The sequence below is a fragment of the Diospyros lotus genome, chromosome 1 (assembly GCF_014633365.1).
Source record: "Diospyros lotus cultivar Yz01 chromosome 1, ASM1463336v1, whole genome shotgun sequence".
Lineage (NCBI taxonomy): Eukaryota > Viridiplantae > Streptophyta > Magnoliopsida > Ericales > Ebenaceae > Diospyros > Diospyros lotus.
Window position 1 is genome coordinate 19,452,099 of NC_068338.1, and position 280,970 is coordinate 19,733,068.

The following is a 280,970-nucleotide window of genomic DNA, read 5'->3' on the forward strand; positions in this document are numbered from 1 at the left end:
TTTTCTATTTTTTTACAAAAGAAAAAAGAAAAAAAAAATTGTGTGTTGAAGAGACACCAACCATACTGTTTAGCTTCACATCCTCCAAGACACTGATAGAAGTTGGCAAGTATAGAAGTGATGTAATAATTAATTTTAAGACTTGTCTTATAGTTATAAATATCTCTAATATCTATAAAATAATAATAAATTTTGTTAAAATTAAAAGTAAAATATAATATTATTTTATACTTTAACAATGTCCATGAGACAAACAGTGACTTAACCAAGTAGTTTTGATTTGGTTAGGTTCACTACAAATCAATAATGGTGATGTAGATGTTATTACGCTCAGGACATATGAAGAGTGTTGGACTATCACTTATGATGTTTCGACGATAACAATAAATAAAAGAAAAATATTATTGATATATTTTTGTGTATACTTTAAGTTATACAAAAATATATTAATAATAAAAAAAAGTCTTTTATGAGGTGCATAGAAGTGCACGGAGATAAGGGGTATTTTGGTCATAATATCCTTTTGTGTAGCTCAAAATGTATAAAAATGATGTACATTTAGCATGATTCTAAATAAAATTGATGAAAAAGATGTGTCTGGTAAAGCAAGGAAGAGTATTTTGAAAATTAAAAAAAGAAAAAAAAGTCTAACAACCTATGTTTACTTTAAACTTGGATGGGATCCATGCACTTTTTTAAAATACAGAATTACACACACCAAGATTCAGTTTAAATATTGTATTTTATATACATAATTTAATTTTTATATCACATATAAGTTTTTTTTTCTAAAAAATATTTTTTGAATATGTAGATATTCTCATTCTTACTGTTAAATTTGGTGATACGATAATATTGAAAAAAAAGAATTCAAAAGCAATGCCTTTGTTATCATCTTGACATTGTTAAGCCATTTTTTGAAATTCCGAACATATGAGCAAAATTATAATTGGTGTGTGAGGTTGGCTCAACAAGTCGTTTCAAATGGATGTTGAGATACAATGAGTTGTAGTGTGATGTCTCGATGAGCATTCGATCAATTCAATTACTGAACTGATGAACTGGTCAAATTGCTCAAATCAAATAAATTAAATATTTAAAAAAAAAATCAAATACAATCAATCAATTCAAGGAAAAAAAATTGAAAATAACAAAGTGGGAACAGAACAGCCTATTCTTCTACTAAATATGCCATTCTCTAATACTTAATTTGGTAGAAAAAAAAGACATTATTTTTGACTTTTTAGTTGATTCAATTATTTCTATTTCTTTCGATAGAAAAATCACCAAATTAGAATACCAAAAAGTTCAAATTTAGAAATCAAATCAGATTATTCTATAAATTAAACTAAACTGAACTATTAATTTTGTTTGATTTAGCATGATTATTTCAATTTAATTAAAATTTTATTCATCCCTATTGGTTAGGATATCAACAATTGTTTCAATTATATAAAATGACTATTATATTGGCCTTCTTCCTAATAAATTACTAATGCACGACGTTTAATCAAATAAATATGTCTAGATTGTATTCTTACAAACATGTAAATTTGTGGATTAAGAGTTTACATGTGAAACATAACAAAATTAAAAAGATTAAAATTCATTCTATAGTCTAAAAATAGGGGTGAGATCGAAGCAACTGAAATGTTGAAATCGAAATAATTGAATATATATATATGTAATAATTGAATATATATATTACATATATATATATATCAAATATCGAATCGAACTAATCAAACAAATATAAAAACCAAACAAACAAAAAACTAAAAAAAATGAACAAATATGAAGAAAAAAAAAACAAAATGACTAAAAACCAACAAAAAATAAGAAAAAAACTGAATAAAAATAATTGAAATATTGGTAAAAAAATACGTCATTTGGCAATTTCATTCATTTTGGTTAATTCGATTTTTCCCAATACGAAAGCTACATTAAGCCAAAATAATCGAAATTGTCAAGCTCATAAATCGAACCAAACCAACACTTATTTTAAGTCAATCAAACTGGCAATTTTGGTCACTCTTATCTAAAAATTTATAATTTAAAATATCTAATTTCTTTATAATTTTATTTTTGATTGAAAACCTCATTTGACATCATTTTTCAGACAAAAAAACTAAATTTATATGTTAGAAAAGGAAAATAACCATAATGCTCAAATTAATTTTAAATAATTACACACGATGCTATTATTACAAATCAATTAAATATAAAAATATCAAACTTATAGAGAAAACTCATGGCCAATTGATAATTTGAGGAGACTAATGATGCTATTATGTTATTTTGTTTTCATTCTTTCTTTCATAAAAATTCTTTAGATCTGTTTTGGTTGACTTTTTTTTTAGTTTTATTATTTTGAAAATAAATTGTTTAATTACTTGTTTTCACTTTCAAAAATTTTGAAAAAAAAAAATGAAAATTGCAGCGACCTGAAACAATTTCTTTTATTCCTACACAATATTAATTATTTTTTTTTATAACAGCGAAAGCAAATTGATTAACAATAAACCAACACAAGAGCTCGTACATACATATCATAGCATTAACTATAAAAACCTAACAAAACCTCCATCTAAGCCCCTGCCCACACTTACCTCCAAAGATTTTTTAGGTCGGAAGAGCCTCATACACGTCGATATTGGTAAGGATATAATATTACTAAACTTGACTTCAAACTTTCCTTCCTTAATCTAGAATTATGCAAGCAAAAATGAGCCACAAAGCCCAACAAATATAATTGAAATAAAGAAAGCATGAGACTTATAGATAACGAGAAACAATAAAGATCATGAATAACATTTATGACACTCATGCCATTACTCTTAACCACTCTTCATGATAACATGGTGAAAAATGCAATTATGCTCAAATGCAATCTTTAAAAAAAAAAAAAAACCATAATCATGGGACTGAAGTCCAAAATTCTGGTACTGAAATCCATATCATAAACTTGGGACCGAAGTCTGTATCATAACCTGGGATCAAAGTCCGAAACTCTTGGTCGAAACTTTCTCTGCAGATATATCCTGCGGACTTATCCGCTGCACGAATCAAGTACCACATTCTTTTCAAAAATCATTTCATGAGTATGCATATGCATAATAGACCCAGTTTTCAATGCATCTAACTCTCATGCTTAGTGTGCATCATACCACAAATAAGATTATAACCACACATGATATGTATGGGACTCATAGAAGAATCACAAAATATAGAGCAAGATGGCAGACTCGTAACCAATCCATTTGCAAGATGTTACAATACCTTGCATAATCTGACCCTAGCCAATAAGCATCATTCCCAAGGAAGCGGAGCGATACAAAACCCCGTGACAGACATAATCAACAATTTCAAGTGATTATTTACTTAATTTATTTCATCGGCAATGAATCCATCAATAACACAAAAATCATAGAATGATTGTCACGCGAATTTATATTATTAATACGTGGAATCGAGTCATGGTAAGGGAGGATATAAAATATGAGAAATCACGAAGACTTACATAGGGACTAAAGAACATAAGTAGATGGTTAAGAATTTGTCTTTAAATGATCGATTCTCATCTTTATTGTACTCTCGCTGTAAAATAATGAGATAATGACTTTAAAATAGCTAGACTTAACTGTATAAAATTTATAATAAAACATACCATACTTCTAATAATTTTATTTACTAAACTAACTTACTAACTAACTAATTTAAGTATATTATCTACCTCAAGCTGCCGATAACTGGATAACGTAACGTCGATACACTCAAAACTCCCTATGAAATCACACATAACCCAAATTAATTAAATAGATCTATGGTTGCAATTCTACTGAAATCTTCCAATTAATTACCACTAAATTATTTTACTAAGTTAAGTCGTTAGTTTAGCTAATACACTACATTCACTAATTCCCAACGTTATTTACTGCATCAATTCACTAATTGACTAACTAATGATGAATTAACTTTAACATTAACCATAGCTTATTGCAACAATTCCTTCTTAAGCTCACGGTCAATTCTTCTACTTCTCATTCACTTCATCTTTCAATTTTTACATCCATGTTCTCTATTTATACTCAATTTCGTACTCAATTCATTACACTTCACCCAATTTATTCTCTGCAAAGGTTGGAGAAACATCATTGTTGGTCCTTTAGAGTATGGCCACTAAAGAGTGAATTGAGTAATTAAAATTTTTCTCAATTTTAATAAATATTCTCGATTAATGATTTTATTAAAAAATATATATTTGATAAATATAATAAATTATATTTGAGATTAATAATAAATGTAAACCATAAGATATAAAAAAAATAAATACAATGAGGCAGAAGACAATTTATAGTGGTTCAATGTCTTCACATACACCTAGTCCACTCTCTCAATATCTAACCACCCTTAGGGTTTCATTAAAATAATTTCATCAAGATTTTCGTACTATCTCATATTGAAAACTAAATACACACCTAGATTACAACGAGTTATAGGAAAACCACCCAATACTAAGGTTTTCTCCCTAACTTACCTTGGAAACTAGATTCACTTAGATTTTAACAGTTACAGGAAATCTATACAATCAACGATAATAATTTAATTGTTACAAATAATTTATCCACACTTGGACACAAATAAGCAATTAAGCACAAAATATACAATGCAATAATGTTTAAATAAATAAATAAACGGTGACCTCAATTTGAATGGAGAATATCAAATTCGATTTTGCGATCTCTTTTTCTCCTTTTGTCTTGTGGCTCTTTGATAGAAGAACAATGAACCTTTGAAAGTCTTGGTGTAACACCCCAAGTTTAAAAATCTTAAACCTAAATGTGTTAACATTTACTTCACTTTAAATGCGGAAATAAAATAAATTTATCTTCAAATTATCTCTTTTTACTTCCTTTATTTACCACACACACATATGTATATTTATTTACATATTTTATTTTAAAAAGAATTCTATAAAAGTTTCAGCGGAGTCTCTCCTGTAAATTTGACTTAGCCAACCTGTAGAGGGACACCGCATCCACAATTATAGAAATATTAACTAAGTAAATAACTCAGTCCAAATAGAAGATTTGAGTCCAATCAAACCAAAACTATCATATTCGAAATCTCAAAATTAAACAATTAAAGAAATGGGTAAATAAATGATTAACGAACAAGTGTTATAAACCACAAGTCCAAAACTAAAACCACATGCCATGGATTACTGGGTGAGTCTGCCTCCAACCGATCTCCTCAACTCATCTAGCTCTCATCACCTGAAACGTGGGGAAAATAAAAGGGTGAGCTAAAGTTCAGCAAGTAAACTCCATGCACATGATGCATGCTTGTGACATGCAAGGTTTGAATAAATTTTGAAAACTACATCTCCATTTACTTTAACTTCTCAAAACATTTCATTTCTATTGTGAGCTCATAGGGTGTGTCATCTAGCCAATTAGAATGCAGTGGGTAATTCTTATTTGGAACCAGGTTCATTCCACCGGTAGTACCGCAAAGCGGTTAAAAATTTCTTTCCACTTTCAACTTTCACATTCACATTACTTTATCAATCGGGTGCGTCGGTCCCCTACGCCCCATTTCCCACTCACATTATTCATGGCATAGATATTCACCCATTTTCTTTAAAACTTGAGTTACATATATTTGAAAGAAAATTTGCACCTTTACACATCTTTCCTTTGAAAACATTTAACTTTCTCAAATCAATGCCTATGCGTGCTCATTGATGCAATGGCATGATATATATATGTACATGCTTAATGATTTTCATTGTATGTAAGGAAATGACACAAGTAATGAAAAGATTTTGTAACACCCCAAACCGCCGGGTGTAATACTATAAGGGTATTTCCGGGAATCTTTTTTTTTTTTATTTATCATCATCACGCGCGGTGCTTCATGAACAACCTTCGCATGCACACACAAGATCCCGAAAGCCCCAGTCTTGCCCGTTTAACTTAACAAGATCAATAATCTTAACAACTAAACGAGACATATCATAACGCAGCGGATACATTAACATCAAACACCGAGATTCTTACATAATATTTCCATAACAAAATATGTATTACAAATGACCAAATGATAACAACGTTATCGTACAACTGTTCATACACAAGTTGAAATACATACTAAAACTCCAAAGTTACAACGACTATCAATCTAAGCACCGTTGACCTTCAACCGGCCATGTTATTGCCCTCGCAGTAGTCCCTGACTGGAACATTGAACGTTCCAGGGGCATAACCCAGGTTAGATGACAAAACATCTAAGTGACGACATGAAACAGTTTACATAATGCATGAACAAATATACGAGCATGGCATACACAGACAAAATGACAGATGCAAACACGTCTATCTTGAGAAATCTCCCTAACATATTCAACCTCTCGTGGAAACACCTTCCACACACCGTTTGGGTTGACCTTGCTGCGACATACTTAATCTCTCGAGTGCCCTACCGTGTCACTCGTTTACCAGGATTAACCTTGTCTCATTCTCAAGAAGACCCCATCCCGTCCCATACGGACCCAATAACGACACGAAAATCAATACCCCAATGATATGAAAATCACACTCCATGCACCGACTCTTTTGCAAGTAAAAACAGTTGATGCAATATATTACATGATCAATATGCAAATGATACAATATATACATGAATAAAACGCATAAGTATAGCATCCCGAGTTCTAGTTTCGAGTGCCCTACCGTGTCACTCGTTCACCTGAACTCACTACACTCACACCAAAACATTTCCAAAACAAGGGTAAAACTAGAGTCAGACCACTTAACTCGAACATATTCGGATCGCCTCGATCCTCGTGCACAGCCTCGATTTGCGTGCCAAATCACCAACTACTTGAACTTGTACTCAACCTCAAGCTGAGATACTTCCTAAACATCATATTTAATTAAAGAAGCATTAAAAACTATTTTCCTCAATTTTTCCATAATTTCCTCTATTTTCTCCCATTTTTCACCTTGATAATTCCAAAATAATTATCTCCTCAAATATTTCAACATGATAAATCCTAAAATAAATAAATGAAAATACTGGAGGAGAAATTACCAGAATGCCCCCATTCACGCGCCCTCACGCGCCTAGCGCGTGGGTGCGAGTGAAGACTGGCGCGTGCAGCCACGCGCCACCGTCTTCTTCCTCAGATCCGGCCGCCAACGACTCCTCCGATGACTAAAATAAGGGCACCCCCTTGAAGCCCTTTGAAAGTCGATCACATTGGTACTGGTTTCAAGCCGAAACCTCGCCGAAAAAGGCCCGAAAATGGCAGTTGCAGGCGGCTCACGGCGGTCCGCCACCCGACTTCGGCCAAGCCTCAATCGGCCATTAAACTCACTCGAAAACTCACCAAAAACTCCAGAATGACTCTCCTAAATGAAAGGATCTAAAGCCCCTTAACCATTCCCTCAAAATCATCAAAAAATGAGGTCGATTTCATGCTTTAAAAATCAAAACCCTCAGCCCATTTTATACCCGAAAAATCGGCTAAAATCCAGCCAATCAACGACCAAGCTTGGCCCCTAAGCCTTCCTCCCGCCGTATAGCACCTTTCTCAGCTCTTCCCCGACCGTCCTATCGTCGAGATCGGCCTCCACGTGCGGTGGATTTGCAGCGGCCGTTTTTTGGCTGCTGCGTTCACACTATGCAACTTTTATAATTTGCACTTCAGCCCCCAGATTCTTCAATTCACATTTCTGCCCTTTTCCTTGAGCCCCCGAACTATCCAAATACACCACTAAGCCCCATAAGTCTTGTACTCTTCATTTGATCCCTGAAACTTCCGAAAAATTGTCGTTTTCACCTCCCTCGGGCAAATTTAAAAAATTACACTTAGGCCCAATTGGTCAAATTGACCTTAAATCCATTTGATTCAACCCGAAATCGCTTAAGGGTTGTTCTACACATTAAATACTAGTCCTTGACCAGCTCCATTGACCTTCTGAACGTCTCCTACGTCGATTCGATTTTCTCAGCCCGGACGATAGCTGTACCGAAAACTGTTCCCGATCTAATTTCTTTCATCACTAAAAATCATATTTTAAATCACTCGTCGATACTATCCCATTTTCCTTAATCGTCTAGGGTCCGGGGTACTCCCTCCTAATTCGGTCATCCAAAGTTGCGTCAGTGTGTCCTATAGCCTTATTCTTTCAATAATTCCAGTTATACCCTTCATTAAATACCATATATACTCTTAATAATTTCCCGAGTATTACATTCTCACCCCCTAATAAATTTCGTCCTCGAAATTTGGTTCGTGATAATTGAATCACTACTATTGCTAATGACTCCCAATTGAAATGTCCTAAATAACATTTCTAATCCTTAGCAATTATTCATAACTTATGTCCTAACGCGATCCATGCTTTCCAAGCATCTTATTTACTTTCCAGAATATCCCGTTGTAACTCTATACCAGTGTCTACACAAATCCCAAAGTTATTTATAAAACCCAATATCACTTCTAATTGAGTCCTGAAAACCTATTTTATTTGACTAATAATTCTCCCAACCCATTCTTATACTAAGGCATATGCCATGATCACACAGAAATTGATAACATTGAACTACCTCAGCTGTCATGATTGCACAAAAATTGATAATATTGAACTATCTCATCTGTCATGATTGCACAAAAATTGATAACAATAAATTTACTTTTTACATGAGAAATCAAGATTTGAAAATTCAAATATAAGCTTTTGAAACATAAATGATTAAAACAAGAAAACATGTCTAAAAGTAATTTCTTTTAATTCAAAATAAATTTACTTTTTGCATGAGTAAGAGAAAACATGTCTAAAACCAATTTTCTCTAATTCAGAATAAATTTACTTTTTGTATGAGAAAGAGAAAAGATGTCTAAAAATAATTCTCCTTTAATTCAAAATAAATATACTTTTTACATAAGTAATAAAAGCATTTATCAATAAATAAGAATTCAAACATAAACTTTTAAGACATAAATGATCAAAAGAAGAAAATATGTCTAAAGACAATCCATCTTTAACTCAAAATAAATTTACTCTTTATACCCATTTTTAATTCAAAATAAATTTATTTTTTATATGAGAAAGAAATATATTTATATCATAAAAATATTTTTGTTAATCATTAAAACTTAATTAATATGAGAAAGTTGCCTCAACGTTCTCTCATTTTTTGATGATGACAAAAAAATGATTTATGAGATTATTAATTTGATAAAATATTTTTTAACTCCACCTTAATTTTATACTATAAACTCCCATTTTCAAAAACACTAATAGCATAAAAGTGTTTTGGATATAGCTTAATAGATAAAATAATTTTTTAAGAGTTTTAAAGACCAAACCTGATTGTCAAATCTGATTGCCTTGATTGCACCTGCTTGATGTCCTATCTCTCATATATACTATTTCCTCACATATATGAAAAAATATCATAATACAATTTTTTTTCCATACAAAAATAATATACAATTCACACTCTCATATATACAATCTCTCATCTCATAATATCTTATTATTCTCCTCTTTTTTGTTATAATCAAAAAGATATCATTAACAAAGAAAATAAAGATTTAAACAATACAGTCCATGAGAAACATATATCGAGCATAATCTACAATATTGAGAATAATTCAAGATAACACAACATCAAAAAAAGTAATCACAGTATAATCAAGGGATATAGTAGCATTACAAAATTTACAAAGTAGTAATCTAAGGTACCCACTTTGATAGCTTTGGATTTCGCCAATGCTCAATGCTGATGATGGTTGCTGAACACGACGGATCCAAGTTCATCTATATCACCTAAGAATGGCTATTGGCTGCTGCTAGTTTTGAATGGGTGATGTTGCAAACTAGCCTCTTGAAAATAAGGAAACGATACATTTTCTTCTTGGATGATTGGGTTTTCAAAATTTCAAATAGGATTTGGATCATCCACGAGGAAAGATCCATTGTCATAATATGGGTTTGAATTGGTTTATAGGTGAAACCAATTTTGAACATTGAGAGGGTTTGCATAAAAATTTGTAAATAGTAATTCCTCCAATACAGATACATGAAATTGAAGATCGAAGACCTGTTGTTGGAGGGCAAAAATGTAAGAGATACAGCCATAAATAGGATCTCGAAGCCTGACTTGAGTTTCATACAAGAGTGTAGCAACAGCCCTATAACGGTCACTAATCGAAAGTTGGGTCAGGAGCTTTGAGGCATTACTGGCACAAAAAATCTTATGGATAGCTACAAAATCAGTAGGTCTTTCTTCATGACAGAAGAAAGGGGCAAAGACGCATGATTGGGTAAATCTTTTTCTCAAAACTTTGCAGGCATCGCACGGAGAACTGAGTCCTGACATGATCTTCTAGATGATTTTTTTTTATTTTTTTTTATTATTTTTATTTTTTAATTATTTTTTTAATCAGTAACTTGTCACTGTTTTTAGGGTTTGGATCAACAAGGGCGAGAGCAAGAGCAAAAGGGAAATAGTAAGACAGAGTAATGAGAGGAGAGAGAAACAGTGAGCAACGGAGCACCGAGAGGCTAGAGAGAGGCCGAGGTGCGAGAGGGAGAGCGAGGGAGAAACTAAGAGTGACGAAGTAAGAGAGGCAGGGCAACGAGCGAATCAACGAGAGGTAAAGAGCAGGCCACGGGCGGCGGCGACAACAACAAGGACGTAGATGGCTATAGATGCGACAGACGCTTTGGGCGACAGATTTGAAGACCGAATTTAGGTAGATCTGGCTAAATGTGACACAATGAAAGCGAGGGAGATGCCAAAGATTTGAGGGAAAGGGCTGCTAAGAGTGAAGAGGGTTTTGAAGTGACGAATGAGACCGATGCAAAGAACGGTCGAGATATACGAAGGAACAATGGATAATCATAAAAAAAAAAATGAAAACAAATACTCACTGTGGATTTTATCGGCAGGATCACGGAGAGGCATGATCAAAATAACACAAACTGAAACGAAAAAGAAAGAAAAAATATATTTACCTGAGTCTGAAGAAGGAGATCGAAGATGGAACGACGCAGGAAGAATAAAGGTGATGACGGCAACGACAACCGGTAAAGACAACGCAAGCAACGAAAGAGGGAACAGAATAGTGAGAAAGAAAAAGGTATTTGGGTGAGAGGAGGAAGAACGTGACATAGAGGTGTTTGGGTGAGAGAGATAACAAATAGATGGTTCGATCTTATCTAGGTTGACCTATTTTTTTATTTTATTTATTATTTTGTGTGTTTTTTTAATTTAATTTATTATTATTATTATTAAACAAAAACAAAATTTGCACAACAAATTTTCTCACTTCAATATTTTAAGCTACCCAAATGGATTTATTATCCCTAATTCCCTTCTAATTTATTCTTGAAAATTTATTATGTTCCAAATATAGAAAAATATTTTGATTTTGGAACTAATTTTCAATTTTTTTGCACAACATTGATCCAAACTTCATTTTCTAAGGCTTAATCCATACAAGTTGGCTCAATCATTAGATATGAAGACTACATTGTAAAACATATAATCTTTACACCTTGAATTGGTTCTCTAATTATTTTGATCCATAGGATGATTACAAATTTGTATTATTAGGAAGCTTATCTAAATCTCCTTAAATGGATCTATTGTTACCTTATCTTCATCTTCATTATTTTTCTTTGGCTCAAAGGATTTATTAAATTTAATATAAATAGATTATTCCAAAGAGTTTGTCCTAAGATTATATATTTTATAAATCTTACTAGTATTTGAATAACCAAGGAATATTCATTGGTCACTTTTAGCCTCAAAATTTCTTATATTGTCTTTTGTATTCAAAATAAAATATTTACATCTAAAGACTCTAAAATAGGATACGATAGGCTTCTAAAGTGTAACAAATGATATTAACTGCTTCGGCACAAAAATAGGTAGGTAATCTATTTCTCAAAAACATAGTTCTAATCATTTTTTGAAGAGACAAATTTATCATTTAGCTCTATTTGAACTCTTTTAGCTTTATTCACAAAGTTTTGGTATTTAAAACTCTTAAAAAATTATTTTATCTATTAAGCTATATGCAAAACACTTTTATGCTATTAGTATTTTTGAAAATGGGAGCTTATAGTATAAAATTAAAGGGGAGTTAAAAAATATTTTATCAAATTAATAATCTCATAAATCTTTTTTTTGTCATCATAAAAAAAGGGGAGAATGTTGAGCCAACTTACTCATATTAATTAAGTTTTGATGATTAACAAAAATATTTTTATGATATAAATGTATTTTTTCTCATATAAAAAATAAATTTATTTTGAATTAAAAGTGGGTACAAAGAGTAAATTTATTTTGAGTTAAATGTGGATTGTCTTTATGCATGTTTCATTCTTTTAATCATTTATGTCTCAAAAGTTTATGTTTGAATTTTAATTTTAATTTATTGATAAATATTTTTATTATTTATGCAAAAAGCATATTTATTTTGAATTAAAAGAGAATTACTTTTAGAATTGTTTTCTTTTTCTCATACAAAAAGTAAATTTATTTTTTATATGAGAAATAAATACATTTATATCATAAAAATATTTTTGTTAATCATCAAAACTTAATTAATATAAGCAAGTTGGCTCAATAATCATTATTCTTATTCCTTAAATTTCCCATGAAATTGCATCAAAATTGGGGAAAAAGAATGGCTATGGCGGACAAAACAAAAGGCAGCCCAACAGCTGCCAGGTGGCATAGCTAGGAATCCTACGCGACCGCGCGCCTGTGCACTGGGGCGCTGCATGGCGCCTCAAAATGGCGCCGTTTCAACGCCTTATGCTAGGAAAAATCTAGCAAATTTTATCGCGCGCGCATCCCACTAAAATCGACCCCAAGCCTTTCACCTGGCCACCCTCGCGCACGACCGCTCGACTAGCCACGTCCTTCAACCATTATATGCTTTTATTTCCTTTTAAGCTAGCCATTAACCCATTTCCTGAAATTGCTCCAGTGCCCATAATTTCCAGAAACCGACCTTTACACCCCATGCGACATTTATCCTTATTATATTTTATCCCAAACATTTCCAAAAATCCGTCAATTTAATTTATTTTATTCTTTTGCTATTTCCTTAAATACTCCCAAATAAATAATTAATTACCTTAATTTTCTATTTTCTCAAAACATTATAAATAAATATTTTCTTTGAACTCTCAAAATATTCAATAATAACCTCAAATATCAGAATTAATTATCTCTAAAATTTTGGGATGTTATAAAATAAGTTCCTTAAAATTCAATTAAAAGGTCAATTATTTGGAGATTAATTTACTTTCAAGATTCAAATAAATTTCACTTGAGTTTTGGACTAATTATTTGGTTTTTGCATTTCTTGACTGATAAATTAGAATTTTCTTTAGGTTTAGAAAATGATTAGAATTAGTGATTGAAGGAAATCATGTACGCTGGTAAGGATAAAATTAAAAATTTTGTGCATTAGACATGCTATGCGAAAGCAATAAATACACAGATAATACATAATTTAGATATTTAAGTAACACGCTATTTTATCGTATGAATACAATAAATGAATAATTGAAACCCAATGTCCGGTTGAATACAGAAATTGTTTCCGTACCGAGATCGATTCCATTTCACTTTGTGTTGGTCCTAATCTGTTCACCTAGCGTGCAATCCGGTATCACTCTATACACCTCTTCTCATGCTAGTTCGAGGATTCTGTATCACCGGCACTTGTATGTCCCTCACACGTGACAATCACGTGCCTGTAATTTTAATAGAAGTAGAGCAAAAGAAGTAGAAGACAAAAGCCAAGTTGCAACCTTATCCTTTACAATTATTCACGTTTAAAACCTCTACCCAACACCATTCACCTACCTCTCCAACTGCTTGCTATATGGACCGCACTTGGGAGGTTGAGGCGGCATCGAGAGTCAACTCCCTTCCACTGGCCAATCAACTTCTAAACACGAGGTAGTTGGTTCTCAATACTCCAGCAGGTCAACATTTGACCTGCTGTCGTCACTAACACTTAATGACATATTTGAGATATAATGAACACATAGTGTTGATATCAGATGCAACAATACATAGTATGTGACTTTCTAAATTCACTGCCTGTTAGCAAGTAGATAACACCAAAACTCGTTTGGCACCGGCCAACATCTTGACCCATCATATAACATTCCAACTGAACAAGAGTCGTGGAATGATAAACTCACAAACTTAGTAACTATATGTTAAATCTTATTAGAGTGATTAGATGACACCTTATGAAACACATTTCTTGATAATCAATCTACCTTGGTTAGGTATTGTCCCGTTACACTAATAATAGACCACATAGGGCGTTCACCCCATCAATAACAACAAAGGTGACGGATCTTATTCTTGAACATCTGCATCCATATACCAATAATACAGAACCACATAGATGAACATCTCCACCTCGCAATTGAATGGTTTGGCCCATTAGCAAATCCTGCATACCAATACACAAGGCAATTGTGTCAATTCAAGTCTAAGGATTAGCTACACTATCTCAACTAGATGACATGACCATTATCTGCAATGTTGTGTGGTCAATCATCGGTGTCACATTCAGTGTGTTGTTCTCCAACAATCACCCACGAGTTTACTGGAGATATCCTTATGTCATATGGCATGTAACTCACCACATTTACCCTTAGTAACTCATATTGATCAAGGTAGTAAACTCTGTACTAGTCCATACTCAACTAATTAGAGTCTCTATCTAATTAATCTAAGGACCATGAATCATTTAAGAAGTTTTCTCATTAGAGAATCTCATCACATATTCTTAACACTTAATAATAAGTCTATCAAATAAAAGATCTAGGGACTCATTCATATAACAAACTAACTGAAAAGTTTATGAATGAAGATAAACTTATTTTTTATTAATATATACAAAGATATAACAAATGTATTTATTACAAATCTACTAGACGTCATCTAAATCTAGCATTAGAGCATACTACACTAATAGTGGTTACATTTTTCACTTTTTCTTTTTTATTTTCCCCTCTAAAATTATCAATTAAATTTACTTTCCTACTTAAAGGCAAATTTAGTGTTTTTATTTTTAATTAATTTGTAATAACATAATTGTGTATAAATGTTTAATACTATTAATTAGGGCATTATGGCTATTTTCTTTTATGTACATGTAAATTTAATTTTTTTTATCAAAAAATAATATCAAAGGGAGTTCTTGATAAAAAAATAAAATTATAAAAAACTTAAGCATCCCAAATTATAGATTTTAAAAATATTTAATAAACCATAGCCCTAATTAAACACTTAAAGAAACATGCCTCACTACCCTTTAATTAGAAAAATATAAATACAAACTAAAAAATATATTTATATATATGGATACAAAATAAGTTTTGGTTAAATTATATATTATAACATATTTTTATCAAACATACATATATAAATATATATTTATAAATCTATAATATATATTATATAAATATATATTAAAAAATAAAGAAATTATAACATATTTTTTTATAATTTACCCTTTCCCTTAATCTTATTTTTTGGGCATTTGATATTAAACTTGAATTTGTTGTAAGGAAACAACTATCCAAGTGATACGTTGATACTATATCATTTACATCCAATAATAATTGGCAAAATGCATATTTTATCTTTTGTATTTGCAAATTTTTTTATTTACGCATTCAAATTTTTTGTTATTTTAATTACATCTTCAAATTATGTAATTTTGAATCAATTGTACTCCTAATTTTTTTATTTTTTTAATTACACATTTGAACTATACTTAATTCATTATTCTTAATAAATTTATCAAAGTGTGTAATTAACTCAAAATTACATAGATAATTGGTGTAATTGAAATAAAAAAAAATTTGAATATCTAAATGAAAAAAACGTGCAAATATAAGGGTTGAAATATGTATTTGGGCAATAATAACTCATCAAATTGTCTATATATATATACCTAACAACACTTATCTTATAGCAAGGTTTGTCGTGAAATGTGCCCTAATCAAATTAAGGTCTTCTACCCTTATCTAATTTTTGTGACTCTTCCTTTATGTTAACAACTATAGAGATCTCATATATCAGTCTAACATGTCATATGAATCGATTAAAAAAATAACATTTAAGTATGTCAAAGCAAATGAGAGGTATCTTTGCAAGCTAAATGTAACACATTGAGACATGTGGTTTGTAATCATGATAGGAATTAACTCGTATGAGTATAGTTGCTAGCTTATATGTAAACATGAAACAAAAATATAAATTATTTACTACAACACATATAAAGTGAAACATTAAATGTGCATTAAATGGTTAATTATAAATTACTTGATTCTTTTTTTATCGATCTATCTACCCTTGGTATAATATAAAGGAGTTTGGCACCTAACTTTGCTTATATGATAATCAACACATGCCATTTACTGCCCAAGGGATTGATGAGATGAGTAAGGAGTGGTACATCCCACATATGATTTGTTAGTACTTCTTGAGTTTAATTGGTCATCTAATGGGTAATCTCTCCCCAACTCCACATTTACAAAAATAACATTGGGCTTCTCATCTCAAGCTCACCATGTTGGCATGCATAACAAAATCTTTTTGTACACAATTGCAAGTATTACGCCCCGAAGAAACCCATAAGCATCCAAGTCAAGCAACAATGAGAGATACAATAACTATACAAAATCGTATGATTTATTGGATAATAATTGACCACCTAATAGACACAATGTGTACACTTTAATGAGTCTATGCATCTACACATTTAGACCTTTGTCAAGTATGAAACTAAACTGTTGTCCAAGGTACGTAGGTCAATCAAATAGAAAAAAAACCATGCAAGTTAGTTACATTCGATTTAACTCCCAATAAATCTTCACATAAATTTGCAAACTCATCTAATGTATGGTTTATAACTATGGGAATGTTGATTTAGAAGCCCAATATGATCGTCATGCATTCTGGAGTATAATTGTGGCATTTCTAACAATTAACTGGAATATGTGTGTGTGTTGATTCCATCATTCTACCAAAATTGTAGTAGTTGGATGATCTAGTTAATTGTATGCATATTGATAGCAAATAGACATGGTAAAATCAATTCTTCACTATGGAATCAAGCATGCACTGAAGAGAGACCTATTGTTAGAATGTAATACTTTGTGTCACATTTTACATTTTAAGAATATTTAATAAAAAACAATTTCATACCTTAGGTTATTTTTTGAAATTTTGGAGAGAAATTAGTTGAGTAATTACGTGCTTGACGAGTAATGAGGATTTGAAGAGATGGCATATTGATCAAAGGAGAAACCTTAGCCAATCGAAATATAATAGGAAGTTTGGTTTTAACTCGTTGAATTTGTTTAGTAAACCAAACATGAAGACTTGATAATATCTTAAGCTTACCACTTCAAGTTGTCAGCACCTTTTTCTTCTTCTTTTCTTTAAGCTTTTATTTCTTTTTGGCTTCTAGACATTCTGCCCGGATGTGTCCACTTTTCCCACATCTATAGCATTTAATTTCTGGTTTTGATTCCTTCTTATCTACCTTTTTAGAACTGTACCTACGAAATGTCTAGAAGATTTCTTTTTGAATTTTCTCAAAAAACTTCTTAATAAGTAAGGTAACACTTCTAAATCACTTGACTCAGTTTCAGATTCTTTATTTTTTTAAGATTTTAAGGCTATTCCTTTATTTTTATTATTTAAAATTTCCTCTTACCTTCTCATGCTAAGTTCACGAGTCATTAATGATTCTAGTTCATCTAGGGAAAGTTTTTTTTAAATCTTGTGCTTCTTGAATTGTAGTAACCTTTGGATGTTATTCATGAGGTAAATGTTGTAAGATTTTTTCAACAATATCTTCATTAGATATTGGTTTTCCTAGATTCTTTAAGTTAGATACTATATTATTTAGTCTAGTATACATGCTTTTTATTGTTTCTCTAGGTTGCATTACAAATAATTCATAATCATGTCTTAACGTACAAATTTTAGACCTCTTTACCTTAAAAGTTCCTTTATGTGTTACCTCAAATTTGTCCCAAATTTCTTTGGTTGTCTCACATACTGAGATTCAATTGTATTCCTCTAAGCTGAGTGCACATTCAAGCATGTTCTTGGCAGGTGCATTTAGCTTGATCATCCTTATGTCATGATCATTCCAATCACCCTCAAGGTTTGGAATGATTGTATTCCTTATTGCTACAATTAGCATCTGGAATCCACTAACTATGATCCCCTAAGCTTCCACATCTCTTGAAATGATGAAAGTCTTCTTCTTGTTCTTCCAAAAAACAAAGTTACTCCCATTGAAGTATTGTGGCTTGTTGTAGGATTGTCTTTCCTACTAAGAGTTGCTTGATGAATTGGGCATTGGATATTTCCTCTAGACTATTAAACCTATAATGAGACCTTCTTTTAATACCATTTGTAAAACATAGTTAGTTTAAGAGGGGGTGAATTAAGCCTTCACCCTTTAAAACAATTTCAGACAGATTAAAGTTGAAAGTTAAGAGAAATTAAAAGATTACAGCATACCAAGATTTTAGAATGGTTCGGTTACCTACCTACTCAACTATCTTGACTCTTTACTAACGATTTAGACAAAAAAACTTATTTGGGTAGCTTTTATAATATCCTCAATTACAAATATTTACAATAGATGGCTTTTAAAATTAGATTAGACACAACCAATATGTTTTACAAGGATCATGCTTAACCTTTACAATTTCACAATAAAATGAGAATAAAAAATACAAGAGAAGGTTTTAATTGATACAATAAGACAGGCACTTCTCTTGGGTGTACAAAGAAATAGTAGGATGAATATGGTAAGCATAGTCTCTCTCTCTCTCTTTTTCTTTTATTTCGAAGAATCACAAGCAATGAAGTACACTTGAAAGCTTTAGAAATTTGGATAGATTAGTTTCTCATCACTTTGTTTCTTCAAACTCCAACACTTTATATAGTGTTTCTCTCTTTAATATATATGCTAAAATACCTTTGAATAAATAATGTTTTGTGTGTAACTCCCATTTTTTTTTTTTTTTGTCTCTACAACATCTCATAAAGTAGTTGGAACATCAATTTTAATGTACAAATTATTTGAAAAGTATCCATCAACATTTAATGATCTAATTGAATTCTAAAAAGTAGAAATTACGCGCATTAAATACTCTATAACGACTATAAATTCAAAAACTGTCAAATATTATTTAATTACAAATATCAGTTTAATCAACTAAGTTGTATAAATACTCGAGTATATAAAGTTTGTATTTGACTATTTTTCAATATTACTCGATTACAAAATGAAAATACTCGATTAAAATTTTGAGACAAAAATTTGTAAATTTTATTTGATTGGAAAGCTAAAATTTGTCGAGTATAAATAAACATTTACGCGATTGCATCATAGTACCATAGAGTTAACAATTTTATAGAGAGTAAATACTCGATTACAAAATTAGTTTACTCTAGTACATTTAGATGCTTACTCAATTATAACTTTTAAGTACTTGATTAATTTTACTCTACCAGAAAATCGCAATATATACGAGTATAAGAGTATATTTAGTCGAGTATAGATTTATACTTAGTTGAATACATTATAACTTGTAATCCATTATCTTTAAGGAAGAATCAACTTACTTGATTAAAAGGATAAGTCAAACTAGTTTAGTTTACTTTAAATAAGTTCATTACTCTAGTAAAGAATTATACTCGATTATAAAATGAAGTACATATAATTACTCGATTACTAATAGTTTGGGTAAATTATATAAAACCCCCTTGCACTTAGGGTCATATGCAAATTACCCCCTCCTACTTTTGATGGTAACAAAAAAAACCTCCTTAAACATTTAATTTGCTGCAATTAACAACAACAGTTACTAAAATTTAACGCTGTTAACTCAAGTGTATGTGTAGCTCACATGTGAAATTATATCCCCAAAATCAACCGCCCAAATCCCTAACCCACCCCAAAATCAAACCCAAAATCCCTAACCCACTCCAAAATCAAACCCACCCAAATCCCTAACCTCACCCCAAAATCAATCGCGAGCCACCATTGTCGTCGGCCACCCACCTATCTGCTCACCGTTCCTTTGCTACCGGCCACCCATATGCTCACCGCTTTGCCGCAGGTCACCCATGTGCTCATCGCGCGACTACCGGCCACCCATCTACTCCTTTTGATCGCTGAATCTCCTCCTCCTTTCTCTCTCTCTGTCTTGACCGTCGACCACCGTCCAAGCTTCTCCTACTCGCGATCGTTGGCTAAGCTTCGTCTCCGCCAAATCGAGTCTTCAACCAAACTTGTAAGTTTGACCAAACCCACACGCAAACACACGAACACGCCTCTCTCTGTCTCGCCCAGATTTTTCTACAAAACCCACACACGCGATCTCCTCTCTCTCTTGTGTGAAACTCAAATCCAGCCCCCCTCTACACACACACACACACACACTCTCTCTCTCTCTGTAATTTACGACTGCCTCTATCTCTCTCAGATTAATGTTGAGTAGAGTAGATTGTATTATGAGACTTGAGCAGAATGAGTTAATTATGGATGTGCCGATTCGAGTAGCACAAGCTGAGGGTGATAGCGAATTAGATGAGCAACAAATAAATTTAGCCGGATGTGATTTCCACGATAGTGATGATGATGTTGCTGATTTGTTTTGTGAGAAAGGTATTAGAGGTGGTACTGAAAATACTGTTCCACTAAATTTTAATAGTGCACTTACTAGTTTCGGTGTTGGAACATCTAGGATATTAGCTGAGACACCTAGGTTGACTATTGCGGATTACGATCCACTAAATTGTTTGAAAAGTATCCATCAACATTTAATGACCTAATTGAATTATAAAAAGTAAAAACTACGCGCATTAAATACTCTATAACGACTATAAATTCAAAAACTGTCAAATATTATTTAATTACAAATATCAGTTTTATCGACTAAGTTGTATAAATACTCGAGTATATAAAGTTTGTATTCGACTATTTTTCAATATTACTCGATTACAAAATGAAAGTACTTGATTAAAATTTTGAGACAAAAATTTATAAATTTTACTTGATTGGAAAGCTGAAATTTGTCGAGTATAAATAAACATTTACTCGATTGCATCATAGTACCATAGAGTTAACAATTTTATAGAGAGTAAATACTCGATTACAAAATTAGTTTACTCTAGTACATTTAGATGCTTACTCAATTACAATTTTTAAGTGCTTGATTAATTTTACTCTACCAGAAAATCGCAATATATACGAGTATAAGAGTATATTTAGTCGAGTATAGATTTATACTTAGTCAGATACATTATAACTTGTAATCCATTATCTTTTAGGAAGAATCAACTTACTCAATTAAAAGGATAAGTCAAACTAGTTTAGCTTACTTTAAATAAGTTCATTACTCTAGTAAAGAATTTTACTCGATTATAAAATGAAGTACATATAATTACTCGATTATTAATAGTTTTATACTCGATTAGGAGAATAAATTCACTGGCTTGATATACTTAATCAATATATTACTCAAGTAACAGGGATTTTGTACTTAATTAAAGAATTCATGTACTTTACTGATTACAAACCTTACTCGATTATTTCTTCTATCATCTTCTATCTCTAATACACTATTTTGTTCATCATCATCAACAACTATTTTCTCATTTTCTCATTATATCAAGACTTAAAAAACAACTCAATAACACAACACATTCACAATGCACTAGCTTAAAAGAATGCTAGAGTGTTCCTCATAATATAGTAATTATGGAGACAATGTACAAAGCATTGGAGTAGAAGTGTCACTTTGCCAATTGAAGAAGTCAAGTATGTATAGATGCATATTTTGCACATTAATAAGACTTTAAAACATTTTGTTTGGGTATTTTATACCATTTTTCACATTAACAATGCCTTAAATGCTTGGTTGAATTTAAATTTAATTTTTAAAATTCTTTAAAATATCTTACAATTATTATATTTACTTTTAGAAAATACAAATGAGTAACTCAAAATGATACGTGGGCTATGCTTAAAATTTCATGATGAGTCTATTGGTTTATTCAATATGAGAAATGGTTAACCCAAGTAAAAATCTTAAGGTCTCAAAGAGGTTACAAAATATTAATAATAATGACATAACTTTAAAAATTATGGAGCATGCGTGGATAAATGTCTACAAATATGAGATATAATTATTTGGGTGTCCATAAGAAAATATGAGTGAACGCTTCAAAACATAAACGATTGTTGCAAGCAAATAACAAACCTTTACTTAAATAACTCTTTAGATATCTTAAGATCCTACATACGACATCTAAGTGCAAGGTTCTGGGTCATACATATACTAACTTATCATACTTACAACATAAGTAATATTTGGATGAATGTGTGATAAATATTTTAGTCTCCCCAACTAGTCATTGACATTGCTCCTTGTTGACCTTATCACTTGTACTGGCCCAAAGTCCATGATTCTGATTACTTGGAGTCGTAGCTGATCAATAACTAAGTATGCTTGTATCTCGCAAAAGGTCAAGAAGATATTTATATTGAGAGAGGATAATCTACTTCGGTGATCCTGCTACCTCAATATCTAGAAAGTACTCTAAATTTTCAAAATCCTTGATCTTGAACTCACGTGTCAGGCATTCCTTCAAACATGTTATTTTTATCTTATTATTCCTCGTTAACACAATGCCATTAACATAAACATTGAATATCATCAAATTCTAATTGCTTTTGTGCATAGACATAATGTGATCTACATTGTTTTGTTTATAGGCTTGAATTAACATTGCCTTCCAAAATCGATCTAAAAATCTCTTTAGTTTACATAATTTCCCATACGTTCTTTCATTTGTGAACTTAAAAGGCACATTTACATACACTTTCTTCTTTAAATCACTGTGCATGAATGCATTATTCACATCCAATGGCCATAGTTCCCAATTGAAGTTTGCAACACATGAAATTAGTGTTCAAACTATGTTTATTTTAGCTACAAAAGCAAAAGTTTCAATTTAATCAATATTATATGTTTACGTGTACCCCTTGACCACTAACTTGACATTTAGGTGCTCCACTTTACCCTTTTTAGCTTGCTGGGAGCTCTCCTATAAGAAGTGGAACTAGTTCCCATGTTACATTTTTAACAAAAGCTGTCATCTCTTCAACCATGTCTTCTTTTTAGTCATGAGGAATAACAAAAAAAAAAAAAAATGCCAAAAATTGGAAAAAAAAATTAAATGCAAGAGATAACAATTCAAAGGAGAAAAAATCAGGGATAAGATGTTGAGCACTACAAAAGTTAGGGAGCTAGTATTTGTGCATTAGAAGAAGATTTACATAAAACTATAGGAATATCACCATTAGCAGCATGAGTAGGGGTGGTGGATGTTATACCTTGAGGTGGAAGAGGTAACTTGGAGTTACCTACAGGATTATATACTTAGGTACTAATAAGATGTATGGTGATCTCATTGGAACCTCTTTGTCTCACATACATCTTTAAAACTAATGGTTGTGGCACAAGTTCCTTGGAATGTTGTCCATCGTCACCTATATATACTAACATTACCACCACATTCATCATCTTCATTTGAGATGCCACCACCTTTAACATCTTCATATGTGATGCAATTTATATCATTATTGGTGACATTATCACTCTTCTCCTCTCGACCAATGCCACTAAGGAAGGGCATAGAAAAGGTATAGAGGGCTCTGGGCAACTATTATATTGAGGGTGTTGGATAGTATGGCTTAGATTCCTTGAATGTGACATTTATAATTTATATCTTTATATCTATGAGACAATAGCGCTTGTAACCCTTTTTACAAAGGCATAACCCACAAAAACGCACTTATGAGCTCATGGATTAAGTTTTGTAATACTTGAGCTTCAGTCTTAGATGAAAATATATACACCTAAATACTTTTGGTAGGACTATAAAAGAAGTGAATACCTGAAGTCTTTTGAGTGAAGTGAAAAAGTGTAAGACTTCCAATGGCATGTGATTACTTAACTAAATAGTAGTTCACACAAATTTTCCCACAAAAACTTAAGTACAAGCGTAGAAAATAGTAAGGAAGGTGTTACCTCCAAAATGTGTATTTTTTCACTCAACTACACCATCGTGGGTATACTCTATTCCATTATCCAAATGCATCATTTTGATTTTCACTCCAAATTGTGTTTTTATCATCTTTTGAAACCACTTGAAATAGGGGAGACTTCACTCAACTCTAGGAATACCCAAGTGAGTGCTAAAATAGTTTATAAATATCACAAACAAACAACACTTATAAGTTGACGTAATTTTAGTAGCTCTACAAATTAGAATGAACCAAGGCAAAAGGACTAGAACTTTTATTGCTAACACTAGAATAAATAAATCTAAATATGTTTCACAAACTCACACACATCACATACTAACATTTATTTTTTATATTTGGAAAACAAAGATAGAAACAAGTGTTGCAACACACTAAATGCAGGATGCCCCAATTGAAGATGCCATATAAGTAGCTCATGCTTTGTAGGAATAGTCACCCCAATTTGATTGCTAACTACTCGAGCATCATTTTCTATATAATAGAGCCCATTATGCATCTTATCATATGCAATCAACTTTCTTATCTTTAGTTCCCGAAAAGTGCAATAAATAGGAAAAAAGTGACCTTACATTGTAAGCCATTTGTAAGGAAGCTAATAAAAATGAGACTATTAGAAAAATTTGGAACATACAAGACAAAATATAAGTTTAATGATGATACACTGGATCTCTCCATTCCCTGAGATGGGAAAGAAAGAGCCATTTGCAATGCGAACTTTCCCCTCCTAGATAAAGGAGTATATGATGTGAAAAGGTGGATTGATTAGTCATGTGACCTTGAAAAGTCAATATGTTAAAAAGATAAATCAAAGGCATTTAAGGAAATACTAGATTTAGCACATAAAAGAAGTAGGAGAGAAACATGAACTAGAAAAGTCAATAGAAACCTATGGCTGAGAAGTATTGAGCAAGGTCAAAATTAAAAGAACACAAATTTAATATCGTTAAACCAAGGGCAAGCCCAATCAGAGCTAAGATGGTGTTAGCTGTGCTCACTGAGAATTGAAAATGAATTAATTTCATATGATGTTAATTTTTAAATTAATTATATTATTTTTAAATATGTATATTTAATTAAATTTGGTAACATAGTCTGGTTATTTTTTAATCAAATTTAACTTTACTTGTAAGGTACGAGCTTTCTTTCAAAACTTATTTAAAACATTTAAAGACATTTTCTTTCTTATTTACATTATTTTTTATTAGTCTTATTTAGATTTGGTTTTTCTTTTAATTATTTACTCTAAATATCAATTTATTTATTTATTTTAATTTAGAATTATGAAAAAATGGAAAAGAAAAGAACAAAAAAAAGAAAAAGAGGAGAAGGAACTGGCTGGCCAAGGACTCGGGCGGGTTAGCCCTGCCCCAAAGAAGGGCCCGACCGGATCCGTGGATCTGGGCGGGTATAGAATGGAAGAGAAAGGGGAGCTAGGGTTTGGGAAACCCTCCCTGCGGCTCTCTCACTCTCTCTGTTCCTATTCGTTCGGCCCTCGCCGGCCGGCCACGCTTGAGGAGGACACTGCCGAACAGTCTTCTCCGTCTCCAACCGCGGCAGGGACCTGGTCTACAGGCGTCAGCTTGACGGCCGCATCGCCTTAATCCGCCACCACCATCTCCGACGTCGCGCTTCACAGTCATCTATCGGATCAGAGGTAAGGTTTCCGGCGACCTTTCAGTTTCTAATGTATATATATACGTATATATATACACGCACAAAAAAGTTTCCCGAATATTAAAACCTAGATACACTAAGATCCAACCGTTAGATCTTTTTGATTTTTTGGGTATGTGGGTCACAAGGCCAAGGGGAGTCTGATGGTCGGTTCCGATCGTCGGAATCTGTCGTGGATGGTGCCTGGCGATGCTGTTCCGAAAAGGGAATTTTCTGACAAAATTTATTTTTAGATCTGGTAAAATCTAGCTGTTGGCTCGGTTTGATTTTTGGATATGTGAACCACCGTAGTCGAGAGATTCCGATGACCGGCTCCGACCATCGGAATCGTCGACCGGCATCGACTGGTAGCGGCTGCAGGCGTTTGGGTGGTTCTTCTTTGATTTTCCGGTGGGCAGTTTGAGGAACTACGTTTTGGCCTTTAATGGTTATATAAAATATGTATTGACCCTTGTGATTATAAAAATATGAATTTGGCCTTTTTAGTTATAAAATTTCAGAATGGCCCTTACGTTTTGAAAATTGTGAAATTGTCACGAGTTCATGACACTTTTGAATTTGGCAGTAAGTTTTCAAAATTATGACTTGACCCACTCTTGATTTACTGGCAAGTTCATTTCATTTAAGTTTTAAGCTATTGGGTTGGCCCAATTTCCCTTTACTAATAGTATATTACTATATTTGATGTACCGATGTTGATAATAGTATTTGAAACCGACCACTATGTGTCGCTTAGACAATTAGGCCTCGGGAGTGGGAACTTCAGACTTGGTGATGTCTGACCTCGGGAATGTAGCATGCAAGACAATGGAGCACCGGGGCTAGGATCCCCTGAGGTAGACTCCGACACTCAAGTCAGTAGAGTAAATGCAAGTAGTAGAAAATGTAAGAGTTTGAGACTTATTATAATTGGTGAAGACCCCTGTTTTTTTATAGGCAAGTTCGTTATAGGGTACCCAAGATAAAACCCGAGATGGGCGGGCACGGTTCCCGAGGACCCCGATCAAGCTGGAACGGGTCTCGCGGTCCAGTCTAGATTTTTCGAACTCCACTCCGGATTAATCTGCAAGCGTTGCCATGTGTCATTTTACTGGTCGTATAGGACTGTTCCCCGCTCCGTCTTGTAGGGTTGCCACGTGTTAGCTTCTCGGGCGATCCATGTGGCAAGCGAGACTACTAACGCATAGGGGGTATTTTAGTAATTTAGGCCAGGCCACATCACTTGCCCCCTACTCCTTTAGCCGAGCTCAAAATCACGTTAGGTCGAGGAGTAGCCTAGTTTCTGAAGTTATTTGAGTGTAGACTTTCCCCTAGGTGCGTAAGAGTATTTTTAAGTACGAAATTCACATTTAAGAGAGTCATTTATTACCTTGAGATTAAAATGAGTGTTTGGTAGGAGGGCTTGGGTCCTTCCTCTCCCCATTCCTCAATTACCACTTCACTTGACAACCAAGCTCCCAACTCTTGAGGTTAGTCTTTCCCTTCTCTCTCATTTTATTTCCTCATTTGCCTTTTCTTTTTGTATTATTTTTTTTTTTAACTTTTGGTCTAGCCGAGCTCGACTCTGCCAGATCTCGATCGTGGCCGAGTGCCGGGCTTGACCATGGTCGAGGTCGGCCTTGGCGCCTGGCCGAGCGCCAAGCTCGACCTGGCCTCGATCGGGGTCGACCATGGCCGCTCCCCCTTGTCGCCCTTTCGTTGTTGCTACCTTTTTTTTTTAATTAATTTAATAAAATAAGCCTCGACTTGACTAACATGTTTCTTATTGCTTTTTTGTCGCAAGTGTGGTTTGAGATTTCCCAAGCTAGGCTGCACCTGTTGAGCTCCTTTTGGCTCGTGCCTAGCTTAGGTTTTCCTTTCCTGACCTCTGTCTTTCTTCTCTCAGTTAATGATTCCTTTTTGTTGATCTTACTCATTTTTAGCATGTCTTTTTCTTCTTCTTCCTTTTCGGATTCAGAAACCTCAAATACTCGTCTTAGTAGTGAGGAATTGAACGTCGAATTATTTAGTCCCCCCTATGGCCCCCTTTGCAGGCAAAAAATGCTTAGGAGGCATAAAGGAGCTTCCCTTCTTCTTTCCTCAGAGTCCCATCTCAGTAGTGATCCTAACTTAGAGAACTTACCTGAGAATCTTAACTTAGAGATCTTAACTTAGGATCCTAACTTAGAGAACTTACCTGAGGATCTTACTATTGACCACTCCACTATAATTGAGAAAGAGTTCATTCTCCTCGTCAAGAAATACCACCTCATCCTTGATAATTATTGGTATAGAGAACCCAGGGGTTTGAAAGCCCACCAGGCCCCCCATGGTTGTATCATTGTGTATGAGCAAGCTCTTGCTGCCGGTCTTAGGTTTCCCCTCGCGGCTCACGTAGTTAAGGTGTTCTTTGTTATGAGGTTATGTCTTTCTCAATTAATTTCTAATGGCTGGAGGTGTCTTACTACTTTCATTCTCTGTTGCTGAGCTCGAGATATTGAACCCACTGCTCAACTTTTCTTTAGGATGTTTAAGGTGGTCCCTGCTAGTAAGACCGAACTTTGGTTCGCTTTCTTTGCCGTCAACCAGCGTTAGTTCGTCGTTGATGATCCTACCTCCGTAAAACGATGGAAGAGTAAGTTTTCCTTTGCTGGCCTGAAGGACAGGAATGTTGGCTTCGGGGTGCTAGCTGAGTTGGTTTTCCAACCCTCAAAGATTTGTGGTCTCAAGGTCTCGCATGACGAGCTTCCTCACATTCGGATTTTGAGGGAGTTGAACCCCATCAGTGCTCGGGCATTGATATCTGACTGTAACCTATACTTGGGGGGTCTATCAGCTCATGCTTGCTCCAAGCCTGATGTTACTCTGGGTAGTCTCTTTTTCCACTATTTTTGCACCTTCAATTTGTTGTTTTCTTTGCTATTGACATTTTGCCTTTATTTTTGTAGCTAAAATGGTGAGCACGACCTTTATTTGGGGAAAGAATAAGCAGCAGCCTGTGGAGGGTAAGGATGCTGCCGCTTCCAAGAAGGGGAAAGCTGGCCTGGATCCCTCCCCTACTGGGGAGGGGGAGTCTAGCCGTCTTAGGAGGAAGAAAACTTCTCAAGCCCCGAGACAATTACCTCAAGCACCCGAGTCTCCTCCATACCACCCTGACCATGTTCCTAACTGGGGAGTAAAGGAAAGCGATCTTAGCCGGAACACCCAGGTGGCAAGGCAAATGATTCATCACTTCGCAACTCCTGCAGATCGTCAAGTATTGGCTGAACATTCCTCAGAGACAGTGGAGGCCGCCTTGTGCAAGCATCTGGCCCAGGTAACCCCCTTTTTACCTTACTGGCATCTTTTAGGCTCAACTATGGTGCCTTTACTCAGCTTGTTTGTTACAGGTGGTCACATTTGTCTCGGACTTCTCTGAACGCTTTGCCCAGGCCTCTAAGAAGACCCTTGAGTTAGACACCCAATTGCACGAGAGGGACGAGCTAGTAGACAGTCAGAGGAAAGACTTGGGAGAGTTAACCTCCAAGCGACAGTCTTTGGGCCCACGCATTCAGGAGCTCGAGGAAGAGCTATCCCGGGTGAACTCACTCAATCGTAGATATGAACGCGAGTATGTTGAGCCCACCAAACTTCCTGAAGTGGAGGTGTTCATCCAGCAAAACTTGCAGGAGGCTTGGAGGAAGGGATTTCAAACCCATGCGACCGAGGTGTTACGAGCTCATCCGGACTTGGATTTGTCCAATGTTCGATCTATTAAAGAAATTGTGGCCGAGTTAGAGGAGGACTCGGAGGTGGCTGATGACTAAAACGCTTCTCCTGATGCTTGAGTTTTTTCACATTTTCTAGCTAGGACTTTTTGTACCTCCTCCAACTTCATGTATTGAATTATTTCGCTTTTATATAATGCTATTCTACTTTGATTCTTCACTTTTTGATTGCGAATATATGGGCTAAGACTAGTTGAAACTTGATCCTTTGCATAGTTGAAGGGATTAATTTGACCCTTGGTTCTCCTTTAGTCGACAAATTGAAAGGGACGGTCTAGGGCTCTTTACTCTTGGATTTTAGCAACTCCCTTTTGGAGGAGGGTGTTGGGTTCTAAGTTATTTCTGGCCATTAGTCCGCCTTTGGGGACGGCCTAGAGCTTTTGACCCCTGAATTTTAGCCACTCCTTCACAGAGGAGGGTGTTGGGCTAGAGTTTTTCCTGGCCATTAGTCCACCTTTGATTTGGGGACGGCCTAGGGTTCTTAACCTTCGGATTTTTAGCCACTCCCCTGCAGAGAAGGGTGTTGGGCTAGAGTTTTTCCTTTGCCATTAGTCCACCTTCGACTCGGGGACGACCTAGGGCTCTTGACCTTTGGATTTTCTTTTGGATGAAGAGAATCCGAATTCTTGCCATTAGTCGTAAAAGAGTACAAAAAGACTCGGGGCATTCCCCTTTTTATTGATAAAATTTCCTCAAGTTTTGCACATTCCAAGTATGTTTCAAATGCTTGCCTTCCATATCTTCTAGTCGATATGCCCTCGGACTTAGGGATTCCACCACCCGATACGACCCTTCCCAATTCGGGGTTAACTTATTCATGTCCTGAAGACGACTCACATCAAACTGTTGCAACACAAGATCTCCTGGCACGAAACTTCTGATGCGCACTTGTCGGTTGTAGTACCTAGCAATACACTGGTTATACGCAGCTTGTCGAATTCGTGCCAGATCTCAAAGTTCATCCACCAAGTCCAAATTACACCTTAACCCTTGCTCGTTCACCTCGGGATCGAAATGCCCCACTCGGTAGTTAGCCACCCCTATCTCAACAGGAATGAGAGCCTTCGAGCCATGACATAGTGTAAAAGGGGACTCTTCTGTAGTTGTTCGTGGTGTGGTTCGATAGGACCATAGTATGCTGGGGAGTTCGTCTACCCATCGACCATCGCTTTCTCCACTCGAGCTCGGAGTCCTTGAAGAATGGTTCTGTTTGTCAGCTCTACTTGCCCATTAGCTTGAGGATGGGCCACCAAGGTAAAATGTTGCTTAATCCCTAACTCACGGCACCATTCTTGTACGGACCGATCCTCGAATTGGGTGCCATTATTTGTTACTAGCACCTGGGGAATACCAAACTGGCATACGATGGATTTCCAAAAGAATTGCTTTACCCTCTGGCCAGTGATAGTCGCTATTGGCTTAGCCTCTACCCACTTAGTAAAGTAATCAATGGCCGCTATCAAGTATTTGTTTTGTCTGGATCGCTAGCGGGAAAGGTCCGATGATTTCAACTCCTCACCGGGCGAATGGACAAGGCGACGCTAGGTGGGTAAGTTCGGCTGTCGGGGTGTGAACCAAGTTTGAAGTCCTTTGGCATCTTTCACAAGTTCGAACTAGCTGCACATCATCGTAGTATCCTTGTCGGAGTGCTTTTTGAGAAAGAGACCGAGCTCTAATATGACTGCCGCAAATCCCCTTGTGGATCTCCCTTAGGATGTAATCGGCTTCGGCGGGTCCCACACACCTTAGCAGCGGCTGGGTGAAGGACTTCTTGTAGAGGTCCGGGCCAACCAGTAGGAATTTGGCAGCTTGGCTCCTTTCGGCTCTCTTGCTCCTTCTTTGGTAGCCACCCCTTAGTTAGATGTGCTATGATGAGATCCATCCAATTTTCTCCCCTATCCAAGCAAAGCTGTTTTGCTTCTGTCTCAATGCTTCTTTGGGGTAATGACTCCATGTAGACAGCCCGGGAATACCTGGGGAAGGAAGAAGCAACTATCCTTGAGAGAGCATCTGCCACGATGTTGTTGATTTTCACTACCTGGAAACGCGCCATGAGATTCTTAGCCATCGCCAAATACTGGGCCATAGTTTCCTTTTGGGCCTCGAACTCTCCTATTACTTGCTGTACAATTAAATTAGAGTCAGAATATACCTCCAGATCCCTGACTCCCATCTTCTCTGCTAGTCTGAGTCCGGCAAGAAATGCCTCGCACTCGGCCTTATTATTAGAGGCATTGAACTCGAAGTGGAGGGTATACGACCAAGCTTGTCCATCGCGGCTCTGGAGCAGTAACCTAGCACCGCTGCCCCTGACGTTCAAGCTCCCATCCACAGAGAGAGTCCAAGTCTGGGAAACCCTTTCGACTTCTTCACTTGGTAGAGTGCCTTCCATTATGAAGTCCACCAGAGCCTGTGCCTTGATGGCTGGTCGAGGGCGATAGTCGATGTCGAAAGCGCTTAGCTCCACTGCCCATTTGAGCATCCTTCCAAACAAGTATGGATTTCCTAGCACATGCTTTAAAGGCTGGCTAGTTAAGATGATAATGTGGTGTGCCTCAAAGTAGAGTCTCAGCTTTCGAGCGGAGATAATTAGGGCATAAGCCAACTTTTATGTCGGAGTATAGCGAATCTCGGCCCTGACCAGCCTTTTACTAACATAATAGACCGGTTGCTGAACTTTGTCATCCTCCTGCACTAGAACTGAGCTGACAACTTCATTTGAAGCAGCCAGATAAATACATAATGACTTCTCCGGCTGCGGCTTGGCTAGGAGCAGGGGGGAGACTAGATACCGTTTTAGCTGTTCAAAGGCCTCTTGGCATTCTTGTGTCCATGTGAAATTCTGGACTCGAGTCAAGGCTTTAAAAAATGGCTGTCTCTTCTCCGCTGACCTTGACAAGAATCTTCCCAATCTTGCCATCCTTCTAGTTAATCTCTGCACCTCCTTGATATTCTGAGGAGGAGGCATCTCGAGGATGACCTTTTTCTTTGAGGGGTTGGCCGCAATCCCCCAGTAACGCACCATGAACCCAAGAATTTACAAGCCGTAACCCCAAAGGCTCACTTGCCCGGGTTGAGCTTCATTTGATATTGGTGCAAGGTCCGGAGGCACTCCTGCAAGTCATCCGGATGTTGCTTAGCCAAGAGACTCTTGACCAACATATCATTCACGTAAGCTTTCATGTTTCGACCGAGCTGAGCTTTGAATAGTTTGTTGACCAACCTTTGATATGTAGCCCCGGGGTTCTTAAGCCCTGAAGGGCATAACCCAGTAACAATAGGGGGCCTTGTCTGTGATGAATGCAGTCTTTTCCTGATCTTCAGGGTGCAATGGAATTTGGTGGTACCCCTGGAATGCATTTAGGAAACTCATCAGCTGACACCTCACTGTTTCGTTAATCAACGCATCAATTCTGGGTAGAGGATAACTGTATTTCGTGCAAGCTTTATTGAGGTCTTTAAAATCAATATAGAACCTCCATTTCTCCTACCCCTTGGAGACGAGAACCACGTTAGTTAGCCACTCTAGGTAGTCAACTTCCTAGATGTGATTATCTTCGATAAGTTTTCCCACCTCAGCCTCTATATCTTTAGCTCGCTCTGGGGCAAACTTCCTCTCCCTCTGTCTTATTGGCACGCAATTTGGGTAAAGCCAGTGATGGGTTATGACCGTTGGGTCTATACCTGGCATATCCAGTGTAGACCAGGTAAACACATCACGATATCGTCGTAGAAGTGAAAGGACTTCAGATCGCAATGGCTCCTGTAACTTGGAACTGATTCGCACTGTTCGATTAGGCTCTTCCCCCAGCGGGACTTCCTCAAGCTCGTCCACTAGCTCTGAGGTTTTTGGCTCTTCTAGACCCTCCAAGACAAAATTGGTGACCACGCTAGGAGGGGCACTAGAACTCTGTCCCACCCTCCTTATTGGCCTTTGCCCTGCTTCCATACTCTGGGCCCTAGCTTGCTCCGGCTCCATTTGGCCCCGACCGGCTTGAGGAAAAGCATCCTGGTTCAGTCTTGAATTTGACTCTAACCCTTTGGTAATAATAGCATTCAGGGAGGCCTAATCTCGCCTGGAGTAGGGAATTTCAACACCATGTGATACGTGCTTGGTACCGCCCTTAGAGCACTAAGCTTGGACCTTCCAAAGATCATATTGTATGCTGAGGGGACATCAGCAACCAAGAAGTCCAACGCCACTTGGGATCTGCGAGAGCCGCTACCAACAGTCAGGGGCAGCTGGATCAGCCCCTTCGAATGTACCACCATTCCATCAAAACCTACTAGTGGGACTTGAATTGGCCTCAGCTAATCAAGTGTAAATCCCATTCCCAAGAACGCCCTTTTGTAGAGAATCTCCGAAGAGCTGCCAGGGTCCACCAAGATTTGCCTCATTTCCCACTCTCCTACCTGAGCAGTGATTACTAGAGGATCTGAGTAGTTGATGTGAATCGGAAGATCTTTCTCGGAGAAAGTGATGATCGCCTCCTCCTTTACTGCATTATTGGGAGTGGTGGAGCCTTCCCTATTCTGAACCCCCAACCAATTATCTTGAGTCCTGGGACCTATTCTGGGCCCACTCCTCCACAGGCTGTTTTCCTTCTCTCTGAGGCGGTGTCCGAGTTCACTTTCGGAAGTGATGACGAGGAGGAGACCTCCTCCTATTCTCCGGCTTGGACTCTACCTTGCCCGAGCTTGTGCCTCCTCTCCAAATGAAATCATGGAGGTAGCCTCAGTTGATGAGCTATTGAATCTCTTATTTCAATTGGATGCAGTCTTCTGTATCATGACTGTGGTCCCGATGGAATCAGCAATACTTCTTTTTGCTTCGAGTGTTGGGCGGAGACTTCAGTGGGGGAGGACGCTGCAGATAATCCTTATCCTCTAGTGCCAAGAGAATCTCTGCTCGACTTGTATTGAGGGGAGTATAACTCACCGGGCCTCCACGAATACCCCCAAAACCGAAGATCGCTCCACGAATACCCCCAAAACCGAAGCGATCTTTTGTTCGGGATGAGCGATATTCGGCCTTCTGTTCTTCCACTAGCTTTTTCTTCTCCTTCTCTCTTTCCTTCTTGTCGGGCAAGGACTTTTATATTGAGGGTTGTCGGGCAAGGACTTCTGTGAAGGTACGAGGTGGAGTCTTGGCCAAGACTGAGCGAATGGCCCAGCCCTCAAGCCATTCTGGAGGGCCACCATTGCAATCTGTTGATCAAACTCGTCGATGCTCAAAGCCTCCTCATTGAACCTGGCCATAAAATCCTTTAGGGACTCCCCTTGGTTTTGCTCGACGTTAACTAGAGCCATGGAAGACTTCTGGTGACGTTTCAAGGGAGCATAGTGGGCTAGGAAACATGTTTTCAGCTCTCCCTAGCTGTTGATGCAATGATGGGGAAGGCAAGAGTACCTCGTCTGGGCATGACCTCCCAAAGTAGCCAAAAAGGCCCGACACCACATCGCGTCCGACCCCGACTGCACCAGCATATGAGAGGAAAAGAGCTCTACATGATCATAGGGGTCGGTGTTTCCATCGTAGAGCTTTGTGGACGGGATACGAAACCTCTCTGGAGGAACCTCTGCCATGATGTTCTTACTCAGGGGTTGGTTAGAGCCGAAGTGGGGTAGCTCCTCCTTTCCCCTCTTGAGTTCCTGAACCTGCCACTCTAGAAAACGCAACCGCTGCTTCTGCGAGGTCCCTTCTTCCCGCGAGGGGGAGGAAGTGGATTCTGTCACCTTCAAAAGATGGATTTCTTGGCCTGACGGATAGGATGGACGAAGCTCCGGGGTAGGAGGAGGGGACTGGTGTTCTTCCTGATGAAAAGGCACCTGTCGACGACGCTGTTCATTTTGCTGCAGATAACCGGTTAACAACTCAATTAGCTGTTGAATTTGATTTTCTAGCTTGACGAGACGATCTTCTGGCATTGGATTGGCTGGAGGCGATAGATCCTCTCCTTGCGCCGGGGCCTCCAGATTGGCCCTAGCTTGGCTGCGAGTCACGTCCCTTCGGGGGGCCATCCAGTTAGTTATGGCAAGGAGTAAAATCGTTAACACTAGGTTGGAGGTGAGAAGATCGGGGTCTGAAGTGAGGAGTAGAAGTCCGAAGCATGAGGCATGGAAATAAGAGGTTGGCGAGTATGGACGTCGGCCCCACGGTGGGTGCCAAATGATGATGGTATTTGAGATCGATCACCACGTGTCGCCTTGACAATTAGGCCTCGGGAGTGGGAACTTCGGACTTGGCGATGTTTGACCTCGGGAATGTAGCCTGCAAGACAATGGAGCACTAGGGGCTAGAATCTCCCGGGGTAGACTCCGACGCTCAAGTTAGTAGAATAAATGCAAGTAGAAAATGTAAGAGCTTGAGACTTGTTATACCTGGTGAAGACCCTAGTTTTTTATAGGCAGGTCCGTTATAGGGTACCCGAGATAAAACTCGAGATGGGCGAGCACGGCTCCTGAGGACCCCAGTCAAGTTGGAATGGGTCTTGTGGTCCAATCCGGATTTTTCGGACTCCAATTTGGATTGCTTTGCAAGCGTTGCCATGTGTCATTTTACTAGTCGTATAGGACTGTTCCCCGCTCTGTCTTGTTGGCTTGCCACGTGTCAACCTCTCGGGCGATCCATGTGGCAAGCGAGACTACTAATGCGCAGGGGGTAGTTTAGTAATTTAGGCCATGCCACATCAGGTATACTGTTTTCTGTACATGATTTTGGCGATATTATGGTATATTTATATCTTTATTTTGTTATTTAGATTCTGGTATTTAGTTCCATTTTTTATTTTTGTATGGTGGATGGGTTTCCCACCCTACCTCTCTTATATTATTGAGATGATACAAAAATTTAATTTCTATTATACACCTCTCAGTTGTGGATGTTTTACTGTATATTATCTGTACTTGGGATTAGTGCCAGTCATGAACCCACCAAAATTTGGGTCATGACAATAAACTTGCTCTTTTATGTGTTCTTCCAGGTATTCCTCATCATTTGCTTCGTTTGGTTCTTAAAAAATTAAGGGCTTAGTTGGATAATTGGCAGACACATGTCCGAAACCTTTGCTACCTTTGCATTTAAAACACTGAACTAGCTAGTGTTTTGATTTCCAGTCAATTTGGGCCTTCCCTTAGTTTCTCTCATGAATGGAGTGCCCTGAGAGGTTGGCCTAAGACAAACTTAATCCTTTGGGGAGGGACTTGATCAAGAGGAGGATGAATGTGTATACACCTAACATGCTGGGATCTAGACACAAAAGTTCATGTTCTGGGCAAAAGAACGGGCGTGGACAAGGGTGTCTTTGCCTCTTAGAACTAGCTCTTTCCTAGCTTTATCATTAAGAAGAAGAAGAAGAAGAAGAAGAAGAAGCTTGAGAAGAACAGGAGAGAAGAAGAGAAGAGAAAGATTAGACGAGAGAGAAATTCAATATCAATTGGGAATCTAAATCCTAATATGATTGGATCCTATAATAGCTATATTATCGAACAAAAGTGAAAACAAGTGAAAATAACAAGATAACAAAATAAATCCTAATCTAAATCTAATTTCTAAAACCAAAAGAAAAATCAAAACAGGAAACATATCCCTATCTGGAGTCTTGGGACTGTTTACAGATGAAAATTAGGAAGCTCTCCAAAAATGTGGCGTTAAATTCATGATGATAGAACTATTGATTTTATCCTGACAATTCCAAAGGTCACATTTATTCCCATTATATTTTGGTGATGTTATCTATTCTGTCTGAACTACTCTGATAAGTGCTACTTAGAAAACATGGAAATTTAGATACAAGTTTCCCTTCAGAACATAAAATATTCTGTTTTCATGTCATTGACATTTTTGAAATTCTTTTCTTTGATTGTTTCCAATTAAATTAGGTTAACATTCCAAAAACCAAGAAACAGCAAGGCCAAGGAGAAGCACACCTTGCACAAGGTTAATATAACATCCGAATCAAATGTGATACTGAAACTACACTTTTTGTACTTCTGTAGTTTTGGTTACAGATGTGATAACATCTCTATGGATAGATTCCCAAAATTTATGCGAAAAAAAAAAAAAAACAGATATGCAGAAGTACTGTGTGACAAGCCAAAAAATATTGTTATATAATTTTTCCATATTTTTTTTCTTGCTTAGTTTATAGATGACAAATTTTGAGCCATATTTTTATTTTTGGTTATATGTCTTACAAATGAAAATTGAATTCATGAATTTAGTCATCTAAACCCAGAATTTTGATTGGATAGAAGCTTATTTTGCCATTGATAGTTGTGGGGAATTAAGAAAGCTTTGATGGAAACAAGACATGTATGGAATATCTGAATTGACATTGTGTATAAGAACTAGATATTTGGTCAACAAATTGGTTAGGTTTCTCCCTATCTAGCTGGGCACTCATGATACAATAAAGATTTCACAGAGTGAATTTGATGTTCTGAATTTCTAGTTGCGTTTCTAGCATTTTCTTATTTAGAATTGATAATGTGGATATACTTAAAAACTGCATTTCTGTCATCTATATATTTTAAGGCTTGCCCCTATACATGCATTTTTTGGTAACATTTAGGGATGTAAATGGGTCCCCAATGGGTCGCAATTAACCTCATTTAATATTAAAAGAAGTATAAAATGAGTATATAGGTATAAGACTCTTTTTGAAATTTATTAAAACATGTGAATGGGGTTCAATTGGGGCCCATTTTACATCACTAATCACAGAATGTAGACAACTTCTGTTGTGCTCACATGACACATTTCAACCTCCCTGCATAGAACAAGTCTTGATTTTCCATGTCATTAAGCATCCATGTTTCATGCCTAAACAGTAACTCATTTTTTTCAGTCTCTCCACAGGCGGGAGGGAAATGCTTACCATGTTCAACGCCACTTCTACTCTACAGTCTTTAAAAATGAAAATATGACATGACAAACACATTTGCCTTTTTCCTTTGTGTTTGTGAAATGTTGGTTCAAATGCGCATGTTCATGGTAGTCTTCGTAGATATGTCTTGTCTAATCTCTTAAAAGAAGAGAGATGGTGCCATATGCCTTGCATTCTTTTAATCGTTACATTCACTTTCTGCAGGACTCAGGAATCCTGAAAAATGGCATCTTCTTTGTCTTTATCATCTAAAAGGAGTAGGTCGGCGGTTTCCTTCTATTCTGAGTTCCTTCCACCTCTGCCTTTGCAGAAAAAAAATTCAGTTAATTTAAATTATACCAATAACCGGAGCTACAAAAGTCTCTGTATCTCAGCATCCCTTAAAGTTGTTCGTGATCAATCACTAGACAGGCATGTCGTGAAGCATAACAAGATTCGATTTGTCCAAAAACTAAAGACACTGCTTCTTTCAAAACCAAAACATTACATGCCTCTCCACATTCTCTCCAAATGCCGTTCCTATCTATCCCTGTCAAAGCCTCGTTCGTTGCTCTCCATGATCCATCGATATCCTTCCATTTTTGAGCTATTCACAATCCCAACACCTCCTACTCCACTCAATGCTACTAAACCATACTCTCAACTCTGTGTCCGCCTTACTCCAGCTGCAGCTGCGCTTGCAACCCAGGAATCACATCTCCGATCAACCATGTCGGTGGCCTTGGCTAGGAAACTCCAGAAACTTCTTATGCTCTCCTCCCACCACCGTGTCGTCTTATCAAAGCTTGTTCACCTTGCTCCAGACCTTGGCCTTCCCCCTAATTTTCGATCCAAGCTTTGCAATTACCACCCAGAGAAATTCAAGATTGTTCACACGTCCTATGGCCCTGCGCTTGAGCTTGTCGCGTGGGATCCACTCCTAGCTAACCCATTACCTGCTCCTGAAGCGAAGTCTGGGTTGATTGTTGACAGACCTTTGAAATTCAAGCATTTAAGGCTCCGGAAGGGGATAAATGTGAAAAGAAGTCATCGCCATTTTCTGATCATGTTCGGAGAATTGCCTGAGGTGTGCCCATACAAAACTCGCACGGTGGAATTAGCAAAAGAGTCCATTGAGGCAGAGAAGAGGGCTTGTGCTGTGGTGAGGGAGGTGCTAGCAATGATGGTTGAGAAGAGGACCTTGGTAGACCATCTGACACATTTTAGAAAGGAGTTGGGGCTGCCCAATAAGTTGCGAGGGATGCTAGTGAGGCACCCAGAATTGTTCTATGTGAGCTTGAAAGGCCAGAGAGATTCTGTCCTTTTGGTGGAAGGCTACGATGATGCGGGTGAACTAATAGAGAAGGATGAATTTTTCATCATAAAGGATCGGTTACTAGAGTTGGTTAGGGAAGGGAAAAGAATGAGGCGAGAGAGGAGAAGAAATGAAAGCGTAGGCAACGATGGCAATGATATTGATAACGAAGATGATTGCCTTGGCGATGATGTTTATGAAGATGATGATGATGATTATGAAGATTTAGATGACTTATTTGAATCTGAAGATTCTGATGGGGCTGACTTGGGTTGTGATTATGAGAGAGTTGAGTTGTTGGATCCAGAGGGGAAGCCTAAATTTTGGACTGCTGAAGTTGCTAATACTGTCAACTTCAGGGGCTACAAAGAAGATTTGCAACCCTGGTAGTGCATAAAATCTGTATTGGCTGTAGCAAGGTCTCTTTGATTGTTATGCATTATGAGAATTGCTGCTGTAAATTGTAATTGCCATTCTATTTGGTCATAGGTGTACAAATATATCTTCTTTATTTTCTAATTTTGTTTTTTGTTTTTCCCCCATCGATTATTACTAATGATTTGGTACCATGGACCAGGCCAGTCTGATGGCAGGCAGTGTATGATGATATACTAACGCTACCAGAGTAATTGCCAAAAATGCCACCTTTTCTGAAATTTATTCTCCAAATATCACATTGTGGACGTCGTTTCCCAAAATGCCACCTTATTCGAACATCCAAGCCATGGCATTCCCCCAAAAGATTGCGATGATGGGTATTATTAGAACAAAACTATTATTTAGTCCCAATGACGATAGTGCGATGATGATGATGGGTATGTCACAATTATGTGTTTTAATTACCATATCTAATAGTCATATAAAAATGGACCACTATCATATTTTGCAATTTAAGTCACTAACAATTAAGTTATCAATTGATAAGTTTTGAATACCCAAATATGTCAATGTTTTTACTTTTTTTTTAGATTTAAAAAAAATTGCAAATAGACTTCAAATATTAGACAATAAATTGATAAAATAAATTGTATTTTCTTTTAGTTATTTATCCCAACTAAATGTATGCATAATAAAGTGGGCCGGACTAAGAGACTTAAAAGTACTATTGGGCATTTGATTTGCTGGGCCGACTTGAATTGGGCCGGCGACCGACATAACAAGCCATAATCCCACACGCTGCTACCCATTGCCGCAACAAAGTCCACCTTCCCAGAATTCAGACTTCAGTTCACGGAACTCTTTGCTCTCAGAAACCCTAGATTTGAGGCCGACTCTGCGCCGCAACCATGGTAATCTTTTGATGCTTCTCGTTTCTATTTGATTCCAGAGAAATTTTTGGAGAGGGGAGGGATTTGAACTTCTGGTACCTGATTTAGATTCGATCCCTTTTCCTTTCTTCTTCTCTCCCTCTTGCCCGTTTCTGGAATCTAGTTCTCTTTTTTTTCCCATCAATTTTTTGAGCTACTGTTAGGTGTTTGTTGATTTTCCAGTGTGAAGGCATGAATTATTCTGTATATATATATTTTTTGCCTGACGGTCATTTCGAGTACCGAATGATTATTGGACGCTACTGGATTTTATCCTATGGAAGCAGTACTTCCTATTTGGAAACTTATATTTATCTTGGTTGCTTAGAATTGGTTTGAGAGATTTCAATTAAGCTGTAATCGAGAGAGCGAGAAGGGGGGTGAGGGGGAAGTTTGTGTCCCCGTGATGTTCTATCGGTGGTTGGCCATGATGGATCACGGCACCTGAAGTTGGGACTAGTAGTAAGGGAAATTTCATCTAGAGCTTGATTCAGGAGTTTCATTGAACATGAATTCTGAATTTTGGAACTCTCATTCTTCAGCTGCACTCGGTGTTGTGTTGCCTTCAACTTTTCATTATTGACTAACATGTCACACAGATGCCGCACTTTATGTACTTGTGTAGTTTTGGTTACAGATGAGATGAGATAGCAGCTTTATAGATTGATTACTTAATTTTGCCCAATAAGGCTTATGCCAAAAAGACCTAGATAACTACCCATAAAAATCTTGACGTGATTTAGTTCATAAGTTTATAGATTATAAATTTAGAGCTATATGTTTTCGCTGTTCTATTTGTCTTACAATTGAAAATTTGTGGGAGTACTCCATTTTAGTCTTTCCTGAATCTAGATTGCATAGAAGCTTGTTTTGCCATAACTAGTTGCAGAAAGTTAGGAAAACATTGATGTCCCTTACTCAAAGTGGCATGTAGTTAACAACTAACAAGATGGGTCGCTTCTAGACTGGATTTGGTGTGGACCTGGACTTCTTTAAATAAAAGAACTGTAATTACTGAAGCATTGGTGGATTTTTAGAGGATCTAATAGGTTTCCTAGACAAACTAATCTGTTGGGGCGTAATTCACATAGAAGTGTAGAATTCATGTAGCCGACCCCACATAGTGGGATAAAGGCTGGATATGTTGTTATATAGTCTTAGGGCTGCAACTTTTATTTTCCCAGACTTACTTTCATAATCTTACTGGTTTCTTTATACAAGATTTGATTGTTTACCGAACACTTTATGATTTGATATACAATAACTGACTGATTGTTTTGACTTTGGGTTGCCTCTGAATGTCTTGAATTTACTGCTCGAATGAGCATGATCTGTGTACATTTTTAGTGCTTCAAAGTTTCTATTCTTTTTCTTTATAATTCCTGGTTCTGTTTTCTGCTCAAGGTTAGTGTGACATTTGGGCTCGGGTAGAGGGATGATTTTGAAGTATTATGTAACAGATCTACCCAAGAAAGTAGGATGTGATTGCACGTATCATATTTTTACATCTGATCAGACCATTGTGTAATCTTTTTTGGTAAGTGGGAGATTGATATTGCTCGTGGAGTGTTCTGTTCTATGAGTTGGGTTAAATCAGTGGTTGAGATATTTCAGAGTGAGATCTTAAACCGAGGCTGATGAGTCCAGGGAGTGAAGTTGTAAAAGTGGAAGAAAAATGTAAAATATACACTATTCCAGCTGTGTAGTTGGTGAAAAAGACAGTGATTGATTTGAAAATTGGGAAGAAATTGAGAAAGAGGTGGGGCCTATGAAGAAGAGGAAATATCAATCAAATGGAAGCTCATGGTTGGCCACAGGAAAGGACAAATAGTGGCAAGATGGTTTGCATTGTTGGGACTGTTTACAGATGAAAATTGTGAAGCTCTCAAAAAGTGTGGCCTTAAATTCATGCTGATTGAACTATTAGATTTTTATCCTGGAAATTCCAAAGGTCATATTCATTCCCACTATATTTTAGCAATATTATCTGTTCTATTTGAACCACTTATGTAAGTTCTCCTCAGAAAACATGGGGTTTCCATCAGAACATGACATTCTGTTTTCATCTCATTGACCTTTTTGAAATTCTTTTCTTGATTGTTATATAATTTGTCTATTGTAGGTCAACGTTCCAAAGACCAAGAAGACCTACTGCAAATCCAAGGAGTGTCGGAAGCACACATTGCACAAGGTTACTCAATATAAGAAGGGGAAGGATAGTTTGGCTGCCCAAGGAAAGCGCCGTTATGATCGGAAACAGTCCGGATATGGTGGGCAGACAAAGCCAGTTTTCCACAAAAAGGTGAGAGCTCATTTTGGATGCTTTGTATTATTTCACACATTTCTGGGGATGCTATTTGGGTCTACTAATTCTTTGGCCATGGATATAGAATTTTTTTTAAAATCAATATGGCTGATTGATAATTAACTTGATTTGGCTGAGACAGGCTAAGACCACCAAAAAGATTGTGCTAAGGCTGCAGTGCCAGGGGTGCAAACATGTGTCACAGCACCCAATCAAGGTTAACTTCTTTAACTTGGAGTTACTCATGAAAATCAGCTTCCTTTGTGCCGATTGCTTCTGATTTCCTTGTGATTTGTTTCTGCAGAGGTGCAAACATTTTGAGATTGGTGGAGATAAGAAGGGCAAGGGCACTTCTCTATTTTGAGATGCGGCATATCTGTTGATCATTCAATTGGAATGGATGTCTCTGTTTTAGTTAATTGTTTTATAGATTGAAGTTGTTATGTCAGGAATATAGAATGTTCTCTCACCTGGCAATTTATTCCAAGTTTTTGCTTTTGGTTCGAATTCTCGCTGAAGGATATCTAGTCTAATATTTTGCCACACTATTTCTTGTGCTTGGATTTTATTGGCACCTAACTTTGGTTGTTTACTACGATGGAATAGTAAAATAGATGACCTAACGTTATGTTACCTTAAACTAGATGAAGTTAACATCAACATGATTTCTTAATGAGAAATGTTGTGCGTCAGTCATGATCACAGTCATGACCCCAGCTGGTGTGCTGCCACGTAGGCATCATGACTCATCAGTCATGACATCTAGCATTATTTTTTATTAAGAATCATGCTAAATGTATAATTATTTTATATATCTTGGACTATATAAGGGGGTATTATGATTAAAATATCTTACGTTTCACACGTCTTTATGGGTCTCATAAGGGATTTTTTTATCATTGATATACCTTTATGTAGCCTAAGGTATACACAAAGGTGTATTAATAGCATTTTTCTTTTATTAATGCATATATCATTATTCAACAATTCTGTAGAGCAAAAACAAAAAGTTATATAATTGCTGCCCTTTAAAAATTAGATTTGTTATGAAAAAATATTGAACTTTAATGGTGTTTTTAGTTTTAGACTAATTTTTTAATTTATTTTAACTGTAATGTTTGTCTTAATTTTTTTTTTATTTTAATAGCAGAATGTTGTCCTTTTACCCTTATCAACAATTTTTGTATTGTCACTAACCATTTGATAACATTTGTAAATGGGTTTTTTGAATTTGTTCAAGATTTAATAAAATGCATTCGGCTAATTGTACCGTCATCTTTTCGCTTGTCACCTCATTTTTTGACATTTCATTTCAATTTTGTCATTGTTTGATGGTAATTATTGGGAAAATTACAAGAAAAAAAATTAACTTTTATCTTTGATTCAATCTTAGGCTGAATTCTTAATTTAGGTAACATTTGTTAAAATGAGTAAGATAAGATTACGTTAATTTAATATTAATTTTTTTTAATCAAGATATATAATAGTTAACATAAAATTGAGAAGTATTTTAAAATTTTTATCAAATTATTTATTAAATTTTTTGGAATGCACTAGAGGACATTTGCGTAATTTTTTCTTTTCTGTAAAATCTAAGATAAATTTATCTGAAAGGAGAGAGAGATGAATTTATCTGAAAAGTTTAAAATAAGAAATCACGTGATATTTTTTTCTAAAGATTGTCAAATAAATTTAACAAATATAATAAAAAAATATTTTTCATTTTTTATTTTTTTCGATCTATATTTAAGTTAACAAATATTATCTTAATAGTATAATAGTAGTATTTAACTTTAATTTTCTTTGAATTTTGAATCCCCCTTAATTATATATTTGCAAGAAAATATTAAATACTAATGTGACTGATGAGTTAAACTAAGAAAAACATATGAAGAAAGACTTAGATATATAATATGGATCATGAATTTAAAATTGTCTGCGTCGAACAATTATTAGACAACTCACGGATGACGGGTGTGTGGGAGCACACACCCAACCCTTGCATGTGGTCGTTTCTAAGAATTGAATAGAATCCATCACATGAAAATTGACGATTGGAATAGCAGTCCACCGTAGAGGACTTTTCTGTTTAGTTAATTAATTACGATATATTTGAGGTTGCAATTAAACTGAGCGAACCAATCAACAGAGTTAAGACTTGGAAAGAAACGTTTATAGAAGCCACCAGAGTTGACTGATTTCAGGCCACATTTGTGGTTCATATATATATATATGCTTGCATGATTATAGATATTAAATATTTTGGCTTATAAGATATCCATATGGGAAGAAAAATGACCGTTGGTTTGTGGGTTCTCCTACTTCACCTCTCCCTCCTACTGCTCAAACCAGAAGCTGCAGATTCTCATGCTCCTCGACAGGCAAACTCTCTATCTTTCTCCATTTTATCTCTGACATATACATACATGGAAAATAAGTTTATATATATATATATATATATATATGCTATCTGCATTCTTCAATTGTTTGATTCATCATGCAGGCTTACATCGTTTATATGGGGGACACCCCAGAGGATGGATTTTCTACATCTTCTCTCCATACAAGCATGCTGCAAGAGGTTCTTGGCAGGTTCATCCTCTATTGCCTCGTGCTTGAGTTGCCCTATCTTGTAAAATCATTCACTAATGATAACAACTCAAACTACTATAATCATTTTGTTAACTGTCATATCACCTGATCGTTTCAAACTTATAGAAAGAATTTTAATTTTATATTATTATTTTGTACTCCCTAAGTTAAATATTGATGTAAAAACTTTGATTACATGTTCAGCAACGATGTATCGACATCCCTTCTCTATAGCTACAAGAAGAGCTTCAGTGGGTTTGCTGCCATGTTAACTGAGGATGAGAAGATGAGGATTGCTGGTACAATAAATCAATTTTCAAAGAAGACAAGGATTATTTAGGAGGGAATCTATGATTTTTTTTTTTTTTTTTGGTGCTAATGAAAGAATGTTAAATTTTCAGAGATGGATGGGGTAGTTTCAGTATTCCCCAATGAGAAGTATCAACTTCACACAACACGGTCATGGGACTTTATGGGTTTTTCCCAACAAGTCAAAAGAACAACCATTGAGAGCAACATTATCATTGGAGTTCTCGACACTGGCATTTGGCCGGAGTCCGAGAGCTTCGTCGATAAAGGATTTGACCCGCCGCCAAGCAAATGGAAGGGCACCTGTCAAGTCTCTTCCAATTTCACATGCAATAAGTATTTTTTTGTAATTTTTTTTTTTTAATTTTATCTTTTTTATAAGGTCACATATTTATCATAAGATTCTATTCTTCTAATGCTAATGTAGTAAAGTTATCGGAGCACGGTTCTACCGGAGCGACGGGAAGTATGCCAAGGAAGACGCAAAGTCTCCGAGGGACACAAACGGCCACGGAACACACTGCGCATCCACAGCAGCCGGAGGCGCAGTTGGCATGGCAAGCTTGATGGGGTTGGGCATGGGAACTGCGAGAGGAGGCGTGCCAGCGGCCCGGATTGCAGCGTACAAAATATGTTGGTCAGACGGCTGCAAAGCCGCGGACATTCTGGCGGCGTTTGACGACGCCATTGCCGATGGTGTTGACATAATCTCCATCTCAGTTGGGAGGCACCATCCAAAAGGTTATTTTGAGGATTCAATAGCAATTGGAGCTTTTCATGCCATGAAGAATGGGATATTTACATCTGCCTCAGGGGGTAACGACGGACCGGACCTTGCCACCATTTCGAATGTAGCTCCTTGGTTTCTTTCAGTTGCTGCTAGCACCATTGACAGGAAGTTCTTGACCAAGCTTCAGCTGGGTGACAATCAAGTCTACCAGGCAAGTCTTACTTCCTCGTCATGTCCTCTCTTTGTTGTAGTAGTACACATATGAAAACTCTAGGATCACTCGTTGGAATCCAAGTGACATGAGAGTTAAGATGCGTCGCGAAAAAGGTCTCAAAAGTTCCATCCCCATGCGATATGATCACTCTCTCTCTCTCTCTGCCTTTGGGGTCACCCACATCCCAAGTTTAAAGACAAAGGGGCTAATAGGACTTACTGTGGGTATTGAATCTGCATGCCTCTCATGCAGGGAATTTCCTTAAACACATTCAAGATGCAGAAAAAATATCCCATGATCTATGCTGGAGATGCTCCAAATACCACAGCAAACTTCACTGGTTCCGCATCCAGGTAATGTAGAAGAGGTCTAGCAAAATCTTGGAAAAATTCTTGAAATGTTCAGCAAAAATTCTTGTACAATAGTTCAAGTTGACAAAATAAAGCTAGGGAAGTTAGCTAACACTTCCATGGAGTGGCCAAAATTTCTAGTTGAGCCCTTCTTGTTCCTGAGAAAACTGACTCATTAATAGTTGTGGGAATTCAGGTATTGCCTCAGAGGCTCGTTGAACCGGGACTTGGTGAAGGGTAAAATCGTTCTCTGCGATGAAATCAGTAACGGGGAAACAGCGCTCTTGGCCGGCGCAGCTGGGGCTGTGATGCAAGTGACAGGCTTGAGGGATTTTGCTTCCTCTTTTCCTCTTCCAGCTGCTGTAGTAAGAGATGATGGTGGTAGCCATATTTTCAACTACATCAACTCCACCAGGTATACAGAATTCTTTTAGATCAATCTATTAATTGTTCCCTTCATAAGCATATGTATTATGTACCTAAAAATATTCTGTCTATTGATCAAACAGCAATCCAAAGGCAACTATATTCAAGAGCAATGAGGCCAATGATACCCTGGCTCCCTATGTGGTCTCCTTCTCATCCAGGGGTCCAAATCGCGTCACAACTGATATACTCAAAGTACGTATTTGATTAGTAGTAATCTATCTAATCTTCTTTTATTGGTTTGATTTCACCTTCATATGAACAAATTGTTTCAATAATTGACATTAATGTTTAATCCCCGTTAAGTGTGTGAACAATATATATATGAGAGATTCAACTTGATAGCCCTTGGCCTACACAGTGCTTCTGGGTGTCACATAGTACAAGAGGGGCATATGTTTGTTTTCATCAATTGGTATTGACATTTTCTGATGCAGCCGGATATAGCTGCTCCTGGAGTCGACATCCTAGCAGCATGGTCACAGGCTTCACCGGTGACAAGAGTAAAAGAAGACAGAAGAAGAGTAACCTACAACATATTATCCGGGACGTCAATGGCATGCCCACATGCTTCTGCCTTGGCTGCCTACATCAAATCCTTTCACCCTTCATGGTCCCCTGCTGCAATCAAGTCTGCCATGATGACTACTGGTAATTAAGCTACATCCCATAACCATTTTTAGTAGAATTAGACTGGCCAGTTTGCCGATCTCAACCAGGGACCTATAAAAAACTCTGCCAATTGAGTGCTTAATGATATTGAGTCGATCACTTTTGCACCTTATTGTTGTTTTCAGCCTTTCCCTTGAGCCTGGAAACTAGCCGAGATGCTGAATTTGCGTACGGTTCAGGCCATATGAATCCCCTCAAAGCTACAAACCCTGGCCTTGTATATGATGCAGAACCAGTTGACTACATCAAGCTTTTATGCGGACAGGGCTACAATAACACCGCCTTGCGACTTGTCACCGGCGAGATGACAACTTGCTCGGATGTTGGCAGAAATGGGACAATGTGGCACCTAAACCTTCCATCCCTGACCCTTTCAACCATGGCCTCGAGGCCATTTAGCCAGACATTCAAGAGGACGGTCACAAATGTTGGGCTACCCTCATCCACATATCATGCCAGACTGACTAATTATAATTCTCCACAGGCACTTAGGATCAGAGTCGAACCCACAGTTCTGACATTCACGTCTCTTGGGCAAAAGCTAGGGTTTTTGGTGAAGGTGGAAGGAGCAATAGGAGCAACAAGGGTGTCTGCTGCTTTGGTGTGGGATGATGGCACACATCAAGTGAGAACCCCCATTGTTGTCTATGCTTCACAAATACTATCTACTTGATGGTTCTAGTTATGTGATAATAAGACCAGTAGAGGCTCCACTAATAAGAGTCCATATTGGAATGGAATAAATATCTTTAAAATAAGGTCGAGAAAAATTAAAAAGAACTTGTGGAAAAAACTTAAGTGCAAACTGATGAATTACAAGAGCCTTAAAGAAGATAAGGCTATAAATAAAAATGATTAACCAGTTAAAATTTATATAATTGACCTCGTGGTCGGATAAAGACATAATATGTCTTTATTGTTATTGTTTTTATTTTCCATGCATATGAAAATAGATTACACTAAAAATTTCAAGGTGTTTAATATTTTTTGTTTACCACATTGTTATTTATTCCCAATGCTTTAGAACGATATTTTTGTAGAAAGAATAACAAATTGGGATATGTTTTTTAAAATGGATTATGTAACACTCTAATCTTTGGGCATGCTAGAATTTTTTTCTAAATTGCATAACCATATAGAAAAATTCTTCATTAAGTTCCCCTTCGCATGGAGTTCATCTCATCCCATACAAAGCATTGCAAATACCTCTAGTATGCCCTACCTGAATCTAGATTCCAATTTTTTATTAAATTATCTAGGTGCATTAAACTATAGTTAAGGATAGAAAGCATTTGCATTGAACCAAATGTTTCTTCTTATCATCTAAGAAACATTTAACTTCTCTTTTTGTTCACACAAAAATGCGTCACCAAAACTCCTCATGCAAATTTGCTAGGAAAGTGTTCTTGTTTATTTTGAAACTCTAAGTTGACCTCGAATCGATGTTTCAAGACCATCTTGGCCAATAATTAACTTGCAAGAACATGTTGTTTCGAAATACCAAACCTTTATGTTTTGAAACTTTAGGTTGAAAACGAATTTATTTGGCTCATTGGAAGACCTTGTTCTGAAACATCCTGCACCTTGTTTTGAAACTAGGTCCCCAAAAGCTAAAAATAGAGACCTTTTCCGTTAAAAGCCTGGGTTATTTCCATTTCAAACCTTGTTTTTGGTTTTACCTGGTGTCTAAAATCATCCCACACTTTTCTAAACCATAAACTTGTATTATTCAACAATATACAATGGATTAAATCCAATAATAATCCACACTTATCACAATCACTTAAGAAGAAATTCACTACAAAAAAAAAAAAAAAAATCAGGTTTAGAGACGAATAAATATTTTTAGAGACAAATTTTGATCCATATCTAAATAGTTCGTCACTAAACAATTAGTGATAAATATTTGTGCTCCATGGCTATTAGAGACAAAAGAAATTTCGACTCTAATTCAGAGACAGTTTTTTTTGGTCTCCAAAAAATATTTTCTATCTACAATGTGATTGTGTAATCGGTCTCAAAATTGGTGAAACTTTATAGTTAGAGACGAAATTTGGAAAAAAAATTCCATCTCTAACTTTAGAGACGGACTTAAAAAAAATACTTCTTGCTGGCCACTGTCTATGGCAGATTTCAATAATCAAAATCAATCTTTGGAATTTCCTTGGTCTAGTGACCAATATACCCAAAAATCGAAATGATTCATTGATCGGATCTCAATAGGTCTGAAAATTATTTTTTTTTGCAAATACGATGCCCGTTTTAGGAAGGGCTTCATCAACCACCGTCCATGAAAAATTATGACGATCGAAATCAATCATCAGAATCGGCTTGGTTTGGTAACCAACATACCCAAAAATCAAAACGGTCCAATGATCGGATCTCAATAAATCTAAAAATTATTTTTTTTTGAAAAAAGCTAATCATTTCTAAAAGGGCATCGCCAACCATCGTCTATGGTAGATACAGACAATCGAAACTAATCATTGGAATCATCTTGGGTCTAGTGATGAACATACCCAAAAATCAAAACTATCAAATAATCGGATCTTAATAGATTTGAAAATTAAATTTTTACATAAAGGTTGCTCATTTTTGGAAGGGCATTGCCGACCACCGTCCATTATAGATTTCGACGATCGGAATTGATAATTAGAATTGCCTTGGTTTTGTGACCAATATACCCAAAAACCAAAATGATCCAACCGTTGGATCTCACTAGATTTGAAAATTAAAATGAGAAGATGACAAGGAGAAACATTCATTGAGAGGAATCAACAAAGAAAAGATGAAGGCACTTACCCACAAAAAGCCTTCTTATCCTTCATTTCTTAGCTAGACTACTTGAGTCTTTTAATTGGCTCCTTGAGATGACCTTGATGCTCTAAGAATGAGAGATTCTCATTCTCAAAAATCTCTTTTTTATTTCCTACAAACAGATGGGCTGATGGATCAATAGAAAGGTCAAGTCACTTAGTCGCAGAAAGGATTCTTTTTTTAAATAAAAAGTTAAAAAATTAGAGATGGAATTTTTCGTCTCCGATGAAAAAATTAAATTTCGTCTCTAAGAGTAGACAAAATTCAGAGACGGAAAAATTCTGTCTTTGATTCTAGAATAACCTTTAGAGACATAAATTTTTTTGTCTTTGATTCTGTCTCTGATTCAAAGATAGTATTTTTTTCTATTTCTAAGAGCATACAAAATTCAAAGGGGGAAAAATTTCATCTCTAATTCTAAAAAGCCTTCAAAGATGGAACTTTTTCCTTCTATGATTTTGTAAAACTTTCAGAGATGGATGATTCCATCTCTGATTTGGAAATATTAAACCCTTAAAAAAATAAATTTTGATTATTTTATTCATGCGTCTCAAAATCTGTCAACGTTCGAAATTGGTTGACTGTGATTCGTTGGTCCGCATTGATGAAATGAACAAAAGAAGAGAGAATGGAAAAAACACGCCAAAGAGCGTTGTATGGCTCGGTCTGCGTTCCTCTGGCCGGTTGGCCCCCTGCAAATACTCCAACGTTCAAGTAAGTAAGTGAGTAGGAAAGATGCAGCATATCAGTAGGTTAGTAGAAAAAGCATACCATGGCTCTAAAGGGAGTTGGCTGATATATAGGATGAGGGAATGTCCTATTGGGTGCGTCATGTGCTTGCAGGTGATGTGACTGAATATCCAGCGCTGGCGGAGGCACCTAGATGGTGACATAGGGCCGACAGGACCCTTATTAATGGGAATGAGATCTGTCATTAATGAGGATGGGTTCTGAGGTAGGCATGCAAAAATTCAGAAGTGGCTGCAATGATGTTGTTGCAGGTAGGTACAGGGCCAAGATGGGACCGCCATGGGCCAAGAAAAAGGGCCGAGAGGGTGAGGCCAAGTTGGGGCCTGGACGACCCAACCAAAATAACCCCTAGTCCACAACTGTTCTCTGGTTACTCTGTGGTCTTCTTGTTACGCGAGCTGATCAGTTATGTTGTTTTACTTTTATATACTTAGTTTTGATGATGAAAAACAATATTTTATTTAATCCCTAAGTTATGAATCAAGGTTGTGGTTTTCAACATAAATCAATTTCAATATCAAGTATTATTTTGTGAGAATGAAAACCAAATGAATTTCAAGTATCGAGAATTCAAAGTCATATTTTTCTAAATCTGGAAGGTTAGAGCACCTTATAAGGAGACATATATGAAAATGTTTTAGTTTTAGAAAACTAACTCCCGGTAATTCAATAGTTAACATTCATTAGTGATAAAATGATTTTTAACGAATTTTTCAAAAAATAGAAAGTCTATATCTTAGAGGTGGTAAAATCGTAAAATCCTAAGTTCCTATTAAAACCCAAATTCTACTTTTTTATTCTTATGGATTTTGATTTTTTAGATATTTTTATTGAATCCAAATGGGGGGGGGGGTACTTTCTACATGTTATCTGTTAAGTTTCTAGATTTTCCAAGAAGATAGTCGACTATGTTGTTTAGTGCTATCGACTATGCATAAGGATAGTCAACTATGCTTGTTTAATCTGTCGACTATATATGGCCTCTGTCGACTATATTTCATTCTGTCGACTATTGTGTAAGGATAGTCAACTATGCTATTTCATCTGTCGACTATGTTTGTTCATGAATTTCAAAATTTTCTTTGTAATTTTTGATCTGTTGACTATGTAAAAGGATCTGTCGACTATGAGAAGTTTTGGTTGAGCAATAGTCGACTATGCTTTTCTGTTTGTCGACTATGGCTAGTTTTATTTGATAAAATAGTCGACTAACCTATTTTCTCTGTTGACTATGTGTTTCACAGAAACTTACAACGACTAGTTTTTCAATCTCCAACGACTAGTTTCTCATTCTCCAACGGTTACAAACGGCTTCATTTCTCTTTAATCTTGTGGGAAGCTTATAAATACAAGTCATGGATGATCAAGAGAAGGCTAATGGACGGGAACGAATTGATTTGAGCTTACATTTTATATTTGTTTGTATTTACAGTGTTCTGTGCTTTCATTGTTATACTTTTCTCTCCAAGGCTTCGTTCTATTATTGTCAATACATTCATTTAAGCCTTGTTTAATCTTGAGAGACATTGTAACTAAGAGATTCATCTCTTAGATTCTCTCACATTCTATATTTCCTATGCTTCCTAGCTTGTGTAGCTAGATGGCCTATTTTGAGTGGGAGGTTTTGTATTTCCTAGCTAGGTGCTAGAGGGCTTACTTGTATAAGCAAGAGGTTGTAATTCCTAGTCTTGGACTAGAGGACCTACTTGGTTTAAGTAGGGGGTTTTAGTGGATTGTTTGCAAAATCCTTAGTGAGGAGCTAAGGTAGTGGATTAGGCTTGGGTTAAGCCGAACCACTATAAATTCTTGTGTTTCTTGTGCTTGTGCTCTTTGATCTATTTATCTTTCCAAGCATTTCGTTTTTCCTCACTTGGTTCATATATTTATTTTTTGTAAACTTTCATCTGTCACTTTTATATACTTCACGTTTTATTTCATAAAACCTTAATTTGTGTTAAAAAGCTTTTCAAGTTCAATTAAGTTTTTAAAATAACCAATTCACCCCCATCTTGGTGTGTGCCATAGCACCTCCCGTTCTAACAAGTTAGGCCAGCGAGTTGGAAGTATCGCCAGGAGCTCGCTATCACCGTAAGTGTCACCGGGAGCTCGTTAGAGGTATCGCTAGGAGCTCGTTTAAAGCCTGCTTGGTGTCTCGATTTGAGCTCAGGTTTTAGCGATGTGTGAGCTTGCTCCAATGAACTTGACTTGGGGCCTACTGAGCTTTAGGTGATTAGGCCGGCCTGTTGGGTCGAGTCCAGCCTATAAGGTGTAGTCCGGGAAATACTTGTAACAAAATTCGTATTTGTTAGAGATAGAAATAAATTTTGTCTACAATTTTTTTTTTTTTTTTAGTAGTAGTGATTAAACTCAAAGCAACTTCAGTCCATTAACCAAAACAGTGTATACAAGGGGCGTTTAAATCTTCATTTGGTACAAAATGAATGGACAACTAAAAACCTTTCCATTACAACCACGAGTTCAAATCAAACAACTAGTACATTAAAGTACAATGTTTTCTTCATAAACTCCAAAATGGACAAAGGCTTTAAAACCAAGACCTAGCATTTATCTATTTTCTCTTTACCCTTGGACCTACTCGCATCACATAACACATTTTAAACATGCCAATAAAAGTGATGAAGTGCTTAGTGATGATTCTAAAATATTTTTATACATGTCATGAGCATGATGTTTTTAAAAGTAATGGCTTTCATAGGTAACTTATTTTGCAAACACCATTTTTTGGCCACAACAAGGACCAAAACCCTGAGTTGTTACTAACCCAACATCCATGGCGAAGGATATATCAATCCAATCACAAGCCAAAAAGAAAAAAAGAGTATGGCCACATTTTTCATGATGCATGAACAAGACAAGTTTCAATGTAAGTTTTCATACAAAACTTTATGTCATTGATGCTTATAGCTCATTTCTTATGCAACAAACAAACTAAACAAAGTTTCAATGGTAGAACTCTCACTTGAGGACCAAAATATGTTGGTTAAAATCCCCTTCTTTTCCCTTGGTCTCTTTGACTTTTTCTTTCCTAGCTCTCAAGTGCTCTCAAAAGTTTGCCAAATGAGCTTAATTAACAATTGAGCTCAAGCCCATTTTTATAGACTATTTGAGTAAAGGGCAATTCTATCCTTTGATACATCCAAGTCTTCACTCGAATTTAATTCCAAAATTCTTAAAGTTTCTAATGCAACGTCAAATCCCAAATTTTCACTTATTTTCGTTGATTAACCATTGAAAATGGTCTTCATCACTTATGGGGCAAGTAAAAATCGTAATTGAGTTGACTTGAGAGGCGTGGGAGTTGATCTAAGGGAGTACGAGTATAATAGTACCAATTCTTGCATCTATTTGTGTTATAAGTTTTTTTTTTTGTTCCAAATTCTAAGTACAATGTTTCAAAACATGGTCCCCTTATTTTGAAACTTATTGTTGCCACGTTTTGTTTTGAAACTTTCCACTCCTTATTTTGAAACTTATGGCTAGCCCTATCTTAAATTCTTCCACTCATTTAGTTTTGAGACATCTTGCCCTATGAAGCTTTCCAAGAAATCTTTTAGGATTTCTTCATCAGTCTTAAGTTCATAGAGGTTAGTATAACCCTACAAAGTTATTGAACAAACTTATTTGCAAAGAAAGAGGAGAATATTAATTTGGTAGGCACTACAAAAAATCAACGTTTTAGCGACGAAAAACTCCGTCACTAAAACATCAAAATCCGTCGCTAGATTTTTTAGCAACTGATTTAGTGATGGGAACCTTTTCGTTGCTAAAAGGGGCGTCGCTGAAATTTAGCGACGGGTATTTTTTAGCGACGAAATTAGCGATAGGGGTTGTACCCGTCGCTAATTAGTGACGGAATTAGCGACGGGTTGACCCCGTCGCTAAATTTTAATTTTTTATTAAATTTTATTAATTTTTTTTATTTTTTAGCTACGGGGTTGAGCCCGTCGCTAAATTTTATTTATTTATTTATTTATTTTTATTTTTAGCGATGGGTTTGAGCCCATCGCTAAATTTTAATTTTTTTATTTTTTAGAAAGGGGCTGAGTCCGTCGCTAAATTTTAATTTTTTTTTATTTTTTAGTGATGGGGTCAATCCCAAAATTCAAAATTTAACGCGTGCCAGGCCTTGACCTCCCCTTATGTGCGCCATGTGGCTAGGCCTCTACTTGTCATGTGACAGCGTTGGGATATTATTTCCAGTTATTATCTTTGCTCTTCCCCGAATTCGAACCCCAAACCACCAATGACAAAGTTCCGCGCATGAGCCAGCCGATCTGAAAGCCTTCTTATTTATTGATGTATATAAAATATATTTATAGTATTCTCTTCCAAATATTTCAAAATTATATTTATACACCAAAATTCCTCAAACTTATTTAATAATATTAATTTTAATATTAATGTTAGTAAAGGGAAATGAATATTAATTTTAATTTTATTTCATTATTAATTCAAATAAAACTTTATTAATTATTATATTAGCTGTGAAAAATTATATTTTTATTTTGATTTTAATTTGTAATATATTTAAAAATTATTAGTTTAATTTTTACTAACATTAATGTTAACAGTGAAAAATTATGTTTTTATTTATTTTTTTTAATTTTTTAGCGACGGGTTCACCCGTCGCTAAGTTTGAATTATTTTATTTTATTTAATTTTTTTTATTTTTTAGTGATGGGGTGTACCCGTTGCTAAATTTTAATTTTTTTATTTAATTTTTTTTTATTTGTTAGCGATAGGGTTGTCCTCTCGTCAAATTTTATTTCGTTATTTAATTATTTTTTATTTTTTAGCAACAGGGATCCCCCCTCGCTAAATTTTAATTTTTTTTTATTTAAATTTTTTTATTTTTTAGCGATGGTTGTACCCCGTCGCTAAATTTTAATTTTTTTATTTAATTTTATTTAAATACTTTTTATCTAAATTTTAATTTTTATTTAATTTTTTTTATTTTTTAGCGACAGGATTGGCCCGTCACTAAATTTTAATTTTTTTAATTTAATTTAATTTTTTATTTTTTAGCAACGGGGTTGATCCCGTCGCTAAATTTGAATTGTTTATATATATTTTTTTATTTTTTAGCAATGGGTTGATTCTTCGCTAAATTTGAATTATTTTATTTAATTTCTTTTTAGTTTTTAGGTACAAGGAGTACCCCGTCGCTAAATTTTAATTATTTTATTTAATTTTTTTATTTTTTAGCGACGATATGTATCGTCACTAAATTTTATTTTTTTATTTAATTTTTTTTATTTTTTATTGATAGGTTGTTCCATCACAAAATTTTAATTCTTTATTTAATTATTTTTTATTTTTTAGCGACAAGAATTCCTCTGTCGCCAAATTTTAATTTTTTTATAAAATATTTTTAATTTTTGTTTAAATTCTTTTTATCTAAAATTTAATTTTTATTTATTTATTTTTATTTTTTAACAATGGGATTGGCCCTGTCGCTAAATTTTTAATTTTTTTAATTTAATTTATTTTTTAGTGATGAGGTAGACCCCGTCACTAAATTTTAATTTTTTTATTTAATTTTATTTATTTTTTAGCGATGAGGTTGACCCCGTCGCTAAATTTTAATGTTTTTATTTAATATTTTTTATTTTTTTAGTGACAGAATTTTTGTCACTAATTCCGTCGCTAAATTTAGTGACAAGGTTTCGTCGCTAAATTTAAAAAATATTTTAAAAAATTAGCGAAGAAAATTTTATCACTAAATTCCCTCGCTAAAATACAATTTTCTTGTAGTGAGGTATTGATTCTTAGCTAAGGCTTGAAATAGAAATCAAAATCCTTTTCTCCAACTTCCCTAGACTATAGCTTCTGATCTTTTATCCTTTGTGGTTTCGATCACATAATCCATAGGTTTAAAGAAAGCAAAGGTTTATGGTAAGCAAGTTATTGAAACATGAGCAATGGTTAATAGGCATGATCAAATAGATAAAGGTACACCTAAGAAGATGAATTTTTCATCAATTAATCTCATATATGTAGATATATTCATGTAGACTGATATGTTATGGTCTTATTCTTGTTCTTACATATTGAACAAAAAAGTATGAAAGAATACAACTTCCCTTATCAAAATCACTTGTACCTTGGACAACATATATGTTTCTTAAGAAGAAAAAGTTTGATAATAGGCACGATTATGTCAATACTTTATCATCATATAAGGACAAGGAGAAGACTCAAAACCACTTCTAGCTTTAGGAATTGGGATGTTGATGTTTCTTGAAAGGAATGAGGATCTATCTTATTAGTCTACCAAGAGGAGAAAGACATTGCACTTAACTTGATGATGGGAAAATACCGAAAAAAAGAAAATTACTAAGGTGGTGTTCCCTTCGTATTTCAATTTTTAATTTTGAGTTTTAAATTTATTTTCACTTTTGTGTTTTGAGTGTCTAGTTTGAGATTTTTGAAAATGCATTCTTTGTGTCATTCTAAAAAACTATTTCTGAAAACAAAAAACTAAAAAACGTGTTTACTTTAGAATTTTGAGAAAAAATATTTTATAATATTTTATTCAATGAACAGCCTAAACTAGCCATAATCACTGCCATTAGAGGTCGTTGGCAACCATCGGCGGCTGGAGATTCCCACGACCAGAGCCTACCATTAGAAATGCTAAGCCAAGGGAGTTAACATACATAAAAATGAGCAAGATTTAATGGCTGGATTTTTATAGATTTGATTTTTAATTTTCAACCAGAATTAAAAAATGCATTATCAGTCGCCACTGGCCACTATGGCCGGAGGTTTCTAGTGATCAGAGGTAACCATCTGACACCCTCATCCGTATCGACCAACATACCAAAAAACCAACAACATCCAATGCCCGAATCTTTATAGATCTAAGCTTAAACTTTTGGCAAAACCCTTATAACCGTGTAAACACACTGGGAATTGCCACTGGCCACCATGGGTGGTGGTTTCCGGTGATTAAATGCAATCACCTGACACCCTTATCCCCATCGACCAATATACCCACAAACTAACAAGATCCAATGGCCAAATCTCCATAGATCTAAGCTTAAATGTCTAGCCAAACACAAAATTAGTGATTTACAGAGGTGATGACTGTTGACGACGGCTCATAATGGTGATGGTGGTGGTAGGCACGATCAACGGCCAAGCCTTACAAAGGAAGAGAAGAGAAGAGAGAAGGTGGAGCCTCAAAATAACCGTTTTCTACATTTTCAGATTTTGCACTTGTTTTGGCTCAAAACAACCAAAATGACTTTTTGGCATTTTAGGTTTCCTTTAACAAAAAATTTCTTGTTTTTGAAAACAACAAAGTAAACATGTTTTCACCATTTTTGGAAAACTTTATGATTTGATACACAATAACTGACTGATTGTTTTGACTTTGGGTTGCCTATGAATGTCTTGAATTAACTACTTGAATGAGAATGATTTGTGTACATTTTCAGTGTTTCAAAGTTTCTATTCTTTTTCTTTATAATTTCTTGTTCTATTTTATTTTTTGCTCAATGTTAGTGTGACTTTTGGGCTTGGGTAAAGGGATGATTTTGAAGTATTATGTAATAGATCTATCGAAGAAAGTAGGATGTGATTGCATGTATCATATTTTTACATCTGATCAGACCAGTGTTATTAAAGGCCCAAGATGCACTAAGGCGTAAAAAGGTGTTGGAGTCTAAGGCGCAAGGCATAAGGCAAGGCATAGGCCTAATGGAACTAGGCACATGTTAACTAAAAAACATAAAAAAATATATATATTCTAGTTGAAAAATAAGATATAAAATAGATCATAACTCCTAATTGTAGAAATTACTGAAACTTAAAACAATATGCATAGACCACAACTGTATCCAAATATAATGACTCAAACATAGTTTTGGATTCCCATCTTGGTTTAAAGAGAAGATGAAGAATGAGGATAGCAGAAGCATACTTGTATCCATTATTGTGATTAATCAAAACAATTATGATCTTTTGATTGATGCGTAGTTCTTGGAAGTTTTTCTCTGTTGATGGAGCTACAGAGAGAAAGGAAAATTGACGTTCAATCAGGGATAATGACCCATTATTTGTAACTGAATTTGGCAGTTAACAACTTTCAGTATTTCTAAATTGACCCTCATCAATTTATAAATAGAAATCCTGCCTCTACACATTAATTCCATGACAACTTAATACTCAATAGTCCAAAAATTAAACTTTATAGATGTAACACCCCGCTTTCCCAGGGCATTAGATAAAGTAAGATTTCGAGGATATATTTTTTTTCAACAGAAACTCAACACATAAATCGTTCCCCGACAATCCCATTACACCTTCTCAGTATATCAACTAAGAATCATTAATAAACTAAGACAGGTAAATCATCTCAAATGCGGAAGATAGATCGAAACCTCAAATGGTATACAATCGAAACCATCTTATTCATAACTTTAAAGTCAAACCATCGTTTTACATAACTTCATCAAAATATACAACATAATTGAAAACGACATACTATAAACTATCTATTAATCGCCATCACTCCTCGACAATCCCTTTTCTTTTCGCATCGTTGCTTTTACCTAAAACATTTGAATATTACAAGAACATAATCTAAATTAGATAATGAATTATCTAAGTGAGAGTTCAAAACATGTTTTCATGAATGTATGCAAGACATGAAACAAACCGACACAACCCGACAAGCCTTAGCCCAAGAGAATCCCTTATAGCGCTTAACCCAACCATGAGGAAAGAGCAATCTCTTTAAAGGCAACATCATCACACCGATACATTGACACAACACATTCCTAGCTTAAGAGAGGCAAAGTCAATGCATCTCCCCGACACCTCGGGAACAATCGTTACCACTCCCGGCCCAAGAGGGTTAACATCAACGCAGGAACCCAGCTCACCATAATCGCGTAAGGGATTACGTTCTCACTCAGAAGCATTCTGGAAACATTACCCATTCCCGACTCACATCTCATATGGACAACCAGTCGTCCTAGTGCAACTTCCCTGGACATATGCTCTAGCACGGAACCGTAGGCAGCTATCCCGGAATGCACACCAGCACAAGATACCCTTATACATTATTCCGGCAATACCCTCGGGGAATTGTGGCTACATTATGCAGACAACATTCCAGGCTGACATCACATATGAACAATAAAAAACGCATAACAATGTCACATATCACAACTCAATGTATCATATAAACAATATTTTATGAACATCATTTATCGCATAAAATAAAATGCACATGTATAAAACGTTTTAGGACGAACCTCCCACATGAAACCAACCGTCACCGGTTATCGTTCGCATGCAACAAAACCATTTTGCATGAAATCATAACACATTTATATAGTACAAATGCTAAGATTTTAGGGTAGAAACCCTTACCTCAAACGTATTCAAGACACCTCGATTCTCATGCACGACCTCAATTTGCGTGTTAAACCTCAAACACTCGTACTTATACTCAACCTCGAGGCATAACACTCCATAAACACCATATTTATTTAAAGGAGCATCAAAATCCATTTTTCCTTAATTTTCCATAATTTCCTCTATTTCCCTCCTAGTTTTCACCTCGATAATTCTAAAATAATTATCCCCTCAAATAGTTTCCCAAATTTTTCAATATGATAATTCCTAAAATAATTTTAGAAAAATATTAAAATTAATTTTAAAAAATACCAATGGCCCACACCCCTCACACGCCAAGCGCGTGTTTACTCATGAAAGGTGGCATGTGCAGCTCATGCGCTGATCTTCTTCCTCTCTTTTGGCTGGTGGCCATTGCTCCGATGCCCAATCTCATCACACCTCCTTGAAACTCTCCCTCAGTTGATCCCAATGGCACCCTTGGTTGCTCGAAAACTCATCGAAAAATGCCTCAAAAGGCCAGTTGCAGGTCAGCCCCCCACGTCCTCCTTGTGCTTTCCGGCCAAGCTTTGAACCAGATTCAAACCCTCTCCAAAATGCTCCAAAATCTCTAGAATTTCTCCTCTTGATGCAAGGATCAAAATCCCTTTAACCAATCCTTCAAAAATGCTCCAAAAGTCGGCCAATTTGTGTGCCAAAAATTGAAACCTCAGCCTCCATTTTATAGCAAAATCTGGCCACATCTTGGACAATCAGAGGCCAAGGCTTGGCCTCCAAGCTTCCAGGCATCGTATACAACCTTCCCTAGCCCTCACTCGGCCGTCCCATTGCCGAAAATGATGGCAAGAAAGTCGGTCGCCGACTTTGCAAGTTTCACACCTAATTTTGTTTTATTACACTTCAACCCCATTGTTTCTTCCAAATGTGATTTCAACCCTGGAACCCTGATCTTTCCAATATTACCATTAAGACCCAAAAGTTTTATACTTTTCATTTCATCCTCAAAATTTCTGAAAAACTATCCTTTTAACCTCCATCGGGCAAAATTAGTAAATTACACTTTGGCTTGGTTGATTGATTTGACCCTAAGTCCTTTTGTTTCAACCCGAAATCACTTGAAGGTTGTTCCACATATAAAATCTAAGTCCTTAAAACATTCCGTTGACTTTTTTAAAGTATCTTATGTCCATTCGATTTTTCAGCCTGATCCACAGCTGTACCGAAAATCATTCCTGATCCAACTTCTTTTGACACCTAAAAATCATGCCTCGAATCACTGGTCAATACTATACCATTTTCCTTAAACATCTAAGGTTCGGGGCACTCCCCGCAGTCGATTCGGTCACTTAAAATTGTGATAGTGTACCCTATAGCCCCACTCTTTCGAAAATTCCACTTATACCTTTCGTAAAATCCTATTTATAAGCTCAAGAATTTCTCGGGTATTATAATAGATGATTTTTAATCTGCTAAACATTAAGATAGCATTGCACGTTTAAAAATACATTTGTGGCCCCATATGTCGAATCATTTATTTTCAAAATCTCCCACTGGCATGGGCCACATATGTAACCTTACAAATGTGCACAACCTTATAAGCTCCAAAATTTTGTTATCACCATTAAGAGTATTTCCGAACAATCTTATTTATTAATCATACTGATATAGGATCAAAGTAATCTTCGTTACATTTAACGTGACTAAATCCATCAATAGTCACATATATCAATACAACCAAATGACATAGATGAATCATGGATGCGTAGCATGGAAATATTACAAAAAATTTGATTTTTCGCAACGATTTTTTTGCGGCGGTTTCTAAAATAGTCGCAAAACACGGTGTTTTGCGACGGTTTAAAAACCACTGCAAAATACGTTTTTTGCGGTGGTTTCTTTAACATTTAGAGACGGTTTTAAAAATCGCCGCAAAATTCATTAAAAATTTAACTTTACGGCGGTTTTCAAAAAATCGCCGTTAAATTTAAAAAATAAATAAATAATTAAAAAATAAAATTAAATTTTGTGACGATTTTTGAAAAATCGCCGCTAAATTAAAATAAAATAAAATAAAATAATTAAATAAAATTTAATTAATATTTGCGGCGATTTCGAAAAACCGCCGTAAATATTTAAAAATATTAAATAATTATATAAAAATTAATTTTTATTTTAAAAAATAATTAAATAAAATTTAATTAATATTTGAGGTGATTTTGTATTTAAAAAATATTAAATAAATAATAAAAATTAAAATTTTTAATAAAAAATTAAAAAATTAAATATAAATAATTAAAAATTTTAATTTAAAAAAATAAAAAAATGTAGCAAAATTTTAATAATTTTAAAAATATATAAAATCTTTATTTTATTTTTTAATCAATTAATTTATTTAATTTAATCTAATTAATTTATTTAAAATTTATTCTATTATCATTTTAAAAAATAATCCATCAATATATGTTTTTCAATTTATTTTTAAAAAATATAAAATATAATTTTGAGAAATGGGATTGATTTAGTATATAAATTATATGTGCGAATAATAATTAAGGAGGCTTCACAGATCAGCTGGTCTCGCGCGCGCACACGCGTACGGGAGGTTGCAAGTTTTGAATCAAGGGAAATGAGAGGCTGGAAATTAAATTTCCAGCATGACCATGTGGCGCGCGCGCGATGGGGGCCGCTAAAATTCCAATATTTTGAATTTTTTTGAAAAATTAATATTTTGCAATTTTTTTGCAGCGGTTTCGAAATCGTCACTAAATATTTTAAAACCGCCGCTAAATACTTAATTTGTGGCGGTTTAAGAACCGCCGCAAAAAATAGCATTTAGCGGCGGTTATTCCAACGGTTGTTGAAAACCGCCGCTAAATGCTTCAGACGCTTGATTTAGCGGCGGTTTTGAAAACCGCGGCTAAATTACGTGAACCGCTGCAAAATGCAAAAAAAATCGTCTCAAAATACAAAAAAACCCGTTGCTAAATGCTGATTTTTTTGTAGTGAAATTACATGTGATGTGATCCAAACATGCCTATTTCCAATTGGTCCTACATTATTCTTTAGTAAGATCAATACTAAACGTAACATACAGAATGAAATAAACCGAATACTTAAATTTCTAAACAGAAAATATCCAAATACATGAATGTTTCCAAAAAATAAACTGTAAGGACCCACTCTTGAATATTCTCGCTAGCATAGGATATTCGAAAGAAGGTCATCACAGAGATGATATAGAACAAATCATAATAAAACAAACAATTCAATTCATTACTAGCAGCGGAAACTAAATTAAAGTTCAGTTACACTTCCAATATCTCATAAGTTTGGGGCTTGAAGGCCATACAAAATAATTAAGAGGCTCTAATGTTAACTAACAAAATAAAAATCATTTCATCTCAAGCCTCACCAAGATGCTAACAAGATCTTCTCGTTAGGACGCATCTCCGTACACCACTATCCTTGGGCTTTAGTCCCACTAAACTCACCCCCCAAAACGGCCTTCCCTTTACCTAGAATGGCAAGGAAGATCAAGTTTGTGGCTCAGCAAGTTCTAGAAACAATGAACAATGAATAGGAAACAAGAATATGGTGACACCAAAAAGTGTAATCAAGAACTCGACAGTTTTATACAAGATTCACAATTTAAGACTTGATCAATCCCAAGTTAAATGTATCACACCACCATATATCACCATGCAATGTGCATATAAAATTAAGTGATAGAATCTAATCTTGTAGGCTCGCAAGCCATCAATTAACACATGTCAAAGTGCATCATGTAAATTAAAATTTACCAATAAATATGGAGCCAACCTGCCGGGTTATGGCCACCTCGTCCCGTGTCAGGTGCTTTAGGGTACTTTTCCCTCCGCGCAAAATAATAGGTGCGTAAAACTAAGTAATACGAAACATCATAACATGAACATACTGAGTATGTACAGACGTGACATGCATTCATTCCCATATAAATATCATGAAATTTCGACTCACAACTATTGCTATACTTATATATATTTTCTGTCTATCTCATAATACTTGATAGTTTCCCACTCATATCAATTATGCACACGAGACACAATGATTTACCCAAGAATTTATTTAATCACTTTCCAAGAAGCTCATAAATTATTTACAATTTATTTAAATGAGCCCAAGTTTATATATATATATATTTGATATCTGATTTACATTATTTATGGAATAACAATAACAAAAGGGATAATATATATATATAATATAATTAAGTGGGTAAGGATGGCGTGTACTCAGGGAGGCATGGATGTTTAAAGACTTAAGTGTATAAATATATCTATATATGAGTGGGTTGCTTGGAACAAAGCATCCATGGCTTTGGCTTGAATGTGTATATATATAATATATATATATAAATGAATGTAAATAAGTTTGCATCCAGTGACATGTGCTTATATATACATATATATAAATGTAATTGGATTGCTTGGAACAGAGCATCCATGGCTTTGGCTTGAATGTGTATATATATAATATATATATAAATGAATGTAAATAAGTTTGCATCCAGTGACATGTGCTTATATATACATATATATAAATGTAATTGGGTTGCTTGGAGCAGGGCAGCGTGGTCGTGTACACACACACACACACACATATATATATACATACATATAAATATAAATGGGTTTCTTGGAGCAGGGCATTAGCTTGGACGTGTATATATCTATATCTATATATATAATTATAAGTGGGTTTGTGGAGCTAGTGCGTGAATGGGTTTACATATGTGTATTTTTTATTTCCTTGGATTTTAATGCCCTCACTTTCTCTCTCTACTGGTGCGCATATATATATATATAGACAAGTGGTTTGGACAGAGAGAGGGAAGGCTTCCAGTAAGCAGCTACACTACCACTGCTTCCCTGATACACAGCTGCACTTTCAGCTACACTTTCAGAGTATAAGATTATATATATGTATGGGTAGAGGCAGAGGGAGAGCTCCCATTCAACTGGCTGTTCTGATGCGTATAACTATATAAGTATATATATGTGGGTAGGTAGGATAGAACAAGGGAGCATTCAGATTTGCTTATGTATATATGTATATATTAATATATGGGTGGCCGAATAGGAGTAGGGCATTGGAATGGCAAGTGTAACAAAGTGTGTACATGTGTATATATATATATATATAAATGGGTCAAGTGGTTGATTGAAACATGGAGCATTTTAGTGGAGGTGTGCGTGTACGTATACAAATGGTGATCCGCATGAAGCATATATCTATACAGCTATATATCCAAGTAAGAGGCTACTCATCTGGTGTGAATATACATATATGTATATGGGTGTATGTATACATGTAGCCAATTTTTTTGATACAGAGATGAACAAGGCTGCTGTATCGTCTGAAACAAAGGTAGCCATTCGCAGAAAGTAAAAAGTAAGTGATGCTATATAGCAAGAGGAGGAAGGAGGAGAAGTTAGTAGGGATATAGAATTTTACATTCATCTAGGCAACAAACAATAACCCAAGAAGAGATCAAATACATAGAATTTACATAATATAACTGAGAAGGCAGGAAGAACTTGCAACAAGGCATCAGCAGAGAGATCAAAGAGAAACTTGCCTGAAGAAGATGCTAGCGAGAGAACTCCACCAATGCAATGAAAAGCAATGCACAATGAATTGAACAAAAACACAAGGAAGAGGTGAAGTATAAGATGATGCTGAGGGGATGAGGAAAGAAATGGAAAAGTGAAGAAAAGAGAGAGATGATATGCACTAGAATTAGAAGATTTGTACACAGAGAATGCTGCAAATTTCTATGTACAGATTGCATGCCAATATTGAGAAAATTTTACCAAAATGACATTCTTATCGTATAATAGACATAAATTGTTAGGGGTTTTATTGACAATTGCTAATTTAATTTATTTTCTTCTCTTCTTCTTCTTCTTCTTTTTTTTTTTTTTTACATAACACAATTTAAATCCCCTCTACCATTGGGCCCAAGCCCAAACCCAACAATTTATTTAACCCACTTGGTAAACCCATGAACTCATTTAACTATTCAAATGGAGTCCAAAACATTTATTTTCCAAATTTTTAAAATAGGCCCATACCCTTAAATTCATGATCACATGAATCAAGAAAATTTCATATTAATCCAAAATTATGTTATGCCATCAAAACAATATATCATAAATTGTTAAAATACTTTAATCCACATTTAGAATGCCCTTGAGCTAAAATTAAATATTAAAAAATACCTAGACCCAATTTAGGGTCATTACATAAACATAAAGCAACGAGAATATAAACTCTCCCTAAAATATGACATCCTCACACAATAAAACACCCATATGAACGGTGTGCTCACGAAAGACCTTGGGTGGTATTCCTTTAGTAAGTGGATCAGTAATCATGGAGTTTGTTCCAATGTGCTCTATGAAAATATGTCCATTCTCCACTATTTCCTTTACAACTAGGAATTTCATGTCAATATTCTTTGACTTAGATGAGTTCCTATTGTTATTGGAATACAAAATTACTGACTTATTGTTATAATATAACTTAAAAAATAAAAGAAAAAAAATTAAAAAAAAATAAAATTTAGCGACGGGGCCAAACTCGTCGCTAAGAAATAAAAGAAATTAAAAAAAAATTAAATTTAGCGACGGGGCCAAACCCGTCGCTACAATATAAAAAAAATTAAAAAAAATTAAAATTTAGCGATGGGGCCAAACCCGTCGCTAAAAAATAAAAGAAATTAAAAATAATTCAAATTAAAATTAAAATTTAGCGAAGCCTTCGCTAAAAAATAAAAGAAATTAAAAAAATTAAAATTTAGCAACGAGTATAAACCCGTCGTTAAAAAATAAAAGAAATTAAATATTTTAATTCAAATTTAGCGGCGGAGCCAAACTTGTGGCTAAAAAATAAAAGAAATTAAAAAAAATCAAATTAAAATTAAAATTTAGCGACAGGGATAAACTCGTCGCTAAAAAATAAAAGAAATTAAAAAAAATAAATAAATTTAGCAACGAGACCAAATCCATCTGTAAAAAATAAAAGAAATTAAAAAAGAAATTCAAATTAAAATTAAAATTTAGTGACGGGGATAAACCCATAGCTAAAAAATAAAAGAAATGAAAAAAAATAAAATTTAGCGACAGGGATAAACTCGTCGCTAAAAAATAAAAAAATAAAAAAAATTCAAATTTAGCGACAGGGTTGAACCCGTCGCTAAAAAATAAAAGAAATTAAAAAAAATTAAAATTAAAATTAAAATTTAGCGACGGGCCAAACCCGTCGTGAAAAATATAAAAGAAAATATAAAAAAAATTAAAATTAAAATTAAAATTTAGCGATTGGTTAACCCTATCTCTAAAAAATAAAAAAAATTAAAAATTTAATTAAAAACTTTACATTTAAACATAACATAATTCTTTAATGCTAATATAATAATTAATAAAGTTTTATTTGAATTAATAATTAAATAAAATTAAAATTAATATTCATTTCCCTTTACTAACATTAATATTAAAATTAATGTCATTAAATAAGTTTGAGAAATTTTGGTGTATAAATGTAATTCTGAAATGTATGGAAAAGAATACTATAAATATATTTTTGATATATCAATAAACAAGAAGACTTCCAAATTGATAGCTCATGCGCGAAACTTGATCATCCGAGGTTGGGGGTTCGAATCCAATAAAGAGTTTGAGATAATAGCTATGTGGCGAGTAATATTCAGTCGAGTAATATTCCAGTCTTGCCATGTGGCGAGCAGATCTTTTAATAAAGAACCAAAAAAATAAATTTTCTATTGCAAAACTTTGGTAGCTCGATTCCAAGGTGCAACAATTTTAATTATTGCTGGGATTAATATCCCAGACTACCACGCGACGCGTTTATGAGGGGAGGGTAGGACTTGGCACGAGTTCAATTTTTGGACATCCATTGAATTTAGCGAATGAATTCATCACTAAAAAAATAAAAAAATAACAAACTTTATCAATGAAATAAATATGTCGCAAGGAAAAGAGAAAATAAAATAAAAAACTTGTAATTTCAAAACATAATTTTTACACTTTACAAAATTTGTAAAAATGTATAAAATATGAAATTCAAACTTTAATTTCACATTTTAGTAATTAAATTTATATTGTTGATGCAATTTATTTGAATATACATTTTTAATTGTGATAACTGATATATTACGTTATTTTGATTACATCTATTTACTTGTATTTATCTTTTTTTTTTTACACATTAAAGTAAAGTCGTTGAATTAAATTAAAAATACATATATAAAAATAAATTTAACTTCAAAATATAAATAAATAAGTGTAATTAAAAAATAAAAATTTAAATTGACTGTACAAAAAAAATGTAATAGTACATAAATTAAAATCTAAATGTTCCCTATGTACACATATTTTTTAAAGATATTGATCTTCATTATTGAGTAATATGTTATCCTTTAGCGAATACCCATTTTTTAAATGAATAATATGCAGATAAAATAAAAATAATAACCACGTTATTTAGATGATACGTACGTTTCACTTGTTTTAAATTTCATCATTAACTATATGATGTCATGCTATATTATTTAGCAATTTAGTAATGTTGCTGAAATTAACGTTTAACAAAATATTAATAAAAATTTAATGTGAAATTTATAACATATATAAAAAAAATTTAAAATTTGATTTGAAAATGCAATATTTCTCAATTGAGATAATTAATATGAGAATTAAACTTCTCCGTGGCAATATTTCTCAATTGATTGAAGGCTTACAAAATAAACATATAATAATGAATGCAACAATAGTAATTGAAAAATTGTGTTAATTTAAAGCATTAGAAATAAAATATAAGAAGTCGTAAATTAGAACACTTGAACACTTGTAATGAATATTCTCTAACCCCATAATTAATTAATGCTGCAACATCTAAGTATTTATAGTTGACAGTTGAACTACTGAAGACAGTTGAGCTGCATTAAATGCACTTGGAATAAATAATTACTCTTTAGTATTTTATTTCTATTATTTTTTTCCTTAGTTTTTTTATCTTTTATAATTATTTTTTTAATTAATGTGAAGTCGTAAAATCAAATATTTATAAAAGAACTATATTAATTTTATTAGTTAAAAAAATAAATTAATTTTTAAAAATTTATTTTTCAATGACTAACAATAACTCGGCACTAATTCTCCATCTGCGATAGGTGACTGTCCATTGCAGATGATTGTTGATTTTAGTTTCCTCTCAAAATACTTATCATTTTTAGTTTACAAAATATATGTAATTTTTAATTTAAATTAGTTAGTAAAATTATATTTATTTATAACATAAATATTATTAATCATTTAAAAAATAAAAATACATTTTTATCTCTTCTTCTACAATTAATAATAAATTTAAAAATTCTTAAAAAATATTTTATTTATTTTTTGGTCATTATTCTTTAAATAATTTCAATTAATTTATTTTTATTATTATTTTTCATTTTTCTTGTCTCTTGATTGTAAAATATTTTTTCTTGATTAGTTTAATGTTGTAAAATTAAATAACTACAAATGATTTATATTTTAAAAATATATATTTATTTTTAAAATTATATATTAATTTAAAAGAATATATATTAATTTAAAATAATTGATTAATATATATTTTATTAATATATATATTAATTTAAAAAAATCTTGGGGCGCAGTGCACTGCGCCCCCTCTGCCCAAGGCGCCTTAGGCAGAGGTGGCGTAGTGTACTGCATCCCCAGAGTCAGCGACGGGCATTGCTCGCCCCCCATCTTCTCTCTGACAAGTGCCCCCCTTCCGCTCTCCCTTTAAAGCTTCCCCCTCCCCTCTCCCCCTCCGATCTTCTCATTTCTTCTATGTAATTTCATCCAAGTGTGCCCTTCCTCCTAATTTCATTTCCTCTTGCTTTACCTTTTCTCCGTTCCTCATTGTCTCATTCTCACTGAAATCGTGATAGTGATTTTATTTTAGTGTGATTTACATTTAAAGTTCATCAAGATTTGAAGGTATTTTTTATTTTTAGTTGTTAATTATTTAAAATTTAAATTACAATATTGAATGTTTGTTACATAATAGGTACTATTTGATTAATTGTTAAGTTGTAAATAGTTGTTAATGTTAATATTTCTGTTAATGTTATTAATATTAATATTTTTGTTAACTGTTTACATAATAGGTACTATTTGATTAATTGTTAAGTTGTAAATATTTGTTAATGTTGTTGACGTTAATATTTATGTCAACTGTTAATGTTAATATTTATTATAATATTAATTAACTGTTATTTATTAATATTAATATTTGTTAAGTAATGAATATAATCTGTTTATTTATATTTATTTCTGTTATTTATGTTGATGAGTATTCACTAAAGTAATACTAACAGATTTATATTTATAACATAAATAATATTCTATTTACAACAGAAATAATAAAAAATATGTTAGTATTATTTATAACAAAAATAATAAATTTGTTAGTATTATTTATAACAGATTTATAAATAATCTATTTGTATTATTTCTGTTATAATTTTAAATATTTGTTAGTATTATTTCTGTTATTATTTATAAATTATTATTATGTATTATGTGATTTAATTAAATAAATTAAATTTAAAATAATATATAATTAAAAATTTAGTGACTGTGTGAGGGGAGAGGCGACTGTTAGGGGGGGAGGGTTTATCATATATTTTGTATAAATTATTATTATGTAGTCTGTGATCAAAATAAATAAATTAAATTTAAAATAATATATAGTTAAAAACTTAGTGACTTGGGGGAGGGGCGGCTGTTAGGGGGGTTAAATTAAAAATAAATGTTTAATATAAAAAATATTATATTAAATAATTAGTAAAATAATTAAAAATTGGAGAAATGAATAAAAATATGAATTTTATTATAGGAAATTAAATAATTTGTAAGAGTTTTAATAGAGGAAAAATTAGAGTTTCTTCTCCTTGTGCCTTTTATATGTTAGATTTTAGATTATAAGGAAGGTGAGAAATGAATAAAAATAGGTAGATGATATTTTAAATAGATAAAAAAATTGTAAAATAAAAAATATAAGAGTTTTTTGTAATTATTATTTTTAATATCAAAAATAATTATTCAATCTAAAAATAGATATAAATTTTATAATGATTTTAAACAAATTTAAAAAAATTAAATTTTTTGAGTAAAATTTCGTTTGGAAATTTTTTTTGTTTCTAAGTTAAAACATAATTTTTTAATTTTTAATTTTTAATTTTTTTGTGGATGAAACTGTTTTTAATTTCATTTTTTTGACACATAGAATGAATAATAAGAATAGGAGTTTTAATTTTTAATAATATATGTATATTAGCTAATTTTGTTTAGTTTTTAAGTCGTTGAAAGTTTAATCAATATTATTTGGAAAAATTAGAATTAAAGAAAAATCAAAACATTAAACATTAGAATTAAAATAAAAATATTAAATGAGTGGATTCTTGAATGTTTTAATTTAAAATTTATGATGTGATTTAATTTATAGTTCAAAAATAATTTAATTTGTGATGTGATCATTTAATTCAATACTCTAGCCACTAGGATGACAAGCACTGGAATTAAACATGGAATATTCCACGTTGATCCCACTACTATAATTGCAATTGCTTACATAAAATTCATAAATTAATTTATGTTTAGCATTAGGTGTGGAGTTTCATTTATATTTGACATGTTGACTGTGAGGGTTATGAGGTATCAAATTAATTTATCTCATACTCAACATTTTTAAATGCTAATGAATTACGATGCCAAAAATTAATGGCAAAGTTTGAAGAGTTATATAATTTTCTTACATGTCTCATGTTTTGGGATCTATAAGATATATGGGGTTTAATTAATGTTAAATTTAAATTAAAAATTTAATTTTAATTATTAAAAAATTATAATTAAATAATAAAATGGGGCCGGTTAGGGGTTCAAGTGGGTGAGTGTTTTAAAAATAAATTATTAATAAATTATAAATAAAAATTTAATTTTATATTTAATATTATTTAATTTTTTTTATCTTATTAATATTAATAATATAGTTAAATAATTTTAGTAGGATTAAATAAAATTATTTTGCACAATGGGGTTTTAAATGTATAATCTTAATAAAATTAGATAATAATATATAATTTTAATTAAAATAATAATAATCGCAATTAGGGTTTTAAATGTGGTGTGGTCGGGGCTTTGGTTCACAGGGGTTTGGTTAATTGTAAATTTAGAATAAAATTTAAATTTCTAAAATAATTTATATTAGATTTTTATTAAGTTATTAATATTACTATAAATGTGGTTGTTAAATAATTTTTTTAGGGCCAAATCAATATTTTCTTAATTAATTTTGATATTTTGAGTTTAATTTTAATCAAAATAATTCTTCACAAAAAAAAAAAAATTTGTGTATTAGTTTTGTTCTTAAGAATATAGCCTAATTTTCTAACTTTATTTTTTATTAAACCTCTTATTAGAAATTAAAATAATTTAATTTTTTAATTTTATTAATTATATATTATAAATTAAATCTCTTATTATATGTTTTTAAATTTTTTAATAATAATGGGTGGGTTTCAAGATTTAAGTAGGGTTTAACTTTAATTTTAATGAAGACTAATCTTAACAAAATTATACAATAATACATAATTGAAATAAATAAAAAATTTGTGGTCTAATCTAGTTTAATTGTAAAAAATGATTAGTTTAACGATAAATAATATGTTTAAATATAACAGTTGAATGTCCGATAATATAGTTGTCGAGTTAGTTATTTACTTAATACAATTTTAAAATTATAACTACAAATATAATGTTATTAATTATTTGGTTAAACTTTTGTTACTTGGTAAAAAATTTAAAGTAGTGTACGTCTGAAAGTGCAGTTATAAATTACGTACTAAAGAATGGTTTTGTGAATTTTTAGGATAATTTTTTTCGTCATACATATTATTTAATTTAAAATTGAAATTCCATTGCATCGTAAGTGGATTGATAATAGGTGTAACCTAAGAAGGCGCGGGATTACTAGAGAATTTTATAAGGGTGTCAATGAGTTCATTCAATTTGCGTCTACCCAAGAAAGTTTTATAAGATTAGAAGAAAAGTTAAAGTGCCCTTGTATGAAATACGAGTATTTAAGGTTTAAATCAGTCAATGAGGTGAAAAGAGATATTTGTAAACATAGATTCATGAAAGGTTATTATTATTGGACGCATCATGGTGAGGAAGTGCCCGTTGTGCCTCATTCGGTTGTTGAAAATGAATATTATAGAGAAGACAATTTTAGGAATCAGTTTAATTCCTATGAACAGATGGTAATGGATGCGGCTAAGCCATCAAATGCCCCATATATAATGCAAGAGACTGGTACTGGAAGTGGTTATTAGACTTACAAGGTAGATGAAGCACTGAATGAAAATGCATAAGCATTTTATGACATATTATCTACTGCACAAGCTCCATTGTATCCAAACTGCGAAGTAGAAAGTGAACTTTCTGCTGCAGTTAGGATGTTGAGTATAAAGTCTCATTACAACATTCTCGAAGGTGGATATAATGAAATCATGCAATTTTTGCATCAAACAATGCCGACTTGTAATCGGGTGCCAACTGATTTTTATCATACCAAGAAATTGGTTTCGCAGCTTGGCCTCGGTTATTAGAAGATTGATTATTGTTCAAATGGGTGTATGTTGTATTACAAAGATGACGAATTCGAGATGAATTGTAAGTTTTGCGGTTATCATCGTTTTAAACCTGTAAGAAGTGGGAGAGGAAAATTTAAACAAATTTCTTATAAAAAAATGTGTATTTGCCTCTCATACCAAGATTACAGAGAATATATGTTTCTACGGTTACAACTACGAGCATAAGATGGCATCATGAAAGTCAGATGGAGCCTGGTGTCTTGTCTCACCCGTCTGACGGGGAAGCATGAAAATATTTTGATCAGAAATATCCAAACTTTTCCGCCGATCCTAGAAATGTGAGGCTTGGTCTTTGTGCAGATGGATTCACTCCATATGGTAATTCGGGTCGGTTGTATTCTTGTTGGCCAGTTATTGTGACGCCATATAACTTGCCTCTTGAATTATGTTTGAAAAGAGAGTTTCTTTTTCTGACTGCTATTATTTTAGGTCCATCAAATTCGAAAAACAAGATAGATGTGTTCTTACAGCCTTTAATTGATGAACTAAAATTGTTATGGTACGAAGGTGTTCTGACTTATGATATATCAACCAAAAATAATTTTTTATGAAGGCTGCTCTATTATGAACCCTCAATGATTTTCCTGTCTATGGAATGTTATCTGGTTGGATGACATCAGGTAGATTAGCGTGTCCATATTCTATGGAGAAAACTAAAGCTTTCAACCTCAAGTATGGTGGAAAGATGTCATTTTTTGATTGTCACAGACAATTATTGCCTATGGATCACATCTTCTGGAGAAATATAAGTGTATTTAGAAAAAACAGAGTCGATAATTCTTCTCTACCACCACGGTTAACTGGAGATACCGTTTTTCAGAGAGTCTGTAATTTTTCCTCTATCCTCCAGTTACAGGATTGTGCAATGCTTGGGTATGGTGTTGAGTGTTGGTTCCTAATGATGACAAATATATCCCAAGAGGGGGGGGTGAATTGGGATTAGGGTGAATTTTCGATACTTTAAAACTTTGATGGATGGTAAAACACTATGTTTCAAAATATAGGATATATGTTTCAAAATAAACCTTTCTGTTAAATAGGTTTCGAAACCTACTATATATGTTTCGAAATCTACTTCACTATTTTGCTTGATTCGAAATTCTTTACCTTGTATTTCAAAATAACGATCTTTGGAAAAGATGATTTATATAATTAAGAGTATACCAAAGATGTGTGTATATCAAAGATATGTTTTCTACGTATAAGTTTATGCTCAAGAAAACTATTTTAGACTTTGATAACAAAACTTATGCAAGCATGTGCAATAGGCAATAATGATACATGAAAGCTAAAGAACACTTTGCACAAAAGATATATAGTGGTTCAGCACCCGTCTACTCCACTACCTTCAAGCTTACCCACTTGAAGGATTTGCAATCCCAATCACTTTGACTAGTGATCACTACAACAAGGGTTTTACCACGGTTCACTCCAAAACCTTACAATGTGAGTTTTTACGGGTTCAACTCAAATCTAGCACCAAGTGAGTTTTAAGGCTAAACTTGAACCTTTGACATAATGAGTTTTAGGCTCAACTCAAACCTTTACACCATAATGAGTTTTAGGCTAAACTCAAACCTTACAACAAACAAGATAAATAAAGTTTATCTTTACAACCCAATGGAATGTATAGCAATGAATATCTTACCAATGTGGTTGTGCAAACCTCTTAACTTGAGGTGAGGAGAGCTGGAATGATGATACTTCGGATTTCAGCTTGCTTCTCCTTTTCAGACTTGCAATGTAAAAGAATATGATGTATGGATCTTCTTTGAAAGCTCAATCAAACATTTTAATTACCTCTTATGCTTGTGTGTGTGTCTTTAGTGTGTGCTCACTTGTTGTATCTTGTTCTTTCTCAATCAATCTCTTCTTGTCTTCAAATACTTGCTATTTATACCAAGATATAGAAATATGGCCGTTTATAGCCGTTAGAGACAAGACAGGAAAATAGGTTTCAAAATATACAAAGTGTGTTTCGAAACATCACCTAAATAGACCAAGGTTTCGAAACATAGACAACAGGTTTCGAAACATATAATCTTCCAGTTGGACAAAGTACTTAGAGACAGCAGATAGTAGGAGACAGATTCTAAAGAATCTTATGGGCATTAAGAATAAACAATGGTTTCCACTTTACTATTTGAATTTGAATCTCAAGAGCATGGAGAATGCATTAAACAAATGGTTTTGATAAATACAAAATTGCAAAACAAATGCATCTCGGTTTTCAAATGATCTGGTGACAGAATGTCAAAGGTTTCGAAACATGACATGATAGGTTTCGAAACATACCTCTCTAGAAATGAGGTTTCGAAACATAAACATATAGGTTTTGAAACATGGTTCAAAACCTGAATTGAAAACACATGCATAACAGAGATGTTTCGAAATAACATATATTGAAAACATTGAAAACCATTTGAAAGGGGTTTCGAAACATGCATAGAAACGTGACAGAGTTTCAGAAACATTTGCTTGAAAGCACAATCCACAGCATGTATACATCACAGCTTATTTACATTTCTTTAGTTTAAGTAGTACTTTAATACATAAATGTAAATAACGAAGTACCCCCTATTTGGATTTAATAAAAATACTTAGAAAATCAAAATCCAAATCAATAAGAAAGTAGATTTTGGGTTTTAGTACAAACATACGATTTTGTGATTTAACCACCTTCAAAATATATACTTTCTATTCAATGAAAAATTCATTAAAAATCGTTTTAGCACTAATGAATGTTAGATACCAAATTACCGGGAGATAGTTTTCTAATAAGAAAACTCTTTCTTATATGTCTCTTTATAAGGTGCTAACCTTCCAGACTTAGTCAAAATAGGGTTTTCATTTTCATAAAGTGAAACTTGATATTGAAATTGATATATATTGAAACCACATACTTGACTCATGACTTAGGGATTAAATCAATATATGTTTTTCATCATTAAAACTATTGTACAAAAGTACAACAACATTGAGCACATTTTATGCAAATTAGAGCATGTATTTCCTCCCAGATGGTTTAGTCCAATGGAGCATCTCCCAGTGCACTTAGTTTACGAAGCAAAGGTGGGGGGACCAGTACAATACAGATGGATGTATCCATTTGAATCGTTAATTTTTAAAGATAATAAAATTCTTTTATATTGATGATATTTTCGAATGATTTAGGTTTCTCAACACTTTAAAGAAGAAGATTGACAATAAAGCTTGTGTAGAAGGATCCATATGTGAGGCATATTTAATTGAGGAGACGTCCACATTTGGTTCATATTATTTTGCACCAAATGTTCCATCAAGAAGAACGAGAGTCCCTCGAAATGACGATGGAGGAGATTGTTCATATCCACAAATTTTCGTGTTCAATTATCCAGGCCATCTGCGGGAGTAATGAAAATGAAAATCAGGTGGATGGATGGAAAAGAGTTTGGAGCCGCCAAATTATATGTCTTGTTGAATACTCTGAAGGTCGAACCTAATATCGAGTAAGAATTAAAATTTAAATGAATATATTTATAAGTTTATTCTTGGTTCATATTAAATGATTGATATATCATTTAAATTTTTCAGCATGTACACCAATCTATTGCGTGAGCTATATTCAAATATCACAGACGCAAAAATAGACAAAGAAATCGAGAAACATTTTCCTAAGTGGTTCCATCATCAAGTATGTCACTTCATATTAGATTATTTTTTAATTAAACTTTAAAAATACATTAAGTGATTCAAATATTTTCTTAGGTTAATTCGAATACTCAAGTTGTTACAGATCCATTAATTCAGAATATAGGATGGGGACCGACTCAAAACGTGCGGTATTGGCCAATGTATTTCATGAACGGATATAAATTTCATACGGTCGAATGGAGTACTAGTAGATTTACCTAAAATTTTGGGATTTGTGTGTCTAGGACAGGGGTTGGATCCTCAAAGACCTATTATTACAGAAAATTTTTAGATATTATTGAATTGGAATATGCAGGCCTACCAATCAAAAGGGTAGTTATGTTCAAATGTGAATGGTACGATCCAAGTCCTAGGGGAACCAAAATTCACGAAAAGTATGGTATTATCGAGGTTCGATCATCAAGAAGGTATAAGAAATATGATCCTTTCATTTTTGCTCAACAAGCTGAACAAGTGTATTACGTGTCGTACCCCAGCACTTGCCATGATAAACGTGATTGGATGGTTGTTATTAAAACAAAGACACGGCCTACAATAACGGCTCCCGAGGCTAATATGGAAGAACCTTTTCAAGAGGATGAAATGCCAAAACTCCCGCAAATTGATCAAAATAATGACCTTAGAGATAGTTTACAAGATTTAGATGGGATAGTCGAGAAAATAGATGTTTCAAATATTATTTATCAAGAAGAAGATGATGATGTAGAGGAAGAATCTATATCAAAAGATGACGAAGAAGAGTTATTGTCTGATGACATAGATAGTGATGAATTTGTAGAAGAAGATTTATATATTTATGAATACATGTGAATTTAAATATATATATTATGATATAATATCGATCATTTGTATTTTTTAATGTCTGTGACCTTGTACGTTTCATCGTGTTTTTTTGTTTCATGTAATTTCAAAAACAAATGTTAGGGCATTCATCTCCCGAACCAAGCAGGGGTAGGGGTAGTAGAGGTAGAGGAAGATGTCGATCTTATAGGGACACACCTTCCCCAGATCCTAGTAGTGCTGGTTCACAATCTTCTCCTTCTATCTCCACACATGGTGTTCCGTCTACTCCTTTATATCCTCAGCTATCGCACCCCCATGCCTCAGTTCCAACAACAATTCCTCTATATGGCATATTATATGGGTTATACTACAGTCCCACCCATCTGAGATTGCACTACATTTTGTCCCCTATCCTGGGTCTACTTTTCATCCCATAGGAGGTTCATATCCATACTCATTTATGCCGACACCACATGCACATCCTTCGACATCTTTTCCTGCATAGAATGTTGACCCGACTCCATCTGAGCCAATTAATACCGACCGAGCTGATCACCGAGTAAAGTTATCCTGCAATCAGAACTGTGATAAGTGAGTATCTTAATTATGTTATTTTTAATTAATTGTTTGTGATTGTTTTACATATAAATGAAATTTCTTACACGATAAATATTGGTTTTACAGTTTTTTTCTCGAGGTTGGCCCACCAGGTGTACAGTCCAAGATTTGGAAGAGACGGTACACTGAAGCTTAGCTTCATTGGGATGACGTGCCTGAATTAACACGAATGATGTGGCTAGACGAATTTAGTGTAAGTTTAATTGCAATTCTTAATTATAGAAAGTTTCAATTTAAAATTGTATACATATTTATTCATTTTTAATTTCTTGTAGAAGGAGTTTAAGTGGCAACTCGATGAGAGTGATCGTATATGGATCACTTGGAATAAATCTGGTCGGAGAAGTTTTAGAAATAATTTGAACAAAATTAAAGGAGGTGCAGATAATAGGGAATGGATGGATCCGATGTTGCGGTGAGCATTACAAGCCAAGTGGGATGTGTTGGTTCCTAATGATGGCAAATATATCCCGAGAGGGGGGGGTGAATTGGGATTAGGTAAATTTTTGATAATTTAAAACTTTGATTGTTGGAAGAATATTAGGTTTCGAAATATAAGCTATATGTTTCGAAATAAACCTTTCTGTTAAGTAGGTTTCGAAACCTACTATATATGTTTCGTAATATACCTTACTGTTATAGCTAATTTCAAAATATAGATTGTATGTTTCAAAATACACTTCTTTGTTTTGCTTAATTCAAAATCTTTTGACTTGTATTTCAAACTAATGATCTTTGGCAATGATGATTTACATAAGTAAGATTATACCAAAGATGTTTGTATATCAAAGATATGTTTTCTATGTATATGTATAAACTTATGCTCATGAAAACTATTTTAGCCTTTGATAACAAAACTTATGAAAGCATGTGCAATAGGCAATAATGATAAGAAAAAGTTAAAGAACAATTGCACACAAGATATATAGTGGTTCGGCACTCACTTACTCCACTACCTTCAAGCTTACCCACTTAAAGGATTTGCAATCCCAATCACTTTTACTAGTGATCAATCACAACAAGGGTTTTACCATGGTTCATCCCAAAACCTTACAATGTGAGTTTTTACGGGCTCAACTCAAACCTAGCACCAAGTGAGTTTTTATGGGCTTAACTCAAACCTTACACCAAGTGAGTTTTTAGGCTAAACTCGAACCTTCGACACAATGACTTTTAGGCTCAACTCAAATCTTTACACCAAATGAGTTTTAGGCTAAACTCAAACCTTACAACATTAACAAGATAATCAAATTTATCTTTACAACCCAATGAGCAATAAATGCCTTACCACATGGTTGTACAAACCTCTTAACTTGAGGTGAGGAGAGTTGGAGGATGATACTTCAGATTTCAGCTTGCTTCTTCTCTTCACACTTGCAATGCACAAGAATATGATGTGTGTAAATCTTCTTGAAAGCTCAATCAAACATTTTAATCACCTCTTGTGCTTGTGTGTGTGTCTCTAGTGTGTGCTCACTTGTTGTATCTTGTTCTTGCTCTATCAATCTCTATCAATCCGTTCTTGTCTTTAAATACCTGCTATTTATACTAAGAGATAGAATCTGACCGTTTATAGTCGTTAGAGACAAGACAAAAAAGTAGGTTTCAAAACATACTTAATAGGTTTTGAAACATCACATAAATAGGCTAAGGTTTTGAAACATAGATAACAGGTTTCGAAACATACAACACTTTACAGCAAGACAAGCACTTCGAGACAGCAGATAGTGGGAGACAGATTCTAAAGAATCTTATGGGTATTAAGAATAAACAATGGTCTCCACTTTCACATTCAAATTTGAATCTCCTTATCATGGAGAATGCATTAAACAAATGATGTGAGAAGCATACAAAAATACAGCACACATGCATCTCGATTTTCAAATGAATCTGTTGACAGAATGTTAGAGGTTTCGAAACATGACATGATAGGTTTCGAAACATACCTCTCTGGAAATGAGGTTTCGAAACATGATATGGAGGTTTCAAAACATGGTTCAAAACATGAATTGAAAACACATGCATAACAGAGATGTTTCGAAATAGCATATATTGAAAACATTGAAAATCATTTCAAAGGGGTTTCGAAACATGCATGGAAATATGACAAATATTCAGAAACATTTGCATGAAAGCACAATCCACAGCATGTATACAACACAGCTTATTTACATTTCTTTAGTTTAAGTAAAGAAATGTAAATAACGAAGTACCCCCCTATTTGGATTCAATAAAAATATCTAGAAAATCAAAATCCAAATGAATAAGAAAGTAGATTTTGGGTTTTAGTACAAACTCAAGTTTTAGCAATAATACGACCTCCAAAATATATACTTTCTATTTAATGAAAAAATCATTAAACATCGTTTTAGCACTAATGAATATTAGATATCAAATTACCGGGAGTTAGTTTTCTAAGGGGGCGTTTGTTAAAATGAGCAAGATAAGGTGATATCAAGATAAGATTGGGATACTTTCCGGACCAAGATATGGAATGATCAAGATAAGGCCGGGAAGCATTCCAAGATTTCTATCAGACTGTTTGTTAAATTTTTTAGAATCCATTGGTAACTGTATTTTCTCTTTCCACGTGTTTGTTAATACATATGATAAGCACCAAGATAAGGGTTTTTTTTACCAAAATATCCCTATTACCAAATTTATGATTAAAATAGTATTTTATGATTAATATGAATTGTCAAAAAAATTAAGATTAAAATTAAAAATAATATTTTATTTTCTAAATTCAAGTTCAAAAATAAATTTAAAAAGAGTTGAAAAATATAAATAATAATTGTTAGGATTACAATAATTCCACCTACATAATTAAAAATAGCCAAAACATATTTTCATAATAGATAATAAAATATAAAATTAAATAAAATAATTTAAAAATTGATGAAGCGAATTATATTAGTTAATAAAATATATATATAGAGAGAGAGAGAAATTTAAATTTTAAGAATTAATGAAATGAATAATGTCATTTAAATTTTAAAAATTGTCAAAACATATAATAATTTAAAAATATATTAAATAATATTAATTATAAGAGATAAATAAATAAGCTTTTTAATAAATTTAAATATTTAAAATGCATTAAATGGCATTAACTATCTTACAAGGGGTAGATAAGTAATTGAGGCTTATCTTGAAAGAGTCAGATAAATTTATCCGATGGGGGAGGTCGGATAAATTTATCTTGAAAGGGGGAGATAAGAGGTCACGTGATGCCTTTTCCGGAAATGGCCAGATAAGCTTAACAAACACGTTGGAAAGACCAAACATCCAGAATGCTTCCCATATCTGACCTTTTCTCCCTCTTATCTTAGTTAACAAACACCCCCTAAAAAGAAAACATTATCTTATACCTCTCCTTATAAGGTGCTAACCTTCCAGACTTAGTCAAAACAGGGTTTTCATTTTCACAAAGTGAAACTTGATATTGAAATTGATATATATTAAAAACCACATACTTGACTCATAACTTAGGGATTAAACCAATATATGTTTTTCATCATTAAAACTATTGTACAAAAGTACAACAACAGGATGAAGATGAATACAAGAAGAGAGTAGAACAAAACAAAAAAAATCGCGTATTCGAGACTGGTGGGTCAATCCACACAGGTGGATCCATTCCTTTCATAGAGAGCCGAAGAAGGATGGTAATTAGTTTTTCTACTAATTAAATGTAGATTTTATAAATTTATATAATGTTTATATTATTTTTTATTTATTTCATAAATTTGTCATTTAGGTAAGGGAATTAGACCACGAGCCCAATGAATTTGAGATTTTTAGGAGAACCCACACTCGAAAGAATGATCAAGGACAAGAAGTGCGGGTTGATAATAGATCAAAGGCCGTCGCGGTAATTGTATTTTGTACAATTTAATAAACATTACAATTTAATGATTTTTTTTATTAGTTGACAACATCAATATTTTAATTTATATAGGAGGCGTTCGAGAGATTAAGTGTAGAAGCATCTTCAGCATCAGCCGGCGGTAGTGAGTCGTCCTCTCCATCTACAATCGATGAACGTTTTGATTTTTTATCAAGCTGTCTCTAGTAGGAACAAGAAGGGTTGTGTCTACAGTCTCGGCTCTCAAGGTAGGCAAACCTTCCCGGTTGGATCTGATAACAGTTCTAGTGGTTCATATGGTTTGTCGACGGAATTAGAACAAATGAGATTGAGGGTCACCCAGATGAATGAGGAGTTACATTTTGCTTAAACCAAGGTCGTTGAGGTGGAAAATCAGCTGCAATCTACTGAGTCTCGGATAAATGTGGAGTTACATTCTGTTCGGACCGAGGTGACAGAGGTGAGAAATGAGAATGTGAGGCTGCGTAAGTGGTAGCAACAGATGATGGCGTGGCAAGAGCAGATGAATAGACAAATGATGGCGTTACAACAATCTGGCCCGTCTTATCAGCAACCTGGATCATCGATTTAACCAGAATCGAGTAATAAGTTTTTTGATGATGAGGAACAAAATGATGATGATTGTAATGATGATGATTGTAACTGAATATTTATGAATTAATCAGTTTGACTTACAAATTTAGTTTTGTTATTTTAATAATTAATATGAATATTTTGATTTTTTTAAAAATAATATATTTTTAATTTATAATAATTAATTAAAATAAATTGTTAATTATCATTAATTTCATTTATATATAAATTTTCTTTTAAATAAATATAAAAGATAAAAAAAATTGAATAATAATTAAATATGATTTTTTTTATAAATATATTTTTATTTATTGTAAATTTTTAAAATTTTATTTTTAATTTACGTTAAAAATTTATTTTTATTTTATCTATTAAAATTATTATAGAAAATAATTTAAAAATTTTGTTTTTTTTAACGTTTTAAAATTTTTTATTTATATAAATTATTAATAATTTTAATTTACGTTTAATTTTTTTATTTATTTTATAGCTGATCAGCGACGGGTTGTTTACCCGTCGCAATTAATTTTTTTAAAAAATAATTGATCAGCGAGTGGGGACCCGTCGTTGATCAGCGACGGGAGTTGGGCCAGTTGCTGATCAACGATGGGTGTAGGGCCCGTCGCTGAATCTGTCGCAAAACGGCTCCGTCGCTAAATTTTAGTGACGCCAACTTTAGGGACGGATCGTCCCCCGTCGCTAAAATCGTTGCTAATAAAGTGGGGTTATGTTAATAATTTAATATGAATATGGAGATGGTTTCTTGGGTATGAGAAGAGATAAGAATGTGAATGACATAATGGTATCTATGTTATCGTGAATAAAGTGTGTGAAATGATAAGTATAAAGTATAAAAGTTTAGTGTTGCCTATATGGGTGTCTAAAGGGTATGGGGTACAAAGCCACTGACTATCGACTGTAGGTCGTGGCAATTGATGGCTGGATGTATGGGCGCCAGTCATCGACTGTTATGATAAGCGCTAGACGGGCTATAAAAGCTGGTACTGCCAGATTCCCGCCTTGGCTTATGCATATCATGATGTGTGTGCTGCATAGGGCTTGAGTTGCATTCACTTGGTGACATGCTTTGCGTGTGTTGGGATGTGTGAACATCTGCATGACCCGGTTGGTCTAAGAGCTAACTTGGATTCTTTAGGTGAGCCGGTGCATTTAGAACATTTTGTATGCGTGTATTCTTATGTGGGCGTAGCATGGCTTGATGCTTGGTTTATGGGGGCCTTGTCATCACGTTTATGCTACATAAGCTGTTGCATCTCCTAATTGTTTCATTGCATGGTGAGAATGTGTGGTTTTAAGTGATGAGTATGTGTGGTGGCCGTAGCCACGGTAAGACCTTGGGAGTGAGACCCACGGCGGTGTGGACCACGGAAAGACCGGGGGTTAGAGTCCCATGGCAATGGCAGGATAAGACGATATGATGACAGGAGAGAGCATGTTTGGAATAGAGGTGATATGGTAGCCTATAAAAGGCTGCCAACAGGTTTGTATGAGGGACTTGGGTACCATTGTATGGCTTATGTAGGCCCCAAGGATCCTTTATGTGCAGTTGATTTTATGTTATGCATTTAGAAGTAAGGCATGTATGGATCATGACACGGTGTGGTTGCATTGATATGAATTGCATGGGATGTTGGGAAGAGTCCTATCCGTAACCAGTTGCCTTTCTTTCTAGAGCTTGCTGAGTCTCGCGACTCATGTTGCTTTACATCATTTCAGGTAAGAGTATCCTAAGACCGCAGGTACGTACGGCAGAGTTGGGTCCAGACAGTCGAGTCATGATAGCAAGTGCAGAGCTCTCCCAAAACTAGATCCTGGGTGTCATGTGTCTGGGTCAGAGGAATGCCTTTATATTTCCAGTCAAGTGTATGTTATGTAAGCCCAGGTGGGCCCAAGTAGTGAACGGTTATGTAAAAATGATTATGAGTTGTTATATGATAAAGAGATTATGGTTTCAATAAGGGTGGTGTCTGAGTTTTTAATTTGTGTTATTGTTCTATATCACTCAAGTAATGACCCTCTCACGGATCCTCTATGTGCGCGGAGGCTCCGGGAGGTGGGCCGTTACACTTTGGTATCAGAGCAAGTTTAGGTTAAGGGAGGTGACTCTGCACACATCGGACGATCGGGTAGAGTTAAGCGCGTGTTAAGGGTTGTAAGGCTAGGATTGTATTCCTAGTACGAGGTGAATTTAGTTAGAATATGGAATTCCAAGTATGGCTACTATGTAGGGAAATGAATGTTAAGGGAAGGAAGTTATCGGCCTGAGAGCCACAGGTGCAAGGAATGCAAGGAATAAACTTTTAGTTGGCACCGTCGTGGGTTTAAAGATCTGTGGGTGTTAAGGTTAGCCATGAGTAAATGGTAGGAGTAGACCCCACTCAAGGTACGTGCTCAACGTCTAGGTTGATCTTGGTGTTTGCGTCCCTATTGGTGTTAGCTTGCGGCTCTGATGAAGATATGATATAAGTGAGAGGCTAGGTGCATGATGATCGTAAGTTGTTGAGGATATGTTCTTTGATGGTTTTGAGGTAGTAGGTGTGACTGCCAGTAGAAAACTACAACGGGAAATTCTGGGTAAGGTGCGTCACACCCTGTACTTGTTGCATCTTAGGACCATCGCGATACAATAAGATCTTTGGGTGATATAATAACGGTCAGGGAAGAGGGAAGGTATAATGAAGTTATCAGGAAATGTTGTATGAGCTAACTAAAAATCCACCCAAGAGAATTTGCAATCAATGAGGACTCCCAAATGGGAATTCGGTGGGCAGGGTGCATAGTGATGATAACTAGAATAGGTTTAACCCTATAAATGAAGTGAGTAATATGGTGATTTGGAAGTCATAAATGGTACAAAAAGATTGAGGTTGGTAGTTAACTCGGTACAAGAAAAAAAAAAAAAAAGAAGGGAAAACTAGTGTAGGCGAGAAGAAGAAAAAGAAGAAATAATAACGGGAGAGAGAGAAGGGAATAAGAAAATAAGGAGGAGGAAAGTAAGGAGGGAAAATGGGGAATGTCTGCCACCCCACCCCCATTTATGTTTTCTCAGTTTTGCCCTCCCACTTGCACACACACACATATTTTCATGCCCTTTTGTCATTTGCCACTCATTTAATTTTCCTTTTAAATTTAAATCATTCTTTTGTCAATGGGCTCAAGCCCAAACCTATTCATCCTTCACATACAATTTAGGCCCAACTCATTTAATTAGGCCCAATATCTCATAAAGTCCAAAAGGCTTATTTTCAACTTGGCCCAACACTTAAGGCCCAAAAGTTCTATTTTTCACTTGGTCAAGCCCATTTCATTTAAAATCAACTAAGGACTCAATCTATACATAGTTAGGCCTAATCCATTCAAAATTATTTCATTTAAATTCTAACTACCATTTGCCATGGGCTTTCTCACATTGGCCCAAATCTAGCTTCATTAAACCCTTAATCCATTTTATTTAATTTTAAAATTATTCCATTATATATATATATACACTAAAATAAAATAAATATCAATAGTGGCATAGACCCAATAATATGTCGTTACAAAATTTGAAGCCCCTAGATCGCTCAGAATAACTAATAAAGTAGCTGCTCACTATTTTGGAGTCCAATTTCTTTTCACGTGGCTTATAAGGCATTGCCTCAGTTGGATATCCCCAAATGTGAAAATGCTTTAAACTAGGTCTTTTGCCTGTCCAAAGCTCATAAGGTGTTTTGGCACTGCTTTAGTTAATATTCTATTAAAAATATAAGCTGTAGTGTTTTGTGCTTCTCCCCAGAGTGATTCTGGTAAGGTAAAATGACTAATCATTTACTCCTTACCATATCCTTTAAGAGTTCTGTTTCATCTTTTAGCTACACCATTCATGCTAGGAGATCCTGGCATGGTGTACTGTGGGACAATTCCATATTCCTCTAGGAATTTAGCAAATGGTCTTTGTTGTTGCCAAAATACAATAATTAAAATTTGTGATGTGGGGTCCACTCGAGCTCAGTGTCGGGTGAAGTTAGGTTGCCATAAGAGAGGTTGCCTCAAGGGAGTTTGCTGTTAGGATACTCGTTGCAAGAATTTTGCCACTAGCTCTTTCGCTACATGGTTCTGCCACAAGGCTTTGCCACTAGCTCTTTTGTGACAAGGCTTCGCCACTAGCTCTTTTGCCACAAGGCTTGGCCAATAGCTCTCGCCACTAGCTCTTACCACAAGGCTTCGCCATTAACTCTCGCCACAAGGTTTTGCCTTCGTCGCAAGGTCTTGAAGTAAGCTTTTTCCTTCACCATGAACTCTCACCCCAAGGTTTTGCCTTCGCTATTAGGTTTGCCGCAAGGATTTGACCTTGTTGATGCTCAGAAAATGGGTTAGAAGGCTCGCGGGAATCTTCCCCCGCGAAGACCCTCTGATGCCAAAATCAATCTCGAATCCCAATGTTTATTCAAGAAAACAGTAAAGATGCATTCAAAATGTCTAAATCTACCGAAGTTGGAAGTCCCCTTCATTGTTTTGTAGCTAGGTATTTATAGGGCACGACTCTCAAGGATAGCTGGTATTGACACGTGTTAATTATTTAATGGGTCAAATTTAACAAAAATAGGGGAAATAGCCACGAAGGCGCCACGAGCTAGCCACGAGTTGAACCTTGAGGCCAGCACATGCCTTGTGGCAGGCTGCTGCGAGGCTAGGCTTCGCGGCTAACCCAGATGCTGCCGCGATTTGGGCCTCGCGGCTAGTCTAGGCTCTGCCGCGAGGCAGCACGCGCTAAGGCTATCGCGAACCGGGTCTCGTGGCTAGCCCATGCCTCGCTGCAGGCTACCGCGAGGCTGGGCCTCGTGGCCAATCCAGTTGTTGTCACAAGGTAGCTCATGGCAAGGCTACCGTGAGCTAGGCCTCGCGGCCAGCCCATGCCTCGTGACAGGCTGCCGCGAGGCCGGCCCTCGCGGCCAGCACTTTGTCGTGAGGCTGGTTATTGCCGCTATCTTCCAGCTGCGCCTTCATATTTTATTTTCTTTTTTAAAAATCCCTCATTTTTCTCAACCTATTTTTCATGGCACAAAAATTGCCCCCCACTCTTCTGTTTTGTCTTTAGAGAAAATTGAAGAGTAGAATATCAGCTAAAGAGTTAGATGTAACACCTAGACTCAATCAAGGGTTCTAGAATACCCAAAGATCTTACGTCGACCGGGGGCTGGGTACCAAATTGTCTCTAGGCAACTAGGCCCTTGAGAGATAGGTTTCGCTGTGGGATCCTTGTTGGGTGTCCGAGCTTGCCGGGAAGCCTAGGCGCCAGATTAGTTAAGGAGTTGGGTTTAGTTTGGGAGCATAGCACCAGACTCAGTCAAGGGATCCCGACAAGCCTGTAGGCATAGGCTTCGGAGTGTCTGGTGATCCCTGGATGGATCGTAGCGCACTGGCTATTGTGTTCTCCATGTCTATCTTTCGGGGTTAGTTTACTTCAGGGAATTTGGGTTTGGCCAGTGGTCCGACGCGAGATGCCTACCAGACATCTGAGTTTGCCAGGAGACCTAGGTGCCATATCAATCAAGGAGTTGGATTTAGCCAAAAAGGTATAGCACCGAACTCAAATGAGGGATCTGAGTGAGTCTGCGGGCATAGACATCAGATGTTCTGGTGATCCCGGGCCAACTCGTGGTCATCGGCACCAAATTGCCACTAGGTGACTCAACTCCGATAAGCGGGATCATGGCAGAACTGTCATATGGTTGCTCCATCTCTCTTCACGCCTTCCTTGGGTCAGTCTACCTTAGGGGATCTGGGTTTAGCCAGTGGTCCGGCATGGGATGCCTACTAGACATCCGAGTTTGCCGAGAAACCTAGGTGCCAGATCAACCAAGGAGTTGGGTCTAGCCAAAAAGGCATAGCACCGAACTCAAATAAGGGACTTGGGTGAGTCTGCGGGCATAGGCATCAGATGTTCTAGTGATCTTGGGCCAGATCGTGGTCATCGACACCAGATTGCCAGTAGATGACTTGACCTTCGGGAGCGGGCTAATGCTAAAGCTATCATGTGATCACTTCACTTCTTTTCCACCTTCCTAAGGCCAATCTACCTTAGGGAATCTCGGTTTGGCCAGTGGTCTGATGCGGGATTCCTAGCAAACATTCGAGTTTTCCAGGAGACTTAGGCGCCGGATCAACTAAGGAGTTGAATCTAGCCAAAAAAAGGCATAGCACCTAACTCAAACGAGGGATATGGGTAAGTCTACAGGCATAGGCATCGGATGTTTTGGTGATCCCGGGCTAGCTCGTGGTCATCGACACCAGATTTCCACTATGTGACTTGACCTTCGAAAGTGAGCTGTGCTTAAGTCGCTGTACCTGCATGATACATACAAATAATTTAGACCCATGTAGATTTTACATGATTTAGCTTATAGTTTTGCCTACTTGTAACGACCTGCTCCCACTTACGGGCGCCATCGGTAAATAATCGACCGGATTACTCACCCGACGAACCATGACTGAAGGGTTGGATTATGTTTCAACAGGAAACGCCTTAGGTGGGAACTAGGCTTCGTCCTTCCCTTCGCTCCACTCAGGAATCGGTTTTGACTCAAACAAGAAAAACTTAGCGGACTGAGACCTGAAACCCGAGTGAGCTTCACCTCTCTTCAACTCGCCCCATAGCAAGCCAGAGGTGACCCAGGCACAAAGTTAGCATAACAAACATTTCGTTGAGTATTGGGGATTTATGAGAACATACCTCGCTGATCTTTACTCGGTCCGAAACTTGGCTTTACCATCTATGCCACATACAACAAGCAATCTCACAATCATCTATCACACTATGATGATTACAATAATTAAATACATCTACGCTCAACAACACATACATTTACTCACAAGGGGGGGTATACATACACAACGCCACATGGCTACGTACAAGAGATAAATAAATACACAACTCGGGCAACATCGTTAGTTGCCACAATAGCCTCCCGACGCCATCCCTACTTGCATCCGGACTTGCAACATCTATAACACGAGGTAAAACCTCATGAGTTATAAAGACTCAGTAAGGGTGCAATGCATGTAAATATGAATATAACCATGTTTATGTATGCTGAATGCATGCTAATGAGGCTAGGCCCACTCATCCTCACAACCCACTAAGGTTTGAGGCATCAACCTATCAGCCCCACCATACTAGTCCTCCATATGGCCATAGGTCCACTAGGTCTTGTATCACTCAAGATATAACCACAACATGCCAATGTAACATAAAAATATTATCAAAAATATTTACCAACTTGCAAGGCCACCTCTGCATGGTGCCATCCCTTACTTGGCTCAAAACCTTATTTCTGCCTCGGCCCGAACTCCAGCCCGAACCTCTAGTTCATCTAGGATCACCGTCTCCCCGGTCGAACCTAAATGTAAACACACACAAACCCAACTCCATTAACATCCGGCATTAAACCAATGCCCTCAACTTCACCACACACACCATCAGAACCATACATCAACAACTCAATAAAATAATACCAACCACGGCATAGACCAGCCATCAATAATTTTCCAAACAACCCCGACATAGGGTTTAATCCAATAATTAATTATTCTACATTAACTCGCTTAATATAAATAATTTGGGAAGGAAATATTAATTTACCTCGACTTATCTGGAGAGAAAATTCGAAAAACGCCTACACCGACGTTGCCTTCAAAGCTGCCATTTGAGCCCAAAATCCTATTTCGAACTTCCGACACGCACTTTAAGCCCCAATTTAATCTCCAGAACTTTCCTCTATTTTTCTGGAATTTTCGACTATTTTTCCCAATTTTCCAGCATTTCTTTTTATTTCCTTTCTATTTTTTTATTTTTTATTTTTTTTCTTTTTCTTTTTATTTTCCTTTATTCTTCTCCTTTCTTCTTCTCTCTCTGCGCGCCCGGCTCCTGTTCCTTCTTCCTCATTGTGCCTGCCTGCGCGCACCGCCGGCACTCGCTGCCAGGCCACCGCCGACCGCCGTTGGGGGCAGCCTCGCCACCGTCGGTCCCCTCCAGCATCGTCGCGCACTGCTGCCACCGGCTGCGAGCCTCTAGCGCCCTCATGCACAGCAGCATTGCAATCACCATGGCCACTACAACTAGCTGCTCCAGCGCCTCCGGTCGTCGACGTCGTCGCCTCAGCTCGCTGCAGCATCGCCAGCCGCCTCCCCGAACTCCGTCGAACGCCACCACTGGTCCACCGCTGTGGCCTTCTTCTTCCATCATCAGCCATGGCAGCTGCTGCCATGGACGATCGGTCCCTCTCGCTCGATCCCTCAGCACTTTCACTCTCTCTCTCGATGCTCTCTCTCGATCTCACTCTCGCGATCTCTCTCTCAATCGCTCTCTCTCTCTCTCTCGACTGATCTCGCGATGCCTCGTCTCTGCTCTCTCATTGTCATTTTTACAGAGACATTAACTAGGAAGCTTCCTCATACGGATATATATAAGCATATATATATATTTATATAATACACTAATTACATATAAATCCTCCATAATATCATAATTCCACTTAAGAAATTACTAATTGCACTTGAGGATTTTTCTATAATTGCTCTTGGACCCTCCCAAGACTTTAAATTATACCACCAAGCTACACCAAATCTCGATTTATCAAAATTAATAATCGACTGCTACTTGGGAATATCGACCTCATCCCTGCGCCTGCACGAGACCTTTATTCGACCCGAAAACACTTAAGGGTTGCCTTACTCAGAAAACTGAGTCACCCCTAGGGTCCCCTCAGCTTCTAGGAGGTCCCCTCCGACTATTCGGTATTGGCACCCACTCGGGCTTATACAGAATTTATTCTGAAAATTATTCCCTGTTGGACTGCTGCCAGCGTCACTATCCTCATCTCGAGATGCTCACCAATCTCTTGCCCTCTTCCCTGGACATACAAGTTCCGAGGCACTCCCAACCGCCAATTCGGTAATTTTATTAATTAATTTCTCGAAATCGACTTTTGGCCTTCCCGGACCACCCGAGGTCTTTTCTAAATAATTTTTTTTTTTTATTCTCAATACCATGTAATATCGAGTATTACATTCCACCCTTCTTAAAGAATTTTGTCCTCGAAATTCACTTTGCCTTAATCTCTTGCCCAAGATAATCGCATTCTCCAGCTACTCTCCAAATCCCTTGCTCGAGAATCTCGTAGCCGAACCATTTCTCAGTCTTTACCTCGGGTTATTCCCACCTCAAGGCTTCACTTAGGCACTTGGTCCTCCGCCTCTCGAGGACATTCACCAACCAAATATTGCTTTGGCCTCTTGCCAAATCACACCACTGGTCGCTGGTTATGCTTACTGAAACTATGTCCATCATCGGATGATTTTCTCTACCTTGAAGCATCGCTTTTCAGTTTACTTCCCATTTTTTTCTTTTTCTTTTTCTTTTCCTTTATTCTTCTCCTTTCTTCTTCTCTCCCGCGCGCCCAGATCCTGTTCCTTCTTCCTCATCGCACTTGCCTGCGCGCATCACCGGCACTCTCTGCCAGGCCACCGCTGGGGGCAGCCTCGCCACCGCCGGTCGCCTCCAGCATCGTCCCGCATCGCCGCTAGGTTCGCAGTAAGGATTTGACCCTATTGATGCTCAGAAAATGGGTTAGAAGGCTTGCGGGAATCTTCTCCCACGAAGACCCTCCGATGCCAAAGTCAGTCTCGAATCCCAATGTTTATTCAAGAAAATAGAAAAGATTCATTCAAAATGTCTAAATTTTACCAAAGTTGGAAGTTTTCTTCATTGTCTTATAGTTGGGTATTTATAGGGCACGACTCTCAAGGATGGCTAGTATTGACACGTGTCAATTACTGAATGGGTCAAATTTAACAAAAATAAGGGGAAATAGCCGCGACTGCCGCACGCTGGGCCTCGAGGCCAGCACATGCCTCGCAGCTAACCCAGATGCTGTTGCAAGCTAGGCCTCGTGGCCAGTCCAAGCTCTACCGCACGACAGCGCGCGGTAAGGCTGCCGTTAACTGGGCCTCGCAGCCAGCCCATGCCTCCCGACAAGGCTACCGCAAGGTTGCCGTGAGGCTGGGCCTCGCAGCCAATCCATGCCTCGCGAGGCAGTTGGCAGCCAGTCCATGCCTCACGACAGATTGCTGCAAGGCCGGCCCTAGCAGCCAGCACTTTCCAACGAGGCTGGTTGTTGCAACTATTTTCCAGCTGCGCCTTCATATTTTATTTTCTTTTTTAAAAATCCTTCATTTTTCTCAACCTATTTTTCATGGCACTATAGTGCTGGATGTTGTTCTCTTCAACCGTCACATCTGTCATAGTACTCACCACCACGGTCAGAATTGACTCTCTTAATCCTTTTGTTAAGTTGATTCTCAATCTCAGCCTTAAAAGCTTTGAACACATCCAATGACGGAGATTTCTCATGAATGAGATATAGGTACCCATAACATGAGTAATCATTTATAAATGATATAACATATTGTTTACCACTCCAAGAAGTTGTAGGGAATGATCCACAAATATCTATATGAATAAATTCCAGGACATCTAAAGTTCTGTTAGCACGTAATCTCTTAGTTTTGGTTTATTTAATTTCCCTTGATGCAATTAATGTAGACATCAAAATCTATAAAGTCAAAGGAATCCAAAATGCCATTAGACACAAGTCTCCCAATTCTAGCTTTTGAGATATGACCTAATCGCTTGTGCCATAATGACGCTGAATTTTCTTTGTTTAATTTTGCATTTAGTATCACGTGATTCCACATGCAAGATTTCATTATATGACAGAACAATATCAAGCAAATATAGGTTATCATATGCACATAATGAATTAGTACCAATAACATTTGAATTTAATGAAAGACTAAATTGATTGTTTCCAAATGAACAATAATATCTAGATTTGTCCAATAAAGAAACAGAAACCAAATTCCGTCTAAAAGACTGTATAACAAAAATGTCTTTTAAATCTAAATAATAACCAGTTCCTAACAATAACCTAAAAGTGCCAATTACATCAATTTTCACCAATTTATCATCACCCATAAAGATGTATCTTTCACCATCATTTGACTTTCGATAGCTTAAGCAACCATGCATAGAAACACTTAAGTGAGTAGTAGCAACAGAATCTAACCACCAAGTGTTTCTAGGTACTTAAGCTAAATTAACCTCATAACATACCAAAGTAAGAATTGTACCTTTCTTTGTGTGCTAAGCGTGATATTTGGCACAGTCTTCTTCACATATCCAGTCTTATTGCAAAAGAAACAACCCCCACTGTCTTGTTGTTGTTTCTTTTGTGTTGGACCCTTACGAGCAGATTCATATCCTTTCTTTCTTTCTTTCTTTCTTTTCTTACTCTTATCTTTAGAGGTGTTTTCCAAGTGAGCACTTTCAGTTCTATCTTGCTTAAACTTGTCTTCCTCTTGCACACAATACGAAATGAGCTCATTTAGAGACCATTTCTCTTTTTAGCTGTTATAACTAACCTTAAATTGACTGAATTGTGCTGGAAGCGAGATTAATGCCAAATGTACGAGCAAGTCATTAGACAGCTCAAGTTTTAGTCCCTTAAGTTTTGAAGCAATGTGAGACATCTCCATGATGTACTCCCTTATGTTCCCCTTGCCTTTATATTTTATTGAAATCAAGCTTTGCAAAAGTGTGCTTGTTTAAGCCTTATCATTTTTCGCAAAACGCTTCTCAATTTTGGCAAGGAATTCCTTGGCATTAGTTATCCCTTCGAATACTATGCCCCTAAAGGCTTTCGAAATACCGCACTTAATGATCATAAGAATCCTGCGATTTGAGCGATTGCACTTCTCAAAGTTCCCCCTATCATCAGGTGAACTTTTATCTGTAAGAGGAGTAGATTGCTCAATCTTGAGGGCTGCTCAATCTTGAGGGCAAGGTGTAGATCCATGCAGCAAAGAACAATCAATATGTTCTCTTTCCAATCCTTGAAGTTTGTACCATTCGGGATGAGAATTGAATTTATGTTGGTAGATATTGTAGTAGTAGACATATTAGCTATACAGAGAATAAAATAACCAAATAAAAATCATGCTCAATTAATATCCATAATTAATAATCAATAAATTCAAATAATGGTAAGCCCCATCTCAAGATACCCAACACAATATTAATATCAAGTCTTTAGATAATAATATTATATTGTAAGTGGTACTCTTGTTGTAGAGATCAAACATTGGCAATAACTCCTATCAAATAATAAGTTCATCTTTGGATTGACTTACTATTCACATGAAAATTTGATAATTGTTACATGTTTACCACCACAAGTGTGTATGCAATTCGGCTAAATATAAACCATTTTTTGGGCTGGTTAATACTTGCATGAATAAACACACACACCCATCTAATTATTCCCAATAAACTAATCTCCACAAGAGAGGTCACTTTAGTGACATGTTGTGTCAACTAGCCTATTTAGGATATTAAACAACCATATAAATAATAATATGATATACTATGTATTTGAATTATATTTGATTCCTTAATTTATTTTTTATTATCATAATTTGAAAAAGAAAGAAAAAAAAATATATCTTAACGTGCAGCCCACTATTATTATCAAATTGGATTTGGAAGTGAAGGCCACATGTATACTACATATTATAATATTAATGGATATTTGGAGGCCCAGCAGAATTGAGAAAGAGTTCAAATTGTAGTTACATGTAGGGCCAATTAAATTGGAGAAAGCTAGGGCTCATGCTATATATATATATATATAGGAAAATGCTATTGGTACATCATGGCTTACACCTTGGACTATACAGTGTAGCTAAAATATCTAAAATACCTCTCACCCATGGTGGTGAGGCACGAGGAGTATTTTTATCATTTGTGATGCATCGTGTAGCTCAAGGTGTAGCCAAGCGATACTAATAGCATGCTCCATATATATATATAATATATTAGTGTTGGATCATATTTTTTGATATATGAGAAAATGTGTTAAATGAAAAACCTATCCTAGAATAAAAAATCTTTTTTGAGATTCTCATATTTCGAAATAAGCTTTTCATATTTCGAAACATGCATTAATAGTGTTTGGCGCGAATGTTCAAAATGTTTGAAAAATCTAAAGTTCATACATCATGTTTCGAAACTTAGTTTCCATGTTTCAAAACATCATTCTACCATGTTTCTATGCATGTTTCGAAATGCCTTTTGATAAGATTTCAATGTTTGTTAAGATTTTATGCTATATTTTGAAACCTATATAGTATGTTTCAAAACCTCTGTCAATTCTATCAGTAAAGCACTCAAAATCTGTGTTGCATATGTTTTGAAATATGTTTTTGAAGTATGTTTCGAAACCTTCATATCATGTTTCAAAACATCTGACTCTGTCAGCTGTATATTTAAAAAATCGACATGCTTTTGCTTTCTAATTTCTTTTCATCCAAAAGCTGTTTAAAAGCTTACTTTTGATTTAATTTCCATACTCTGTGGTTTCAATTTCAAAATTTTGAAAGTGGAGAATAAAACAAAATCATGTTAAGCTTAAAGCATTGTCTCCTATTCATTCTGTCTCTAAGTGCATAACTAGCTATAAAGCCTGGATGTTTCGAAACATGTGATGTATGTTTCGAAACCTTAGTGTAAAAGTGTGTTGTTTCGAAACCAATAAGGTGTGTTTCAAAACCTACTTTAATATCTTATCTCTACCGGTTATAATTAGGCAAAATTATATTTCTTGGTATATATATCAATTCTTTGAAGACAAGAAGTACAACTTACAAGCACATACACGAGAACACACATACAAGAGACAAAAGATACATACTCAAGCACTTGTGAATGAAATCTTTTTGTTAAGCTCTCAAAGAAAATCCATTCAATCAATCCTTGATGTATATTGTGGTGTGAAAAGGAGAAGCAAATTGAAATCGACGTCTCATCCTTCTAAGATCTTCTCACCTCAAACCAAGAGATTTAGACAACCGTTTGGGAAGGTATCTCATTACATTAAATCTGTTGTGCTATAAAAGATAAGTTTTATTTATCTTGTTATTGATTGTAAGGTTTGAGTTTAGCCTTAAAACTCATTGTGGTGTAAGGTTTAAGTTGAGCCATAAAAACTCATCGTGTACAAAGTTTTAGGGTGAATCGTGGTAAACCCTTGTTCTGGTTGATCATTAGTGAAAGTGATTGTGTTTGAAAATCCTTCAAGTGGGTAAACTTGAAGGTAGTGGACCAGGTGAGGTGCCAAACCACTACAAATCTCGTGTGCACTTGGTTTACTATTTTACTTGCCTATTCTCATTGTTCATTCTTTAAAAAAAAAAAAAAACATTTTCAAAAGCTAAAGTTTCAAAATAAGCAAAACAGAGAAGAAGGTTTCGAAACATATCATAATAGGTTTCAAAATATACTTAACAGAAAGGTTGATTTTGAAACATACTTAACAGAAAGGTTGATTTCAAAACAAACTCCTTGATATTTTGAAACATAGTGTTCTGCAAACAACAGGTCTTTAAACTATCGAAGAATTTACCCTAATCCCAATTCACCCTTATTGGGATATATTTTCCATAATTTGGAACTAACAATTAGAAACACAAAGACATTCATGAGAGAAGAGAGACAACAACAGTGGCAACCGAAGAACACTGATGCAGCCCAAGTGTTACCTGCAGTCACACCAGAAGGAAGAACACTGACGCAACCGCACCAAAAATTGCGTAAACAGAGGCAGAAAACTGCCTGCGCAAATCTAATATAAATGTATATATATATATATATATTTCTTCTTCTTCAAACAAAAATAGTGATGAATAACACAACCCAATGCCATACCTGTGTAAAATTCATCCCAAAACCTTATGTATATCGTAATTATGAGAAAACATGTATTAGAAGATCAAATAACCCAAAATTTCAGAATTTCTAAAACCTAAAATTAATCCCCAAAATTTTCAAAATTTATAAATTTTCTATGAATCAAGTATGGGAAGGCTCTGATACCACTTGTAGAAATTACTAAAATTTAAAACAATATGCACAGACCACAACTGTATCCAAATATAATGACTCAAACATAGTTTTGGATTCCCATCTTGGTTCAAAGTGAAGATGAAGAATGAGGATAAGAGAAGTATACATGTATCCATTGTTGCGATTAATCAAAACGGGTTATGATCTTTCAATTGATACATAGTTCCTGGGAGTTTCTTTGTTTATGGGGATGTAGAGAGAAAGGAAAACTGAAGTTCAATTAGGAACCATGACCCATTATTTGTAACTGAATTAGGCAGTTAACTACTTTCAATATTTTTAAATTGGCCCCTCATCAATTTAGAAATACAAATTTCGTCTCTACACATTAATTCCATAACAACTTAATATCTAGTTGCTCAAAAATTAAACTTTATAAATCACTTTTAATCGGATAAACTTTAAGATAACATTTCACATCTAAAAATACATTTGTGGCTCCACATGTCGAATCCTTTATTTTCAACACTGTAACATATTCACAAACATGTTATCAAGAAAATTAAAAAGTCAACATATATTAATGAAAAGAACAAAAAAAAAATGTCAAAATATGATATTTAAAATTCTTTAAGTCAACTTAATTTAAATTTTAAATAATTTATATATCTTAAATCTTAATTAAGATTAACTAAATATGCATTTCAAATAACTTAAAAATCATCTTCATCATCAAGATAAGACATTTCTATATTTTCATCATTAGAAACATCATCTCTAATATCTTCTTCTTCCACATCATCTCTCTCCATCTTCATCAAATTCAAATTCAATTAGAGCATTTGAAGTAGTAACCTTTTCACTATTTGTCGTTTTTACTCATTATCAAATTCAATTAGAGCATTTGAGAAAGAGGTGGGGCCTATGAAGAAGAGGAAAAAAAAATCAAATGGAAGCTCATGGTTGTCCACGGGAAAGGACAAATAATGGCAAGATGGTCTGCATTGTTGGGACTATTTGCAGATGAAAATTGTGAAGCTCTCAAAAAGTGTGGCCTTAAATTCATGCTGATTGAACTATTATGGCCTGTTTGATTACACTAATTTTCCATGAAAAATGAGTATTTTCTACTTAAATTATATCTTTTGTAGTGTTTGATTGCATTTATTTTCTAGAGAACTTAAGTTCTCATTTTTTGTCATGTGACGTTGTTTTCTAGCTTTTGCTGGGTTTTACATTTCCAGGGAATTCCTCACCGCGCGCAAAGCCGACTCCTCCTCGATTTCTCTAGGGTTTCCTCTCCCATTCGAGCTGGCTTCGTTCCCTTCCTCTTCGTCGCCATCCACCGCCGAAGAAGACCATTTCCGACTTCCTGTGACTCGCCATCGACCGTCATCCATCTTCGACTTGGGCTTCATCGACATCTCCACAAAAGACCAGCTCTGACTTCGTTTTCGTCGCCATCTCCGCAGAAGACCATCTTCGATTTCGAGTTTCACACCACCGGTGCATCTTCATCTTCTTCCACGGTAAGGTTTTCGTCCTCGTTCTATTCTTATTTCTGTAGATCCGGAGAGCGAACTTGGAATTTGTCCACCGATCTTGGTTTTTCTCTCTGTTTTAGTGAACGATCTTGGTCTTCGACCATCGATCTGGAGTCTTCATCCACTAGAAGAGATCTTGTTCTCTGTTTCAGCAAGTGATCTTGGCCTCTGTTTCAGTGAGCGATCTTCGTGTTCGCCATCTCCGCCGATGTCGACCTCCGATTCCGACTTGCAGACCGCCGTTCATCCTCGTCGCCATCTTCCCCATCTTGGGCAATTTTTGTTCTAAAAATTTATAATGTAGAAAACTTCTCAACATTATAAATTTAATATTCTAATATATGTCCATATTTGTGTGGAATAAAGGAAAAAAGAAACCAAAGTAGCTTTGGTTTTTGTCACTTCTGCATATTGTGATATATACTTCTGCATATTGGTTTTTCATCTAAATCTAATGGGAATTTTACTTCAATATTTGGTTAGAACTTTGGCTGAAAATGTGGACTATGAATGAATTCATGGAACCTGCAAATTTAGCCACTTGAACCCCTTTAATTTAGTTGATGTTTAAATTCTAAAGTTGCTAGAATGCCCTTACCTTTTTATCTTTTTTGCTTCAATATACAGTTCCTTTCTGAGTGATATTGTTAGAATAATGTTGTATGTTTGTATTGGTCATCTATAAAATTATTGAGTGTTGCACTGTCAGCTATTGTGATGATGGCCTTGCAAGAGAGTGGCAATTTTTGTACTAATAATTCAATATATCATCATGGACTCCAAGAGGACGTCCTGCAGATAAGTATGTGGAAAGTGGATAATTAATTATTAGGGGTTTTACATGAACTGCCTATCACTGTTATTAACCATTTGTTATCTGGACATTATGTATTTCACTCTGTTGATTTCTTAATGACTCGACTCTGTTGATTTCCACTCCCATGTCTATCTATCTATCTATCTATCTATCTATATATGTATTTTCAAACATAATTAAAATAAATGCACCCCATGATAATAATTCTGAGTTCAAAGGTAAAAATAAAAATAAAATAGAGGGCGATCGAGGAGTGTGGAAAGCTGCTGCCTGCATTGGAGGAAGATAGGCTTATTGCTTTCCTTAGTAATGGTGGTTGTTTTCATTGAGATGCATTAAGTACCAGCAACATGTACGTTTCTATGATGAGAGGACTGCTCCCATTTGGCAGCATATTCATTGAGATGTATTTTGTCTTCACATCCTTCTGGAACTACAAGGTACATTTTTAGAAGATTCTAACAATGTGCATGGTTGGAACTACAAGGTACATTTTTGGATACACATTGATGTTTTGCCTGGGTTTAGGAATTCTTTGTGGTGCTGTTTGCGTAAGATTGCTATATAAATTATTATGAAATATTAAACTTTTGATCTTGCATGCTTTATGTTTTCATTGCCCTTTTATGTCAAATAAAAATTATCTGTCTAGTGTTCTGATTTAGTAGTTCTATTATTTGTGCTTCTTATTAATTACTTGGATCTCTCTTGCATTTCGTTTCCTCAAATATGTGTTTAATTTCAGGAGCTGTTGGCTACCTGATGATGGTAGTAGTAGCCCACTTCCTCTGTGGAAATTGTTTTTGATGACTGATCTCAATGAGTAACCTTGCTTTTGATGACTGATCTCAATTAGTAGTTCTATTTATTTGTTTTTGCTGTTGGCTACCTGATGATGGTAGTTGTGGGGACATATTTTTTGATGATGGTGGTATAGCAGATTTGGCACTCAGGTTTGTCTCAACTTTTAGGAATTTTGCTGCTTATAAGTTGTAGTTTATTTGACTTAGCAGATTTTTATTCATATAGCATCTCCACACTGAATTTTGCTAAATTTAGTTACGAACTTTATAGGGTTTACTAATTGGACATGCAATGTTCATAAGCTTGTTGCAATCTGCAATTTAAATTTCTTTAGTTATTATTTGGCTCCTGTGGATTGAGAACCAACTTGAAGGGCATTGTTGAATTAATTTGATCAAGGTGGTGCAGTGACAGTCGATTGGATTGGACTGGATGACTGATGACGCTTACCTACTACTCCCTTGGCATGAAATTGGATCAAGGATTGTACTATATTTATGCTTTTTTGCTCATATATTGGGCTGAATTTCTTCCTTCCATTTCTTACCTAAAGTGAGTTTTAGTTGGATTGGGTTTAAGTGAGAGAGTAGTAGTAATTGTTAGTTGGCGTCTGAATCAAATTTTTTTTACGATTGTAGATTTGGTGGAAGTGGTAGGTATATTGATGGTTGCATATTTTTTGTATTGATGTATTTTTTACAGATTTGGTTTGGGTTTGGAATAGGAATTGCAATGGGACTTGTGATTGGTTATTATTTGTTCATCTATTTCTAACCAAGTGATGTTTTAAGGATAGCTTGCCTTTGTCTTTCTTTTCAATCTATTGATTTTTGGTTCTAGTTTATTTCTATTATGTATTTTAAACGTGTTTCTTTTCCATTATGCACAACCTTAAATAAATATATATATATATTTATTCTTTAAAACTATTTTTATTCTTCATTCTGATATATATATTAATATAAAAATTTGATAAATAATTGTATATAATTTATTAAAATGTAATGATAAAATAATTATGTATAATTTATTAAAATGTATTATAAAATAATTGTGTATAATTTATTAATATATATTGTATTAATGTAAAATTTAATATTATAAAAATGAACAAATTTCAAGGTAAAAAATGTATACTTTCCATGGAAAATGTCTATTTTCTAGGGAAAATAACGATAATCAAACACCAAAAGTTAAAAAGTATAACAATTTCTAAGTAGAAAATTAAGTCAATCAAACACATTCAATTGACATTTTCTTTAGAATTTAATTCTAGACAATTCAATTCCCTAGAATTCATTTTCTTTTCACTCACATTCTACCCTTGCAATCAAACACAAATGCTTTATGCAATCAAACACTACAAAAGATAGAATTTAAGTAGAAAATACTCATTTTCCATAAAAAATTAGTACAATCAAACAGGCCCTTAGATTTTTATCCTGGAAATTCCAAAGGTCATATTCATTCCCACTATATTTTAGCAATATTATCTATTCTTGGCTGCAAAAGGTGAAATCCCTCACCTTAAGAGCCCCTCACACACTACCCCATGCATGTGGGAGGGGTTAATCACGGTACACGACGGCCCCCAAGGTAGGAGGTACAGTGCATAATGCTCACAAGGAGCCACCCCCACAAGAGGATGAAATTCCCACACTACGGCTGCCATGACTCGAACCTACATGCTTATCTATTTTATTTGAACCACTTATGTAAGTTCTCCTTAGAAAACATGGGGTTTCCATAAGAACATGATATTCTGTTTTCATCTCATTGCCCTTTTTGAAATTCTTTTCTTGATTGTTATATAATTTGTCTATTGGAAACAGTCCGGATATGGTGGGCAGACAAAGCCAGTTTTCAACAAAAAGGTCATGGCTCATTTTGGATGCTTTGTATTATTTCACACATTTCTGGGGATGCTATTTGGGTCTACTAATTCTTTGGCCATGGATATAGAATTTTTTTTTAAAATCAATATGGCTGATTGATAATTAACTTGATTTGGCTGAGACAAGCTAAGACCACCAAGAAGATTGTGCTAAGGCTGGAGTGCCAGGGGTGCAAACATGTGTCACAGCACCCATTCAAGGTTAACTTCTTTAACTTGGAGTTACTCATGAAAATCAGCTTCCTTTGTGCCGATTGCTTTTGATTTCCTTGTGATTTGTTTCTGCAGAGGTGCAAACATTTTGAGATTGGTGGAGATAAGAAGGGAGAGGGCACTTCTCTATTTTGAGATGCGGCATCTCTGTTGATCATTCAATTGGAATGGATGTCTCTGTTTTAGTCAATTGTTTTATAGATTGAAGTTGTTTTGGCAAGATGATAGAATGTTCTCTCACCTGGCAATTTATTCCAAGTTTTTGCTTTTGGTTCGAATTCTCGCTTAAGTATCGGTTAAGTAGGATATCTAGCCTAATATTTTTCCACATTATTTCTTGTGCTTGGATTTTATTGGCACCTAACTTTGGTTGTTTACTTGTAGGATGGAATAGTAAAATAGATGACCTAATGTTATGTTATCTTGGGATGACCATTTTTGTGCCGTCTTCGATGTTTGTGTTTTCTATTATTTTAGGAAAGACAAATTACAAGTTGGATATTTGGTATTTATGCGAGAATCGAACTCGCAACTCATCAGATTAATATTTACATATATATTGTTTATCCGATCACTCGACCTATGTCTTGGAGATTATGATACCTTAAATTATATGAAGTTAATATCAACATGATTTATTAATGCATACATCATTATTCGAGAATTTTGTAGAGCAAAAGCAAAAAACTATATAATTGTGGCCCTTTAAAAATTGGATTAGTTATGAAAAAATGTTGAACTTTAATGGTTTTTTGTAGTTTTAGACTAATTTTTTAATTTCTTTTAACTGTAATGTCTGTCTTAATTTTTTTTATTTTAATAGCAGAATATTGTCCTCTTACCTTTATCAACAATTTTCCTATTGTCACTAATCATTTGATAAACATTTGTAAATGAGTTTTTTGTTTTGTTTTTTGGACTACACCTTATTACTGGCGTTTTTAGCCACTCCACCTTTAGAGCTATACTAAGGAGGTAAATCGAGGGATATGTCCGAGTGACCAAGGTGGTAGGCCTTGACACCACTAATGTCACTCCCAAAGTTCTCCCCCAGAAAGAAGCATTCTGCTTCTCCCAAGAATCGAAATTATACTGGGAGCTCCCAGACAAGATTTCAGCCTACCCCTTTGCCACTCGGCTATGCCCCTCGGGGCTGTAAATGGGTTTTTTGAATTTGTTCAAAGATTGAGTAAAAGGCATTCGACTAATTGTACCGTCATCTTTCGCTTGTCACCTATTTTTTGACATTTTATTTCAATTTTGTCATTGTTTAATGGTAATTATTGGAAAAATTGCAAGAAAAAAATAACTTTTATCATTGGTTCAAATTAAGACTGAATTCTTAATTATTTAGATAGAAGGTAAGGTTATATCAAGGTAATATTAAAATATTTTTAAAATTAAAATATAGAATGGTTAATATAAAATTAAGAAGTATTTTAAAATTTTTATCAAATTCTTTGTTAAATTTTTTGGAATATATTAGAAGATATTTGCGTTATTTTTTTTTTTATCTATAAGGTTTAAGATAAATTTATCTAAAGAGAGAAAGATAAATTTATTTGAAAAGTTCAAAATAAAGAATTATGTGATATCTTTTCTAAGGGTCGTCAGATAAATTTAAGAAATATAATGGAAAGTACTTTTATTTGAAATATTTTTCATATCTCATTTATTTCGATCTATATTTTAGTTAACAAACACTACTTTAATAGTATAATAGTAGTATTTAACTTTAATTTTGTTTGAATTTTGAATCCTCAATTATATATTAGCAAGAAAATATTAAATACTAATGTGACCGACTAAGTTAAACTAAGAAAAACATATGAAGAAAGACTTAGATATATAATATGGATCGCAAATACACAATTTTGTTATGTTGTTAGCATTGAACAATCAAGGTCAGCCCTGGGCATAGGCTGTCTAGGGAGCTGCCCAGGGCCCATGCCCATTTCAAGTGACTTAGGGGTATGCCTATTTCAATTTTCAAAATTTAAATTAATTAAAAAAATAAAATTAATTAAAAACAATAAATTTAAAAATTGAAGAGATGTTAGGAGACCTATGCTCATTTCAAGCCATTGTAATTTTTTAATTAATCTCAATCTCCCACCTTCTTTTTATCAATAATTAATTCCATGAGTATCATTACAATTTTTAATTTATCTCAATCTCTCACATTCCTTTATTAATAATCAATCCCATTCCCATGTGACACTTATCCTCTTACAATTATTCTATGTATTTTTATTTAATTTCAATCTCCCCCTTGTATGATTGTATCACAACTATTTATATGCGTCTGGCAATGATCGTGACTCCATCGTTTTTCTCAATTCCTCTCATTCTCAATTTTTTATCTATCTATTGTCATTTACATCTGTCATCAATATGAGCAAGCGTAGGTCTTCAATCTAACCGATTTCACAACTACACTTTCTCTTCAATGATTTCATTTTCGTACTCATTATCCCGTTGTGTAACTTATCAGTTATATTTTTTAATTTTTTTATTAGTCCTTAAAAATTATCAATTAGTTTTGTGTATATATTTTAATATTTGTGATCCCTCTATTATTAGTGAATCTATACAAATAAATTAGCGATGGTGTTTATTGAAAAATATATGTTGGAACAAATTAATTATAATAATTTAATTATTAATTTTTTATTTAAAAATATTAAGAAAATAAATTTAAAGTAAAATATTATAAATTTTATATAATAAAATTTTTATATTCTTGTTAATTTTATTTTTTAAATATAATCATAGACGGCACAATTAAAAATTTTGCTAGGGCCTCTAAAAGCTTAAGGTCGCCCGACAAACAATTATCCATTATCAATTATTAGAGAAACAGGGCGTGTGGGTCCACACACGCCGGCCCTGCAAACAATTATCATTTATCAATTATTAGACAAACAGGGTGTGTGGACCCACACACCCAACCCAACCCTTCCATATCGTCGTTTATAAGAATTGAATAGAATCCATCACATGGAAATTGTCAATTGGAACAGCAGTCGACCGTATAGGACACGGTCTGATGGGACGGGCCATGAGAATGCACGTGGTCGTTTCAAAGAATTGAATAGAATCCATCACATGAAAACTGACAATGGGTGTTGCATCATTTGTGGTTCATATTATATATTTTGGCTTATAAAATAATTAATTTGATCTATTAAATAATTATTTATTAAGATGAGTAAAAGAAAATTATATCAATAAGATTGTAATACTTTTGGAGTAAGATATAATATTGCTAAGATAAGATTGAAAAGTAATATAATATTTTTATCATGTTACGAAATTAGATCGAAAACAAAATACAATCAAACCAATCAACTACACAAGAATACAGAATTTAAATTAAAAAATCTAAATAAAAAAAATTACGGGCATAAAGAACAAAATATTACTAATCAAATATTGGTAATACAAAAATGATATAGTTGCTACCAATTTTAGAATATTGGGCACCTTTTTATAGACTTAAAATCATTTATCTGTACACAGAAAATCATATATTGATCAAAAGATGATTCATGAAGATATTCTTTCAGATGAGATAAATTTCACTTAAAATCGACTTTGACAACATTATAATCACAGTCAAATTAAGAGTTCAAATCTCAATCAAATTTGAATTTCGGGTCACAATTGTAATAAGCTCCACCTTGACACGAAATTCAAATATGAAATTATCTAAAATTATTTCTTCTAACAAAATCATAGAGAATTAGTCTCATGATAAATATCAACAAAAACTGCACCACAGGAAATATCACCCAAATCCACACAAAGTTTACTGCAATAGATATCTTCAGCCGCAGTTAAAGTATATCCAGAGATCAGCCTCAACATATCTTTATTGATCTTAATAACTTCGTATTTATCAATATAAACCTCTCTTGATAACTCCACTTTCATCTAAATCCATATGTCCAAAATTGCATGCATCTTAACCTGTAATAATGATAATTAAGATATTCTGATCCAATAATGGAATATCATACTTCAAAGTAGCTAATACAAAGATCAAACAACCCCAAATAATGTCAAATGATCGATAAACAAAATTCCAATAGAAAATAAACTAGAATGCTGGATTTGGGAAACAAATTTGGGCAAAAACAGATCTGAATCTGGGTTAGCAGGGTAATACCCTAGGACACTGTAAATAAAAATCATAATTTTAAGCCCTAGAGAATTATTAAAATTTTAGTGGGTATGTATAAATTTAGTAGTTAAATTTATTTATGTTATAATTAAATGAGATAAGGTATACAGTAAAAATATCATAATTCTGTGTTGAAATTGGGATTTTGTATTACTGTATGTATATTTATACATAGACTCGTATGTAAGTATGTATGTATGTATATCATATATGTATGTATATATATGTATATGTATAAAAAAAAGAAAAAAGCAAAAAATCGCTGAAAATCTAGAGCAAGCGCGTGGTCATACTTTGGTCGCGCCTGTAACAAACAAACCAGGGAGAGGGGGGGCATTAATGTCCCAGAGGACGACGGGAATGGCCTCTAGGACACGTGGCACCCTTGATTAGATGTTTTGCGGCAGAGCTTCGGTTATAAATAGCCACATTCGAGCAACCTCATTCATCCAAAAATTTTATTACTTAGATCGGGCATTTGGGGCAGTGTTGGGAGGATTTGAGAGTGGTTTTGATCCTTACAATGTGGACGAGCTTTCTGGAGCATTTGATGGCCAACGGAACAACAAGGAGGGAGAATCGAGCACTCATTGGAAAATCGCGAGTCGCCGGAGCTGAGGCTTTAAAAGCAAAATCGAGGTATTTTTGCTATGTTTTTTGCAAATCTATGGCTATAATTGGGTTCGGGAGGTCGATATTGAGGGGAAGGGAAGCTTCCTTTGAAGCTTTGGTGCCCGACAGGGTTGCCGGCAGCGTTTTGGCAGCCGGAGAAGACGACTCGAGAGGGGGGTCGGGCACGTGGTCGTACGCGCCCGCAAGTGGGGTGAAGGTGCGTGGTCCGCACGCGCCGGCTAGAAAGAAAAAAAAAGAGAAAAAAAAAAGAAAAGAAAAAAGAAAAAGAAAGAAAAGAAAATAAAGAAAAATAAAAAGAAATAGATAAAAATTTTGCAAAAATTTCTATTAAATCTGGAATTTTGTTTATGTCTTATTTTGTGAAAAATATTCTGAAAAATGATAAATTAATTATTTATTTAAATAGTTTTGCTATTATGAAAATAAGAAAAAATAGGAATTTAATTTGAAAAATTCCAGAAGGCTTTAAATATTAATTAAAAAAATTAGTAAAGAGAAAATGGATTATATGAAAGTCTAGATAAACTTTATGTCAATATTCTTAGACTTAGATGAGCTCCTATTGTTATTGGAATGCAAAACTGCTGAGTTATTGTCACAATATAACTTAAGCGGTCTTTCTATACCATCCAAAATGTGCAACATAATGACAAAATTCTACAGTCATATTCCATGGTTGGATGCCTCATAATGTGCCACAAATTATGTTGCCATGGTGGAAAATGCTATGAGTGTTTGCTTGGCACTCCTCTAAGAAATAGCTAATCCAGTTAGCAGATAAATGTAGCTTGAAATAGATATCCTACTGTCTTGACATTCTGCATAATCGGAGTCGGAATACCCTATGATCTTCAACTGATTTGATCTCCTATATTTGAGCATGTAATATTTTATTCTCTATAAGTACCTCATAACCTATTTAGCTGCTCTCCAATGATCCATCCCAGGGTTGTTTAAATATCTACCTAGCATTCCAACAATGAATGCTATGTTCGGACGTGTCTATCAAAGAGCCACAAGGCAAGTTGAGAAATGGCTCCCAAGTCTATTCCAAACTTCTCTATCAAACTGAGGTTATTGATTCTATTTGGATTTCTTGGCCTTGTATTATTGATCCTATTTGTTGTTTTATTTGTGTCCAAGTGTGGACAAGTGTTGTATATATTTAAACTTCTTGTGGATTGTATTGATTTCCTAGAACCTTTGAAAATCTAGATATGTATTAGTTTTCAAGGTGAACTAATGTGAAAACCTTAGTGTTGTTGGATTTAGTAGAATCCCAATGGTGATTAGATCTTGGAAGAGTGGATTAGGTGTGTGAAAATACTGAACCACTATAACTTTTCATTGCCTCATTTTTATTCGTTCTTGCTATATCTTGTGGCACATACAATCAAAATCTCAAACATCACTTATACATATTTAAGAAAGTATATTTTATATAAAATCATTCTTCAAGAATTTTCTATTAAATTGATAAAAAGTTTAATCATTCAATTCATCCCCTTTTTGGATGGCCATTTCCAAAGGGATCAACATGGACAACAACTCAAACACCTTGCTTCCATACCTATTTAACATACTTCCATCCAATATTAAACCCATTACCAATTCCATATCTTTGGGCACATTACTTAAATTGTTGGGCATTATCTAAAGGCATATATACTAGTTTAGAATGTAAGAGTAGTGTGGTCACATTGTGAGTTGTAAGCCAAACATATTTTCTTCTTTTTCTTTGTGCGCAACTAATCATTTTCATCACTACTGTATGGAGTGTTAAAACCATCGTTATCAAACTTTATATATTCACTGACATGTCTATCATCATTCTCTAATTTAGAATCTAAACTGTTATGTGCACCATTATTATTTACCCTTGCAGGAACATCTAAGGCTAGCCCTTGACCATTGTCAACAGTGGTAGATTTAAAAGCACACTTATTTTTCTTGCAATTACATATTCCTCATCATTTGTCTCATATCCTCAACAAAGCTCTCGTCACTTTCAAACTCATCCACATTGATTGTATTAAGATTGAAATCCTCATCCTCTTCATTGTCTTCATCACATATGTCTTGAGCATTAGGTGCATCCTATATTACTACCTCAATTGGTGCTTCATAATTAAGACCTACCTCAGAATCTGCATCTACCTCATCAACATGAACATCATATGCTCCATGGTCCACATCTACCTCCCCTACCCCATCATCACGTAACTCATTTATTCTTTTATTTACACTGACCTCATGTATATCCACATGTGTCGTATATAGTCTATGGTCCACATCCTTTTCCACTTGACTAGCCTTCTTTACATTGAATGTAAATCTTTAGAAAACCAAACTCTGCTCCCTCTTTCCACATTCTAAACACTCATCATCAGTAAAAACTAAAGTTTGATAATCCCAGTCTCACCTAGATTTGTAGTATATACCCTAACTTAAATAATTCACCATAATCCCTTTCGTTATCGAGCTACTACTTTGTCAATGGCGTTGTCTTCTCTCTTGGAGCTTTGCAAATCATGATCTCAAAACTCAATCTCCTTCCTTCAATTTCTTCCTCCACATCATTCTTTTCATCCCTTTCATCTTCGTCCTTTGATTCCTTTCTCTTTGTCTTCATTCTTTGATTCATCTTCATGTTTTCCTCTTCTCGTATTCCCTTTCCATGTTCCTCTTCACATCGTCTCTTCCTTTGGTTCAATTAGGGCTTCGATTCATCTACTTTTATTAGGTCTCTAGTTCCTCAACCCAACCCATTTAACCCCAATTAAATGTTTTATTTTATAATTTTTTTTTACATGTGTACATGTGAAGCCTACTTAAATATTTTTTAATTCAAGTGGTGACGTTAGCAATGACACATGTCTCTCAAATTAATTTCAGGTGTTGGATAAAATTGTACCAAATTGAACCAATTGGGATATAATTGTCAAAATTAAAACATTTGAATTAAATTATAAAAACACGAAAAAAATTTTCTCCGCTATTATTTTACCTAACGTCATGTTAGCTTAAACTAGATGAAGTTAACATCAACATAATTTATTAATGCATAAGAATTTTGTAGAGCAAAAGCAAAAAACCATATAATTGCTGCCCTTTAAAATTTGGATTAGTTATGAAAAAGTGTTGAACTTTAATAGAATTTTTAGTTTTAAACTAATTTTTAATTTATTTTAACGATAATGTCTGTAACCATCTTATAACATTTGTAAATGGGGGTTTTTGAATTTGTTCAGGATTGAATAAAATGAATTTGGCTAATTGTACCATTATCTTTTCACTTGTCACCTCACCTCATTTTTTGACATTTCATTTCAATTTTGTCATTGTTTAATGGTAATTATTGTGGAAAATTACAAGAAAAAAAAATTAACTTTTTATCCTTGGTTCAACGGTAGACTGAATTCTTAATTATTTAGTAGTATAGCAATAGTATTTTAACTTTAATTTTGTTTGAATTTTGAATCCTCCTTAATTATTATACATTAGCAAGAAAACATTAAATACTAATGTGACGTTATGACAGAGTTAAACTTAGAGTGTGTTCGATTAAAATTATTTTTCATGAAAAATATCATATTAATGAAAAATTTTCATGTTGCATGTTTGATTGTTTAATATTTTTCATGAAAAATTTTTATGGTACAAAATATTAAAACATATTTTTACCCATTTTTTATAAAAAATTACAACTAAAGAGAGATGTGAGAATTATTTTTCATAAAATTAAAAAATATTTTTTTTCATTTTTTTCCGATCAAACACACTTTTAGATATATAATATATGGACAATGAGAACGCATATGGTCGTTTCTAATAATTGAATAGAATCCATCACTGGAAATTTGAAAATTGGAAAAGCAGTCCACCGTACAGGACACGGTCTGATGGAGAGATAAAAAAGAGCAAAGACTTTTCTGTTTAGTTAATTAATATCTTTGGGGTTGCAATAAACTGAGGGAACCAATCGACAGAGTTAAGACTTGGAAAGAAACGTTTATAGACGCCACAGAGTTGATTGACTCCTTTTTAAGTCTTTCTCTTCATTTATTTTGTAAGAAGCTTCCCATCACTTACTCCTCCATCAATTCAGGCCACATTTGTGGTCCATATTATATATATATATATATAAATATATATATGTGCTTGCTTGATTATAGATATTAAATATTTTAGCTTATAAGATAATTAATTTGATTTACTAACTGAGTGTTTATTAAAATAAAATTGTATCAATATAAAGTTGTAATATTTTTCAGATCAAAATATATAATTGTCAAGATAAAATTGAAAAGTATTCTAATATTTTTATCAAAATGTTTGTTAAATTTTTTGGAATGTATTAAAGGACACATGTGTTATTTTTTTTCTTATATGTAAGGTCTAAAATTAATTTATCTGAAAATGAAAGAGATAAATTTATTCAAAAAATGTCAGATAAGAAATTACAATTTTTTTTTCAATTGTCGCCAGATAAATTTAAGAAACACAATGAAAAATATTTTTATCTAAAATGATTTTTATTTCTTACTTTTATCGATCTTAATTAATAAACACTACCTAAATAATTAATACAAATTAACATATTATTCTTTGATCATCCATTGACAAAAAACTTTTTATTAATTAATCTGATTAAGATGGTTCATGCATGCTGCAGTTTCGTATTTTACTTTAATATTCCATATAGACTTGACCCAGTGACAGGTGTGCTTAGTCTTCTTCTTCCTGACAATCTCGACGTATTTGATTCATCAAATAATGGTTAAGAGAGAGCCCTTCATGTCTGCGAGCCTTCTATATAAGCTTTATTTGTTAGTTGTTGCTTCAATATGAGCAATCTGATCTGATATACAGCAGAGAAGATATATAATTAAGTGGGTACAAAGATATCTATATGGCAAGAAAAATGACCGTTGGTTTGTGGGTTCTCCTACTTCACCTCTCCCTCCTACTGCTCAAACCAGAAGCTGCAGATTCTCGTGCTCCTCGACAGGCAAACTCTCTATCTTTCTCCATTTTATCTTTGACATATACATACATGGAAAATAAGTTTATATATATATATATATATATATATGCTATCTGCATTCTTCAATTGTTTGATTCATCATGCAGGCTTACATCGTTTATATGGGGGACACCCCAGAGGATGGATTTTCTACATCTTCTCTCCATACAAGCATGCTGCAAGAGGTTCTTGGCAGGTTCATCCTCTATTGCCTCGTGCTTGAGTTGCCCTATCTTGTAAAATCATTCACTAATGATAACAACTCAAACTACTATAATCATTTTGTTAACTGTCATATCACCTGATCGTTTCAAACTTATAGAAAGAATTTTAATTTTATATTTTATATTATTATTTTTTACTCCCAAGATTAAATATTGATGTGAAAACTTTGATTACATATTCAGCAACGATGTATCGGCATCCCTTCTCTATAGCTACAAGAAGAGCTTCAATGGGTTTGCTGCCATGTTAACTGAGGACGAGAAGACGAGGATTGCTGGTACATTAAATCAATTTCCAGAGAACTACCAAGATGATTATTTAGCAGGAAAACTACGTTTTTTTTTTTTTTCTTGCTCATGAAAGAATGTTAAATTTTCAGATATGAATGAAGTAGTTTCAGTATTTCCCAACAAGAAATATCAACTTCACACAACACGGTCATGGGACTTTATGGGTTTTTCCCAACAAGTCAAAAGAACAACCATTGAGAGCAACATTATCATTGGAGTTCTCGACTCCGGAATTTGGCCGGAGTCCGAGAGCTTTGTCGATAAAGGATTTGGCCCGCTGCCAAGCAAATGGAAGGGCACCTGCCAAGTCTCTTCCAACTTCACATGCAATAAGTACTATTTTGTAACTTCTTTTTTTTTTTTTTTTTTAATTTTATCTTTTCTTATAAGTTGCATATTTATCCTAACATTCCATTCTTCTAATGCTAATGTAGTAAAGTTATCGGTGCACGGTTCTACCGGAGCGACGGGGAGTATGCCAAGGAAGACGCAAAGTCTCCGAGGGACACAGACGGCCACGGAACACACTGCGCATCCACAGCAGCCGGAGGCGCAGTTGGCATGGCGAGCCTGATGGGGTTCGGCATGGGAACTGCGAGAGGAGGCGTGCCAGCGGCCCGGATTGCAGCGTACAAAGTATGTTGGTCAGACGTCTGCCGAGCCGCCGACATTCTGGCGGCGTTTGACGACGCCATTGCCGATGGTGTTGATATAATCTCCATCTCAGTTGGAGGGGGCTATCCAACAGATTATTTTGAGGATCCAATAGCAATTGGAGCTTTTCATGCCATGAAAAATGGGATATTGACATCCACCTCAGGGGGTAACGACGGACCGAACCTTGCCACCATTTCGAATGTAGCTCCTTGGCTTCTTTCAGTTGCTGCTAGCACCACTGACAGGAAGTTCTTGACCAAGCTTCAGTTGGGTGACAATCAAGTCTACCAGGCAAGTCTTACTTCCTTGTCATGTCCTCTCCTTGTTTTAGTAGTGCATATGAAAACTCTAGGATCACTCGTGGGAATCCAAGTGACCTGAGAGTTAAGATGTGTCGGGAAAATGGTCTCAAAAGTTACGTCCCCATGCGACATGATCACTCTCTCTCTCTCTGCCCTTGGGGCCTAATTGGTCACCCATATCCCAAGTTTAAAGGTAAAGGGGCTAATAGTACTTACTGTGGGTATTGAATCTGCATGCTTCTCATGCAGGGAATTTCCTTAAACACATTCAAGATGCAGAAAAAATATCCCATGATCTATGCTGGAGATGCTCCAAATACTACAGCAAACTTCACTGGTTCCATATCCAGGTAATGTAGAAGAGCTCTGGCAAAATCTTGCAAAAATTCTTGTATAATAGTTCAAGTTGACAAAATAAAGCTAGGGAAGCTAGCTAACACTTCCTTGGAATGGCCAAAATTTCTAGTTGAGCCCGCCCTTATTCCTAGAAAACTGACTCTGCAGGGACGGATTTATTTTTAAGTTGTCCTGAACTAAAGCCAATCTACTACTAAATTAATTTTTTAGTGTAAATTTATTTTTTAATAATAGTCCAATTCAAAAAAAATTATAGTCTATTCTAAAATTTATGATGTGCAACTCTCTACATTAAATCCTAATTAAAAAATTAAGATTAAATTCATTCAAATTTTATTATTAATTTCAAATAAATTCAAATAATAAGTTCAATACTCTCTTTCTAGTTTGAAGTTTCAATTGCGCTTGTGTAGCTCTCACGTCTCTTCAATTTTGGTTTTTCAATTGGCTTTGACTTGTCAACCAATTAAATCTAATTTCTCAACCAATTAAATCATCTCCCCCTCTGCAGAGCGCTTCATTGCGCCTGGAAATTGGGATTGGATATTGACAAAGGAATGATTGGAATTGAAGTTGGGGAAATCTATGTAAGAAGCTGCCAATTAATATATTATATAAAAATTGAACTAAAATTATCTCTCTTCGATCGTGTCCCCTTAATTTCTCCGAATATTGTTCGCAGCGATTCTTTCATCTTCCTCTTCCTTAATTTTTTAATTGTTGTCATTGGCATGTCTCTGCTCCTCTTTAGTCCAATCGAGTTGATCATTGCTCATCTTCGCTTTGACGATGCCATTTTCCTCCTCATCCTCTCTTTACGTGATCTAAGAGGGTACAGATCATGTTTTTTTCACACATTTATTTTTTAATTTTTTGTATGAATGATTAATTTATGAATGGTGACTCTCGATTTTTCTTATTTCTCTCTAAATTATTAATTGATTTTGTGTATATATTTTAATATTTGTGATCTCTCTATCATTATTATTATTATTAAAACATCTTCTCTATTTTTCTTGTGTTTTTTTAAATTATTAATTAATTTTGTATATATTTCAATATTTGTGAAGTTTTTGGTGATTTTAAGGGAATTGTGTTTAATAGGTTATGAGATTTCTTTTGTTTCTTTTTTGATCAATTGAAATTGGACATAGGTCTGCTTGCTATTTTAAATTACAATATGTTTGTGAGTTATATTTTTTAGTTTGTGAGTTATGTTTTTCAGTTATTTGAGGATTTTAATCTGTAATTTATAAATAAAAATTATGTAAAAATATTTTTTACAAGTTAACATTAAAAGCACGTGTTTTAATGTTGAGTTGAATATTTTAATTGTTTGATTATTGAATTATATATATATATATATTTTTTTTGGGTATAGCACCTGCTCCAGTAGAGATCTCTCGATTTCGAAATGTAACGAATTCCTGTGTAGTAAAAAAAAATGAGATGCTGTATTTTTAAGATTGGATTTCATATTCGAATAAACCTCATAATCGTAAGAAAGTTGGTTTTTTAGCTATGGGCCTACCAAAAGAAAAATTGGGATAGGATCTTATAAGATCTCCCCCCTTCCAAATCGGACATGAAAGTTTCTTTTCATCATAATGGAATAGCAACTTTTTACGAAAAAAAGAAAAATATTATTATTTTTTTCAAAAATAGAGATAGTCAAATTAGTGAAAGTATTTTAATTATTAATGGACAAAATCAATCCAGTGATCTATATCAATTATTACGGTACAACTTCCTGAATCCGCCCTTAGATGGACGGTTTCAATTTGAATGAAAATTTATTATATGACTTTTTATTTACATAGCCCCCCCCCCGCCCAATATGGATTCTGGATCTGCCCTGCTCATCAATGGCTGTGGGAATGCAGGTACTGCCTCGGAGGCTCGCTGAACCCGAACTTGGTGAAGGGTAAAATCGTTCTCTGCGATGGTATCGGTAACGGTATCATCAGTACCGGGGAAACAACGCTGTTGGCCGGCGCAGCTGGGGCTGTGACGCAAGTGACAGGCTTGAGGGATTTTGCTTCCTCTTATCCTCTTCCAGCAGCTGTAGTAGGAGATGATGGTGGTAGCGCTATTCTCAGCTATATCAACTCCACCAGGTACACAGATTTCTTTTAGATCAATTTATTAATTGTTCCCTTCATGAGCATATGTATTATGAACCTAAAAATATTCTGTCTATTGATCAAACAGCAATCCAAAGGCAACTATATTCAAGAGCAATGAGGCCAATGATACTCTGGCTCCCTATGTGGCCTCCTTCTCATCCAGGGGTCCAAATCTCGTCACAACTGATATACTCAAAGTACGTTATTGATTTGTAGTAATCTATCTAATCTTCTTTTATTGGTGTGATTTCACCTTCATATGAACAAATTGTTTCAGTAATTGACATTAATGCTTATTCCCAGTAAGTGTGTATAAGAGAGGTTCAACTTGATAGCCCTTGGCCTACACAGTGCTTTTGGGTGCCACATCGTACAAGAGGGGCATATTTTTTGTTTTCATCAATTGGAATTGTGGTTTCATGCTTCCTTTTTACATTTTCTGATGCAGCCGGATATAGCTGCTCCTGGAGTCCACATCCTAGCAGCATGGTCACAGGCTTCATCGGTGACAGGAGTAAAAGAAGACCGAAGAAGAGTAACCTACAACATGGTATCCGGGACATCAATGGCATGCCCACATGCTTCTGCCTTGGCTGCCTACATCAAATCCTTTCACCCTACATGGTCCCCTGCTGCAATCAAGTCTGCCATGATGACTACTGGTAATTAAGCTACATCCTGTACCCTTTTTTACTAGAATTAGATTGGCCAGTTTGCCGATCTCAACCAGGGACCTATCAAAAACTCTTGCTAGTTGAGTGCTTAATGATATTGAGTTGACCACTTTCGCACTTTATTGTTGTTTTCAGCCCTTCCCTTGAGCGTGGAAACTAGCCCAGAAGCAGAGTTTGCGTACGGTTCAGGCCATATGAATCCCCTTAAAGCGACAAACCCTGGCCTTGTATATGATGCAGATCCAGTTGACTACATCAAGCTTTTATGCGGACAGGGCTACAATAACACCGCCTTGCGACTCGTCACCGGCGAGAAGAGAACTTGCTCGGATGTTGGCAGAAATGGGACAATGTGGGACCTAAACCTTCCATCCCTGACCCTTTCAACCATGGCCTTGACGCCATTTAACCAGACATTCAAGAGGACGGTCACAAATGTTGGGCTACCCTCATCCACATATCATGCCAGACTGACTAATCATAATTCTGCACAGGCACTTAGGATCAGCGTCGAACCCACAGTTCTGACATTCACGTCTCTCGGGCAAAAGCTAGGGTTTTTGGTGAAGGTGGAAGGAGCAATAGGAGCAACAAGGGTGTCTGCTTCTTTGGTGTGGGATGATGGCACACATCAAGTGAGAACCCCCATTGTTGTCTATGCTTCACAAATACTACCTACTTCATTGTTCTAGTTACGTGATGATAAGACCAGTAGAGGCTCCAGTAATAAGAGTGGATGGAATGCAATAAATATCCTTCAAAAGAGGTAGAGAAAAATCAAAAAGAACTTGTGGGAGAAAACAACAACAACATACAACATATCCGGCCGTTATCCCACTATGTAGGGTTGGCTACATGAACTCTAGACTTCTATGTGGGTTGCATCCCAACAGATAGTTTGTCTAGAATTCATATTTGGATCCGACTAGGTTTTACGCTAGCTGTCGGCTACCTAACGCAAGCCTCCTCCTTTATCCGGGATTGGGACCTGCAGTAGATAATATCCCCTGGCGGAATAATGATGAAATGGAGTTTGAATACCATCTTCACATGGAGAAGTTTCATGAGATGGTGGTGAATGAAGATAATTGATATAGTTGTGTTTCCATAACTTAAGTGCAAAATGAATTACAAGAGCCATACAGAAGATAGGGCTATAAGTAAAAGTGATTAGCAATTTAGAATTTATATAATTAATCTCATGGTGGGATAAAGACATAATATGTCATTATTATTATTGTTTTTATTTTCCTTGCATATCAAAATAGATTATACTAAAAATTTCAAGGTGCTTAATATTTTTTGTTTACCACAATGTTATTTATTCTCAATGCTTTTAGAACAACATATTTGTAGAAAGAATAACAAATTGGGATATGTTTTTTAAAATGGATTATGTAACACTCCAATCTTTGGGCATGTTAGAATTTTTTTCTAAATTGCATAACTACCACATAGAAAAATTCTTCGTTAAGTTCCCCTTCGCATCTGGAGTTCATCTGATCCCATACAAAGCATTACAAATACCTCTAGTATGCCCTGCCTTAATCTAGATTCCACTTTTTTATTAAATTATCTAGGTGCATTAAACTATAGTTAAGGATAGAAAGCATTTGCATTGAACCAAATGTTTCTTCTTATCATCTAAGAAACATTTAACTTCTCTTTTTGTTCACATAAAAATACGTCACCAAAGCCCTTTAATTTCAAAAATGACCTGTATGTTTTGAAATCTCATCAATTCTGTGCTTCGAAATTTGGTGTCTTGGAGAACCTTCCAATTCTAGTACATAATGTCTTGAAACCTTTAGTCCTTGTTTCAAAATTTATTACTTTTTCTCAATTCCTGAGAACCTTACAACGTATTTCAAACCCCTTGCTCCAAGTTTCGAAACTTCTTGTTCCATTTTATTTTTCAAATTTTATCACCATTAAGTTTCGAAACAATAAATAGATGTTTCAAAACTTACCATCTCTTCTATTATTTTTGAAAAACCCTAGACCCTAGTTTCGAGCACAAAACTCCTCATGCAAATTTGCTAGGAAAGTGTTCTCTTTTATTTTGATGCTAGGAAAGTGTTCTCTTTTATTTTGAAACTCTAAGTTGACATAGAATCGATGTTTCGAGGCCATCTTGGCCAAGAACTTACAAGAACATCTTGTTAATTTTGAAATACCAAACCTTTATGTTTTGAAACTTTAGGTTGAAAATGAATTTATTTGGCTCATTGGAAGACCTTGTTTTGAAACAACATGCGCTTTGTTTTGAAACTAGGTCCCCAAAAGCTAAAAATAGAGACCTTTTCCTTTAAAAGCCTGGATTATTTCCATTTCAAATCTTGTTTTATGGTTTTACCTAGCGTCTAAAATCATCTCACAATTTTCTAAACCATAAGTTTGTATTATTCAACAATATACAATGGATTAAATCCAATAATAATCCACACTTTGTCACTATCACTTAAGAAGAAATTCACTACAAAAAAAAAAAAAAAAAAAAAAAACGGGTTTAGAGACGAATAAATATTTTTAGAGGCAAATTTTATTTATCTTGTTATTGGTTATAAGGTTTGACTTTAGTCTTAAAACTCATTGTGGTATAAGGTTCGAGTTGAGCCATAAAACTCATCATGTACAAGGTTTTAGGGTGAATCATGGTAAAACCCTTGTTGTGGTTGATCATAGTGAAGGTGGTTGTGTTTGAAAATCCTTCAAGTGGGTAAGTTTGAAGGTAGTGGAGTAGACGGGGTGCCGAACTACTATAAATTTCGTGTGTACTTACTTTACTATTTTACTTGCCTATTCTCATTGTTCAAACTTTCAAAAGAATCGTTTTCAAAAGCTAAAAGTTTCGAAATAAGCAAAACAAAGAGGAATGTTTCGAAACATATATAGTAGGTTTCGAAACATACTTAACAGAAATGTTGATTTCAAAACACATTTCTTCATATTTCGAAACATAGTGTTCTGCAAGCAATAAGTCTTTAAACTATCAAAGAATTTACCCTAATCCCAATTCACCCATCTTTTAGGATATATTTGCCATCATTTGGAACTAACACTTTAGAGACGAACTTAAAAAAAAAATACTGGTCGCTGGCCACTGTCTATGGTAGATTTCAACGATCGGAATCGATCTTTGAAATTTCCTTGGTGTGGTGACCAATATACCCAAAAATTGAAATGATTCAACGATCAGATCACAATAGATCTAAAAATTAATTTTTTGCAAATAGGATGTCCGCTTTAGGAAGGGCTTTGCTGACCACCTTCCATGGCAAGTTATGATGATCCAAATCGATCATTAGAATTGACTTGGTTTGGTAACCAACATACCAAAAAATCAAAACAATCCAACAGTCGGATCTTAATAAATCTAAAAATTAATTTTTTTTTGAAAAAAGCTAACCATTTTTGAAGGGGCATCACCATCCACTGTCCATGGTAGATACAAACAATCGAAACTAATCATTGGAATCATCTTGGTTTAGTGATAAACATACCCAAAAATTAAAACGATCAAATGGTCGGATCTCAGCAGATCTGAAAATTAAATTTTTACAAAAAGGTTGCTCATTTTTGGAAGGGCGTCGTCGACCACAGTCCATTGTAGATTTTGACGATCAGAATTGATAATTAGAATCGCCTTGGTTTAGTGACCAACATACCTGAAAACCAAAATGATCCAACAGTTGGATCTCACTAGATTTGAAAATTAAAATGAGAAGATGATGAGGAGAAACATTCATTGAGAGGAATCAACAAAGAAAAGATGAAGGCACTTACCTAGAAAAAGGCTTCTTATCCTTCATTTCTTAGCTAGCCTACTTGAGTCTTTCAATCGACTTCTTGAGATGACCTTGACGCTTTAGGAATGAGAGATTCTCATTCTCAAAAATCTTTTTTTTTTTTTCATTCCATGCAAACGGATGGGCGGATGGATCAACAAAAAGATCAAGGCACTTAGTCTTAGAAAGGATTCTTTTTTTAAATCAAAAGTTAAATGTATCAATCTATTTAGAGACAAAAATTTTCGTCTCTAAGAGTAGGCAAAATTCAAGACAAAAAAATTCTGTCTTTGATTCTGGAATAACCTTCAAAGACATAAATTTTTTTGCCTTTGATTCTGTCTCTGATTCAAAGACACTATTTTTTTCTATTTCTGAGAGCATACAAGATTCAAAGAGGGAAAAATTTCGTCTCTAATTCCCAAAAGCTTTCAAAGAAGGAACTTTTCCCTTCTATGATTTTGTAAAACTTTCAGAGACGGATGATTCCATCTCTAATTCAAAAAACATTAAACCCATTAAAAAATAAATTTCGATTATTTTAGTCATTCGTCTCAAAATCCGTATCTGTTAGAGATAGAAATAAATTTTGTCTCCAAAATGTTTTTTTAGTAGTGATTAAACTCAAAGCAACTTCAATCCATTAACCAAAATAATGTATATAAGGGTGTTTAAATCTTCATTTGGTACAAAATGATTGGACAACTAAAAACCTTTCCATTACAACCATGAGTTCAAATCAAACAACTAGTACATCAAAGTACAATGCTTTCTTCATAAACTCCAAAATGGACAAAGGCTTTAAAACCAAGACCTAGCATTTATCCATTTTCTCTTTACCCTTGGACCTACTTGCATCACATAACAAATTTTGAATATGCCAATAAAAGTGATGAAGCGCTTAGTGAAGATTCTAAAATATTTTTATACAAATAATGGCTTTCATAGGTAACTTAGTGAGCAAACACCACTTTTGGCCACAACAAGGACCAAAACCCTGAGATGTTACTGACCTAAAATCCATGGCAAAAGATATATCAATCCAATCACAAGCCAAAAAGAAAAAGAGTATGGCCACATTTTTCATGATGCTGAACAAGATAAGTTTCAATGTAAGTTTTCAAACAAAACTTTATGTCATTGATGCCTATAGCTCATTTCTCATGGAACAAACAAACTAAACAAAGTTTTAGTGGTAGAACTTGTTTGTCCCTTGACGCAATACAATGGCCACTCAAGAGGGGGGTGAATTGAGTGTTAAAAACTTAATATATCGATTTTTTCCTTTTAAAACTCTTGAGCTTTTCTTATATGGAAAATACACTTGTTATATATATATATGTTGTTTGAGAGTGATAACAATATAAATACACAAACAACCACAATAATCAACATGAAAATATATAGTGGTTCGATGTCTCCAACACCTACTCCACTCTCTCAAGGTCAACCCGACACTTGAGGTTCCATTAAAACCACTACACTAGGTTTCCACATAAGATCACCTAGCAAACTTATACACCTCGAGGTTTTCCCTTTAGCTCACCCCGAAAACTAATACAACACAATAATACACCTAGATTACTTAGGCTCTAGGATGCCACTCACAATCCACAAATTAATACAAATAAATCCTATGTCCAAACAATCTTAGACTAATATGGAATTAAACACAATGATGTACAAGACAAAATAGAAATAATACAAGTTACCACAAATGGAGAGAATATCTTATCCTTTTCCTTGGGCTCCAAATGGATTAAACTTTAAGCTTGAGGCTTGGATTGCTTTACTCAAGTTGCTTGAGAGCTTGGGTGTGCTTTAGGAAGATAGGAAATGATAGAGCATTAGCCTTCTCCAAAAATCCCTTCTTGATATTTATAATAAAGCTTCCAACAAATCTTCAAACGGTTGGAAAATCTGACCGTTGGAGTCTGGCAGTCGACTATTCTAACCGACAGTCGACTTCGCGACACCCATAGTCGACTCTTGCTGTCGACAGTCGACTCTCGATTAACCCATAGTCGATTATCCCTCACCGGGAGTCGACTCTCGGTCCAGATTTTCAGAAAAATAAAGATTTGCTTGATGATAGAATACATAGCATGAATTCATTTCAAGATATTTACATTTCTTTAGTGTAAGTAAATGAATGTGGACATTTACTTTAATACATAAATGTAAATAAGAAAGTACCCCCATTTGGATTCAATAAAAATATCTAAAAAATCAAAATCAAAATCAATAAGAAAATAGATTTTTAGTTTTAGAACAAATTCGGGATTTGACAATTTTACCACCTCCAAAATACATACTTTCTATTTCTTGAAAAATTCATCAAAAATCATTTTAACAATAATGAATATTATCTATCAAAATACAGAGTGATAGTTTTCTAAAAAGAAAATATTTTCTTATATGTTATCTTATAATGCGCAGATATTTCACTTAGAACAAATAGAATTTCGTGGTTCATTTTGATACGCAAAATACTATAGTACTTAAAATATGTTTTTCACCATAAGACATATCTAAAAACCATTAGGGGATTTAAATATACCAAAAATAGTTTTACTAAAATTATGTTTTGCTAAACATCAAAATACACAATAGGTTGATTGGAGCAATTTGGCTCAACAAAACTCTTACTTGAGGACCAAAATTAGTTGGTTAAAATCCCTTTCTTTTCCCTTGCTCTCTTTTCCTTTTTCTTTCCTAGCTCTCAGGTGCTCTCAAAAGTTTTTCAAATGAGCTTAATTAATAGTTGAGCTCAAGCTCATTTTTATAGACTATTTGAGTAAAGGGAAATTCTATCCTTTGATAAATCCAAGTCTTCACTCAAATTTAATTCCAAAATTCTTAAAGTTTCTAATGCCATGTCAAATCCCAATTTTCCCACTTATTTTTGTTGATTGACCATTGAAAATGGTTTTCATCACTTATGGGGCAAGTAAAAACCATAATTGAGTTGACTTGAGAGGCGTGGGGGTTGATCTAAGGGAGTATGAGTATGATAGCGACAATTCACCTGCTCCTGCATCTATTTGTGCTATAAGTTTTTTTTTTCCAAATTCTAAGTACAATGTTTCAAAACATAGTCCCCTTGTTTTGAAACTTATTGTTGCCACGTTTTGTTTTGAAACTTTCCTCTCCTTGTTTTGAAACTTATGGTTAGCCCTATCTTAAATTCTTCCACTCATTTAGTTTTGAGACATCTTGCCCTATGAAGCTTTCCAAGAAATCTTTTAGGATTGCTTCATTAGCCTTAAGTTCTTAATAGTGACAAGTGAAATAGAGGTTAGTATAACCCTACAAAGCTATTGAACAAACTTATTTGCAAAGAAAGATGAGAATATTAATTTGGTAGGTATTGATTCTTACCCAAGGCTTGAAGTAGAAATCAAAATCTTTTTCTCCAACTTCCCTAAACTGTAGCTTCTGATCTTTTATCCTTTGTGGTTTCGATCACATAATCCGTAGGTTTAAATAAAGCAAAGCTTTATGGTAAGCAAGCTATTGAAACTTGAGCAATGGTGAATAGGCGTGATCAAATAGATTAAGGTACACCCAAGAAGATGAATTTTTCATCAATTAATCTCATATATGTAGATATATTCATGTAGACTGATATGTTATGGTCTTATTCTTGTTCTTACATGTTGAACAAAAAAGTGTGAAACATTACAACTTTTCTAATCAAAATCACTTGTACCTTGGACAACATATATGTTTCCTAAGAAGAAAAGGTTTGATAATAGCCACGATTATGTTAGTACTTTATCATCATATAAGGACAAGGAGAAGACTCAAAACCACTTCTAGCTTTAGGAATTGGGATGTTGATGTTTCTTGAAAGGAACAAGGATATATCTTATTAGTTTACCAAGAGGAGGTAAGAGATTTCACTTAACTTGATGATGGGAAAATACCGAAAAAAGGAAAATTACTAAGGTGGTGTTCTCTTCGTATTTCAATTTTTAGTTTTGAGTTTTAAATTCATTTTCACTTTTGTGTTTTAAGTATCTATTTTGAGATTTTTGAAAATGCATTCTTTTTGTCATTCTAAAAAACTATTTTTTAAAACAGAAAACTAGAAAACGTGTTTACTTCAGAATTTTGAGGAAAAATATTTTATGATATTTTATTCAATGACCAACCTAAACCAGCCACAATCGCTGCTACTAGAGGTTGTCGGCGACCACCAGTGGTCGGAGATTCCCACGACCAGAGCCTACCATTAGAAATGCTAAGCCAAGGGGGTTAACATACACAAAAATGAGCTAGATTTAATGGCTGAATTTTCATAGTTCTAATTTTTAATTTTTAGCTAAACCTAAAAAATGCATTGTCAGTCGCTACTGGCCACCGTGGTCGGAGGTTTCCAGTGATTAGAGGAAACCACCCGACACCCTCATCCCTACAACCAACATACCAAAAACCCAACAACAACCAAAGGCTGAATCTTCATATCTCTAACCTTAAACTTTTGGCCAAACCCTATACCTGTGTAAACGCACTGGCAGTCGCCACCAGTTAGCGTGGGTGGTGGTTTCTAGAAATTAGATGCAACCACCTGACACCCTTATCCCCATCGACCAACATACCCAAAAACCAGCAAGATCTAACGGCCGAATCTCCATAGATTTAAGCTTAAACGTCTATCTAGACACAAAATTAGTGATTTACAAAGGTGATGACAGTCAACGACGGTTCACGACAGTGATGGTGGTGGATGGCGCAGTCGACGGCCAAGCCTTGAGAAGGAAGAGAAGAGAAGAGAGAAGAAAGAAGGCCGAGCCTCAAAATAGCCATTTTTTGTGTTTTCAAATTTTGCATTTGTTTTGTCTCAAAACAACCAAAACAACTTTTTGGCATTTTTGGTTTCCTTTACAAAATTTTTCTTGTTTTTTAAAATGCATTTTTTGAAAACAACAAAGTAAACATGTTTTGACCATTTTGGAAAACTTTATGATTTGATACACAATAACTGATTGATTGTTTTGACTTTGGATATGAATGTCTCGAATTAACTACTTGATTGTGCATGATATGTGTACATTTTTAGTGTTTTAAAGTTTATATTCTTTTTCTTTATAGTTTCTGGTTCTATTTTCTGCTCAAGTTTAGTGTGACTTTTGGGCTTGGGTAGAGGGATGATTTTGAAGTATTATGTAATAGATCTACCCAAGAAAGTAGGATGTGATTGCATGTATCATATTTTACATCTGATCAAACCAGTGTCATTAAAAGCCTAAGATGCACTAAGGCGCAAAAGGGTGTTGGAGCCTAAGTTGCAAGGTGTAAGGCGAGGCATGGGCCTAATAGAACTAGGCGCATGCTAACTAAAAAAAATAAAAAAAAATATATTCTAGTTGAAAAATAAGGTATAAAATAGGTCAAAACTCCTAATTGTAGAAATTACTGAAACTTAAAAGAATGACCACAATTGTATCCAAATATAATGACTCAAATATAGTTTGGGATTCCCATCTTGGTTTAAAGAGAAGAAGAATGAGGATAGCAGAAGCATACCTGTATCCATTGTTGTAATCGATCAAAACGGGTTATGATCTTCCAATTGATACGTAGTTTTTGGAAGTTTTTCTCTGTTAATGGGGATGTAGAGAGCAAGGAAAACTGGCTTTCAGTTAGGGACCATGACTCATTATTTGTAACTGAATTAGGTAGTTAACAACTTTCAATATTTTTAAATTGGCCCCTCATCAATTTAGAAATAGAAATCCTGTCTGTACACATTAATTCCATGACAGCTTAATACCCAATAGCCCAAAAATTAAACTTTATAGATCACTTTTAATTGGCTAAACTTTAAGATAGTATTGTACATTTAAAAATACATTTGTGGCCCCACATGTCGAATCCTCTATTTTGAAAATCTCCCACTAGGCCACATATGTAACCTTACAAATATGCACAACCTTATGAACTCCAAAATTTTGTTATTACCATTAAGAGTATTTCCGAACAATCTCGTCTATTGATCATACTGATATAGGATCAAAACAATCTTCGTCACATTTAGCGTGACTAAATTCATCAATAGTCACATATATCAATACAACCAATGACATAGATTAATCATGGATGCATAGCATGGAAATTACATGTGATGTGATCCAAACATGCCTATTTCCAACTGGTCATACCTATTCTTTAGTAAGATCAATACTAAATGTAATATAATAGAGTGAAATAAATTGAATACTAAATTTCTATACAGAAAATATCCAAATACATGAATGTTTCCAAAAAAAAAAAACATAAACCAATGAGAATACAAACTCCCACTAAAATATGACATCCTCACACAATAGAACACCCATACGAACAATGTGCTCACGAAAGACCTTTTGTGGTAATCCCTTAGTAAGAGGATCCGCAATCATGGAGTTTGTTCCAATATGCTCTATGGAAATCTGTCAACTTTGCACTTTTTCCTTCACATAGAGGAACTTTATGTCAATATTCTTAGACTTAGATGAGCTCCTATTGTTATTGGAATGCAAAATTGCTAACTTATTGTCACAATATAACTTAAGCAATCTTTCTATACCATCTAAAATGCGCAACCTAGTGACAAAATTCTACAGTCATATTCCATGGTTGGATGCCTCATAATATGCCACAAATTCTACTGCCATGGTGGAAAATGCTATGAGCGTTTTCTTGGCACTCCTCTAAGAAATAGCTAATCCAGCTAGCAGATAAATGTAGCATGAAGTAGATCTCCCACTGTCTTGGCATCCTGCATAATCGGAGTCGGAATACCCTATGATCTCCAACTGATTTGATCTCCTATATGTGAGCATGTAATCTTTTGTTCTCTATAAGTACCTCATAACCTGTTTAGTTGCTCTTCAATGATCCATCCCAGGGTTGTTTAAATATCTACCTAGCATTCCAACAATGAATGCTATGTTCGGACGTGTACAAACTTGATCATACATTAGACAACCAACAGTTGACGCATAGGGAATCTTTTGCATCTCCTTAACTTTAAAGTCATTCCTAGGGCACTGATCGAGACTAAATTTGTCTCCCTTAGTGACAAGGGTGTCCTCTAGTTTACAATCTTGCATGCCAAATCTTTTAAGCATCTTATTGATATAGCTTTTCTGTGATAATCCAAGAGTATACCAAGAGCGATCCTGGTGTATCTGAATCCCTAATACAAAAGAGACATCACCAAGATCTTTCATCTCAAATTTTTTTGATAGATATCTCTTGGTTTCGTGCAAGATGCCTATATCATTAGTGGCAAGCAGTATGTCATCAACATACAAAACTAGTAAAATATGCTTAGTCCTACTGAACTTGTGATACACACAATCATCCATAACATTTACCAAAAAAGCAAACGAGATAATTACTTGAAGAAATTTGTGGTACCAGTGACGAGAAGCTTGTTTGAGCCCGTAGATGGATTTCCTTAATTTGCAAACCATATTCTTTGGGTCTCTCAACACAAAGTTTTCTGGTTACACCATATAGATTGTTTCATCAATGTCACCATTGAGAAATTCCATCTTAACATCCATTTGATGTAACTCAAGATCAAAATGTGTAACAAGGGCCATAATAGTTCTAAAAGAGTCTTTTGTAGAAACTGGAGAGAAAGTCTCTTTGAAGTCGATGCCGTCATTTTGGGTAAAGCCTTTACCTACAAGACGAGCCTTATATCTTTCTACATTACCTTTCGAATCCCTCTTGGTTTTAAATATCCATTTATAAGCAATGCACTTCACACTTTCTGGTAATGGGACAAGATCCCAAACTTTATTGTCTTGCATAGACTTGTACTCCTTATTCATGGCATCGATCCACTTTTGAGAGTTAGAACCTTGCATAGCCTGATGGAAGTTGATTGGATCATCATCCACCATTCTAATATCTTCCTCACATTCTTAGAGAAATACTATGTAATCATCTAGGATAGCACTTATCATTTCACTTGTAGATCTCCTTAGTTATTGAAGTTGTTAAGTTTGTTCTTCTAGAATAATTACTTCATTCTGAATGGGAGGTTGTTCAACATTGTCTTGTTGAGGTTCTTGATTTCCTTCTTGATCAATGACAGGTATAGAAGCTTGCACATTATCAAAAATAATAGTAGGAATCAAAATCGATTCCTCTTCAAAGACAATGTCTCTAAACTTGTTTATTCCCCCAAACTCAACATCCTCAAAAAATGTTGCAATTTTCATTTAAAAAATTGACCTAAGTATGGGATCATAAAATTTGTAGCCTTTAGATCGCTCAGAATAACCAATAAAGTAGCTGTTCACTATTTTGGAGTCTAATTTCTTTTCATGTGGCCTAGCTAGCCTTGCCTCGGTTGGACATCCCCAAATGTGAAAATGCTTTAAACTAGGCCTTTTGCTTGTCCAAAGCTCATAAGGTGTTTTGCCATCTGTTTTAGTTGGTACTCTATTAAGAATAGAAGCTGCAGTGTTTTATGCTTCTCCCTAAAGTGATTATGGTAAGGTAGAATGACTAATCATACTCCTTACTCTATCCTTAAGAGTTCTGTTTCATCTTTCAACTCACCATTCATGCTAAGAGATCCTGACATGGTGTATTGTGGGACAATTCCATATTCATCTAGGAATTTAGCAAATGGTCTTAGATGTTGTTCTCTTGAACCGTCATATCTATCATAGTACTCACTACCATGGTCAGACCTGATGCTCTTAATCCTTTTGTTAAATTGATTCTGAACCTCAGCCTTAAAAGTTTTGAACACATCCAATGATTGAGATTTCTCATGAATGAGATATAGGTACCCATAACGTGAGTAATCGTTTATGAATGATATAAAATATTGTTGACCATTCCAAGAAGCGGTAGGGAATGGTCCACAAATATCCATATGAATCAATTCCAAGATGTCTGAAGTTCTGTTGGCACCTAATCTCTTAGTTTTGGTCTATTTTCTCGTGATGCAATTAATGCCAACATCAAAATCTGTAAAGTCAAGGGAATCCAAAATACCATCAGACACAAGTCTCCCAATTCTAGCTTTTGAGATATGACCTAATCACTTGTGCCTTAATGACGCTGAATTTTATTTGTTTAATTTGCATTTAGTACCACATGATTCCACATGCAAGGTTTCATTATATGAGGCAACGGTATCAAACAAATATAGGTTATCATATGCACATAATAAACTAGTACCAATAACATTTGAATTTAATGAAAGACTAAACTTGTAACACCTGGGATTTTTTTTATAGGAGTAATCTCTTTTTTAAAGAAGATAAAACTGATTCAGGATTCAAGAAGGAACGAATGAATTTCAGGCAAAATGTAGTGCGTTTTAGGAAATTTTGGGCAAAAGTGTAATTTCTCAAAAATAATTGGGGATCATTTCGAAGCCAAGAATGGTACCCAAAAGTGAAGGAGCATTGTAAAAATTATTGGAAATGAAGGAATAGCATTTTGAAGGCCAAAAGTGGGCTTTTCAAAGTTACGAGGGGTAAAAGTGTAATTTATGGAAACTTTGAGAGACCAAATTGTAATAACCACAAAAGTAACAAAATATTAACCCAAAATATCAGCCATGGGCTAATCATGAATGGCCAAGTGTCCCCCCCTAGGTGTCACAATTGGATTGGTTGAAATCTTCTAATGATTATGGGTGTAATGATTATGGGTATAATGATTATGGGTGTAATGATTAGCACAAATCTCATGTGAACGCTCAAATCTTTATGGATACGTGGCTTAATCTTAAGAGTGTAATGATGAGGGCTGTAACGATGGAGCACAAATCTCCATGTGAATGCACAAATCTCTATGAATATGTGGCTTAATATGGAAAATGTCATGATAAATTCTTATCCAATGTGACACGTGGCGCGATTGGATTTGTCAAAATTACCTATTAATATAAGGCTTTGGGGGAATGATTTTGGGTAACAGAATCAGAAAGAAAGGAGCATATTTTGAAAAAGGTAACTTTTCCAAAGAAGGAGGAAAACTTTGCCCAAAGATAAAGGAGATACGAGTTTTGTTGGGAAAACTACGCGTCGCCAGAGTTTGAGCCCAAATTGCTGAAAATAGGGATCGAACTAGCAAGGTAAGTTTCGTTTAATTTGATATTCCTATAGAGGGACGGAATAGGAATTTGTAGGGAAAAACGGAGGTCAAATCGAAGTTAAAATGAGGGAGATATGGCCGAAAAACTAAAAGGGTGCAAAGCTATCATGAAAATTAAGGGCGGCACCTTTCGTCAGCGCGTGAGGGCGCGTGACATGCCCTTTTCCCATGAAATTTCATGTATCAACCCCTTATTAAATTATCTACAATATTATGTAAAACTATTTGGGGTTTAGTTCATGAAAATAAATATTTTCTATAGAAAAGTAAACCTAGTAAGGTGTGAAGCCTTAAACATTCAGATCTCATCCATCCAAGTTGAGGTAAGTACACTATAAACTATTTACGATGTTTAAGCACATTCATGAATCATGTTTATGTGGTCCCTCATGTTATGTTTCAAGCAAGTTTCATGTTCTCAAGCAAGTTACGGGACCAGGGTGTTAGTGTAGGTGCTCTAGAACCAATCAGATTGGGCATGTTCTACACTGACAATTGTAATCATGTTTATTATTTGAATAAGGAGTTATTCAAATTCACAAGAAGTCATTCTATTAGTTTCTTTTTATTATTGTAATAACCAAATGAAACTAGATAGAAGTCCATATGATGTAAACTATGATTAATCTATAAAGATGTGAGATGATGCATCACAGTTTCTAAACATCATTAAACGTCCCAAGTCGTAGTAATGTCAAGAATGGACATTGACAATTGCAGTAAGACTTGTATGTGCTATGTTTTTGCTATGTGATAGTAATGGGGGTCTCACACCCATAGGCATGGGGATGTCTAGACAAGTACATAGGTGACTAATGTTGGAGAATGTGTTACTGGACATGACTCGCTATGAGAATCCATTTTGGTTATATGTTGATGGAATTCTCATACGAGATGGGTGTAACTAATCCTTGGACCTAAGGTTGTCACGGTCATCTCATAAGAAGACCGGTATGCTTTGACATCGTTTCGATGGGCCTAGATAAAGGCCACATATGGGCGATCGTTGGGTATATCGTGAGTCTTATGGAGATGGGTGCATAGCCAAGATGGGACTCGTCTATCCCTTGATAGAGGATGATGTATTTAAGGCGCCTTCGGTGGATATTCACTTTAAATCTATGGCCATGGTGAAAGAGATCAATAAAGAGTTATTGATTCACTTTCTATTAAGTGAAGATATCCGGAAGACCGAAGAAAACTCATGTGATCGTTATCAAATAACACATCGCCATACTTGAGATCACATAAGATACATTGACGAGAGGATTGTATTACACGGTAACCATGCTCGTGAAATGTTATTTGCGGATTATGAATCCTTTTGAATAATTGGGTAAGCATGCCTTGCTAGAGGCCAATTTTGTCTTATGTGTTTGTACCAACACATTGCCAACATATTTGAAAGCCTAATGAGTTATACGCAATAGTCACAGTCCCTGGCTTAATCCAGGAGAGTGGACGTATGGTTAAGTGAGACACTTCGGCTAGAAGTTGTGTCGTCGTAGGTTCTCACAGAAAAATAACAAATAGACGTAATGACGTCGATATGACGAGGAGTCGTCATAATGGAAAAAGTTTCCTAAAATGGCAATTGATTAAATTAGAAAAGAGTTTCTAATTTAATAATTTTCTATTTGTTGGAATGGCAAATAGGAAATAAAATATATTTGGGCTTAAGTTAATATTTGGACTAAATTTGATTTGGGTCAAATATTAAATTAAATATTATATTTGGACTAAATTGGATTTGGGCCAAATATTAAAATAAATATTATATTTGGACTAGATTAGATTTAGGCCAAATATTAAATATTATATTTGGGCTTGAATTAGATTTGGGCCAAAATATTATATTTAAACTTATAAAAGGATTGGACCATTTAATTATAATCCTAGTTAGACTAGAATAAACCCATTTAATTTAAGTTCCTAATTGGACTAAATTAAATGGGTCGGCCCAAATCCATTAGGGTTTAAGAAACCCTAGAGCTCCTTATAAATACCCATTTATGGGTTGCCCAAACTACAGGGAGTTTTTGGTGTTGTTTTTCTAGAGTTGAAAAACGTATTGTCGTTCACTCTTCCCCGTTTCTTTTGGCATCAATACGAAACGAGGGCGTTCTTTTTCCGTCTATACACAAGCCGCGCAAAGGAGAAGGAGCTAGCACTCCTGTTCCGCTCTCATTGCCAAAGGACGCGTGTCGCGTATCACGAGTTAAAGACCGGACGCTTGGACGGCTCGAATCCGCAAACGACTCGATAATCTAAAGGTTAGATATATTTATTATTTGTGAATGATTTGATTTCGACGTTGATCCAATCGCTAGGATCGGGGTAAGGTTCAAAATTTTTTAACTACGCTACTTGCCCCGTAGCGATCTTGCTTCACTTTCACGGGGTTTAGTAGCGCTACGCATGGATGTTCTTACCCCTACAAGTTGGTAGAACCTATCGTGTCCCCTCATGTTATATGTTCATGTTTCAAGTCCATGTCATGACTTGTTTAAATACGCCTGATGGTCCTTTTGTATTTATTGAGATTTGCGTAATCTCACCCCTTATGTTTCCCCCCCCCCCCAGGTAATCATGAATGAGGAGATCGGGACGTGGACGTGGAGGGTGGTGGCTCTTGGAAAAAATAAAGAATTTCCAATAATTGAATCTTGTTTCTCTCTTTTTGTTTCAGAAAGATTTTCAATATTAAACTCTTATGATATATGTATGCTATTGCTACATCGTATGTCCTTAAAGCTTATATAAGTTTATGAAAAGGCCGAGTCTCAATTTAAGGCTGGATTTCTCAATATGGATGCTATTGTTACAAAGCATATTTGCTAAGTTTTCTTTCTTATATTGAACCCATGTTTTCAATATTTAACGTTATATTTACGCAAAACATGCTCTGAATTCTATTATGTTTGAAACATTACTTAAGGTTACAGAAGTATCGTGTCTCAAGTTTCTTGTCTGCGCTAAACCTTGAATTTCATATGAATATTATTATTAAGCATGTTTTAAGTCACAGGTGTCCCAAAGTGGTATCAGAGCAAGGTTTGCTTTCCTGTAGACTCAATTTTTTTTTTTTTAAGAAAATTTTGATTTTTTTTTTTAAAAAAAAAGGTGACTTGCAAAGGAAATTCTTTCAAAGTAAATTGAATATCCACCACGTCCCGTTCAAGCTTTTGATCTCCGAGTAAGTTATAAGAATTGCTATGCTTATTCTTTATGGATACCATGCTCATGCAAGCCATATCCTCCTTAACTATGCAGTTATTCTCTCAAGCTATGTTTATGAGCATATGTTGTTATATGTATGCACACGTATGAAGCTCATGTTGGAATAAGTATGTGAGAGATATGATTCTTATTTGCCATTAATTAGTTTGCGATTCTTCCGCTAGTGATATTGCTTCAAACCAAGAGTTCATGATTATAGCGGAAATACTTGTTTAGGAAGGGCTTATTAGAATGAAAGCAATTAGGAATCAAATCCATCAAGAAGAGCTTGCATAATGAACCGTAATTAAATATGAATATATTGTTGAGTTTATTGATATGTGTGATCGCACTAAGGGCTTTGTCACAAAGACCTAAACTGTCTAAGGTGAGCTTGGGACTTAAGTGGTCCACGTGACCCCCCTCCTTACCTGGAAGCTCTTTAGTTGCGTGTTATACATATTGGTAGACAAAATGATGGACTAATGAATCATAGTAATTCGCAAAAAATCTCCCTAGTTAGAGGATTTCTAGAAGGTTTGGAAAATGATCTCAAGAAAACAGAGTTTTTTTTTAGAGATAAGCTTAAACGGGGGCAATTTGGAGGTACTTATGAGGATATGGGTAGAGGCTAAGAAGAACTAGGGAATCAGGTATGGGCATCTGATTGTGGAATTAAGGATAATAAGTGTTTCAAAGACAAGGATTCCTTAAGACTTAATGGCGTGAAATTGAGCTATAACATAAGTCGTGATAAGCCTAAGACACAGCTACGGAGGGATTAGTGAAACATCCCTATGTTAGGGGATTAGCCAAGTATGGTTGAAAAAATAAAATTACCCCTCAAGTTGAAGTAATGAGATAAGGCTTATGCATTCAAGATGAACGAAATATTATCCTTAGGACTCGACTAACCTGAGAAGTGAGATAGAGAGCTAAAGGTAGGAATTAACTCCTAACTTGAGGAGATGATTATATCTAAGACTTGAAGTGAGCGTAGTCGATCAGTTTAAGAATAAAAACAAGGTCTAGAGCACAAGCATGAGTATGAAATGGAAAAATCCCTAGCTGGTTGAGTTGGAATCTAAAAGAGCCCGGATTTCAAATGAATGGGTTAAGGATATAAGTAAAAGGACTATAGGCTAAGCTATCATTCATGGAGTAATGGACAGATCAGACCTTTGTCGTGATACTTAAGGTTGAGTAAGACATCTAAGGTCACAAGATTTTTGTTGGGTAATAATGATGTCGCATAATGAGGAGACCAAAAGTGTAAGGTGATATGATGGTCACCCTAGTACCAAAATGATCAGACATTTGGTGTCTAAGAATAAACTTGGTGGATACAAGTAATTAGGTCAAAGTACCAGTAGTGGCAATGACAAGAACACAAGGCACCCACAACTATGATGGTTGAGGACCACAAAGTCATATCTCCTCAATCCAGCTATGTGTGCTTCTCCTTGTTTTAAATGCTCCATGCCCCCAGTCCGATGGTGTGGTTGCATTCGAGCATAGGAAAGTTCCTTGAATGCACATCGTTGTTAGGGTGATCTACTGAAAATTCTAGTACTGTAGAGTGCACCTGATGGGGGCCTTTTGTGGCTCCTGTCTTGGTACGAGAGCTCCTTCTGGCGGGGTCAGGCGGGTTCGGCCAATCGGCTAATCTTGTCCCTCTCAGCAGCTTGTGTTAAGATTGGATTTTTCTCGCGTTTCCCACAGACGGAGACAAATTGTTATTGTCAAAATACAACAATTAAAATTTATGATGTGGGGTTTACTCGAGCTCGATGTTTGGTGAAGTTAGGTTACCGCAAGAGAGATCGCCTCAAAAGAGTTTGCCGTTAGGATTCTCGCCGCAAGGATTTCGCCACTAGCTCTTTCGCCACAAGGTTCTTGCCACAAGACTTCGCCACTAGCTCTTGCCACAAGGTTCTACCGCAAGGCTTCACTACTAACTCTCACCACAAGATTTTGCCACAAGGTTTCGCCACTAGCTCTTCCCATAAGGTTTTGCCTTTGCTGCTAGGTCTCGTCGTAAGCTTTTGCCTTTACCACGAGGTCTCGCTGTAAGGTTTTTCCTTCGTCGCTAGGTTCGTCGTGAGCTTTTGCCTTCACAGCTAGGTTCGCAACAAAGATTTGACCCTGTTGATGCTCAGAAAATGAGTTAGAAGGCTCGCGGGAATCTTCCTCCACGAAGACCCTCAGATGCCAAAGTTAGTCTTGAATCCCAATGTCTATTCAAGAAAACAATAAAGATGCATTTTAAATGTCTAAATTTTACTGAAGTTGGAAGTCCTCTTCATTATCTTGTAGCTGGGTATTTATAGGGAACGACTCTCAAGGATGGTTGGCATTGACACGTGTTAATTACTGAATGAGTCAAATTTAACAAAAATAAGGGAAAATTGCCACGAAGCCGTTGCGAGCTAGCCACGGCTGCAGTGAGCTGGGCCTCGAGGCCAGCACATGCCTCGCGGCCAACCTAGATACTTCCATGAGCTAGGTCTCGAGGCCAGTCCAGGCTCTGCCGCGAGGCAGCGCGTGGGAAGGCTGTTGCTAATCGAGCCTCGCGGCTAGCCCATACCTCCCAGCAGGCTGCTACGAGGTTTCCGTGAGGCATGGCCTCGCAGCCAATCTGGTTGTAGCCGCGAGGCAGCTCGCGACTAACCCATGCCTCGCGGCAGGCTGCTGCAAGGCCGACCCTCGCAGCCACCACTTTGCACCAAGGCTAGTTGTTGCAGCTATTTTCCAGCCACGCCTTCATATTTTTTTTTCTTTTTTAAAAATTCCTCATTTTTCTCAACCTATTTTTCATGGCACTATAGTATTGGATGTTGTTCTCTTGAATCGTCACATCTATCGTAGTACTCACCACCATGGTCAGACTTGATGCTTTTAATCCTTTTGTTAAGTTGATTCTCAACCTCAGCCTTAAAAGCTTTGAACATATCCAATGACTGAGATTTCTCATGAATGAGATAAAGGTACCCATAACATGAGTGATCGTCTATGAATGATATAAAATATTGTTGACCACTCCAAGAAGTTGTAGGGAATGGTCCACAAATATCTATATGAATCAATTCCAAGATATCTAAAGTTTTGTTGGCGTATCTCTTAGTTTTGGTCTATTTAATTTCCCTTGATGCAATTAATGTAGACATCAAAATCTATAAAGTCAAAGGAATCTAAAATGCCATTAGACACAAGTCTTCCAATTCTAGCTTTTGAGATATGACCTAATCGCTTGTGGCATAATGACGCTGAATTTTCTTTGTTTAATTTGCGTTTAGTACCACGTGATTCCACATGCAAGATTTCATTATACGACACAATAGTATCAAGCAAATATAGGTTATCATATGCACATAATGAACTAGTACCAATAACATTTAAATTTAATGAAAGATTAAATTGATTGTTTCCAAATGAACAATAATATCCAGATTTGTCCAATAAAGAAACAGAAACCAAATTCTGTCTAAAAGACAGTATAACAAAAGTGTCTTTCAAATCCAAATAATAACCAGTTCCTAACAATAACCTAGAAGTGTATATTACATCAATTTCCACAATTTGTCATCACCCACAAAGATATATCTTTCACCATCATTTGACTTTCGGTAGCTCAAACAACTGTGCATAGAAACACTTATGTGAGTAGTAGCACCAGAATCTAACCACTTAGTGTTTCTAGGTACTGAAGCTAAATTAACCTTAGAACAGACCAAAATAAGAATTGTACCTTTCTTTGCACGCTAAGCGTGATATTTGGCACAGTCTTCTTCACATATCCAGTCTTATTGCAAAAGAAACAACCCCTACTATCTCGTTGTTGTTTCTTTTGTGTTGGACCCTTACGAGCAGATTCATATCCTTTCTTTCTTTTCTTACCCTTATCTTTAGAGGTGTTTTTTAAGTGAGCACTTTCAGTTCTATCTTGCTTCAACTTGTCTTCCTCTTGCACATAATACGAAATGAGCTCATTTAGAGACCATTTCTCTTTTTGGCAGTTATAACTAACCTTAAATTGATTGAATTGTGTTATAAGTGACATTAATGCCAAATGTACGGGCAAGTCATTAGACAGCTCAAGCTTTAGTCCCTTAAGTTTTGAAGCAATGTGAGACATCTCCATGATGTACTCCTTTATGTTCCCCTTGCCTTTATATTTTATTGAAATCAAGCTTTGCAAAAGTGTGCTTGTTTTAGCCTTATCATTTTTTACAAAACGTTTCTCAATTTCAGCAAGTAATTCCTTAGCATTAGTTTTCCCTTCGGATACTGTGCCCCTAAAGGCTTTCGAAATACCGCACTTAATGATCGTAAGAATCCTGCGATTTGAGCGATCGCACTTTTCAAAGTTTCCCCTATCATAAGGTGAACTTTTATCTGTAAGAGGAGCGGATTGCTCAATCCTGAGGGCAAGGTGTAGATTCATGCAGCCAAGAACAATCAATACGTTCTCTTTCCAATCCTTGAAGTTTGTACCATTCGGGATGGTAATTGAATTTATGTTGGTAGATATTATAGTAGTAGACATATTATGTAATACCCGAGAATAATTTGAGGATAAAAATGATATTTGATAAAGGGCATAAATGGAATTATGGGGAAAATAAGACTATAGGGCACACTAACACAGCTTTGGACGACCGAATTAGTCAGAGGGAGTACCTCGGACCCTAGATAATTAATAAAAATGGTATAGTATCATCGAGTAGAATAAATTATGATTTTTGGTGATGAAAGAAATGAGATTGGGAACAGTTTTCGGTACAGCAAAAATACAACTGCCAATTAGGTTGTATTACCGAATTGTTATAGACGATGTCCGAAAAATCAATGGAGTGTGTCTAGGACTAATATTTGATGTATAGAACAACCCTTAAGTGGTTTCGGGTTGATTCGAGTGGATTTGAGCTCAAAACAATCAATCGGGCGTAAGTGCAATTTTCTAAATTTGCCCGAGGGAGGTCAAAACGGTAAATTTTCAGAAATTTCAAGGGAGAAATGAGAAGTTATAATCTTGAGGGTCTTAGTGATGGTGCTAGAGAGATCAGGGGCTTGAGGGTAAGGGCCAAAATGCAAAAAAGAAATTTCAAAGGGCTAAAGTGCAATTTTCAGAAAGTTGTACAAGCATGGTCGATTTGGCCATAGATTTGGCCGGAAAATCCGGCCATTTGATAGCTCAGGACCATCAGGGAGTGGCCTAGGGTGGTCTAGGAGGCGTGGGGAAGAAGTTTTAGCCGGAAATTGGCCACGTGGGGGTCGAATTTTGGCTATAAATAGCCAAGGGTTTCGGCCGAATTTGAATCATCAAATCGCTCAAGTTTGAGAGCGAATCGAGGGAAACCAATAAGAGGCTTTTGATACTTGAGGGAAGAGGATCATTTCTGGGGATTTTGGGAATTTTTGGAGTGGTATAGGGGTGGTTTTGCATTTGGCTGTATATATATATATATGTATATATATCGAGTGAAGGTGAAATCGGGTTGTAGAGTGATCGATTGAGCGATCTAATAAGAGGATTTTGGTCGCAAGGCGATGGTAATTGATCTGGAAAGTTTCGTGTCAATCGGAGTTCAAATCGAAGGTTAATTTGGCTCGCCGGAAAGCGCAAAGCTTCGCCCGAGTCGGACTGTAAATCGTCAAATCGGGCAGCTTTCAGTAAGTTTTTCGACCATGTGAAGGTTTCATTGTGATCGACTTGAAGAGGGCTTCAAGATGGTGTCTTCAGATCAGCCATCGGAGAAGGTCGCCGGTTGCCGTCGCCGGAGAAGATGATCGGAGGTATTTTTTGTATTTTTTAAATACTGAAAATATAGGAAATTCGAGAAAAAATAGAAATAAAGGAAATAAAATTCTGGAAAAATATCCATAAATTCAAGAAAAATGAATAGTTTATTTTGATGAATTTTATCTTGTAAATTTCTTGAGGAAATAATTATTTTTTATTTTTGAAAGGAAATGTAAATAGAAAATAAATAGGAGGAATTTTTAGAAAATTCTGAAAAAATTCCAGAAGGATAAGGAATTTATTTTATGAATTTTTGTGATTTTTATTTAAGTATATTCGAATTAAATAAATGAGAAATAAATTTTCTCATGGAAAGGTAATTATGGAAATTTGAGAAAATAGGAGAAAAATCTGGAAAATTTCCAGAAAATTCCAAAAGCTTATAAATATTGTTTTATGAATTTTTGTGGAGAAAAATTTAGAAAAATACTTGAAGAGGTATTTACTTGAAATTATCGAGAGAAAAATAGGAAGAAATTAAAGAAAAATAATGAGAAAATTGGGAAAATAGATATTAATTTCCGTTTGAATGCACATGATGTCTAGGGTATCGCTGAAGCTCGAATTTGAACTAGAGAGCGCCTGGCACGAGAATCGAGATCGATCGGGCACGCATTTCGAGGAATCTTGAATTTAGCCCAAGATGAGTGTTCGCCCCCAACTTTGTTTTGACTTGTGAGTGGTTCTACCCCAAAGGACTTTGAGTGACATGTGAATGGTTTACTGTGAATGTTTATCCCTATGGCTTGGTTTATTAAGGTTGTCCAAACAGTTATTTACACATGCATTGAATTTCGTACGGTAAATTGCATACATTGAGATGTTGATTTTATGCATGTTACGATTTTTCGACATTGGCATATTGTGTTGTCCACGTGGGACGTGGGTTGGTAACCTGTGACGTAGCCCAGAGTGATAGCACTCGGAATGCGTACCTAGGATTAATGCTAGGTGACCTACTTGGGACGGGGCTGAGACGGACTTCACCCTACGGGACCCAAGTGGCGGGGATGAGAGTGGACACCACCCCAGTTGTTGGCTCAAGTGGCGGGGCTGCGAGTGGACACCACCCCAGGTTCCTTTGAGCAATAGCATTAATGACGAGGTGACGTCGATTCCGAGGATAGTGCTGATGTGACACTCTTGGGGCTAGGGTTGCAATGGGTTTTGGAATGCTTTTGAGTAGGAGCGTAAAGCCTAACAATGACAATGGGGTGATTCCCAGGTTCATATGTCGAGGTTGTCCCTCTTAAGCAGGACTGGTTTGCCAATGGGTCGGTGTGGTCGTGTCGCCTTTAGAGAGATTGCATTTTCCCCGGTTAGGGTTAAATGCTGTGTGGGATTCTCTTAGGCTGGTGCATGTCTGGATTTATTGGTTTATGCATATGATTTTGCATATCTGTATGAAAATGTTTTTGAACTCTCACTTAGATGATTCAGCATCTAATTTGGACTATGTCCCTGGAATATTCAAACGTTCCAGGTGAAAGTAGTGGCGCCAAGAGAAAGAATGTCATCGAGATGTAGTTGCTATGTTTAGTTTTCGTAGGTTTTGTCTATGATTACGATGTTCAGAGGTTATGTAATATTTTGATATTTTCATGTGAAACATCGATTTGGTTATTGTAAAGGAATTATCGATTATATATCATTGAGGTTTCGATCTTGCTTCCACTGATGTGATTGTTAATACCTATCTTAGTTTATTTATTATTAAATTTTGATATGCTAAGAAGGTACGATCGGGATTGACGGGAAATGATTATGATGAAGGTATATGTATCGAGAGACTTATGTTGTGTGTTTGATATTGAAAAAAAAAAAATATTCCCGAAATCTCGAAGTAATGCACGTTGTGGGAAAACGGGACATTACATATTAGCGATACAGAGAATAAAATAACCAAATAAAAATCAAGCTCAATTAATATCCATAATTAATAATCAATAAATTCAAATAATGGTAAGTCCCATCTCAAGATACCCAACACAATATTAATATCAAGTCTTTAGACAATAATATTATATTGTAAGTGGTACTCTTGTTGTAGAGATCAAACATTGGCAATAACTTCTATCAAATAATAAGTTCATCTTTGGATTGACTTACTACTCACATGAAAACTTGATAATTGTTACATGTTTACCACCACAAGTGTGTATGCAATTCGGCTAAATATAAACCATTTTTTGGGCTGGTTAATACTTGCATGAATAAACACACACACCCATCTAATTATTCCGAATAAACTAATTTCCACAAGAGAGGTCATTTTAGTGACATGTTGTGTCAACTAGCCTATTTAGGATATTAGACAACCATATAAATAATAATATGATATACTATGTATTTGAATTATATTTGATTCCTTAATTTATTTTTTATTATCATAATTTGAAGAAAAAAGAAAAAACAAATATCTTAACGTGCACTCCACTGTTATTATCAAATTGGATTTGGAAGTGATGGCCACCATGTATACTACATATTATAATATTAATGGATATTTGGAGGCCCAGCAGAATTGAGAAAGAGTTCAAATTGTAGTTACATGTAGGGCCCAATTTAATTGGAGAAAGCTAGGGCTCATGCTATATATATATAGAAAAATGTTATTGGTACATCATGGCTTACATCGTGGACTATACAATGTAGTTAAAATATCTAAAATATCCCTCACCCAAGGTGGTGAGGCGCAAGGGGTATTTTTATCATTTGTGATGCATTGTGTAGTGTAACAGCCCACCTTATCAGGGCGTGTTATGCCTTAGGAAATTTGGGTCTTATTTTTTTTTTTTATTACATCACTCCCGAAATTCCTTATGGCCTATCTAGTGCTTGACGAGATATTTACACTAGAAAATAAATACAAAGCGAAAGCTGAATCGAACGTGGTCATGGCATTAGATAAATAATTGAACTTGGCATTTATTATAAAGTTGTTACATAAGCTTTTGAAAATAAAGTAAAATGTACATAATTTGTGAACTATTCATATTACAATATAACATGGCACATTTACTTGTTTCTTGATGTCTCGCGTCACTACACATGTTCAACCTCTGTATCATCACTGCAAATCCCGACTGGAACGTTGAATGTTTCAGGGGCGAACCCAAGTTAGATGATGAATCATCTAATTAAGGGTACATAATGCTATGTCATGTGTGTATGCAATGTCTTATCTCGTAGATGTCAACTGCACCTCATGCTACCTACCATTTTAGCGACCACCTCTATCGAAACCGGGGTGTATGGGTGCACCCTTGGTAAGGCAGCGGTGCCAGTTCGTACTCCCTACGGCCTCATATGCGTGTGATTAATGATATCAACGTGTATTTATGCATTTCATAGTCATGTCATGGATGCAATCTACGTGATGGGTACATTTCATAACATGTCAATATGATGTAAGTGTTCTCGAAGATATAATCGTACTAAGCTTGAAACGATACACTTACTGTTAAGTTGTCTCGAAAAATGTGTCAACTTCGAAAATCGTGTCGAGCGGCTATTTCTCAATCTTCTTACCCTTAAGGACTCCTAAAACATCAATTTATTTTTAGAATATCATTTTACTATTTTTCATAATTTCTACAATTTTTCTTTTATTTCTAAGCATTATCTCTTCAAAATTACATAATAATTATCTAAACTTTCATATTATTCAATTTATTTTCACTAATATTCCTTAAATAATACTTCTAACATTCTGGAATTTTCTTAGAATTTTTCAAATTAAAATCCTATTTTCCCTTATTTCCATAATAGAAGAACTATTTAAATAAATGGCTAATTTAACATTTTCCAGAATTATTTTTCACAAAACATGACATAAACAAAATTCCAGTTTTAATAATTTTTTTTGCAAAATTTTATTTCTTTTATTTTTATTTTTTCTTTGTTTATTTTATTTTATTTTCTTTTCTTTCTAGTGAGCGCGTGGGAGGCACGCGCATTCTTCCTACTCGCGGGCGCGTGCAGCCACGCGCCCGCCTGGTTCGTCTTCTCCTGCGGCTTTCTCGTTGCCGGCGAACCTCCCGAGCTTCGAAACGAGGCCCTACCCCCCTAAACCCAACCTCTCGAGCCCAAAAATAGCATTAAAACTTTGAAAAATCAACTTGAAATACCTCAAATTTGCGATCGAAGGCGCGGCTCCGGCGAGGCGCGATTTTTCGGCGAGTGCTTGGATCTCCTTCCCTGTTGCTCTGTTGGCCACCAAATGCTCCAGAAATGTTGCCCACGAAGCGAGGACTAAAACCGCACTCTTAAATCTTTCAAACACTCCCCCAATCGACTGATCTATGAAGAAAACTTTCGGATGAATGGGGCTGTCCAAGTACGGCTATTTATAGCTGAAACCCCACCGCAAACGTCCCATCGAGACACCCACGTGTCCGGGAGATCATTTCCGACGGCCATACCTCATTTAATACCCCCCTCTCCCTGATTGTCGATTGCAGGCGCGGCCAGAGCATGGCTGCACGCCTGTTCCGGATTTTCAGCGATATTTTGCTCTCTTTTTTTATATATATACGGATATATACATATATAAATATATATACCTTTATATCATACATATATACAAATTTACATAGCGATATACATACATACATACATACATACATACATACATACATACATACATACGAGATTATATATACAGCAACACCAAAATCCTATTTTAATACAAGATTATGATATACATAAACACTATATAATTTTACACTAAATAAAATAATTTATACTTACCTTAAAATTCTAATAATTTCTTTAGGGTCTTAAAACACAAAATTTTGATTTATTAATCACGATAACTAAGGGTATTATAGTAGCCCAAGGTGTAGCCAAGTGATACCAATAGCATGCTCCATATTTATATATATATATAATATATTAGTGTTGTATCATATTTTTTGATATATGAGAAAATGTGTTTGATAAAAAACCTATCCTAGAATGAAAAATCTTTTTTGAGATTCTCATATTTCGAAATACGCTTTTCATATTTTGAAACATGCATTAATAGTGTTTGGCGCAAATGTTCAAAATGTTTGAAAAATCCAAAGTTCATGCATCATGTTTCGAAACTTAGTTTCCATGTTTCAAAACATCATTCTGCCATATTTCTACGTATGTTTCGAAATGCCTTTTGATAAGGTTTCAATGTTTGTTAAGATTTCATGCTATATTTCAAAACCTGTTTAAAATTTAAGCATATGTTTTGAAACATATATAGTATGTTTTGAAACCTCTATCAATTTTATCAACAGAGCACTCAAAATCTGTGTTGCATATGTTTTGAAATATGTTTTTGAAGTATGTTTCGAAACCTTCATATCATGTTTCAAAACATCTAACTTTGTCAATTGTATATTTAAAAAACCGACATGCTTTTGCTTTTTAATTTTTTTTCATCCAAAAGCTGTTTAAAAGCTTACTTTTGATTTAATTTTCATACTCTGTGGTTTCAATTTCAAAATTTTGAAAGTGGAGAATAAAATAAAATCATGTTAAGCATAAAGCATTGTCTCCTATTCATTATGTCTCTAAGTGCATATCTAGCTATAAAGCCTGGATGTTTCGAAACATGTGATGTATGTTTCGAAACCTTAGTGTAAAAGTGTGTTGTTTTGAAACCAATAAGGTGTGTTTCAAAACCTACTTTAATATCTTGTCTCTAACGGTTATAATTAGCCAAAATTCTATTTCTTGGAATATATATCAATTCTTTGAAGACAAGAAGTTCAACTTACAAGCACATACACGAGAACACACATACAAGAGACACAAGATACATACTCAAGCACTTGTGAACGAAATCTTTTTGTCAAGCTCTCAAAGAAGATCCATTCAATCAATCGTTGATGTGCATTGTGGTGTGAAAAGGAGAAGCAAATTGAAACCGACGTCTCATCCTTCTAAGATCTCCTCACCTCAAACCGAGAAATTTAGATAGCCATTTGGGAAGGTATCTCATTACATTAAATTTGTTGGGCTATAAAAGATAAGTTTTATTTATCTTGTTATTGATTGTAAGGTTTGAGTTTAGCCTTAAAACTCATTGTGGTGTAAGGTTTGAGTTGAGCCATAAAGACTCATCGTGTACAAGGTTTTAGGGTGAATCGTGGTAAAACCCTTGTTGTGGTTGATCACTAGTGAAAGTGATTGTGTTTGAAAATCCTTCAAGTGGTTAAGCTTGAAGGTAGTGGATCAGGCGAGATGTCGAACCACTATAAATCTCGTGTGCACTTGGTTTACTATTTTACTTGCCTATTCTCATTGTTCATTCTTTTTAAAAAAATGTTTTCAAAAGCTAAAGTTTCAAAATAAGCAAAATAGAGAAGAAGGTTTCGAAACATATCATAATAGGTTTCGAAATATACTTAACATAAAAGTTGATCTCGAAACATACTCATTTATATTTTGAAACATACTTAACACAAAGGTTGATTTCGAAACATACTCATTTATATTTCAAAACATACTTAATAGAAAGGTTGATTTCAGAACAAACTCCTTGATATTTTGAAACATAGTGTTCTACAAACAATAGGTCTTTAAACTATCGAAGAAGTTACCTTAATCCTAATTCACCCCTCTTGGGATATATTTTCCATAATTTGGAACTAACAATTAGAAACACAGAGACATTCACGAGAGAAGAGAGACAACAACAGTGGCAACGAAAGAACACTGATGCAGCCCAAGTGTTGCCTGCAGTCACACCAGAAGGAAGGACACTGACGCAATTGCACAAACAATTGCATAAACAAAGGCAGAAAACTGCCTACGCAAATCTAATATAAATGTGTATATATAAATAATTCTTCTTCTTCAAACAAAAATAGTGGTGAATAACACAACCCAATGCCATATCTGTGTAAAATTCATCCCAAAACCTTATGTATACCGTAATTATGAGAAAACATGTATTAGAAGATCAAATAACCTAAAATTTTAGAATTTCTAAAACCTAAAATTAATCCCCAAAATTTTCAAAATTTATAAATTCTCTATGAATAAAGTATGGGAAGGCTCTGATATCACTTGTAGAAATTACTAAAATTTAAAACAATATGCACAGACCACAACTGTATCCAAATATAATGACTCAAACATAGTTTTGGATTCCTATCTTGGTTCAAAGTGAAGATGAAGAATGAGGATAAGGGAAGTATACATGTATCCATTGTTTCAATTAATCAAAACAGGTTATGATCTTCCAATAGATACGTAGTTCCTGACAGTTTTTCTTTGTTTATGGGGATGTAGAGAGAAAGGAAAACCGACATTCAATTAAGAACCATGACCCATTATTTGTAACTGAATTAGGCAGTTAACTACTTTCAATATTTCTAAAATGTCCCCTCATCAATTTAGAAATACAAATTCTTCTCTGCACATTAATTACATAACAACTTAATATCTAATTGCCCAAAAATTAAACTTTATAGATTACTTTTAATCGGCTAAACTTTAAGATAGCATTTCACATCTAAAAATACATTTGTGGCTCCACATGTTGAATCCTTTATTTTCAACACTGTAACATATTCACAAAAATGTTATCAACAAAAATTAAAAAGTCAACATATATTAATGAAAATAACAATAAAAAATGTCAAAATATGCAATTTAAAATTCTTTAAGTCAACTTAAATTAAATTTTAAATAATTTATATATCTTAAATCTTAATTAAGATTAACTAAATATGCAATAACTTAAAAATCATCTTCATCATCAAGATCAGACATTTCTATATTTTCATCATTAGAAGCATCATCTCTAATATCTTCTTCTTCCATATCATCTCTCTCCATCTTCATCAAGTTCAAATTCAATTAGAGCATTTGAGAAAGTGGTGGGGCCTATGAAGAAGAGGAAAAAAAAACAAGATTAGACATTTCTATATTTTCATCATTAGAAGTATCATCTCTAATATCTTCTTCTTTCACATCATCTTTCTCCATCTTCATCAAATTCAAATTCAATTAGAGCATTTGAAGTAGTAGCCTTTTCACTATTTGTCAATTTTACTCATTATCAAATTCAATTAGAGCATTTGAGAAAGTGGTGGGGCCTATGAAGAAGAGGGAAAAAAATCAAGATTAGACATTTCTATATTTTCATCATTAGAAGCATAATCTCTAATATCTTCTTCTTTCACATCATCTCTCTCCATCTTCAATTAGAGCATTTGAAGTAGTAGCCTTTTCACTATTTGTCAATTTTACTCATTATCAAATTCAATTAGAGCATTTGAGAAAGTGGTGGGGCCTATGAAGAAGAGGAAAAAAAAATCAAGATTAGACATTTCTATATTTTCATCATTAGAAGTATCATCTCTAATATCTTCTTCTTTCACATCATCTCTCTCCATCTTCATCAAATTCAAATTCAATTAGAGCATTTGAAGTAGTAGCCTTTTCACTATTTGTCAATTTTACTCGTTATCAAATTCAATTAGAGCATTTGAGAAAGTGGTGGGGCCTATGAAGAAGAGGAAAAAAAATCAAATGGAAGCTCATGGTTGTCCACGGGAAAGGACAAATAATGGCAAGATGGTTTGCATTGTTGGGACTGTTTGCAGATGAAAATTGGGAAGCTCTCAAAAAGTGTGGCCTTAAATTCATGCTGATTGAACTATTAGATTTTTATCCTGGAAATTCCAAAGGTCATATTCATTCCCACTATATTTTAGCAATATTATCTGTTCTATTTGAACCACTTATGTAAGTTCTCCTCAGAAAACATGGGTTTCCATCAGAACATGATATTCTGTTTTCATGTCATTGACCTTTTTGAAATTCTTTTCTTGATTGTTATATAATTTGTCTATTGTAGGTCAACGTTCCAAAGACCAAGAAGACCTACTGCAAATCCAAGTAGTGTCGGAAGGGGAAGGATAGTTTGGCTGCCCAAGGAAAACGCCGTTATGATCGAAAACAGTCCGGATATGGTGGGCAGACAAATCCAGTTTTCCACAAAAAGGTGAGAGCTCATTTTGGATGCTTTGTATTATTTCACACATTTCTGGGGATGCTATTTGGGTCTACTAATTCTTTGGCCATGGATATAGAATTTGTTTTTAAAATCAATATGGCTGATTGATAATTAACTTGATTTGGCTGAGACAAGCTAAGACCACCAAGAAGATTGTGCTAAGGCTGCAGTGCCAAGGGTGCAAACATGTGTCACAGCACCCAATCAAGGTTAACTTCTTTAACTTGGAGTTACTCATGAAAATCAGCTTCCTTTGTGCCGATTGCTTTTGATTTCCTTCTGATTTGTTTCTGCAGAGGTGCAAACATTTTGAGATTGGTGGAGATAAGAAGGGAGAGGGCACTTCTCTATTAATTTTGAGATGCGGCATCTCTGTTGATCATTCAATTGGAATGGATGTCTCTGTTTTAGTCAATTGTTTTATAGATTGAAGTTGTTTTGGCAAGATGATAGAATGTTCTCTCACCTGGCAATTTATAATTCCAAGTTTTTGCTTTTGGTTCGAATTCTCGCTTAAGGATCGGTTAAGTAGGATATCTAGCCTAATATTTTGCCATATTATTTCTTGTGCTTGGATTTTATTGGCACCTAACTTTGGTTGTTTAATTGTAGGATGGAATAGTAAAATAGATGACCTAACGTTATGTTATTTTGGGATGACTGTCTTTGTGCGGCCTTCGATATTTGTGTTTTCGATTATTTTAGAGAAGATAAATCGCAAGTTGGGTCTTTGGTATTTGCGCGAGAATCGAACTTGCAACTCATCAGATTGATATTTACATATATATTGCTTATCCGATCGCTCGACTTATATCTTGGAGATTATGATACCTTAAACTATATGAAGTTAATATCAACATGATTTATTAATGCATACATCATTATTCGAGAATTTTGTAGAGCAAAAGCAAAAAACTATATAATTGTGGCCCTTTAAAAATTGGATTAGTTATGAAAAAATGTTGAACTTTAATGGTTTTTGTAGTTTTAGACTAATTTTTTAATTTATTTTAACTATAATGTCTGTCTTAATTTTTTTTATTTTAATAGCAGAATATTGTCCTCTTACCTTTATCAACAATTTTCCTATTGTCACTAATCATTTGATAAACATTTGTAAATGAGTTTTTTTTTTGTTTTTTGGACTACACCTCATTACTGGAGTCTTTAACCACTCGGCCTCTAGAGCTATACTAAGGAGGTAAATCGAGGGATGTGCCCGAGTGAACAGGGTGGTATGTCTTGACATCACTAATGTCACTTCCAAGATTCTCCCAAAAAAAGAAGCATTTTGTTTCCTCCAAGAATCGAAACCATACTGGGAGCTTCCAGACAAACTTTCAGCCTACCCCTTTGCCACTCAGCTATGCCCCTGGGGGCTATAAATGGGTTTTTTGAATTTGTTCAAAGATTGAGTAAAAGGCATTTGACTAATTGTACCGTCATCTTTTCGCTTGTCACCTTATTTTTTGACATTTTATTTCAATTTTGTCATTGTTTAATGGTAATTATTGAAAAAATTGCAAGAAAAAAAAAAACTTTTATCATTGGTTCAAATTAAGACTGAATTCTTAATTATTTAGGTAGAAGGTAAGGTTATATCAAGGTAATATTAAAATATTTTTTTAATTAAAATATAGAATGGTTAATATAAAATTAAGATGTATTTTAAAATTTTTATCAAATTCTTTATTAAATTTTTTGGAATATATTAGAGGATATTTGCGTTGTTTTTTTTTATCTATAAGGTTTAAGATGAATTTATCTGAAGAGAGCAAGATAAATTTATCTGAAAAGTTCAAAATAAAGAATTACGTGATATCTTTTCTAAGGGTCGTCAGATAAATTTAAGAAATATAATGGAAAGTACTTTTATTTGAAATATTTTTCATATCTCATTTATTTCGATCTATATTTTAGTTAACAAACACTACCTTAATAGTATAATAGTAGTATTTAACTTTAATTTTGTTTGAATTTTGAATCCTCAATTATATATTAGAAAGAAAATATTAAATACTAATGTGACCGACTAAGTTAAACTAAGAAAAACATATGAAGAAAGGCTTAGATATATAATATGGACCGCAAATACACAATTTTGTTATGTTGTTAGCATTAAACAATCAGGGTCGACTCTGGGCATAGGCTGTCTAGGGAGCTGCCCAGGGCCCATGCCCATTTCAAGCGACTTAGGGGGCATACCTATTTCAAATTTTAAAATTTAAATTAATTAAAAAATAAAATTAATTAAAAACAATAAATTTAAAAATTGAAGAGATGTTAGGAGACCTATGCTAATTTCAAGCCATTATAAAATTTTAATTAATCTCAATCTCCCGTCTTCTTTTTATCAATAATTAATTCCATGAGTATCACTACAATTTTTAATTTATCTTAATCTCTCACATTCCTTTATTAATAATCAATCTCATTCCCATGTGACACTTATCCCCTTACAATTATTCTATGTATTTTTATTTAATTTCAATCTCCCCATTGTATGATTGTATCACAACTATTTATATGCGTCTGGCAATGGTCGCGACTCCACCGTCTTTCTCAATTCCTCTCCTTCTCAATTTTTTTATCTATCTATTATGACTGACATTTGCCATCAGTCTGAGCAGGCGTAAGTCCTAAATCTAACCGATTTCACAACTACACTTTTTCTTCAATGATTTCATTTTTGTACTCATTATCCCGTTGTGTAACTTATCAGTTATATTTTTTAATTTTTTTATTAGTCCTTAAAAATTATCAATTAATTTTGTGTATATATTTTAATATTTGTGATCCCTCTATTATTAGTGAATCTATACAAATAAATTAGCGATGGTGTTTATTGAAAAATATATGTTGGAACAAATTCATTATAATAATTTAATTATTAATTTTTTATTTAAAAATATTTAAAAAAATAAATTTAAAGTAAAATATTATAAATTTTATATAATAAAATTTTTATATTCTTGTTAATTTTATTTTTTAAATATAATCATAGACGGCACAATAAAAAATTTTGCTAGGGCCTCTAAAAGCTTAAGGTCGCCCGGCAAACAATTATCCATTATCAATTATTAGAGAAACAGGGTGTGTGGGTCCACACACCCCGGCCCTGCAAACAATTATCAATTATTAGACAAACAGGGTGTGTGGACCCACACACCCAACCCTTCCATATTGTCGTTTCTAAGAATTGAATACAATTCATCACGTGGAAATTGTCAATTGGAACAGCAGTCGACCGTACAGGACACGGTCTGATGGGACGGGCCATGAGAATGCATGTGGTCTTTTCTAAGAATTGAATAGAATCCATCACATGAAAACTGACGATGGGTGTTGCATCATTTGTGATTCATATTATATATTTTAGTTTATAAGATAATCAATTTGGTCTATTAAGTAATTATTTGTTAAGATGAGTAAAAGAAAATTATATTAATATAAGGTTGTAATAATTTTAGAGTAAGATATAATATTGTAAAGATAAGATTGAAAAGTAATATAATATTTTTATTATGTTAGAAAATTAAATCGACAACAAAGTATAATCAAACCAATTAATCGTACAAGAATGAATTTAAATTAAAAAATTTAAATAAAAAAAATTACAGGCATAAAAAACAAAATATTACTAACCAAATATTGGTAATACAAAAGTGATATAATTGCTACTAATTTTAAAACATTGGGCACTTTTTTATAGACTTAAAATCATTTATCTGTACACAAAAAATCATATATTGATCAAAAGATAATTCATGAAGATATTCCTTCAGATGAGATAAATTTTACTTAAAATCGAATTTGACAACATTATAATCACAATTAAATTTAAAGTTATAATCACTGTCAAATTAGGAGTTCCAATCTCAATCAAATTTGAATTCTGGGTCACAATTGTAACAAGCTCCACCTTGACACGAAATTCAAATATGAAATTATCTAAAATTCTTTCTTCTAACAAAATCATAGAGAATTAGTCTCCTGATAAATATCAACAAAAACTGCACCACAGGAAATACCATCCAAATCCACACAAAGTTTACTGCAATAGATATCTTTAGCCACTGTTAAAGTATAGCCAGAGATCAGCCTCAACATATTTTTATTGATCTTAATAACTTTGCATTTATCAATATAAATCTCTCTTGATAACTCCACCTTCATCTAAATTCATATGTACAAAATTACATGCATCTTAACCTGCAATAGTGATAATTAAGATATTCTGATTCAATAATGGAATATCATACTTCAAGGTAGCTAATACAAAGATCAAACAACCCCAAATAATGTCAAATGATCGATAAACAAAATCCCAATAGAAAATAAACCAGAATACTGGATTTGGGAAACAAATTTGGGCAAAAACATATTTGAATCTGGGTTAGCAGTGTAATACCCTAGGACACCGTAAATAAAAATCATAATTTTAAGCCCTAGAGAATTATTAAAATTTTAGTGGGTATGTATAAATTTAGTAGTTAAATTTATTTATGTTATAATTAAATGAGATAAGGTATATAGTAAAAATATCATAATTTTGTGTTGAAATTGGGATTTTGTATTACTGTATGTATATTTATATATAGACTCGTATGTAAGTATGTATATCATTTATGTATGTATATATATGTATATGTATTAAAAAAAAAGAAGCAAAAAATCGCTAAAAATTTGGAGCTGGCGCGCGGCCATGCTCTGGCCACGCTTGCAACAAGCAAACCGGGGAGAGGGAGGGCATTAATGCCCCAAGGACGATGGGAATGGCCTCTAGGACGCGTGGCGCCCTTGATTAGATGTTTCACGGCGGAGCTTCGGCTATAAATAGCCGCATTCGAGGAGCCTCATTCATCCAAAAATTTTATTGCTTAGATCGGGAATTTGGGACAGTGTTTGGAGGATTTGAGAGTGGGGTTTTGATCCTTGCAACGTGGCCGAGCTTTCTGGAGCGTTTGGTGGCCAACGGAGCAGCGAGGAGGGAGAATCGAGCACTCAACGGAAAATCGCGAGTCACCGCAGCTGAGGCTTTAAAAGCAAAATCGAGATATTTTTGCTATGTTTTTTGCAAATCTTAGGCTATAAGGTTCGGGAGGTCAATATTGAGGGGAAGGGAAGCTTCCTTTGAAGCTTTGGTGCCCGGTAGGGTCACCGACGGTGTTTTGGCCGCCGGAGAAGACAACCTGAGGAGGGGTCGGGCGCGTGGTCACACGCACCAGCAAGTGGGGTGAAGGCACGTGGTCTGCACGGGCCGGCCAAAAAGAAAAAAAAAAAGAGAAAAAAGAAAAGAAAAAAAAATAAAATAAAATAAAGAAAAAGAAAAAGAAATAGATAAAATTTTGTAAAAATTTCTATTAAATCTGGAATTTTGTTTATGTCTTATTTTGTGAAAAATATTCTGAAAAATGCTAAATTAATTATTTATTTAAATAGTTTTGCTATTATGGAAATAAGGAAAAATAGGAATTTAATTTAAAAAATTCCAAAAAAATTTCAGAAGGCTATAAATATTAATTAAAGAATATTAGTAAAGAGAAAATGGATTATATGAAAGTCTAGATAAACTTTATGTCAATATTCTTAGACTTAGATGAGCTCCTATTGTTATTGGAATGCAAAACTGTTGAGTTATTGTCACAATATAACTTAAGCGATCTTTCTATACCATCCAAAATGTGCAACCTAGTGATAAAATTCTACAGTCATATTCCATGGTTGGATGCCTCATAATGTGCCACAAATTCTGCTGCGATGGTGGAAAATGCTATGAGCGTTTGCTTGGCACTCCTCTAAGAAATAGCTAATCTAGCTAGCAGATAAATGTAGCTTGAAATAGATCTCCTACTGTCTTGGCATTCTGCATAATTGGAGTCAGAATACCCTATGATCTCCAACTTTGATCTCCTATATGTGAGCATGTAATCTTTTATTCTCTATAAGTACCTCATAACCTATTTAGTTGCTCGCCAATGATCCATCACAGGGTTGTTTAAATATCTACCTAGCATTCCAACAATGAATTCTATGTTCGGACGTGTCCATCAAAGAGCCACAAGGCAAGTTGAGAAATGGCTCCCAAGTCTATTCCAAACTTCTCTATCAAACTGAGGTTATTTATTCTATTTGGATTTCTTTGCCTTGTATTGTTGATCGTATTTGTTGTTTTATTTGTGTCTAAGTGTGGACAAGTGTTGTATATATTTAAACTTCTTGTGGATTGTATTGGTTTCCTAGAACCTTTGAAAATCTAGATATGTATTAGTTTTCAAGGTGAACTAATGTGAAAACCTTAGTGTTGTTGGATTTAGTGGAACCCCAATGGTGATTAGATTTTAGGAGAGTGTATTAGGTGTGTGTGAAAATACTAAACCACTATAACTTTTCATTGCCTTATTTTTATTCGTTCTTGCTATATCTTGTGGCATATATAATCAAAATCTCAAACATCACTTATACATATTTAAGAAAGTATATTTTATATAAAATCATTCTTCAAGAATTTTCTATTAAATTGATAAAAAGTTTAATCATTCAATTCATCCCCTTCTTGGGTGGCCATTTCCAAAGGGATCAACATGGACAACAACTCAAACACCTTGCTTCCATACCTGTTTAACATACCCTCTTCCATCCAATATTAAACCCATTACCAATTCCATATCTTTGGGCACATTACTTAAATTGTTGGGCATTATCTAAAGGCATATATACTAGTTTAGAATGTAAGAGTAGTGTGGTCACATTGTGAGTTGTAAACCAAACATATTTTCTTCTTTTTCTTTGTGCGCAACTAATCATTTTCATCACTACTGTATGGAGTGTTAAAACCATCGTTATCAAACTTTATATATTCACTGACATGTCTATCATCATTCTCGAATTTAGAATCTAAACTGTTATGTGCACCACTATTATTTATCCTTGCAGGAACATCTCAGGCTAGCCCTTGACCATTGTCAACAATGGTAGATTTAAAAGCACACTTATTTTTCTTGTAATTACATATTCCTCATCATTTGTCTCATATCCTCAACAAAGCTCTCATCACTTTCAAACTCATCCACATCGATTGTATCAAGATTGAAATCCTCATCCTCTTCATTGTCTTTATCACATATGTCTTGAGCATTAGGTGCATCCTATATTACTACCTCAATTGGTGCTTCATAATTAAGACCTACCTTAGAATCTGCATCTACCTCATCAACATGAACATCATATGCTCCATGGTTCACATCTACCTCCCCTACCCCATCATCACGTAACTCATTTCTTCCCTTATTCACACTGACCTCATGTATATCCACATGTGTCGTATATAGTCTATGGTCCACATCCTTTTCCACTTGACTAGCCTTCTTTACATTGAACGTAAATCTTTAGAAAACCAAACTTTGCTCCCTCTTTCCACATCCTAAACACTTCATCATCAGTAAAAACTAAAGTTTGATAATCCCAGTCTCACCTAGGTTTGTAGTATATACACTAACTTAGATAATTCACTATAACCTTCCTCTTTACACTTAGCCACAATATCCTTATAAGACATTTCAATACAATTCTTCCACCCACCTAATACATAAGTATCACCAACATATGTATGCAGTGGACCTTCAGTGAATTTACCATTAACCCATACTTCCATAACGCAACTATTAACAAATAAAAAAAAAAACCTAATTAGATCCTAATTAAATTTAATGTAATTTAACCTTAATGAAACCATAATTAAACAATCCCCCAATTTCAAGACCCTAATTACTGCTCCCCTAACTTTAAAACTCTAATACATATTAGTGAAAACATACAAAAGTAATAGGAAAGCATAACTAGATTTCTTTCAGAACAATATTTATTGTTTCAATAAAGATTGGATGATGCTTTGAATCAAAGAAGAATGATCAATAATATCAAAGTATATTGTCTACTGCTTCGACTAAAAAATTCAAGAAAAATTACTATATCCTTTATTCAAAGTAATGACTATAAAGGAAGTAAAGAACTTCATGTCGTATCAAAGTAGAATGATAGCTTACCCTTTTTTCTTGCTGTGAAATGGAACAATGCTTCCTTTACGACTCCTTTTCGTTATCGAGCTGCTACTTTGTCAATGACGTTGTCCTCTCTCTTGGAGCTTTGCAAATCGTGACCTCAAAACCCAATCTCCTTCCTTCGATTTCTTCCTCCACGTCATTCTCTTCATCCCTTTCATCTTCGTCCTTTGATTCCTTTCTCTTTGTCTTCGTTCTTTGATTCCTCTTCATGTTTTCCTCTTCTCGTATTCCCTTTCCATGTTCCTCTTCACACCGTCTCTTCCTTTGGTTCAATTAGGGCTTCGATTCATCTACTTTTATTAGGTCTCTGGTTCCTAAACCCAACCCATTTAACCCCAATTAAATGTTTTATTTTATAATTTTTTTTTACATGTGTACATGTGAAGCCTACTTAAATGTTTTTTAATTCAAGTGGTGACGTCAGCAATGACACATGTCTCTCAAATTAATTTCAGGTGTTGAATAAAATTGCACCAAATCAAACCAACTGGGATACAATTGTCAAAATTAAAACATTTGGATTAAATTATAAAAACACGAAAAAAATTGAATTTTCTCCGCTATTTTCCCAATAGTAAAATAGATGACCTAATGTCATGTTACCTTAAACTAGATGAAGTTAACATCAACATAATTTATTAATGCATAAGAATTTTGTAGAGCAAAAGCAAAAAACCATATAATTGCTGCCCTTTAAAATTTGGATTAGTTATGAAAAAGTGTTGATCTTTAATAGAATTTTTAGTTTTAAACTAATTTTTAATTTATTTTAACGATAATGTCTGTAACCATCTTATAACATTTGTAAATGGGGGTTTTTGAATTTGTTCAGGATTGAATAAAATGAATTTGGCTAATTGTACCATTATCTTTTCACTTGTCACCTCACCTCATTTTTTGACATTTCATTTCTATTTTGTCATTGTTTAATGGTAATTATTGTGGAAAATTACAAGAAAAAAAAATTCTTAATTATTTAGTTCAACGGTAGACTGAATTCTTAATTATTTAGTAGTATAGCAATAGTATTTTAACTTTAATTTTGTTTGAATTTTGAATCCTCCTTAATTATTATACATTAGCAAGAAAACATTAAATACTAATGTGACATGATGACAAAGTTAAACTTAGAGTGTGTTTGATTAGAATTATTTTTCATGAAAAATGTCACATTAATGAAAAAATTTTTGGGTTGCATGTTTGATTGCTTAATATTTTTCATGAAAAATTTGTATGGTACAAAATATTAAAACATATTTTTGCTCATTTTTTATAGAAAATTACAACTAAAGTGAGAGGTGAGAATTATTTTTCATAAAATTAAAAGATATTTTTTTCCATCTTTTTCCAATCAAACACACTTTTAGATATGATGATGCGGAACCGATCACTTTCTTCTGTCTCGGACCAAGTACCTGCAAAAAGGGGTGGGGACTTGCTCCCCGTGATCCCTCCGACGCTCAAGTCAGTTCACGAATTTTTGAGAAGTATAATAGTAATGAAAGATAATAAAAGAGTTCATTAGGAGTCAAATCCCCATACCTGTAGAGGCTATCATCTATTTATAGATGTCCCTTGGCCTTTCCCTTAAGAGATAAGATATCTTTCAAAAATAGAGGTTAATCCCATTTCCGTGGGGAGAAAAGATAACCTTCCCAAATGGAGATAATTCTTGGGATGTTAGAGATATTCTTGGTTGACTGGATCTTCCTCTCTATCTCTTTTCAGTTCAAAATCATAATAGAGATTATAAAGACACGTAGAGCTCCTAAGACTTGACATTTGGCGATTGCATATTGGCCTTTACTGACACACATGGCTCCAAGTTAATGATAATCTCCTAAGGGTAGTATAGTAAAATTGCTCCTTATAAATATTCCTTCATCACTTGCCCCCCACTCCTTGAGCTGATCGAGTAAGGAGGTTGGGCAGCTGAAAGAGTAGTTGTCACTGTTTTTTTGAGCCTCTGTATAAAAGTTCTACTAAAAATTTGGGTTAGCAGTCTCGGATGCTGAATTCGCTTTTTAAGTCTCCTAGTGCCTTTTTAGTCTTCCCATGCAAAGGGTGATTAGGTCGCTCGAAGTGATAGAGACGTTCGAGAATTTTTCTATAGTAGAAAAGGGGCTAGCTCTTAAATTAGTACATATATATATTTTTATTGTTATTTTTGGCCTAGGGCCGAGGCTATACTAGTCGAGGCCGCATTCCTCATCTTCGGGGGTTGCTGGCCGAGGTTGTGGTGGTCGAGGCCACGTTCCTTATCTTTGAAGCCGCTGGCTGAGGCTGCGGTGGCCAAGGCCGCGTGCTTGAACTTCAGGGTTTATGAATGTAAATGTATATCATGTATGTATGTGCGTGTGATCCACAATAATGGTAGAATTACGCTTCTTTTATGTGATTGAACATATATATATATACATATATATATACATATATATATATGAATCTTTCGGCCTTCTCTTTTAATTATTTTTACATAAAACAATAATTGAAAAATAAAACTGTAGGAGACATAAAAAATATTAAAAGAGAAACAAGCGTACCTATGATGCAATCAGCACATACATGTAATTGAGTTGAATAGATTTCCTACGGCTTGAAATTGTACTTGGAAAACAGAAGGAAAAGACGAGGGCCCCACGGTGGGCGCCAATTGATGATACAGAGCCGATTACCTTCTTCTATCTCGAACCAAGTACCTGCAACACTCAAGTCAGTTCACGGATTTTCGAGGAGTATAATAGTAATGGAAGATAATAAAAGAGTTCTTTAGGAGTCAGATCCCCATACTTGTAGAGGCTATCATCTATTTATAGATGTCCCTTGACCTTTACCTTAAGAGATAAGATATCTTTCAAAAATAGAGGCTGATCCCCTTTCCATGGAAAGAAAAGATAATCTTCCAAAATGGAGATAATTCTTGGGGATGTTGGAGATATTCTTGGTTAATTGAATCTCCCTCTCTATCTCTTTCTAATTCAAAATCATAATAGAGACTATAAAGACACGTGGAGTTCCTAAGACTTGACACGTGGCGATCACATATTAACCTTTACTGACACACATAACTCCAAGTTAATAATAACCTTCCAACAATAATACAATAAAATTGCCCCTTATAAATATTCGTCCAGATATATAATATATGGACAATGGGAACGCATATGGTCGTTTCTAATAATTGAATAGAATCCATCACTGGAAAATTGAAAATTGGAAAAGCAGTCCCCCGTACAGGACACGGTCTGATGGAGAGAGAAAAAGGAGCAAAGACTTTTCTGTTTAGTTGTTCCAAAAGGTGAAATCGTGAAATCGCTCACCCTGGCGCAACTTTTCTGTTTAGTTAATTAATATCTTTGGGTTGCAATTAAACTGAGGGAACCAATCAACAGAGTTAAGACTTGGAAAGAAACGTTTATAGACGCCACATAGTTGATTGACTCCTTTTTAAGTCTCAGAGAGTTTCTCTTCGTTTATTTTGTAAGGAGCTTCCCATCGCTTGCTCCTCCATCAACATTTGTGGTTTATATTATATATATATATATATGTATATGCTTGCATGATTATAGATATTAAATATTTTGGCTTATAAGATAATCAATTTGGTCTACTAAGTAAGAATTTATTAAAATGAATAAAATAAAATTATATTAATATAAAGTTGTAATATTTTTTAGATCAAGATATGAAATTGTCAAGATAAAATTAAAAAGTATTTTAATATTTTTATCAAATTATTTGTTAAATTTTTTAAAATACATTAAAAGGCATATGCATAATTTTTTCTTATTTGTAACGTTCAAGATAATTTATTTTTCTAATAGTCGCTAGATAAATTTAACAAATACAATGAAAAGTATTTTTGTCTGGAATAATTTTCATATATCACTTTTTTCGACATAATTAATAAATATTACCTAAATAAATAATACAAATTAACATATTATTCTTTGATCATCCATTGACAATAAACTTATTATTAATTAATCTGATTAAGATGGTTCATCGCATGCTGCAGTTTCGTATTACTTGAATATTCCACACAAACTTATTATTAATTAACCCATTGACAGATGTGCTTAGTCTTCTTCTTCCCAACAATCTCTACGTATTTGATTCATCAAATAATGGTTAAGAGAGAGCCCTTCATGTCTGCGAGCCTTCTATATAAGCTTCATTTGTTGGTTGCTTCAATATGAGCAATCTGATCTGATATACAACAGAGAAGATATATAATTAAGTGGGTACAAAGATATCTATATGCCAAGAAAAATGACCGCTGGTTTGTGGGTTCTCCTACTTCACCTCTCCCTCCTACTGCTCAAACCAGAAGCTGCAGATTCTCATGCTCCTCGACAGGCAAACTCTCTATCTTTCTCCATTTTATCTTTGACATATACATACATGGAAAATAAGTTTTTGTATATATATATATGCTATCTGCATTCTTCAATTGTTTGATTCATCATGCAGGCTTACATCGTTATATGGGGGACACCCCAGAGTAGATATGGCCAAAATTGAACCAGACCGGCGGTTCGAACCGGAACCGGACCGACCGGAACCGGACCCGGAACCGGCCGAACCGGAACCGAAACCGGAACCGGACCGAACCGGCGAAATTCGGTCCGGTTCCGATTCAAGGTTCCGGAAAACCGGAACCGCCAGTTCCGCGGAGCCGGAACCGCCGGTTCCGGTTCCGCGGAACCGGCCGTGCCCCCCCCCTCCCTCCCCCGTGCGGCCGTGCCCCCCCCTCCCCCAACGGTCCAATTTTGGACCGTTGGCCCCCCCCCTCCCCCCCCCCCCCAACGGTCCAAAATTGGACCGTTGGCTGCCACCCCCAGCCAACTTTTTTTTTTTTTTTTTTTAAATTTTATAATTCCTATCTATATATACCCCTCCCTCCCCCACTCATTTTTCACACTTTCTCTCTCTCTCTCTCTCTCTCTCTCTCTCAAGTTTCAAGCTATTATTCTCTCAATTTTGTCTCTCATTTAATATTTTAATTTCAATTTCTTCAATCTTCTCATTTTGTTATTTATCAATTTATTCAATTATATTGTTAATTATTTATTACTTGTTACTATATTATTTTATCATTATTATATTTTTTTATTATCATACTTTTTTCAAAAAAATGGCAAGTGAAGGTAGAAATTTTGAAAATGTTGAAAATGTTGAGTTTGAAGCTCAAAATTTTCAAACACAAGAGAGTGAAACTCAACAAAAGGGAGGTGGAAAAATTTCTACTTCTGATATTTTTAATATTCATTTCAAGAAAACACCAAAAGGAGATGGTAAATTTGATGTATCTTGTAATTATTGTAATCAGGTATACAAATTCAAGCAAGGAGGTGGATATGGTACTTTCGCCCGACATTTGCAAACAAAGCACCCGCTCAAGGTTGGATTGAGCCGCGATCAAACACAAATATCCGGGTTTGCTACCTCTTCAAACTCTCCTCAATTATTTCATTATAATGAAGCTAATTGTAGGTCTGGTTTAGCTGAAATGGTAGCAATTGATCATTTATCTTTTAGTTTTGGTGAAAAATTAGGTTTTACTCGATTTTGTCAAAACTTTGTTAATCCTAGTTTTAAATCAATTCCTAGAAATACTTTGAAAAGGAATTTGTTAAAATTGTTTAAAAACTCAAAAATTGAATTGATAACATATTTTCAAAACAATAATATTAATGTTTCTATTTGTAGTGATATTTGGAGTGATCATTGGCAAACTCATTCATATATGGGTATTACTTGTCATTGGGTTGATGAAAATTATGTTTTACAAAAAAGAATTCTTGCGTATCGATGTTTTGATGAAAGTCATAATGCTGAAAATATTTGTAGATTAATTCAACAAATTTTACAAGAATATAGATTAGTTAATAGAATTTTTTCAATTTCTTTTGATAATGCATCGGCTAATACTGCTTCTATTAATGAATTGAAAAGAATTTGCCAACCAAATTTTGGTGGAAGATTTTTTCATGTTAGATGTGCATGTCATGTTTTAAATTTATGTGTTTAAGATGGTATTAAGTCACTTAATTCTTATTTAGATCCAATTAGAAATGTTATTTCTTATATTTGGGTACACCCTCGAACTGCAAAAGCATGGGCACATTTTTGCACCTCCAATGGTCAAACCCCAAAACGTTTTTCAAAAGATGTCCCTACTCGTTGGAACTCAACTTTTAAATTACTTAATCAATCTTTTGAATATAAAGATTTATTGTGTTCTTTTGCAGCAAATTATATTCCACAATATCCTATTTTTCCAACTATGTGGAATGTTTGTAGTTCAATTTTGAATATTTTACGAATTTTTAATGATGCTACTCATACACTTAGTAGTGTTTATAAACCAACTTCACATCAATTTTTAATAGAAGCAATGAATGTGGCCGGTGTATTAATGGAAGGAATTAATGTTGAAGAAATTTGTCATGCTGTTTTAGAAATGAGAGAAAAATGGTTACGTTATTATCAATTTATTCCTGAAATTTTTCTTGTTACTATGGTATTTGATCCTAGGTGTAAATTTGATGGTTTAATTGAGTGCTTGTCTAACTATTATTCGTTGTTAGGATTAGAAAATAATGAAGAAATTGATGTGAATATTATAATTTCTAAGGTTAGAACTTTATGCAATCAATTATATGAAACATATGTTATTGCTCCTAGTAGTGAAGAATCATTTCCATCCATGGCTCCGCATTCCTCTTCCTCCCAACCAATGAAATGGGGTTATAAATTTTTAGATCAAAGGAGGAAAAAACCTAGATCGAGCTCACATTCGGAGCTCAAAACTTATCTAACCACAGTTTTTGAGTTTGGTGATGATACAGGTTTAAATTTTGAAATTTTGGAGTGGTGGAAAAGGCACAAGGAGACATTTCCAACTCTTGCAATTATTGCAAGTCAACTTCTTGCAGTTCCAGCTTCAACTGTAGCCGTTGAACAAACATTCAGTAGTGGAGGCAACATTTTGGACGAAAGAAGATCAAGATTGGCTCCAGAATCATTGGAAGCTCAAGTTTGCCTCGATGATTGGGAAAGAGCTAACATGCGACGTCAAGAAGAACTTATCCATTCATCATCATCTGACGAATGGGTTAATGATGGTTCAACAACGGCGACTTCCGACTCCAATGAAGATGCGTAGGATCCAAGTCCATATTTTATTTTTTTTCACATTTGTAAAAATTAATTACTTGTATTACATTTTTGTTGTAATTATTTTTTAATGAAATTAAGTCTAATTCTATTTTTTATTTTTTATTTTTCACATTTGTAAAAATTAATTACTTGTATTACATACTTGTTTAGTTGTTTTAATTATTTTTAATGAAATTATTACTTATATTTCTTCAATTTTTAGTAGTGTTTTTTTATTAAAAATATGGTTGAGAATATTTATATTTACAATTACATTTAACAATTAAAAATCGAAACCAAACCGAACCGAACAACGGAACAAGGACCAAAATTGAATACAACAATATTTAAAAAAAATTAAAAAAATTCGGTTTGAACCGGAACCGGAACCGTTGACCGAACCGGCTCAAACCGTTGACCGAACCGGTCCAAACCGTTGACCGAACCGGCACGAACCGGAACCGGAACTGAACCGTCCCAAACCACCCTTGGGCGGTTCGGTTCAGGTTCAAAGATTTCTTGAACCGAAACCGACGATTCATGAACCGGAACCGGCGATTCATGAACCGTGGCCATGTCTACCCCAGAGGATGGATTTTCTACATCTTCTCTCCATACAAGCTTGCTGCAAGAGGTTCTTGGCAGGTTCATGCTTTGTTACCTGGTGCTTGAGTTGCCCTATCTTGTAAAATTAATCATTCACTAATAATAACAACTCAAACTACTATCATCATTTTGTTAATTGTCATATCACCTGACTCTTTCCAAGTTATAGAAAGAATTTTAATTTTATATTTTATATTATTATTTTTTACTCCCAAGTTTAAATATTGATGTGAAAACTTTGATTACATATTCAGCAACGATGTATCAGCATCCCTTCTCTATAGCTACAAGAAGAGCTTCAATGGGTTTGCTGCCATGTTAACTGAGGATGAGAAGACGAGAATTGCTGGTACATTAAATCTATTTCCAGAGAACTACCAAGATGATTATTTAGGAGGGAATCTATGTTTTTTTTTCTTTTTCTTTTTTTTTTTTCTGATGAAAAAATGTTAAATTTTCAGAGATGGATGAGGTAATTTCAGTATTCCCCAACGAAAAGTATCAACTTCACACAACAAGATCATGGGACTTTATGGGTTTTTCCCAACAAGTCAAAAGAACAGCCATTGAGAGCGACATTATCATTGGAGTTCTCGACACTGGCATTTGGCCAGAGTCCGAGAGCTTCGTCGACAAAGGATTTGGCCCGCCACCAAGCAAATGGAAGGGCACCTGCCAAGTCTCTTCCAACTTCACCTGCAATAAGTACTATTTTGTAAATTTTTTTTTTTTAATTTTATCTTTTCTTATAAAGTCAAGTAGTTATCTTAACATTCCATTCTTCTAATACTAATGTAGTAAAGTTATCGGAGCACAGTTCTACCGGAGCGACGGGGAGTATGACAAGGATGACGTAAAGTCTCCGAGGGACACACACGGCCACGGAACACACTGCGCATCCACAGCAGCCGGAGGCGCAGTTGGCATGGCGAGCCTGATGGGGTTTGGCATGGGAACTGCGAGAGGAGGCGTGCCAGCGGCCCGGATTGCAGCGTACAAAGTATGTTGGTCAGACGGCTGCCAAGCCGCCGACATTCTGGCGGCGTTCGACGACGCCATTGCCGATGGTGTTGACATAATCTCCGTCTCACTTGGGGTGGGCTATCCAAAAGGTTATTTTGAGGATCCAATAGCAATTGGAGCTTTTCATGCAATGAAGAATGGGATATTGACATCTACCTCAGGGGGTAACGCCGGACCGGACCTTGCCACCATTTCGAATGTAGCTCCTTGGTTTCTTTCAGTTGCTGCTAGCACCATTGACAGGAAGTTCTTGACCAAGCTTCAGCTGGGTGACAATCAAGTCTACCAGGCAAGTCTTACTTCCTCGTCATGTCCTCTCTTTGTTTTAGTAGTACATATGAAAACTCTAGGATCACTCGTGGGAATCCAAGTGACATGAGAGTTAAGATGCGTCGGGAAAAAGGTCTCAAAAGTTCCGTCCCCATGTGACATGATCACTCTCTCTCTCTCTGCCCTTGGGGCCTAATTGGTCACCCATATCCCAAGTTTAAAGGTAAAGGGGCTAATAGACTTACTGTGGGTATTGAATCTGTATGCTTCTCATGCAGGGAATTTCCTTAAACACATTCAAGATGCAGAAAAAATATCCCATGATCTATGCTGGAGATGCTCCAAATACTACAGCAAACTTCACTGGTTCCATATCCAGGTAATGTAGAAGAGCTCTGGCAAAATCTTGCAAAAATTCTTGAAATGTTCAGCAAAAATTCTTGTATAATAGTTCAAGTTGACAAAATAAAGCTAGGGAAGCTAGCTAACACTTCCTTGGAATGGCCAAAATTTCTAGTTGAGCCCTTCCTTATTCCTAGAAAACTGACTGAGCCTGAACTAAAGCCAATCTACTACTAAATTAATTTTTTAGTGTAAATTTATTTTTTAATAATAGTCCAATTCAAAAAAAATTATAGTCTATTCTAAAATTTATGATGTGCAACTCTCTACATTAAATCCTAATTAAAAAATAAAGATTAAATTCATTCAAATTTTATTATTAATTTCAAATACATTCAAATAATAAGTTCAATACTCTCTTTCTAGTTTGAAGTTTCAAATGCGCTTGTGTAGCTCTCACGTCTCTTCAATTTTGGTTTTTCAATTGGCTTTGACTTGTCAACCAATTAAATCATGTCCCCCTCTCTAATTTCTCAACCAATTAAATCATGTCCCCCTCTGCAGAGCGCTTCATTGCGCCTGGAAATTGGGATTGGATATTGATAAAGGAATGATTGGAATTGAAGCTGCCAATTAATATATTATATATTATATAAAAATTGAACTAAAATTATCTCTCTTCGTGTCCCCTCTCTCCGAATATTGTTCGCAGCGATTCTTTCATCTTCCTCTTCCTTAATTTTTTAATTGTTGTCATTGGCATGTCTCTGCTCCTCTTTAGTCCAATCATGTCATCTTCGCTTCAACCGTGTCATCTTCCTCCTCATCCTCTCTTTATGTGACTTAAGAGATAAGGATCATGTTTTTTTCACACATTTATTTTTTTAATTTTTTGTATGAATGATTGATTGTTGAATAATGACTCTCGATTTTTCTTGTTTGTCCCTAAATTATCAATTAATTTTATGTATATATTTTAATATTTGTGATCCCTCTATTATTATTATTATTAAAACATCTTCTCTAATTTTCTTGTGTTTTTCTAAATTATTAATTAATTTTATATATATTTCAATATTTGTGAAGTCTTTGGTGATTTTAAGGGAATTGTGTTTAATAGGTTATGAAATTCCTTTTGTTTCTTTTTTGATCAATTGAAATTGGACATAGGTCTGCGTGCTATTTTAAATTATAATATGTTTGTGAGTTATATTTTTTAGTTTGTGAGTTATGTTTTTAAGTTGTTTGAGGATTTTAATCTGTAATTTAGAAATAAAAATTATGTAAGAATATTTTTTACAAGTTAACCTTAATTTATATTAAAAAACACTTGTTTTAATGTTGAGTTGAATATTTTAATTATTTGATTATTGAATTATATATATATTTTTTTGGTATCTTAGAATTGAGAATGGAACAATAATTTTTTACGAAAAAAAGAAAAATATTATTATTATTTTAAAAAATAGAGATGATCAGACTAGTGAAAGTATTACGGTACAATTTCCTGAATCCGCCCTTAGATGGACAGTTTCAATTTAATGAATTTTTTATTTCACAATCTTATGAATCACAAGTTGAATGAAAATTTATTATATGACTTTTTATTTACATAGCCCCCCCCCCCCCCCCCAACAACGATTCTGGATCTGCCCTGCTCATCAATGGCTGTGGGAATGCAGGTACTGCCTCGGAGGCTCGCTGAACCAGAACTTGGTGAAGGGTAAAATCGTTCTCTGCGATGGTATCGGTAACGGTAACATCAGTACCGGGGAAACAACGCTGTTGGCCGGCGCAGCTGGGGCTGTGATGCAAGTGACAGGCTTGAGGGATTTTGCTTCCTCTTATCCTCTTCCAGCAGCTGTAGTAGGAGATGATGGTGGTAGAGCTATTCTCAACTATATCAACTCCACCAGGTACACAGATTTCTTTCAGATCAATTTATTAATTGTTCCCTTCATGAGCATATGTATTATGAACCTAAAAATATTCTGTCTACTGATCAAACAGCAATCCAAAGGCAACTATATTCAAGAGCAATGAGGCCAATGATACTCTGGCTCCCTATGTGGCCTCCTTCTCATCCAGGGGTCCAAATCTCGTCACAACTGATATACTCAAAGTACGTTATTGATTAGTAGTAATCTATCTAATCTTCTTTTATTGGTGTGATTTCACCTTCATATGAACAAATTGTTTCAGTAATTGACATTAATGTTTATTCCCAGTAAGTGTGTATACATATATATGAGAGGTTCAACTTGATAGCCCTTGGCCTACACAGTGCTTTTGGGTGCCACATCGTACAAGAGGGGCATATTTTTGTTTTCATCAATTGGAATTGTGGTTTCATGCTTCCTTTTTACATTTTCTGATGCAGCCGGATATAGCTGCTCCTGGAGTCCACATCCTAGCAGCATGGTCACAGGCTTCATCGGTGACAGGACTAAAAGAAGACAGAAGAAGAGTAACCTACAACATGGTATCCGGGACATCAATGGCATGCCCACATGCTTCTGCCTTGGCTGCCTACATCAAATCCTTTCACCCTACATGGTCCCCTGCTGCAATCAAGTCTGCCATGATGACTACTGGTAACTAAGCTACATCCTATATCCATTTTTACTAGAATTAGAGTGGCCAGTTTGCCGATCTCAACCAGGGACCTATCAAAAACTCTTGCCAGTTGAGTGCTTAATGATATTGAGTTGACCACTTTCGCACTTTATTGTTGTTTTCAGCCCTTCCCTTGAGCGTGGAAACTAGCCCAGAAGCAGAATTTGCGTACGGTTCAGGCCATATGAATCCCCTTAAAGCTACAAACCCTGGCCTTGTATATGATGCAGATCCAGTTGACTACATCAAGCTTTTATGCGGACAGGGCTACAATAACACCGCCTTGCGACTTTTCACCGGCGAGAAGACAACTTGCTCGGATGTTGGCAGAAATGGGACAATGTGGGACCTAAACCTTCCATCCCTGACCCTTTCAACCATGGCCTTGACGCCATTTAAGCAGACATTCAAGAGGACGGTCACAAATGTTGGGCTACCCTCATCCACATATCATGCCAGACTGACTAATCATAATTCTGCACAGGCACTTAGGATCAGCGTCGAACCCACAGTTCTGACATTCACGTCTCTCGGGCAAAAGCTAGGGTTTTTGGTGAAGGTGGAAGGAGCAATAGGAGCAACAAGGGTGTCTGCTTCTTTGGTGTGGGATGATGGCACACATCAAGTGAGAACCCCCATTGTTGTCTATGCTTCACAAATACTACCTACTTCATTGTTCTAGTTACGCGATAATAAGACCAGTAGAGGCTCCAGTAATAAGAGTGGATGGAATGGAATAAATATCCTTCAAAAGAGGTAGAGAAAAATCAAAAAGAACTTGTGGGAGAAACTTAAGTGCAAAATGAATTACAAGAGCCATACAGAAGATAGGGCTATAAATAAAAGTGATTAGCAATTTAGAATTTATATAATTGATCTCATGGTGGGATAAAGACATAATATGTCATTATTATTATTGTTTTTATTTTCCTTGCATATGAAAATATATATGAAAATAGATTATACTAAAAATTTCAAGGTGCTTAATATTTTTTGTTTACCACAATGTTATTTATTCTCAATGCTTTTAGAACAACATATTTGTAGAAAGAATAACAAATTGGGATATGTTTTTTAAAATGGATTATGTAACACTCCAATCTTTGGGCATGTTAGAATTTTTTTCTAAATTGCATAACTACCACATAGAAAAATTCTTCGTTAAGTTCCCCTTCGCATCTGGAGTTCATCTGATCCCATACAAAGCATTACAAATACCTCTAGTATGCCCTGCCTTAATCTAGATTCCACTTTTTTATTAAATTATCTAGGTGCATTAAACTATAGTTAAGGATAGAAAGCATTTGCATTGAACCAAATGTTTCTTCTTATCATCTAAGAAACAATTAACTTCTCTTTTTGTTCACATAAAAATACGTCACCAAAGCCCTTTAATTTCAAAAATGACCTGTATGTTTTGAAATCTCATCAATTCTGTGCTTCGAAATTTGGTGTCTTGGAGAACCTTCCAATTCTAGTACATAATGTCTTGAAACCTTTAGTCCTTGTTTCAAAATTTATTACTTTTTCTCAATTCCTGAGAACCTTACAACGTATTTCAAACCCCTTGCTCCAAGTTTCGAAACTTCTTGTTCCATTTTATTTTTCAAATTTTATCACCATTAAGTTTCGAAACAATAAATAGATGTTTCAAAACTTACTATCTCTTCTATTATTTTTGAAAAACCCTAGACCCTAGTTTGGAGCACAAAACTCCTCATGCAAATTTGCTAGGAAAGTGTTCTCTTTTATTTTGAAACTCTAAGTTGACATAGAATCGATGTTTCGAGGCCATCTTGGCCAAGAATTTACAAGAACATCTTGTTAATTTTGAAATACCAAACCTTTAGGGCCTGTTCTCTTTGTTGTTTTCGGGCCGTTTTCTGTTTTCGATTTTTCAAAACACCCAAAACGCGTTTACTTACCCATTCTCAAAAATGCATTTTTCAAAACACAAAAAAAATTTACACACAAAACTCAAAACAGCAAAATCGCGTTTTGGCCGTTTTCAGTGAAAACCAGCGAAAAATTCCAAAACACGGAAAACGCCTCTCGGTCCTCTTCTCTTCCAGCTCTCTTCTCTCTTCTCCTTCTCTTCAAGCTCGGCCTCTTCTCTTCCAGCTCTCATCTCCCTTCGCTTTCTCTTCAAGCTCGGTCGCCACTGCCATCACTGCCATCCACGCCCGCCACCGCCACGCCCAGATCCATCGTCCATGCCCGCCATCGCCACCGCCACGCCCAGATCCGCCGTCCACGCCATCGCCATCGCCATCGCCCTCTGCCATTTCTTCATTCTGCCACCACCTCTGTCTTTTCTTCCTTCCACAACCGCCTCTGCCATTTCTTCCTTCCTTCACCGCCTCATCCAGATCCATCATCCACGCCCGCCACCGCCACGCCCAGATCCGCCGTCCACGCCCGCCACAGCCACCGCCCTTTGCCATTTCTTCCTTCCCTCATCGCCTCTGCCATTTCTTCCTTCATTCACCGCCTCACACGACCTCTGCCATTCTTCCTTCCTTAACTTTTATAATTTATAATTTTTTTTAATATTTATGTTGTGATAATCTAAATCTGTAGATAATTTCAATTTGTTGATAAAAGAAATTTATTATGAAATGAATAGTTGAGTCAAATTAAAAATAATTTTAGGAAGTATTTTGTAATTTTAATACATTATATATGATTAAATTATTAGTTATCTCTAATATTATATTTTAAATTTTTTAAATTAAATTTATAACTTATTAATAAATATTTATAATTTACTTTGAATCAATTTTTTTAAATAAAATATCATAAAATAACATTTTACAAAATTTTAAAGTAAACGCGTTTTTCAGTTTTCTATTTTGAGAAATAATTTTCAGAATGACAAAAAGAACGCGTTTTTAAAATTTTCAAAACAGACACTCAAAACACAAAACTGAAAATGAATTCAAAACTCAAAACTAAAAATTAAAACATAAAGAGAACACCACCTTATGTTTTGAAACTTTAGGTTGAAAACGAATTTATTTGGCTCATTGGAAGACCTTGTTTTGAAACAACATGCGCTTTGTTTTGAAACTAGGTCCCCAAAAGCTAAAAATAGAGACCTTTTCCTTTAAAAGCCTGGATTATTTCCATTTCAAATCTTGTTTTATGGTTTTACCTAGCGTCTAAAATCATCTCACAATTTTCTAAACCATAAGTTTGTATTATTCAACAATATACAATGGATTAAATCCAATAATAATCCACACTTTGTCACTATCACTTAAGAAGAAATTCACTACAAAAAAAAAAAAAAAAAAAATCGGGTTTAGAGACGAATAAATATTTTTAGAGGCAAATTTTATTTATCTTGTTATTGGTTATAAGGTTTGACTTTAGTCTTAAAACTCATTGTGGTATAAGGTTCGAGTTGAGCCATAAAACTCATCATGTACAAGGTTTTAGGGTGAATCATGGTAAAACCCTTGTTGTGGTTGATCATAGTGAAGGTGGTTGTGTTTGAAAATCCTTCAAGTGGGTAAGTTTGAAGGTAGTGGAGTAGACGGGGTGCCGAACTACTATAAATTTCGTGTGTACTTGCTTTACTATTTTACTTGCCTATTCTCATTGTTCAAACTTTCAAAAGAATCGTTTTCAAAAGCTAAAAGTTTCGAAATAAGCAAAACAAAGAGGAATGTTTCGAAACATATATAGTAGGTTTCGAAACATACTTAACAGAAATATTGATTTCAAAACACATTTCTTCATATTTCGAAACATAGTGTTTTGCACGCAATAAGTCTTTAAACTATCAAAGAATTTACCCTAATCCCAATTCACCCATCTTTTAGGATATATTTGCCATCATTTGGAACTAACACTTTAGAGACGAACTTAAAAAAAAAATACTGGTCGCTGGCCGCTGTCTATGGTAGATTTCAACGATCGGAATCGATCTTTGAAATTTCCTTGGTGTGGTGACCAATATACCCAAAAATTGAAATGATTCAACGATCAGATCACAACAGATCTAAAAATTAATTTTTTGCAAATAGGATGTCCGCTTTAGGAAGGGCTTTGCTGACCACCTTCCATGGCAAGTTATGATGATCAAAATCAATCATTAGAATTGACTTGGTTTGGTAACCAACATACCAAAAAATCAAAACGATCCAACAGTTGGATCTTAATAAATCTAAAAATTAATTTTTTTTTGAAAAAAGCTAACCATTTTTGAAAGGGCATCACCATCCACTGTCCATGGTAGATACAAACAATCGAAACTAATCATTGGAATCATCTTGGTTTAGTGATAAACATACCCAAAAATCAAAACGATCAAATGGTTGGATCTCAGCAGATCTGAAAATTAAATTTTTACAAAAAGGTTGCTCATTTTTGGAAGGGCATCGTCGACCACAGTCCATTGTAGATTTTGACGATCAGAATTGATAATTAGAATCGCCTTGGTTTAGTGACCAACATACCTGAAAACCAAAATGATCCAACAGTTGGATCTCACTAGATTTGAAAATTAAAATGAGAAGATGATGAGGAGAAACTTTCATTGAGAGGAATCAACAAAGAAAAGGTGAAGGCACTTACCTAGAAAAAGCCTTCTTATCCTTCATTTCTTAGCTAGCCTACTTGAGTCTTTCAATCGGCTTCTTGAGATGACCTTGACGCTTTATGAATGAGAGATTCTCATTCTCAAAAATCTTTTTTTTTTTTTTTTCATTCCATGCAAATGGATGGGCGGATGGATCAACAAAAAGATCAAGGCACTTAGTCTTAGAAAGGATTCTTTTTTTAAATCAAAAGTTAAAGGTATCAATCTATTTAGAGACAAAAATTTTCGTCTCTAAGAGTAGGCAAAATTCAAGACAAAAAAATTCTGTCTTTGATTCTGGAATAACCTTCAAAGACATAAATTTTTTTGCCTTTGATTCTGTCTCTGATTCAAAGACAGTATTTTTTTCTATTTCTGAGAGCATACAAGATTCAAAGAGGGAAAAATTTCGTCTCTAATTCTCAAAAACTTTCAAAGAAGGAACTTTTCCCTTCTATGATTTTGTAAAACTTTCAGAGACGGATGATTCCATCTCTAATTCGAAAAACATTAAACCCATTAAAAAATAAATTTTGATTATTTTAGTTATTCGTCTCAAAATCCGTATCTGTTAGAGATAGAAATTGTTGAGTGTAGATTTTGATGATTGATGATTGGCATGTGTGAATGTGAATTTATATTTTATGTTCTAACAAAGCATGAAGCCTTCATAAGGCTTACAAAGCTATTCTTTAGTGATTTCATGACACAGGTTATATATGGAAACTTCTTATACCTATATAGAGATTTCATTATATATGGAAACAAGTTTTTAGAGAGCTTTCTAGAAATTTGAGTATTTGAGCTATATATGGAAAGTTCTTCTTGGAATGGAAAGTCTAGAAGATATATATATATATATATGGAATCCTTGTTTATATATGGAAAGTTTTTCTTGGAATGGAAAGTCTAGAAGATATATGTATATGGAATCCTTGTTTATATATGGGAAGTTCAAAAGATCTATATGGAAGTTTTTGAGGAGATTGGAGTAGTCCACTATATGGAGTTGCCATATATGTAACTTGGTGACATGGCATTGTTAATGTGGCATCTTGGTGACATAGCAGCCACGTGGAGCACACTCATCAAGGTTACATCATCTCGTTGGTCTAAATATGGTAAGAGAATCATGGAGTAAATTTAAAGGTTCTTAGAAGCTTCTTTACTTAGTTAAATATGGAAGAATTTTTTGAATTGCATTCAAATGGAGAAGTTAAAGATTCAGCCCTATTATTCAACATTAATGGAGGAAATTAAGGTTTGAAAGTTAAACCTTGATTGATATTACTTTCCTTTATTGCTGATTCTATCTCATTAAAAGGATCCTCTACTCAAATCATGGAATCAATTATCCTACTCATTATGACTAATTGATATCCTCATTATAGCTAATTGATATCTTCATTATGGGAGAATATTCTAAGGATATCTTGCATATATTCAGCTACACAAATTGATTCTCTTCTTGTTGTCAACATTTTTTAGTATGGAAACTTGATCAATTAAGGGCCTTTGAAGTTATAATTGATATCTTCATTATTGGACAAATTTGCTTCATTATTTGAGAATATCTGGATGGATTTTACACCATTTGGAGGTTTAAATTCAAATTTCAAATTAGCTATACTTGTTATGGAAGCTAAGGGGCCAATTGCACAATCAAAGGTGATTGAAGATTCAACTAGAAGTCAGAATTGATTAGTTCTTATTTATGGTCGATTTTGCAAGAATTATGAAGGATTTTGTTGATATTTTAATCCTTAAAGTCAACCATGCATTATTGGAATTGATTTGCTCATTCAAGGCTGATTGGAGATCAACAAAAGTCAAAGATCTTGATGATCAATCAAGTTAGCTGATTATAGAAGGTAAATCAAGAATTCAAATGAAGGGCTGAGATTGGCTTGAAGACTTGACACATGGAGGGCTGAGATTGATCAAGGAAAGCCTTCTCTAGCACTATATAAAAGGGTCTCTTGAAGGCTTTGGAATAACTTTTGGAAGCCCTATTATTCTCTACATCATTGGCCAAGATTTTCATTCTCTCTAAGTCTTTCTTTTCCTCTATCTTCTTGAGAGAAAACTAAGAGAGTTCTCTACACTTCATTGTATTATTTTTGAGAGAACCCTATTTTTCAATCTCTACTATCTTGTAAAGAGCGTACAAAATCCAAACTAGTGAGTGTGAGACTCCAGAAATAGTTTGGTGGTGGTGAAGCCAAGTGAAGGCTTTGGTGGTTGTAAGAAAAGTTTCATATAGTGGATTTGATTGAAAATCCTAAGGAAGGGAATCCTTAGGTAGTGGATGTAAGCCATAAGGGCCGAACCACTATAAATCGTTGTGTCCTTCTTCTCTTCACTCTTTACTTATTCTTGCTTGATTACACTTGTTTGTTTTTGTTTTTGTGTGGCCAAATCCTAAGGCCTACATTCTTGTTGGCTATTATATTCTGATTTGCTTTAATTGATCATTCTTTGTACTCATTCAATATTCCATTTGGTTTATTTAAAGTCTTGTTATTGTGTGCATTCAAATCACATGTTTTTCACCAAGTTGTAATTTGAAGAGTATATTGGATCTAAGCACATACTAGCACAACTGGCGGATATCATATTATCCATCTAGTATTTAAGTGCTCCCGTATTCTCAACTACAATTTTGGTTTATATTAAATTTGTTTTCTCATATATATACGTGCATAAGTTTTGCATTAAAGTTTTTAAAAGGTGTCAATTCACCCCCCCTCTTGACTAGGTTAGAACTCAACAGAAATAAATTTTGTCTCCAAAATGTTTTTTTAGTAGTGATTAAACTCAAAGCAACTTCAATCCATTAACCAAAATAATGTATATAAGGGTGTTTAAATCTTCATTTGGTACAAAATGATTGGACAACTAAAAACCTTTCCATTACAACCATGAGTTCAAATCAAACAACTAGTACATCAAAGTACAATGCTTTCTTCGTAAACTCCAAAATGGACAAAGGCTTTAAAACCAAGACCTAGCATTTATCCATTTTCTCTTTACCCTTGGACCTACTTGCATCACATAACAAATTTTGAATATGCCAATAAAAGTGATGAAGCGCTTAGTGAAGATTCTAAAATATTTTTATACAAATAATGGCTTTCATAGGTAACTTAGTGAGCAAACACCACTTTTGGCCACAACAAGGACCAAAACCTTGAGATGTTACTGACCTAAAATCCATGGCAAAAGATATATCAATCCAATCACAAGCCAAAAAGAAAAAGAGTATGGCCACATTTTTCATGATGCTGAACAAGATAAGTTTCAATGTAAGTTTTCAAACAAAACTTTATGTCATTGATGCCTATAGCTCATTTCTAATGGAACAAACAAACTAAACAAAGTTTTAGTGGTAGAACTTGTTTGTCCCTTGACGCAATACAATGGCCACTCAAGAGGGGGGTGAATTGAGTGTTAAAAACTTAATATACCGATTTTTTCCTTTTAAAACTCTTGAGCTTTTCTTATATGGAAAATACACTTGTTATATATATATATGTTGTTTGAGAGTGATAACAATATAAATACACAAACAACCACAATTATCAACACGAAAATATATAGTGGTTCGATGTCTCCAACACCTACTCCACTCTCTCAAGGTCAACCCGACACTTGAGGTTCCATTAAAACCACTACACTAGGTTTCCACATAAGATCACCTAGCAAACTTATACACTTCGAGGTTTTCCCTTTAGCTCACCCCGAAAACTAATACAACACAATAATACACCTAGATTACTTAGGCTCTAGGATGCCACTCACAATCCACAAATTAATACAAATAAATCCTATGTCCAAACAATCTTAGACTAATATGGAATTAAACACAATGATGTACAAGACAAAATAGAAATAATACAAGTTACCACAAATGGAGAGAATATCTTATCCTTTTCCTTGGGCTCCAAATGGATTAAACTTTAAGCTTGAGGCTTGGATTGCTTTACTCGAGTTGCTTGAGAGCTTGGGTGTGCTTTAGGAAGATAGGAAATGATAGAGCATTAGCCTTCTCCAAAAATCCCTTCTTGATATTTATAATGAAGCTTCCAACAAATCTTTAAACGGTTGGAAAATCTGACCGTTGGAGTCTGGCAGTCGACTATTCTAATCGACAGTCGACTTCGCGACACCCATAGTCGACTCTTGCTGTCGACAGTCGACTCTCGCTTAACCCACAGTCGATTATCCCTCACCGGGAGTCGACTCTTAGTCCAGATTTTTAGAAAAATAAAGATTTACTTGATGATAGAATACATAGCATGAATTCATTTCAAGATATTTACATTTCTTTAGTGTAAGTAAATGAATGTGGACATTTACTTTAATACATAAATGTAAATAAGAAAGTACCCCCATTTGGATTCAATAAAAATATCTAAAAAATCAAAATCAAAATCAAAAAGAAAATAGATTTTTAGTTTTAGAACAAATTCGGGATTTGACAATTTTACCACCTCCAAAATACATACTTTCTATTTCTTGAAAAATTCATCAAAAATCATTTTAACAATAATGAATATTATCTATCAAAATACAGAGAGATAGTTTTCCAAAAAGAAAATATTTTCTTATATGTTATCTTATAATGCGCTGATATTTCACTTAGAACAAATAGAATTTCGTGGTTCATTTTGATACGCAAAATACTATAGTACTTAAAATATGTTTTTCACCATAAGACATATCTAAAAACCATTAGGGGATTTAAATATACCAAAAATAGTTTTACTAAAATTATGTTTTGCTAAACATCAAAATACACAATAGGTTGATTGGAGCAATTTGGCTCAACAAAACTCTTACTTGAGGACCAAAATTAGTTGGTTAAAATCCCTTTCTTTTCCCTTGCTCTCTTTTCCTTTTTCTTTCCTAGCTCTCAGGTGCTCTCAAAAGTTTTTCGAATGAGCTTAATTAATAGTTGAGCTCAAGCTCATTTTTATAGACTATTTGAGTAAAGGGAAATTCTATCCTTTGATAAATCCAAGTCTTCACTCAAATTTAATTCCAAAATTCTTAAAGTTTCTAATGCCATGTCAAATCCCAATTTTCCCACTTATTTTTGTTGATTGACCATTAAAAATGTTTTTCATCACTTATGGGGCAAGTAAAAACCGTAATTGAGTTGACTTGAGAGGCGTGGGGGTTGATCTAAGGGAGTATGAGTATGATAGCGACAATTCACCTGCTCCTGCATCTATTTGTGCTATAAGTTTTTTTTTTTCCAAATTCTAAGTACAATGTTTCAAAACATAGTCTCCTTGTTTTGAAACTTATTGTTGCCACGTTTTGTTTTGAAACTTTCCTCTCCTTGTTTTGAAACTTATGGTTTGGAGCCGTTGGGATTTGAAAAAATAGCCGTTGGAGCTTTCTGCAAAAAGAAATAGTCGACAGAAGAAATATATAGTTGACTATTTTTATAACTAAAGCAAATTTGAAATCTTCTAATAAATGAATATATATATATATTTCAAAAATTTCAAGTGATCATGGGGAGAATTTTGAAATGAGCAATTCAAACACTATTGTGAAGAAAAATGATATTGGTCATATTTTTCTAGTGCTAGAACAAAATGAGGTAGTTGAAAAGAAAGATAGATCTTTACAATAAATGGCTAGAATTGTGCTATGTGATAAAATTCCTTTTTAGTTTAAGCCATTAACACCTCATGCTATATGTTGAATAGGATTTCTATAAAGCCTATCTTAAAGAAAACCCCTATGAGTTATAAACCAAATATTTCATATTTTCATATTTTTGGTAGTACATGTTTTATCCTTAACAATGGTAAAAACTCTTTAGGAAAGATTTGATGTTTAGAGTGATGAATGAATTTTCTTAAGATATTCTACTCAAAGTAAAGCATATAGAGTATTTAATTATAGAACTCTAACTGTAGAAGAATCTTTTCTAGTTATAGTTGATGAAGTGAGATAGTGTTAAAGACTCAATTCCTAGTGAAGATTGTGATTTAATGTTAATATGCTTAAATGTTTAATGAAGAAAACATAGTCCATGAAAAGAAAGAACAATCATTTTCAAAAGGAAAAATTTGTAGAGAAATGATATTATTGGAGATCCTTCCAAAGGTATTAGGACAAGGGCATCCATTATAAATGAATGAAAAGTTGCAACCTTCTTATCTCAAATAGAAATATCATAAACAAAAACTTTATTTTGAAACCTCTTTGTTTATATTTCAAAACTTGTCTCTCTGTATTTCAAATCTAAGTTTATTACTTGCAAAAAGGGATTGTCTTTATACGGTTGATACCTCATCGTGCCATTTCAAGGTCTTGAGGTTTAACAAAGCTGTGGCCTTCACCGGTGATATTCCTTCATTTGAAAAAGATTTAAAAAAAAATTATTATTATTCTTTTCAAATTTCCCACCCTCTTATAAAAATTCTTATTTCCATTCTCAAACCAAATGGGTGTTTAGAAAAGGCTAGATTAGTATCTTAAGAGTTTAGTCAAGAAAAAGGGGAAGATCATGATGAAACCTATGCTCCCATAGCAAGACTAGAATCCATAAGAATGTTGTTGGCATTGCATGCCACAAATCCTTTAAGCTACATAAAGAATGTCAAGAGTGCATCTTTAAATGGTTATAAATGAGAAAATGTGTTGCTTTATTTCTCAAATAGAACCCAAAAATATTAAGGAAGCTCTAATGGATGAAAATTGGTTTATGGCTATGCAAGAAGGGCTAAATAAATTTGAAAGAAGTGGTGTATGCAATTGGTTCCAAGACCTAAAGATCACCCAATCATAGTAACCAAAAGGGTCTTATAAACAAAATTAGAATTGAATCTAGATTAGAAGCTAAAGGGTACAATCAAGAAAAATGAATCAAGTATAATGAGTCTTATGCCCTCGTAGCTAAGTTAGAAGCATTGAGAATATTATTGGCATGTGCATGTCATAAGAAGTTTAAGATATTTCAAATGAATATTGAAAGTGCATTTTTGAATGGTTAAAAATGAGGAAGTATATGTAGATAAATTCTCTTGGTTTTGAGAATTCTCAATGAAAGGATCATATGTTCAAATTTTCAAAGGAAGTATATTGTTTAAAACAAGCCCCTAAGTCATGGTATGGAAGTCCTAGCAAGTTTGTTCTAGAAGAAAACCTTAAAAGAGCTCAAATAGATATAACATTGTTTCTAAGCCTCATAATAAGGACATTTTATGAATTTACAAATGATTTATGCAGCATCTTCAAATAAATTCCTATGGAATCAATTTGCCAATCTAATGCAAAGGGAACTTGAGATGAATATAATCCTCATGTCTAAGCAAAATACATCTTCTTAAGAAATTTAATATTTCTAGCCTCTCAAAAGAGCAGTTCATCAAGCCTAGACAATTATGAGAAATGCCAAATGGTGGAAAATGAGCTATATAGATATATGATTGGACCATTGCTACATTTGATAGCTACTAGGATGAACATCATGTTTAATGTTTACCTATGAGCTAGACTTCAATCCAATCCTAATGTATTCCATCTTGGAGGCAAAATAGCTAAAAAGAACACTACTGATCCATATCAAGTTTTAAGAAAATTCCTAGTGTCTTTGTTTAGAAGAAAGTGAATTTCCATTTTATTCTCTTTCACTAAAGGTGAATATGTAGTTGCTCAAATCTTATGGATGGAACAAAAAGACTATGGCATAAATCCCCACAATATTCCAAATCAAATGTGCCAATACAAATGCTATAGCCCTATCAAAATTCTAGATTTCATGACTTAACATATGAAAATTAATCATCTATTCATAAGGGATCTTGCTCAAAAAGAAAATATCAATTGGTATCATTGATAATCAAAATCTAGATAAATCTCAGTCAATCGTTGAGTTCAAGTGCTTTTGTATAAAGAAGTTTAGATCCTTCATGTCTCTCATATCTATCATTGGTTAAATCAAAGGACTATGCCATCAAGCTCTTAGATGCTTTAAAAAGTTTATTAACGGCATATAGTATTCATGTCTTGAATCATTTATAATGCTATTTTTCTTGTATGAAATAGCTTGATTATCTTTGTGTGACAAATGAATACTTGAGTATAAAATCATGCTTTATTTGCTAAAGGATCATCTTGCTTCTTGAAGTTATCTATATGTAATGATCCTATGTGATTACAAGTATGACTAAGATTATCAAAAGACAAATGTATGTTCGTAAAGCCTATCCTTAATATGTCTTGCATTAAATCTGCCATAACTTGTTTAGATTTATGTTTTTGGATGACCACTTATTCTTTGAATATATATGTGAGTGCATGTGGTTCATTCCTCAAATTTATGATCATTGTTATATTTTACTCTTGTGAAAATCATTTGAATTGAGACAAATTACTATTCTATTTTTATATGAAAAATGTCTTTATATCTTAAAACCTCCCGTATAAGTTTAAGGGGGAGTCTTTTTCAAAGAGAGTCTTTCTATTTGCTCGAAATGATTTATTTCACTCCTATATTGATCATTTAATGTATATGCCTCTTATATGATGAATGGCTATGCATTTGATCTAGTGCTTTGATTGTTTAAATATGAGTGATTTCTTTGAAAGATATAGATTGGCTCTGATATGATCATAAGTTCCCAAAATGGTATGAAATTTTTTTTGCATCTCATGAAAAAGTTTATATATATATATATGACGTGCTCAAAAATTATGTTTGATATTAATAATGTCATCTTAAGGGGGAGCTATCTCTAGTTCTTAAAACTATCTTTACTTGATTATGATTCATTTCTATTGAAAAGATTTTGGTTTAAGGGGGAGATTGTTTATTTTAAGATTTGTGAAATCGTTTGAGATATTTTTATTTAAATATGAAGTTTTTCAAACAATCGTTGGGGGAGAGTTTAGAAGGGGGAGAGAGATTATCTTTTGATTCCAGGAAGAGTCCATTTTTTCAAAAGACTTACCTTTTTGATTTATGACAAAAAGGGGGAGAGATATATTTTGAAATTGATTTTAAGTTTTGTCATCATCAAAAAGGGGGAGATTGATATTTTACTCTTGTGTTTAGTTTTGATGATGAAAAATTTCAAATGTATTTTTTTTCTCAATTAAAGCATATGGTTTGGAAACAAAAATCAATTTCAAAGTGCTTTGTTAAAATGATCTATGATCTTTTATATTATTTGGAGATTAGCATAAACAAGTTTTAAGATCTAAAAAGAATCTCCTTGAAATCGTTGGTCAAAATAATTCTAAGGCAAAAGACCAACTAGAACATGTTTTTGAAAGTATGTTCATTTTAGAAAACTATCTCATAGTATTTTGATATCTAATATCTCTTAGTAATGAAATGGTTTTGATAAATGACTATATGAAAATCAATTTCTACTATGTGGATTATATGAATGAGAAAAAGAATTTTTAGTATATAAGCTTTGAAGCAAGATATGAAAACTTATAGAAGAAATATTGAGTATGTTTGAGAGTGATTTGAAAAACTTGCTTGTTGAGAGTGATTTGTTTCAAAATATACTTTTGATAATCTCAACTTGCTTTAAAGATAATCAAAATGAGTTTTTAAAGAATCGAATAAGGATGTATTGAAAATTCAAGTTTTTCTAAAGAATAGTCGACTATCAAGATCATTCTGTTGACTATGCTTCAAAATAGTCGACTATTTTTAATGTTCTGTCGACTATTTAAGCATCTGTCGACTATTTTTAGCATTTGTCGACTATCGAGTAAAAATAGTTGATTATGCCTTTTGATCTGTCGACTATTTTTGTTCATGAAATTCTAAAATTTCTTCATATCTTAGCATCTGTCGACTATTGGAATGTGTCTGTCGACTATTGAAATTTTGTGTTATAAAATAGTCGACTATTCGTTTTGTCTGTCGACTATTTCTTGCTTTAGTTGTAAAAATAGTCAACTATATATTTCTTTTGTCGACTATTTCTTTTTGCAGAAAGCTCCAACGGCTATTTTTTTAAATCCCAACGGCTCCAAACGGCTATATTTCTCTTCAACTTCGTGGGACACTTATATATACATGTCATAGATGATCAAGAGAAGGCTAATGGACGGGAACGAATTGAATTGAGCTTACATTTTATATTTTTCTATGCAAGGCTTCGTTCTATCATTGTAAATCTATTCTTAAGCCTAGTTTTCATTGTGAGAGAACTTGTGACTAAGAGTGTTAACTCTTAGCTTCTCTCTTTCATTTATATCGTTCTTATTTTCCTAGCTTTGTGCTAGAAGACTTGCTTGTTGAAGCAAGTGGCTGTAATTCCTAGCTAGGTGCTAGAGGGCTTGCTTGTATAAGCAAGAGGTTGTAATTCCTAGTCTTGGACTAGAGGACCTACTTGGTTTAAGTAGGGGGTTTTAGTGGATGGTTTGAAAAATTCTTAGTGAGGAGTTAAGGTAGTGGATTAGGCTTGGGTTAAGCCGAACCACTATAAATCCTTTGTGTTCTTCTCTTGTGCTTGTGGTTTTATTTCATTTATTATTTCAAGCAATTCAATAATCCTCACTTGCATCGAATTTTCCATCAAAAGGATTTCAAAGTTCTATCAAAGGTTTTTAAAATAACCAATTCCCCCCCCCCCTCTTGGTGTGTGCCATAGAACCTACCTGTTCTAACAATGGTTAGCCCTATCTTAAATTCTTCCACTCATTTAGTTTTGAGACATCTTGCCTTATGAAGCTTTCCAAGAAATCTTTTAGGATTTCTTCATCAACCTTAAGTTCTTAATAGTGACAAGTGAAATAGAGGTTAGTATAACCCTACAAAGCTATTGAACAAACTTATTTGCAAAGAAAGATGAGAATATTAATTTGGTAGGTATTGATTCTTACCCAAGGCTTGAAGTAGAAATCAAAATCTTTTTCTCCAACTTCCCTAAACTGTAGCTTCTGATCTTTTATCCTTTGTGGTTTCGATCACATAATCCGTAGGTTTAAATAAAGCAAAGGTTTATGGTAAGCAAGCTATTGAAACTTGAGCAATGGTGAATAGGCGTGATCAAATAGATTAAGGTACACCCAAGAAGATGAATTTTTCATCAATTAATCTCATATATGTAGATATATTCATGTAGACTGATATGTTATGGTCTTATTCTTGTTCTTACATGTTGAACAAAAAAGTGTGAAACATTACAACTTTTCTAATCAAAATCACTTGTACCTTGGACAACATATATGTTTCCTAAGAAGAAAAGGTTTGATAATAGCCACTATTATGTTAGTACTTTATCATCATATAAGGACAAGGAGAAGACTCAAAACCACTTCTAGCTTTAGGAATTGGGATGTTGATGTTTCTTGAAAGGAACGAGGATATATCTTATTAGTTTACCAAGAGGAGGTAAGAGATTTCACTTAACTTGATGATGGGAAAATACCGAAAAAAGGAAAATTACTAAGGTGGTGTTCTCTTCGTATTTCAATTTTTAGTTTTGAGTTTTAAATTCATTTTCACTTTTGTGTTTTAAGTATCTATTTTGAGATTTTTGAAAATGCATTCTTTTTGTCATTCTAAAAAACTATTTCTTAAAACAGAAAACTAGAAAACGTGTTTACTTCAGAATTTTGAGGAAAAATATTTTATGATATTTTATTCAATGACCAACCTAAACCAGCCATAATCGCTGCTACTAGAGGTTGTCGGCGACCACCAGTGGTCGGAGATTCCCACGACCAGAGCCTACCATTAGAAATGCTAAGCCAAGGGGGTTAACATACACAAAAATGAGCTAGATTTAATGGCTGAATTTTCATAGTTCTAATTTTTAATTTTTAGCTAAACCTAAAAAATGCACTATCAGTCGCTATTGGCCACCGTGGTTGGAGGTTTCCAGTGATTAGAGGAAACCACCCGACACCCTCATCCCCACAACCAACATACCAAAAACCCAACAACAACCAAAGGCCGAATCTTCATATCTCTAACCTTAAACTTTTGGCCAAACCCTATACCTGTGTAAACGCACTGGCAGTCGCCACCGGTTAGCGTGGGTGGTGGTTTCTAGAAATCAGATGCAACCACCTGACACCCTTATCCCCATCGACCAACATACCCAAAAACCAGCAAGATCTAATGGCCGAATCTCCATAGATTTAAGCTTAAACGTCCATCTAGACACAAAATTAGTGATTTACAAAGGTGATGACAGTCAACGACGGTTCGCGACAGTGATGGTGGTGGATGGCGCAGTCAACGGCCAAGCCTTGAGAAGGAAGAGAAGAGAAGAGAGAAGAAAGAAGGCTGAGCCTCAAAATAGCCATTTTTTGTGTTTTCAGATTTTGCGTTTGTTTTGTCTCAAAACAGCCAAAACAACTTTTTAGCATTTTTGGTTTCCTTTACAAAATTTTTCTTGTTTTTTAAAATGCATTTTTTGAAAACAACAAAGTAAACATGTTTTGACCATTTTGGAAAACTTTATGATTTGATACACAATAACTGACTGATTGTTTTGACTTTGGATATGAATGTCTCGAATTAACTGCTTGATTGTGCATGATATGTGTACATTTTTAGTGTTTTAGAGTTTATATTCTTTTTCTTTATAGTTTCTGGTTCTATTTTCTGCTCAAGTTTAGTGTGACTTTTAGGCTTGGGTAGAGGGATGATTTTGAAGTATTATGTAATAGATCTAGCCAAGAAAGGAGGATGTGATTGCATGTATCATATTTTACATCTGATCAAACCAGTGTCATTAAAGGCCTAAGATGCACTAAGGTGCAAGGTGTAAGGCGAGGCATGGGCCTAATGGAACTAGGCGCATGCTAACTAAAAAAAATAAAAAAAAAATATTCTAGTTGAAAAATAAGGTATAAAATAGGTCAAAACTCCTAATTGTAGAAATTACTGAAACTTAAAAGAATGACCACAATTGTATCCAAATATAATGACTCAAATATAGTTTGGGATTCCCATCTTGGTTTAAAGAGAAGAAGAATGAGGATAGCAGAAGCATACCTGTATCCATTGTTGTAATCGATCAAAACGGGTTATGATCTTCCAATTGATACGTAGTTTTTGGAAGTTTTTCTCTGTTAATGGGGATGTAGAGAGCAAGGAAAACCGGCTTTCAATTAGGGACCATGACTCATTATTTGTAACTGAATTAGGTAGTTAACAACTTTCAATATTTTTAAATTGGCCCCTCATCAATTTAGAAATAGAAATCCTGTCTGTACACATTAATTCCATGACAACTTAATACCCAATAGCCCAAAAATTAAACTTTATAGATCACTTTTAATTGGCTAAATTTTAAGATAGCATTGTACATTTAAAAATACATTTGTGGCCCCACATGTTGAATCCTTTATTTTGAAAATCTCCCACTAGGCCACATATGTAACCTTACAAATATGCACAACCTTATGAACTCCAAAATTTTGTTATTACCATTAAGAGTATTTCTGAACAATCTCGTCTATTGATCATACTGATATAGGATCAAAACGATCTTCGTCACATTTAGCGTGACTAAATTCATCAATAGTCACGTATATCAATACAACCAAGGACATAGATTAATCATGGATGCATATCATGGAAATTACATGTGATGTGATCCAAACATGCCTATTTCCAACTGGTCATACCTATTCTTTAGTAAGATCAATACTAAATGTAATATAATAGAGTGAAATAAATTGAATACTAAATTTCTATACAGAAAATATCCAAATACATGAATGTTTCCAAAAAAAAAAAAACATAAAGCAATGAGAATACAAACTCCCACTAAAATATGACATCCTCACACAATAGAACACCCATACGAACAATGTGCTCACGAAAGACCTTTTGTGGTAATCCCTTAGTAAGAGGATCCGCAATCATGGAGTTTGTTCCAATATGCTCTATGGAAATCTGTCAACTTTGCACTCTTTCCTTCACATAGAGGAACTTTATGTCAATATTCTTAGACTTAGATGAGCTCCTATTGTTATTGAAATGCAAAATTGCTAACTTATTGTCACAATATAACTTAAGCAATCTTTCTATACCATCTAAAATGCGCAACCTAGTGACAAAATTCTACAGTCATATTCCATGGTTGGATGCCTCATAATATGCCACAAATTCTACTGCCATGGTGGAAAATGCTATGAGCGTTTTCTTGGCACTCCTCTAAGAAATAGCTAATCCAGCTAGCAGATAAATGTAGCATGAAGTAGATCTCCCACTGTCTTAGCATCCTGCATAATCGGAGTCGGAATACCCTATGATCTCCAACTGATTTGATCTCCTATATGTGAGCATGTAATCTTTTGTTCTCTATAAGTACCTCATAACCTGTTTAGTTGCTCTTCAATGATCCATCCCAGGGTTGTTTAAATATCTACCTAGCATTCCAACAATGAATGCTATGTTCGGACGTGTACAAACTTGATCATACATTAGACAACCAACAGTTGACGCATAGGGAATCTTTTGCATCTCCTTAACTTTAAAGTCATTCTTAGGGCACTGATCGAGACTAAATTTGTCTCCCTTAGTGACAAGGGTGTCCTCTAGTTTACAATCTTGCATGCCAAATCTTTTAAGCATCTTATTGATATAGCTATTCTGTGATAATCCAAGAGTATACCAAGAGCGATCCTGGTGTATCTGAATCCCTAATACAAAAGAGACATCACCAAGATCTTTCATCTCAAATTTTTTTGATAGATATCTCTTGGTTTCGTGCAAGATGCCTATATCATTAGTGGCAAGCAGTATGTCATCAACATACAAAACTAGTAAAATATGCTTAGTCCTACTGAACTTGTGATACACACAATCATCCATAACATTTACCAAAAAACCAAACGAGATAATTACTTGAAGAAATTTGTGGTACCAGTGACAAGAAGCTTGTTTGAGCCCATAGATGGATTTCTTTAATTTGCAAACCATATTCTTTGGGTCTCTCAACACAAAGTTTTCTGGTTACACCATATAGATTGTTTCATCAATCTCACCATTGAGAAATTCCATCTTAACATCCATTTGATGTAACTCAAGATCAAAATGTGTAACAAGGGCCATAATAGTTCTAAAAGAGTCTTTTGTAGAAACTGGAGAGAAAGTCTCTTTGAAGTCGATGCCATCCTTTTGGGTAAAGCCTTTACCTACAAGACGAGCCTTATATCTTTTTACATTACCTTTCGAATCCCTCTTGGTTTTAAATATCCATTTATAAGCAATGCGCTTCACACCTTCTGGTAATGGGACAAGATCCCAAACTTTATTGTCTTGCATAGACTTGTACTCCTTATTCATGGCATCGATCCACTTTTGAGAGTTAGAACCCTGCATAGCCTGATGGAAGTTGATTGGATCATCATCCACCATTCTAATATCTTCCTCACATTCTTAGAGAAATACTATGTAATCATCTGGGATAGCACTTATCATTTCACTTGTAGATCTCCTTAGTTATTGAGGTTGTTAAGTTTGTTCTTCTGGAATAATTACTTCATTCTGAATGGGAGGTTGTTCAACATTGTCTTGTTGAGGTTCTTGATTTCCTTCTTGATCAATGACAGGTATAGAAGCTTGCACATTATCAAAAATAATAGTAGGAATCAAAATCGATTCCTCCTCAAAGACAATGTCTCTAAACTTGTTTATTCCCCCAAACTCAACATCCTCAAAAAATGTTGCAATTTTCATTTAAAAAATTGACCTAAGTATGGGATCGTAAAATTTGTAGCCTTTAGATCGCTCAGAATAACCAATAAAGTAGCTGCTCACTATTTTGGAGTCTAATTTCTTTTCATGTGGCCTAGCTAGCCTTGCCTCGGTTGGACATCCCCAAATGTGAAAATGCTTTAAACTAGGCCTTTTGCTTGTCCAAAGCTCATAAGGTGTTTTGCCATCTGTTTTAGTTGGTACTCTATTAAGAATATAAGTTGTAGTGTTTTATGCTTCTCCCTAAAGTGATTATGGTAAGGTAGAATGACTAATCATACTCCTTACTCTATCCTTAAGAGTTCTGTTTCATCTTTCAACTCACCATTCATGCTAAGAGATCCTGACATGGTGTATTGTGGGACAATTCCATATTCATCTAGGAATTTAGCAAATGGTCTTGGATGTTGTTCTCTTGAACCGTCATATCTATCATAGTACTCACTACCATGGTCAAACCTGACGCTCTTAATCCTTTTGTTAAGTTGATTCTGAACCTCAGCCTTAAAAGCTTTGAACACATCCAATGATTGAGATTTCTCATGAATGAGATATAGGTACCCATAACGTGAGTAATCGTTTATGAATGATATAAAATATTGTTGACCATTCCAAGAAGCGGTTGGGAATGGTCCACAAATATCCATATGAATCAATTCCAAGATGTCTGAAGTTCTGTTGGCACATAATCTCTTAGTTTTGGTCTATTTTCTCGTGATGCAATTAATGCCAACATCAAAATCTGTAAAGTCAAGGGAATCCAAAATACCATCAGACACAAGTCTCCCAATTCTAGCTTTTGAGATATGACCTAATCACTTGTGCCTTAATGACGCTGAATTTTCTTTGTTTAATTTGCATTTAGTACCACATGATTCAACATGCAAGGTTTCATTATATGAGGCAACGATATCAAACAAATATAGGTTATCATATGCACATAATAAACTAGTACCAATAACATTTGAATTTAATGAAAGACTAAACTTGTAACACCCGGGATTTTTTTATAGGAGTAATCTCTTTTTTAAAGAAGATAAGACTAATTCAGGATTCAAGAAGGAACGAATGAATTTTAGGCAAAATGTAGTGCGTTTTAGGAAATTTTGGGCAAAAGTGTAATTTCTCAAAAATAATTGGGGATCATTTCGAAGCCAAGAATGGTACCCAAAAGTGAAGGAGCATTGTAAAAATTATTGGAAATGGAGGAATAGCATTTTGAAGGCCAAAAGTGGGCTTTTCAAAGTTACGAGGGGTAAAAGTGTAATTTATGGAAACTTTGAGGGACCAAACTGTAATAACCACAAAAGTAACAAAATATTAGCCCAAAATATCAGCCATGGGCTAATCATGAATGGCCAAGTGTCCCCCCCTAGGTGTCATAATTGGATTGGTTGAAATCTTCTAATGATTATGGGTGTAATGATTAGCACAAATCTCATGTGAACGCTCAAATCTCTATGGATACGTGGCTTAATCTTAAGAGTGTAATGATGAGGGCTGTAACGATGGAGCACAAATCTCCATGTGAATGCACAAATCTCTATGAATACGTGGCTTAATATGGAAAATGTCATGATAAATTCTTATCCAATGTGACACGTGGCGCGATTGGATTTGTCAAAATTGCCTATTAATATAAGGCTTTGGGGGAATGATTTTGGGTAACAGAATCAGAAAGAAAGGAGCAGATTTTGAGAAAGGTAACTTTTCCAAAGAAGGAGGAAAACTTTGCCCAAAGATAAAGGAGATACGAGTTTTGTCGGGAAAACTACGCGTCACCGGAGTTTGAGCCCAAATTGCTGAAAATAGGGATCGAACCAGCAAGGTAAGTTCCGTTTAATTTGATATTCCTTTAGAGGGATGGAATAGGAATATGTAGGGAAAAATGGAGGTCAAATCGAAGTTAAAACAAGGGAGATGTGGCCGAAAAACTAAAAGGGTGCAAAGCTGTCATGAAAATTAAGGGCGGCACCTTTCGTCAGCGCGTGAGGGCGCGTGACATGCCCTTTTCCCATGAAATTTCATGTATCAACCCCTTATTAAATTATCTACAATATTATGTAAAACTATTTGGGGTTTAGTTCATGAAAATAAATATTTTCTACAGAAAAGTAAACCTAGTAAGGTGTGAAGCCTTAAACATTCAGATCTCATCCATCCAAGTTGAGGTAAGTACACTATAAACTATTTACGATGTTTAAGCACATTCATGAATCATGTTTATGTGGTCCCTCATGTTATGTTTCAAGCAAGTTTCATGTTCTCAAGCAAGTTACGGGACTAGGGTGTTAGTGTAGGTGCTCTAGAACCAATCAGATTAGGCATGTTGTACACTGACAATTGTAATCATGTTTATTATTTGAATAAGGAGATATTCAAATTCACAAGAAGCCATTCTATTAGTTTCTTGTTATTATTGTAATAACCAAATGAAACTAGATAGAAGTCCATATGATATATACTATGATTAATCTATAAAGATGTGAGATGATGCATCACAGTTTCTAGACATCATTAAACGTCCCAAGTCGTAGTAATGTCAAGAATGGACATTGACAATTGCAGTAAGACTTGTATGTGCTATGTTTTTGCTATGTGATAGTAATGGGGGTCTCACACCCATAGGCATGGGGATGTCTAGACAAGTACATAGGTGACTAATGTTGGAGAACGTGTTACTGGACATGACTCGCTATGAGAATCCATTTTGGTTATATGTTGATGGAATTCTCATACGAGATGGGTGTAACTAATCCTTGGACCTGAGGTTGTCACGGTCATCTCATAAGAAGACCGGTATGCTTTGACATCGTTTCGATGGGCCTAGATAAAGGCCGCATGTGGGCGATCGTTGGGTATATCGTGAGTCTTATGGAGATGGGTGCATAGCCAAGATGGGACTCGTCTATCCCTTGATAGAGGATGATGTATTTAAGGCGCCTTCGGTGGATATTCACTTTAAATCCATGGCCATGATGAAAGAGATCAATAAAGAGTTATTGATTCACTTTCTATTAAGTGAAGATATCCGAAAGACCGAAGAAAACTCATGTGATCGTTATCAAATAACACATCGCCATACTTGAGATCACATAAGATACATTGACGAGAGGATTGTATTACACGGTAACCATGCTTGTGAAATGTTATTTGCGGATTATGAATCCTTCTGAATAATTGGGTAGGCATGATGCCTTGCTAGAGGCCAATTTTGTCTTATGTGTTCGTACCGACACATTGCCAACATATTTGGAAGCCTAATGAGTCATACGCAATAGTCACAGTCCCTGGCCTAAACCAGGAGAGTGGACGTATGGTTAAGTGAGACACTTCGACAAGAAGTTGTGCCGTCGTAGGTTCTCACAGAAAAATAACAAATAGACGTAATGACATCGATATGACGAGGAGTCGTCATAATGGAAAAAGTTTCCTAAAATGACAATTGATTAAATTAGAAAGAAGTTTCTAATTTAATAATTTTCTATTTGTTGGAATGGCAAATAAGAAATAAAATATATTTGGGCTTAAGTTAATATTTGGACTAAATTTGATTTGGGTCAAATATTAAATTAAATATTATATTTTGGACTAAATTGGATTTGGGCCAAATATTAAAATAAATATTATATTTGGACTAGATTAGATTTAGGCCAAATATTAAATATTATATTTGGGCTTGAATTAGATTTGGGCCAAAATATTATATTTAAACTTATAAAAGGATTGGACTATTTAATTATAATCCTAGTTAGACTAGAATAAACCCATTTAATTTAAGTTCCTAATTGGACTAAATTAAATGGGTCGGCCCAAATCCATTAGGGTTTAAGAAACCCTAGAGCTCCTTATAAATACCCATTTATGGGTTGTCCAAACTACAGGGAGTTTTTGGTGTTGTTTTTCAAGAGTTGAAAATCGTATTGTCGTTCACTCTTCCCCGTTTCTTTTGGCATCAATACGAAACGAGGGCATTCTTTTTCCGTCTATACACAAGCCGTGCAAAGGAGAAGGAGCTAGCACTCCTGTTCCGCTCTCATTGCCAATGGACGCGTGTCGCGTATCACGAGTTAGAGACCGGACGCTTGGACGGCTCGAATCCACAAATGACTCGATAATCTAAAGGTTAGATTTATTTATTATTTGTGAATGATTTGATTTCGACATTGATCCAATCGCTAGGATCGGGGTAAGGTTTAAATTTTTTTAACTACGCTACTTGCCCCGTAGCGATCTTGCTTCACTTTCAGGGGGTTTAGTAGCGCTACGCATGGATGTTCTTACCCCTACAAGTTGGTAGAACCTATCGTGTCCCCTCATGTTATATGTTCATGTTTCAAGTCCATGTCATGACTTGTTTAAATACGCCTGATGGTCCTTTTGTATTTATTGAGATTTGCATAATCTCACCCCTTATGTTCCCCCCCCCCCAGGTAATCATGAATGAGGAGATCGGGACGTGGACGTGGAGGGTGGTGGCTCTTGAAAAAAAAAAAAGAATTTCCAATAATTGAATCTTGTTTCTCTCTTTTTGTTTCAGAAATATTTTCAATATTAAACTCTTATGATATATGTATGCTATTGCTACATCGTATGTCCTTAAAGCTTATATAAGTTTATGGAAAGGCCGAGTCTCAATTTAAGGCTGGATTTCTCAATATGGATGCTATTGTTACAAAGCATATTTGCTAAGTTTTCTTTCTTATATTGAACCCATGTTTTCAATATTTAACGTTATATTTAAGCAAAACATGCTCTGAATTCTATTATGTTTGAAACATTACTTAAGGTTACAGAAGTATCGTGTCTCAAGTTTCTTGTCTGCGCTAAACCTTGAATTTCATATGAATATTATTATTAAGCATGTTTTAAGTCACAGGTGTCCCAAAGTGGTATCAGAGCAAGGTTTGCTTTCCTGTAGACTCAATTTTTTTTTTTTTTAAGAAAATTTTGATTTTTTTGTTTTAAAAAAAAGGTGACTTGCAAAGGAAATTCTTTCAAAGCAAATTGAATATCCACCACGTCCCATTCAAGCTTTTGATCTCCGGGTAAGTTATAAGAATTGCTATGCTTATTCTTTATGGATACCATGCTCATGCAAGCCATATCCTCCTTAACTATGCAGTTATTCTCTCAAGCTATGTTTATGAGCATATGTTGTTATATGTATGCAAACGTATGAAGCTCATGTTGGAATAAGTATGTGAGAGATATGATTCTTATTTGCCATTAATTAGTTTGTGATTCTTCCGCTAGTGATATTGCTTCAAACCAAGAGTTCATGATTATAACGAAAATACTTGTTTAGGAAGGGCTTATTAGAATGAAAGCAATTAGGAATCAAATCCATCAAGAAGAGCTTGCATAATGAACCGTAATTAAACATGAATATATTGTTGAGTTTATTGATATGTGTGATCGCACTAAGGGCTTTGTCACAAAGACCTAAACTGTCTAAGGTGAGCTTGGGACTTAAGTGGTCCACGTGACCCCCCTCCTTACCTGGAAGCTCTTTAGTTGCGTGTTATACATATTGGTAGACAAAATGATGGACTAATGAATCATAGTAATTCGCGAAAAATCTCCCTAGTCAGAGGATTTTTGGAAGGTTTGGAAAATGATCTCAAGAAAACATAGTTTTTTTTAGAGATAAGCTTAAACGGGGGCAATTTGGAGGTACTTATGAGGATATGGGTAGAGGCTAAGAAGAACTAGGGAATCAGGTATGGGCATCTGATTGTGGAATTAAGGATAATAAGTGTTTCAAAGACAAGGATTCCTTAAGACTTAAGGGCGTGAAATTGAGTTATAACATAAGTCGTGATAAGCCTAAGACACAGCTACGGAGGGATTAGTGAAACGTCCCTATGTTAGGGGATTAGCCAAGTATGGTTGGAAATATAAAATTACCCCTCAAGTTGAAGTAATGAGATAAGGCTTATGCATTCAAGATGAACGAAATATTATCCTTAGGACTCGACTAACCTGAGAAGTGAGATAGAGAGCTAAAGGTAGGAATTAACTCCTAACTTGAGGAGATGATTATATCTAAGACTTGAAGTGAGCGTAGTCGATCAGTTTAAGAATAAAAACAAGGTCTAGAGCACAAGCATGAGTATGAAATGGAAAAATCCCTAGCTGGTTGAGTTGGAATCTAGAAGAGCCCGGATTTCAAATGAATGGGTTAAGGATATAAGTAAAAGGACTATAGGCTAAGCTATCATTCATGGAGTAATGGACAGATCAGACCCTTGTCGTGATACTTAAGGTTGAGTAAGACATCTAAGGTCACAAGATTTTTTTTGGGTAATAATGATGTCGCATAATGAGGAGACCAAAAGTGTAAGGTGATATGATGGTCACCCTAGTACCAAAATGATCAGACATTTGGTGTCTAAGAATAAACTTGGTGGATATAAGGAATTAGGTCAAAGTACCAGTAGTGGCAATGACAAGAACACAAGGCACCCACAACTATGATGGTTGAGGACCACAAAGAAAAGTTGCAAGTAGACTTAGGATAAAGGTAAAGAAGATCGAAAAACTAAGAACCACCCAACTGAGGATAATGATCCAAGCTAGTTACTTGACATCTCAGTCAACTAACCTAGAGATTTTGAATTGAGAAATAATGAGACAACTTAAGTGGGCAAAAGATCGAATAGAGGTTAATACCCAATAAAGAGAATAGGACATTGGAACATAGCAATGAATCCTTACGAAAAGGAATGTTTGAACTCATAAGGAAAAGAGTTAACAAGGCATGCGACAACCTTTAGATATAAGCCCTTAAGACCAGTTCTAGTGACACAATAGGGCTTGATCTTGTAATTCTTTAAACATTATTTAATGGCAAGGTTTATGTTTAATTTAAATTGTAATATGATTTGAATTGAACATACAAATATCCTTTAGTATAATAAGGAGTGGATACCATTCTTAATTGTTAAGAATAATCGAGACGGATAATCCACAATACATTATATTATAAATATGTTGCTGGCCATAGAGTTCCTAACTTGGATAATTAGTAACTCGCAAAGGCCGGCATATCGTTTTCCTCCTTGTTCGGTATAAGATACCAAAAGACAAGATTGATGGGTCTTGTACCACTCTGTATAAGATATAGAAGGAAGACAAGTGGGTGCTCGTTATAGGAATGAGTTCACTGAACTGGACTACTAATATTGAATCACATGGGTTTTATCTCACGGGTCAATGATTCAATATAAACTACAGATTTGCATTAGTCCTTAGACTTGAGATGACATGGATATATGTGTGTTAGTGGATTAGGATATCAACAATATTATATGGTTGTCCTAATCAGGGATAGCCATACGTATCTATGTGCCTAGTTCAGTGACACACGAGATATGTGTGCATCAGACATGGAATCTATCACCTCGAGATATACGAGGAGGATATCCTATGCGATCCAGTGGTCACTTGACGGTAAATCCTTGGCCGAGGTAATATGACGACGGAATTTGGATTCTTTAGAGGTTGTGTCATATTAGTCAAATGTGATTGTTGGATTTAGTCATATGACAAGATCGAGAGATTTGACTTGCTGACCGTGATCTCATATCTCGTTGGGATATAGTATGATAGAGGGACTGTATTGCAGGGCACCGTAGTGTAAGGTTCACATTCCCAGTTCACATTAAATTGGGTAATCATCACATATTGCTAGATGTCACTCGTGATTTACGAGAATTAATAATTGATTAATTCTCGTTGCCAATTTAATTGTGAACCCAGAAAGTCCCACCCAATAAGAAATCGTTTTAAAAGAAAAAGGGGAAAATTTAGTAATTATGGAATTACTAAATTATAAGTGCAATTATTTAAGAAATAAAAATAATTAAATAAGTAATATGATTATTTATTTAATTATTAATTTGGATTGGGCTTTTTGCTAGCACCTAAAGCCCGGCCAAATTAGCACTTAGGGTTTTAGGGTTTCTTGTCTATAAATATAACATTAAACCCAGAATCCGTTTAATCAATCAGTTGGATCAAAACGGAAATTTTAGAGAAAATTTTCGTATCCCTTTTTCTCTCAAGTCTATTGGAGTCTTGACAATTTTGGGTGGATCGACTTAGTATCTCACGCGTGGGAGATATCGGGCAGGTTATCAGCTACGAAATCAGATTTCGTTTCGAGGTAACCTTTCGTTTTATGTCTTCGATTTAACTGTAAGATTTGAAAAACATGATACCAATAAAATCAGATTTTATTTTTCGCTGCGTATGATCAGATCATGTTTTCTAACAGTGGTATTAGAGCCATCATTTTTTAAACTTATGGTTTTAATTTATGTGTTTGTTGGACATCATTTTGTGTTTTGAATCAAAATAATTTTATGTATATGAGATATACGTAAATATATGTTGCTGGAAAATAAAATAAATATTTATTGTTTTCAAATATATATGTTTATATTTACATATGTTTGCTGGAATTTCAAAATCGCATATGCATGTATATGTATATGTATACGTATATATATATATATATTTGCAGAAAGAAGGGAACAGGGGAGGTGAAGTGGCGGATTCGATCCGTCGCCGCCGCTAGCGCGTTAATGGCCGCAACACCGCTGGGCGGTGCTGGCAGGTTGGTCGGCGCCGCTAGGCAGCATCGCCAAAGGAAAAGGTGCTGCTGGGCAGCGCCAGATGCAGCGATTGGCGCCGCCAGCGGCGCCCATGGCCAAAGGCCGCTGCTGCAACCATTGTTGCGGTAGGTGACGGTGGCCGCGGGGGTGAGAGGTGGCTGCTGGGCAGCCACCTGGAAAGGGGGCCACCGCCTAAAGCGGTGGCGTGTGGGTGCGCGGTCGCCTAAGGCGGCATGCGCCTGCACAACGTGGGCCGAGCCCACTTTCCCTTTATTGGGTCGCGAGCCTGACCCGTGAGAGCGGCCTTGGCCGCGCTTATGGGCCTGGCCAAGGGCCCGGCCACGGACCTCGTGCACGCGACCTGCATGGCCGCGTGCCTTGCGCAGGCGGCTACGCGCGTGCGCCCATGGCGCGCATTGCAGCACGCGACCGCGGTTGCACGCGCGCATGCGGCCTAACCCCCTCTTTTTCCAGTTTTTGTTTTTTAATTTATTTTAAATATTTTCCATCAAATTAAATTTCAAAAAAAAAAAAATTTTCAAAGCACTTAAGGTATAAATGTTATACACATGTTCGACAATCATATAAATTTTATAATATGCTTTTAATTGTTAAATAGCATGTTATGAATGCCTTGTTGCATATCGATATTGGTCATGGACTTAGGACACTACATAGATGATGTATGTGTTGTGTGGATGTATGGATTATTTTATTTGATGGCCTGCGTGCCAAGATTTGCCGTTTTTGGATAACAGTTGTAAAATTAATTGTTTAATTTTATTTTCGCTGTTATTCTATTATAAAAGTAGTTTATAGTAAATGTAGAAGCGAGGATTCAATCGATAGAGGCACGACGTGGAATAGAGTCATCAAAGGTGAAACAATCGAAGAAACGAAGACCCTATGTAAACGGGTTATGCTTGTAATAGTTATAAGCAGTTTTCTTTTTATGCACCCACGTATGCACCGCACGTTTTCAATGGCTGGAATCGTGCCTAGAATGCATGTTTGAGTCCATGACCATATCGACTACTTTATGCTATGTTTATTTTACATAATTGATGTATGATGATTAAAACATTGCATGTGTAAAGTGAGACCTAAAAATTAGACCGAAAATCTCCCATATTTATAAAATTAAATTGTAACCGGTTAGACCTTAAGAGTTAAGGCAATTTAATCGGGGCTCTCCATCACGGTAGGGATTAGGGCATTTTGATTCATGTGTTGACCGGGTATGGATACATAAGGGTTGCATACTGGTTAAAATGTTTTTAATTTCTATTTATCATTTGATGAGATAGGGATGCACAAATATTGAGACCTAAGAACCTATTATGTGAGGGGATCGATATTCAACTGTGCAGACTTGTCAGCGTGATGGTATAATTTAACCATGTTCAATTGCTAAGAAACTATTATGTGAGGTACATTGAACTGGGAGCCAAAATAATATTTGGTCCATACATGAGATGTATTGGACAAGAGTTGTCCACTTATTGAATTTGTTATTCTAAGAATCTATTATGTGAGGAGTAATAAGTTTGATAAGAATCCAAATACCCACTGGAATTCATGCCAACGTGAATTCGCATTTTCCTTTATTGGGAGTAAGGAATCTGAAAAACTTAGTGGGAGGCACTGTTTGATTTAAAGGCCAAAATCAAATATTTAAGGAAAATAAGATATCTAATAATCTATTTATTTTCTGCAGATACATCAAATGGCTTCATTGCACCCACTTATAAGAAATCTTGACAAGCACCAATTAACTGGACCAAATTTCAATGATTGGCTCTTAAACTTGAAACTAATTTTGAACTTGGAGAAAATTACTTATGTATTGGATGCTCCTGTACCCGTGCCTGCTAATGATGATGGAGGGGAAAGTGTTCCTCAAAACATTACTCAAGAGGAGCAAGATACTCTTACCAAGTGGCGAGATGATGATCTCACCGCTAGGAGTTATATGCTTGTTTCAATGAGTAGTGAATTACAACGTCAACATGTGAATATGCCTGACGCGTACTCTATCATCACACGCCTACAAGAGTTGTATGGTGAACAAAGTTGAAGTGCGAGATATGAGATATCTAAGGCACTATTTAGGGCAAAGATATCTCTGGGAGGATCAGTGGGAGAACACGTTCTCAAAATGATCTCCTTGTTAGAGAAGTTGAAGGGTTTGGGGGATGAGTTGAATACTTACCTCCAAATTGATTTGATCCTTCAGTCTTTGCCAGATTCGTATGGAAATTTCATATCGAATTTCTATATGAATAAAATAGAGTGTACTCCGGCTGAGTTAATGAATATGCTCATTACGGCATAGAGCAACATGAAATCGAGTACTGTGATGGCTGTTACCTCTTCCAGTAAGACTAGGGAGGGGAAAGGCAAGAAAAAGGTCACGCAAGTACCACAGGGGGCCAAAACAATAAGTAAGAAGAAGAGCAAAACTGTTGCCAAAGGAAAATGTTTCCACTGTGGCAAGGACGGGCACTAGAAGAGGAACTGCAAAGATTATCTCAGTTCCTTGAAGGAGGAAGCGGAAGGTATGATGATAGTTCACGAGTATTTTTCCATTGCTCATTGTTCTACTTTATGGATTCTAGATTCTGGAGCAACAACTCATGTTTGTGCTTCTGTATAGGATCCGGAGCAAAGTAGAAGGCTCGTAGATGATGAGATCGTGTTGAAGGTGGCAAATGGGGCAAGAGTTGTAGCCACGGCTATTGGCACTGTTACTTTATCTTTATTGCATGGACATAGTTTAGTTTTAAACAATTGTTTATGTGTACCTGGAGCTTTTAAGAACATTACTTCTATTCCTGCTTTAGTGAAAGAGAATTATGAATTTTATTTTAAAAATAATGTTTGTGAGATTTATTTTGGAAATAAATTGATTGCTTCTGGTAATTTTGTCAATGGTCTTTACATTTTGAATGTAACTGTTGATGATGATAAAAATCTGCATGTATTGAATAATAACAAGAGACAAAGGGATAACCCAAATCCCAAAATTCTGTGTCATCATCGATTGGGTCATATAGGGGATGACAGAATCACTAAGTTGGAGAAAGATGGGGTTCTTGGCCCATTGGGTTCTAAACCTTATCCAACATGTGAATCTTGTATCCTAGGCAAAATGACCAAATCACCATTTGTTGGACAAGGGGTTAGAGTTACAGAATTGTTGGGACTCATACATTCTGATGTATGTGGGCAAATTAATGTAATGGCCCGAGGGGGTTATCAATACTTCATAACTTTTACAGATGATATGTCTAGTTATGGACATGTTTATCTCATGAGACATAAATCTGAATCTTTTGAGATATTCAAAGATTTTAAAGCTGAAGTAGAAAATCAAATTGGTAAAAGGATAAAAGCCTTAAGATCAGATCGTGGAGGCGAATATCTATGTCATGAGTTTGAAGATTTTCTTAAAGTCTCGGGTATTATTTCACAATGTGCTCTACCAGGAACGCCTTAACTGAATGGGGTTTCAGAAAGGAGGAATCAGACTCTATTAGATATAGTCCGAAGCATGTTAAGTTATTCTGACTTACCATTATTCCTATAGGGTCATGACCTTCTTACTACAATATATCTTCTAAATAGAGTACCTTCCAAGTCAGTTCCTACAACACCACATGAGATACGATTTGGTAGGAAACGAAGTCTTAAACATGTTAAGATTTGGGGATGTACAGCTTTTGTAAAAAAGCTTAAATCAGAAAAACTTGAGACTAGATCTTTAAAGGGTAGTTTCATAGGTTATCCTAAGGATATCTTAGGATATGAATTCTATATTCCTGAGCTGCAACAAGTAGTTGTTAGCAGAAATGCCATTTTTCTTGAAAAAGAGTTTATTCAAGAAGGTGGAATAAAAAGGAAAATAGAACTTGGTGAAGAGTTCGCCGAACCTGAATCTATCCCACAAGATGTCCAATTACCAAGTGAGGAGCCAAGGCCGAGTCTTGCACCTCCCAATAGGAGGAGTGAGAGAATACCTTGGCCACCTGAGAGATATGGTTTCCTAAGTGAACAAGAGTTGTTCGTAGTAGGAGACTATGATCACTTAGATGACCCTACCACTTACCGAGAGGCGATGTCAGACATTAACTCACAAAGATGGCTAGAGGCTATGAAATCTGAAATGGATTCCATGTATTCGCACCAGGTCTGGACTCTTGTAGATCCACCAAAAGGTATAGTACCTATTGGATGTAAATGGGTCTTTAAGAAGAAGATAGGTTTGGATGGAAAGGTAGAGACCTACAAAGCAAGACTAGTGGCAAAAGGTTATCGTCTAAGGCAAGGTGTTCACTATGAGGAAACCTTTTCTCTAGTTGTTATGCTTAAATCCATTAGGATTCTACTAGCCTTTGCCGCTCATTATGATTATGAGATTTGGAAAATGGATGTGAAGACAACTTTTCTAAATGGTTATATAAATCAGGATATCTATATGGAACAACCTGAAGGCTTCACACCCAAGGATCAAACAGGGAAGGTATGCAAGCTTAAGAGATCCATTTATGGTCTTAAGAAAGCATCCAGGAGTTGGAACATTCATTTTGATAATGAAGTCAAATTGTTTGGGCTCATTCAAAACGTTGATGAGCCCTGTGTATACAGAAAGGTTAGTGGTAGCGCGATTGCGTTTTTGGTCTTATATGTTGATGACATCCTACTCATTGGGAATGATGTAGGATTGCTATCAAAAATAAAAGCATGGTTGTCAAGTACGTTCTCCATGAAAGGTTTGGGAGAAGCTACCTACATTCTCGGCAGTCGGATCTATAGGGATAGAACTAAGAGATTGATAGGGCTCTCCCAAACCAAGTACATAGAAAGAGTGTTGAAGAGATTCAACATGGAGGATTCCAAGAGAGGCCTTCTGCCCTTTAGACATGGAATCCACACCTCTCGGGATATGTGTCCCAAAACACAAGAAGAGAGAGATCGGATGTCTAGGATTCCTTATGCTTCGGCAATAGGAAGCCTAATGTATGCAATGTTATGTACTAGGCCTGATATCGCTCATGCTGTAAGTGTTACAAGCAGATATCAGTCTAATCCAGGTGAGTAACACTGGATTCCTGTTAAGAACATCCTTAAGTACTTGAGAAGGACTAAGGATTTGATTCTTACATATGGAACGAGAGAACTTAAAGTGGAAGGTTACACAGATTCTGATTTTCAATCAGATGTTGATGATAGAAAGTCTATCTCAGGCTATGTGTTTACTTGCAATGGTGGAGTATTCAGTTGGAAAAGTTCCAAATAAGATACTACCGCCAATTCTACTACAGAAGTTGAGTATATCGCGGCATCCGATGCTGCGAAGGAAGCCATCTGGGTTAAGAAGTTTGTGACAGAACATGGAGTGGTTCCCTCAATAGAGTCTGTCGTGCCCTTGTTTTGCGACAACAATGGGGCCATAGCGTAAGCCAAGGAACCAATGTCTCACCAAAAGTCCAAACACACTGAGAGACGCTTCCACCTCATTCAAGAGATTGTTGGCAGAGGAGATGTCAATGTGTAGAGAGTAGATACATCAGAGAATGCAGCAGATCCACTAACTAAGGCCATGAACCAGAAGTAACTAGATTCTCATCTAGATAGATGGGGTATGAAATACCATTCAAAATGGTCTTAGGGCTAGTGGGAGATTGTTAGATATAAGCCCTTAAGACCAGTTCTAGTGACATAATAGGGCTTGATCTTGTAATTCTTTAAACATTATTTAATGGCAAGGTTTATGTTTAATTTAAATTGCAATATGATTTGAATTGAACATACAAATATCCTTTAGTATAATAAGGAGTGAATACCATTCTTAATTGTTAAGAATAATTGAGACGGATAATCCACAATACGTTATACTATAAATATGTTGCTGGCCATAGAGTTCCTAACTTGGATAATTAGTAACTCGCAAAGGCTGGCACATCGTTTTCCTCCTTGTTCGGTATAAGATACTAAAAGACAAGATTGGTGGGTCTTGTACCACTCTGTATAAGATACAGAAGGAAGACGAGTGGGTGCTCGTTATAGGAACGAGTTCACTGAACGGGACTACTAATATTGAATCACATGGGTTTTATCTCACGAGTCAATGATTCAATATTAACTACGGATTTGCATTAATCCTTAGACTTGAGATGACATGGATATCTGTGTGTTAGTGGATTAGGATATCAGCGATATTATATGGTTGTCCTAATCAAGGATAGCCGTACATATCTATGTGCCTAGTTCAGTGACACACGAGGTATGTGTGCATTAGACATGGAATCTATCACCTCGAGATATACGAGGAGGATATCCTATGCGATCCAGTGGTCACTTGACGATAAATCCTTGGCCGAGGTAATATGACGACGGAATTTGGATTCCGTCGAGGTTGTGTCATATTAGTCAAATGTGATTGTTGGATTTGGTCAAATGACAAGATCAAGAGATTTGACTTGCTGACCGTGATCTCATATCTCGTCGGGATATAGTATGATAGAGGGACTGTATTGCAGGGCACCGTAGTGTAAGGTTCACATTCCCGGTTCACATTCCCGCTTCACATTAAATTGGGTAATCATCACTTATTGCTAGATGTCACTCGTGATTTACGAGAAGTAATAATTGATTAATTCTCGTTGCCAATTTAATTGTGAACCCAGAAAGTCCCACCCAATAAGAAATCGTTTTAAAAGAAAAAGGGGCAAATTTAGTAATTATGGAATTACTAAATTATAAGTGCAATTATTTAAGAAATAAAAATAATTAAATAAGTAATATGATTATTTATTTAATTATTAATTTGGATTGGGCTTTTTGCTAGCACCTAAAGCCCGGCCCAATTAGCACTTAGGGTTTTAGGGTTTCTTGTCTATAAATATAACATTAAACCCAGAATCCGTTTAATCAATCAGTTGGATCAAAACGAAAGTTTTAGAGAAAATTTTCGTATCCCTTTTTCTCTCAAGTCTATTGGAGTCTTGACGATTTTGGGTGGACCAACTCAGTATCTCACGCGTGGGAGATATCAGGCGGGTTATCAGCTACGAAATCAGATTTCGTTTCGATGTAACTTTTCGTTTTATGTCTTCGATTTAACTGTAAGATTTGAAAAACATGATACCAATAAAATTAGATTTTATTTTCCACTGCGTATGATCAGATCATGTTTTCTAACAGCAACAAAGTCAAAGTTATGCACACAAAGGCCTATATGGGTGGCAAGTCTTTTATAAACCACGTAATGGAAACAAATTAGCTCGATGATTGTCTTGGACCATGGGGTATCATAAAGGTCTCGGCTTGAGTTCTAAGGCACCAAACAATAAAGTAGGATTCGCTAACTTGTTAAGCTTGTAAAGAGATATCTTGAGACATTATATAGTGATTAGATCTTAACACACTGAAGTTGATCTTAATAGATCCATGGAAGAGAAATAGGATTGATTGGAAGAATGACCCATAAAGGAAGTGTCAAGCTGAAAGTCAATTGGAAACATGTAAGGATTACGGAACCTCTAAACCAGTATGTAATGGACTGAGCATATGGTTGTGACATAAGTCTATAAGAGAATACGGGTACACGAGCTAGTGTAAATCCAGAATGTGAGAATGAAACTAGATGGACTTCTGATAATGCTAGATGAAATCTAGTTGATCTTGGAATTCTAATTAATGATAAAATATTTGGTTAACAGATCATAGCTCTTGTGAGGGTGGCAATAAGAGGATGAGGTTCCATCGTATGCATGATAAGTTTAGAAGTTGAATGAGATTAGATTGTGGTAAAGAAATCTGAACTCTTATGAATAGTTAGAGCAAGGATGCACAATCTGATTGAGTGTTATCGTAGAAAAGAAAAATGGAGGACGCATGAGATAAGTTTGTCATTATCTTTATTGATGATATCTTGATGTACTCTCAAAGTAAAGATGAGCGTGAAAACATTCAAGGATTGTTTTAGGGATCTTGAAGGAAAAAGAAGCTATTTGCAAATATACAAGTATGTGGTTATTTGATAAATTTTGGGGAAATTAATTGAATTGTTGGAGGAAGTTAGAACCCTTTCGTACAAATGCTTTATTTAAAGTCTTATAAAGGTTATTGGGTGCTAAGGAGATTATCTAATTATTAACTTTCATTACAAAGAATTTTTGGGAAATATTGAATCTTTATTAACAGATATTTTACAAAAACTTGATAGATCTAGGTCTTAAGGATTTCGAGAGATTATTTTGTAAGTCAAATTATTTTATGAGAATTTTGGAATTTAGGGAATGCATGGAACCAAGGTCATGAAGACCCTATGTAAATTTGAGGATCATAAAAGCATAATAAGATCCTAGAAAGACATTGTCTATAGGAAATTTTGGGATTCAAGAAATTGTTTGAGTTATAGCGTTGGCATCGCAGATTTCTCATATGTGTCTGAGGAAAATAGGCATTTGGTGTACATATGGACATTAAATAGATATGTAGATATTTGGTGGACCGGTAATCAAAAGTTAGGTAGTTTATGATTAAGGTGCTTGGGTCTTATTGACTGGTTATGAACATTTTAGGACTATCCAGTTGTCTAATTATTTTATAATTTTTGAGATTTGTTGAATTGAAGTTACAAGTTTAATAATGGATCGGTTTGCCCGGTTATATGTTAAGGAAATAGTGAGACTACATGGTGTTCCAGTTTCCATTGTATCGGATAGGGACCCGAGGTTCACATCCAACTTTTGGAAGAGCTTACACAGAGACATGGGAACCAAATTGAGTTTTACTACAACTTTTCATCTTCAAACAGACAGATAATTTGAAAGGATAATACAAACTTTAGAGGATATGTTTCGTATTTGCAACCTAGAATTTGGTGGACATTGGGAGAAACATCTACCATTAATTGAATTTGCATACAACAACAGCCACCATGAATCTATTAGCATGGCACCCTATGAGGTGCTATATGGAAGGAAATGCATATCACCTATTCATTGGAATGAAGTTAGCGAGCGAAAGATTTTGAGTCCAGAGATTGTGGAACAAACTGTACAAGCCATTAAAAAGACCAAGGATAGTATGAAGAAGTCTCGAGATAGATAGAAAAACTATGTAGATAAAAGAAGAAGGGATTTGGAGTTCGCCATTGGTGATAAGGTATTCTTAAAAGTCACACCCATAAAAGGAGTTTTACGGTTTGGGAAGAAAGGAAAGCTTAGACCTCGATTTATAGGCTCATTTTGGATCTTAAAGCAGGTTGGGAGTGTTGCATACCATCCAACCTTACCACCAGAACTTTCAACAGTACATGATGTATTTCACGTATCAATGCTCAGAAAGTATGTCCCCGACCCAGCCCATGTAATAAAGCATCAACCATTGGATATCCAGCAGGATCTAAAATATGAAGAGGCACCAATACATATTATAGCTCAAGAAGTACGGAAACTTTGCAATAAAGAGATACCGTTAGTTAAGGTATTATGGCAAAATCATTCAGTCAAAGAAGCAACTTGGGAGTGCGAAGACGAGATGCGATCCAAATACCCCCAACTGTTTGATGACCCCAACTGAAGGTAATTTCGAGGACGAAATTTATTTTAAGAGGGGGAGGATGTAACACCTAGGATTTTTTTTATAGGAGTAATCTTTTTTTAAAGAAGATAAGATGGATTCAGGATTCAAGAAGAAACATATGAATTTCAAGCAAATTGTAGTGTGTTTTAGGAAATTTTGGGCAAAAGTGTAATTTCTCAAAAATAATTGGGGATCATTTCAGAGCCAAGAATGGTACCCAAAAGTGAAGGAGCATTGTAAGAATTATTGGAAATGGAGGAATAGCATTTTGAAGGCCAAAAGTGGGCTTTTCAAAGTTACGAGGGGTAAAAGTGCAATTTATGGAAACTTTAAGGGTCCAAACTGTAATAACCACAAAAATAACAAAATATCCGCCATGGGCTAATCGTGAATGGCCAAGTGTCCCCCCCTAGGTGTCATAATTGGATTGGTTGAAATCTTCTAATGATTATGGGTGTAATGATTATGGGTGTAATGATTAGCACAAATCTCACGTGAACGCTCAAATCTCTATGGATACGTGGCTTAATCTTAAGAGTGTAATGATGAGGGGTTTAATGATGGAGCACAAATCTCTATGAATACATGGCTTAATATGGAAAATCTCATAATAAATTCTTATCCCAACGCGACATGTGGCGCGATTGGATTCGTCGAAATTGCCTATTAATATAAGGCTTTGGGGGAATGATTTTGGGCACCAAAATGAGAGAGAAAGGAGGATATTTTGAGAGAGGTAACTTTTCCAAAGAAGGAGGAAAACTCTGCCCAAAGATAAAGGAGATACAAGTTTTGTTGAGAAAACTACGCGTCATCGGAGTTTGAGCCCGAATTGCTGAAACCAGGGATCGAACTAGCAAGGTAAGTTCAATTTAATTTTATATTCCTGTAGAGGGACGAAATATGAGTATGTAGGGAAAAACGGAGGTCAAATCGGAGTTAAAATGAGGGAGATATGGCCGAAAAACCAAAAGGGTGCAAAGTTGTCATGAAAATTAAGGGCGACACCTTCCGTCAGCGCGTGAGGGCGCATGACATCCCCTTTTCCCATGAAATTTCATGTATAAACCTCTTATTAAATTATCTACAATATTATTTTAAAATATTTGGGGTTTAGTTCACGAAAATACATATTTTCTGCAAAAAAACAAATCTAGTAAGGTGTGAAGCCTTAAACATTCAGATCTCATCCATCCAAGTTGAGGTAAGTACACTATGAACTATTTATGATGTTTAAGCATGTTCATGAATCATGTTTATGTGGTCCCTCATGTTATGTTTCAAGCAAGTTTCATGTTCTCAAGCAAGTTACGGGACTGGGGTTTAGTAGCGCTACGCACGGAGGTTCTTACCCCTACAAGTTGGTAGAACCTATCGTGTCCCCTCTTGTTATATGTTCATGTTTCAAGTCCATGTCATGACTTGTTTAAATATGCCTGATGGTCCTTTTGTACTTATTGAGATTTGCGTAATCTCACCCCTTATGTTTCCCCCCCCCCCCCAGGTAATCATGAATGAGGAGATCGAGACATGTTGGTGGAGCGTGGTGGCTCTTGGAAAAAAAAAGAATTCCCAATAATTGAATCTTGTTTCTCTCTTTTTGTTTCAGAAAGATTTTCAGTATTAAACTCTTATGATATATATACACTATTGCTACATTGTATGTCCTTAAAGCTTATATAAGTTTATGAAAAGACCAAGTCTCAATTTAAGGCTGGATTTCTCAATATGGATGCTATTGTTACAAAGCATATTTGCTAAGTTTTCTTTCTTATATTGAACCCATGTTTTCAATATCAAACGTTATATTTACGCAAAACATGCTCTGAATTCTATTATGTTTGAAACATTACTTAAGTTTACAGAAGTATCGTTTCTCAAGTTTCTTGTATACTCTAAACCTTGAATTTCATACGAATATTATTATTATTAAGCATGTTTTAAGTCACGGGTGTTACAAAACTGATTGTTTCTAAATGAACAATAATATCCAGATTTGTCCAATAAAGAAATAGAAACCAAATTCCATCTAAAAGATGGTAGAATAAAAGTGTCTTTCAAATTCAAATAATAACCAGTTCCTAATAATAACCTAAAAGTGCTTATTACATCAGCTTCCACTAATTTTCCATCACCCATAAAGATGTATCTTTCACCATCATTTGGCTTTTGGTAGTTCAGACAACCCTACATAGAAACACTTATGTGAGTAGTAGCACCAGAATCTAACCACCAAGTGTTTCTAGGTATTGAAGCTAAATTAACCTTAAAACAAACCAAAGTAAGAATTATACCTTTCTTTGCATGCCAAGCGTGATATTTGGCACAATCCTTCTTCACATGTCTTAATGCAAAAGAAACAACCCCCATTGTCTTGTTGTTCTTTCTTTTGTGCTGGACCCTTACGAACAACTTCATATCCTTTCTTTCTTTTTTGCCCTTATCTTTAAAGGTGCTTGTCAAGTGAGCACTTTCAGTTCTATCTTGATTCAACCTATCTTTCTCTTGCACACAATACGAAATGAGCTCATTTAGAGATCATTTCTCTTTTTGGTAGTTGTAACTAACCTTAAATTGACTGAATTGTGCTAGAAGTGAGATCAATGCCAAATGTACGAGCTAGTCATCAGACAGCTCAAGCTTTAGTCCCTAAAGTTTTGAAGCAATGTGAGACATCTCCATGATGTACTCCCTTATGTTCCCCTTGTCTTTATATTTCATTGAAATCAAGCTTTGCAAAAGCGTGCTTGTTTTAGCCTTATTGTTTTTCGTAAAACACTTCTCAATTTTGGCAAGGAATTCCTTGGCATTAGTTATCCCTTCGGATACTACACCCCTAAAGGCTTGCGGAATGCCGTGCTTAATGATCATAAAACTCATGCAATTTGAGCGATCCCACTTCTCAAAGTTCCTCCTGTAATCAAGTGAGGTTACATCCGTAAGAGAAGCGGGTTGCTCAATCCTAAGCACAAGGTCTAGATCCATGCAGCTAAGAACAATCAATATGTTCTCTTTCTATTCCTTGAAGTTTGTACCATTCAACATGGGAATTGAATTTATGTTGTCAGATATTGTAGTAGCAGACACATTAACTGTACAGAGAATAAAATAACCAAATAAAAATCATGCTCAATTAATATCCATAATTAATAATCAATAAATTCAAATAATGGTAAGCCCCATCTCAAGATTTCCAGTACAACATTAATATCAAGTCTTTGGACAGTAATATTAATTGTAAGTGGTACTCTTATTGTTGTAAACAAACATTGACAATAACTTCTGTCAAATAATAAGTCCATCTTTGGATTGACTTACTATTCACATGAAAACTTGATAATTGTTACATGCTTAGCACCACAAGTGTATATGCAATTCGGCCAAATATTAACCTTTCTTTGGGCTAGTTAATACTCGCATGAATAAACACACACACACCCATGTAATTATTCCCAATAAACTAATCTCCACATGAGAGGTCATTTTGGTGACATGTTGTGTCAACTAGCCTATTTAGGATATAAAACAACCATATAAATAATATGATATACTATGTATTTGAATTATAATTGATTCCTTAATTTATTCTTTATTATCGTAATTTGAAGAAGATAGAAAAAAAATAAAATACCTTAATGTGCAGCCCAGTCTTATTATCAAATTGGATTTGGAAGTGAAAGCCACCATGTGTGCTACATGTTATAATATTAATGGATATTTGGAGGCTCAATGGAATTGAGAAAGAGTCCAAATTGTAGTTACATATGGGGCCTAATGAAATTGGAGAAGGCTAGGGCTCCTGCTGTATATATATAGGAAAACGCTATTGATACATCATGGCTTACACTTTGGACTACACAATGTAGCTAAAATATCTAAAATACCCCTCACCCAAGGTAGTGAGGTGCGAGAGGTATTTTTATCATTTGTGATGTATTGTGTAGCCCAAGGGATACCAATAGCATGCTTTCTCTATATAAAATATATTTGTTGTGCCAAAGAAATATGGGAAGAAATTAAAAAGATTTTTGAGGCCAGCTCGCGGTAGTGTGTCACGAGCTTTTGTTGTAAGGATGCGGCAAAGAATTGGCCGCGAGCTCGCGGCATACTACCACAATCCCCAACCGCGTAGGCTTGCGAAAATGTGGCAAAGCGTTGGTCGTGAGCTCATGACACACTGCCACAAGCCCCGACCGCGTAGGCTCGCGAAAATGCTAGCGAAAACGCGTTGTGCGTGCATGCGGCTCATGGCAGACGGCCGCAAGCCCCCATCCGCGAAAGGCTTACGGCCAGCCCAACCTTGCAACAAGCCCAAAGGCCTCGCTGCACCTTACGCGTGACTACCCTTGCGACACCGTAAGCCTTGCGACAGTGTGCGTCTTACAGGCAAGGCAAAAATTCCATTCAACAGATGCCATGTGTCGGCACTTGACACCCTTGAAAATTGCACCCAATAAATACCCAGCTACAAGACAGTGAACATGACTTTTCGATTTCGGTAAACTTTCGACCTATTGACTACATTTTTACTGTTCTAGTGAATAGTTGTTTTAATCTGGCACTGATTTAGGCATCGGAGGGTCGTTGCAGGCGAGGATTCCCGCGAGCCTTCTAACCCATTTCTAAGTATCAGCAGGGCCAAGACCTCATGGAAAAACCTAGCGGCAAAGCCAAGACCTCGTGGAAAGACCTAACAGCGAAGCCAAGACCTCGTGGAAAGACCTAATGGCAAAGCCAAGACCTCGTGACAAGACTGAGCGACAAAGCCCAGACCTTATGGCAAGACCTAGTGGCGAAGCCAAGATCTTGTGGCAAAACCTAGCGGCGAAGCCCAGTCCTTGCGAGGAAGATAGATCCTTATGGCGAAGAAGCCTTGTGGCAAGAAAGCTTGTGGCAAAGACCTTGTGGCAAGAAGGCTTATGGAAAAGACCTTATGGAAAGAAGGCCTGTGGCGAAATCCTTGCGGCGAGCATCCTTTTGGCGAACTCCCTTGAGGCAGCTTCTCTCATGGCAACCTAACTTCACCTAACACCAAGCTCGAGTGGACCCCACATCATAAATTTTAATTGTTGTATTTTGGCAACAACAATATTATAAACACAGAGACATTCATGAGAGAAGAGAGACAGCGGCAACGAAAGAACACTAATGCAGCTTAAGTGCTGCCTACAATCACACCGGAAGAAGGAACATTGATGCAGCTACACCAAAAATTGCGTAGACTGAAGCAGAAAATTACCTGTGCAAATCTGATATAAATGTGTGTGTATATATATATATATATATTTCTTCTTCTTTGAACAAAAATAGTGATGAACAACACAACCCAATGCCTTATGTGTGTAAAATTCATCCCAAAACCTTATGTATACCGTAATTATGAGAAAACATTTATTAGAAGATCAAATAACCCAAAATTTCAGAATTTTTAAAACCTAAAATTAATCCCCAAAATCTTCAAAATTTATAAATTCTGTATGAGTCAAGAATGGGAAGGCTCTGATACCACCTGTAGAAATTACTAAAATTTAAAACAATATGCACATACCACAACTGTATCCAAATATAATGACTTAAACATAGTTTTGGATTCCCATCTTGGTTCAAAGAGAAGATGAAGAATAAGGATAGTGGAAGCATACCTATATCCATTGTTGTGATTGATTAAAACGGGTTATGATCTTCCAATTGATACATAGTTCTTGGGAGTTTTATCTGTTTATGGGGATACAAAGAGAAAGGAAAACCGACGTTCAATTAGGAATCGTGACCTATTATTTGTAACTAAATTAGGCAGTTAACAACTTTCAGTATTTCTAAATTGGCCCCTCATCAATTTAGAAATACAAATTCTGTTTCTACACATTAATTCCATGACAACTTAATATCCAATAGCCCAAAAATTAAACTTTATAGATCACTTTTAATTGACTAAACTTTAAGATAGCTTTGCACATTTAAAAATACATTTGTGACCCCACATGTTGAATCCTTTATTTTCAACACTAATAACATATTCACAAACATGTTATCAAGAAAATTAAAAATTCAACATATATTAATAAAAAGAACAATAAAAAATGTCAAAAGATGCAATTTAAAATTCTTTAAGTCAATTTAAATTAATTTTTAAGCAATTTATATATCTTAAATCTTAATTAAGATTAACTAAATATACATTTTAAATAATCTAAAAATCATCTTCATCATCAAGATTAAACATTTCTATATTTTTATCATTAGAAGCATCATCTCTAATATCTTCTTCTTCCACATCATCTCTCTCTATCTTCATCAAGTTCAAATTCAATTAGAGCATTTGAAGTAGTAGCCTTTTTACTCATTGTCAAATTTGTAGTTGAAGCAATAAATATAAACATTAAATAGTAAAAAATTAAATAAAATAATAAATAATAAAATAAAAAAGTTAAAAAAGGTCCAAGCGTACCTTGCTGGTGTGCGCCGCCTGAAAACAAGCGCCCAAGATGCGCCATTAATAACATTGGGTTAGACAATTTCTACACAACTCTTTTTTTGGTAAGTAAGAGATTGATATTGGTCGTGGAGTGTTTTGTTCTGAGTTGGGTTAAATCAATGGTTGAGATATTTTAGAGTGAGATCTTAAACTGAGCTGATGAGTCAAGGGAGTGATGTTGTAAACGTGGAAGAAAAATATAAAATATTCACCATTCCAGATATGTAGTTGGTGCAAAAGACAATGGTTGATTTGAAAATTGGGAAGAAATTGAGAAAGAGGTGAGGGGCTTATGAAGAAGAAAAAAAAATGGAAGCTCAAGGTTGCTGACGGGAAAGGATAAATAGTGGCAAGATGGTTTGCATTCTTCGGACTGTTTGCAGATGAAAATTGTGAAGCTCTCAAAAAGTATGGCCTTAAATTCATGCTGATTGGACTATTAGTTTTTTATCATGGAAATTCCAAAGGTCACATTCATTCCCACTATATTTCAGCAATATTATCTGTTCTATTTGAACCACTCATATAAGTTCTCCTCAAAAAACATGGGGTTTCCTTCAGAACATGATATTTTGTTTTCATGTCATTAACTTGTTTGAAATTCTTTTCTTGATTGTTATATAATTTGTCTATTGTAGGTCAACGTTCCAAAGACCAAGAAGACCTAATGCAAATCCAAGGAGTGTCGGAAGCACACATTGCACAAAGTTACTAAATATAAGAAAAGGTAGGATAGTTTGGCTGCCCAAGGAAAGTGCCATTATGATAAAAAATAGTCCAGATATGGTAGCCAGACAAAACCAGTTTTCCACAAAAAGGTTAGAGCTCATTTTGGATGCTTTGTATTATTTCACACATTTCTGGGGATACTATTTGGGTCTACTAATTCTTTGGCCATTGATATAGAATTTTTTTTTAAAATCAATATGGCTGATTGATAATTAAATTGATTTGGCTGAGACAAGCTAAGACTGTTACAATTTTTCATAATGTGTGTAATATTAATTGGATCTTGTTTTGAGAAAAACCAGTTGGATTATAGCTTAACAATGCCTAGAGGCCCAAATGGATTATATGTGATCATAATTGGACATTGGGCTTAGTGCACCTTAATGGGCTTGAGCCCATTTATATATATGTGATTTGTGGAATAAGTGTAGGCCCAATATGGTTTTGAGATGGGTGAAACACTATTGGCATTATATAAAGAAGGCTAGGTCCCCTATTCTCTCTAATACATCTATCATACCATTTATTCCCATTAAGAAAAGGTTAAGGCATCATATAAGAGAATGATGAGAAACGCCAACTATTGGAGTACCAATGCAAAGGTTTAACTAGATTTTCAAAATCTTTTTGAAAAATGGCAGCGAAAACATAAACTAAAAGCGCTATTGTAAGACTGGTTTCGATGTCCATATGCTATCCAAATCTTAACCATGCCATAGGGGGTTTAGAGGGTATACCTTTCAACACTTGGAGGCCGATGTAGAGGTTGAAATCCTTTATGTGGCAACAACTCTTTGCTCCAAATAGCTCTCGAATAGTTTTTCGGTTAGATCAAACCGACCCTCGAAAGCATAGAAGGCCTAGTCAATCCACGCTCCAATGAGATGGTGAATCCCACTACTCTCTCTTTCTGTTAGATAGAGAGAGTGAGGGAGATTATGGCTAAAACGAAATGGGTTTAAAAGGAATAAACCCAAGAGACAAAACAGTCTCACTGTTTTTGCTTAGGTTGCTACTATAGCAATGGGAAACAAGGAGCTTAGGAAGAAGGTCAATCAGAGAGGGTTTATGCTCTCTAAAATAAGAATCATTCGGGCTAGGGTTTTTGAGAACAACCAATGTAACAGTAGCTTCATATGTTTTCTCATTTTGTTTATATATCAAATATATAAACCCTAGACGCCCAAAACCCACCCAATCAGACAAAACTGATTAGGAGAGAGAGAGAGAGGAGACCAAGGAATGAAAAGAAGGACGCATGCCTCTGAGCCTCTCGTCCTCCTATGCCACATGCCTTAAAATCCATTGCACAAATGAAAAACAAATTGTGGAATCGCAACCTTCTATAACAGGACCGGTCGACCACTCGTTAGGAGCTGTCGACCGTTTCTTTTGAAACTAGTCGACCGGCTCCCGAAGCTGTCGACTATTTTGGCCCCTTATTTAAAACTTTTAAAAAATTGCATTTAGGCCCACCATTAACTCTTAATATCACTTTCATTATCTCATAATGACACTAAGGCCCCCGTTAACTTTTAATAGCATGCCTGTCAACTCTTGATGATTGCTCCTTATTCAATTAATCATTTAACCCGATCCTTTAACTCTTAATGATAACGTCATTAACTCTTAATGATGGTTTCAACCTTAATAGCTTAGTCAACCATCACTCGGATATGCATGTGACCTTCTAGGTTCACTACCAAGTAGTAATCAGGACACGTTAACCACCTTGACGTTGATCAAAATCCTTTGGTTTACAACGAGGATCTCTTCATCTCCTCGAAGTACTCCGAAAGACCCTAAGTGACAACTAGTATTATGTTAGGGCGATCCTATTAGTAATAAAGTCTTACTTCAAAAGAGAACCTATTTGGGCTTTGGATTCCCGTGTACTATAATCCCTGCATCAGTTATCATTTTGATCGAGTAAGAGTCATGGACTAATCAAACTCACTAACTCGATGACTATGCCAAAATCAGTGTGATGAGATTGAGATGACACATCGATACTATTTTCAACATTGGAACACTTTCCAATCAAGTGTACCCTGGCCAGGGGATTCTATAATCAAGACCACCATTGATCGCATAGGATGTTCACCTCACACTTGAGGTCGATAGATCCCATTAGGAATCACCTGCCTCCATATGCCACTACACAGGGACCACACAATGGATCTCCCATATGATAATTGGATGATTCTTAACAACAACAAATCCCTGGCATCGACACATAAGACAATTTTGTTAGTGTTGGTTCCCTAATGCTAGATTTAGATGGCATCCGGCATTTATATTTATGGGACCAATGATGTAATTCTTGTAATATGTTATAAAATATGTTTTCATATTTAAGATCATATCTTCATTCATAGCTCTCCAATCATTATATATGAATGAGTCCTTAGATTTCCTGTTAATTGTTAAGAATATGTGACAATTGACCTTTGTAATAAAAATATCTTAATGGTTATTCCTAATCCTTAAACTTCTCAATCGAGGACTATGATTAGTCGAGTACGAACTATCACATAGGATATTACCTTTGATTAGTATGAGATGCTAATGATAAATGATGGCGAGTCACATGCCATAATTCATGAGATGGATTTAGTATACATGTGGGTAGGTGTTAGTGGAACACTTACTGAATGTGACACAAGTGATAGATCACATGGATGAGAGGATCTATGGTCTATCACAACTTTCGATTGTGTTACTGGTCTTTTGATCAGAGGCAACATAGTTGTCTCATGTGTCGGTGCTAGAGATTTGCCATTGCTAAGACCCATCCGGTTACCGGGTGAGAGATGCATTGTGTGGTCCCTATGTAGTAGCATATGGAGGTAGGTGATTGCTAATGGAATCTATCGACCTCTAGCGATGAGGTGAACATCTTATGCGATCAGTGCTGGTCTTGATTGTAGAAACCCCTGGTCAGGGTACACTTGATTGGAAAGTATTCCAATGCCGGAAAGAGTTTCGATATGTCATCTCAATCTCACCACCCTAATTTTGGCATAGTCATCGAGTTAGTGAGTTTGATCAGTTCATGATTCTTGTTGTGTCATGTTATTTTGTATATGAGAAAATGTGTGTGATGCAAACCTATCTTTGTGAAAATCATATTTCGAAATAAGCTTTCATATTTCGAAACATGCATGAATAGTTTATGGTGTGAATGCTTAAATGTTTGTAAAAATCCAAGTTCATGTATGATGTTTCGAAACCAAGTATTTATGTTTCGAAACACTATTCTTATATGTTTCTATATATGTTTCGAAATGCACTTTGTCTAGGTTTCAATGTTTACTAAAACTGCATATCATATTTCGAAACCTATCTTGAACTTAAGCAGTATGTTTTGAAACCTACACTATCATGTTTTGAAACCAATGTCTCTATCTGTAGAGCATTTTAATGTTTTAAGTTGCATATGTTTTGAAATAAGTTTTTTAAGTATGTTTCAAAACCTCCTATCCATGTTTCGAAACCTCTAACATTCTGGCAGCAGAATATTTTCAAAACCAAGAAGCATGGGAGCTAAATGTTGTTTAATCTAAAAAGTTTTTAAAGTCTTTTTAAAATGACCTCTCCATGCCTTGCAAACTCATTTCTTAAATGGTTAAGTGGAGACTAATTTTATATCTAAATGGTCATGAGATTCCTTATGACTTTGTCTCCCACTTGTCTGTGTCTCTAAGTGCTTTGTCCAGCTGGAAGCCTAGATGTTTCGAAACCTGATGTGTATGTTTCGAAACCCTGGTCTATCTCTGTGATGTTTCGAAACACACTTTGCATGTTTCGAAACCTAGTTTTCTGATCTCGTCTCTAACGGCTACTTTTAGTCAGATCTTTGTTTCTTGATATATATAGCAGGTCTTTAAAGATAGAAAGACATCCACAACACACAAGAACAAGATAGAACAAGCACTCACTCGTGTATACATTCTCAAGAGACATAAGTTACACTCACAAGAACATGTGAAAGAAAATAGTTGACAAGCATTCAACGAAGATCCATTCCATCCATTCCGAAGTGTGTTGTGTGGTGTGAAAAAGGAGAAGCGAGCTAAAGCATTCAAAGTCTCATTCAACTAAGCTCTCCTACTCTCAAACCAAGAAGGTTTGTACAACCATATTGGTAAGACGTTTTCATTATGTTAAATCTATTGGGCTATAAGAGATAAAACTTTATTTATCTGATTCAAATTTGTAAGGTTTGAGTTGAGGCTAAAACTCATTGTGGAAAGGTTTGAGTTGAGCCTAATACTCACATGTTGTAAGGTTCGAGTTTATCCCAAAAAAACTCATTTGGTGAAGGTTTGAGTTAAGCCATAAAAACTCATTGTGTAAGGTTTTAAGGTTAACCGTGGTAAAACCCTTGGTGCATTTGATCACTAGTGTAAGTGATTGTGGTTGAAAATCCTTCAAGTGGGTAAGCTTGAAGGTAGTGGAGTAGGCGGGTGCTGAACTACTATACGTCTCGTGTGCACTTGTCTCGAATATTTCTCTTGCTTACTATTGTTGCCTATGATTTCAAAAGAATCAGTTTTCAAAAGATAAAGGAGTTTCGAAATAAGCAAACCAAAGAGTAAGGTTTTGAAACATACATAGTAGGTTTCGAAACATACCTACCAGTGAGTTTGATTTCGAAACATACTCATCTATATTTCGAAACATACTTAACAGAAAGGTTAGTTTCGAAACATACTACTTCATCTTTCGAAACCTAGTGTCCTGCAAGCAAAAGTTTTTTAAGTGAATAAAAATAACCCAAATCCCAATTCACCCCCCCCCCCCTCTTGGGATATATTTGTCACTATATAAAACTAACAATTCTCACTCGATCGAGATGATAACTGACGGAGGGATTATAGTACATGAGAATTGAAAGCCCAAATATGTTCTATTCTGAAGAAAGACTTAATTACTAGTAGAATCGTCCTGACATAATACTAGTTGTTACTCAGGGTCTTTCGGGGTACTTCGAGGAGATGAATAGACCCTTGTTGTAGACCAAAATGTTTGGTCAGCGTCAAAGAGTTTTACATGTCTTGATTGCTACTTAGTAGTGAACCTAGAAGGTCACACACATATTCGGGTGTGATGGTTGACTAAGTGATTAAGGTTGAAACCGTCATTAAGAGTTAATGACATTTATTGTTAAGAGTTAATGGACTGGGTTTGAATGATTATTAATAAAGAGCAATCGTCAAGAGTTGATAGACATGTTGTTAAGAGTTAACGAGGACATCGATTGCATCATGAGATGGTGAAAGTGTCATTAAATGTTAATGGTGGGGTCTAGATGTGATTTCTAAAAGTTGGCATAAAGGGCATCAAAAGGTCGACAGCCTTAAGGGTATTATCGACAGTCTATATTCCAAAAACTCGCGATCGGCATGACGATTTATCATTTTGTGCAACTGAAAAGCTAGGGCACATGGCAATGACGGGCGACGAAAGGATGAGGGAGGTCAGTGTGTGTGCTTGACGCATCTCTCTCTCTCTCTCTCTCTTGTCCCCTTGTCGTTTTTCCAATTTGTGTGCCCTAGGGTTTTCGATTTTGGGGGTATATATGTTTAGTTTTTTATGCCAAAGAAGAGAGATGATTGGAGCCCTTTTGTGATTGTTTTTCTCTCACGACCAGCACCTCTTCTTCAACCTCCAGAAACCCTAGCTCTGAATTCATTGCTCCTTTGATTCTCCCCTAGCTATTTTAGCTTATAGCTCTTGATAATGAGACTATCAAGCTTGGGAGTTCTTCCTTCTTGAACCCATTTGATTCCCAACCATAATCTCTCTTACTCTCTCTGTTTAGCACAAAGAGAGAGTAATGGGATTCACCATCTCGCTAGAGCGTGGACCCGATAAGCCCTTCGTAGCTTCGGGGGACAATTTCAGTCTAACTGAAAGGATTGTTCGGGAGCAATTTTTAGAGCAAGAGTTGCTGCCTCGGGTGGATTTCAACCCTACATCGGCCTTCAACAGGTTAGAGGTAAAATAACTAAACCCCTTATGGCATGGTTTGGTTTCAATTTTTCATATGGACATTGGAAACGAGTCTTACAAGGTGTTTTTCGATATTGTTTCTGCAGCTATCTTTGATTTTTTCAAAAAATAATTTTGAAAATGGCTTAAACCCTTGCATTAGTACACCTCGTAATGGCATTTTTCATCAAATTGTGTTGCCTCCAGTCAAAGGACTAGTATCACAATCAAAGCCTATGATAAACCATAGATCCTCTTAGCCATGTGATCTATCACGTGCGTCACAATCAGTAAATATTCCACTAACATCTACCCACATGTATACTGTATCCATCTCATGGATTATAACATGTGACTCACCATCCTTTATCATTAGCATCTTATACTAATCAAAGGTAGTATCCCATGTGCCAGTCCGTACTCGACTAATCATAATTCTCATCTGAGAAGTCTAAGGATTTGGAATAACCATTAAGACATCCTTATTACAAAGGTCAATTGTCACATATTCTTAACACTTAAGAATAAGACCTTCAACATGAAATCTAAGAACTCATTTATATTAATGATTGGAGAGTTATGAATGAAGATATGACCTTAAATATGAAAATATATTTTATTACATATTACAAAAATTACATCATTAGTCCCATAAATATAAATATCAGATGCCATCTAAATTTAGCATTAGGGCACCAACATTAACAGAGAAGAAGAGGAAGATCTAGTTTGGCATAGTGCATTTGTGCTTCCCATTTCAATCAAGTTTTCATCATTACTTATGGATTTAAGAGGTATTCTTTTTTTAAATAATATTAGTGTTTTATATGGTATTTGCATTTAATATATACTATGAAGCATTTATATCTAACATATGGTATCAGAGCAAACACATATTCATATAGGACCTGATTACACATACTGTGAGTTTTCAATACATATATTATGATTTCTTTTCTATGCAATCTATATATATTGTAAACTACTTCACCTCTGCCATGAATGTTTACTTATATATACATATATATATCTGCCATTCCCCTTTCTTCTCTAATCTCTCTACAGCTAAACAATATATATATATAAATATATATTCATAAACTATTTTATGAATCTGAGAGAGAGAGAGATACCTTCGTTGGATAGATGGCGCATGTCGTCACCGGCCATGGTTGCACCCACTATTTCTACCTTCCTTGCTCGCCCTCTCGCCGTCGGTAGATTTATGCCATGGCCGATCGGTTGAGTTATTTTTCTCAGCCATGGCGTTGGTTTTTCTGTAGGTTGATTAAAGATGAAGTGCGACCGGCAGTGAATGGCGATGAAGTCGCCAATGAAAGATGGAGAAAAAAAAGGAGGCGGTGATAACGATAACCATGGTGTCATTAGTCGTCACTGATGACGCGCGTCGCTGGTTGCAGCAAAGAATGGAGAAGAAGAGGGCGAGGCGGCAGACCAAGCAAAGAGAAAGGGCGATGACGGCAGTAGTGCACAGAGAGGAAGGGAGAGGCTGTGGAGGCTGTGGGTTTAAGAAGAAACCCTAATGGATGAGTGAGGAAGATGGATTTTGGGGATTTATAGGTAAGGTTCTTGGCCAAAATTTGTGTCGGATCTAGGCTGTCTAACCTGATCCGTTGAGATCCATTAGAGGATTTGGAGTAGCAGATCAAGGCCATGTTTTATTGGGCTTGGGCTTGGGCTTGTGTCTAGGCTTGGACAATTCTCTATATTAAATGGGTCATTTTTTTTTTTAATTCTTGGGCCTATTTGGTTATGGGTTCTAGCCTTATTATTTGGGCTCTGTTTTATTAATTCAGCCCATGTGACTATTGGGTCATATTTTTTTTATTATTGATTTTATTTATTTAATTATTTGAAGTATACTTTTAGGTCATAAATTAATAAATTTATTTTTATCCTAAAATTAATAATTAAATAATAAATCCATTATTAGAAAAAAGGGATTTAAGATGATTGATTTCACTTAATTATTTTGGGATATTTGTTGTCTGAATTGAGGTGCATAATTTTCTGCCCAAAAGTGTTAATTGTGTATTTTAGTTTAGACAACATGATGTAAATATGAAAACACATTGTGACTTGAAACTTTTATCCCAAAGGAGATTGTTTCTAAGTTACATGTTTTTCATATTTGAGAATTTAACTTGTATATTATATTTTCTGTCCAAATGTGATTTTATAATATGCATTTTAAATTCTTGTAAGAATAATGCCATCAAGGTTTAAGGCTTATTATTGTTAATCCTTTGCCCTTGATTTAATTACTTAAAAATTTAAGTTGAATATTATATTTTCTACCCAAATGTGATTTTATAATGTGCATCTTAAGTTCTTGTGAAAATGCCATAAAGGTCTTAGGCTTATTCTTGTTTATCTTTTGCATGTATTTAATTGCAATAATTTTTTTTATACAACACCTTGCACCTTCAATGTTGGTAATCAGATTTTGACTATCGAGACTCTGACTGGAACCAACTTTAAGAGATGGAAATAAGACATTGAAATTCAACTGGGCCTGATGGATCTCGACATAGCCTTACATGAGAATGAGCCTCCTAAGCCAACTGCAAGGAGTTCCATTGAAGTTAAAGCTAGGTATGAAAAATGGGGAAGGGAAAATTGTGTAAGTTTGATGATAATGAGAAGGTCTATTTCCCACACTCTCATTGGTGCTATATCTAAGACAGAAAATGCTCAGAAATTCTTTGATGATATAACTAAAAAATACAAATCGTCTGAAAAAGCATATGCTGGAGAACTTATGGATAGGTTGATAGGATTGAAGTATGATGGCGTGAGTGGTGTTAGAGAATACATTATGAAGATGGTTGATATAACTACTAGACTGACTCAGTTTGAGATTCTTATGGCTGAGTCATTCCTTGTTCATCATGCTCTTAATTCCTTACCTTCACAGTTTGACCAATTGAAGACTTCTTATAATACTCAGAAGGACAAATGGAATACTAATGAACTAATCTCTATCTGTGACCAAGAAGAAAAAAGGATCCTTAGAGGTTTTGGTGGTAGCGTTAATTTTGTGAGTCAGCCAAATATGAAAGGGCATTCCTGGAGCAGCAATTACTGCAAAAATAACAAAGGTGGCAACAAGAACAAAAATCAGAAGAGCAATGGCCCTAAGCTTGTTATCAAGAAAGATATCAATTGCTGGTTTTGTAAGAAAAAAGGTCATAAGAAATTTGATTGTCACAAGTATAAGAACTGGTTAGCAAAGAACAAAAGTAGAGGTAAATCATTTGCCTTTGTTTGTTTTGAATCCAATTTAATAGATATTCCATTGAATACTTGGTGGTTTGATTCTAGGGAAACCATTCGCATGGCTAATACCTTGCAGGGGTTCAAGAGCAAGCGAAAGCTAAGTGATCATGAGAGAATGCTAGTGGTTGGAAATGGCATTCAAGTATAAGTTGAAGCTATAGGAGCAGTATAGTTTAAATTAGAGACTGGTTATATTCTTGTTTTGAATGATGTCGTTTATGTACCGTCCTTTAGGAAGAATTTGATCTCCATTTCTAAGATGGATTGTGCGGGATATCATTTTGGTATTGGTAATGGAAGTTTAAATTTGATTTTTAATTCAGTTATTGTTGGGACTGCACTCTTACGTGATGGGTTATATAAGTTAAACTTTTCCTCTATGGTTACTTCGCTAAATGTTGAGAATGTTGGTGCTAAAAGGACATTGATTAAAGAAAACTCTTCAACTTTATGGCATAAGCGGTTGAATCATATTTTTCTAAAGAAAGGATAGAGAGACTTGTTAAAAATGGTATTTTGCCTACTATTGACTTCAATGGTTTTGGGACTTGTGTTGATTGCATAAAGGGAAAGCTTACCAAAACCAGGAAAAATGGTGCAACTCGTAGTAATGAGCTTCTAGAAATTATCCACACCGATATAAGTGGACCTTTTGTTTCTACATTATGTGAGAACAAATATTTTCTCACATTTATTGATGACTTTTCTCGCTATGGATATGTATATCTTATTGCAGATAAATCTCAAGCACTCAAAAAGTTCAAGATTTTCAAAATTGAGGTTGAGAAGCAACGAGAGAAAAGTATAAAGGTTGTGAGATCTGATAGAGGTGGAGAATACTGCAGCAAACATGGACTTAGCAGACAATGTATGGGTTTGTTTGCCATGTATCTACAAGAATGTGAGATAGTTGCTCAATATACCATGCCTGGCACACCAGATCAAAATGGAGTACGTAGTTGAAAGAAGAAATATCACACTAAAAGATATGATGAGAACGATGATGAGTAGGTGCAATCTACCTATGTCTTTTTGGGGTGAAGCCATAAAGTTTGCAATGTACATCTTGAATAAAGTTCCCAATAAATCTGTTCCTGTGACCCCTTTTGAACTTTGGGTTGGTCGTAAGTCGAGCCTAAATCATTTCCATGTTTGGGGTTTCCCTGTTGAGGTAAGAATCTACAATCCTTCTGAGAGTAAATTGGATCCTAAGACTACACGTTGTTACTTCATTGGTTATCTTGACAATTTTAAGGGATATAGATTTTATTACCCTAGTTGAAGCACAAAGATTGTAGATTCTATCACAACAAAATTTTTGGAGAATGATACAGGTGAGTGCTCTTGTTCTCGTGTAAGGGATGTTAATATGGAAGAGGAAATTGTGATAATGCCAGTACTAGTTGTACAGGAAAGGATGGTGTTTCAACCAAATCAAATAGAAGAAGTATCCCAACAAGAGGATGTTCTAGTACACATTTCACATCCTAAAATTACTAATAGGCGCTCTCAGAGAGAGAGAGAGAAGATCTCTTATATCAGATGATTATGTGGTGTACCTTGGTGAAAATGACTACGATGTTGGTCATGTCATAGATCCAATCTCATATAGCCAAGTTGTTTTAAGTACTTGTTCTGATAAATGGTTGGAAGCCATGGAGGATGAGATGAAATCTATGGCACAAAACGATGTGTGGAAACTAGTTGAATAGCCTAAACAAGTTAAGCCTATAAGTTGCAAATGGGTGTTTAAAACTAAGAAAGATTCAAAAGGTAATATTGAAAGGTACAAGGCGAGATTAGTGGCTAAGGGTTTTACTCAGAAAGAAGGAGTTGATTACAACGAAACGTTTTCCCCTGTTTCCTCAAAGGATTCCTTTATAATTATCATGGCACTAGTTGCGCACTTTGATCTTGAACTTCATCAAATGGATGTTAAAACAACGTTTTTAAATGGACACTTGCTTGAAGAAGTATATATGGAACAACCTGAAGGCTTCAAAGAAAATGGAAAAAAAAACATTTGGTATGCAGGTTAAAGAAATCCATTTATGGTTTAAAACAAGCCTCTTGGCAATGGTATTCGAAGTTTGATAAGGTAATTACTTCCTTTGGATTTGTTGAAAATAAGATAGACCAATGTATATATCTCAAGATCAGTGGGAGCAATTTTTTTCTTCTTGTGCTATATGTTATGATATTCTCCTTGCAAGCAATGATTTGAATATGCTTTATGATACTAAGCAAATGCTTTCCAAGACTTTTGATATGAAAGATCTTGGTGAAGCATCTTTTGTTCTTAGTATTGAAATTAACAGGGACAGGATTCGAGGTTTGTTGGGATTCTCTCAGAGATCATATATAGATCGTGTTCTCCATCGTTTTAATATACAAGACTGCAGAGCTGGGGAGGTGCCTATAGCTAAAGGAGAATTGCCTAGTAAGAAAAATTGTCTACAAAATTTAATGGAGCAACAATAAATGGAAAATGTGCCTTATGCCAGTGTTATTGGAAGTTTGATGTATGCTCAAGTTTGTACTATGCCCGATATTACTTTTGTAGTTAATGTGTTTGGAAGATTTTCTTCCAATTCTAGGCTTGAGCATTGAGTGTTGGCAAAGAAAGTTATGAGATACCTGCAAAGAACAAAGGATTTTATGCTAGTATATAGAAAAGTTAATCACCTTGAGGTGGTGTAATACCCCAAGAGCCCAGAGAAGGGTAGTATATATCGAGGATAAGTAAGGAATGAAACAACACCAGTTGGATAATTTTTGGGCTGAATGTAGACAAAGAACTCCCGGGTTAAGCGTGCTTGCACTGGGGAAGCTTAAGGATAGGTGACCCCTAAGAAGTTCGTGTAGGCCCATCAGGGTAAGTAAAAGTTGTTTTGGTCCTTCTTATCGCTCAATACGGGATGTTACAGGTGGTATCAGAGCCGACCCTTGGAGAAGGCGGTCTGATAAGGGCGGAGAGTGGCGCCGGGGTGCGAGGGCCTAAACAAGGACCGGCTCCTAGCAGGCTTCTAGGATAGTAACCTCCAAATGGGAGAAGATCTATGACTAGTTGTAAGGTCGCATGACGAGGATATCATGTGCTCAATGGGGGGAGAATGCAATACCTCAAGAGCCCAGAGAAGGGTAGTATATATCGAAGATAAGTAAGGAAGGAAACAACACCAGCTAGATACCTTTTGGGATGAATGTAGGTAAAGAACTCTCGGGTTAAGCATGTTTGAGCTAGGAAAGCTTAAGGATGGGTGACCCCTGAGAAGTTTGTGTATGCTCATTAGGATAAGTTGTTCCGGTCCTTCCTATTGCTCGATATGGGATGTTATAGGTGGTTGGGTATACAGATCTAGATTTTGTAGGGTGTCCTGATGAAAGAAAATCCACTTTTGGATATGTTTTCATGTTAGTCGGTGGGGCAGTTTCATAGAAAAGTGCAAAACAGACACTTGTAGTTTCATCTACTATGCAAGCAGAGTTTGTAGCATGTTATAGAGAGGCATCACATGCTATGTGGTTAAAGAACTTTATTTCTAGGCTTTTGATTGTTGATTCCATCTTAAGGCTAATCAAAATTTATTGTGATAATAGTGTTGTAGTTTTCTTCACTAAAAATAATAAAAGTTCTAGTGGTTCCAAACACATAGAGATCAAGTATCTTTTAGTTAGAGATATAGTCAAGAAAGGTGATATTATTGTGGAGCACATAAATACTCAGGTTATGGTTGTTGATCCATTAATCAAAGAACTTAGACCTATTGATTTTAAAAGACATGTTGTTAATATGGGGATTTTAAAGTCTTTTGATGTGGTTGATTAGTGAGAGTTGTTATTTTATTGATTTGTTATTCCCAATTATTGTTATGTAATGAGCTTAATTATTTTATTTCATAGATCCATGTTAAATTTTAAAGTCATATGCATGCTGATGTATCTTTTCATGATATTAGATTGATGATATCACTGTATATTTTGGAGCTGTTATACTTGTTTCTTTTATCACTATTGAAGACATCCAGATTCAGTTTTCATTTATAATGATGGTTAAAGGATTGATATAGACTTGGCATAAGAATTACAGAGGTATATGCTATTGTCTATACTACACTTTCAAATCATATTGTATTCATGTTGATTTAATTGCCAATATTATGGCCATAGTGCGAATTTATGGAAGTAAATATATTTTGATGGCTATGACCTAATTTTGGTAATTAAGTTTAATGAAACATGTTTAATGGTGATTATCTGTTAAACTATGCTTTGAAAAAATAGTGGCCACTCAAGTTTTTAAAATTTTGTTGTCCAACTAGGGAGTCAATTCAAAAAAAGAAAAAAAAAAATTGACACCAACTAATATTGCAAAAGTGGAAGAATTTTAGAATTTTTCATAATATGTGCAATATTAATTATATGTTGTTTTGAGAAAAATTAGTTGAATTATAGCTTAACAATGCCTGGATGCCTAAATGGATTATATGTGATCATAATTGAACATTGGACTTGGTGCACCTTAATGGGCTTAAGCCCATTTGTATATATATGATTTGTGAAATAAGTATAGACCCAATAGGGTTTTGTGATGGGTGAAATACTATTGGCATTATATAAAAAATGTTAGGTCCCCTCTTTTCTCTATTATATCTATCATACAATTTCTTCTCATTAAGAAAAGGTTAAGACATCATAGAAGAGAAGAAGAGAAAGATTTTGTTTGGCACAGTGCATTTGTGCTTGCCATTTCAATCAAGTTCTTATCATTACTTATGGATTTAAGATGTATTATTTTTTTAAATAATATTAATATTTTATATGATATGTGCATTCAATATATATTGTGAAAGCATTTATATCTATCAAAGACACCAAAAAGATTGTGCTAAGGCTGCAGTGCCAGGGGTGCAAACATGTGTCACAGCACCTAGTTGATGATAACATTTGTAAATGGCTTTTTTTGAATAAAATGTATTCGGGCAATTAATTGTATTATTATTATTTTTTTCAACCCTGATTTGTTGCTTGCGTGACAGTGACTTGCAATAGAGTTAGGATGGATTATGAGGGTGGGACCCAATTGGACTCTGTCCTCTCAATAATCTGTTGTCCCGTGAGCTAGAATAGCAGATCAGCATCGTTATCTTTTCACTTGTCACCTTAATTTTTTGACATTTCATTTTAATTTTGTCATTTTTTAATGGTAATCATTGTGACAAATTGCAAGAAAAAAATTTAACTTTTTTTATCTTTGGTTCAACGTAAGCGGAATTCTTAATTATTTAGTAGTATAGTAGTAATAGTATAAAAAATGCTATTGATACATTATGATGTACATCTCAAGTTGAGGCGGAATAAAATGAGAGATATTTATGTCATTTATGTGTATTGTGTAACTCAACATGTATATAAATGATGTATAAATAGCATGACTTGCTATATAAAAGCCACCAAAATTGTTTTGACTCGTTCCTCAAGTTTGAGAGATTTTCTTTTTCATTTATTTTGTAGGAAGCTTCCCATCACATTCTCCATCAATCCAGGCAACATTTATGGTTAATATATATATATGCTTGATTGGACTCTCCAACTGCTTTTTATTTTATTTTTTATTATATTATAAATAATTTATTTCTTATTTTCTCTCTCAAAAATTATTTGTTCCAACCACGCTCTTTATTCTTCTCTTTATTAAACTCTCTATTTTATTTATTTTTAATAAATTTAATAATTAAATACACAATATTACTTATCCAATACACAAATAAATATTTTTTTTTTTTTAAAATCAATAATCACAAACCTAGTATCCCGTTGAGGCAATTGTCAAATAAGCTGCTTGTTGTTGTTGTCACATCCGTTGGTCGTTGCCGTCGTCAGATCTAGTGGTCATCACCATCACATTTGCAAGTTGTCTTTTCCGACTAATTTCCTATTCTAGATGATCACTTCGACCTTCGATCTATGACTTTGTTGCAACGGTGGGATTCTTCCGACGTTGAGATGGCCATTGTGGGGGGAAAGATAGTGAGAATTGTAGGAGATAGTCTTCTAGATATTATATATTGTCTTGGAAAATAATCAATTTGGTCTACTAAATAAATAAGACAAATTAACATATTATTCTTTGATCATCCATTGACAATAAACTTATTATTAATTAATCTGATTAAGAAGGTTCATCCCATGCTTCAGTTTCGTATTACTTGAATATTCCATATAGACCTGACCCATTAACAGATGTGCTTAGTCGTCTTCTAGACAATCTCGATGTATTTGATTCATCAAATAATGGTTAAGAGAGAGCCCTTCATGCCTGCGAGCCTTCTATATAAGCTTCATTTGTTGGTTGTTGCTTCAATATGAGCAATCTGATCTGATATACAGCAGAGAAGATAATTAAGTGGGTACAAAGATATCTATATGGCAAGAAAAATGACCGTTGGTTTGTGGGTTCTCCTACTTCACCTCTCCCTCCTACTGCTCAAACCAGAAGCCGCAGATTCTCATGCTCCTCGACAGGCAAACTCTCTATCTTTCTCCATTTTATCTTTGACATATACATACATGGAAAATAAGTTTTTGTATATATATATATATACATATACACATATATGCTATCTGCATTCTTCAATTGTTTGATTCATCATGCAGGCTTACATCATTTATATGGGGGACACCCCAGAGGGTGGATTTTCTATATCATCTCTCCATACAAGCTTGCTGCAAGAGGCTCTTGGCAGGTTCATCCTCTACTGCCTTGTGCTTGAGTTGCCCTATCTTGTAAAATCATTCACTAACGATAACAACTCAAATTGTTATAATCATTTTGTGAAAACTTATAGATCGAATAGTAATTTTATATTTTATATTATTATTTTTTACTCTCAAGTTAAATATTAATGTGAAAACTTTGATTACATATTCAGCAACGATGTATCGGCGTCCCTTCTCTACAGCTATAAGAAGAGTTTCAATGGGTTTGTTGCCATGTTAACTGAGGACGAGAAGGCCAGAATTGCTGGTATATTAAATCAATTTCTAGAGAACTACCAAGATGATTATTTAGGAGGAAATCTATGTGTTTTTTTTTTTTTTTTTGTTGATGAAGTATGTTGAATTTTCAGAGATGGATGGGGTAATTTCAGTATTTCCCAACGAGAAGTATCAACTTCACACAACAAGGTCATGGGACTTTATGGGTTTTTCCCAACAAGTCAAAAGAACAACTATTGAGAGCGACATTATTATTGGAGTTCTCGACACCGGCATTTGGCCGGAGTCCGACAGCTTTGTCGATAAAGGATTTGGCCCGCCGCCAAGCAAATGGAAGGGCACCTGCCAAGTCTCTTCCAACTTCACCTGCAATAAGTACTATTTTGTAACATTTTTTTTTTTAATTTTATCTTTTCTTATAAGTTCGCATATTTATCCTAACATTCCATTCTTGGTAATGTAGTAAAGTTATCGGAGCACGATTCTACCGGAGCGACGGGGAGTATGGCAAGGAAGACGCAACGTCTCCGAGGGACACAAACGGCCACGGAACACACTGCGCATCCATAGCAGCCGGAGGCGCAGTTGGCATGGCTAGCCTGATGGGGTTGGGCAGGGGAACTGCGAGAGGAGGCGTGCCAGCGGCCCGGATTGCAGCGTACAAAATATGTTGGTCAGACGGCTGCCATGCCGCTGACATTCTGGCGGCGTTCGACGACGCCATTGCCGATGGTGTTGACATAATCTCCATCTCAGTTGGGGGGCGCTATCCAAAACGTTATTTTGAGGATTCAATAGCAATTGGAGCTTTTCATGCCATGAAGAATGGGATATTGACATCTGCCTCAGGGGGTAACAATGGACCGGACCTTGCCACCATTTCGAATGTAGCTCCTTGGTTTCTTTCAGTTGCTGCTAGCACCATTGACAGGAAGTTCTTGACCAAGCTTCAGCTGGGTGACAATCAAGTCTACCAGGCAAGTCTTAATTTCTTGTCATGTCCTCTCTTTGTTTTTAGCAGTACACATGAAAACTCTAGGATCACTTGTGGGAGTCCCAAGTGACATGAGAGTTGAGATGCGTCGGGATAAAGGTCTCAAAGGTTAAGTCCCCATGCGACGTGATCAATCTCTCTCTGCCCTTGGGGCCTAATTGGTCACCCACGTCCTAAGTTTAAAGGCAAAGGGGCTTATAGTACTTACCGTGGGTATTGAATCTGCATGCGTCTGCAGGGAATTTCCTTAAACACATTCAAGATGCAGAAAAAATATCCCATGATCTATGCTGGAGATGCTCCAAATACCACAGCAAACATCACTGGTTCCGTATCCAGGTAATGTAGAAGAGCTCTAGCAAAATCTTGGAAAAATTCTTGAAATGTTCAGCAAAAATTCTTGTATAATAGTTCAAGTTGCCAAAATTTCTAGTTGAGCCCTTCTTGTTCCTGAGAAAACTGACTTAACAATGGTTGTGGGAATGCAGGTACTGCCTCAGAGGCTCGTTGAACCGGGACTTGGTGAAGGGTAAAATCGTTCTCTGTGATGAAATCAGTAACGGGGAAACAGCGCTCTTGGCCGGCGCAGCTGGGGCTGTGATGCAAGTGACAGGCTTGAGGGATTTTGCTTCCTCTTTTCCTCTTCCAGCTGCTGTAGTAAGAGATGATGGTGGTAGCCATATTTTCAACTACATCAACTCCACTAGGTATACAGAATTCTTATAGATCAATCTATTAATTGTTCCCCTCATGAGCATATGTATTATTTCCTAAAAATATTCTGTCTATTAAACAAACAGCAATCCAAAGGCAACTATATTCAAGAGCAATGAGGCCAATGATACTCTGGCTCCCTATGTGGTCTCCTTCTCATCCAGGGGTCCAAATCTCGTCACAACTGATATACTCAAAGTACGTAATTGATTAGTAGTAATCTATCTAATCTTCTTTTATTGGTGTGATTTCACCTTCATATGAACAAATTTTTTCAGTAATTGACATTAATGTTTATTCCCCGTAAGTGCGCATATATATATATATATGAGAGGTTCAACTTGATAGCCCCTGGCCTACACAGTGCTTTTGGGTGTCACATCGTACAAGAGGGGCATATTTTTGTTTTCATCAATTGGTATTGTGGTTTCATGCTTCCTTTTGACATTTTCTGATGCAGCCGGATATAGCTGCTCCTGGAGTCGACATCCTAGCAGCATGGTCACAGGCTTCACCGGTGACAAGAGTAAAAGAAGACAGAAGAAGAGTAACCTACAACATATTATCCGGGACATCAATGGCATGCCCACATGCTTCTGCCTTGGCTGCCTACATCAAATCCTTTCACCCTTCATGGTCCCCTGCTGCAATCAAGTCTGCCATGATGACTACTGGTAATTAAGCTACATCCCATAACCATTTTTACTAGAATTAGATTGGCCAGTTTGCCGATCTCAACCAGGGACCAATCAAAAACTCTGCCAGTTGAGCCCTTAATGATATTGAGTCGATCACTTTCGCACTTTATTGTTGTTTTCAGCCTTTCCCTTGAGCGTGGAAACTAGCCCAGAAGCAGAATTTGCGTACGGTTCAGGCCATATGAATCCCCTTGAAGCTACAAACCCTGGCCTTGTATATGATGCAGAACCAGTTGACTACATCAAGCTTTTATGCGGACAGGGGTACAATAACACCGCCTTGCGACTTGTCACCGGCGAGATGACAACTTGCTCGGATGTTGGCAGAAATGGGACAATGTGGGACCTAAACCTTCCGTCCCTGACCCTTTCAACCATGGCCTTGAGGCCATTTAGCCAGACATTAAAGAGGACGGTCACAAATGTTGGGCTACCCACATCCACATATCATGCCAGACTGACTAATTATAATTCTCCACAGGCACTTAGGATCAGGGTCGAACCCACAGTTCTGGCATTCACGTCCCTCGGGCAAAAGCTAGGGTTTTTGGTGAAGGTGGAAGGAGCAATAGGAGCAACAAGGGTGTCTGCTTCATTGTCGTGGGATGATGGCACACATCAAGTGAGAACCCCCATTGTTGTCTATTCTTCTTCCTAGCAGCGGCAGTTACACAATCTGCAGCACAGATACTATCTACTTAGACATATGCAGTGTTTTGATCTGTTAGAAGATCAAATATAACATATGATTGATTGTATTTTTCATATTTTTGTTTCCTTTTGGGTCATCATTTTGCAGTGTTTCATTCCTTCATTCGTATATAGAAGGTTCAATTTTAGTCCTTCTGAGAAGTCAGTTGTGATGAAGTACAAGTTTAGGACTCTAGATATATCGGCACCACCAATGCAGATTCAAAGTGATATGGATGTTGAGTGCTTTACAGTGGAATGCTCTCGGATAGAATCGAGAAGCTCATTGTGTGTTGATTTTGTGGACAAATTAAAATCGAGTACACAGCCGAATGAAGAGATTGCAGAGAATCAAGGATGCAGTAATTTGTCGGTGATACAGTTGGGCAGCGATAGTCCAATATGGTCGAACAACAAGGCCACAAGGAACATGAATATGGATGGTTTTCATCACGATGTTAATTGTGATGATCACGTGGATGGAAATGGGTTTGAAGAAGTCAATTGTGATGATGGTTGTCATGGTGCTGAAGATGTTTTTAATTGTGATGATGCAAGAGCAGGGTCTGAAGAAGTAGAAGTTTTCCATGGGATTAATGTTGAAAAATTGGTCCATATCGATGTACAAGTTGGTGATATTGCTGAGTAGCCTACTTTTCTCCCATTTTCGAGATTATCAAGGGTTAGTTCGGGAACATCGTCCTAGGTGTCAGAAGTTAAGTTGAACCAAATTTTTGCTTCAAAATCTAAATTGCATTAAAGGATGAGTTTGTTGGCATTGAAAAAGAATTATGAATACAAGATGGTAAAGTCAACTACGAAGGTATTGTACATGAAGTGTAAGCACAATCAGTGTCAATGGCGGTTGAGGGCAACAACGCTTAGAACTTCTTTTAGTTGAGTAGTGAGGAAATATGTAAATACTCATTCATGTTCATCTTCAATAATGCGGCCTGGTCATTGCCAAGCGAATAACAGAGTAATTGGTTCTCATGTAAAACCCTATTACGAGGATGTGAAGCGTATTCATAAGCCTAAGAACATTATCAACGATGTTCGCAAGGAATTTGGGGTCAACATAAGTTATTTAAAGGCATGGCGATCGCGGGAAAAGGCTTTGGACATGATCCGGGGGGGTGCGGAGGAATCATTCCAATTGCTGCCATCTTATCTGTACATGTTGAATATAAAAAACTCTGGAACTATTGCTGAAATCGAGAGTAACAATGAGAGCATATTCAAGTACCTATTTATAGCAATTAGTGCACGTCTTGCCGAATTTCGTAGTCAAATGCGGCCCGTAATTGCAGTTGACGCTTGCTTTCTCAAGGGTAAATATCTTGGTAGTTTGTTTGTTGCCACATCCAAAGACGGTAACAACAATGTATATCCTATAGCATGGGGAGTAGGAGATTCCGAGAATAATGCCTCATGGGAATGGTTCTTCACTAAATTGGGATCAGCAATTGGCCAAAACATACTTGATTTGGTATTTGTGTTTGACAGGCACAAAAGCATCAGTAAGGCAGTACTGACGATTTTCCCTAATGCACTACACGTACATTGTATATATCACATTGGCCAGAACGTTAAGGCTAAATTCAAGCATGAAAATGTGCATTGTTTGTTCTACAAGGCAGCGAAGGCTTATCGAGAATCAGAATTCCATGAATTGTTTAACGAGCTTGAGCGATATGATCCAGCCGTCGGCACCTATCTTAGAGAGGTCGGCTTCAGTTGTTGGGCACGTGCTTATTCAGATGGGAAGCGGTTTGATATAATGACGACAAACATTGCAAAATGCCTCAATGCAGCTTTGGCGGATGTAGTAAATTGCCTATTCAATGTTTGATGGAGTATATTAAGAATATGCTACAACAATGGTCTTATGAGAGACGAGGTCATGCTAGTAAGATGGGTGGAGATCTAACCTCTTGGGCTGAAGGAGAAATAGCCAAAAGATTTTCATTATCCCAATATTGGCAGTCAGAACCGATTGATATGTATAGATTCAATATCAAATATGGTAACTCCGGTGGCATAGTAGACTTGAAGGCGAAAACTTGCTCATGTCAAGTGTTTGATTTCGACAAATTGCCATGTGGACATGCCTTGGCTGCTGCACGTTCACGTAATATTGACCCATACACTTTGTCATCCACATCCAAATAGAGGCTCTGTTGTGTGCCTATGCTGATCCGATTATACCGGTGGGCAGTCTGACCGATTGGATCGTACTAGATGAAAGTGCATATATTAATTTACTACCTCCGGCAACTAGACGCCCATGTGGAAGACGCAAGACATGCCGAATTCCTTCAGCCGGTGAAGAGAAGAGAAGGGTAAAATGTGGTCATTGTGGTCAAATTGGCCACAATCGCCAAACTTGCTCAAATCCAATAAGTCTGGATGAAAAAAAGGAAGGCAGCAGGAAAGATGCAAGAGTGGATCATGTTTGACTCGTCTGACACATATATTTGTATTGAACCCATATATTTGTTTCTTTCACCAATGTTGTAATAAATATTTAAATATACATTCAAATATGGTAACAACCATGGAACAAGTATCATTGCAGTATTTAAATAGAAATTGTTTGGTGATCGATATCGGTTCGGACATATCAGTTATCATCACTATGTATGTAAACCGATTAAACAACAATGTATATAAAATCTAACAATCGGTAACTGACACAATATATATGGAATCCTATACATTAGCATTAATATCCGATATGTATATAGAATCAGCATTAATAATATCCGATCTATATTAACCGACACATCCATGTCCTAACACTATCGATTTTAAGAAACCGATCTAACAAGGAACATAAGTTTAATTTATAATTAAAAAATCGATATCGGTTATATAACCGACGTATGCAAAAGTTTATAACAGGGTATCGGTTCATATGTATCGATCACGTAACCGACGTATGAAAATCGATTATAATAAATGAGGAGGATATCGGTGCATATAACTAACACATCCATGTCCTAACACTATCGATTTTAAGAAACCGATCTAACAAGGAACATAAGTTTAATTTATAATTAAAAAACCGATATCGGTTATATAACCGACGTATGCAAAACTCTATAATAGGGTATTAGTTCATATGTATCGATCACGTAACCGACATACGAAAACCGATTACAATAAATGAGAAGGATATCAGTTTGTTTGAATCGATCATCGGCCAATATTTTGCAAACGAATTAACCTTTGTATTAGGATATCGGTGCATATAACCGACGTATATAAATCGATGAAATAGAATACAAAGGATATCGGTAATTTACATCGGCATTTGGTCGATATGTTGTACTGATATCGGTTTAGATGTTTATTACCTACTTCGGTTTCATGAGCGATATGAGTGCATGTAAATTTAAATGCTCCAATCATATTACAATAATCTAGATGCATGTATAAATTATTTTAAATTTAAATGTTTATTACAATAAGGTAAATTTACAGTTATATTACAACTATATTCGAAGAATGACAACAATCATTACAGTTATTCCAATAACCTGTACACAATATGTACTATGCAAAGAATGCAAATTTACAAATAACTACAAATATAATTGTTTATTTTTTATTTATCTTGTTATCTATTTTATCTGCAATCTTGGCTGCAAAATCCCTTGCATCCAATATTGCAAATGCATAAAGCTCTCAAGCCATTCGAGTTCTAAATTGTGAAGCTTTTGACTAGGTCGTTTCTACAATTGATTTGTTGTGGGCCATTAATTCCATCCACTTCAGAACAAAAATCCGACAATCACCACCCCTGCCAATTATAAACAAGTTGCAAAAATTAATAGGCATCACAATCAAAACAACTTTAAATAATAAAAATAAAATAAATGTTTCTTACCTAGTTTGCTACAAAGCGTCCTCAATCTTTAATTCTCATTTATCCTTCACAATAAATCCAGGTTTCAAATCTCCGTATCCACATTTTGCTAGAAGTTTTTGGTATCATCTTTACCATATATTGAAACTTCTTTTCATAACCTATGGGTTTGGTAGAGGAGTAAACATGAACATGTTGAGAGCCCAAATCAACCCTAACCAGAACCCAGTGATTATTATCGATGTTTGCAGGGCAGAGCACGTTATCTACATTCAAAAATGGGTTGGAGTAACCCGTCTCAGCCCAAAAAAATACAACAGGGATGTCGTGATCATCCCACGTCTTCCATTTGCCTGCCTTATAAAGTTCCCAATCACTTTTCAAGGCTTGCTGTGTGAGGTCAAAATGATAAATAGTTAATTTCCAAAATAAACAGTTAATTCCATATAAATATTTTGATATATATTGATTGTTGTATAACTTACGGCAAATGTTGTATCAACCAATGTTAACTCTTGATTGTAAGTATGTGATTCCTTCATTCTCTTGTTAAGCATGTACACATAGTTGTCCATGTGCTGCAAGGATTTAAACAAAGTATCATAAACACCTATTGGTTATAAATAAATGATCATAACCGACATCGAATACCGATATATAAATACCAATACACTATCGGTAACATAAATCGATCATTAACCAATATATAAAAATCGATATATGAATGTCGATAAAGGTTTCATAACTGAAATATACATAGCAATACAACCATCGGTAACATATATCGGTCATTAACCGATGTATGAATACCGATATATGAATGTCGATAAAGGTATATTAACCGATATATAATTACCAATACAATTGTCGATAACATATATCGATCACACCGATATATGAATGTCGATAAAGGTTTCATAACCGAAATATACATAGCAATACAACCGTCGGTAACATATATCAGTCATTAATCGATGTATGAATATCGATATATGAATATCGATAAAGGTGTCATAACCGATATATAATTATCAATACAACTGTCAGTAACATATATCGATCACACATCGATATATGAATACCAATAGCAGAATTACTATACAATTAGAGAATTACTTACCTCAGATTGGAGCCACTTGACCGGTGCAGTGAATATCTCAAAAAAGTCCTTATTCATTGAACAACAGCTTGCGATTATAGTTGATATCCGATTATTTGGCTTTTTCATATATTTTTTTAAGGACTCTCAAATAATACTAGTTTGAGCACTTATGTCTAGGGGGCTCAGCTTGTCAAGCTTGGAGATGTATGTAGGTGGTCTTTTATCCTTCGTTTCAGCATCAGGCTTTAATATTGATTCAATTAGCCTTTTTCTTTTCTGTCCCTTCTGTGTACGTCTATTTTTATACGTCTTGTAATATCCCAAAATTTGAAAATAAATAATAATTATTCAAACTGGTGTTTGAGGACATTATTGAATATTTGGGAATTTAAGAGGAAGTATTTATTTATGTGATTTTGAGGAAAATAAGAAATCAAAGGTAATTAATTAAATTATTTGAAAATGGTTGATAATTATTAATTATTGTATTTGTGGTGATTATTGAATATTTGTGGGTTAAAAGGAAATATTAATTTATTTGGGTATTTGGAGAATTAAGAAAAATGTTTGTTTATGTAATTTTGAGGAAATAGGAAATTTAGGTTTAATTAATTTAATTGGGGGTATTTATGAAATAGGAAAATAAATTAATTTAGTGGATTTTCAAAAGTTTTGGGGTGTAAATATAATAAAGGGAAAAAGAAGTTCAGGTGCATGTGTAATTAATGGAAACTATTGGGGGTTAAAATGTGATTTGAGGAAGTGGCTACGGTTTATTATAAAATTAAGGCAGCGTGTATATTGAATGAAGGAGGCTGCCAGCTTGGTGGTGCGCGCGCGAGAAAGGATGCTGGAGGTCGCAGGATTGAGGCTCAGCCATGCGTGCTGGGGGAGGATTTTGCTCAATTTTGTCAAACCATGGGCGCCCAAAATGTTTTAGGCCTAAAGACGGTGGCTTGCACTAGGCTGCCACGCGGTAGTCTCTGGTGCTTTCTTTTGTGGCTTTTAAGCCACGATTTTGGCAGCAAAATCAGAGAGTTCGAGTAGCAAATGGAGAAGGAAAATTGGAGAAGAAGAATAGCCCGCAGGGGCTAATTTTGGGAGGAAATTGAAGATTAAATTATGTTTAATCCCGGTTTAATTAGCCAGGTAAGTAAATACATATGTAGTAATCATTCTGTACGGTTGAAATTTTATTTTGGGTCCAATTTTATTGATTTTGGGAGTTATTCTATTTTACAGCGTGCATTATTTTGGTGGCATTTAAGCGTAAAAACGCTGTAAACGACTAGATACAGGCAAGCTCTCATCTACCCTTACAATTTCTTTCCATTTTATGAACCCCTCGCCTTCCCTTAATTCATTTCGGTGTCACGTATTAATTATACGAATTGAGGATTTTATTAGTATGATTTAATTTAAATTAAATATGAGACTCATTGGGGTTTTATTTGTGGTGTGCTTACGTGGGATTCTAGACGATTAAATTATTTATATTACTCGGTTAGATTTAATTAATGTGAGCCATGATTTTATTAATTGCTAGAAAAACATTTTACTTTGCAGCGGGAGTGCAAGAAAGGCAAGGAACGGCAGTGTAAAGGCAAGTTCCTAACCCTCTTATCATGATCTTTAATTCCCGTGAAAAACCCCATGATTTCTCGTATTTTATCCTCTCCATTACTCTAATTCTGCGTCTGGCATTAATTATTGAATTATTATTCATTTTTTTAATTTAAATTAAATTCGAACTTCTAGAATTTAATTGTTGAAAGCCTATGGGGTTTGTACCGCCTCCATTCCTTTCGGAATGATGCCGAACCCATCTTGGGGACTAGGTTCTTAGACGTGCGAGTTCATTTACGATTTTCTCAGATTTATTTATGATTCGGTTAGAGCTATCGAGCAGTGGGGCAGGGGTCGGCTGTTTGATGACGTTGGGGTAGATTATTGTACGGCCCTGAAGTGGACCGTCGGGTGGACACTCTTAGTCACTGGCCGTTAATCGGTGTTGAGCACTGCTGACTAGTTCTGCCAGTATGTGATTTACTGCACGATTAGATTCATTATATTACTGTTTATGATTTGATATGCACATGGGTACGGGTTGCATGTGGGGATATTCATTTATTGAGTATGCTTGGACACGGACATTCTAGCATGGTTAGGTTGCATCCAGCACGGGCATATGCATCGCGTGTGGTTTACTATGTGGGCGGAGCATGGCCTGATGTCTGGATGTATGGGCACCAGTGTATCACGTTGATGCTCACTACGCTATTGCATTTTTATGTGCATTGCATGGTTACTGGTAGTTATTAGTTCTCGGACGAGAGGACCATTCCGAGGGAGCCTATGGCTCGGGTGTCGAGAGTACTGACACGGACACACGGGTGGTGGGAGCACCGACCCGGGATGGCGCGCACTGGCTGCTGGAGATATTTGTTACCTTTCAGAGTAGCGGCAGGTTGGTATGGGACTTGGGTGCCGTGTGTCTTGTGTGAGCCCCAAGGACCTGTATGTGCTTTTATTTTGCAATACTATTGTGTTGTAGCGTCTCATGACTTGTGTGTACTTGGGGGTTGGTGTTCTGGGGGAGAGCTTATTGGTTCTATATAGCATTCAGCCTTTCTTTTCTTATGCTTGCTGAGTCTCTCGACTCACTTTGTTTTTCCATCATTCCAGGTAGTGGCAGCGTGAGTCAAGGGTAAGGGAGTCAGCTTTTAGCGGTAGAGTCAGTATGGTGTACAGGCAGTCCCATCAATCCTTGTTAACTCTGATGTCTGAGTAGGATTTACTCTATTATTTTTGTACTGTGCCAGGTCTTTCCTCGATTCTAGTGTATGTCGGCACAGGAGTCTGTGTTTATTTATTTATCATTTGACCGTTGTGCTAGCAGGGTACCCGTAGTGCATGCATGTGTTTAGCTTCGCTTCCACTGTCCTTATTTTTGTGTATGCATGCCAAGGTAGTTCTTGTCTTGTGTTTATTCTTTTTCTCCTCCCGTAGGCGCTCTCGCTCGGGTAGTCCGGGTGGTTGGGGATATTCGGGCGGAAGTGCTTACACGTCTCCTTAATAGGACTTGTCGCACTGATTACTTCTAAGGACACATCCATCGTACTGTCCCCATCCTTCATCTCCTCATTTTTCTCCTCTACATTCTCAGTCTCCTTCTTCTCATTCTTCACCTTCTTCGACTTCACATCCTTCCCCACCTCTATCTTCTTCCCCTCCTCTACTTTATACCCATCCTCCACCTTCCCCCTCCTTCACCTTCTCCACCTCCACCTTCGACCCTTCCTTTTCCTTCCCCTCTTCCACCTTATCCCCATCCTCCACCTTCTCCCACTCCTCCACCTTCCCCCCCTCCATTTCATTCCCCACCTCCACCTTTATGCCTTCCATTTCAATCCCCACCTCCACCTTATCCCTATCCTCCACCTTCCCCCGTCCTCCACCTTTTCCACCTCCATTTCATTCCTCACCTCCACCTTCATGCTCTTCATTTCAATCCCCACCTCCACATCCTTCCCCACCTCTACCTTATCCCCATCCTGCACCTTCCCCCCCTTAACATCTTTTCCATTCTCATTCTTTCTCTCCCCCATAATCTCCACCTTCCCTCAGAATATTTTTAAAAGGTTCATAATGTTATCTATATCCCTCTTCACCTCCATCTTCATCATTTCGATCTCATTATTCACCTCCATTTTCATCATTCTAATCTCCATTTTCAAATCCTGAACTTCTCTACTAACTGCCCCAACTTCATTCTTTATACCTTGTAAATAGTTCTTTAAAGTTTTTATTTTTCATCTGCCCCACACGCATTTTCTTTGATTCACCATTTCGTTCTTGTTTTTCTTCTACTTCAACCACATTTTCACCCCTTCCTTCTCCTTCAACCATATTTTCTCCTTCTTCTTCTTCTTTTTCAACCTCCACATCATGTGCCTCGTAAAAATATTCTGCACGCATCTCCTCTTTTGTTGGCACTATATGGATAACATTATTTTTAAAAATTCACGCTCCGTAATTTTCTCTTGGGAGATCTTAGAAGTATAAAGTCTTTATTTCTTTATTCTTAGAGCTTGAGGGCCTTCTCCTATTCTTTTCACAATTTCCAGGTCAACCAAATGTGGCATGACCTCAAACAAAAATATTTGCAATTGGAAAAAAAAAATCGATTTAAATTAGACATATCAGTTATAAATATCGATTAATAACATACATGTCAGTTAAATCAATCAGTCAATTACCAATATTATATAATCGATATCTACATTTGTATCAGTTAGTCCACATCGATTCTCGAGAGTATATACATATGTTATAAATATCAGTTAATCAAAGACATATCGGTTAAAAGAATCGGCCAATTATCGATATAGTATAACCGATATTCACGTTCGTATCGGTTAGTCCACATCGGTGTTCCACCGATATATAGTAAGCATAATGTTTAATAACAGACATATCGGTTATACTTATCGGTTAATAACAGACATATCAATTCACATCATCGGTTATTAACCCGATATTAAATTACCGATATGTATAAAAAATTGATGATGTGAATCGAAATGTCTGTTATTAACCGATAAGTCCGCAATGACAACGACACTAAATCTCGATATCTCTATATCACATAATAATTCCATACCTGTATGGTAAGTAGGAAACCTTCAATGGAATACATCTTCTTCTTAGCGTTCTGTTTGAACCCATTCAATATGCCTTTTCTAGCACTCTCTGTAGTAGTGATAAAGGAGTCAGTTGCCCAAGGAAATCGGTTCAACTCATCCCAGTGAGTGGCCAGGTGAAAATACCTGATATCCACCCTCGTGGCATGAGCCTTGGAATGGATTTCCCACATCATCATCAGATATGACATGGATAGAAGCTCGTCATCAGAACATTCCACCTTTCCGCTAACAATATCCTAATGAAACACCTTCATTAACCTCGACCCTAAAACCCCCATCTTTAGGTTGCATTCGGGGAAAAGCCTAGCAAACATTTGTGGGGCTCATTCAATATGATTTTTCGCTTCGTTGTTGCCAAACTTCAACCCCGTGATCAGCGCAAACTCCTCCCTCCCAAATTTTATATCCTAACCTTTGAGCTTGAAGAACAATGATCCTTCATCGTCTGTCTTTTGCAACAGGCTTAACAATAGCCTGTGGACTAACTGAATACTCCAAGTTAGTCCATCTACCCCATATACAATCTGGCTAAAAGCAGATGCCTTAAACTGTTCCTCCAGGCGAGGCTTCTGCTTCAGTATACTCCAAATGCCTTCAACGGTGCCTTCAAAATGATCATGTCGCGTGATTTTGGCGGTGAAATACTTGTTGACCTCCAAGTCATTATCCCTTGTCATCTTCTTCTTCGTGTTATTAGCCGACGTTTCCATCTTATCATTGTTGTTCTTCTCAAACGACACACGACGTGAGCGTGCCATCAGAAGCAAATAAGAGCAATGAACGACGTCGATGTAACCTCTTTAGAACTTCAATATCAGGCGTAATCAATGGAAATGGGAAGCAAGAGCGACGTCGATGTAACCGTAATGGAGCAGTCGAAGTGCAAGCAAGATCAAGAGTTCCATTTGAGCGGGAAGGGCATTTGTGTCCAGTAAAAAAGTAGTCCAATCGATGCGTACATTGTGCAGTGCATATGTCAGAAAAAAATTCAAATTTTTTATTGATATCAGTAAAATGTATTGATATCCAAACCGAACTGTATTTGCCGATATAATATAAACCGATGTGACTATTAGGATATCGGTTACGATCTATCGGTAAAAATCAATGTAGTTCGCCGATATCTATACACTGATATGACAAAGTTGAGCGATATCGGCAACATGTATCGATTACCAACCGATATGGTTTAACCGATATTGAAATATTTAAGTGAGTTTAATATTAAAACGGTTCACTTCCCAATGTCTACTCGGTAGGACACGTTAAAGACTGGAATTAAATGCACTCCAGATACTCAACAGATATGAATAATGATGTCCGTTACAAACTTCCCAATACATAATATATATCCAATATACAATTGATTCCTTGTTTCGGATTTAAACCGATACACAGTAACCGATATATCATTCGTTATATGATGTATATCGGTCACTATGTTCGTATATGTTACTATCGGTGCCAATATATCAGTTACTTAGCCGATATGTATACACTGATATTTAAATGGTTAATGACGAAAAATTAAGTATTTGTCCGTTACACTTCCCAATGATAGCACCGATAGGAAATGACTGCGCTATAAATATCGATCACCGATATGACAATATAGAATGATATTGGTAACATGTATCGATTCTAAGCCGACATGGTTTAACTGACATCCTTCGTACATTTTACTATCGGTGTGAATATATCGATAACTTAACCGATATGTAGACACCGATGCTTAAATGGTTAATGACGAAATTAAATATTTATCCTTCGCAGTTCCCAATGTCAACACCGATAGAAAGGACTACTCTATAAATATGGCTCTCATCACGTTTGAGAAGAACACAATCGAGAATTCGAGAAAATGACAAAGGTTAGTGTTGAAGACGTTGGAGATCACCTTGAAGACGTTGTTCCCCAATGAACTGAAGCAGAAGCCAAGGAAATAAATCATTTTTCTCGGGCTTCTCGGATACTAGGGCAGGTTCATCAACAAACAGTGAGTGATTGCTCTGACCATACTAGATTCTTCAACCTCCAAATACATTGCCAAGGCAATACTTTCGAAATGTATTGGGAGGTTGAATAATCTAGAATGGTCAGAGCAATCACTGTTTGTGAATGAACTTGCAGTAGCATTCGAGAAGCCCAAGGAAAGCGATCTATTTCCTTGGCTTCTGCTTCGGTATGCCTTCTGTAGAAGAGGACCTGCAACAGAGGTGCATCACAAGAGAGACACCAACTCTTTTTTATTTATTTTTCTTGAATTAATGATGTCTTAGTCCAATGGTATTTGTGTAAAAATATGAAGTTTGTGTCAAGTTTGTGTATAATACGACATTAGTGTTTGTCATCAAGTTAAACTTGCAACATGTATAAGATGTTATGGATGACTTCCAATTATAATGTAAACGGAAACTGAATATACTGTCGATTCCACATCGATTATAGACCGATAAAATGTATAATGGAGGTGCAGATATTTCTAGCATCCTAAACTTGTACTTCAGCACAATCGACATGTCAGCATGACTAAAATTGAACCTTCTATATATGGAACTTACCAACATTTATTGGTCACGTACTTATATGTGCCTCTATCAGCATTATATTCCGACCGACCTTCATACATCACATGAGCTGTCATTCCTGTAAATTAGAAAAAAAAAATGGTTGGATGTAAGTAAAAAACGTTATCGGTTATATCATGTTATATCGGTTTCATAATATTGGTCACACAAGGATATGTCCGTTATTATATATCAGTTTACGTAAAATTAAATCGATATAGTTAACCGATATAGTATTTCTTATAGGTTGTAAATCAGTTAATATGTATCGGTATACATTAAATTTGTATCGAATATACCGATATATCATTAATATATATTATGTTCGTACTTTTTACTATTGGTGCGAATATATCGGTTACTTAACTGATATATAGACACCGATATTTAAATGGTTAATGACGAAAAATTAAGTATTTGTCCGTTGCACTTCCCAAGGTCAGAACCGATAAGAGAGGACTGCGCTATAAATATTGGTCACTGATATGACAATATAGAATGATGTCGACAACATGTATCGATGACAAACCGATATGGTTTAACCGACATCCTTCGTCCATGTTACTATCGGTTCACTTCCCAATGTCTCCAAGAGATTAAAACGGTTCATTTCCCAATGTCTCCAAGAGATTAAAACAGTTCACTTAACAATGTCTCCAAGAGTTATTGGTAAATGTTCCTATCGGTACTGACATTCGTATATATTATGTTCGTACATGTTATTATCGGTGCGAATATATTGGTTACTTAACTGATATGTAGACACCAATATTTAAATGGTTAATGACAAAAAATTAAGTATTTGTTCGTTGCACTTCCCAATGTCAAAACCGATAGGAGAGGACTGCGCTATAAATATCGGTCACCGATATGACAATATAGAATGATGTCGTCAACATGTATCGATGACAAACCAATATGGTTTAACCGACATCCTTCGTCCATGTTACTATCGATTCACTTCCCAATGTCTCCAAGAGATTAAAACGGTTCACTTAACAATGTCTCCAAGAGTTATCGATAAATGTATCGGATACAATCAATAAGTTAAACTGACATCTTTTCTACATTACATGTTACTATCGGTGCGAATATATCTGTAACTTATCCGATATTTAAATGGTTAATGATGAAAAATTAAATATTTGTCCTTTGCACTTCCCAATGTCAGCATCGATAGGAAGGACTGCTCTATAAATATGGCTCTCATCACGTTTGAGAAGAACACAATTGAGAATTCGGGAAGACAACAAAGGTTAGTGTTGAAGACGTTGGATATCACCTTGAAGACGTTGTTCCCCAATGAACTAAAGCAGAAGCCAAGGAAATAGATCGTTTTCCTCGGGCTTCTCGGATACTGGGGCAGGTTCATCAACAAACAGTGAGTGATTGATCTGACCATTCTGGATTCTTCAACCTCCAAATACATTGCCCAAGGCAATACTTTGGTAATGTGTTGGGAGGTTGAATAATCCAAAATGGTTAGAGCAATCACTGTTTATGAATGAACCTGCGCTGGCATCCGAGAAACCTGAGAAAAGTGATCTATTTCCTTGGCTTCTGCTTCGATATGTCTTTTGTAGAAGAGGGACCTGCAACAGAGGTGCATCACAAGAGAGACACCAACTATTTTTTATTTATTTTTCTTGAATTAATGATTTGTTATTCCAATGTAATGGTATTTGTTTATGAAGTTTGTGTCAAGTTTTGGTATAATACGACATTAGTCTTTGTCATCAAGTTAAACTTGCAACGTGTATAGGTCTTTTGGTTGCCATTCCTGTAAATTATAAAAAATCATCAGTTGGATGTAAGTAAAAAAAGTTATCATCGGTTATATAAGGTTATATCGATTTCATAATATTGATCGCGCAAGGATATGTCGGTTATCAAATATCGGTTTAAGTAAAATTACATCCGATACAGTTATACTGATATAGTAGTTGAAATCGAAAGTATATCAGTTACTATGTATCGGTTTACATTAAATTAAAACCGATACAGTTATACCAATGTAGGAAATATATCGGTTACTATGTATCAGTTTACATTAAATTAAAACCGATACAATTATACCGATATAGGAAGTATATCGGTTACTATGTATCAGTTTACATTCAATTAAAATCGATACAGTTATACCGATGTAGGAAGTATATCGATTACTATGTATTAGTTTACATTCAATTAAAACCGATACAATTATACTGATATATGATGTCAGTACATAAAATAATTTTGGGTACCGATATATAAACCAAATGGATATAAAACATTTTTGTGCATGCTTCTGGTTTGAACCTATAGTGAAATGCATAGCCTTCACTCAATCGAGCTTTAGAATGCAGAACCAGAGCGAGGTTCATTTACATACCCATTACGTAGTCATTAAAAATATCTCATCGAAGAGGGTAAAACACTCTGATATTACCTGCAATGGCATTGAAGGCAAAGACCGACGATGAAGCAGCAACCCTAAATGCTTAGAACAGAGGACGGCCGAGAGAGATGATGAAGAGGACGAGTGAGAGCGATGTTCTGGTCAACGGGCGATTGGGGATGTGCGTGCGAGAGGAAGAAGATGAAGAGATCATAGGCTCATTTAAATCGGGGGCATTTTAGTCCATTCAACTCTCAAAAGTCCTAGTTTTGCAAAACTATTTTTGCAAAGTTCTTTGCCGTCAGTCCTATTTTTGCAAATTTCCCAAAGAGAGAAGAGAGTACATCAAATACAGACTACAGTATCTAAAAATCTATAGATGAATATTCAAATAGAAATTTAGAATCAAACTCTCTACAACAAAACTTTTTAGGGTAATCATAAAATTAGGGTCCAAATTTAATCATATATTCTCTTATAGGGTTAATTACACCAATAATCATTCAACTTTGCATTCTGTTACTATCTGATCACTGAGCTTTAAAATGTTATCTGTTAGTCACTAAATTTTAAAAAATTACCTATTGGTCATTAATATTTCAAAACTGTTTCTCATTTGTCACTCGTGAACTTAAATTTCAGTGACTAACGAGTGACAGGTGAAAAATGATTTTGAAATTTTAATGACTAGCAGGTAACATTTTAAAGTTCAGTGACTAAATAATAACAGTTTGAAAATATTAGTGAATAATAGATAATATTTCAAAGTTCAGTGACCAAACAGTAATAGAATACAAAGTTGAGTGATTATTGGTGTAATTAACCCTTCTCTTGTATTCGTGATAAGATTAAACCTATAAAAATAATGTAAAATCTGTTAAATATATTTACTAATATAAATTTATCGCAACATGTGATAACATATAATTAATTGTCTAAGCACCAATGTTTTAATTTACAAAATACTTTCTCCTTTCCTTACTCGTATTGTGCATATTACTTGAGCTTCATCATTCCTTATTCCAAGTCAGCCCTGATGATACTGAACCGATCACCGAGGTTTACCTTGAACCAGGTACCTGCAAGGGCGGGGCTTTAATCCCCTGGGAGGACTCTGACGCTCAAGTCAGTAGAAGAAAATACTCGAAATGGAAAGTCACTCAATCGTTAGATGCCCATACCTGTAGAAGTTGACCTTTATTTATAGATGACGTAAAGTTTACTCCAAAGAGATAAGATCACCTTTGAAAGGGGGACGTTGGAGAGAATCTCAGTTGACCGAGTCTCTCTCGTTCAAATCAAATCTGGGATGGAGATCCGGAGAACACATGGCGCTTCCTAAGATAGACATGTGGTGGTTGCGTACTAGCACACGCGTCCTTAGGTTGGTAGTCTCCAGTGGTAGTGGAGTAAATTCGCCCTTATGTAAAATATCCCCTCACCACTTTCCCCCCCCCCCCCCAACTCCTTGAGTTGTGTGGGTGGGGAGCTCGGGCAACTAAAGGAGTAGTCGTCCAAAATTTTTTGCTTTCCTGCAAAAAAGAGCTCTACAAAAAAATGGGATGGATATTGGGCTCGCTTCCCAAGTTACTCAATGTTCTCTCACATTTCCTATGCCTCCCATAAAATTCTATAAAAGAAGATGGATATGGTCCCCTCATTCTAAGCATTCTTGGAGTAGAGGCATTCTTAAAGTGGAGTAAGAGGTAATAGGGGTCTGATCTCTCTTTTTTTTTTTTTTTTGTGGGCATTATCACAACAATATTCTGTAGGAGAAAATCTACACATATAACAAAAAGAACATAATGAGATTTTATTTGAAAAATACGTAACTCCAATATCTTTGGGGGTATCTCATTATTGATAAAATTTTCTCTCAAGTTCTGAATATTCCAAGTATTCTTTATAGGAGTGTCGTCCATGGTCTCGAGTTAGTATGTCCCAGGGCTGAGGGTCTCGGCAACCTGATAGGGGCCTTCTCAAGTTGGTGATAATTTGTTAGAATCTCGGGGGTTGCTAATACTTGCTCGTCGAAGTACTAGATCTCCAGGTAGGAAACTCCGAGCTTTCACCCTTCGATTGTAGTACCTCTCAATCCACTGATTATAAGCTGCCTGATGAACCCTTATTTCATCTCAAAGCTCCTCCATTGTATCCAAGTTGTTCCTTAAGCTTTGCTTACTGGACTCTAGGTCAAAATACTCTATTCTAAAAGTTGGAATCCCAATCTCTACCGAAATAAGGGCTTTTGAGCCGTAACATAAGCTGAATGGGGTCTCCCTGGTGGACCCCCTTCTTGTGGTCCGATAAGACCAAAGGATGCTCGGTAACTCATCCATCCAGCTTCCATCTACTTTGTCGACTCGGGCCTTCAATCCATGGAGCATAGTCCTATTGGTAAGCTCAATCTGTCCATTAACTTGTGGATGAGCTACAGAGGTAAAGTGTTGCTTGATTCCCAGCTCCTAACACCATTCGTTGACTATTCGATCTATGAACTAGGTCCCATTGTCTGAAACAATCACCCGTGGGATCCCAAATCGACAAACCACGTTCTTCCATAAAAATTGCTTCACTTTTCGCGTAGTGATGGAGGCCAACGGCTTGGCCTTTATCCACTTGGTGAAGTAATCTATAGTAGCAATCAAGTATTTAACCTGATCCACGGTAAGCGGTAATAGACCTAGAATATCAATCTCTTATTGGGCGAAAGGGCACGGCTGAACCAGGTGGGTGAGCATGGCACTAGGAACATGGATTAGGTTGGAGACCCGTTGGTATCTTTCACATTTCTTGCTAGCTGCTCTACATCAGACACCATAGTCGGCTAGTAATACCCTTGTCGAAGGGCCTTCTGATAAAGAGTCCGGGCTCCTATGTGACTTCCACATATTCCCTCATGGATCTCTCTCAAAATATAGTCAGCTTCACGTGGCCTCACGCACTTTAAGAGTGGTTGAGTGAAGGATCTCTTATACAACTGTTCATTGATTAGTTTAAAATTTTGAGCCCTCCTTTTTTACCTCACGGGCCTCTAAGTCATTCTCCGGTAGTTTTTCGTCTTTCAAATAACTGACAAAATGATCCAACCAACTTGGTTCTAGATCGAGACATATCTGTTCCACGACCTCGTCAATGCTTCTCTGCGGTAGTGTCTCGATAAGGATCTGTCTGGAATTGGTTGGGAAAGAGGCTGACGAGATCTGGTATAAGGTGTCTGCTTCCACATTCTGGGATTGGGGTACATGCTCTATATTCACAGATCTGAAATGACTCATCAATTCCTGAACAAAAACTAGATATTTGGACATGTGCTTTGTAAGGCCCAACTTCTGGGCCTTATATTGAGAAGGCCCAAACTTGAAGACCCAGCCCAAATGGCCATATAAAAGGCCTTAGGGCTTCCCAGCTCATTCCCTTTTCTTCTTCTTTCCATTGCAGCGTTCTCTCTTTCTCTCTCTCTCTCAATTGATTTTACAAAATCTAGCCGTTGGATCTTGAATCCAACCACATTATCACGGTGAAATCGACCCTGATCTACAACAAGGTGAGCCTTTTATTTTCATTAGCTTTATTTTAGTTTAGATTTGTGAGAGGTGTATGTATATGCATATGGGTGTGTTGGTCGAAACTTTGAACCTAGGTCTAGAAAGATCTAGCCGTTGGATCTTGTTGGTTTTTGGGTATGTTAGTCAATGGGGTTAGAGGTGTTAAATGGATGCTTCGAATCGCTGGAAAATGTTGGCTGCGATGGCCAGCGGCTACTGGCAGTGTGCGTTGTAATTTGGCAAAAAAATAAAAGTTAGATCTACGAAGATCTAGCTGTTATATCTTGATGGTTTTTGGATATGTTGGTCTATGAGGGTAAGGGAGTCAAGTGGTGGTCTTGGATCTCCAGAAAATGTGGCCAGCAGTGTCAAACAACTTATTTTTAAATCTGACCAAAAATTAAAAAATCAAATCTACAAAAATCCAGCCGTTAGATTTAGCTGATTTTTATATATTAACCCCATTAGCTAGGTGTTTCAAATAGTGGGTTCTGATCCTCAGAATCTTGGGCTGGTGGTGGTCGTCGGTGGCTGCCGAAGGCAGTGGTAGTGTGGTTGGTTAGGCTATTTTTATTTTTTTGGGATTTAGGGACCGTTGTGGTAGCCAATGGGTCGGTCCAAATGTTAGGTGACTTGAGGTTTATATTTATTTAATGCTCATGTGATTTGATGCTTTTGTTAGGTAATTTTGGCGCACCCCGGCTGAGAGGCGTTTGAGGGAATCCCACATCTGTTATAACACTGTGAGTGGGTGATTTGTATTATGGTGGTATTTGTTGCATTCATTATTCTAGTATTCTATATATACTATTCGTGACTTCATTTGTGATTTGCATAAGGGGAAATTAGAATCCATATTATTAGTTTTGCACATATTGATACCTGTGAGTGATTGCCTTTCGGTTAATATGGATCGTGACCTGTATGTGATATATTACATGTGGCAATGATATTGCTAAATATTGGTATGAAATGTGTGATAAATGGAGTAATAGTTAGAACCTTGTATCGCTAACTACAGTAAGAGTTAGCTGTTGGTGCACTGTCTATGTGTTAGGGTGTGAATTAGTCCGCCATCCATGTTTATATCCGGCGTGAGATAGTCCGCTGAAGTGGATCTTGGTGATGTAGAGATAGTCCGCACTAAGTAAATGATATGTGTGAATTTTGGTTCTAAATGGTTTACTCCCAATGTGCATATTTATTCATCATCTCCCATTCGATATTATATATTATTTCAAATGTCATGGCATGATGACTTGTAGTCATTGCATAGATTTTATATTTCCCCCCATTATAATGCATGTTACCCCTCATTAAACTAGTGTCAGGCTTACTCATTAATATTTCAGATTTTGTAGGTTGGCATACATTTTGACTGTATACCCTAGCCACGTTCTAGTATGGTATATACATATCATCTCACGGGGTTGTGCATGGGAAGGTTTAAGTTCTTGTGGCGAATTGGCAACTGTGAATATTTTTGTAAGTACATGCTTATTATTGGGCTAAGCACCATAATTTCTATATACATGTTATAGTAGCATTTCTGTAAATGAAATGAATGTTTATCGACTGTATCAATATTGAAATCCTCATCCTCTTCATTGTCTTCATCACTTGTGTCTTGAGCATTAGGCGCATCCTATATTACTACCTCAATTGGTGCTTCATAATTAAGACTTACCTTATAATCTGCATCTACCTCATCAACATGAACATCATATGCTCCATGGTCCACACCTACCTCCTCTACACCATCATCACGTAACTTATTTATTCCCTTATTCACACTAACCTCACCTACATACACATGTGCCTCATATAGTCCATGGTCCACATCCTTTTCTGACTAGGCTTCTTTACATTCAATGTAAATCTTTAGAAAACCAAGCTCTACTCCCTCCACATCCTAAACACTTCATCATCAGTAAAAACTGAAGTTTGATAATCCCAGTCTCCCCTAGGTTTGTTGTAATACCCGAGAATAATTTGAGGTCATAAATAATATTTGATGAAGGGCATAAATGGACTTTGTGGAAAATAAGACTATAGGGTACACTAACGCAACTTTGGACGATCGAATTAGTCAGAGAGAGTACCCTGGACCCTAGATAGCCAAGAAAAATGGTATAGTATCGACAAGTAATACGAGTTATGATTTTAGGCATCAAAAGAAGTTGGATCGGGAACAGTTCCCGGTACAACTAAAAAAAGGCAATTGTGATTTAGGCTGAAATACCGAATTATCGTACGGGGCATCCAGGAAGCCAATGGAACCCCGAGGAAGTTCATATTTGGCATATAGAGTAATCCTTCAGTAGTTTTTGGAAGAAACAAAAGGGTTTGTAGCTAAAACGAAGATTCGGGCCTAAGTGCAGTTTTTTCGAAATTGACAGAGGGAGATCGAAACGATATTTTTTCAGAATTTTAAAGAGAATGTTTTAGGATATTTCAAAGGGTTATAAAGGTCTTTAAAGAGAAGTTCAGTTTTTGAGCCAGGGGAAAAATCGTAATTTTTGAGGTTGGGGTAAAAGTGTAATTTACCTAAAAATTAGGGGCATTAGCGCAATTAGTCCATTTTTCAGGGACTAAAATGCAATTAAAAATTAGCCTGGGGACCATGTTAAAAAGGGTCTAAGTGCAATTATCCAAAAGTTCGGGCCAAAGTATAATTCTTGAAATCTTTTTACTATGGGCATTTAGGAGATTTAGGAAAAAGCTTCATAAATGACTTTAGAGATAAGAATGAAGTCTCATGATGACGTTAGAGATAAGATGAAGGCTCATGATGACTTTAAGGATAAGATTTGTATAAGATTTGATTGGATAAGAAAAGATTTGATTTGGATAACAATGATTGCAGAAGATCTTACAAGATTTTGGAATGATTATATAAAAGATATTAGAAGATTTGGAATGATTACAAAAGATATTAGAAGATTTGGAATGATTATAGAAGATTTACAATGATTGCAGAGAATCTTAGAAGATTTTGGAATGATTACAAAAGATATTAAAAGATTTGGAATGATTATAGAAGATTTACAATGATTGTAGAGAATCTTAGAAGATTTTGGAATGATTGCAAAAGATATCAAAAGATTTGGAATGATTATAGAAAATATTAGAAGATTTGGAATGATTGGAAAAGATTTTGAAAGATTTGAAATGATTGCAGAATATATATTTCTTGGTGGCTAAGTTTCCTAAACATATAAATAGGGGCTCAAGGTTAAGGATTCTCTCATTCGAAGTTGTGATACATTTGTGCTAGACGAGAGTGCTTCGGGTTTAGTGGATAGAGGGTTTTTAAAGCATACGCAAGGCATCACACGCGTAGAGCACTTAAGCAGCGCGTGAGGACCTGTAAGGAGGTGGTTTGGTTAAAAGACTTGAGAAGTTGCACGAAAATTGAGGTTGGGCACAAGATTCGAGGTGTTCTGAGTTTCGTTCAAGGTGAGTGTTCTACCTGAAAACTTGGTTTTAAGTTGTGAGTGTTTGCCTCCAAAACTTGATTTATTGTGCTTGTTCTATCTGAACATATGGTGATTTCATGCAAAATGGTTTTGTGCATTAAAATAGTAACCGGTGACGGTTGGATTTATGAGGGAGGTTTGTCCCTAAACGTTTTGAACTGTGCATTGCATTTTATAAATGTTGTTTATACGATGCATTGAATTGTGAATTGTGGCATTGTCTTGAGTTTTATGTGTACGTATGGAATGTCAGCCTCGGATGTTGTCTGGATAGTGTAGCCATAATTCTCCAAGGGCGTGACGGAATAATAGGGGTATCTGATGCTAGTGTGCATGTCAGGATAGTCGCCTTGGTTTCCGTGCCAGACCGTTTGGTCAGGGAAGTTGCACTAGGACGACTAGGTGGTCCATACTGTGTTGTTCATGTGGGATGTCAGCCTAGGATGTTGTCTGGATAGTGTAGCCGTAATTCTCCAAGGGCGTGACGGAATAATAGGGGTATCTGATGCTATGTGTGCATGTCAGGATAGCCGCCTTGATTTTCGTGCTAGGCCGTCTAGCCAGGGAAGTTGCACTAGGATAACTAGGTGGTCCATGTGAAATTTTGGAGTTGGGATTGTATGGTGGTTCCTGGATGCTTAAGGTGGGAACGTATTCTGATGAGATGCGTTGGCAGCCCCATTTAAGCTAGAATCGCGTTGCGTCGTCGTGTCGTCAAGTCGGTGTGGTGGCATAGCTTTTAGAGAGATTGCTCTTTTCCCGTGGTAGGGTTAAGCGCGTGGGAATTCTCTTGAGCTAGGGCTTACCGGGTATATTGGTTTATTTCATGTCTTGCATTATTCATGAAAAATGTATTTTGAACTCTCACTTAGATGATTCATCATCTAATTTGGACTTTGTCCCTGGAATATTCAAACGTTCCAGGTGAAGGCAGCGGTGCAAAAGGGAAAGGAATCGTCGAGGAGTGACGGCGATTAGCGGATAGTTTACATTATGTCTTTTCAGTTATGTTATTTACTTTTGAAAACGTCATGTAAACGTTAGTGCAAGTTTATATATAAATAAAGTGGTTTCAGTTATGACCTGTTGAGGTTTCGATCTAGCTTTCGCATTTGTGTTGGTGAACCTGGCTTGGTTTATTAATGGTTCATAGTTGATATACTGAGAAGGTGTAACGGGATCTTCGGGGAATAGTTTTTGTGATGGGTTTTTGTTTGAAAAAAAAATTTATCCCCAGAATCTTACGTTACGTTAATGCTCCCAAGAATTGGAGTGTTACATTTGTAGTACCCTAACTTAGACAATTCACCATAACCTTCCTCCTTACACTTAGCCACAATATCCCTGCAAAACATTTCAATACAATTCTTCCATCCACCCAATACCTAAGTACCATCAACATATGTATGCAATGGACCTTTAGTAAATTTACCACTAACCCATACTTCCACAGCGCAACTATTAACAAATAAAAAAAAATCCTAATTAAATTCAATGTAATTTAAATAAAAAATCGTAATTAAATTTAATGTAATTTAACTTTAATGAAACCATAATTAAACGATCCCCCAACTTCATGACCCTAATTACAGAATCCTAGATTTTCAAACCCTAATTACTGCTTCCCCAACTTTAAAACTCTAATGCATATTAGTGAAAACATACAAAAGTAATATGAAAGCATAACTAGATTTATTTTAGAACAATATTTACTATTTCAATAGAGATTCGATGATGCTTTGAATTAAAGAATGATCAATAATGTCAAAAATATATTGTCTATTGCTTCGACTGAGAAATTCAAGAAAAATTACTATATCCTTTATTCAAAGTAATAACTATAAAGAAAGTAAAGAACTTCAAGCCGTTTCAAAGTAGAATGATAGCTTACCCTTTTTTCTTGTTGTGAAATGGAACAATGCTTCCTTTATGACTCCCTTTCGTTATTGAGCTGCTACATTGTCAATGGCATTGTCTTCTCTTGGAGTTCTGCAAATCGTGACCTCAAAACCCAATCTCCTTCCTTCGATTTCTTTCTCCACGTCATTCTCTTCATCACTTTCGTCTTAATCTTTCGATTCCTTTCTCTTCGTCTTTGTTCTTCGATTCCTCTTCGTGTTTTCCTCTTCCCGTATTCCGCTTCTATCTTCCTCTTCATGTCACCTCACCTCATTTTTTTTTACATTTCATTTCAATTTTGTCATTGTGTAATGGTAATTATTGTGGAAAATTACAAGAAAAAAAAAATTAACTTTTTATCTTTGGTTCAACGGTAGACTGAATTCTTAATTATTTGTAGTATATAGCAATAGTATTTTAACTTTAATTTTGTTTGAATTTTGAATCCTCCTTAATTATTATACATTAGCAAGAAAACATTAAGTACTAATGTGACGTGACGACCGAGTTAAACTAAGAGAAACACATGAGAACGCAAATTGTCGTTTCTAAGAATTGAATAGAATCCATCACTGGAAAATTGAAAATTGGAATAGCAGCCCACCGTAGAGGACACGGTCTGATGGAGAGAGAAAAAAAAAGCAAAGACTTTTCTGTTTAGTTAATTAATATCTTTGAGGTTGCAATTAAACTGAGGGAACCAATCAACAGAGTTAGGACTTGGAAAGAAACGTTTATAGAAGCCACAGAGTTGACTGACTCCTTTTTTAAGTCTTTTAAGAGTTTCTCTTCATTTATTTTGTAAGAAGCTTCCCATCATTTGCTCCTCCATCAATGCAGGCAACATTTGTGGTTCATATTTTATATATATATATATATATGCTTGCATGATTATAGATATTAAATATTTGGCTTATAAGATAACCAATTTGATCTACTAACTAAGTCTTTATTAAAATAAGATTATATCAACATAAGGTTGTAAAAATTTTCAGATCAAGAGATATGGAATTGTCAAGATAAAATTAAAAAATATTCTAATATTTTTATCAAATTATTTGTTAAATTTTTTAGAATGTATTAGAGGACACATGTATCATTTTTTTTTATCTTTCAGGTCCAAAATTAATTTATCTAAAACTAGGAGAGATAAATTTATTTGAAAAATGTCAAATAAGAAGTTACGAATTTTTTTTTTCAATGGTCGCCAAATAAATTTAATCAATACGATGGAAAGTATTTTTTATTTGAAATATTTTTCATATCTCATTTTTTTTTATCTTAGTTAACAAACATTATCTAAATAAATAATACAAATTAACATATTATTCTTTGATCATCCATTGACAATAAACTTTTTATTAATTAATCTGATTAAGATGGTTCATCGCATGCTGCCGTTTCGTATTGCTCTAATATTCCACATAGACTTGACCCATTGACACAGATGTGCTTAGTATTCTTCTTCCCGACAATCTCAACGTATTTGATTCATCAAATAATGGTTAAGAGAGAGCCCTTCATGTCTGCGAGCCTTCTATATAAGCTTCATTTGTTGGTTGTTGCTTCAATATGAGCAATCTGATCTGATATACAGCAGAGAAGATAATTAAGTGGGTACAAAGATATCTATATGGCAAGAAAAATGACCGTTGGTTTGTGGGTTCTCCTACTTCACCTCTCCCTCCTACTGCTCAAACCAGAAGCCGCAGATTCTCATGCTCCTCGACAGGCAAACTCTCTATCTTTCTCCATTTTATCTTTGACATATACATGCATGGAAAATAAGTTTTTGTATATATATATATATATGCTATCTGCATTCTTTAATTATTTGATTCATCATGCAGGCTTACATCGTATATATGGGGGACACCCCAGAGGATGGATTTTCTACATCTTCTCTCCAGACAAGCTTGCTGCAAGAGGTTCTTGGCAGGTTCATCCACTGCTGTCTCGTGCTTGAGTTGCCCTATCTTGTAAAATCATTCACTAATGATAACAACTCAAACTACTATAATTATTTTGTTAACTCTCATATCACCTGACCTGACCGTTTACAACTTATAAAAAGAATTTTAATTTTATATTTGATATTATTATTTTTTACTCCCAAGTTTAAATATTGATGTGAAAACTTTGATTACATATTCAGCAACGATGTATCAGCATCCCTTCTCTATAGTTACAAGAAGAGCTTCAATGGGTTTGCTGCCATGTTAACTGAGGATGAGAAGACGAGAATTGCTGGTACATTAAATCTATTTCCAGAGAACTACCAAGATGATTATTTAGGAGGGAATCTATGTTTTTTTTTCTTTTTCTTTTTTTTTTTTGCTGATGAAAAAATGTTAAATTTTCAGAGATGGATGAGGTAATTTCAGTATTCCCAAACGAAAAGTATCAACTTCACACAACAAGGTCATGGGACTTTATGGGTTTTTCCCAACAAGTCAAAAGAACAGCCATTGAGAGCGACATTATCATTGGAGTTCTCGACACTGGTATTTGGCCAGAGTCCGAGAGCTTCGTCGACAAAGGATTTGGCCCGCCGCCAAGCAAATGGAAGGGCACCTGCCAAGTCTCTTCCAACTTCACCTGCAATAAGTACTATTTTGTAAATTTTTTTTTTTAATTTTATCTTTTCTTATAAAGTCAAGTAATTATCTTAACATTCCATTCTTCTAATACTAATGTAGTAAAGTTATCGGAGCACAGTTCTACCGGAGCGACGGGGAGTATGACAAGGAAGACGTAAAGTCTCCGAGGGACACACACGGCCACGGAACACACTGCGCATCCACAGCAGCCGGAGGCGCAGTTGGCATGGCGAGCCTGATGGGGTTTGGCATGGGAACTGCGAGAGGAGGCGTGCCAGCGGCCCGGATTGCAGCGTACAAAGTATGTTGGTCAGACGGCTGCCAAGCCGCCGACATTCTGGCGGCGTTCGACGACGCCATTGCCGATGGTGTTGACATAATCTCCGTCTCACTTGGGGTGGGCTATCCAAAAGGTTATTTTGAGGATCCAATAGCAATTGGAGCTTTTCATGCAATGAAGAATGGGATATTGACATCTACCTCAGGGGGTAACGCCGGACCGGACCTTGCCACCATTTCGAATGTAGCTCCTTGGTTTCTTTCAGTTGCTGCTAGCACCATTGACAGGAAGTTCTTGACCAAGCTTCAGCTGGGTGACAATCAAGTCTACCAGGCAAGTCTTACTTCCTCGTCATGTCCTCTCTTTGTTTTAGTAGTACATATGAAAACTCTAGGATCACTCGTGGGAATCCAAGTGACATGAGAGTTAAGATGCGTCGGGAAAAAGGTCTCAAAAGTTCCGTCCCCATGTGACATGATCACTCTCTCTCTCTCTGCCCTTGGGGCCTAATTGGTCACCCATATCCCAAGTTTAAAGGTAAAGGGGCTAATAGTACTTACTGTGGGTATTGAATCTGCATGCCTCTCATACAGGGAATTTCCTTAAACACATTCAAGATGCAGAAAAAATATCCCATGATCTATGCTGGAGATGCACCAAATACTACAGCAAACGCCACTGGTTCCGTATCCAGGTAATGTAGAAGAGCTCTAGCAAAATCTTGCAAAAATTCTTGAAATGTTCAGCAAAAATTCTTGTATAATCGTTCAAGTTTGACACAATAAAGCTAGCTAACACTTCCTTGGAATGGCCAAAATTTCTACTTCTGTAGTTTTTCAATCAATTAAATCATCTCCACTTCTGCATAGCACATCATTGCGCCAGGGAAACGAGATTAAATATTGATAAAGGAAGGATGGAATTGAAATTGGAAAATGTATGTAAGGAGCTTTCAATTAATATATTATATAAAAATTGATTCCAAATTATCACTCCGTATCCCCTTCCTTTTAATGTTGTTTGTCACAACTCCTCCATCTTTCTCCTCATTAATTTTCTAGCTGTTGTCATTGGCATTTATCTACTCCTCTTCAGTCCAATCGACTTGACCGTTGCTCACCTTTTCTTTAGCGATGCCATCTTTCTCCTCATCTTCTCTTTATGTGACCTAAATGGTATGACGTATATTTTTTTACATAGTTTTTAAAATTTTTTGTATGAATAATGATTGATGAATGGTAGTTCTTGATTTTTCTTATTTTCTCCTAAATTATCAATTGATTTTGTGTATATATTTTAATATTTGTAATCTCTCTATTATTATTATTATTTTTGAAAACATCCTCTGTTTCTCTTATGTTTCTCTAAATTATTAATTAATTTTATATATATTTCAATATTTGTAAAGTCTTTGGTGATCTTAAAGAAATTGTATTTAATAAGTTATGGGTTTCCTTAATTTGGTTTCTTTTTTGGACAATTGGAATAGGACATAGGCTGTTTGCTTGCTATTTTAAATTATAATGTGTTTGTGAGTTATGTTTTTCAGTTACTTAAGAATTTCAATTTGTAGTTTAGGAATGAAAATTATGTAAGAATGTTTTTTACAAGTTAATCTTAATTTATATTAAAAAAACACTTGTCTTAATCTTGAGTTGAATATTTTAATTGTTCAATTATTAAATTGTGCTATTTTTTTGTTCATGTATTTTAAAATTTAAAATGGAACAACAATCTTTGGCGAAGAAAGGAAAAACGTTATCATCATTTTTCAGAAAAAAAGATAATTAAACTAGTAAAAAAGACGGTTTTAATTTAGTGAATTTTTTTTTTTTAAATCTTGTCAAGCACAAATTTAGTAAAAATTTACTATACTGACTTTGTAATTATATAAGAATTTTATTATATTAATTTTTCAAAATTTGAACCTCCCATATCTACCCTGCTGATCAATGGCTGTGGGAACGCAGGTACTGCCTCCGAGGCTCGCTGAACCGGAACTTGGTGAAGGGTAAAATAGTTCTCTGCGATGGTATCGATAACGGTATCGTCAGTAACGGGGAAACAGCGCTGTTGGCCGGCGCAGCTGGGGCTGTGATGCAAGTGACAGGCTTGAGGGATTTTGCTTCCTCTTATCCTCTTCCAGCAGCTGTAGTAGGAGATGATGGTGGTAGAGCTATTCTCAACTATATCAACTCCACCAGGTACACAGATTTCTTTTAGATCAATTTATTAATTGTTCCCTTCATGAGCATATGTATTATGAACCTAAAAATATTCTGTCTATTGATCAAACAGCAATCCAAAGGCAACTATATTCAAGAGCAATGAGGCCAATGATACTCTAGCTCCCTATGTGGTCTCCTTCTCATCCAGGGGTCCAAATCTCGTCACAACTGATATACTCAAAGTACGTAATTGATTAGTAGTAATCTATCTAATCTTCTCTTATTGGTGTGATTTCACACCTTCATATGAACAAATTGTTTCAGTAATTGACATTAATGTTTATTCCCCGTCAGTGTGTATACATATATGTGAGAGGTTCAACTTGATAGCCCTTGGCCTACACAGTGCTTTTGGGTGTCACATCGTACAAGAGGGGCATATTTTTGTTTTCATCAATTGATATTGTGGTTTCATGCTTCCTTTTGACATTTTCTGATGCAGCCGGATATAGCTGCTCCTGGAGTCGACATCCTAGCAGCATGGTCACAGGCTTCATCGGTGACAGGAGTAAAAGAAGACGGAAGAAGAGTAACCTACAACATGGTATCCGGGACATCAATGGCATGCCCACATGCTTCTGCCTTGGCTGCCTACATCAAATCCTTTCACCCTACATGGTCCCCTGCTGCAATCAAGTCTGCCATGATGACTACTGGTAATTAAGCTACATCCTATATCCTTTTTTACTAGAATTAGATTGGCCAGTTTGCCGATCTCAACCAGGGACCTATCAAAAACTCTTTCCAGTTGAGTGCTTAATGATATTGAGTTGACCACTTTCGCACTTTATTGTTGTTTTCAGCCCTTCCCTTGAGCGTGGAAACAAGCCCAGAAGCAGAATTTGCGTACGGTTCAGGCCATATGAATCCCCTTAAAGCTACAAACCCTGGCCTTGTATATGATGCAGATCCAGTTGACTACATCAAGCTTTTATGCGGACAGGGGTACAATAACACCGCCTTGCGACTTGTCACCGGCGAGAAGACAACTTGCTCGGATGTTGGCAGAAATGGGACAATGTGGGACCTAAACCTTCCATCCCTGACCCTTTCAACCATGGCCTTGACGCCATTTAACCAGACATTCAAGAGGACGGTCACAAATGTTGGGCTACCCTCATCCACATATCATGCCAGACTGACTAATTATAATTCTGCACAGGCACTTAGGATCAGCGTCGAACCCACAGTTCTGACATTCACGTCTCTCGGGCAAAAGCTAGGGTTTTTGGTGAAGGTGGAAGGAGTAATAGGAGCAACAAGGGTGTCTGCTTCTTTGGTGTGGGATGATGGCACACATCAAGTGAGAACCCCCATTGTTGTCTATGCTTCACAAATACTTCCTACTTCATGGTTCTAGTTATGTGATAATAAGACCAGTAGAGGCTCCAGTGATAAGAGTGGATGGAATGAAATAAATATCCTTCAAAAGAGGTGGAGAAAAATCAAAAAGTACTTGTGGGAGAAACTTAAGTGCAAAATGAATTACAAGAGCCTTACAGAAGATAGGGCTATAAATAAAAGTGATTAGCAAGTTAGAATTTATATAATTGATCTCATGGTGGGATAAAGACATAATATGTCATTATTGTTATTGTTTTTATTTTCCATGCATATGAAAATAGATTATACTAAAAATTTCAAGGTGCTTAATATTTTTTGTTTACCACAATGTCATTTATTCTCAATGCTTTTAGAACAACATATTTGTAGAAAGAATAACAAATTGGGATATGTTTTTTAAAATGGATTATGTAACACTCCAATCTTTGGGCATGTTAGAATTTTTTTCTAAATTGCATTAGTACCACATAGAAAAATTCTTCATTAAGTTCCCCTTCGCATCTGGAGTTCATCTGATCCCATACAAAGCATTACAAATACCTCTAGTATGCCCTGCCTTAATCTAGATTCCACTTTTTATTAAATTATCTAGGTGCATTAAACTATAGTTAAGGATAGAAAGCTTTTGCATTGAACCAAATGTTTTTTCTTATCATCTAAGAAGCATTTAACTTCTTTTATTCACATAAAAATACGTCACCAAAACCCTTAAATTTCAAAAATGACCTGTGTTTTGAAATCTCAATTATGTGCTTTGGAATTTGGTGTATTGGAGAACCTTCCAACTCTAGTACATAATGTCTCGAAACCTTTAGTCCTTGTTTCAAAACTTATTGCTTTTTTGCAATTCCCAAAAACCTTACAACATATTTCGGAACCCCTCGCTCCAAGTTTTGAAACTTGTCTTCATATTCTGTCACCATGAAGTTTTGAAACAAGAAATAGATGTTTCAAAACATACTATCTCTTCTATTATTTTTGAAAAGGCCTAGATCCTAGTTTCGAACACGAAACTCGTCATGCAAATTTGCTAGGAAAGCATTCTTGTTTATTTTGAAACTCTTAGTTGACTTAGAGTCGATGTTTCGAGACCATCTTGGCCAATAACTTGCAAGAACATCTTGTTTCGAAATACCAAACCTTTATGTTTTGAAACTTTAGGCTGAAAACAAATTTATTTGGCTCATTGGAAGGCCTTGTTCTGAAACATCCCGCACCTTGTTTTGAAACTAGGTCCCCAAAAGCTAAAAATAGAGACCTTTTCCTTTAAAAGCCTAGATTATTTCCATTTCAAATCTTGTTTTATGCTTTTACCTTGTGTCTAAAATCATCCCACACTTTTCTGAACCATCAATTTGTATTATTCAACAATATACAATGGATTAAATCTAATAATAATGCACACTTTTTCACTATCACTTAATAAGAAATTCACTATAAAAAAAATAGGTTTAGAGACGAAATCCGTCTCTAAACCCATAAAATTTCGTCTCTAATGTTTTAGAGATGGATTTTGATCCATCTCTAATTAGTTTGTCATTAAACAATTAGCGATAAATATTTTTGTTCCGTGGAGATGATTTTTTTTGTCTCCAAAAAATATTTTCCATCTCCAATGTGATTGTGTAATAGGTCTCAAAATTGGTGAAACTTAGAGACAAAATTTGGAAAAAAATTCCATCTCTAATTTTAGAGACAGACTTAAAAAAATATTGGTCACCGGCCACTGTCTATGGCAGATTTCGACGATCAGAATCAATCTTTGGAATTGCCTTGCTTTGGTGACCAACATACCCAAAAATTGAAACGATTCAACAATCAAATTTCAATAGATCCAAAAATTATTTTTTTTTGTAAACAAGATGCATGTTTCAGGAAGGGCTTCGCCGGCCACCGTCCATGGAAAATTATGACGATTGAAACCAATCACCAAAATTGACTTGGTTTGGTAACCAACATACCCAAAAATCAAACGATCCAACGGTTGGATCTCAATAAATCTAAAAAATTAATTTTTTTTGAAAAAAGCTAACCATTTCTAAAAAGGCATCACCAGCCACCGTCCATGGTAGAGTCAGACAATCGAAACTAATAATTGAAATCATCTTTGTCTAGTGATAAACATACCCAAAAATCAAAATGATCCAATGGTCGGATCTCAATAAATCTAAAAATTAATTTTTTGCAAAAAGGTTGCTTGTTTTGGGAAAGGCATCGCCAACCACCGTCCATTATAGATTTCGACGATCAGAACTGATAATTAGAATCGCCTTGGTTTGGTGACCAACATACTGGAAAACCAAAATGATCCAACAGTTGGATCTCCCTAGATTTGAAAATTAAAATGAGAAGATGGGGAGGAGAAACATTTATTGAGAGGAATCAACAAAGAAAGATGAAGGCACTTACCCACAAAAATCCTTCTTAAGCTTCATTTCTTAGCTAGCCTACTTGAGTCTTTCAATCGGCTAATTGAGATGAACCTTGACACTCTAGCAATGAGAGATTCTGATTTTCGAAAATCTTTTTTTCATTCCTTGCAAACGGGGGATGGATCAATAGAAAGATCAAGGCACTTACTCGTAGAAAGGAGTATTTTTTTAAATAAAAAGTTAAAGATAGCAATCCATTTAGAGATAAAAATTAGAAATGGGATTTTTCATTTTTGACGAGAAAACTAATTTTCGTTTCTAAGAGTAGGCAAAATTCAGAGATAAAAAAAATTTCGTCTTTGATTCCATCTCTGATTCAAAGAAAGAATTTTTTTCCATTTCTAAGAGCATGCAAAATTCAAAGAGGGGAAAATTTTGTCTTTAATTCCAAAAAGCCTTCAAAGAAGGAACTTTTTCCTTCTTTGATTTTGTAAAACTTTTAGAGATAGATGATTCCATCTTTGATTCAAAAAACATTAAACCCATAAAAAATAAATTTTGATTATTTTAGTCATCCATCTCAAAATCCGTCTTTGTTAGAGATTGAAATAAATTGTCTCTAAATTCTGTCTCCAAAAAGATTTTTTTAGTAGTGATTAAACTTAGAGCAACTTCAATCCATTAACCAAAATAGTGTATACAAGGGTGTTTAAATCTTCATTTGGTACAAAATGACTAGACAACTAAAAACCTTTCCATTACAACCATGAGTTCAAATCAAACAACTAGTACATCAAAGTACAATGTTTTCTTCATAAATTCCAAAATGGACAAAGGCTTTAAAACCAAGACCTAGCATTTATCCATTTTCTCTTTACCCTTGGACCTACTTGCATCACATAACACATTTTGAATATGCCAATAAAAGTGATGAAGCGCTTACTGATGATTCCAAAATATTTTCATACATGTCATGAGCATGATGTTTTGAAAAATAATGGCTTTCATAAGTAACATATTTTGCAAACACCACTTTTGGCCACAAGGAGGACCAAAACCCTGAGATGTTATTGACCCAACATCAATGACAAAGGATATATCAATCCAATCACAAGCCAAAAAGAAAAAGAATGGCCACATTTTTCATGATGCATGAACAAGACCAGTTTCAATGTAAGTTTTCATACAAAACTATGCCATTGATGCGTATAGCTCATTTCTCATGCAACAAACAAACTAAACAAAGTTTTAGAGATAGAATTCTCACTTAAGGACCAAAACAAGTTCGTTAAAATCCCTTTCTTTTCCCTTCCTCTTTTTGCCTTTCTCTTTCCTAGCTCTCACGTCTCTCACAAGTTTGCCAAATGAGCTTAGTTAATGGTTGATCTCAAGGCCCTTTTTATAGACTATTTGAGTAAGGACAAGTCTATCCTTTGATAAATCCAAGTCTTTAATCAAATTTAATTCCAAAATTCTTAAAGTTTCTAATGTCACGTCAAATCCCAATTTTCCCCTTGTTTTTGTTGATTGACCATTAAATATGGTCTTCATCACTTATGGGGCAAGTAAAACCGTAATTGAGTTAACTTGAGAGGCGTGGGAGTTGATCCAAGGGAGTATGAGTATGATTACAATAATTCACCTACTCCTACGTCTATTTGTGCTATAAGTTTTTTTCAAATTCTAAGTATAAAGTTTCAAAACATAGCCCCCTTGTTTTGAACGTTATTGTTGCCACATTTTGTTTTGAAACTTTCCTCTCATTGTTTTGAAACTTATGGAAAGCCCTATTGATGAGGAGTTAATTTTTCTAAATCTTAATAAATTATATCCCTATTTTTTATCTTATACTAATGTTTAATTTGAATAATTATGCATATTATGTACTATTGTTAGGATAATATGAAAAAATTGATATTTACCGAGTAATTGAAGATGTTAAAGAGTCAATCGGATGGCCAACGTTACTACTCAAAATCTAATGCAATTGGGTTAACTATTCAATGGAGTCCTACCAAAAAAAGCCTAAGTATTTTAATTCCAATGAAGGCCCAAGCATTTTAATTCTAACAAAGGCCCAAGCATTTTAAATCCAATGAAGGCCCACACATTTTAATTCTAAGGAAGGCCCAAATCCAACATAAAGAAGACCCAAAACCCAACATGTAAAAATCTATTTTCTCTTTTTATTTTTAAATATTTATTTTATGAGTACTTCTTTAGGTGTGTCTTTTAGCTAAAATCCATTTAACTTTAGGTGTGTATTTTAGCTAAAATTCATTTAACTTTAAGTGTGTGAGTACCCATTAGATATAATTATGTCTAGTTGAATAATTGAAATTGTGTGGTTTGTATTGTATCTTATGGGCTATAAATAGCTCACTTGGTTGCACTTGTAAGGGTAATTATTATTCTTGAATCAAAACTTAGTTGTTTTCTTAGATTTTCTTTTTGAGAATTGCTCTTGTTCTCTCTTCTTTTTTCTATTATTTTCTCTTATGATCTTACTTTCTTTGTTTCTTCTCTTGAATTCTTATGTCATTTATTGTTATTTTATTATCCACCGCCTAAATGGCTGGTTAATTTATGTCTTTAAATTTCTACAATTTTAATTCATGTCTTTTTATTATCCACCGCCTAAATGGTCGGTTAATTTCTGCTAGTTTAATTCCTGTCATTTAAATTCTGTTATTTAAATTATGCCATTTAAATTCCTGTCAATTAACTTTCAAATGGAGATGAATAGCTAAATCCAATCTTGGGTTAAGGCACTGACAGTGTCCAACACCAATGATTCCCAAAAAAAGTTACGTTTTAAATGAGTGACATTAATTTAAATTTCAGTATGAGTGTATTAATTATTGAGAAATCACTAGGTTTGGATTAGAGCGTAAGGCTAACTTACAGCTTTCATGCCACGCATGTGAGTTATTAGAACTAGAAATGCTATCATACTCAAACCCGGATGATTAATTTAGTTATTTTGTGTATTAATTGCAATTGAATTTATGGTAGTTGCTTAAATTAGAATCCCGCATATCATGTATGGGGATTGCTTAAACTAGAACTATCATCATCTCTAATTGCATTTGATAACAAACCCTCATATCTAAAATTAAATTAATGTTGCTAATCTTTTTTGCTAAAAATTGGGGATCAACGAGTTGGTGCTGAAATTGTCTTAACTCAAGTGCTATCCAATTTCATATTCTCGTATTCAGCGTTTATTTCAACTTTTGTCTTGCTTTGTTTCCTAGTATCTGTTATTTAAAAATCTATAAAAAAAAATCTTGTTGCCAATTCATCCAAATACGTGTGTGTGTGTGTGTGTGACATTCTTTTTCTTTTACCATAAATAAATCTCTCAGTGGACGAACTGGACTCATCTAGAAAATACAAATTTAAATTTGGACTATAACTGCACTGGTACACTGATGAGTATAAACCTCTCACCAAAATAAAAAAAAAATATAAAAGTTTTATTATATTTTTTTATTGTGTTTTAATTACAGGGTGAGAGTGCAGCCACCTATCTCAAATTCTTCCATTTATTTTGTTATAATTGTGACCCAAAATTCAAATTTGACTGAAATTGAGACTTCTAATTTGATTGTGATTATAACTTTGAATTTAACTGTGATTAGAATGTTATCAAAATTGATTTTGATTGAGATTTATCTCATCTAAAGGAATATCCTCATGAATCAATTTCTGATTAAGATATAATTTCTTGTGTACATCTATAAATGATTTTAGGTTTATAAATAAGTATCCAATGCTCTAGAATTAGTTGCATTAATATCATTTTAGTGATATTTTGGGTGTGGCAATATTACTTTTGTACTAGCAATATTTGCTTAATGATATTTTGTTCCTTTTGCTCTTGGTTTTTCCCGATTTGGGTTTTCCACATAAAATTATGTGTTCATGTGTGTGATTGATGATTTGATTGTGGTTTGTTTTCGATCCAATTTTGTAGCACATTTAGTTTTGAAACATCTTGCCCTATGAGCTTTCTAATAAATCTTTTAGGAGTTTTTCATCCGTCTTAAGTTATTAATAGTGCCAAGTGAAATAGAGGTCAGTATAACCTTACAAAGCTATTGAACAAACTTCTTTGCAAAGAAACATGAGAATATTAATTTGTTAGGTATTGATTCTTACCCAAGGCTTGGAGTAGAAATCAAAATCCTTCTCTCCAGCTTCCCTAGACTATAGCTTCTAATCTTTTATCCTTTGTGGTTTCGATCACATAATCCATAGGTTCAAAGAAAGCAAAGGTTTGGTAAGCAAGCTGTTGAAACTTGAGCAATGGTGAATAGGCATGATCAAATAGATAAAAGTGCACCTAAGAAGATGAATTTTCAATCAATTAATCTCATAAATGTACATATGTTCATGTAAACGGATATGTTATGGTTTTATTCCTGTTCTTACCTATTGAACAAAAAAGTATGAAACATTACAACTTTTCTAATCAAAATCACTTGTACCTTGGACAACATATATGTTTCCTAAGAAGAACAGGTTTGATAATAGCCATGATTATGTCAGTACTTTATCATCATATAAGGACAAGGAGAATACTCAAAACCAGTTCTAGCTTTAGGAGTTGGGATGTTGATGTTTCTTGAAAGGAATGAGCATCTATCTTATTAATCTACCGAGAGGAGGTAAGACATTGCACTTAACTTGATGATGGGAAAATACCTAAAAAAGGAAAATTTCTAAGGTGGTGTTCTTTTCGTGTTTCAATTCTCAGTTTTGAGTTTTAAATTCATTTTCACTTTTGTGTTTTGAGTGTCTATTTTGAGATTTTTGAAAACGGGTTCTTTTTATCATTCTGAAAAACTATTTTTTAAAACAAAAAATTAGAAAACACGTTTACTTTAGAATTTTGAGAAAAATTATTTTATGATATTTTATTCAATGAACAGCCTAAACCAACCACAATCGTCACCACCAGCGGTCGTCGGCGACCACCACTGGCCAGAGATTCCCACAATCAGAGTCTACCATTAGAAATGCCAAGCCAAGGGGATTAACATACACAAAAATGAGCCAGATTTTTTTTTAAGTAAAAATGAGCCAGATTTAACAGCTAGATTTTCATAGATTTGATTTTTAATTTTCAACGAAAATTGAAAAATGCACTGTCAGTTGCCACCATCCATGGTGGCTGGGTGTTTTCGGCAATCAGAGGCAACCACCCGACACCCTTATCCCTATCGACCAACATACCTAAAAACAAGTAACATACAACGACCGAATCTCCATAGATCTAAGTTTAAACTTTTAACCAAACCCAACACCCACGTAAATGCACTGGCAATTGCCACCGTGGTCAGTGATTTCTAGCAATCAGATGCAACCACCTGACACCCTTATCCCCATCGACCAACATACTTAAAAACCAGCAAGATCCAACAGTCGAATCTCCATATATCTATGCTTAAAAGTCCATCCAGACACAAAATTAGTGATTTACAAGGGTGATGGTAGTCGATGGTGGCTCGTGGCAACGACGTTGGTGGTAGGCGAGATCGACGGCCGAGCCTTGAGAAGGAAGAGAAGAGTGAATGAAGATACGAGAAAATGAAGAAGAGAAGAGAATAGAAAAGAGAAGGCCGAGCTTCAAAACAACCGTTTTTCACGTTTTCAGATTTTGCACTTGTTTTGGCTCAAAACAGCCAAAATGACGTTTTGGCGTTTTGGATTTCCTTTACAAAAAATTTTCTTGTTTTCGAAAATGCATTTTTGAAAACAGCAAAGTAAACACATTTTCACCATTTTGAAAAACTGAAAATTGAAAATAACTTGAAAATAGTAAAGAGAACAAGCCTTAAGTTATCCTTGAAGATCAATTAATCTCATTTAGTCATATGTTCCTATCAACTAGCAATAGGGAGATAGCATGTGTCTCCTCATCCAACTCAGCTTTGAAGAATAATCACCAACATCTAACTCTTATATCCTTATCCCGACGAATTTGAATTCAACATTTATCTTTATCTGGTTTGAGTCACTATTTGCTAGCCCGAGATCACCGAGTATGAGAGAAATTGGAGATAACTCTAGATATCCCAACTCATATAATCTCCAAACATCTAGGATTAACATTTTTCTATCTAGCTCACTTCATCTCTGAAGAATCAGGATTGACGTTATCTCTATTTGGTCAAATAAACTCATTGCCAACTTAAGATAACCGAGCATAGGAGTATTGGAGATAAATTCTAAATATCTCAACTCCTTTCATTTCAAGAGAAATCGAGCATGATGTTATCTTTATTATTTGATAGATATGCCTCTAACTCAAGATAATCAAGTTTGAGAATCTCGAAGATGATATCTCCGAATATTTTGACTTCCCTCACCTATATAAAAGCATGGAACCCCATAGGTAAAGTAAAAAACTCAATAGTGTTTTTACAAATTTAATACTCATTTATTATATTAACTTGAGCATTGAAGGCTATATACCAAGAGAATAAGCCCCACTCATTTTTGCAGATACTCATTGTAATGACTCGTTAGTGGGTCTAGAGCATTTATTTAAATTAGTATTATATTTTGATAAATTAAATTTTAGTGCTATTGGGATAAAGAATGGAAAATATTTTATGGGTGGATTATGGGAAGAATTAATGAAAACATTATATTTATTGTTATTTTGGGGAAAAGAAAATAAATTGCAAGTGAATTAACATATGTGGATATCCAAAGTTGTGTATGTTGGTAAGTTGAAGAGTTACCCTTTGGGCCCAATATGAGTTGGGCTAATGGATTTAGGCTTGGGCCATGTGAAAATATTATATTAAATTTAATAAAAAAAGAAAAGGAAATAGGGGAAATGTCTAAAAGGGGTATGTGTTGTGTAGAGGGGCAAAATGGGAAAGCAAATAGTTGGTGGGGTGGTTGAAAAGTGACAGGCAAGCCACTCTCCCCCATTCCTTCTCCATTCCTCATTTTCTTCTTCTTCTTCTTCTTCCATCATTTCTTGATTTAGAGCTCCAAAGGGTGAGGGTTTCAGCTTCTAGCATGTTGCTTCTTCTTTGGGATTCCATCAACAAGGCAAGTTTCATTTCTTCTTTCTTCGTACTTTTGCAAATCTATTTCCGTTCTATGAGGGATGTAAATCAGAATCTTGGAGTTTTTTATGGAAGGTTAGGGTTTTTGTAATAATTTGGTTGGTTGCGTTTCGTGTAATTTTTCGTGGAACTTTGATAAATTGTGGTTATGGTCTAAATGAGGTTTTATTTCGCCTCATCTTTTCATGGAAATGGCATAATTTTTGTTTAGGATTTGAGTAATGAAGGTTTGGATTGGCTTTGGGTGCTTCTTGTTCTTCCATTTCGTTATGGGTCTAGTTAAGTCAATTATTTTTAGCCTACAGTCAACTATTTTTTACCTAAAGTCGACTAATCAGAGGCCTAATCTTGCAGTCACTTTGTAGAATCGACTTTCTTAAGTCAACTTGTGTAAAGTCAAGTATTTTCTTCCATAAGTCGACTATTTTCCAAGAATAGTCGACTAATTATTCTCAAAAGTCGACTATATTGTTCGACCAGATTGCGTAACTTATACTCTTTTGGCTATAACTTTCTGTAGTTATGTACGATTCGAGATCCACTTTTTGTGTTGTAATATAGACTCGATAAGATTTTATTTGATATATTATTTGAACCATTTTTCCAATTCTTGAATTTGTAAGTTTTCCTTAAAATGCATGCTTGAATATGAGATTTTTGCTCCCTTCTAATTTGACTATGTTTTGATTTTTGGAACATAACTTTCTGTGGTGATATCCAAATTAAAATCCGTCTTTTGCTCCAAAAACTAGAACTGATAAGCTTTGTTCTGAAATATTACTTGAATTATTTGGATTTGAATTGAACTGTATCAGTTTGGTTAATCTTTGCTTAAACTCCAGTTGTCGACCAATTATGTTCTTTGATCTGCTTTTATCTCCTTGTTTCAATTGCTTCTTGAATATTCTATAATTGCTTCTAGATAATTAATGGATGTTCTTGGGAAATAAATAACCATCTTTGGGAAGTGTCATGTCGCATTTTGTATTCTTTAGCCAAGTAGGGCTTGTTTCTCCCTACATTTCTTTATGGAATGATGCTGAACCTTAATGGGATAGGATCTAAATGATTCTCCTTGGGTGGTGTTGTACTTCAATTTGTTGTTATATTGCATTGTATGATGATGTTGGGCCATGGGTTGTATTCATTGGGGGTCATGTTTTGTATCTGTTGGAAGCGTGAGCATTGGCATGACACAGTTGGCCTATGAGTGCTGACTTGTGTATAATAGGCGAGCATATGCATGTAGAGCATTCACATGTGTGAATTACTATATGGGTGTAGCATGGCCTAATGTTTAGCTTATGGGGGCCTTGACATCACGTTAATACTGCAAGAGCCATTGAATTCCTTATATGCCGCATTGCATGGAGAGGTTATGGGTAATGATGGAAAGGAAGCGTGGCTTCCGTTGATATGTGATATGAGATCTTGATATAAAAGCTAAGGGTTCAATATGATGTGATTGTGAGTGTTTTGGCACGTGATGATGATAGTGATGGATATAACTGTGGTGGATGTGATACAAGAGCCTTGAGCTCATGTTATTGATTTGGTAGTTTGTCATTGGCTACTGGAAAGTTTGTATATATGGTCTTGGGTGCCAATGTGTACATCTTTTGTGGGCCTCAAGAACCATATATGTGCATTTATGCTTATAGCTTAGTATTGTTTTATATGAGCACATGCCATGGTATGTGATATGGCATATAACATGGCATGGATTGTGTGTTCTTTATGTAAATGGGAATGACATGTGTTTTCAAGGTAAAGCATGATATGCATGATATTTTGGGGAAGTCCACTCATATCCATTTTCCATTATTTCTATATACTTGTTGAGTCTTGTGGCTCACCTTGCTTTAACATCATTCTAGGTTATGGGGAAATGCGAAGTTTGAGGTTATTTCCAACGGCGTAGACCTTTTTGGGGTAGTTATGTGTACAAAGGTAATCCCGACCAGAAAGATCTTTAGGGGTTTTGCTTTTGAAGTGCAGGGGAATATATGTTATGTTTTTGTAAACCTAAAGTGCACCTACTATGTATTTCAGACAACTAAGCCTAGTGGATGTAATAAATGTGTTTGATATGTAACTTGTTATTGTTGTATATATAAAAAAATGGGGCTTAAGGAGAATTTGAGAATGTCTTTATTTAAATTTTTAAATCACGACTTTCAAATTTTAGGGCATGACACTCGTATTAAGATAGAATTATGATAATCTGTCTCAAATACCATTACCACTTTAACTATGGCAAAATTAAGTCTATAAGATAATAAGGAAAATAACAACCATATCACATGAAGATACGTTCATAATATTTTAAAATAGGTAAACAAACCACTTCATTCTTTTATTTCTTTCAACTTATGCATAATAAATTTGAAAAAAAAAAATCAACTTGTCCTTGATGGAATGGATCCACACATTCTCTTGATTCTAAGTATTAAAAGATGAAGTGCATGCAATGAATTTGGATGATGATATTAGTTATCTTGGGATATTATCTTTTGTGGAGTTAGGCTTATTGAATGTTTGAGGCCTAGCTTAAGGCATAATGAATAACTAAGAACTTTAAAATCTGGGATTCAAGCCATTAACACAAAACTAGTAGGTAAACAATATGAAAGTAAGACATTAACACAAAGGTTAAACATGATATAGGTCTAACTAAATACTACTAAAAACCAAATTACAAATTAAAATCGAGCATTTCGATTTTGATTCGGTTTGGCTTAGAATTGGTTTCAAATTGCAAAGAAGTTGAGGATTTTGGTTCGATTTTGATTTATATTAAGAAGATAAAAAACCAATCTAAATCGATTTAGATTGGTTTGATTTCACTGCTAAAAGGGTAATTACTGATGGAATTCACGTATAGTGGTGTAGGTAAAATTAAAAATTTTATGTGCATCAGACATACACAGCGAAAGCTATAAATACACATACCATACGTAGTTTGGATATTTAAGCAATATGATATTTCATCTCATGAAATAAAAAAAATAAAATACCAGAAGTCCAATGTTAGGATGAGTACAGAAACTGTATCTATACTGAGATTGAATCCTTCTCACTATGTGGAGGACGTAGTTTGTCCACACCTAGCATGCAATCTAGTAACACTTTGTGCACCTCTTCCCTTGCTAGTCTGAGGATTTCAATTCACCAGCACTCGTGTGTCTTCCACACATGACACTCATGCTCTGTTAATTAATTGGAAGCTAAAGTAGTAAAAGACAGATGCAAAGAGAATAGAAAAGCAAGCCAAGCCAAGTCCCCATTTTCTGTTCACCTCCATATCCAAATTATCCTCTGCCCAATTGCCTCTTCACCCTAAAATTGATTGCCATGTGGGCTGCACTAAGAAGGGATGAGAGGGCACTGGGAGTCGACTCCCAACCTCAAGCCAGTCGACTACCGAGACATTCAACTACTTACATTGAGGCAGTTGACTCTCAGTACTCCAGTGCACTAACTATTAACATACTACCATCATTAACATTTAATGACATATTTGAGACATAATGTGTGCACAGTGCCAATACTTGATGGCAACACTATATGGTGTGTGATTTTCTAGGTTCATTATCCGCTAATAAGCAGATAGCACCAAAAATCGTTTGGCACCGACCAATACTCCTTGACCCATCCCAGGAATCTCTCCATATTCTTGTGACAATCTGAGAGGTCTTGGAAAGCACCTAACATCAGTCTAGGATAATATAGAAGACAATGAAGTCTAACTTCAAGTGAGCCTATTATAGTTGACAATTACTGTGTACTATAATCCTTTTGTTACTTGACGTCCCAACTGAGTGAGAGTCATAGAACGATAAACTCACAAACTCAGTAATTACGTGTCAAATTTTATCAGCGTGACTAAATGACATCTTAGGAAAAACCTTTTCTAAATAATTAGTCTTCCCTAGTTAGAGACTGTTATATCACACTAACAATAGACCACATAGAACGTTCACCTCATCAATAACAATGAGGGTGACAGATCATATCCTTAAACACTTATCTCCATATACCAATAATACGGAACCACATAGATGAACGTCTCCACCTTGTAATTGGATGGTTTGGCACATTAGTAAATTTCACACACTAATACACAAGACAACTGTGTCAATTCAAGTCTAAGAATAAGCTATACTATCGCAACTAGATGACATGACAATTATCTTCAATGTCATGTGGTTAGTCATCAATGTCACATTCAATGCATTATTTTCCAATAATCACCCACGAGTTTACTAAAAACATCCCTATGTTATATGGTATGTCACTCGCCATCTTTAACCATCAGTAACTTATACTGATCAAGGTAGTAAACTATGTACTAGTTCATACTCAACTAATCAAAGTCCCCATCATATTAGTATAAGGATCAGAAATTATTTAAGAAATCTTGTCACTAGAGAATCTTGTCATATAGTCTTAAACGCTTTAAAAATAAGACTCTTATATAGTACATCTAGGAACTCATTCTTATATCAAATTGGAGAGTTTATGAATGAAAATAAACTTATCATTTATAAATATATACAAAGGTACATTAAGTGTATTTATTACTATAATCCTACTAGAAGTCATCTAAATCTAGTATTAAGGCACATCACTAAGAATTATACTGCTAATCCTTAAGCTTTGTATTTTA

At 35.3% G+C, this 280,970-nt stretch overlaps 6 protein-coding genes and 1 long non-coding RNA gene across 21 annotated transcripts; all 7 read left to right on the top strand.

The window, feature by feature from the left end:
* The first annotated feature begins 25,550 nt into the window (after positions 1-25,550).
* LOC127811370 (protein WHAT'S THIS FACTOR 1, chloroplastic) lies at positions 25,551-40,358 on the top strand. Of its 6 annotated transcripts, none has more exons than XM_052351192.1 (3): positions 25,551-25,868; positions 28,816-29,183; positions 29,257-36,324. In XM_052351192.1, exons 2-3 carry the CDS (start codon positions 28,821-28,823, stop codon positions 29,671-29,673), a joined length of 780 nt encoding a protein of 259 aa, XP_052207152.1. In that variant the 5' UTR covers positions 25,551-25,868; positions 28,816-28,820; the 3' UTR covers positions 29,674-36,324. The 6 variants fall into 6 exon arrangements, with proteins under 6 accessions (XP_052207152.1, XP_052207124.1, XP_052207114.1 ...); XM_052351164.1 differs by lacking the exons at positions 28,816-29,183; positions 29,257-36,324 and adding exons at positions 37,516-37,573; positions 38,727-40,358 and having other exon boundaries at positions 25,571-25,868; XM_052351195.1 differs by lacking the exon at positions 25,551-25,868 and adding an exon at positions 27,675-28,736.
* A 579-nt stretch (positions 40,359-40,937) lies between these two features.
* LOC127811441 (60S ribosomal protein L44) lies at positions 40,938-43,973 on the top strand. Its single transcript, XM_052351325.1, has 4 exons — positions 40,938-41,105; positions 43,246-43,425; positions 43,571-43,645; positions 43,733-43,973. Exons 1-4 carry the CDS (start codon positions 41,103-41,105, stop codon positions 43,790-43,792), a joined length of 318 nt encoding a protein of 105 aa, XP_052207285.1. The 5' UTR covers positions 40,938-41,102; the 3' UTR covers positions 43,793-43,973.
* Positions 43,974-45,705: 1,732 nt separating this feature from the next.
* LOC127811391 (cucumisin-like) lies at positions 45,706-172,716 on the top strand. Of its 10 annotated transcripts, XM_052351279.1 has the most exons (11): positions 45,706-45,809; positions 45,932-46,020; positions 46,225-46,319; positions 46,422-46,665; positions 46,757-47,270; positions 47,526-47,626; positions 47,820-48,038; positions 48,133-48,244; positions 48,487-48,700; positions 48,847-49,280; positions 120,276-121,068. In XM_052351279.1, exons 1-11 carry the CDS (start codon positions 45,711-45,713, stop codon positions 120,396-120,398), a joined length of 2,244 nt encoding a protein of 747 aa, XP_052207239.1. In that variant the 5' UTR covers positions 45,706-45,710; the 3' UTR covers positions 120,399-121,068. The 10 variants fall into 10 exon arrangements, with proteins under 10 accessions (XP_052207239.1, XP_052207230.1, XP_052207192.1 ...); XM_052351270.1 differs by lacking the exons at positions 47,526-47,626; positions 47,820-48,038; positions 48,133-48,244; ... (1 more) ...; positions 48,847-49,280; positions 120,276-121,068 and adding exons at positions 116,799-116,899; positions 170,796-171,029; positions 171,124-171,235; positions 171,494-171,707; positions 171,855-172,716; XM_052351232.1 differs by lacking the exons at positions 47,526-47,626; positions 47,820-48,038; positions 48,133-48,244; positions 48,487-48,700; positions 48,847-49,280 and adding exons at positions 116,799-116,899; positions 118,790-119,023; positions 119,118-119,229; positions 119,481-119,694 and having other exon boundaries at positions 119,842-121,011.
* On the top strand, positions 151,255-152,266 carry LOC127811447 (uncharacterized). The gene is made up of 3 exons (XR_008025688.1): positions 151,255-151,633; positions 151,786-151,854; positions 151,942-152,266. It is a non-coding gene; the product is annotated as an uncharacterized LOC127811447 (long non-coding RNA).
* A 60,276-nt stretch (positions 172,717-232,992) lies between the features above and the next one.
* Positions 232,993-236,909, top strand: LOC127811439 (cucumisin-like). The gene is made up of 10 exons (XM_052351310.1): positions 232,993-233,264; positions 233,397-233,485; positions 233,672-233,766; positions 233,870-234,113; positions 234,202-234,715; positions 234,971-235,071; positions 235,221-235,439; positions 235,533-235,644; positions 235,907-236,120; positions 236,267-236,909. The coding sequence occupies exons 1-10, from the start codon at positions 233,166-233,168 to the stop codon at positions 236,800-236,802; spliced, it is 2,223 nt and encodes a 740-aa protein (XP_052207270.1). The 5' UTR covers positions 232,993-233,165; the 3' UTR covers positions 236,803-236,909.
* Positions 236,910-237,780: 871 nt separating this feature from the next.
* On the top strand, positions 237,781-238,686 carry LOC127807228 (uncharacterized). Its single transcript, XM_052344949.1, has one exon. It carries the CDS (start codon positions 237,781-237,783, stop codon positions 238,684-238,686), a length of 906 nt encoding a protein of 301 aa, XP_052200909.1.
* Positions 238,687-261,877: 23,191 nt separating this feature from the next.
* On the top strand, positions 261,878-267,147 carry LOC127811431 (cucumisin-like). Its single transcript, XM_052351297.1, has 10 exons — positions 261,878-262,118; positions 262,237-262,325; positions 262,542-262,636; positions 262,750-262,993; positions 263,086-263,599; positions 263,860-263,960; positions 265,237-265,470; positions 265,565-265,676; positions 265,937-266,150; positions 266,298-267,147. Exons 1-10 carry the CDS (start codon positions 262,020-262,022, stop codon positions 266,852-266,854), a joined length of 2,259 nt encoding a protein of 752 aa, XP_052207257.1. The 5' UTR covers positions 261,878-262,019; the 3' UTR covers positions 266,855-267,147.
* Positions 267,148-280,970: the final 13,823 nt, after the last annotated feature.

What these genes read in the sequence shown, in the direction of transcription:
- LOC127811391 (XM_052351270.1), top strand. Translation starts at nt 45,711, where the DNA reads ATGGGAAGAAAAATGACCGTTGGTTTGTGGGTTCTCCTACTTCACCTC. An exon ending in TCCAATTTCACATGCAATAA is followed by an intron (nt 46,666 to 46,756) that starts GTATTTTTTTGT and finishes ATGCTAATGTAG; the next exon opens with TAAAGTTATCGGAGCACGGT. An exon ending in TTCACTGGTTCCATATCCAG is followed by an intron (nt 116,900 to 170,795) that starts GTAATGTAGAAG and finishes GTGGGAATGCAG; the next exon opens with GTACTGCCTCGGAGGCTCGC.
- LOC127807228 (XM_052344949.1), top strand. Translation starts at nt 237,781, where the DNA reads ATGCGGCCTGGTCATTGCCAAGCGAATAACAGAGTAATTGGTTCTCAT.
- LOC127811431 (XM_052351297.1), top strand. Translation starts at nt 262,020, where the DNA reads ATGGCAAGAAAAATGACCGTTGGTTTGTGGGTTCTCCTACTTCACCTC. An exon ending in TCCAACTTCACCTGCAATAA is followed by an intron (nt 262,994 to 263,085) that starts GTACTATTTTGT and finishes ATACTAATGTAG; the next exon opens with TAAAGTTATCGGAGCACAGT. An exon ending in AACTATATCAACTCCACCAG is followed by an intron (nt 265,471 to 265,564) that starts GTACACAGATTT and finishes TTGATCAAACAG; the next exon opens with CAATCCAAAGGCAACTATAT.
- LOC127811441 (XM_052351325.1), top strand. An exon ending in AGCCAGTTTTCCACAAAAAG is followed by an intron (nt 43,426 to 43,570) that starts GTGAGAGCTCAT and finishes TGGCTGAGACAG; the next exon opens with GCTAAGACCACCAAAAAGAT. An exon ending in TGTCACAGCACCCAATCAAG is followed by an intron (nt 43,646 to 43,732) that starts GTTAACTTCTTT and finishes TTGTTTCTGCAG; the next exon opens with AGGTGCAAACATTTTGAGAT.
- LOC127811439 (XM_052351310.1), top strand. Translation starts at nt 233,166, where the DNA reads ATGGCAAGAAAAATGACCGTTGGTTTGTGGGTTCTCCTACTTCACCTC. An exon ending in GTGACAATCAAGTCTACCAG is followed by an intron (nt 234,716 to 234,970) that starts GCAAGTCTTAAT and finishes ATGCGTCTGCAG; the next exon opens with GGAATTTCCTTAAACACATT. An exon ending in GTCTGCCATGATGACTACTG is followed by an intron (nt 236,121 to 236,266) that starts GTAATTAAGCTA and finishes TGTTGTTTTCAG; the next exon opens with CCTTTCCCTTGAGCGTGGAA.
- LOC127811370 (XM_052351164.1), top strand. Translation starts at nt 38,746, where the DNA reads ATGGCATCTTCTTTGTCTTTATCATCTAAAAGGAGTAGGTCGGCGGTT.